At 42.8% G+C, this 288358-nt stretch overlaps 9 protein-coding genes across 15 annotated transcripts; 3 read left to right on the plus strand and 6 right to left on the minus strand.

The window, feature by feature from the left end:
• Nucleotides 1-11595: 11595 nt before the first annotated feature.
• si:dkey-56m19.5 (uncharacterized) lies at nt 11596-18194 on the minus strand. The gene is made up of 2 exons (XM_021585897.3): nt 17700-18194; nt 11596-13769 (listed from the first exon to the last, which is right to left on the minus strand). Exon 2 carries the CDS (start codon nt 13759-13761, stop codon nt 12169-12171), a length of 1593 nt encoding a protein of 530 aa, XP_021441572.3. The 5' UTR covers nt 13762-13769; nt 17700-18194; the 3' UTR covers nt 11596-12168.
• Nucleotides 18195-30063: 11869 nt separating this feature from the next.
• On the plus strand, nt 30064-50091 carry dync1li2 (dynein, cytoplasmic 1, light intermediate chain 2). 4 transcript variants are annotated; one of them, XM_021585898.3, is made up of 13 exons: nt 30064-30175; nt 30905-30978; nt 31154-31270; nt 31367-31597; nt 36823-36989; nt 41358-41451; nt 43193-43328; nt 44357-44468; nt 44572-44631; nt 45176-45220; nt 45374-45491; nt 46130-46258; nt 46905-50091. In XM_021585898.3, exons 1-13 carry the CDS (start codon nt 30081-30083, stop codon nt 47009-47011), a joined length of 1485 nt encoding a protein of 494 aa, XP_021441573.3. In that variant the 5' UTR covers nt 30064-30080; the 3' UTR covers nt 47012-50091. The 4 variants fall into 4 exon arrangements, with proteins under 4 accessions (XP_021441573.3, XP_021441576.3, XP_021441574.3 ...); XM_021585901.3 differs by having other exon boundaries at nt 46910-50091; XM_021585899.3 differs by having other exon boundaries at nt 46136-46258.
• A 382-nt stretch (nt 50092-50473) lies between these two features.
• On the plus strand, nt 50474-76836 carry LOC110506348 (CKLF-like MARVEL transmembrane domain-containing protein 4). The gene is made up of 4 exons (XM_021585905.3): nt 50474-51818; nt 67439-67615; nt 72313-72411; nt 74029-76836. Exons 1-4 carry the CDS (start codon nt 51633-51635, stop codon nt 74191-74193), a joined length of 627 nt encoding a protein of 208 aa, XP_021441580.2. The 5' UTR covers nt 50474-51632; the 3' UTR covers nt 74194-76836.
• LOC110506347 (CKLF-like MARVEL transmembrane domain-containing protein 3) lies at nt 76835-82933 on the minus strand. Of its 2 annotated transcripts, none has more exons than XM_021585904.3 (5): nt 82416-82933; nt 79988-80143; nt 79061-79156; nt 78470-78587; nt 76835-77730 (listed from the first exon to the last, which is right to left on the minus strand). In XM_021585904.3, the coding sequence occupies exons 1-5, from the start codon at nt 82533-82535 to the stop codon at nt 77699-77701; spliced, it is 522 nt and encodes a 173-aa protein (XP_021441579.1). In that variant the 5' UTR covers nt 82536-82933; the 3' UTR covers nt 76835-77698. The 2 variants fall into 2 exon arrangements, with proteins under 2 accessions (XP_021441579.1, XP_021441578.1); XM_021585903.3 differs by having other exon boundaries at nt 78470-78550; nt 82416-82856.
• An 18-nt stretch (nt 82934-82951) lies between these two features.
• On the minus strand, nt 82952-85847 carry LOC110506349 (chemokine-like factor). Its single transcript, XM_036963491.2, has 5 exons — nt 85714-85847; nt 85279-85424; nt 84651-84806; nt 84434-84529; nt 82952-84145 (listed from the first exon to the last, which is right to left on the minus strand). Exons 2-5 carry the CDS (start codon nt 85384-85386, stop codon nt 84038-84040), a joined length of 468 nt encoding a protein of 155 aa, XP_036819386.1. The 5' UTR covers nt 85387-85424; nt 85714-85847; the 3' UTR covers nt 82952-84037.
• Nucleotides 85820-93659, plus strand: tk2 (thymidine kinase 2). Of its 2 annotated transcripts, none has more exons than XM_021585902.3 (10): nt 85820-86088; nt 87214-87284; nt 87406-87480; nt 87620-87673; nt 87756-87845; nt 88013-88086; nt 88652-88740; nt 88834-88913; nt 89036-89116; nt 89909-93659. In XM_021585902.3, exons 2-10 carry the CDS (start codon nt 87225-87227, stop codon nt 89993-89995), a joined length of 690 nt encoding a protein of 229 aa, XP_021441577.2. In that variant the 5' UTR covers nt 85820-86088; nt 87214-87224; the 3' UTR covers nt 89996-93659. The 2 variants fall into 2 exon arrangements, with proteins under 2 accessions (XP_021441577.2, XP_090078102.1); XM_090221976.1 differs by having other exon boundaries at nt 85847-86088; nt 87756-87875.
• Nucleotides 93660-93749: 90 nt separating this feature from the next.
• On the minus strand, nt 93750-96750 carry LOC110506350 (uncharacterized). Its single transcript, XM_021585908.3, has 2 exons — nt 96145-96750; nt 93750-95727 (listed from the first exon to the last, which is right to left on the minus strand). The coding sequence occupies exons 1-2, from the start codon at nt 96481-96483 to the stop codon at nt 94375-94377; spliced, it is 1692 nt and encodes a 563-aa protein (XP_021441583.3). The 5' UTR covers nt 96484-96750; the 3' UTR covers nt 93750-94374.
• Nucleotides 96751-97881: 1131 nt separating this feature from the next.
• On the minus strand, nt 97882-153758 carry LOC110506088 (protein BEAN1). Of its 2 annotated transcripts, XM_036963787.2 has the most exons (6): nt 153209-153758; nt 151803-151877; nt 150533-150661; nt 117407-117604; nt 116389-116530; nt 97882-101209 (listed from the first exon to the last, which is right to left on the minus strand). In XM_036963787.2, exons 1-6 carry the CDS (start codon nt 153234-153236, stop codon nt 100810-100812), a joined length of 972 nt encoding a protein of 323 aa, XP_036819682.2. In that variant the 5' UTR covers nt 153237-153758; the 3' UTR covers nt 97882-100809. The 2 variants fall into 2 exon arrangements, with proteins under 2 accessions (XP_036819682.2, XP_036819683.2); XM_036963788.2 differs by lacking the exon at nt 151803-151877 and having other exon boundaries at nt 153209-153656.
• Nucleotides 153759-171620: 17862 nt separating this feature from the next.
• Nucleotides 171621-184567, minus strand: LOC110506352 (cadherin-5). Its single transcript, XM_021585909.3, has 12 exons — nt 183614-184567; nt 180611-180832; nt 180190-180469; nt 179978-180094; nt 179651-179818; nt 179287-179465; nt 178691-178941; nt 178452-178585; nt 178193-178302; nt 177995-178097; nt 176596-176838; nt 171621-174369 (listed from the first exon to the last, which is right to left on the minus strand). Exons 2-12 carry the CDS (start codon nt 180830-180832, stop codon nt 173879-173881), a joined length of 2298 nt encoding a protein of 765 aa, XP_021441584.3. The 5' UTR covers nt 183614-184567; the 3' UTR covers nt 171621-173878.
• Nucleotides 184568-288358: the final 103791 nt, after the last annotated feature.

The following is a 288358-nucleotide window of genomic DNA, read 5'->3' on the forward strand; positions in this document are numbered from 1 at the left end:
GTGCTTTCACTGTAAAGCATTTTTGAATTTGGACACGATGGATAGATTAACAAGAAGTTTATCTTTCATTTGCTGTATTGGACTTGTTAATGTGTGAAAGTTACTTATTTCTAAAAAATATTTTTGAATTTCGCGTGCTGCCTTTTCAACGGAATGTTGTCGAGGGATTCCGCTAGCGGAACGCCTGTGCTAGAAAGGTTGAAGAGGGATGTTTCTGAGTTCATCAAAACTTGTCACATCTGTCAATTAACTGGTAAACCTAATCAAGCTAATAAGCCGGTACCACTGTGTCCTATTCCAGTACTCAGTCAACCTTTTGAGTATCTGATTATTGACTGTGTTGGTCCTCTGCCTCGTTACCTGTTCACTGTGATGTGTCAGACCACGAGGTTTCCTGCTGCCTATCCACTCCGGTCTATCACAACTAAGTCTGTGCTAAAAGCTTTGACTCAGTTTCTCTCACTGTTTGGAATCCCTAAGGTCATTCAAGGTGATCTAGGATCTAATTTCACCTCTAATCTGTTTGGTAAGGTTCTTCAACAGCTCCATATAAAACACAATTTGTCTATCTCCCATCACGCGCAAAGTCAAGGAGCGCTGGAATGTTTCCATCAGACACTTAAGTCTTTGTTGAGAGCTTATTGTATTGAGATGGATAAGGATTGGGAGGACGGTTTGCCTTGGTTACTGTTAGCCGCTAGGGAGGTTTCACAGGAGAGCACGGGGTTCAGTCCAAATGACCTTGTGTTTGGTCATGGGGTGCTTGGACTTGCTTCTGTTCTCCAGGATGACTGGAAGTCTCCCGAGCCACCTCAGTCCCTGTTATCTTATGTGTGTGATTTCCGGCGTGTTTCCGGCGTACGCCACTGGTGAGATGGCTAAAGAGAAGCTATCATCTTCACAGGAGAGGATAAAAGGCATATTTGATCGGCGAGCTGAGCCTCGTCACCTTAGTCCAGATGACCAGGTTCTTGCTCTGCTGCCAATTGTTGGAGATCCTTTTCAAGCCAAGTTTTAAGGTCCATATACGGTTGTGCGCCAGTGCACTGAGCAAGCTATCTAGTTGCCACTCCAGAATGGAGAAAAGCAACCGTGCCATGTAAATTTGTTAAAACCCTATTATGCACATTCCTCTGAGGCTGAACAGTAGGAGTCTACAGAGAACAGTAAAACCTGTTCTTTAGGCTGATACCGTTATTTCGCTGGATTCTTGTCATGCTAGGTCCATGCATGAGGAAGATGTTCCTGGTTCCGACAATTGCATACTGCAGGGTAGATTGAAAAATATTTTAGATAGCCTTCTCGCTCATCTACCTGTTGATGGGCGGATGGATGGTCTGATTCTGAGATTTCCAGGTTTGTTTTCTGATACACCTACCGTACAAACTTAATAGAACACGATATTGATGTTGGGGATACTGACCCCATTCATCAGCGGTTTCTTAGAGTTTCTTCAGAGAAACTGCATTGTCTGGATGCTGACATCAGGTACATGCTGGAGAGTGAGATAGCAGAGCCTTCTTTCTCCAGTTGGGCTTCTCCCTGTATCTTGGTCAGTAAACCGGATGGGACAAACAGATTTTGTACGGACTACTGTAAGGTAAACAGTGTCACTAACCCAGATTAATTTCCGCTTTCTCGGATGGAGGACTGTATTGGTCAAGTTGGCGCAGCTAAGTTTGTGAGCAAATTTGACCTGTTAAAGGACTATTGGCAGGTGCCACTGACGACTAGGGCATGTGCAATCTCTGCCTTTATTACACCCTCTGGTCTGTACTCATATTCGGTTATGAGTTTTGGCCTGAGTAATGCACCTGCCACTTTTCAGCGACTTATGAACAGGGTTGTCTCCAGTCTGGCTGAGTGAGCTCTTTATCTGGACGATGTTGTGATATAAACAGATACTTGGGAGGAACATCTGTCCCATATTCAAGCCCTGTTCGACCGCCTAGCTGCGGGTCGCCTCACGATCAATCTGGCTAAATGTGAGTTTGCTCAGGCGACCGTTACAGGCCTTGAAAAGGTGGTTGGGCAGGGTGAAGTGCGTCCTGTTCGGGCTAAGGTGGTAGCTATTGATGCTTTTCCACCACCATCTACTAAAAAGGAACTGATGCGTTTCTTGGGAATGATTGGTTATTACCGTAGTTTTTGTAGGAACTTCTCTACTGTGATTGCTCCCTTGACAGATTTGCTGAAGGCTGAGGCTGTTTCCGTATGGTCTGGTCGTTGTCAACAGGCTTTTGAAGATGCAAAGAGGTTGCTAACCTCAACGCCGGTGCTGGCTGCTCCTTGTGTGGATTTGTCATTTACCTTGCAGGTGGATGCTAGTCATGTGGGGGCAGGTGCAGTTTTGCTGCAAGCAGATGTGTATGGTGTTGAGAGGCCTGTTAGTTTCTTTTCCAAATAGTTTAACCATTATCAGTTGAACTACTTGGTCATTGAAAAAGAAGCGCTAGCGCTCATATGGGCACTACAACACTTTGAGGTCTATGTTGGGTCGGGAGTAGTACCTATTGTGGTCTACACCGACCATAACCCTCTCACCTATTTGAGGTCCATGTTGTGTCCTTCTAATCAGAGGATAATGAGATGGTGTTTATTCTTTACAAGCATTCCATCTCGATGTGCGGCACATCCGAAGGACTTATAATGTCTTTGCTGACGCGCTCTCTCGTGCGCCATGTTCCTGAATGTCCACATGACTGACCACTGTTAGTTTATGTTTGGTATTGTCCTGTTCTGTCGCTCCTGTCGCTCCTGACGACCCTCGCACTCTGTCTGCCGAATTCTTTCTCCTCGCTCTTGTTTTCCTTAATAGGATGTCGTTGGGCGGAGCCGGGAGGGTCATCAGGGAAATGGAACACACCTGGGCTTGGGTGTGTCCCCGGATAAATGCACCTCTTCCTCATTCATTGAGGGGACTCTCTCCATGCAGACACACTTACAGATTTTGGGTGTTGGCATTTTATGTGGCTGTTTTGTTTGTTTGCGTTGTCACCTTTCAACACCCCTCATTATCACATGTATACACACAACCACTCATTTACACTACTGATTACACACACCATTGTTAATTGTATTAACTTTACCTCAGTTAATAAATATATTTTGTTATTCTTTATCTCCACGTTGTTTCCCGGTCCGAAGGGAACGAAGATGGCTGTAGCTCAAAAATAAGGGAGCATTGAGAAAGATCCCCGGCAGGTTCCAGGATCCCGAGAATATCACTCCGGAGGTGGTAAGCGGGGTTATCGGGGAGCAGGGGTTTGCTGTACAAATCCACCACTGATAGTAGACAGGTTACTGGGTGGTTGAGAGGTCTCAGACGTGGCAGGCTGCCTATGAGCTAACTCACTGATTCGCTCCATGATAGCCTTGAACCCTTGGTCGCGACGTTCCGTCAGAGAACGAAGCCCTTCCAAAAGGTCCAGCAGTAGCTCCTCATGCCTCCCAATGTTGGCTCCATGCAGGGAGACAGTGTGGGGGAGCTGGTTCAAGTCTGCTGCGTCTGTCATGGCCAGTTTGTACTATACAGGCACAAGGCAAGACCCAGATACAGACACGGGAAGCAGATGTTTGACTCTTTGATATTTATTAATAATCCAAAAAGGGTAGGCAAGAGAATGGTCGTGGACAGGAAAAAGGTCAAAACCAGTTCAGTCCAGAAAACAGGCAAGGGTCAAAACTGGGAGGACTAGCAAAAAGGGAATAGCAATGTCAGGAGCATGGGAAAACCATGCTGGTTGACTTGGAACATACAAGACAAACTGGTACAGACAGACAGAAGACAGAGGTTTAAATACCGAGTGGAAAATGGGGCGGCAGGTTGTTAGAGCGCTGGGCCAGTAACTGAAAAGTTACCCAAGTTACCCAATCCCCAAGCTGACAAGATAAAATGTATCTGTCGTTCTGCCCATTAACAAGGAAGTTAACCCACTGTTTCTAGGCCGTCATTGTAAATAAGAATTTGTTTTAAAAACCTCTTAGTGATCCCTTCGCTGCACCAATCCCGTTAACAGGATTGATTTGACAACACCCAGTGAAATAGCAGCGCACCAAATTCAAAAACAGAAATACTCATAATAATAATTCATGTTATACATGGGTTTAAAGATGAACTTCTTTTAAATCCTGCCACAGCGTCAGATTTAAAAAAATCTTTACGGTGAAAGCAAACCTTGCTATTATCTGAGGACAGCACCCCAGCAAACATACACATGAAAATCATAATTCAACCCACCAGGCACAACACAAAAGTCAGAAATAACATATAATGCATGCCTTACCTTTGAAGATCTTCTTCTGTTGGCACTCCAATATGTCCATTAAACATCACAAATGGTCCTTTTGTTCGATAAATTCTGTCGTTATATATCCAAAATGTAAATTTATTTGGCGCGTATGATTCAGAAAATACTTGTGCAACATGACTACACATTGTCTAATTAGTTACCTGTATACTTGATCCAAACATTTCAAATGACTTTCCTAATCCAACTTTAGGTATTTTTTTGTGTAAATAATCAATACAATTTAAGACGGGATAAACTGTGTTCAATACCGGAGGAAAACAAAGTGTAGCGAGCTTTCAGGTCACGCGCCTCAACCACAACAGTACACTTCACTCGACCCTCGTTCTGAACAGGGCTACTTCTTCATTTCTCAAAGGAAAAACATCAACCAATTTCTAAAGACTGTTGACATCCAGTGGAAGCGATAGGAACTGCAAGCAACTTAGAATTCTAGATTCCCATTTAAAACTAAAAAGAGAGTGACCTAAAAAAAAAATATTCCTGGATTTGTCCTCAGGGTTTCGCCTCCCAAATAAGTTCTGTTATACTCACAGACATCATTCAAACAGTTTTAGAAATGTCAGTGTTTCCTATCCAAATGTACTAATAACATACATATCCTGGCTTCTGGGCCTGAGTAGCAGGCAGTTTACTTTGGGCACGCTTTTCATCCGGACGTCAAAATACTGCCCCCTAGCTTTAAGATTTTTGAACTGACATGCCTAGTTAAAAAAAGGTAATAAAAAATGAGGAAGATGGGTGACACCTGGAGGGGGTGGAGACAAGGACAGGCGACACAGATCAGGGTTTGACCGTTACTATAGCAGTACACGTAACTCTAATACTATTGTTCTATATCAAAATCCTAAAAATAGACAGGTTTCTATGTTAAATGCACATTTTAATATTAGTGGGTGGAATACATCTCTTCTTTTCCTGAAGTGTTTCCATTCTCCTTTATGATATCTTTACCTTTACTCAAGTATTACTTTTTCAACCACTGGAGATATGATGATGAGCCTTTAGATGTTATTTAATTTGATTATTTGCTGTTGCTTAAACGGATTATTATTTGAGTAAACTGATTATTTGGTGTAAACACAAATCTGTTGAGTATCTAAATGAGGGAATCGAGTAGCTCATCTTGAAGACCTGAAAGGTTGTGCTGTGGGCACAGGTTCCCAGGTTCCCTTGACTCCATTTAATGGCCCAGAATAATTGTCGGAGTATACAATTCTGTTTTTTTCTGCCTGCTGATGGCTGAGGGAAGGGGGTTGGACAGTGTGACAAAGGCCTGATATCCCCCAACAGACCCCATGCTGGGGCTGTCATCAGCACTCTCTCTCAGAGGAAGAACGCTATGCTTCCCACACATGCATACACACACGTACGCCTACGAACAAACAAACACACACATTGTGTGCGCACACACACACTCCTACACCAAGAGACACATTGAGTATAGTCAGCTTTAAAGTGCTCGCTCACCCCCAGTAGTAGTTTGAAAGAGGAGGAAGTGATCTGCAGAGGAAGGGAATCACAGTCCTTTCAGTGGCCATTAGGGATAACACCATGGATCAATAAGGAGCCGTACTACCACTGAGGTCTGACTAATAGGTTTCTGCAGGCCCGCATATAATGACAGCATTAGCGCAGATTCCCAGATGGATAGCACGTTGGGAGAGAATGATGAACCAGAGACAGATGGAGATAGAGGGAGATACAGAGGGGAAATAGGTTACTCATATTAGTTGACATGATCGTTCAGAAAATAATGTTTTTACAGGAAAAATCCCCTTTAGTGTTGAATGATTTCTGTTGGTACAATCATTTACATCATGTTCCTTTAGCTGACATTTTTAGGGAACAGTTCTGGCTCAAGCTACAGAGGAAGTAAGTAGTCCCTTTAAATTAAATAAAAAGCAGACATCATGTGGTTATAAGAAAATCGCAAATCCACCACAGTGTGTTTTTGCATGAGGAGAAAAATCTGGACTCCCATTTGGATGTATCTATCCACCAGGCTGATCCTCCTGCTTGACTAATAAATCATGTTGAGTTTGCCTTGTGGTCACCTGAGACCCATTCGCTGTAAGCCCAGCTGAGGGGCTGGAGTTGGGGGAGCAGCAGCGTGTATCTTCTCTTTCTACACATGCACAGTTTTTAATATAGGCTCATGTTGTTGGGAATCTGCAGCCTCCATTTCCAGGATGTTGGCTTGGGTTTCATTTAATTACTTTCTCAATGTGTCTTCCTCAGTCTCTCCAAGTCAGTGCTCGCTTGTCTGACTGTGTCCAACAATGTGAATGTAAAAAAAAAAAGCTTTGTATTCTGTAGAGTAGTACATTGTGTGCTGTGAAATGTGGAGTGGATCTGGCAGTTTTACTTGCTACTCGTGATAACATGGCCTTTGAATTGAGTACACATTTTCCTTCCTGTTTTCTTTCAAAGGCACCACTGAGAAATGGCTAAATAAACGAGGGCCTTTCCACATATGAAAAAAAGGAACAGGAAAGCACTTTTAGCTCTGTGCCAAAGCCTTAGTATAGAGTGCATAGTGTTAGAGTAACCAAGCAATGCAGCTGGGGATGGACAACGATGCAACTTAAAGGCAATGTTTAAATCAAGATTCAAGCAGAGCCTCTACCCCAAACTACAGGTCACAGAGACCCTAGCGCAGAGAGCGAGAGAAAGAGAAAACGAGAAGAAGAGAGAGAGAGAATGAGAAGAAGAGAGGAAGAGAGAGAGAGAGAGAGAAAATGGGCTGTTTAAAGGAGAAAAACCTTACCCCCCAGTGTAATATCCTCAGTCTGGGGTGAGGTACTGCAATTGGATTCCTCATCTTCAAATATGATCCCATCCCCTCAGAACGGCCTGAACCAATGAAAACTTGGCAAACACATGCTGTTGCCGACAAGCATTTTTCTAATTTAAGTGAGAGAAAAATATGTTAATATTTGATGCTGTGGTTTTTTTCTCCAGTCCTTGGTTACATAACTGTTGGGTTTGGGTGAATTTTTTTTGTCCTCCTTTGAGCAAGTATTCAATACAGGTTAGCTAGGGAAGCAAGGGATGTTTTCAACCTCTTGCTCACAATGGAGTTTTTAGAGGTGATATTGATAGTAGAGCTGGTCTGTTTTTGTGGAGAAAAACGCAACCTTTGAATAATGCAAACACAACCAAACCCATGGGAGTAGCTATTGGATATTCATGATTTCCGTGTCTATAGACTGTAACAGATACTGTATATCGTAGAATTTGTTCTGACATATGAATAGCCCACCTATCCCTAAAAATCTATGCATTTTGTTATCTATTGACAAGTTAAATAGTCTGTGTACAGTCGTGGCCAAAAGTTTTGAGAATGACACAAATATACATTTTCACAAAGTCTGCTGCCTCAGTTTGTATGATGGCAATTTGCATATACTCCAGAATGTTATGAAGAGTCATCAGATGAATTGCAATTAATTGCAACGTTCCTCTTTGCCATGCAAATTAACTGAATCCCCAAAAAACATTTCCACTGCATTTCCGCCCTGCCACAAAAGGACCAGCTGACATCATGTCAGTGATTCTCTCGTGAACACAGGTGTGAGTGTTGACAAGGACAAGGCTGGAGATCACTCTGTCATGCTGATTGAGTTTGAATAACAGACTGGAAGCTTCAAAAGGAGGGTGGTGCTTGGAATCATTGCTCGTCTTCTGTCAACCATGGTTACCTGCAAGGAAACATGTGCTGTCACCATTGCTTTGCACAAAAAGGGCTTCACAGGCAAGGATATTGCTGCCAGTAAGATTGCACCTAAATCAACCATTTATCAGATCATCAAGAACTTCAAGGAGAGCGGTTCAATTGTTGTGAAGAAGGCTTCAGGGCGCCCAAGAAAGTCCAGCAAGCGCCAGGACCATCTCCTAAAGTTGATTCAGCTGCGAGATCGGGGCACCACCAGTACAGAGCTTGCTCAGGAATGTCAGCAGGCAGGTGTGAGTGCATCTGCATGCACAGTGAGGGGAAGACTTTTGGAGGATGGCCTGGTGTCAAGAAGTGCAGCAAAGAAGCCACTTCTCTCCAGGAAAAACATCAGGAACAGACTGATATTCTGTAAAAGGTACAGGGATTGGACTGCTGAGGACTGGGGTAAAGTCATTTTCTCTGATGAATCACCTTTCCAATTGTTTGGGGCATCCGGAAAAAAGCTTGTCCGGAGAAGACAAGGTGAAGCGCTACCATCAGTCCTGTGTCATGCCAACAGTAAAGCATCCCGAGACCAATCATGTGTGGGGTTGCTTCTCAGCCAAGGGATTGGGCTCACTCACAATTTTGCCTAAGAACACAGTCATGAATAAAGAATTGTACACATCCTCCGAGAGCAACTTCTCCCAACCATCCAGGAACAGTTTGGTGACGAGCAATGCCTTTTCCAACATGATGGAGCACCTTGCCATAAGGCAAAATTTATAACTAAGTGGCTCGGGGAACAAAACATCGATATTTTGGGTCCATGGCCAGGAAACTCCCCATGCCTTAATCCCATTGAGAACTTGTGGTCAATCCTAAAGAGGCGGGTGGACAAACAAAAACCCACAAATTCTGACAAACTCCAAGCATTGATTATGCAAGAATGGGCTGCCATCAGTCAGGATGTGGCCCAGAAGTTAATTGACAGCATGCCAGGGTGGATTGCAGACGTCTTGAAAAAGAAGAGTCAACACTGCAAATATTGACTCTTTGCATCAACTTCATGTAATTGTCAATAAAAGCCTTTGACACTTGTCAAATGCTTGTAATTTTTACTTCAGTATTCCATAGCAACATCTGACAAAAATATCTATAGACACTGAAGCAGCAAACTTTGTGGAAATTAATATTTGTGTAATTCTCAAAACTTTGGGCCAAGACTGTACTAATACCTGAACTTGTTTTGAAACAGACAGTATCATGGTGATGCTATGAAAATATCAGCTTGAATCAATGCCTGCACTGTGATCAGTCTACTGTAATTTGTCAAGCTTACTCTAATCGCACTGATGATCTCTTGATTGAAATTTAAGGGGGATTTAGATAATGATCATTTACAGACTGTTTTCCTGAAATAAATAGGGAAATCCATACAATTGTATCCTGTTTTCATATACACTGTAACCATTTGACACAGAACGCTTCAGATGGGAGAGAGAGAAAACAACCCAGCGTGTCCATCCACCCAACCCCCAGCTCTCAAGAACGTTCTTTTCATAAATCTGAGGGCCGGAGTATTTGTTGAAGAAACCGGAGCAAGAATTCAGGGTTGCTATGTGGAGGAGCTCGTTATGGTGCCGTTGGAAGACGCTTGGGAACCTTCGATATCTCCATCGAATCTTCTTTCAGATTTTGACCCACTCTCTATAAATTCTGTAGGAGATTCCATATACAGTACATATGCCTTGGACACTCATGAACACAAACACAGTCTCATGAACACACACACACACACATACGCGCATCCACAAACACATAACATTTATCTCCCTTGTGCTAATGCATGTGCTTTGGTATCTACATGACAGATACCCTCTAGCGTCTTTTAAGATGTAGGTGCAAGCACCATGCTCAGGAGCATTCCGCAAGGGCCGATGAAGTAGGTGTCAGAACCTTCTACGACCGTTTTATCCACCCTCGCCACCCCCGTACCCAATTTCAGCCCCTGAAACAGTATAAAAATGTCTCAAGGCAAAAGAGAGATTATCTCATTTGTCATGGTTGTGTTCTCCTCTGTGCTTCGTCAGAGCTCTTCCTTTCATCCAAGACCCTCATCCCCCCACTCACTCCCACCAACCCCATTGAAAGCCCCTTCCTACTCCAAGAATACATGCCCCTCCCCCAAACCCCCTTGCCATTTCAATCTCTGAAATGTGGGGAGTGTGTGCTGCCCACAGAAATAGAATGAATAGAACAGGCATCCCCATTCAAGTCAATGATGGTATAATGGGTGGACTGGCAGCCATTTTGAGTGTACCCATGCCAGGAAGTAAAAGCAGGACGTGTACCCTTGAATCTGCTGTGATTTGTCGTCAACTCAACTGACAAAAAACAAAAATACATTCTATTGTATGAGCCACATCAGTTAGCATCATTTGACTGAATATTCTACATCACCATGGCAATCTAGCATCAGTTGACAGAACATTCCAAATTACCATGGAAATGACTGCATCACAATACCAGGCAGCCATTGCGAGTGTACCCATGAGTTTACCAGTCAAATAGATGCGGTGAAGAGGTCAATGGAACGCAGACAGTGGGAGCTAGAAGAACGATGCCGGATTGGTGCAAATTCAACAAATTTGATTTAAAAAAGTGGATATTCGTCAAATCCATCATGATTGATGTATTGTAACAGGCCCACAATGTGGTTACTAAATAGCTACATGTAACAGAGAAATCAGTGGTGGTAGTCAAAGTCGTTTTTTAACTGCAGTACTGTTGATTGGTGACGATGACAATAATTTTTTGGGGAGTTGACATCTATACAAGCATTATATTCTGATTTTTACCTCAACATATTGTGAAATACACATACAAACATTAGCCTAAATCTATCCAAATTTTGCTGGGGGGCAATGAGGAGATTTGGGATCTTTCCCGCATATTTCCGCATGTGTTTCCATGGCATTTCCATTGTTTGGGTCGTGTTCCATTGACCTCTTTACCGCATCTTTTGCCAGGGTCAGAGCTTCCAAGCCCTCTCTATTCATTCTATTTCTATGGTGCTGCCTGCCTACCACAGCTTGGAGTTCCAGTGAGATGGGCTATTATGATGTAAGAGGTAGAGGAAGAGATGACCTATGAAATTATCTGTCTGCATGCATTAACATGGTCATATTTTTCAAACAAACACACAGGCAAGCCAAGATTCACCAAACTAAATATTTGCAAGGCCAATGACCTCGAGGACATTGGTCTACAGGTAATACAATCTGGCGACCCCTAACCCAAAAGAAACCTGGTCTGTACATAACTGTAGAAGTTTGAAATGAATGATGTTCTGTAGATAATGTCTCCGACTGCTGATATTGGTGCACTCAATCTATCAGCCAACAACAATAAAGCACTGTACGAATGTCAGTTTTCAAAGATCTCCATTGTTTGCACCTAGGTTTACTTATTATAATCAATCATAAAGGCATCTTAAAATACAGTTGAAATAATTGTAACATGCTAAAATTGACTAAAATGACCTGTCATTATACGATAAGGCCCTGTGTCAAATGGCTCTTGCCTAATTTATATAGAATACATAACAACAAAAGAACAATCAGGTATAACAGTCTTTTTTTATTCTCCATTCCAAGCCATCAATGAATATTCCTTACTGTTTGCACCATTATAAAAGGCCAAAACTTTTCATCCATTATTTTGTCATGTAGTTAAGGAAAGATATGTGAAAGTCTAAGTTAGATCACTATTGAATGCTATTCCGATAAAACATTTTTAATAATCATCAGGCTCACACACAAAGACAAGACTACTCATTCCATTCAACATTTCCAATGTCAATGTCACGTTTTTTTCTCTCTGTTGTACAGTTTTTTGTTGTTGTTGGTTTTTACTATACTACTCCCTCAAATGTTGCTGGCTTTCATCTCACCACAAAAGCTGCAAACACAGGCTGCCCCTCTGCAATGACGTGTGGGGCACAAAGACTCAACACTGCAACCATCTCTTCCTTCACATGTACCTCACTCCCCCTCTCTACACTTGAGTGGTTGTATTTCCTTTTAGTTAACTGGAAACTCCTTTGCCATTACAGACATTTTTATATTTATCTTCAGAAGCTTGTGTTGGAGGTTTTTTCGGATCATTAGGGACTTTAGGGACACATTTATATTAGCTTCAGACCAAGTCAACAGCCTGACTTATTGCCTCACCGATTGCCTCAGGAATCTGGATGTCGCCAGTCAGGTTCAAGTCCTTTTTTAATTCACAGTCAATTTGCACCTCAACGGCATCCTCTGGCTTGTCAATGCCATTGACACATTCCTTTTGTTGTGGCTCCGGGGCAGACACGGCAGCCGGCTCGGCTGCCTGCTCCTGACACTCCCCATTGACCTCAGGGGCAGAAGGCTCAGCAGTAGCCTCCTCTGCGGAAACAACTTCCCTGTTGTCCAGCACAGCCTCCTGTGGCCCAGCGCTGGTCTCCTCTGCAGCAGCAGGTGCAGCAGATTCTGAAATGATGATCTCCGGGATGAATTCTGCAATGTCGGCAGCCTCTGGCTCTGCTGCCTCTGTTACTGCATCAGCAGCTTCAGGTTCAAGCTCTGCTACGGATTCTTCTACAGGTAGGGGGAGCTCTTTAGCGGCTGGTTCTGGGACGGTTTCTGGTTCTGCGGCTGCCTCTGTGGCTGACTCTGACACAGCTTCTGCAACTGATGAAGGCTCCTCCTCCAGTGCGGGTGAAGCTGCTTCTGCCTCTACTGGTGCCTTGGGCACAGCCTCAGGTTCTGGGGCCTCCCCTGTAACAGTCTCTGTTTCAGGCTCTGGAGCTGCAGGCTCAGGTTCTGTAGTGTCTGCCACCTCTGTGGCTTGTTCTGTAGCCTCAGAATCCTTTTCTGGTGCTGCGGCTAGGCCCACAGAGGCTGCCGCAGGCTCTTCTGGTGCAGGCTCTTTTGGTGCTGCCTCGGGCTTTTCTGATGCTGGCTCTTTTGGTGCTGCCGCAGGCTCTCCTGGTGCATGCTCTTTTGGTGCTGCCGCAGGCTCTTCCACTGCAGGCTCTTTTGGTGCTGCCGCAGGCTCTTCTGGTGCAGGTTCTTTTGGTGCTGCCGCAGGCTCTTCTCGCACAGGCTCTTCCACTGTAGGCTCTTTTGGTGCAGCTGCTGTTTCGTCTAGTGCCGCTGGTTCTTCTGGTGCCTCTGTTTTATCTGGTGCTGTTACAGGTTCCTCTGGTGATGCTGCTGGATCCTCAGCTGCAGCAGGTTCTTCCAGTGCTGACACTGGCTCTTCTGGAGCTGCAGCTGGTTCCTCTGCTACTGCTGCAGGTTCTTCCGGTGTCGACACTGGCTCTTCTGGGGCTGCAGATTCTTCTGGTGCTGCAGCTGGTGCTGGCTCCTCTGGTGCTGCAGCTGGTTCTTCTGAAGCCACGGGCTCTTCTGCTGTTGGCGCTGGTTCTGCCGGTGCTGCCACAGGTTCATCTAGTACAGCCACTGGCTCTGCGGTGGCCCCCTTGGCCACAGCCTCAATAGCTGACAGGGCCTCTTCTGTCGCTTCTGTGATGGTTACCGCTGCCAACTCCACTGCTCCCTCTATCGCAGCAGACACCTTAGGAGCATCCTTCGCTACCAACTCAGCGACAGGAGCTGGTGCTTTGCTCTCCACGGCATGGGCCATGGCCTCAACGGCACTCACAGCAGCCACAGTAATCTCCTCTTTCTTGTCTTTTGGGTCGCTGACATCGTACCCCTTCTTTTTCTTGCTCAGCTTGCCTCCCATGGTGTCTCCTAAAAGTGAAAAATAAAATCAGAATGACTTAACAAGTGTGACAGGTTGTTGCGTTTGATAATCCATGCATAGCATATATCAATTTCCTTTAATTACCCACCACAAACCTCAATACCGAGTTAAAGCTGAATAAAATTCAAAGCATTGCAATCATGCCAACATAGTGCCGCCTGTCTCCGTTGTAAGAAAGCACTCAGTCGGGCTTTAAAGGGGGAAGGCATTTCAATCTGGAGACCACACTCTGCCAAATACTTTTGACAAAAAGACAAATGGGAACTGCATGGGAACTACTCCAGGTTCTCAACTATCCAGTGCTCTTGTATAAACCACAGGACAAGAGACCCTCTCTGGAGACTTAGGTAATGTTATTATGTGCCAAGTGAGCCTCCCATTCTACTGTTGCCCTTTAATGGTCTGTTTTAGTTGTACACTTATTCCCACTGGTATACTTTTAGAATAGCAGGTTAGAGGCACAGTTGGAGGAGGAAGGAGGACTTGAGTTCACAAAATGAAGTTAAAAAACACAATTGTTTTTAGCTATGGGTTTTGGGAACCTATTGAGCACTTGTTGTGCATGACTAGGACCTGTTCAACAAGCCTGGTGAAAATTATTGTATAATCTGCTAACCTTATATTGCTTTCTAGTGCACTGTATATAAATAAGTAAGGAAAAAATCAACGAGGGACTATGCGTTCTGTGGAAAATAATGAATGACGTGGAATGCCCTTTAACCACTCAGAAACGAGTATTGAAACAATGCCATGGTATTTTAAAAACGACAGGTTGGTGAGAATTTTGGGAGGGCTATGGTCTGGATTTTCTCTATACTTTAGTGCAAGGGTTAAATAAGATTCAGGCCAGGGTAAGCATGGATAAGATAACATGTTATTTTACAGACCACAAACTCCTGTTACTTTGCAACCACTAAAGCATGGGAATGAATTAAGGGATAATCAACAAGGGGCTATGCGTTCAGAGTGGAACTGACCTTCCACAGAGATGCATTATTTTCCAGAGAACGCATAGAGCCCAGAATTGATTATCCCTGTCATACCATCCATTTTATACTGTTTGCTTGTAGAAATGTGTTCAACATCCACTGAAGTAGCTAGCTAGCAAGTTTTCTTTTGATAGCTACAGTAGTTACCATGGTAACCAAACAAACAGACCGCTAATTTAGCTAACCAAGCCATCAGACTTTGCTGCTATTATGAAAATCGAATTCAACAATACCAATACTGTTTTCAATTTGACTTTTGCTTTCAAAAGCAGCTCAAACAAAACGTGTACAAATTAACTATATCCATTGATTTCTATCATGCAAAAAAAATACCCAAGGGGGTGTGGTATATATCCAATATAACATACTTAGGGCAGTTCTAACGCACGATGCAACTCGGAGTGCCTGGATACAGCCCTTAGCCATGGTATATTGGCCATATACCACAAACCCGAGGCGCCTTATTGCTATTATAAACTCGTTGCCAATGTAATTAGAGCAGTAAAAATACATGTTTTGTCATACCCGTGGTATACTTAAGCAATAAGGCATGAGGGGGTGTGGTATATGGCCAATATACCATAGCTAAGGGCTGTTCTTAGCAGGATGCATTACGGAGGGCCTGGACACAGCCCTTAGCCGTGGTATATTGGCCATATACTGCAAACCCCTGAGGTGCCTTATTGCTATTATAAACTGGTTATTAATGTAAGTAGAGCAGTAAAACTAAATGTTTTGTCATACCCGTGGTATACGGTTTGATATACCACTGCTGTTAGCCAATCAGCATTCAGGGCTGGAACCAAAAAGTTTATAATGTCTGATATTCCACAGCTGTCAGCCAGTCAGCATTCAGGGCTCCAGCCACCCAGTTTATAATGGGAAATAGTGCATGCTCTAGAATGCCCTTCAAGCCAATAGAAAGGACTATTCAACAATGCCATGGTATAATACTGAGTAGTAGTATTCCGAGTAGTAGTACTATACACCCTCCACCGATGACAACAAAAACATATAGCTAAACTATTTTAGCTATACATATAGCTTAACTAAGTATGTGTGTAGGGTTAACTTTATCACACGGCTCACACTCACAAAATTGTGTTTATTTTACTCCATTGCCATGCTTGTAAGAGGAAGAGCTAATTTCAACATACTTCAACTTCCCTTCCCCCTATCAGAAAACCGAGAACTGGAAGTTAAAATGTTATCTGATAGATTATGTTTGGTGATAATAGTACTCAATTATTCATTTATATAACAGTAGGCTGGCTGTCACAGAAAACAATATTTACCATGGGAATGGATATACTAAACAGGAATTACAGGTTACAGGTTTCTTCTGCCTGACATACAGTTTTAAGTGAAGCCAAAAGTTGGAAAATGATCAACATGCAGGCGGTTCTCAAAAAATGAAGCAAAACTAATCACGAACGGAACAATAGACTACGACATTTTCCCCAAGTACTTCGATTGACCATTATCCAAAATGTCCCAAACATAGTTGAATCTAATTTGTCTTTCTTGTTAGATAGGTGAGAGAGCGACTGCCATATTGCATATTTATTTGAACTGCAGAACACACGGGCGTGATCATAATAGGAGCTGTCCATAGTGCTGCATTAGGGCAATCAAGAAGGGATGGGGACAGAGGGAGCCATGCGGCAGGCTATGGGCTGTACAGCTAAATCCATGCTGATATCAGAGCAGCGATGGGTCCCCTCTACTAGGCTATCGGATAAACAGGCTTTCATATTCCTCCCAATTACTGTCCATATTTGAGGTTCGCTATAGCATGCGAATTAAGTTAATTGCACGAGTTATTTATATGTGTTTGACTCAATTAATTTCCTCGGTTTACATGACATTTGCCTATACACACACATTAAAAGAAAACAGTCAGACATTTCAAAAAGAGATTTCAAGATAGATCTGCCAAAAGCACATGACAATGCTCACAGATTGGGGAAGTACATGGAGCCTATAGGCAACGAGGTGATTAAATAGTACCGGTTTAGGGGTGTGAGGGATAAACCAATTACAGCAATATGATCACACACAGATTACTGTAAACACTACCGGGTAGCCATGTATTATTTTCTATTAAAACTCAAATAGGGCTGAAGACACGTTAAATTACGATGAAGGAAAATGTGCTGGTAAATTTACAACTCCTGTTGCACCAGCAAGGCTCTGAGAGACAGGCATCCTAGATGCCTGCTACAGAATGATGTTAACTGTGAAATCCACCTCATTATAAAAAATATAACTTTTATAGTTTGGATGGATGGCTGTCTTTGATGTTTGTCATTATAGAACAAATATAATTAATGATTAAAAACGACATATTATCGACAGGGAAGGCACACTGACTCCATCCCCCCAACCACATACCCCCGCTACTTCACTCTATCTTCACTGTTCGTTAATGTTGCCATGCCGTCTTGTGGGGCTCCACAGGCGTGTACACGAGTTACGATGGAAAATATGTTTGTCTTTTTTTCTATTAAGTTTGAATCTTGATTTGTCATCTTACTCTACACTTGATATTTTTTCAATGTATTACATAAATTGATTTGGGCACACACAGCCCTGTCACCTTGATGCTTCTGGATAAAAAAAAAGTCTACACCTCATAGCGCAGACAAATTGTTAAAATCCCAGGAAAGACTCTTTGGAACATCCACATAATAAAACGCAAATCGTGTCTCGAAGATGTTGAATGTGAAAATCCACGCACGCACCGGTAGGAATGCAAATACATGAACAAAAGAGAACAAAGGATAGCTTATCCAACTCTTTCTCCCTTCTCCATTCTTTATTCTCCAATTTACCACAACAGCAGGCTATATGTTATCTTATTTTCTCCAGAATAATAAAAAAAAAAACATACAAAAGCTGAAAAGTATAGATACAAAGTTCACTAACCTGGATTTCTGCCTTAAACCCAAACGGTAAGGAGAGTCGAGGAACTGATGTATTCCCTTGCAAGACTGAGCACGGACTGATAATAGAAATAATCTTGCGACTGAAAGCTGCACCAAAGTCCTCCTCGCTCCCTGAGGTGCAATCTAGGACTGTGCTTTTTTGAAGAGTGCCCCTATAGGTTTGCCAGACATCATTCGCTATCACAATCTATTCCACAATCTAGGAGAAAGTGGGGTAAATTTAGCATTTTTTTTACATTCAGCGCCACTCTGTCAAGGGAAATATAGTATTCTTTCTAACAAAGATATATAGGATACATATATTTCAGGATGTTGTGTATCCCTGGAAATATTCAGAATTCATCTAAACGTTACATTTTTGAAAACATACTGTAGCTTGTTTTCTCTTAGCATAATTTACCCCGATATTGGGTAAATTGAGTCGCAGGACAGGGTAAATTAAGCCACCTACACATTTCTGTACTGAATGAAATATGAGTATGACCTATCTCAGAGGAGGCTGGTGGGAGGGGCTATAGGAGGTCAGACTAATTGTAATGGCTGGAATGGAACCAATGGAACAGAGTCAAATGCGGATTCCATTTGTTTAATGTGTTTAATGTGTTTGATACCCTTCCATTTATACCATTCCAGCTTTCACAATGACCCTGTCCTCCTATAGCTCCCCCCACCAGCCTCCACTGGTCTATCTTTATTTCCCAAACACAATTCAACACAATCACAATCCCTTTTTTGGGTTTTAATACATTTTAGGCATCTTTTAACACAGGCTTAATACCTAACAAACAATGTGCTTAAAAAAACAAACACTTTTAACATAGGCCAGGCACGGTTGTTACCTCATATCCCAGCGACAATGAAACGATACTAGCGCACACCGCTAACTAGCTAGCCATTTCACACCGGTTACACTCACCCCCCTTTGACCTCTTCCTTCTCGGCAGCAATGATCCGGGTCAACAGCATCAATATAAAAGTGTTGCTTCCATCCCTCTCCTTGCACCAACCTGGGCTTGTTACCTTTCCCTCCATAAAAGCCTAGCATAGCAAGGGAATCATCTACTTCAAGGTCTCAGCGTGAGTGACTTCACCGATTGAAATGCTACTAGCGCACACTACTAACTAGCCTGCCATTACACACTAGTTACACAAGGATACACTTTCACAATAGGTTTAGGACCTCATACAGCAGCTTATAGAGACCCCCAACTGATGTATAGAACAATCTTAAAATTATCTACTGTGGTGTAGATACAAGCATCATGAAACCTCTGAAGGATTGTACGCTTTTTTAAAATTTTCGCCTAAAATGACATACCCAAATGTAACTGCCTGTAGCTCAGGACCTGAAGCAAGGATATGCATATTCTTGATACCATTTGAAGGGGAACACTTTGAAGTTTGTAGAAATGTGAAATTAATGTAGGAGAATATAACATATTAGATCTGGGAAAAGATAATACAACAAACACAAAAAAAACAGTAGGGGATTAAACTGTATAACCAATTCCTACATTTGAATATAAAAATGGATTTCATCATACAAAACTATGCCACATTTTATCTCTGGGACCCTCAGGATGACACATCAGAGTAAGATTACTGAATGTAAGTACATTATTTACCTTCAGAGGTGAATGTATCAAACCAGTTGCCATGATTAAAGTTGTTTGTTGTTGTGCATTCTCCTCAAACAATAGCATGGTATTTGTTCACTGTAATACCTACTGTAAATTGGACACTTCAGTTAGATGAACAAGAATTTAAGCATTCTGCCCATATAAGACATGTCTATGTCCTGGAACGTTGGCTGTTACTGTTACCTCAGGCGCTGGTTCTCTGCTAATTACCCTGCAGGTTTCTTTCTTGTTCGTTACCACTGCAGAGTGCAAGAGTATCGTGGTGGGCTTTCCACTACATTGAGACATTCAATTCAGTTCCTTAACGGAGTAATTCCATCATATGGTGCTGTTTTTACTGCTTTGATATTAAACCGGTAGGTTATATTGCAGTTGGCGTAAAACAAAAACAAAAAAACAAATAAATCAAACCCATTACCTGGTTGCAGTTTTTTTGTCTGTCTGCTTTTCCTACACAGTTTTTCACTATTTTTTTGTAGAGGTACTGGGTATCCCTCACCAGGTTTCTATTCCTCCAAGCGGGTCACAACATCAGCTCTCCCAGGGTGTCGGACCCCTGCTCCGTGGCCTTGTTGGCTTGGCTGAGCTTATGGCTTCCCTTTGTGACAGGTGTGAATGTGGCATCCCCCATGGGGATCCGCATACCTTGTGTATGCACTGCCTGTGTTTAAGCCACGTGGAAAGGGCAGTGGAGCGCCCTACTGGATGCCAATTTTGTGTGGTGTTCTCAGAGCACCTGCGCCTGGCGCGATTGGAGGCCATGCGCGAGTGGATTGGCCAGGCTCGGGTTCAGGCTGGGGACGAACTCCCTCCCTCAGGAGTGGTGCACCAGCGAGCTGTTAGTACCTCTACTGGGCCCAGTTCCCCTCCCAGGAAGCGTGACCGGAGCCACCGCAGGCAAAGCCCATCTGCTGCCAGTCCTGGATGGGGGCAGGAGTCGGACCGCTGGGACCACCTTAAACAGAGGCTGCATGCCCTGCGTCAGGAGGTTGATAACTTCGATGGCGACGACAGCTGTTCCCTGTTGGCCAGTGATAGGCTGTTCCTGGGGGACGATGCTGGCACTATTCACCACCGTGAGCGGGGCAACCAGGCTGACAGGCCATCAGAAGCAGGCAGCGGGGCTTAATCACCCCGCCCAGCGGCTCGAGGGGCTATGAGGAGCTTACTCACTCGGGTTGCCACTGCACTGGACATCAAACTGGTGGACAGTGATGACTCTCCATGTCATCTCTGCCAAGTTCCACGAGGCCTTGCAGGAGAGCTGGGCCTCGGCCAGGGGGTGCTTCCGACTCACAGCAGAGACTGGAACATGGAGTTATGTTGCAGGCGCAGAGTCACTCAGCCTCTGGGGAGTACGCGACCATGGACACCCTGATAGTTGCTATGGTCCTTATAGGGCACACGGGTCTTCCCTGTTTTTTGCAGAGGTACTGAGTAATTTATCCCTCACGAGGTTCCTATTTCTCCAAGCAGGTCCCGGCATAAGCTGCTCCATGGCCTTGTTGGCTTGGCTGAGCTTATGGCTTCCCTTTGTGACAGGTGTGATGGTGGCATCCCCCCTGGTGGAACCCATGACTGAAGCCAGGACCCCCCAGAGTCTTTGATCCCTGCCCCATCGCCTCATGCTGAGGGATGACAGCGGGGAGGGGCACAGCGTGCGGTGAAGCAACAACCTGTCAACCGTCACCGCCATAGGGACGTGCCTGGGGACCCAAGTGCTTGGGGCGCCAGAGGAGAGGCAGGACCCATGACACACCCTTCCCTAGCCTCGGCTGCTTCTCCCGGTCTCTAAGGGCAAAGTGGGAGGAGGGTGTGGAGTCCCACTGGGTGTTGTCCGCAATGATCAAGGGGTACCGACTCCAACTCCGGTGCCGGCTCCTGTTCTTCAGGGGCCTTTGTGTCTCCACGGTGGCCGACCCCCTGAAGAAAACCCTGTGGCTGGAGATCGCCTCACTCCTGTACAAGAGTGCCATCCGCAGGATCAAGACATCAGAACAGCTAGGTGGGCTCTACTCCACTTATTTTGTGGTCCCAAAAAGAGATGGATTCTGGACCTCCGCAACCTCAATGGGTACTTGAAGGTACTGAGGTTTTACATACTTGCCCAGCCCACGTGTTTCAGGCTGTGTCCAGGGACCAGTGGTTTGTGACGCTTCCATGTTCCTGTTCACCCAGGTCATTGGCAGTACCTCCGATTCATTTTCGAAGGGACGGCTTACAAATTCATGGTTCACAAAGTGCACGGAGGCTGTCCTGGCACCTCTCACGTCCCAAGTATTTTTGATTCTCAATTATCTGTGCCCCAACCAAGAGTCTGTCAGACAGAGACGTGCTCTGACCCACATCGGCAGGCTGGGCATTACTGTAAATGACAAGAGTCGTCTGACGCCAACCCAGAGGGTGGCCTTCATTGGCATGGAACTGGACTCAGTCCTCATAAGAGCATGCCTACCCACCAAAAGGGTACAGGCGATCTAATCTTGCCTCAACCATTTTCAGCAGGGGTGGGTGGTATCCTCCCTGACCTGCCAATGTCTGTTGGGCTTGCTGACGGCGGCCTTGTTGCTGATTCCCCTGGGCCTGCTCCATCTCCGGCCTCTGCAACGGTGGTTCAACTCCCAGCAGCTGCACCCGAAGTGCCACCGTCACCGACAATTGCGGGTGACCGCACAGTGCCTCAGGGCACTGGGGGGCATGACCAACGGCCAGTGGCAGGCACATCAATACACCAGAGCTCCGAGCTGTACTGCTGGCCCTGCGGTCTTTCCTTCCATATCTGAAGGGAAGACATGTCCTGGTGAGAGCGGACAACACCACAGTGGTGGCTTACATCAACCATCAGGGTGGACTGAGGTCTCACCGCCTTCATCTTATGGCACAGGAGCTCCTTCTCTGGGTTGAGGGACGTTTAGCGTCTCTACACGCAGCGTACGTACCTGGCATCCTGAATGTAGCAGCGGATATGCTCCCGAGGTAGGGCCCACCACCTTGGGACTGGAGCCTACATCCTCGGGTGCTGAAGCACCTGTGGGACAAGTTCGGAAGGGCGCAGGTGGACCTGTTTGCCTCCCTGGACAATGCACACCACCCCCTGTGGTACTCTATGTTGGAGCCACCAGGGCCTTTGGGCTTGGATGCTCTGGCTCCCGATTGGCCAGGGCTAGAGCTTTACGCATTCTCCCCTTTTCCACTGATTCAGGCTGTGCTGGACAGGACCAGGATGGCGGTGGTGGCCCCATACTGGCCCAGACAACCCTGGTTCAGCCTTCTCCTGTCCCTGTTGTCTGGGACACCTTGGCAACTGCCCCTGAGACCTGACTTGCTGTGTCAGGCCGGGGGAACTCTGTGGCATCCGAGACCGCACCGCCTCAGTCGGTGGGCTTGGCCGCTGAACGGCACCAATGGTCCATGTTAGGACTACAGGGGGACGTAATAAACACCATGCAGAGTGCAAGGGCACTGGATACAACTGTGGCATACCAGTTGCGCTGGCGGTTCTGCTTTTGGTGCACTGGTATTGAGGTTGTGCCCGAGTCATGCGGGGTGCAGTACGTCCTCCAATACCTGCAGTCTCGCTTGGATGAGCGCTTGGCAGCCTCTACACTGAGAGGGTATCTGCATGCCATGTGGGGTGGATGGACAGGCCAGTGGGGAGCCATTCGTTGGTCTCCAGGTTTATGAAGGGGGTTTGTCGCCTGCGTCCAGCTAGGACCCACTCAATGGCGAGCTGGGATCTGGATGTGGTCTTGGCAGCTTTGGAGAAGATGCCTTTCGAACCGTTAGAATCTGCCTCCCTGAAACACCTCTCTATGAAGGTAGCTTTCTTGGTAGCAATTACTTCCATGATCTTTCGGTAAGTTCTGAGTGCCGCCCCTAACCTTCATTCCGCCCAAAGGTTCTGTCAGACAGGCATGTGAACATCCCTTTTTACCCTACCAGCAAAAACATTGTAATCAGATTACAGATACTTTTGAAAAACAAGATGATTACTTCGAGGATTACTTTTAAATTTCGAAAGGATGTTTGCAGGGCTAAAAAATTGACACTTCTCTGTTTTCTCAATGACATTCAAATCAGCATTGAAAAAAGGCGCAAATTTAACGTGGTTCCACCTGAGCGAGTCTGACCACAAGTCAGAGACCAATATGATGACACACCAAATCTGTTTGATGGTTCACAGTAAAAGAGCAGGAATAGGCTTTTGTAGGCTACAGTCCAAGTTATGTCGTCCAATGATGCGACTGCTGTCGGCATCCAAAGATGATCTAATTTGAATAAACGCTTGGAGGTAAGGATGACAGCAGAGGTGTAGTCTACGGCAATCCTGATATCACGGATATCACATACGGATATCTACATAGCGCATTGATGTGAATCCCACTGCTGCTCTCTGATTTACCTATTTGCACTTTACGAATTGTGGTTGTTGTGGATGGCTGTTCACACATCAAAATATGTATGTGAACCCAATAATGGTTGAATTCAAGAAGTTTAATCTGCCTATCAATCATTGTTGCGCTCTTGCAACATCTGCAGAGTGCGGATCCCAGACTATGGAATAAAAGTGGGGCTTCTATTGCTCAATCTAATTAATGCTGATAAAAAAAACAAATCCATAGGCCTAATGGACACATGCTCAAATTTGCACACTTTTGATAGACTTGAAGGGGCAATCTGTAATTGCAATCTGTAATTGCATTTTTGGACTTATACATTAGATATATTAACGTAATAAACATTTATTTATCCTGCAATAGATGTCGTTCAATCGTCTCTCTTAAGTAATCTAAAAGTAACTGAATGTAATCATATTACGTTACTGAGTTTGGGTAATCCAAAAGTTACATTACTGATTACAATTTTGGACAGGTAAATGTAAAGGATTTACATTTAGAAAGTAACCAACCCTGCATGTGAGGACACCGAGGTCCGGACCTCAGTTATTTAAAAAAATTATATAATAATTGTCGGACTGAACTTACTGTTGAGAGTTAGAATAGAAGAATACACAAGGTTACATTTCTAGAATTGGTTGTAGAAGCTTTCTTCTTATTTTGTCACTCACTGACAGTCACTCAATTAGCCCATGTCAGTTAAAACATGTTAGATGATTATTTTTTTTATTTGTTTTTATTTAACCTTTATTTAACTAGGCAAGTCGGTTAAGAACAAATTCGTATTTACAATGACGGCCTACCCAGCCAAATAAAGAGAGACCTAAGAAAATGAGTCTAGTTCGCTATCAAAACTTGTAGTAATCATGACCGAATTACTGACCAGGCAGGCAGGGCACGTGCCCAGTGACCCTGACATCCAGGGGGCCCCGATTTGATTTTGTCAGTCACTCTCACTCAGATATCACATTAACCTGGCATAAATCATGGCAAAATATGTAGAATTGCAGGAAATTTGCTTTAAAACTGCACAAGAAATGGTTCTGTAAAGCAAACGTATTTACCTTTTGTTAATGAAATACTTTTTCTGCTAACAGATCCCTCAGTATGTATTAAATGATCGTTTTTAATCACAGTAAGAGTTTGGTACTGTACATCTAAAGTATTTAGAATGATCTGATTTTTAGTTCTGATATTTGCCATGCATGGTAAGGAGTACAGATGTAGCTCATCCTGGGGAAATGTGTCCAATTTGTCCTGATGGTGGTACGGTGCGCCCACACCCTGAATCCTGCCAATGCTGCTTGCAGCTTTAATTTTTTGTGTGTTTTTGTTATTGTTTTTGCTGTTCTCCAAATAGCATTTTCGAGTTTTGAATTGGTTTAGCAATGCAGTAAATGAGCTTAAACCTTTCTGGACCTCACTAAAACAGACCCTGCTCACTGGGCACAGACGTCAGTTCCACGTCTAGTTTTGATTTACATTTGTTTGAGTTGTCAAATAATGTGAATTCAACGTGAAATCAACAACAAATTTCACCATACCATTGAATTTAGGTTAAAAGTTGTGTGTGAAAAAAATACGAAATTCCATTTTACATTGATTACTTTTGCAAATCCAATCAGTTTTCCACTTAGGTAGCTACGACCCCGTGTGCCATAAACCCTCAGGAACATGGTGTCTGATTCCCGTAGGTTCAACATACTGTTTTTCATGTTAGTTATTGTTCGTAAAGGTGACAGAGGGCCCAAAGGTCACTCTCAATATTACTTTTCCATTTTAAGTTTCCTGACATATGGCATCTTTGTTCTATTTGCCGTCTATGTGTTAATGGGCCCAATATTATATGTGAGGTTTAATGAAATTCTACAACTTGATCCTTTTTGTGCGTACAGTTCACCCGAGAGATGATGCCGCTTTTCATGTACAGTAGGTCTTGTCTTGTTATCATCTGCATCGTTGAAAGACAGGGAACAGAAAAATATTAATAAGGACATTTTGAAACAGAAAAAGGCAGATTATTCCATTTTGTTCTCAAGACAGGAAACATGAAGAGTTTGTCTTATTGCCCAGGAGTGGATTTTGTTTTGATGGACTGAGGGGAATGGTCTTTGCAAGTGTAAATCAAAGAAAAAAGGAATAGGAAAGGAGGAATAGAATGTGTTTGTTCTTTCAGCTGCAATTTTATGTGGAAATTGTTTAGCAACCACAAGGGAAAGATTAACTTCAGGCACTTTAACTTCAGGCACTTGTAATAGCCTACTAGGCTAGACTACAGTCTTTGACCAACCACTACTGAACCAGATATTACAAGCCAGATCTTACATGTGTGGTTTAATAACACATTAAGGACTTTCTGGATCACACCTTACAAAACAAAAGAGTGAGACTTGTTTTTCTGTCTCACCTAAGAGTGGACTGAACCAGTCTTTAATTTGATCACTCTCATTGGACAGGAGCCATCAGCAATCAGAGATTAGATCACATTACATCAATGAGGAGGAGGATCTGTCCTCTCATCTCTATGGTGTGGAATGCAATCAAACAAGTATTAAAGAAGTGCAGTCACCAAATTAACATGCTAATGAATAGGGAGAGGTGTGGTAGCAGGGTTAAATATTTTATTACTGCATACAGATAGATGGAGGATCTAAATTTGAGTCAGTCTCCTACAGCAGAAAAAAAAATCCTGCAGCAACAGGAAATGTGAATTATTATGTGGACTATAATTAAAGGACATTTTTGTAGCGGTTGATATATTTTTCATAAGGGAAAATCAAGTCTGAAATTTGTAAGTGGAAATAACAAACTTTAGAAGCCTTTTAAAACCTCAAATACACTAGAAGTTTTAAATGTCCAAGGGTGAATTTACAGAGTGATCAAATTAAGATCTTACATCTGTATGATTGCCAAGCTTCTTGCCATCCAGGACCTATATACTAGGCGGTGTCAGAGGAAGGCCCAGCCACCCTAGTCATAAACTGTTCTCTCTGCCTACCGCGTGGCAAGCGGTATCGGGGCGCCAAGTCTAGGTCAAAAAGTATTCTTAACAGCTTCTACCCCCAAGCCATAAGAACAGCTAATCAAATCCAGACTATTTGCATTATCCCCACCCCACCCTCCATTTTTACGCTGCTGCTACTCTTTGTTTATTATCCATGCATAATCACTTTACCTCTACCTACATGTACATATTACCTCGACTAACCAGTGCCCCTGCACATGGACTCTGTACGGAACCCCATGTATATCGCCTCGCGATATATATATATATATTTTTTTTTTTAAGCTGCATTGTTGGTTAAGGGCTTGTAAGTAAGCATGTGCAAATAAAATTTGATTTGATTGGCACTTAATAGGGAATTAACTTTTCCAAGACATGAAAACAGGAATTTCCATTCAATTATGTGGTCAGTAAACTCAACTGTCACAAGCTCATCAGATTCTGTTAATGTGCCTTGGGGAATAAGCAACCTATTTGGCAACCTTACTATACCAAAGTTCTTTCCCATGCAGGCAGAGTGTTATGAGGCATGACTCATGAGGAAATGTTTCATTTATACCCGTCTATCACGTTTTCATTTCACCACTATCAGTCAGTCGACTGTTAATTTGTTAGATTGACTTTAGCTGAGGATAAGGTTATAGACTTCCCATACCCTTCAAGTAGAACATTGTGTGGTTTGTGTGCTGAGTTCCACTTACTCGGCTCTACAAACACATCATAAGCTATCAATCATAAGGGTTTTGCAGAACCAAGTTCTGGAAGGGAATTTTACTGGGACAACAGTGTCACCTTCTGTCTCTACTATGGAATTACATCAACTGTTTGATATGAGAGTGGCTTTTATGGACAATAAGCAATATGTACGTTAATGTGAACTCATAGCTTGCTGTTTCGTAGTAAGCATTTATTAGTTTAAAGGACACACTATCCAATCTGAGTTTTTTTGTTTGGAATGCTACGCCTTGTATCAGAGACTGATGCAGGATGTATGAGGGGTGCACACGCCCTCTCAGGAATTGCAGAGAAGGTAGCCTAATTGTGTGTGCTCGGGAAAAAAATATAAGCACACTTAGCTTGCTGGAATGACAAGTTCAATAAATTAAATATATTGTCTTGCAGTGTAGCAAAATCAGTGTCATTGAGCAGAAAAGCAGAAGGCTTGTTTCCCTCAAGCCTTTGACAAATACAAAACCTGTTTTATTGATGTTCCTGGCAGCAGGAGTAGGCCTCACCACACCAAGAATGGGAGTAAGAGAAGAAAGGCCAAGTATCACGACTCACAGTTCTGGCATGCACTTCAGCCAATATCCCTAATCTACCCTGGATCTATAGATGGGGAAACCCAAAGCCATATAGGCAGTCCTAAGGGAATTCCCTACAGCAAGATGCCTCAGTTCAACTGTCTGCCCTGCCTTCCTGTCTCAAAGGTCTATGGTGGAGCAGGTGGGACTCTGAGTCCCTCGGTAATCTCAAAATGAATTACCAGCACAGCTCTATTCAAGTCTGGGTGCCCTTTTTCACACAGTGATTGATTCAGGTTTACGGATTGCTCCTATTTCTTTTGGGGCCCAGATTTAATTATTGATTGGCGTCATTCTGGTTTGAACTAGTGTAAAGCAAGTTTCGGTCATTATGTTGTTTACATGGTTTGTCTTGTAAAGGCTGATTATTATCTAACGATTGTGTATGTTGGCGTTTACATTAACAATGTAATGTGCAACTGAGAGGCACTGACTAAGGACATTGAAACCTTTTACATTTTGTGGAAAATATGTTAAAAAATATATAGATTTTTTAAATGTGAGGAACCCATTAACAATGCAATTGTTAAAATCATATGATTTCCTCAATCGTTAACACTTTACAGCTTTTACTGTGAAAACAGTTAGCATACGTATGAACATGTATGCACTCACTACTGTAAATCGCTCTGCGTAAGAGCGTCTGCTTAAATGTAATCGTATCAATCCTCTTGCATCCGCCTCCTCTCTACGCACACACGGTCTCTGTTTATTAATTACATCTTGCGGAAGACCTAACTAAAATGATTCCAAGCAGTCGAAATGATTACACATCTTAGTTTAAATTCGGATATTGATTGAATGAACAGAACCGTACACGGATCGGATCGTCTAGACACACACCTGTTTGCTAACTTTAGCCTTTAGCTCGATGCTTGGTGGCTTTTAATATAAACTCCCTGTCTTGTCTGTCAATATATATATATATGTATATATATATATATATATATATATATATATATATATATATATATATATATATATATATATATATATATATATATATATATATATATATATAAAGTAGACCAGTGAATACTGTAATAGCGTGTCTTTTCTTATGACAGTTTACATTTTCCATGATGTTCCTATCCTTTCGTTAATAGACTGGCCAATAGCTTCTATCCCCAGACGGTTAGGCTGCTGAATAGCCACCCAATCAGCCACCTGCCAATCATCTACCCCTCCTGTCGGAGCTCGGAGTTGAAGATTTTCACTGGACACTGCATTTACATCTGCAACCATGTGCATGTGACTAATACACTCTAAATATAAATCTACATGTTGCCTTCTTATGATTCCACTAGGTGGCATCACTTTACTTGTCAGCTATACGGTCTACTCGTCTGCTCCAGTTAATTTTCTTTGGTCTTGCAAATGATGTGCAGTCACCTCTTTCCACCCCAAACGTACCCAACTTTATTATGGCCTAGCTGCACAACTGATCCTGGACCAGTTGTTAAGTGTACAATGCCCAATATTAAAAATAAGTCAGTCAGCCTTGCAGGATGACATCATGCAAGCCAACGCGTACTGAGCGCGCTGTTATTATGCCTGATCACAATTAGCGTACACAACACTTTCATGGTAACGTGTTGTTTTTCTTTGTCTTATTTTTCCCCCCTTTCATGATTACAGTAAATCATTGAGCAAATCATCATGATATAATCAGATGTAGTTTTTGGAAGGAGGCTACTGAGTTGTCGGTGTACTGGGTTTAGTATGCGCAAAATATTGTACACTAGCCCACTTCAGATATTTTGATTGGGTCACAGAAAATAGTGAGGCATTGAGTATCATAACCATAAGTTATCATCAGCATTGACCCTTTGTCTGTATCTGATAGCAAGATGTGGCAGGTATCATACGCCTCTGTGTTGTTTAGCTATAGATTTTGAACCATCAATGATGAGCCGTATTCCGGGATTTGTTGCGGTGTAAATCGGGTGCACACAGTTTTAACAAGGTCCTAGGGCGCCCAAGTCGCGCCTCTCTCTTTGTGGCTGTAGAAAGAAGATGGCTCCCGTTCTGGAGAAGAAGTTCCTGGGCGCAGCCGGGGCAGGCGACACTATGGAAAATAGCAACGAAGACGAGGAAGGACAAAACCTATGGCAAGTTCAAGTACTCGTGATTTACAATGTGCTATTTTCTGTAACGGAAAAGCTTTTTACTAACTTGTTTAATGTGCTTTGTCACTGCCGGGTGCTCTCATCAAAACGGTCCCGGATGCCTTCAAAACAGTTAACGTTATTGCTAACGCGTACTGTAGTTACGATAGCAAACATTCGTTCAGCTACAACATTTTGCTTTAGTTAGTGTGGCTACATAACTAACCAGTTTCAATAACAAACGAACCAACCAACCTTATAGCTAACTAGGCAAGCTAACCAATATCCACTCCAAATCAATACTAATAACAGGCGCGTTAACTAGCCAAGTTATTGTCGTCTGATTGTGCAGGACCAAATAATGTGACGTTAACTAGCTTGCTTTCCAGCTAGCCCCGTAGCCACAATAATTTGTGTTCCTTGATAGTTACAACTACATAACTAGCTATGCTATAATATTGCCAAGCCAGTCAAACTTATTTTATAAAATATTCCAAATTAAGAAACGATCTAGCTAGCAATGTATGATCAGTGACAGCTGACACTCAAAAGCTCATTCGACAAGATAGGCTAATTAGCGTAACAAGTGATAGCTAACTTAGGTAACGGTCTTGGTGGCAAGACAGACATGCAGACAGACACCTACCAGTAGGCTATGTGTTAAGCCTAGGCTACTTAATTGTATAATGTGATAGCAAGCAAGCAAACTAAATGCATTGTTATTCCCTTCAGGACTTCAATTCTCAGTGAGGTTTCAACACGTTCAAGTTCTAAGTTGCCATCCGGGAAGAACATATTGGTGTTTGGTAAGTGTAAATCCATAGCCTTCAGTAACTTGTAATCACATCAAAAGGGAGAAGTAGCTTATTTTCAGGAGAGGTTGCATTTAACATTATACAGATAATAAATGTTGTCTTCAGTCAAATAAACCAAATCATAACAATAACATGACAATAACCCGTTTGTGCGGAAATGTTTCAGGTGAGGATGGGTCAGGAAAGACAACGATTATGGCAAAACTCCAAGGAGCAGAGCACAATAAGAAAGGAAGAGGCCTGGAGTATCTGTATCTGAACGTCCACGATGAGGACATAGATGGTAAGTTCCCTGTTCCAGTGGCAAAAGAATACAACTGTACATGGGTTAGGCTACATGTTATTTTTTGCGTGACTGTAAATCTCTGAATATTGGCAGACCTTACACGCTGTAACGTGTGGATCCTGGATGGGGACTTGTATCACAAAGGCCTGCTAAAGTTTGCAGTGACAGCAGAGTCGCTGAACGACAGCTTGGCAGTGTTTGTGGCAGACATGTCAAGACCCTGGACCATCATGGAGTCGCTCCAGAAGTGGGCCAGCGTGCTGCGTGATCATGTGGACAAGCTCAAGATCCCGCCGGAGGAGATGAGAGAGATGGAGCAGAGGAGTAAGTAGTGCTGAATCATCTACTTCACCTTGGCTGCTGCGACTGTGTCTGTGAGGACGATTGTCCAAGCGAAGGCTAGTCCCAACATTTAGCTGTGTTTGTTTGGCAATCAGACAGTAGAGGTGGTGATAATTGCTTCCCTTTATGTTGCGAGATGCTTGTGGAGCTGATATGGGTTTTATTTGGCAAGTGTCTGCAGCATAGTGAACATCCCCAGGACAGAGCCAACGAGATTGTATGTATGCTGTGCTTACATAACACATTTAGGCTACAGTTTGGATGCTGGCTGGTTTTTCATTTAAACTAAAGGGAATGGCAGTAGAAAGCAGACACTGAATTATAAAATTACTCATGGTCATGGTAGTTTGTAGGTCATCAGAAAGGCCCATGATTATCAGCTGTGTTCAGTCATGATGACTAAAAGCCTAGTCTGTTGATCACTGTCTTATGTACTGAATGCTCCCTCCTGATAATTTTAGAAATTATCATGAAGTGCTCTTTTGTGCTCTGAAGTTGCATGCTCTTACAAGAGCCGGGGGTTATCTGAGGTTCTCTTGAGCAGGCTGTCTGAAGGTTACTCTACTTGGAGATGCTTTAGAGATTGGTTTGATTTTTGCAATCCAAAATTAAACCAATGCCATGTTTAATGTGCTCAAATAATCCCAGTGGATAGGTTCACTATTGTTTTTGTCATCATTCAACTGTAGGCCTATGACTACTCTGGGCTTAAGTGTCAGGTTTATGATTGGAGAACCACTAGGCCTAACTGTTTACAAACTAAAATGTGTGAAAGGGGAAGTGGCAGAAGGATGATGTTTCTGTAGGCAAAAAACCTTTGAGGTAACGTAGCACATTACTGCATTCTACACAAATATTGAATATTTTGCGTAATCTGAACGCTTCTACTGGACCAATAATCAGTGATTTACTGAATCTATACTGTAGGCTAAATTACATAATTTTGATAGATGAAGACATGGTTTGAATTTTCTTTCTCAATATTGGGAGGAAAGCCTTTGCATAGTTGTCAAGCCTTGTTTTTCATTGTGGATTGTGTTGTACTAGTAAATAAGTTTTACTTTGTTCAATAGTGGAGGCCTGATTTTGGCAAGTGGTGTTTGCTGATATCCAACACAGGTAGCCAGGCTGGCATATGCGCCCTGCTAAACTTTTTTGTTGAATACACTCCCACCCACAAACATTTACATCTTTCCAATCTAGCGGAGTAGCATATCATCCAGACAGTGTTCACCTTTCAGGATGTCGGTAATGATGTCATCACTGCACATGTCAGACTAGTGCGACATATCTAAAAGGGAGGAGGGGTGTCCAGGCGCCCTTACAGCAGTGTTGCGTCATGGTTTCTTCTGACACCAGATTGAGTCTAAGCATGGAAGGGATATCGAGTGTGCAGGACGTTCTGGCTCAGTTGAAACTGGAGCAGCTTGGTGGTGCTCTGTAGCAGAACCATTCCTTGCTGTATCATGCACTGAAATAACACAGATCAACAGTTTTTTTATTAACAACTGTCATTATCAGGATTCAGGAATATGTCTCTGCATTATAACGCCACAAAGCTGTAGGGTCCCGCAGGGAACAAAAATGGAAATTACGCTTCAAATGGATCATTATCATATCTAGGCTAATACCTATACTGTAAAGCTATTTGGCCCCACCCATGTTTGTACTGGAACGGTTAAGTGGGCAAAGTTGAACGATGGACGATGTGGTGTCTGAATGATGAGAAATCTGGATTCATAACTGTACAGATGAAGGCTAGAAGTGTGACCACTGCACCTTTCTGACAGGCACTTTGCTGTTATTACCTTACTAAAGATGTTTTGCTGCTCAGCCGGGTTATGTAAGAAATGTAGGCCTAAGCTATGTATGTCACTCCCACCAAGGCAGTCTACCAAAATATCCAAGGAGAAAAAAACAAAGCTCAATGGCTGAGAAGTGCTTGCCTAAGAATGTTTTCCTTGAAGAACACAATGTGAGCCAGGCATTTTTTTGTACACCCAGTTATTTGAGTTCTTTGGAGACAATTGTTTGTCCAAGAGAGTAAATGCCGTAGTGTTACACTAGGGCAATTGCACATTTGCATCTTTTGGTTTGTCTTTGTTAGTTGAGACTGTTGCGTCTAGGCTCTGCTGGCCCCCTGTAGCTTTAGCTGGCACAGATCAGAGCCTGAACAGGGAGTCTGATCCCATCCCTGTTCCCAATCAGCTGGAGTTTACATCACAGGGCCCAGGCCAGGCAGCCCAGCACCCTAAGGGTTGTTCTGTTCCTGGTGGGAGGGAAGTGCTATAGCAGCATTGGCTCTCTGGGTTAGCCGTAACCACATTCCTAAGGTTCCTGAGGAAGGGGAAGTGCCTTCCCAGACCACTGCTCACAGCTGCTGTTCTGGGATGCATACAGGGGACAGACTGCCAGCACAGATGCCTGCAGCAGTGCCCTATTGGGAGTTATGCTTCTCCTTTATACCGAAATAGACCTAGCCTTTGTTTTATTTTGCTGTAGCAATATATGGATCCATCATGTTAGTTAAGCTCTTTGGAGTGTAAATATATTAGCAAGTCGTACTAAAAGCTTAGCGAGTCATTCTGAAAGCTTTTGCGCTTGTTTACATATCTACCAACTACAGTCTCTAGGGTTGAGTCCTGTAGAAAGTCCAGGAGAAGCTAATTGTCATTGATATTCTGTTTAGTTGGAGTTAACAGCGCACAGTGGCATGAATAGCTAGATGACGGATGGGCTGTTGTCTGCTTGACTAAGGCAGACGGTTAGTTATGTGTGTAAAACACATTGGGAGTTATTCTCCAGTCTGGGTAGTGGAGCAGGCAGGAGAGGAGCGGCTGTCAGATCAGCTAATGTCTCTATAGACATGGTGCAGCGAGTTCTGGAGCTCAGAGAGAATGGCTGGGTCCGGGGGAACAGGGACTGCATTTACTCCATGTCAGGTCACTTGGTCTTTAAAAACTCAGGTCCCCTCCCGGGTGGCAAAGTGGTTAAGGGTGCTGTACTGCAGCGCCAGCTGAGCCACCAGAGACCCTGGGTTTGCGCCCAGGCTTTGTCGCAACTGGCTGCGACCGGGAGGTCCTTGGGGCGACGCACAATTGGCCTAGCGTCGTCCGGGTTAGGGAGGGCTTGGCCGGTAGGGATATCCTTGTCTCATTGCGCACCAGCGACTCCTGTGGCGGGTCGGGCGCAGTGTACGCTAACCAAGGTTGCCAGGTGCACAGTGTTTCCTCCGACACGTTGGTGTGGCTGGCTTCCCGGTTGGATGCGCACTGTGTTAAGAAGCAGTGCGGCTTGTTTATCGGAGGGCGCATGACTTTCAACCTTCGTCTCTCCCGAGCCTGTACGGGAGTTGTAGCGATGAGACAAGATAGTAGCTACTAAAACAATTGGATACCACGAAATTGGGGAGAAAAAGGGGTAAAATAAAAAATAAAAACTCAGGGCCCTAGTTATGGAGTACCCATTTGTGATGCTGTCCTGTATACTTTATTTCAATCAGAAGAAAATATATGCTCTCTATACTAGAGGTCGACCGATTATTATTTTTCAACGCCGATACTGATTTATTGGAGGACCAAAAAAAGCCGATACCGATTAATCGGACGATTTTTAAAAATATATTTATTTATTTGTAATAATGACAATTACAACAATACTGAACACTTATTTTAACTTAATATAATATAATAAAATCAAATTAGCCTCAAATAAATAATGAAACATGTTTAAATAATGCAAAAACAAAGTGTTGGAGAAGAAAGTAAAAGTGCAATATGTGCCATGTAAAAAAGCTAACGTTTAAGTTCCTTGCTCAGAACATGAGAACATATGAAAGCTGGTGGTTCCTTTTAACATGAGTCTTCAATACTCTCAGGTAAGAACTTTTAGGTTGTAGTTATTATAGGAATTGTAGGACTATTTCTCTCAATACCATTTGTATTTCATATACCTTTGACTATTGGATGTTCTTATAGGCACCTTACTATTGCCAGTGTAACAGTATAGCTTCCGTCCCTCTCCTCGCTCCTACCTGAGCTCGAACCAGGAACACATCGACAACAGCCACCCTCGAAGCAGCGTTACCCTTGCAGATCAAGGGGAACAACTACTCCAAGTCTCAGATCAAGTGACGTTTGAAACGCTATTAGCGCTCACCCTGCGAACTAGCGAGCCATTTCACATCGGTTACACCAGCCTAATCTCGGGAGTTGATAGGCTTGAAGCATTGCGAAGAGCTGCTGGCAAAACGCACGAAAATGCTGTTTGAATGAATGCTTACGAGCCTGCTGGTGCCAACCATCGCTCAGTCAGACTGCTCTATCAAATCATAGGCTTAATTGTAACATAATAACACACAGAAATACGAGCCTTAGGTCATTAATATGGTCAAATCCGGAAACTACCATCTCGAAAACAAGACGTTTATTCTTTCAGTGAAATACGGAAAACTGTTGCATATACCCTGACTCTGCGTGCAATGAAAGCAAGAGAAGTGACACAATTTCACCTGGTTAATATTACCTGCTAACCTGGATTTCTTTTAGCTAAATATGCAGGTTTAAAAATATATACTTCTGTGTATTGATTTTAAGAAAGGCATTGATGTTTATGGTTAGGTACACATTGGAGCAAGGACAGTCCTTTTTCACAAATACGCACCGCATCGATTATATGCAACGCAGGACACGCTAGATAAACTAGTAATATCAACTATGTGTAGTTATAACTAGTGATTATGATTGATTGTTTTTTACAAGTTAAGTTAATGCTAGCTAGCAACTTACCTTGGCTTACTGCATTCGCGTAACAGGCAGGCTCCTTGTGGAGTGCAATGAGGCAGGTGGTTAGAGCGTTGGACTAGTTAACTGTAAGGTTGCAAGATTGAATCCCCGAGCTGACAAGGTAAACATCTGTCGTTCTGCCCCTGATCAAGGCAGTTAACCCACTGTTCCTAGGCTGTCATTGAAAATAAGAATGTGTTCTTAACTGACTTGCCTAGTTAAATAAAGGTGTTAAAAAAAAGAGACCCAAATCGGTGTCCAAAAATACCGATTTCCGATTGTTGGCCATTCCAATTAATCGGTCGACCTCTACTCTATACAACCTGTGTTTAATAAATCTTGTAAAGATTATTGATCCTCCAAATGAAAAAGGTGCATTGCGACTGGCCTAACCAATGTGGCCATCCCCTGTTTGCCCCACAGTGGTGAAGGCTTTCCAGGAGTACACAGAGCCGGAGGGAGCCGATCCAGCCTCTCCCCAGAGACGGGCTCCCCCAGCAGGGGGGGATGACGAGGGCGTGGTGCTACCGCTCGGGGAAAACGTACTCACACACAACCTGGGCATTCCAGTGCTAATAGTTTGCACAAAGGTAAGTTGAGGCTGTCTGGTTGAAATATACAGTACCAGTTAAAAGTTTGGACACACCTACGCATTCAAGGGTTTTTCTTTATTTGGACTATTTGTTTTACATTGTAGAATAATAGTGAAGACATCAATAGTGGAATCCATGTAGTAACCAAAAAAGTGTTTAACAAATCTAATTATATTTGAGATTCTTCAAATAGCTACCATTTGCTTTGATGACAGCTTTGCACACTCTTGGCATTCTCTCAACCAGCTTCATGAGGTAGTCACCTGGAATGCATTTCAATTAACAGGTATGCCTTGTTATAATTTAATCTGTGAAATTTCTTCCCTTAATGCAGTTGAGCCAATCAGTTGTGTTGTGACAAGGTAGGGGTGGTATAGAGAAGATAGCCCTGTTTGGTAAAAGACCAAGTCTATATTATGGCAAGAACAGCTCAAATAATCAAAGAGAAATGACAGTCCATTACTTTAAACTTCTTGATACTACCCATCCAGGATCCGGGAGCATAATCATCGCCTCAAACTAATTAGCATAACGCAGCGGACATAAATATCCCTAGAAAATGTTCCTATTAATGAAAAACACAAGTGAAATATATTGAGACACAGCTTAGCCTTTTGTTAATCACACTGTCATCTCAGATTTTCAAAATATGTTTTACAGCCAACGCTAGACAAGCATTTGTGTAAGTTTATCATAGCCTAGCATAGCATTAAAAGCAATCAAATTAAATCATTACCTTTGAAGAACTTCGGATGTTTTCACTCACGAGACTCCCAGTTAGATAGCAAATGTTCCTTTTTTCCCCAAATATTATTTTTGTAGGCGAAATAGCTCCGTTTGTTCTTCTCGTTTGGCTGAGAAATCGACCGGAAAATGCGGTCACTACAACGGCAAACTTTTTTCCAAATTAGCTCCATAATATCGACAGAAACATGGCAAACGTTGTTTAGAATCAATCCTCAAGGTGTTTTTCACTTATCTATTCGATAAAATATCCACCGGGACAATTGGTTTCTCGTAAGAAGCGATTGGAAAAATGGCTACTTCTGTACTTTACGCAAGATTTTCTGCGGGAGCCATCATGTGACCACTTTCTCAATGTGGTCCCTTACGGCTATTCTTCAACATAAATGTGTAAAAAGACGTCACAATGCTGTAGACACCTTGGGGAATACGTAGAAAGCGTAAGCTCATTCGTAGCCCATTCACAGCCATATAAGGAGTCACTGGCATGCAGCGCTTTCAAAATATGGGGCACTTCCTGATTGGACTTTTATCTGGGTTTCGCCTGTAACATCAGTTCTGTTGCACTCACAGACAATATCTTTGCAGTTTTGGAAACGTCAGAGTGTTTTCTATCCAAAGCTGTCAATGTTATGCATAGTCGAGCATCTTGTCGTGACAAAATATCCCGTTTAAAACGGGAACGTTTTTCATCCAAAAATGAAAATACTGCCCCCTAGTTACAAAAGGTTAAGACATGTTCGGTCAGTTTGGAAAATTTTAAGAACATTGAAAGTTTCTTCCAAGTGCAGTTGCAAAAACCTCCATGAGGACCGCCACGGGAAAGGAAGACCCAGAGTTACCTCTGCTGCAGAGGTTCATTAGAGTTACTGTAACTGCACCTCAGATTGCAGCCTAAATAAATGCTTCGCAGAGTTCAAATAACTGACACATCTCAACATCAACTATTCAGAGGAGACTGCGTGAATCAGGCCTTCATGGTCAAATGTTTCTTTGCAGCAATCTTTTGGTCTGATAAATCCAAATTAGATTTGTCTTTGTGAGACGCAGAGTAGGTGAACGGATGATCTCCGCATGTGTCGTTCCCACCGTGAAGCTTCGATGACGAGTTCTGATGGTGTGGCGGTGTTTGCTGGTGATGCTGTCAGTGATTTATTTAGAATCAGGGCACACTTAACCAGCATGGCTGCAGGGATGCATCTGGTTTGGTTTGCCATCACATATGGTTTGCGCTTAGTGGGACTGTCATTTGTTTTTCAACAGGACAATAACCCAAAACGCATCTCCAGGCTGTGTAAGGGCTATTTGACCAAGGAGGAGAGTGATGGGGTGCTGCTTTAGATGACCTGGGATCCACAATCCACATGATCTCAACCCTATTGAGATGGTTTGGGATGAGTTGGATCACAGAGGTGAAGGAAAAGCAGCCAAGTGCTCAGCATATATGGGAACTCCTTCAACACTGTTGGAAAAGCATTCCAGGTGAAGCTGGTTGAGAGAATGCCTGCCAAGAGTGTGCAACGTTGTCAAGGCAAAGGGTGGCTACTTTGAACAATCTCAATTATATTTTGATTTAGCACTTTTTTTTGGTTACTACATGATTCCATATGTGTTATTTAATAGTTAATAATAGTAGATGTATTCACTATTATTTTACAATGTAGACAATAGTAAAAATAAAAACCCTTGTAAGTTTGTGCCCAAACTTTTGACTGGTACTGTAGGTACCTGAAAGAAGTAGCCTGCCATATTTAGGCACCAGTTTTCAAATTAATAGACAGGTTTTGTACTGAAAGATTTAAATAACACTGATCCTCAGATTCTTCATGGGCCCACAACTAACTAGTACACCATTGACGCTCCACTCTGGCAGTCCATTTCATGGTTGGTGCCTGATCATCTCCCGTCTCGAGTTGCTGGTTTTTAGTGTTGCCCGTGAGGCAGCATCTTCAGCCCTTGAAAGCACCACATTGTTCCATGTCCATGAGCTTCTGGCAAATGGCTGCTTTAAAAGAACACAATGTTGTCAGTCATCAGTACTTCACATGCTAGTCATGATGAGGACGAGTGAATGTATTCTTTTCACTGCTCACTGTTTTTCTATTTATTTTCTGCCTTTAGGGAGGAAAGGCTTATTTCACTCCCGGGGAATTCATATGGGTCTTTAGTGCAGTTTGTTGAATATACTCTCAGAGCATTAGTGAAGTGTCCTTTCTTCAGGCACGATACATATGGATTTAGTGGATTTGAAGTGTGGTATGTCTTAGTCTGCTGTCATTACGTGTTCCATATTTTCAGACTATTTGCTCTATTTTCTTTTTCTTTCATTTGTTTTGTTTTTGCAATTTTACCCCGTTTTCGCCCCAATTTCGTGATATTACTGTCTTGGCTCCGCTGCAACTCCCCAACAGGCTCGGGAGAGGTGAAGGTCGAGTCATGCGTCCTCCGAAACATGACCCGCAAAACCGCCCTTAACATCCGCTTGCTTAACCCAAAAGCCAGCCGCACCAATGTGTTGGAGGAAACACCGTTCAACTGTCGACCGAGGTCAGCCTGCAGTTGCCCGGCTCGCTACAAAGAGTCGCTAGAGCGTGGTGAGCCAAGTGAAGCCCTTCTGGCCAAACTCTCTCCTAACCCGGATGACACTGGGCCAATTGTGCGCCACCCTATGGGACTCCCGTTCACGGCAGGTTGTGACACAGCCGGTCGAACCCCAGGCTGTAGTGACACCACAACACTGCGATGCAGTGCCTTAGACCGCTGCGCCACTCGGGTGGCCATTTGCTGTATTTTCTAAATTAATTATGTCATTGTGCTAATGCTAGTTAGCATTGGCTCTCAAAACTACCTCTAACTTCCTTCATACTGGACACAGAGACATAGAAAAATGGTATCCACAAGTTCATCTGACTCTGGGGAAGTAGATGAAGAATCTCTGCTCAAATGGCAAAATATCCCTTTAAGTCCCACTGAGTGTGGCACTTGGGTATGTATATTTAATGAAGGGCTCCTGCATACTTAACCAGGCCTGCTGTCTTTGCTACTGCCATTTTTTTTATTTCAGGAAGTAGCTAGCCTGGCATTCCCTGAGTCATGCTCAGCCAGTCAGCCTTGTTGTTGTCAAGGTTACCATCTTGTGGTCACTGTGGGGAATTGTATATATGTGTGTGTGAGAGACTGGGTGGGGCCTGCCTGCAGGGTCTTACTGCTCCTTCCCGGAGGGAGTGAGGAGGGGAACTTGCAAGCGAGTGGAGCAGAGGGGAGGAGAGCGGAAGTGAGGGAGGGTCTGAGACTGAAAGGGAGGCATGGCGAAGTGAGCTAAGCTTGAGCTAAGGCGAGTCATTTTTATGTCCCTCGGGAAGGTATGGTTTACTTGCTCCAGTTGTAGCCTAATTGCCGTCTACTTTGCTCTCTTCCTCGCTCTTTCTCTGTCAGTTAAATTCAAAGGGCTTTATTGGCATGGGAAACATATGTTTACATTGCCAAAGCAAGAGAAATAGATAAAGTGAAATAAACAAAATCTAAACAGTAAAGGTTACACTCACAAGTTTAAAAGGAATAGAGACACTTCAAATGTCATTATGGCTATGTACAGTGTTACAATGATATCTCTCTCCACAGTGTGATGCAGTCAGTGTTTTAGAGAAAGAGCACGACTTCCGAGAGGAGCACTTCGACTTCATCCAGTCCCACATCCGACGATTCTGCTTACAGTGTATCCTTTCCACTCAAACACAACTCTCCCTTAGAATGACAGGCCCCACCATAGATGCAAAATTATACAGTTGAAGTCGGAAATGGACATACACCGTAGCGAAATACATTTAAACTCAGTTTTTTACCATTCCTGACATTTAATCCTAGTAAACATTCCCTGTCTAAGGTCAGTTAGGATCACCACTTTATTTTAAGAATGTGAAATGTCAGAATAATTGAGAGATTTTTATTTCCGCTTTTATTTCTTTCATCACATTCCCAGTGGGTCAGAAGTTTACATACACTCAATTTAGTATTTGATAGCATTGCCTTTAAATTGTTTAACTTGTGTCATGTTTCGGGTAGCCTTCTACAAGCTTCCCACAATAAGTTAGGTGAATTTTGGCCCATTCCTCCTGACAGATCTGGTGTAACTGAGTCAGGTTTGTAGGCCTCCTTTGCTCGCACACGCCTTTTCAAATGTTCTATAGGATTGAGGTCAGGGCTTTGTGACGGCCACTCCAATACCTTGACTTTGTTGTCCTTAAGCCATTTTGCCACAACTTGGAAGTATGCTTGGGGTCATTGTCCAATTGGAAGAACCATTTGCGACCAAGCTTTAACTTCCTGGCTGATGTCTTGAGGTGTTGCTTCAATATATCCACAATCTTCCTTCCTCGTAATGCCATCTATTTTGTGAAGTGCACCATTCCCTCCTGCAGCAAAGCACCCCCACAACATGATGCTGCCACCCCGTGCTTCACGGTTGGGATGGTGTTCTTCAGATTGCAAGCCTGCCCCGTTTTCCTCCAAACATAACGATGGTCATTATGGCCAAACAGTTCCTTTTTTTATTTCATCAGACCAGAGGACATTTCTCCAAAAAGTACGGTCTTTGTCCCCATGTGCAGTTGCAAACCGTAGTCTGGCTGTTTTATGGCGGTTTTGGAGCAGTGGCTCCTTCCTTGCTGAGCGGCCTTTCAGGATATGTCGATATAGGACTCGTTTTACTGTGGATATAGAGACTTTTGTACCTGTTTCCTCCAGCATCTTCACAAGGTCTTTTGCTGTTCTGGGATTGATTTGCACATTTCGCACTAAAGTACGTTCATCTCTAGGAGGCAGAACGCGCCTCCTTCCTGAGCGGTATGACGGCTGCGTGGTCCCATGGTGTTTATACTTGTGTACTATTGTTTGTACAGATTAACGTGGTATCTTCAGGCATTTGGAAATTGCTCCCTTGGATGAACCAGACTTGTTGAGGTCTGCATTTTTCTTTTCTGAGGTCTTGGCTGATTTCTTTAGATTTTCTCATGACGTCAAGCAAAGAGGCACTGAGTTTGAAGGTAGGCCTTGAAATACATCCACAGGTACACCTCCACGACTCAAATTATGTCAATTAGCCTATCAGAAGCTTTTAAAGCCATGACATCATTTTCTGGAATTTTCCAAGCTGTTTAAAGGCACAGTCAACTTAGTGTATGTAAACTTCTGACCCACTGGAATTGTGATACAGTGAATGATAAGTGACATAATCTGTCTAAACTTTTTTTGGAAAAATGACTTGTCATGCACAAAGTAGATGTCCTAACCGACTTGACAAAACTATAGTTTGTTAACAAGACATTTGTGGAGTGGTTGAAACACTTAGGTTGGAGTCATGAAAAACAAGTTTATGTAAACTTCTTACTTCAACTGTAAGTGTTTTATTTAATTTTGTGCCCTATCATGTCTGAATGTTCCTTAAACCCACCTGACAGATGGAGCTGCATTGATTTACACCTCTGTCAAAGAGGAGAAGAACATGGACCTCCTATATAAATACATAGTGCACAAAATATATGACTTCCAGTTCACCACGCCTGCCTTAGTGGTGGAGAAGGATGCTATTTTGATGTAAGTGAATGCTCAGTTATGCTCTGTTAGGTGCCCACGTATTGAGGTAATTATTTTTCATCTTGTGATTTGGCCTTTTGATGGCCTCAAACAAAAAAGACGGAACAGTTCAATGTACAAAGTGGCAACACAATGGCAGAAAATGCAAGAATCCATTCAAATGTAATGAACTAACACGCCCCCTTCCTGCATTGGGGAACATCCGATGCTCTCCCTGCACGCACCCCACGTCTATTTCTATGGGCACAATTACTGTTCATGACACAAACGTTTCAACAGTTCTGCACATTTTATGTGGTGCAAAGAACATTTTGCCGTTTTAAATTTAAAAAAAAATGCAATTCTATACGTTTTGCCATGTCTGTGTTTTTGTGGGTATTTGAGTGACAAAAAAAATGCAATATCTATGGGCTAAAAGAAACTAAATTTAAAGAATGTTAGCTGACATTGGCTAGTTGAACTGGACATTTCTGACAAGTTATAAATGGCTCTCTAAGGTATGCAATGACTAACATGACAAGAGGAACTGATGATGCACTACCCAATTGTGAAATTGCACCTTGTGCATTCTACTATTACAACTTTCAAAATTAAGCTTAGAGCTGGACTGGGTTTAATTTTTTTTGAACATTTATAAATGTTAACATTTTGGGGGGGAACCTGTGTGTGTGTGTGTGTGTGTGTGTGCCTATGCCCCCCCCCCCCGCCAACCCCTCGCACAACCCCACAGTTTCAGAACCACTAATTTAGCACACATGCTTAGCCAGAACGACTAACAGGAGCAATTGGGGTTAAGTGCCTTGCTCAAGGGCGCATCGATTTTTCACCTAGTTGGCTCTGGGATTAAAACCAGCTAACTTTTGGTTACTGGCCCAATGCTCTTAAACACTAGGATACCTGCCCCCCTGATATGACTGGTGGAGAGTTCTGAAGTTATATGAACGTGTACTGTATTGTCATTGATGGTTATTGTAACAAACTATTGGTCAGTGCTCGAGTACCAAACAAAACTGTTTTCCTTTTCCTAGTCCATCTGGATGGGACAATGAGAAGAAGATTGCAATTCTGCATGAAAATTTCACAACGGTGAGACCTGAAGACCCCTTTGAAGACTTCATCATGAAGCCTCCAGTACGAAAGGTAGGATCATGAGACTTCTACGGATAAGAGACATGACTAGGACATTTGACAAATGTCCCTTATGCATCTCCCTTGGTTGGACATTCATGCCTTCTCTCTCCAGCTGGTTCATGATAAGGAGGTCAACGCGGAGGACGAGCAGGTGTTCCTTATGAAGCAACAGGTATGTTTGTTTACATTCTAGATCGCACAGTTCTGGGTTGCCTTTCATGGTTGCAATTCCATGTTCTCTCCTCTTCTAAAGATGCACACTAGATGGTGGTGAGCTGAGAATAAAATGATTGGTTTTGTTCAAAGCTATGATTGTTGATAGTGGAGCCAGTTTAATTTTATTAGCATTTCCCAAGCTTCAAAACCTGAGGTTCCTATTCTGTACTTCCTCCCGGGCCAATCAGGAGTCTGAGAACATCAAAGGCTTTAGCCTAATTGGTTGAAAGGGTGTTGTTTCTGAGAGATCACGTGGTTGCCTTAGGGCGAAGAGCGCTTCCTTTTTGTACTGGGCTTCAGTCAGTCCCTGTTAGATCAAGCTACCAGTATCCATCCATGCAATGTTTTTCTACTATGCCCATAATCTGTGTTGGAAGAAAGTGTTTCTGGCAATGTTATGAGGGTTGTAAAATATAAGATAAAAATGCTGAATTTTATGGGGCCCAATTATTTCAGTGAAAATGGAATTCACATAATTTTTATTTTTGTCTGTTCTGAAGTCTTTGCTGGCCAAGCAGCCTGCCACACCAACAAGAGGTTCAACAGTAAGTGTGATAACATCAACCACACTTTCTTTTTCATGGCCACATTTTCTTGACAAATAAGTGTTGGATGACAATCATTTCATCAATAGGAGACATGATTAATTTGAATTGCCTCAACTGTACTCTGCTCTCTGTCTTCTGTCTGTGTTTCAGGAATCTCCTGGACGGACCGCTTCTGGCTCGCCTCGACCCACTGGCCGTACAGGCCCTACCAACGTGGCCAGCGTCTCGCCAATGACCGCGGTCAAGAAACCTGACCCCAACATGAAGGGTAAGTTGGAACACTGGAACTTACTGCCCACCCTTTCTTTTGTATTTTTACAGAGCATCATGGAAACTGTTGTATGAGAACTGGCAGTCATTTGGGCAACACTTCATTTGGGTATTGGAAGTGTGTGACTGCTGTGTAACCACTGCCCCCCTGAGGTAGCTATTGAAATAATTCCATAAACAATGGATTCCTGCAGTCCTCCCTCCGCTGGCCTTGCTTGGGGAGAAATATTGACATTTTCTCCATTAAGCTCAGTGGTGGAGCTGTGCATACCGGTGTGAATAGATCCGCTTAAATTAAGCCAAATTTAATTGAGACCTGTAACCCCTACCCTGTAGTTGGTTGGTGTTGGCAAGGACATGTGGGGAGGAAAGGAATTGGATACGCTATATGAAAACGGACAGTTAATCCTCTAGGAATGCATCTGCATCGAATTGAATTATGTAAATCGTGTTCCAGTTAAAGTATGATGCTGTGTGTGCTCATGTTTTTTTATTTTTATGATGAAATTATGAATACCGTGATCATACAGGAATAACTGTTGCGTGCCTGAATTGTATGGAAGAAATAGATCTCTCCTTTTTAAATCTCATGGTTGTGATCCTAAGGGATGCTCGTTTCATGTGTTTGTGTCTAAGGAGCAGCAGCAAACGAGGGAGTGCTGGCCAACTTCTTTAACAGCCTTTTGAGTAAAAAGACTGGGTCCCCTGGGAGTCCAGGCACTGGAGCTGCGGGAGCAGGATCTCCAGGATCAGTCAAGAAAACAGGTAAGGTCTCCTCTGGCCTGGCCCTCCAGGGTGTCACTGGCTTCTCTCTGGTTTAACTGCCTCATGTTGTTGCCTTTGGACCATGCTGTTGTCTGGAAGTTTACCCCTAGAACCTGAGAGAAAGAGAGGGTGAAAAGGGAGTTCTTGGCAGGTCCTAGAGGAGGGGAAGTGTTCCACTCGACTCCTCTGCCACTGGAGGAACTGGTGAAAGGCCTGTATGCATGGGACAACAGTTGTTAACAATGTATCATTGTCTGGCTGCAAAATGTCACAAAACCACCCTAAATGACACCAAACACATACCAACGCTCACTGCTCATCTCTCATTTTTGTTTGTCCATTCAGTATGAAGTTGTAATTAACCCATTGTCCCAGCATACTTGCGTGGCCTTTGTGTCCTACTGGCCTCGTTCGGTTAATGACATAAAACTGAAAGAATATGCATGGAATGTTTTTTTAGTGTCTTATGATTGGTTTTGCATGTGTGCACCTGTCATGTGATGCAACTGAAGTAATTTAGCATGGGGCCACATCTCATCAGTTTCCTTCCGCTTGCTGGCCTGGCCATAACAGTCAATGTCGTATTTCTAGTACAGGCACAGAAGCTACAGGATATTACTTTCTCTTCTCTCTTTTATTTTCCAAGGGCAGAAGCCGGTTTTGACTGACGTCCAGGCAGAGTTGGATAGAATGACTCGCAAACCGGACTCCATGGTTACAGCTAACAACACACCGACAGAGAACGAAGCGTGAACGCAACAACAGCATTGTCCACTGCAAATACTCTGGAAAACAAACACACACAAGCATAAAAAAACTAAATATGACCAAATTCCCAATGTTTATATCAGTCAGCAGACAGTAGTTTTGCCAAATGAATTTGAGATGCGATCAGATATTTTTGGTTATTTTGGTAAGATGGGGAAAGAACAAAAGGTGGAGGTTTGGAGGAGGAGGAAGTTGAGTACTTGGCTGTATCTATCCTTATTACTTCAATTGTAATTGTTTTTTTTGTTTTTTTTTGCAAGGGATGTCCGGTTCAGTAATGCGTGCACACTCCTTGGGGGGCAGCCAAATCCCCTGGTCAGCGAGCCCTCCGTTAGCTAGGGGATACACCCTCCCTCACAAGCTTAAAGAGTGGAAAAGTGCTGCGGCCTCTTGTTCAGCTAATCTTATGGAAGGAAAGCGGTTGTGATAAGAACAATTAAACCCTAAATATATTCATTTAAAAAAAATGAAATACTTGCAAGCGTATGTAGTATGTACAAAAAAAAAGAAAAGGTTAGAGATATGATACTGGTGTATTTATATATAAAAAAAATGTTATTTTCTATTTTTTTTCTGCACTGTTTGCGATTTAGTAAAGGGTTTAGATAGCTATATCTCATAACATGTTAAACTCCACTGATGTCATGACACTAATGTGACAAATACAGATAGCTGATAGCAAACAGTGGCCTGCCCACAAAATGGCAGGTCCAACTAGTCATCTAAGGATTCTGTAAATATCAACGAAATTGCAATTCAAGCTTTTGGTCTTATTTTGTACAAAAATGCAATTTTTTCACAAGATTGTGAAGAAATGTCTGGGATAAAATGAGCATTGTTGGGATTGGCAAGTGTAGAGTTAGCAAGGAACACTCTTTTGGCTAGAGGTGTTTTGGGGGCAGCATCTTTCCTACTATAACTCCCAAGTGCCTGGCACAGTAACTGTTTGTGTCATAGTGGAGCTGCTTGTCTACTTAAAGAGGAAATGCACTGTACCACCAACGGCAAAAAGTTGTCCATTTGGTCATTTCAAGTAATTTATTTTGTTAATTTTTTTTGTATAACAAGTCTGTGGTCTTTGCATAAGGTTTCAAAAGAAATGTAGCTGACATTGTTCACTTGAGCAATATTGAGAGATATCTAGATGCAGATTTTTAGAAGCAACCACAAGTTTAGAGTATTTGTGTCCCCCAGATGAACACTTGCATGGTTTAAACCACTCACTTGCATGGCCAAATCATATGGAAATCAAATACTACGGTTTTAATTAAATGGGTTATCCTTAAAAAGGAAATTTAGCTCTGTTCTTTTTCAGTTTCAAATGTTTTTATACAAGCTGTATGGCAGGTCAGGTTAAACATTCCCGATTTCTACATGATGTCGGTGTAAAAATCGTGGCCCAGTAGGAAATTGCAATGTCCACAGATCTTTTGTGTAATCTTCAGTGCCCATTTGCAATGTTGACTTTTTGCCTTCAGTGTACATACAGTTCACAATTTGTACATCTGTGCACCCTGCCTTCACTCAGGGTAGATCTTAGTCAATATTATCAGCCTTTACTTGTGTCCTTAGTAGTTTTTTTTTAATTGTCCTAGTTCTGCCAATGTTTTTGTTAGTTACATCCACTCTACTGTACCATATCAAATCATTTGTAAAAAATCGTAAGATTATTTGATTAATCACAAATAACTAGATGATCACCCTCAAATCTACCTACAGTCTTAGCTATGGTTAATTTGCAGATCAGCAATTGTAACATTGGTTTAATAAACTGTAAGAGCAGCTACTTGGCTTTTAAAACCACCTATAACAACAACGGAAACTACATAGAATTGGAACCTGGAACCAAAGATGCAGCAATCAGTGTGTTCTGTTTGTGTAGAATAGTCTGGTTTGATTCCCAGGTGACCATCTCCCCTGGCCCTGCGTGGAACACCTGTCATTCCAAAGTACATTCTAAGGTGGTCCATATACTTACTTGAGTTGCCAGGCTAACTTTTTTTTACTCTGCAAGGGAAAAAAAATACAAGACCTAGAGGTGTGCAGTCTACTTTATTTTGTGTTAACGAATCTGTTGTAAGAATAAGAACTGGCTGGATTTTGATTCCATTTTTCTTTTCTTTTTATATCTTCATTGGGCAGAAATTTGCATCTAAGATCTGTTGCTGAAATTCAAGCACAATATTGTGACAGCCAGGAAGGAGTATTAATCTTACGTTGAAATAATCACTTTCATTGGGAGAGTTGTAGTGAACCCCCAGATGTTATTGTTTAAACTAGAGAATGCATACTCTTCTACCTGCCTGCTTAGAGCGTGTATTGATGAATTACAAGTATGATGTACTTAATATTGCATTCATATTTTGGGGATTAGCAGTATAACGAACATGTCCCTGGCAGTCAAATCTGCTCCAGACTTTTAAAGCTAGACTTTTTTTTTGAGATTTTAAGAAAATATCCAAATAAACTAAAATGTCTGTCAAAGCTCCTTAGTTTTTCATGTGCATTTCTGGTACACCTGTCCATTGCAGTGCATCTCCTTGGTATTTTTCTGTTAGATTTTTCTGCACAACAATGGTTGCTGTTTGCAAGCATTACTATGCGTAAATGATATAGGACAGATATCTTTAGGGTGGTAACAGCCTAGAAATTCATGAACTAGTTCACTCCTCTGATGTTTGTCTCCACATAGTTACTATACATCTGCATTAGCCAAACAGGCATTTGTATGTTTGGCTAGTACATCACGCTGCTTGATTTCCAAATTGCAAGTTTTTGATGATTGGATATCATTTTTTTTTCTCTATACATCATCATAGTGCTATGCCTTCAGCCCTTGAAAATATACACATATAGGAGATTTAAAAGCTTTTGCTTCCAGTCCTTTTTATTCAGGATATAAAAATCTTTTAACCACATGGAGTACTGTGTTTGTGCCCTGGACATATTCCGTGTGATTGTATGGCTTTAACGTGATGCAGCCATGTGGTATCTCGCTTTTTGTGCCGACAAAGATAAGGAAAAGTGTCTGTCAACCCTGGCTTCAATAAAACAAAGAATCCAGACTTTTGTTACCTTTTTGTATCCCTTTGTCTCAAATCATGATAATGTGTGTCTAGAAGGCAAGTAAAATCCATGGTGAATATTGCTCTGTTTCACGGTTTTAATGTACTGGTATTCAGTGTGAATTCTAGAAGTGACACCAATGGGTACATATTGGTTAGTCATTTTATCAAACCCCTCAACCTACTGGTTGTGACTGAGTAGCAAGTGAATGGCAGTGCAATAAAAGTATCACCCTGCTAACTTGTCCCATGTTAACAAGTGATTTTCAGGGTCCGTACTCTGTAGTACTTAGGTTTTCAAATTGACCTTGACCATGAGATGGCAGTGCAGTGTTTTTTCAGACAGTAGGACACTTAAGTGCAATTCTTTTGTTCTTGCCCTACATCCAAACCCACCCAAAGTAGACGTTGGCGCTGAACAGATGATAGTGATCAGTCTTTAATTGTTTTATTTTTAAATGTCTGTCACTTTTAGTAGACATGACTTACTTTGATGGTCAGAGTAAGTAATGTAGCCAATGGTTATTTTATGACTACTGGTACTCCTTTTTAAAAAGTCGGAGCATATTTGTTTTGCCTGTTCTGAATCATGTATGTTGATTGGCCTGTTTTGGAGATTTGTAGCCTAGTGGTATCTATTGTCCACTCCAAACGACCACTGCATAGTGGATGAACAGAATACTGTAATATGTTACAGTAATCGGGCTACTATTGCAAACACTATACAGTAGGCCTAGCCATAGAGATGATGGGGCCTACCTGCCAAAGCGTCATCAGTGTACACCTGCACGTCACGATCATAGACCACCACTCCGCGCCCTGCATGGCATGGGCAAACCTACGCAGTATCTATCGACGAACGATGATACACACATCGGGAAAGCACTTCACTATTTACAATTAGATCCACGGGGATAGTAAAGACTGCCCCCGGGCCCTAAACTACCAGAAGTTACTATATCCGATGGGCGTTTTCAAGCATTTAAATACGTTTTAAAGCGTGTGCATACAGGAATGTGCCGTTTTTTTGGGCGAAGACTTTACATGTACAGCAACCGTAACATAATTTGTATTTCAGCTCAGAACTTTTGGCTACCAACGCCATGGTGTAAAAACGGCATGTCTCGTTTATTCTGGCCATGATGGATTTTTGTTATTTACATAAGTATCACAAAGGAGCGGAATGTAGCTCGCCTGTTTCTCCAACTCCATGAATAGGTGTTTTCGGTGCGTGCAGAACCAACCAGAATCGTCCCTTACACTAGTGCGCAACTGTAAGGCAATTTGTATCACATTCTTTATGGAAGCAGCATTTGATCATCGAGGAATATTCGCGGAATAAGCATTGTTACCCCTTTTAAAAAATGTTCGCCACAACAAAGTAGCTTGTGCGATCGTCGCATCAAAAGTGAGCTGTTTTTATTTTTTCCCTTTCGCGTATTGCATAAAGTGTTTTTTTGTTTTCAAAGCCAAACGGTGAGTAAATCCACTGGGCTACTCTACTAAAAGTTCCGGTGCGTGTAGGAGCGTACAGTGAAATCATGAGGAACAGTGAGGAGGCGGAGGGGTTTCATGGCGAGGCCTCCAACACTTCCATGATCTCGGGAGCAAGTAGCCCATACCAGCCCACCACCGAGCCCGTACACTCAAGGAATGTTTTGGGTGGCATTAGGTGTGACTTTGAGTACCTGAAGTCACACTTTGGCATATTAAAGGCCGTTGAAGTGGTAAGTTAAATAATTAAGTCAAATCATTCAACAGACTGCATGACTAGGCGACTGAAGTTTTAAATATGTGCATATAAAAACTTCATTGAACGATGTGCGTTGTAACCTACTGTGTTTGCATTTGTATGCGTGTAGCCTGTGCTTGTCTGTTTTTGAGAGATGGCCTGGTTCTATAAAGCACAGTGACATAATAGTAACCCAGTTTGCATGTGGCTCACCCACAGTCCACTATGCTACACTTTCAAATGTTTTCAAATCCAAATTTGTCTCACGTGCCGAATACAACTGGTTTAAGACTTTACCGTGAAATGCTTGCTGCCGAGCCCTTCCCAACAATGCAGAGTGTAAAAATAAAATACACATGAAAGGCGCAATATAGAGGGACTAACATTACCATATCAGTGTACGAGGTATTTGAGGTAGATATGTACATGAAGTCAGTACATAATATTGCAATGGAAGTAGCCCAAATAATGACAAATTCCTCTACTAGAAAGAATTCCATATCAACCACTTATAACAATTGTATGACTATTGTTTATTTTCATGAAATCAGCAACATTTCTCTAAGCAGTTTACAGGAAGGGGAAACAGAATAGTTCAATGTGGGGTTTGTGCCAGTACACCTAAAACCAGATGTCTAGGTGGGGAGAAGATGCTTCCCAAAGCTATGATAATTCAGCTGCAGAGGAAACGTCTGAGCCAGAGTTTTGTCCCATCTATTGGTGCCAAACTGCTCAGTCGGAGATGGTGCTCTCACATAGCCTACAGATGAAGCACTGGGGAAACCAGTGGAACCAAGGGAATAATTAAGTGCATAAGGGTAACAACCTAAGCCGCCTACTCAGAGGATGCCATGTTCGAATATTGCTTCATTAGCGGTTATAGAATATAATTTGGCTTCTATTGTGCTGTACAGTGGTCAACACACGCACACACAGACTCTTTAAGTGAACTCATTGTACGAAGAGTTTTGATGTTCAGAGGATTCACCAGATTCAACGCCAGAAAAGGCACAGTACCAGTCTGACAAGGAGAACAGTGGGAGAGGTGTAGCTGGAGAATCACACACACACACCGGAGATATGTCTTTGAGAAAGACATCTTTAGCCTACGTGTAACGTCTGTGCTGAGAGCAACTCTCTGTGCCCAGGTGGATGTCTTCTTCTCGGGTCAGATGATACTGACAAAAATAAGCATGTAATTACAATGTCGTAGTTGGAGAAAGCTGACCAACTAGAGGTTACATAAAAACAAACAAAACACAGAGGTCAAACAGGAAGTCATGTCTTTCACCAGACAGCACAACTCCCAGTGACATTACGGCAGGTAGCCTAGTGGTTAGAGTGTTGGGCCAGTAACTAAAAGGTTGCTAGATCGAATCCCCTAGCTGACAAGGTAAAAATCTGTCGTTATGCCCCTGAACAAGGCAGTTAGCCCACTATTCCTAGGCCGTCATTGTAAACAACAATTTGTTCTTAACTGACTTACCTTGTTAAATAAAGGTAAACACATTTTTTTTTTTTTTTTTTTTACATGTGTGAATGCAACAGGTCTTTCCTATTCATGCAAGTCTAATGTAATACCTGCACTGGGCAGGATGTCTGAATGTCATTATCTCACCTTATCTCACCTTCACCATGTCTGCCATCCAAGACCTGTTGGCTTCATGGACCTAGTCACTGTATTACCTTATTAGTCTAGCTTTCACAGCCGAGAGCTGCCTACCAGACGAGCTAAATAACTTCTATGCTTGTTTCGAAGCAAGTAATACTGAAACATGCGTGAGAGTACCAGCTTTTCTGGACGACTGCGTGATCACGCTTTTCGCTGCCGATGTTAGTAAGACCTTTAAACAGGTCAACATTCACAAGGCCGCTGGGCCAGATGGATTACCAGGACGTGTACAGCGTGCATGCGCTGACCAACTGGCAAGTGTCTTCACTGACATTTTCAACCTCTCCCTGTGTGATGCTGTAATAACATGTTTCAAGCAGAACACCATAGTCCCTGTGCCCAGGAACACTAGGGTAACCTGCCTAAATGGCTACCGACCCGTAGCACTCACATCTGTAGTAGAGGTTGACCGATTTATGATTTTACAACGGCGATACCGATTATTGGAGGACCAAAAAAAGCAGACACCGATTAATCAGCCAATTTTTAAAATGTATTTATTTATTTGTCATAATGACCATTACAACAATACTGAATGAACACTTTTATCTTAACCTAATATAATACATCAATAAAATAAATTTAGCCTCAAATAAATAATGAAACATGTTCAATTTGGTTTAAATAATGTGAAAACAAAGTGTTGGAAAAGAAAGTAAAAGTGCAGTATGTGCCATGTAAAAAAGCTAACCTCTGATATCCGAAAACTATCATTTAGAAAACACAACGTTTATTCTTTTAGTGAAATACGGAACCGTTCCGTATTTTATCTAACGGGTGGCATCCATATGTCTAAATATTCCTGTTACTTTGCACAGCCTTCAATGTTATGTCATAATTACGTAAAATTCTGGCAAATTAGTTCGCAACAAGCCAGGCGGCCCAAACTGTTGCATATACCCAAGAGAAGTGACACAATTTCCCTAGTTTAATATTGCCTGCTAACCTGGATTTCTTTTAATTAAATATGCAGGTTTAAAAAATATATACCTATGTGTATTGATTTTAAGAAAGGCATTGATGTTTATTGTTAGGTACAGTCGTGCAACGATTGTGCTTTTTTCGCAAATGCGCTTTTGTTAAGTCACCCCCCGTTTGGCGAAGTTGGTCTTCACACAGTTCGCAACTGCATATTTAATTAATATTGCCTGCTAACATGAATTTCTTTTAACTAGGGAAATTGTGTCACTTCTCTTGCGTTCTGTGCAACAGAGTCAGGCTATATGCAGCAGTTTGGGCCGCCTGGCTCTGTTGCACAGAACGCAAGAGAAGTGACACAATTTCCCTAGTTAAAAGAAATCCATGTTAGCAGGCAATATTAATTAAATATGCAGTTTTAAAAAATATATACTTGTGGATTGATTTTAAGAAAGGCGTCGATGTTTGTTTATGGTTAGGTACACATTGGTGCAACGAGAGTGCTTTTTTTCACGAATGATCTTGTTAAATAATCGTTTGGTAAAGTAGGCTATGATTCAATGATAAATTAACTGGCACCGCATCGATTATATGCAACGCAGGACAAGCTAGATTAACTAGTGATTTTGTTAAGATTGATTGTTTTTATAAGATACGTTTAATGCAACTAGCACCTTACCATGGCTCCTTGCTGCACTTGCATAATAAGTAGTCAGCCTGCCACGCAGTCTCCTCGTGGAGTGCAATGTAATCGGCCGTGATCGGTGTCCAGAAATGCAGAGTACCGATTGCCATTCCGATTAATCGGTCGACCTCTAGTCTGTGGACATGAAATGCTTTGAAAGGCTGGTCATGGCTCACATCAACACCATTATCCCAGAAACCCTAGACCCACTCCAATTTGCATACCGCACCAACAGATCCACAAATGATGCAATCTCTATTGCACTCCACACTGCCCTTTCCCACCTGGACAAAAGGAACACCTATGTGAGAATGCTATTCATTGACTACAACTCAGCATTCAACACCATAGTGCCCTCAAAGCTCATCACTAATCTAAGGACCCTGGGACTAAACACCTCCCTCTGCAACTGGATCCTGGACTTCATGACGGGCTGCCCCAGGTGGTATGGGTAGGTAACAACACAGCCCCGCTGGTCCTCAACATGGGGGCCCCTCAGGGGTGTGTGCTCAGTCCCTGTTCACTCATGACTGCACGGCCAGGCATGACTCCCAACACCATCATTAAGTTAGCTGATGACACAGCAGTGGTAGGCCTGACCACCGACAACGATGAGACAGCCTATAGGGAGGGGGTCAGAGACCTGACCGTGTGGTGCAAGGACAACAACCTCTCCCTCAACATGATCAAGACAAAAGAGATTATTGTGTACTACAGGAAAAGGAGGACTGAGCACGCCCCCATTCTTATCGACGGGGCTGTTGTGGAGCAGGTTGAGAGATTCAAGTAGGGCTGGGCGATATATCAAGTGTTTTTTTTATATATATTCGAGTTTATGTTTTAGCGCGATATGGAAAATGTCTATCGCAAAGAATCAAGGTTATCCACCAATCACAACCCTAGACAGCCTGTCACAAATTGTAACCACGCGGAGAAGTGTAGCGCCGGTAAGAGTTCCACCAAAATGGAAAGTGAGGAAGCCAGCTCAGGATCATGAGGATGAAATCATCCCCAAAAAGGGCAGCAATGTTTTTTCAGTAATATGGAAGTGGTTCGTTCGGGTTTAAGAGGTCTTATGTTAAGCAAACAAATGTCCTGTGCAAAAGGTGTCAAAAGACAATTGCAACGAAAAGCAGCAGCACAACCAACCTCTCCCATCACCTGCAGCTGAAACACACGGTGGAATGGGAGGAATGTGTGAGACTATGCAATGCCAATTCCAGTCGCTCGATTCCCAAAACATCTGCTAAAAGACAAACTACCATAGTCTCATCTTTTTCAAATGTAATCCCTTATGACAAGAACAGTTTGAGGTGGAAGGAGGTAACGGATGCAGTGACCTATTACATAGCCAGGCTTAAAAAAGCTGCTAGGTACAGTTGATCACAAATATCAGCTGCCAAGCTGCAAGTATTTCACGGAAGAAGCCCTGTCACGGTTATACACTTGCTACCCGCGAAAAAGTAGCAGAGAACCTTGCTAGTGTTTCATATTTTTCCACCACAGCCAATCTATGGTCAAGCAGAACGTCGGAGCCATACCTAAGTTTGACAGTCTACTACATAAATGAAGACTGGAAATTGCTAAATGTCTGCCTCCAGACGTCTTACTTCCCCGATGATCATATGGGTGAAGTAATAGCCCAGGGTCTCAAAGACTCTCTGGCATCGTGGAAGATGAGCGAAGATCGACAAGTGTGCATCACAGCTGACAACAGGAGTAACCTGATAAAAGCATTGCTCTTGAACAACTGGACCCGCCTGCAGTGCTTTGGGCACAGGCTTCACCGTGCCATCGGTAAGTGTGACATTGGATAATTCAAGTGCATTCAAGAAGTTATGTTCAGGCTAGCTGGAGGCTGTGTTAGTAGTTTGTGTTAGTAGTCATTCTGCCAATCCAATAGCAAACATCCACAGGCTGTTTTAATTATAACAAATGAACTAAAATAATACATTTTCAATCAAAATTATTATATCATTTACATGTTCAAACAGCTATTGGTCAAACATGCCTAAACAATAGAATATACTTCATTTGTTTTGCACAAATAGGCCTTGAGTCCTTGTATATTTTTTTATTTGAATAAAATGTCTTGGCCTTTTTAATTTGTTTAGAGAAAAACAAAAAAAAACGAGATATATATCATGAATTGTCCAATTCGCTGAAAAAAATTGAGATATTACTTTTAGGCCATATTACACAGCCCTAGCTTCAAGTTACTTGGCGTCAACATCACCAACAAACATGGTCCAAGCACACCAAGACAGTCGTGAAGAGGGCATGACATAACCTATTCCCCCTCAGGAGACTGAAAAGATTTGACATGGTTCCTCAGATTCGCAAAAGGTTTTACAGCTGCATCATCGAGAGCATCCTGACAGGTTGTATCACTGCCTGGTATGGCAACTGCTCGGCCTAAGACCGCAAGGCACTACAGAGGGTAGTGCGTACAGCCTAGTACATCACTGGGGCCAAGCTTCCTGCCATCCAGGACCTCTATACCAGGCAGTGTCAGAGGAAGACCCTAAAAATTGTCAAAGACTCCAGCCACCCTAGTCATAGACTGTTCTCTCTGCTTCCGCACGGCAAGCGGTACCGGAGGGCCAAGTCTAGGTCCAAGAGGCTTCTAAACAGCTTCTACCCCCAAGCCATAAGACTCCTAAACATCTAATCAAATGGCTACCCACAAATGGCTACCCTACGCTGCTGCTACCTACAGTGGGGAGAACAAGTATTTGATACACTGCCGATTTTGCAGGTTTTCCTACTTACAAAGCATGTAGAGGTCTGTCATTTTTATCATAGGTACACTTCAACTGTGAGAGACGGAATCTAAAACAAAAATCCCGAAAATCACATTGTATGATTTTTAAGTAATTAATTAGCATTTTATTGCATGACATAATTATTTGATACATCAGAAAAGCGGAACTTAATATTTGGTACAGAAATCGTTGTTTGCAATTACAGAGATCATACGTTTCCTGTAGTATTTGACCAGGTTTGCACACACTGCAGCAGGGATTTTGGCCCACTCCTCCATACAGACCTTCTCCAGATCCTTCAGGTTTCGGGGCTGTCGCTGGGCAATACGGACTTTCAGCTCCCTCCAAAGACGTTCTATTGGGTTCAGGTCTGGAGACTGGCTAGGCCACTCCAGGACCTTGAGATGCTTCTTACGGAGCCACTCCTTAGTTGCCCTGGCTGTGTGTTTCGGGTCGTTGTCATGCTGGAAGGCCCAGCCTCGACCCATCTCCAATACTCTTACTGAGGGAAGGAGGTTGTTGGCCAAGATCTTGCGATACATGGTCCCATCCATCCTCCCCTCAATACGGTGCAGTCGTCCTGTCCCCTTTGCAGAAAAGCATCCACCTCCATGCTTCACGGTTGGGATGGTGTTCTTGGGGTTGTACTCATCCTTCTTCTTCTTCCAAACAGGGTGAGTGGAGTTTAGACCAAAAAACTATATTTTGTCTCAGACCACATGACCTTCTCCCATTCTTCCTCTGGATCATCCAGATGGTCTTTGGCAAACTTCAGACGAGCCTGGACATGCGCCGGCTTGAGCAGGGGGACCCTGCGTGCGCTGCAGGATTTAAATCCATGACGGCGTAGTGTGTTACTAATGGTTTTCTTTGAGACTGTGGTCCCAGCTCTCTTCAGGTCATTGACCAGGTCCTGCCGTGTAGTTCTGGGCTGATCCCTCACCTTCCTCATGATCATTGATGCCCCACGAGGTGAGATCTTGCATGGAGCCCCAGACCGAGGGAGATTGACCGTCATCTTGAACTTCTTCCATTTTCTAATAATTGCGCCAACAGTTGTTGCCTTCTCACCAAGCTGCTTGCCTATTTTCCTGTAGCCCATCCCAGCCTTGTGCAGGTCTACAATTTTATCCCTGATGTCCTTACACAGCTCTCTGGTCTTGGCCATTGTGGAGAGGTTGGAGTCTGTTTGATTGAGTGTGTGGACAGGTGTCTTTTATACAGGTAACGAGTTCAAACAGGTGCAGTTAATACAGGTAATGAGTAGAGAACAGGAGGGCTTCTTAAAGAAAAACTAACAGGTCTGTGAGAGCCGGAATTCTTACTGGTTGGTAGGTGATCAAATACTTATATCATGCAATAAAATGCAAATTAATTACTTAAAAATCATACAATGTGATTTTCTGGATTTTTGTTTTAGATTCCGTCTCTCACAGTTGATGTGTACCTATGATAAAAATGACAGACCTTTGTAAGTAGGAAAACCTGCAAAATCGGCAGTGTATCAAATACTTGTTCTCCCCACTGTACATGTACATAATTACCTCAATTACCTCGACACCGGTGCCCCCCGCACATTGACACATTGACTCTGTACCAGTACCCCCTGTATATAGCCCCGCTATTGTTATTTACTGCTGCTCTTTAATTATTTGTTATTCTTATCTCTTACTTTTTTAGGGATTTTCTTGAAACTGCATTGTTGGTTACGGGCTTGTCAGTAAGCATTTCACTGTAAGGTTTACTACACCTGTTGTATTCAGCACATGTGACAAATACAATTTGATTTGATTTGCCCAGCCATGCTCTGCTTCCTATGTAAGGGGGTTTCATTTGAACGATAGTACAGAGGAGTTGATAACACATTCCTTACATTTACTCACGCTAGCTCAATGAGGAAATATGCTCAAGGTTGACCATAATAGTTTTACGATAGCAGAGCTCCCATGTTTCGGGCTCGGTTTGACTGTCAGTTGACCTTGGAGTGCATGTATGCCACTGCCTTTCCCCACTGCCACTGGACAATGATTGACTGGCTTGAAGGGCCTCACAAGGGAACTGCTGAGGCCTTGTGTTTTACTATTTAATCTCCCAGAATACCGCTCGTTGTAACTCACCTGCAAATGTGCCCAGTTTTTCCCTGAACAAGAGCTCTCTCAATGTTAATGGATCATCCCAGTTCAATCCGCGTTACCGCAGAGTTGATGATTTGATACAGTTGAACTGAATTCAACTAGTGATAATGGACTTGATGACGAAAAGTTATCCTTCCCTAATAGGCTATTCAGTTACGTAAAATCACGTACGATTTCAGCTATAAATCAAAAGGCATACTTTTATGGGCTAGTGAAGAGGAATGTTCGGTGCTAACCTTGCTGGTCCAATCAGGAGGGTTGTGTGTATAGTATATTTCACATTAGTTAAGTTGAGGTGAAACCCTCCTCCCGTCAGCATGTTTACCTCTCCTAAGGACTTTACTATGGGAACTGTTCCTATAGCCACACCATCTTGGTCTCTGGTCCCATAGAGGTTGTTGTAACATAAACACTCTGAAGGCCTGAGGTTGACTTGGTGTTACTGGGAGAAGCAGTAGTACCGGGATACTGGCGCTATGACTTTCAGAGAACCTTTCTTTGTGTCAGTCTATGAGGAAACTTTACACGGGTGTGAAAAGTCTCGTGACAACAGGCTTTTTATGGATCTCATCTCCTCTAAGCATTTCCACAGAGCTCAAGTCATGTTACCCAGTCAGCTCTTACCCAGTCAGCTCTTACCCAGTCAGCTCTTACCCAATCAGCTCTTACCCAGTTAGCTCTTACCCAATCAGCTCTTACCCAGTCAGCTCTTACCCAATCAGCTCTTACCCAATCAGCTCTTACCCAGTCAGCTCTTACCCAATCAGCTCTTACCCAGTCAGCTCTTACCCAGTCAGCTCTAACCCAATCAGCTCTTACCCAGTCAGCTCTAACCCAGTCAGCTCTTACCCAGTCAGCTCTTACCCAATCAGCTCTTACCCAGTCAGCTCTTATCCAGTCAGCTCTAACCCAGTCAGCTCTTACCCAATCAGCTCTTACCCAATCAGCTCTTACCCAGTCAGCTCTAACCCAGTCAGCTCTTACCCAGTCAGCTCTTACCCAGTCAGCTCTTACCCAGTTAGCTCTTACCCAGTTAGCTCTTACCCAATCAGCTCTTACCCAGTCAGCTCTTATCCAATCAGCTCTTACCCAATCAGCTCTTACCCAGTTAGCTCTTACCCAGTTAGCTCTTACCCAGTCAGCTCTAACCCAATCAGCTCTTACCCAGTCAGCTCTTACCCAATCAGCTCTTACCCAGTCAGCTCTTACCCAGTCAGCTCTAACCCAATCAGCTCTTACCCAATCAGCTCTAACCCAATCAGCTCTTACCCAGTCAGCTCTTACCCAATCAGCTCTTACCCAGTCAGCTCTTACCCAGTCAGCTCTTACCCAGTCAGCTCTTATCCAGTCAGCTCTAACCCAGTCAGCTCTTACCCAATCAGCTCTTACCCAATCAGCTCTTACCCAGTCAGCTCTAACCCAGTCAGCTCTTACCCAGTCAGCTCTAACCCAGTCAGCTCTTACCCAATCAGCTCTTACCCAGTCAGCTCTTACCCAGTCAGCTCTTACCCAGTCAGCTCTTACCCAGTCAGCTCTTACCCAGTTAGCTCTTACCCAGTTAGCTCTTACCCAATCAGCTCTTACCCAGTCAGCTCTTACCCAATCAGCTCTTACCCAATCAGCTCTTACCCAGTTAGCTCTTACCCAGTTAGCTCTTACCCAGTCAGCTCTAACCCAATCAGCTCTTACCCAGTCAGCTCTTACCCAATCAGCTCTTACCCAGTCAGCTCTTACCCAGTCAGCTCTAACCCAATCAGCTCTTACCCAGTCAGCTCTAACCCAGTCAGCTCTTACCCAGTCAGCTCTTACCCAATCAGCTCTTACCCAGTCAGCTCTTACCCAGTCAGCTCTTACCCAGTCAGCTCTTATCCAGTCAGCTCTAACCCAGTCAGCTCTTACCCAATCAGCTCTTACCCAATCAGCTCTTACCCAGTCAGCTCTAACCCAGTCAGCTCTTACCCAGTCAGCTCTAACCCAGTCAGCTCTTACCCAATCAGCTCTTACCCAGTCAGCTCTTACCCAGTCAGCTCTAACCCAATCAGCTCTTACCAATCAGATTTTGACAGTCCCTCCTTTTTGTACTGTTTCTAATGTAATTTACACTGTGGCCTTTATAATACCAAAATAAAACTCCCATTTCATCTCTTTTGTAGAGTGTTGCCGTTTGGATTAAGTTGTTACATAGCTATTCAATTGTGTCAATGGACCTTGTAATGTAGATATTTTATTGTGGTGATTTAACAAGGGAAAGTTAAATATTATTGAAGGCCCTTTTTGTAGCCTGTGTATGGCGCTAAATGAATTTACCAGATGCTGCTCCGTGTCCGCTAGCAATTCCCATTCTTGAGAGACTGTGTGTTCTGTTCTAGTGTTTCTCTCAGACTGGTCTGTAACAAACACGCATGATAGGCGGAGTTTCTGGCTCTACAGACATCTCTGGGTTCAAGAAACAGGAGAAAAACTGTTATTGTTGCACAGATTTCCATGAGCCATTTAGGCCAGGAACGAAATGCACAGGACTCCGCCGATCAAAGGTCGTTGGAGTGCAGTCTGTGTTGTGATGCCTACCTCCGTTCCTTTTCTGGCCACAACAGATGGTGAACAAGACTGGGATCTGACTCCCAAGTGGCCATTGCAAGCAACTCACAATGTAACTAATCCCAGAGATGAACAATGGGAGGTTTTGGAGAAGGTTGGGTGGGGTTGGCATATAATCATTAGTTACACACTTACCCAGCATGCATAGTAACCCCATCCCCTCCCCCCTCCCTGTCTGACACCTGCTCCACACTGGGCCAGGGAAGGGCTGCTTTTATCACGACTCGGCGATGACTTCATCCACTGCATCCCACCCTCCACCCCACAGTCTGGACACGTCCATGTTGTAAATGTCACACTGTGTGCACCCAGGCAAACACAGCTCTGATGCGGTTTCACTGCCACAGAGAAAGACATGGGCCCAAATGAATTCCTCGCAGAGGTACCTACTGCAAGTGTGGCCTTGACAAAGATTTGCCGCTCTGAAATAATATGTTTGTATGCACGTGACTGTGTGCATGCTTGTGTGTCTGCGTGAGATTGAGTGTTTGGCCCTTCGCAAGGCTGTAATTCCAGTACAAGGCTGTAATTGCAGCAGATGTGTAACGTGTGAAGGGTGGTTAGCCAGAGAACCTGTCAGGAGTGTAGCCTAAGCGCTCTCCTGCCTCAACAACTCTATGTGTCAGAAACAGAGGAGTGTTGTGATGAGGAGCCCTGTTGCAGTCCCCTGTTCTGTTCATTAACCGGGCTGACAGGTTTAAGAAACAGCCCGGGGCTTGGGAAAAGAGGTGTGGAAAAGTCAGAAGGAACACGACCAGCTGCCTCCCTGCTTGGGTTGCTGGTTGGTTTGCTCCCTGCACTTATCATGTCTCAGGCAACTAAGATGCCAGTTTTGCAGCAAATTCTGACGTTGACAATATTGCTCTGTTCAATAGAAAACTGTTGTTGTCAGATGGATGATTATCTCATCCTCACGATATCACAAACTTGTTCTTCAGGATAATATATGACTTGGATGGAGAGGAAAGAGTGGCTTCTGATCAGCAGTGTGTTTGACCCAGAAAAATACAGGATGGATTGGGCCTTGACACTGCGCCAACATATTTTATAGAAAATGTGTTTTGTTTTCATGAACATTTTTAATATTACAGATGGACTGGTCTTTTGTCCAACTTCATAATTATGGTAATTCTTTACACATAAATCATAGGATTCATATTGTCTCCAACGCCATTACAGATAATTGTACAGAGGTGAGATGTTTTTCTCTGTCTAAAGATAATATCACGGCTAAAAAGGGAGGTGAATCTACATATTCAAGTCCCACTGTTGCCATGGAAATCGTTGTCTGTCAATCACCCTTTCCATTTAACCAGTACAAAACAGGAGACGGCTCTTCACAGAGAGTTCTGGCTCAATCTGCATTTCAAAAGAGCATGGAAAACAGACAAGAAATCTGAGCAGGTCATACATTATAGAAACATCATGAAGTGTACGCGTGTGCAAATCTGGGTGTCTCATGGCTTCTTGATAAGGTTTGTTAGGCATGGATTCTTTAGGTTAAATCCCAGACTTGGTATTGGTACTTTTAGAGTTCTTGTCACGCCCTGACCTTAGAGATCCTTTTTATGTCTCTATTTGGTTTGGTCAGGGTGTGATTTGGGGTGGGTATTCTATGTTCTATTATTTGTATTTCTATGTTTTGGCCGGGTAGGGTTCTCAATCAGGGACAGCTGTCTATCGTTGTCTCTGATTGAGAACCATACTTAGGTAGCCCTTTTCCCACCTTTCTTTGTGGGAAGATGACTTTTGTTTATGGCTCATAGCATTTAGCTTCACGGTTTGTTTTTGTAGTGTTTATTGTTTTGTTCGGTGTCTTTTTTTCCAAATAAAAAGATAAATGTACGCTCACCACGCTGCGCCTTGGTCCTCTTCTTTTAACGGCCGTGACAGTTCTGGCCGTAAGCAGATCCTCAGACGCTTGGCTGTCCCAAGTCCATGTGGGGAGCCGTAGACTGTCATGAAGTCATGTGACTTCCTTGTCAAAGCTGTGAAACCAAGCATCTGCATAAGACACCTGAAGGCTCCCCTTAGGAACAGGCTTTTTGAAAAGTGGTGGGAGGAGAGAGAGATAGAAAGGAAAGAGATTCCATGTCAAATCACATTTTTATTTGTCACCTACACATGGTTAGCAGATGTTAATGCGAGTGTAGCGAAATGCTTCTATTGCTTCTTTTGAAATGCAGATTGTGTGTGTGTGTGTGTGCACGTGCGCATACATAAGAGTGTGATGTCACTTTTGATGATGATACCAAAATAGTTGTATCTCCCTCTCTTTCTCTCTTCCTCAGGCACTGAGTGATGTGACTAGGGAATGGTCCATTAGCCACCTTTTATCTTTCTCAAGGTGGTGTGAATGTATACATGGCAAGGGTGCTAAGTGTGTGCATTAGCATGCCTGTAATTCTCCGACTTCCTGTCACAGAGCTCATACATTTTTGATGATACAAGCTGGACTGGGCCCATTATTCCAGAAGGAACAGATTCTTTATTTAGATCTGTCAGGCAACTAGATCCGGTCTGAGCCCGGCCCAGATGGGACAAAGCCTGGAATATGTATGCGTGGTGATGGCGGTGGTTCCGTCTCCCTCAGGCTCACGCGGACCAACCTGTAATCTGCTGGTCTGAGGTTTGTGGAGAGCCGGGCTGATTGCAACGGAAATCCTTAAATAACACATGAACCTCCGAGTTCTCCCCCATCACTGTGGTGGAGGAGGGAAAATGTATCAGTTAACTGTTCACAATGAGGTTGTGGGCTCCTCTCACTCACTTCCCAAGGCAATGCCACTCCATCAGCACCAGTCACCCCAGTCTCATCAAAGTTATTGAAACGTTGGTGTACGGTGAAAGAAACGTGGTTAGTGTCACTAGTTGATATATACACTGCTCAAAAAAATGAAGGGAACACTTAAACAACACAATGTAACTCCAAGTCAATCACACTTCTGTGAAATCAGACTGTCCACTTAGGAAGCAACACTGATTGACAATACATTTCACATGCTGTTGTGCAAATGGAATAGACAACAGGCAGAAATTATAGGCAATTAGCAAGACACCCCCAATAAAGGAGTGGTTCTGCAGGTGGTGACCACAGACCACTTCTCAGTTCCTATGCTTCCTGGCTAATGTTTTGGTCACTTTTGAATGCTGGCGGTGCTTTCACCCTAGTGGTAGCATGAGACGGAGTCTACAACCCACACAAGTGGCTCAGGTAGTGCAGCTCATCCAGGATGGCACATCAATGCGAGCTGTGGCAAGAAGGTTTGCTGTGGTGACCACAGACCACTTCTCAGTTCCTATGCTTCCTGGCTGATCTTTTGGTCACTTTTGAATGCTGGCGGTGCTTTCACTCTAGTGGTAGCATGAGACGGAGTCTACAACCCACACAAGTGGCTCAGGTAGTGCAGCTCATCCAGGATGTCACATCAATGCGAGCTGTGGCAAGAAGATTTGCTGTGTCTGTCAGCGTAGTGTCCAGAGCATGGAGGTGCTACCAGGAGACAGGCCAGTACATCAGGAGATGTGGAGGAGGCCGTAGGAGGGCAACAACCCAGCAGCAGGACCGCTACCTTCGCCTTTGTGCAAGGAGGAGCAGGAGGAGCACTGCCAGAGCCCTGCAAAATGACCTCCAGCAGGCCACAAATGTGCATGTGTCTGCTCAAACGGTCAGAAACAGACTCCATGAGGGTGGTATGAGGGCCCGACATCCACAGGTGGAGGACGTTTGGCATTTGCCAGAGAACACCAAGATTGGCAAATTCGCCACTGGCGCCCTGTGCTCTTCACAGATGAAAGCAGGTTCACACTGAGCACATGTGACAGACGTGACAGAGTCTGGAGACGCCGTGGAGAACGTTCTGCTGCCTGCAACATCCTCCAGCATGACCGGTTTGGCGTTGGGTCAGTCATGGTGTGGTGTGTCATTTCTTTGGGGGGCCGCACAGCCCTCCATGTGCTCGCCAGTGGTAGCCTGACTGTCATTAGGTACCGAGATGAGATCCTCAGACCCCTTGTGAGACCATATGCTGGTACGGTTGGCCCTGGGTTCCTCCTAATGCAAGACAATGCTAGATCTCATGTGGCTGGAGTGTGTCAGCAGTTCCTGCAAGAGGAAGGCATTGATGCTATGGACTGGCCCGCCCGTTCCCCAGACCTGAATCCAATTGAGCACATCTGGGACATCATGTCTCGCTCCACCAACACCACGTTGCACCACAGACTGTCCAGGAGTTGGCGGATGCTTTTGTCCAGGTCTGGGAGGAGAACCCTCAGGAGACCATCCGCCACCTCATCAGGAGCATGCCCAGGCGTTGTAGGGAGGTCATACAGGCACGTGGAGGCCACACACACTACTGAGCCTCATTTTGACTTGTTTTAAGGACATTACATCAACGTTGGATCAGCCTGTAGTGTGGTTTTCACTTTAATTTTGAGTGTGACTCCAAATCCAGACCTCCATGGGTTAATACATTTGATTTCCATTGATATTTTTTGTGTGATTTTGTTGTCAGCACATTCAACTATGTAAAGAAAAAAAGTATTTAATAAGAATATTTCATTCATTCAGATCTAGGATGTGTTATTTTAGTGTTCCCTTTATTTTTTTGAGCAGTGTAGTTATCATGACTAAATGGCATGCCTCAAATGATGAATTAACAATATAAAAACAGAAAGCTGTCCTGAACGTTGGCTCTCCTTCTGATTGAATGGATTTGTATGGGTTGATGTGGGTAGTATCATAACGACACACTCTCTACCCACTCTACTGTAGGACTGTATGTTTATAGTTTATTTTAAGGCTGTCCTTGACCTGTCCCTCTTCCTCCTCCCTCTCCGCAGGCCTTGGCCCTCATAGCCTTCATCTGCATAGAGACCATCATGCTGTGCCTACCCTGCGGAGGGGTCTACTTCTTTGAGTTTGTCAGCTGCAGTGCCTTTGTAGTCACCGGCGTCCTCCTCCTCATCTTCAGCCTGAGTCTGCACACCAAAGTGCCCCACGTCAACTGGAGCCTGACGGTGTGTATCCCACCAACACACACTGACCAATCACATCCTCTTACTGGTTTAGATGTCAATCATTTCTTATTTTACCTTTATTTAACTAGGCAAGTCAGTTAAGAACAAATTCTTATTTTCAATGACGGCCTAGGAACAGTGGGTTAACTGCCTGTTCAGGGGCAGAACGACAGGTTTAAATACTGACTAGTTTAAATACAGTGTTATTATATAGGTATGAGAGCAACTTGACATGAAGGTTGATCAAGTAAAAGTTGATCAGTTGAACCGAGGGTAAACTGAATTTGCTGAAAGTGCACTTGCCTATAAAATGTGGGCGACAAATGAGTTTAAAAAAAAATAATGCAGTCATAGCAAATGTCAGTGGTGGGTATGCTGGACCCTTCGAAAAAGTATGGCAACACTGCACCGTGTCAACACAGCATCTTTGTCTCTCCATAATTCAATATGTCCATATCTCATTCTAATGATGTGCTATTTGATCCTGTCATCTCAAACCTGTGTTCGGTGGTATGTTTGGTAATGCTCTATTGCTGTCTTGGGAGTATAGGGGAGCTGTTCCCTCACCTAAGAAAATGAGCACAGCCTTGGGCTTCATCATAAATCTCCCCGGGGTAACCTTTTTATGAAGAGTTGGTGAGTGTAGGCTCCTGGAAACGTCACATTTGGTTAGAGGTCATTTGATTATTCAGATACATTGTTGGCTGTTTTTTTTTCTCTCCCTCTGCCCTCCTGGTGATCTGTGTGACGCCGTGTCTCTGGATGGGGTGGCGTTGGTCTGTCTTGTGCTAGGCAGAGACTGGACCTCTTTTTGTGGCACTGCCCACAACGGCCATGCATTGTCTCAGCTGGCTTGCTCTGTTGTCTCTCCACACAAAGACTTTCAAATGACCAACTGCCATGCCAGGGAGAGACAGCACAGAGAAGGGTGACCACACACACTTCCCGTTTTCAATGTGGGCGAGTGCTGGCCTAATGAAGGAAGGGAAAGTTTTTGCTCAGAAATGAGGAGGCTGGGAACAGAAATCTCAGTACACGCACGAGTGAAATAACAGCCTGTGGGAGAACCTGAAGTGGCCTCTTGACTGGATCTTTGACAATGTGCCAAGTAGAGTCTCCCTTCTGAGTGTGAGAGCATGCTGTATGCTGATCTGGTTTGCAGGTTCTCCCTTTCTCACTTTACTACAGATCCTTCCTTCTGTGCCAGCTCCTTATGGAAATCAGGCAGTGCATTGGCTTGAGTGGAGCGACGGTTTCTGTTTAGATGGATGAACCTGTGGCAAATCACAAACAACATATTACTGATTTACTTTGCTTGACTACTGATGAAACTTGAGACACAGTGCATTCCTCTTGAAAATGTAGCCGTATGGTTTATTTTCCTTGATTCTTGGCATCTGTTGAAATAGTGTGCAATGCCATCCTGTTTGTGTGTGTGTTAGTAGTCTCTGCTGTTTGTTGAATGTATTCTGCAATGTGTTTTTGGGGACTTTTCTTCCATGAAGTCTACTCCCACTTCAGAGAGTTTGTCTAGATATGCGTGCTTCCTGTTGCCTTAATCCTTGTCTAAATCAGCATAAACACGCAGCTGAAAACATTTGGTAGAGCCATTTGAAGGGGATGTAGCTACTAGAGCCTCGACAGCCCTCCTCATCGAAAGACCACTCCTAACACACTCACACTTTCTGGCTTCCAGAGAGTCCCTGACTGCTCTGCCAAATGCTGAGCTTGCTGACATCTCCCCGTCTCCCAAAGAAGCCAGTAAGTCTAAGCGGCCTTCCTGCCTCTCTGCCTCGAGGCTGAGGTTGAAGGAGGGGTTGGAGAAGTGTGTCACTCTGCAGAGAGAGAGAAAGCGAGAGGCAGTGGTTTGACTGGGGTATTTAAAGGCAGGCGCTCCATCTTTTGCTACTGCTTTACAAACCGCCGCTGTGCATGTGGAATGTGGGAATGGTTTCTCCCAGAGAGTATTGTGCTGGGGTGAGCTGGACCTGAAGTGAGCTGGATCTAGGGTGAGCTGGATCTGAAGTGAGCTGGATCTAGGGTGAGCTGGACCTGAAGTGAGCTGGATCTAGGGTGAGCTGGATCTGAAGTGAGCTGGATCTAGGGTGAGCAGGATCTGGGCTGAGTAGGATCTGGGGTGAGCTGGACCTGAAGTGAGCTGGATCTAGGGTGAGATGGATCTGCGGTGAGCTGGATCTGGGGTGAGCTGGATCTAGGGTGAGCTGGACCTGAAGTGAGCTGGATCTAGGGTGAGCTGGATCTAGGGTGAGCTGGATCTGGGGTGAGCTGGATCTGGGGTGAGCTGGATCTGGGGTGAGCTGGATCTGGGGTGAGCTGGACCTGAAGTGAGCTGGACCTGAAGTGAGCTGGATCTAGGGTGAGCTGAATCTAGGGTGAGCTAGATCTAGTGTGAGCTGGATCTAGGGTGAGCTGGATCTGGGGTGAGTGGGATCTGGGGTAAGCTGGATCTGGTGTGAGCTGGATCTGGGGTGAGATGGATCTGGGGTGAGCTGGATCTAGGGTGAGCTGGATCTGGGGTGAGCTGGATCTAGGGTGAGCTGAATCTAGGGTGAGCTGGATCTGGGGTGAGCTGGATCTGGGGTGAGCTGGATCTGGGGTGAGCTGGATCTAGGGAGAGATGGATCTGGGGTGAGCTGGATCTGGGGTGAGCTGAATCTAGGGTGAGCTGGATCTGGGGGGAGATGGATCTAGGGTGAGCTGGATCTAAGGTGAGCTGGATTTGGTGTGTGTAGTAGAGGGAGCATGGCAGTATTGACGCTGATAAATCAGTCCAGTAACTCCAGTTGAACCAGTGTATGTTGTGCTGTTACTATTGTGTTGGTGATGGTGGTGTGTCCAGTGGGAGATCCAGCTCTACAAGATAGCCTAGCGCCGCTGTAGAAACACATCAGACAGATTAAACCCCAGGAAAAACAGCACTTTTCACAGTTTTACATCCCACTGAGCACCGTTTGCTTTCTCTTCACACATTTTGCCGAACAGATCACACACAGACACACTCTCTATACCTGACACACACACCGACTGCATATACAGGGAGTGAGGCATTAGAGAGGATTTGCCCTACATCTGAAGCCAAGTGTGAGACCCAGGCTTGATTTGTCTCTGATTGATTCCAGTGTATGTGTGGTTTGGTGGTCTGAGCTGTACATGTGTGTTGGTGCAAAAAGGGGAGACTTGAGTCTGGTCTGGCCAGTATTCTGGTTTTGAGGTTCTCACTTGGCTAGTGTTCAGTCTTGAGTCTGGTTTGGCCAGTGAGTCTGTGGGAGAGAGTTGGTGTCATGTGAGACGATGTGGGTTATGACTCCCATCACAACAATTCACATGGGGGGCCTTGCCCCAGTCATGCTGGGACATTTATTAAGCATACACTGAAGGACTGGTCAGCCAGCCAGAACAACACATCCTGAAAGCTCACGGAGACACAGTGTCCTATGTTCATGTGAATAATCAGGTCCTTGTACAAGGACCTTCGGTGATTGGCTTCAGCGCCAGTTACTATCAACAGAGAACAAGAAAACAGCACAAACAATTCCAAACATTTAGATAGCTGATGGATTGACAAGTATGACAAAGATGTGGGTTACAGAGACTCTAAATATGCAGCTTTGATATGACAGAAACGGATATCTTAATATGTTACTTAAATATTACAATTCTGAAATACAGCATGAGCATACCGTACCAGTCAAAAGTGTGAACACACCTACTCATTCCAGGGTTTTTCTTTATTTTTACTATTTTCTACATTGTAGAATAATAGTGAAGACATCAAAACTATGAAATAACACATATGGAAACATGTAGTAACCAAAAAAGTGTTCAACAAATCAAAATATATTTTATATTTGAGATTCTTCAAAATAGCCACCCTTTGCCTTGATGAGAGCTTTGCACACTATTGGTATTCGCTCAACCAGCTTCATTAGGTAGTTACCTGGAATGCATTCAAATTAATGTGTGCCTTGTTAAAAGTTAATTTGGGGAATTTCTTTCCTTCTTAATGCATTTGAGCCAATCAGTTGTGTTGTGACAAGGCAGGGGTGGTATACAGAAGCCATTTTACACCCCCTGTCCCCTGTTCATAAGAACTGCATCCTGCCCAATAAAAGACCCACGCTCCACCAAGCCTCAGGCCACCCTTCTCATCTCCATCCATCCATCCATCCATCCATCCATCCGTCCGTCTGTCACTCTCTCCCATTAGAGCTGGACACCACAGAGTTACCACTTTCTATCACATCAAAAACATGGCGGGAAAAAATGTGTGTGTCGTTTTAACCGCTAGATGGGTAGCTTTTATTATTGCTTTTATTTGAGTCTACTTGGTAAATATTTTCTTCTTCTTCAACTGCCCTGTTGGTTAAGGGCTTGTAAGTCAGCATTTCACGGTAAAGTCTACACTTGTTGTATTCGGCGCATGCAACCAACAGAGTTTTTGTTTATTCTTGTTATCTGAGGTTCCTTTGAGAAACACTGCTGTTTTTTGTCTTCTTTATGGGTAAAGTTGTTATATCACATGACCCTAAAACATTACTCAACATAGTCTCTGCTCGACATAGCGAGAGAAGCTAATACTAACCCCTGGTATGTATGTACAGTAACTATCCGTCTAAACGTGACCTGTTAATTAATATGCGTGGTCTGTCTGTCTGTCTGTCTGTCTGTCGCCACAGGACCTGGTCAACACTGCAGCCAGCACCGTCTTCTTCTTCCTGGCTTCTGTGGTCCTGGCTGCTCTCAACCACAAGTCCGGTGCCGAGATCGCAGCAGTGGTGGGTTCCCCCTGTCCCGCCCCACTGCATCCTCATCCTGGCCACTCCCCTCGTGACCCCCTGCCTTCTCGGGAGTGACCACCCTGTTTATCAGTCTGTCTCAGGTGTACACCACTGAAACATGGGCTGAGGTCTTTCTCCTTTCACCCCCTCGTCCTCTCTTCCCTTACTCCCCGCTCTCTGTGAAAGAGTTCTTTGATCCGTGATTGTGCCACGCAAAGAACAGTGGCTGGTGTTACATGGCCCACTGGATTTCTGTTGTTTGAAGAGTTGCCTACATGTATCTAAAATATACATCAGGGAGCTTTACTACAAAATGTGATGTTCAGAGGTATGTTCAATAATCAAATCGAACGCAAGACATTTAGCGATTAGCTACAAGCCTCCCTGAAGTTTTTCTGTTGATTTTCTTTTCTTTGTCTGTCCATGTTATACTGCATTTCCTGTTAACTGCTGCCCCCCTGTGGAAGGTAGCCTGAACTGCATTTCACCAAGTCAATATGGCATTTCCTCCCCACCTACGGTATAATAAATCCAAAATAGAATTGCTGCTACATCAAGTTGCTTGACAGTGTGAGAGGTTTGACGATCAGTTGGCCAGGCAGTTATTGGCCAGCCCAGGTGCAAAGTGTTCATGTTCGGGGAAGTGCTGGGAGCTTGATGATGTGTGAGCAGAGCCACAGTGAATGTTCATGGCTCCATTGGCCACCCAGCTGCTGCCACATCCACACTATTTTCTGACTCAGTCCCTCCCTGGAGGTTATGAGCTGATTTCTGATTCCTGTCCTGTCAGCTCTGAGCTGTGACATGGATGTTTACTCTGGAGTTCAGCCCCAATCCCCTGGTTGGAGAGAGAGAGAGAGGTCACTCCTCATTGGTTTCTCTCTCGTTTTGCTCTCTTGTTTCATTCCCTTTTTCGCTCTACCTTTTCTCTTTCTCTTTTGACTATTAACCCTCTTTGTAACCCTCAGCCTAATTTTGATGTCTCTCCCTTTCGTTCCTTGCACCGCTCGCTCCATGATCTCTTGCAGATGATGTGAATTGTCTGGCAAGGCTGACTTGTTTCCTTACACATAAGAAAGCATGCACGCCCTCGCACACACGGCTGGTCCCTTGATTCCTGTGGTTGTGCATGAGGCTGGATCAGCAGAACTGTGTACTACGGGCGCTCGGCCGGTGGCCTGGGGATTTGTGCTGAGTCGTTTATGGTACAGATGTTCTCAGCAGGAAGTTTCTATTAAACATCCTGGGCTTTTTTCAGGCCTGGGAGGGGCCAGTGAAAAGCCCTGGGCTCTCCTGCTGGGGAGGGATGGAGGGAGCCGTGGGAGGTGTGTATTTGTTGAATTCCACTCTTGTCTATTTCTTTAGGGGCGTAGACTGTATAAAGGGCTGCGATTTGGAGAGGGATTAGCACGTTGTGTGTGACTGTTTAATCAGCCAAATGTCTTGCTGTAATTATACAGTAGTCCCTATTTGAGATGTATTTACTACTGGGACTATTAGGAAGGACTGGAGGGAGGTGTCATTTCCTCCTACTTGGAAACCCACATTTATTTTAAGATCATAGTAACAGAAATTCTGTTGTGTTGAATCATGTTTCTGTAACTTCCTGTGCAGGTCTTTGGCTTCCTGGTGACGTGTGTGTACGCTGTGAACACCTTCCTGGCGGTGAAGAGATGGCGTATGGGTGATGGGCGCTCAGTGGCGGTCCAGACCAGTGAGTACATGCGAGCCCGCACTGCCTCCCGGGGAGAGATGGAGTCACGGCCTGACCTGGCCTGATGGAGTTGACATTCTGAGACCAAGACTGACATTTAGGGCTTCTATCTTACCATACCCTCTCTCCGACTACCCCCTAGTGACATAACCAATCACCGTACCCACTCCATGGATGAGCACTGCAGCCTCTTTACTTGTGGGTCTCGCTTGGCGAGAGTCCCCCAAGGCCTGGACCCAGAGCCCTATCCCCCTGAGTGTACCAATACACAGACTGGCTTAGAGATCTACCTCTGTCGACGGTCATCAAGAGCATTGATTTGATATGAATTAAGTGTTTTTCTGGTTTTGAATTCAGCGTGGTTTGACATCTTGCACCAGTGTTTGGTAAATGCTCTTGACTGTGTGACTTGGTATCTATGGCCACCAGCACGTACTGTACAGGGTTTGGTGGTTGTTTTATTTGCAACACTTACAGGTAGCACTGTGTTTAGATATGATTTTTTTTTTTTTTAACACTACAGATCTGACACACAAAGAGAACAACAATTTAATAAATTCAATTGATTAATATTTTTTTTTAACGTGAACTTGAAAAAAAAGGACCAAAAGCTTAGGCCTGTTCGTTACGGCGGATCAACCGGTTATTACGTTTTTATGAACTCCGATACTCCTGAAACACATTCCCAACACAGTTCAGTTCCACAATGCCATTACAGTTCAGTTGTCTCTCTCTCTGTAGAATATGTAAAGTAACCATCCTCAGTGTATCTCACTAATACACAACAACCGAACCACATGGACGTTTGAAGGAAGATTAAAGGTATTTGTTTTTTACTATTTTGTTTTATTGAAGGACTTTTGATTTACAGTTTCTTCAGAGAATATTCACACCCCTTGACTTATTCCACATTTTGTTGTGTTACAGCCTGAATTCAAAATGGATGAAAATAGATTTTGCCTCACCCATCTACACACAATAACCCGTAATGACAAAGCGAAAACACGTTTTGACATTTTTTTTTGTGCTAATTTATTGAAATCCAGGCTGTAACACAACTAAATGTGGAAAAGGTCAAGAGGTGTGACTACTTTTTGAAGGCAATGTAGTTGGTGTGGGTGCTATTTGTAAACGGTTAAAGAGTATGAATGTGACGTGTATAGGCGTTGTACCTATAGTATATCTGGCCTAGTGAGTGACAGACAAATTGCACAGTGGTACGTTACTAACATGCTGGTACGTTTGATAATTGAGCGAAATACTGATAAACGGGTGCTGGTCGAGGTCAGCGTCCATAGCACATCTCAGGTATTGGCTGACTCATCATTTATGTTCTATTGTCTGTTTGAAACTTAAATGTGGCAACATTTGTCAGATGTTGCCGCCTTAATAATTGGGTCCACTGCATACTCATTCACAGAATGGCGCACCAATGTATCTCAGTTGAATGTGTGATCTTATTCATCTTATATAGCATACAGAACCACATATCTTATTTCATAAAACACCCTCGCAGTCAATTTAACTTCCTGGATTTGTTTGTTTTGGTACAGACAAACAGAGCAAGGAACATTGAATTCACATTTATGGAGATGTAGCCTGTTCATATGTGCAAGTTTGTACTGAATGTGTCTCGGATGAAGGAATTTTAGAAATGTTGACATGTGTTCCGGTCTTTGTATTTTTTGTTCTAAATAGTATAGTGTGTTTACATCTACACAACATTGTGATTCCGGGTGTTCTGTATACCACTGACCCCGCTGATGATACTGTATGTATATGTGGATTATGGTAAAGATACCCTCAGAGGAACTGCTCATGGTGGATGCTTTATATGTACTGAAGTGCACCCACTCCTAGTTGTGGGACATCTTACAAATGTTTTAAAAGATGCCATCTTTGTCAAAGTGATCCTATTTTGTGTTCAGAGTTGATGAACCAATATTCTTTGTGAGGACAGTGGGAACAATCTTAAGGCCTAACTACATGAATGACTTTTGTAGGTGAGGGCAGGGACATTGCACATCTCAAATTGCAGATTTAATTTGAATGAATTGACCGTAATCACTGTTGATTATGATTGAAACTGTGTGAAGAATAGACAATCAAATGTGTGTATTTATGTCTCTCTATTCAGGACTCGGTTGATTGTTTTAAGTCGTATATTATGCCTTGACTTCACAGTAGTGGATCCATCTCCTTTATCTAGCAATACATTATGCTCTAACATACAGTAATAGGCCATGTGAGTGCATATGTAATCCTTGCTTTAACTAGTAGTGAAATGACGTGACTATAGTGGAACAATACAAGTTAATGCTTCGTGATGTCCTTAACAATCCAGAGCACTCTGTAAATATAACCTAATATTTTGAGATGGGTGTATTTATCGTACAGTAACGTAACGTCCTTAAAACAACTTTACCGACAGTGCTTCGTGCTGAGGTTATTGCTTGTGTCAAGGTTTTGAACCACTCAACATCTGAAATGGCTTATCATAAAGTGAAGACTTAACTGCTCTTATCTTTTTTAAGGTTTGACCTTGATTTTCTTAAATGCTCTGTCACTGATACAAGTATTTATTGTACTCTAGGAAGCAGTATTAAAATCTGTGTTGTTGTATGGAAAGAACTTTCTGTAGATTTAACAAAACTATAGTTTGTGGTGACAAACTTGTCTCAAAATAAAATGGGTTTGGAAATACTGTTGAACATGTCTTCATTTTTTATTAAACAAATTGAAGCTTACAAATAGCTGAAAATCAACTGATTTCTTTCTTATTTTCTTTACATGACCTGCAAATTGACAAATGTTTGATGTACAAACCTGGTAAGAAAACCCTTCTGAATAGGAAAACATTTTGGTGTACCATTTTCAATAATTGCATGCAGTCCTACCCCATTTGCAGTTTACATTTCAAACACAATCACAAAAGTCTCCCAGTGCTTCTCCGTGATTAAAAGCTTTCGGAATTGGAAGAAAAGAGAAATTCTGCTGACAAATCAAATTCAAACAGGAAGTGGCCATTTAGGAAGTAGCTAAGTGCCATGCACAGTCTTCTCAGCTCAGTGAACATGGATCTATCACAAAAATGATTTTAACGCTAGGATATCACATCAGATACAGCAACATTTTCAATAAAGGACACCAGAAAATGAAAAAGTCAAGCAAAGCAAGTATGATGATCGGACAGACGGTGTAACCAGCCAACCAGCTGCCAATCTTTTCAATTGTGTAAAAATGTAGTGTCATCTGCCTTTGTTCCCCATGCTCCTCTTGGTATTATGGAGGCTGAGCAACTGCAAACCAATAGCCATCACTAAAAATACCACAGTTCATTCACAGCTTCAGAAATGTATTTCAGGGTTTGGGCAATTTTAGAGCATTTGGAAAAGAATCATGTAACTGTAATTGATCATTTTGTATGTGCCAACATTCCAAAGCGCTAAAGACCTGTTTTCACGTCGGTTTAAAATGAAATGTGAATCCTTCGGGATGCCGTTGACGTCTGCAGAATGGATGTCTTCCTGCCAGGCATGGTGGACACATGGTCCCTGGGCTAGAACCTCTTCAGTCCGAGTCAGAGTCTGAGTCATTGTACTCTATAACACAGAAGAAAAAAAAAACTTTTACACTGAGGGTATAAGCAATGCATGTCTTTGTCTGTCTGTGCCTATTCCTTTCAAAGAGGGAAGTGAAGGCCTGTGGTCTCTGCCCTCCTTATGCAATGATCAGGAATTAAAGTTTGAGATGAATATAAAGTCTATATAATCGTGGAAGCCAATCGTGATAGGTAAAAACACATACAACATAGATGATTAAAGAGTTAATATAAATGTTATTAACATAGTAACAACTAGGTTGTGATCAGATACAGTTTCATGGCAAATGAGAAATCATAATTCAGATGTTACCATGTTTTGTTTATTGAATAGATTAGCTACTCGGCATGGTCAGAACGAAGCACAATCTGCAAAGATTATCACAGACGATGTGCTGACTCCCCAAACACACTCCATGAGTATTCACTCCCACTGACCTATGGGACCCTTGGCTGAGTGAACTTGAGCCATGTCGTCCACAATGTGGCTTATGATTTCTATCAGCAAACTGCAAGTTTATTTGTTTTCCTAAACTACCCAAACAAATTTTATTAGAACTGACAGAAACAAAAACCCTGAATGGAGGCACTAAGTTCTCATTTCTATATTTCCTGTAGCCATTTTGTGGGAAGAACAGGGAAGGACTGAATGTTTCTGAGGAGTATACAGTATGCAGCATTGGAGACATGTAGATTTACATCAGACTATATACTAGACGTTATTTGAAAGAACGCTTTACCTGAGGTTCTTGGTGGCTCGTCACCTGAGTCCCCTCCTTGTTTGAGGAAATTAGCCAGGTCATTAAAGATGAAGTAAAAATCTAGAGCAAAAACAATGGTGGCAATGAACCCAAACACCTGGAGGGAGTGGAAAGAAAAGAAAACCTTTGATATCAACATGAAACAGCTATTAAATCCAGAAGGGGGTGAATTGTCTGACAGAAGCTAGCTGTAACATGATATCCAGACACAATGAAGTAATGCAGCGGAGTAACCAGACACGACTTCTGAGTTCAACCTTAACTTCAGAGTTCAATGTGTATGCTGTACATCAGGGGTGTCAAAGTCATTCCATGGGAAGCCTAGTGTTTACAGGTTTTTGTTTTTTTGCCTTTCAATTAAGACCTCGACAACCAGGTGTGGGGAGTTCCTTACTAATTAGTGACCTAAATTCAACAATCAAGGACAAGGGAGGAGCGAAAACCCACAAACACTCAGCCCTCGGTGGAATGAGTTTGACGCCTGTGCTGTAAATGCTGAGGAGATACAACTCCGATCGTGGCATAGGCTTGATGAGAGATGTGTGGATAGTGTCAAAGAGCTTTTCTTACCCCTGCTGCTTTAGAGGCCCCGTCTGTGAACTTGGAAACTGATATTATGGAGATGATAAAAAAGATAATGGACGCACTGACACAGCGCAGAAAATCCTAAAAGAGAGATAATACAAATGAAAATGTAGTTTTCACATTTGTTTTAAAATTGGCTATCATCCCTACTGTACCCAAGTGGACCATACATATACTGAGTGTACAAAACATTATGAACACCTGCTCTTTCCATGACAGACTGACCAGGTGAAAGCTATGAGCCCTTATTGATGTCACTCATTAAATCCACTTCAATCCCTTCAATCAGTCCACTCTGGCTCCCGAGTGGCGCAGCGGTCTAAGGCACTGCATCCCAGTGTAAGAGGGGTCACTACAGTCCCTGGTTTGAATCCAGGCTGTATCACATCCAGCCGTGATTGGGAGTCCCATAAGGCGGCACACAATTCGTCCAGGTTTGGTCGGGGTAGATGTCATTGTAAATAAGAATTTGTTCTTAACTGACTTGCTAGTTAGTTAAATTAAGGTTAAAAAAATGTAAATGAAGGGGAGGAGACAGGTATATAAAAATAAAAAAAATAAGCCTTGAAACAATTGAGACATGGATTGCGTATCTGTGTCATTCAGAGGGTGAATGGGTAAGACAAGATGTAAGTGCCTTTGAATTGTGGTAGGTGGTAGAAATGTTTTTTTCACGCTCAACAGTTTCCTGCTTGTGTCAAGAATGGTCCACCACCCAAAGGACATCCAGCCAACATGGTCACAACTGTGGGAAGCGTCGGAGTCAACATGGGCCAGCAACCCCTGTGGAATGGTTTCGACACCTTGTAGAGTCCACGCCCCAACGATTTGAGGCTGTTCTGAGGGAAAAGTGGGTGCAAATCAATATTAGTAAGGTGTTCTTAATGTCTCGTACACTCAGTGTATACTCACCATGAGGGGGAAGTGGAATCCCTTAAATCGCTCATTGAATTTGGTGGAATAGGCAAAAAGGAGGAAGAGGGCAGCCAGGAACTCAATGAGGGGTGCTGTGACAAAGGCTGCTGCCGTGGATGCCACAAAACAGATGAACGCGATGAGGGACAGAGCCTGACAGAGAAGACAGAGGGAGGGAGAGATAGAGACAGTGACTAATAGAGTACTAAAGTTACTTTGGTCCAAAATCTCCCTTTCAAGAAATGTTGCAGTGACCCGAAGCATTTACATTTCCTGTCTCAAGCTGTAAGGAGATGCAGCTGTTGAATGACAAATAACACACACAGGCCTACACAGACACTCACAGACACACTATAAGCCTATACTGTACGTGAGTTCAAACGTTTTTTGCTTGTTTATACACAAATGTATTAACGCGACTGTTCACTTAAGCTAATCATGAAACATGTTTGTCTGGTTGATCACAAATCCTGAAAGATGCAACTGTCTTTGTGATTTCAAAGACGCCCGTAAGTCTTTAATATCAGCATCCAGTCTCTCCACGAATCACAAGTTTATGTTTTCTTTGTAAACGCATTTCTGGTGATAGTGCTTGTGATTTCCTACATCCCCTTGTCCTGAGTTTCCTCCGGGCCAACATCATTGGACGAGACAAGCCCAGGCACTGTTATCTCCACAGAGCCATCTTGTATTTGTTACACTGGGCCATCAAAACCATAGACAAGGCTCACCTTGGGGTGGGAACTCCCCGAAATGCAACACAGACTGCTACTGCTGCTTTCATAATAGATACAACCCTGAGCACACTGTTCATCTATCTTACACTTAGAATGGGTTTCATCGTTGAATAACGTTGAATATCTTCGTAACGCACAGCAGAACTGCTTATCAGACATTTTGTCTGACCTCGACATGGCTAACGTTTCTCATCTCAGACACCCACTGCTATGTTTCTGCATGGTAAAGCAACAAGGTAAATTCTCTAGGAATCTTGGTATCTAAAACTGGCTTCTGAGAATTCTGGCACAACACATTTCTTGTCAATTGGATGCTACGAGCGACCAACTAAACGACTTAAGCAGCATTATTGTCATTCCAGCTATTAACGATCATGAAAAACTCTATGCATATATGTTTTCCAGCTGTCTTGAGCCACTACTAAAAACCAGGATATTTCATTGTGAGTTTTTTAAAGTCATAGTAGCACCCTTGTGGCTTCTAGCAATAACAAGGGAGAGGATCATATTCTAAGTGTGTGTAAAGAGGCTGCATTGTTCTTGGAGACTGATTCCGTTACCTTATAGGGCCAGTCAGCCAGAGCCCTCTAATAAAGCCCTCTATCCTATACAGTATATATTTTGGGCTACATGCCCTCCAGCAGAGTCAGTTAATTAGAGACTGAGAGGGTTGAACATTGTTTCATGCAGCACATCCAGGAACTGAATCTCACATGACATACATGGGAGAGTCCATGATAATAACATATGTGTTCAATCGGTTCAAATCCTTGGTGATGACCCCTTTCACAGTGAAGATGTCTAAGCAGAAACACTCTCGTTTCACTTCCTGATATCTGCGGTTTGAAATAATCAATACTCATTGAAGAATTAATGGAGTTCATTTGTTTGCAACGATTTGTAATTTTTTAGCAAACTATCTCTTTTAAAATGTATTTTTTACCATTTTGGTTTAATTGCATGTGCAAACGTGTCCCCACAACAGGCTACTTTGCTACAGGCACATCATGTCAAAACCTATTAGTAGTTATCCAGTAATACAAAGCAGAACCCCCGACAGTAGACTGACCACATGAAGTATAGAACACATTACAGCTGTATGTAAGGTCTATTGCTTACTTGTGTAAACATGAATAGGCCTACACTAGGCTACATGAATATGAATGATAGTTTACAGGCTACATGCCTCCAAAATGATCCATATGCATTATGTCTTTCGTTTAACTGGTATAAATCAAAATTCTCACCTGAATGAAAATGTAGTCAGTCGTAAACTTAAAACCTTCTTCCAAAGTAAAAAAAATATTTGGCGAACTAATTCATAAATACTTTTTTTTAGCGCCTTTGACGAAAACAAAACGCTCCCTTGCCTAAATGAGAACCGTGTGATGGACACATTGACCTCAATAGAAATGGGCAGAATTCAATGGATGTGCTTTCCATATAGTTTAACTTAAACAGCTGTTTGAAGAATTGGTTAGGATCGGATAAATTAATCCCAACAAAAAACTACTTTTGAGCGTTCAAAAGCGTTACACTGAATAGCACAAACCCGTTAAATCGAGTGCACCCCGCCCCCGCCAACTAAACTTCTACGCATCTGTTTGTCTTGGCAGCGTTGAAGAAAAGTATTCGGAAGAAACAATGGAAATAAAGACACTAATATATTATTTGAAATGCTACGTTACCACTTCTGCAATAAGAAGTTGTCCTTTCCGTGAAGATGCGAATTCTTTTGCGATTGGGAGAATCGTTTGAAGGACACTTTGGCGCGGTCCAGTCGTACCGGGAGCTTCGATGTCCCCCATTTCAAAGATAACGTTTGACTTGAGTAATGGTTACAGATCCAGCGGGCTGGAAGAGTTGAGAGTGGAAAATGCAAAGCCCCGAAAAAAGAGTGTTGCTTGTTGAAGTGGAAACGGAAATAATGACAGTGCGAAAACGTAGTTCACAAAGGCGCAACATCTGCATTCCAGAAGAGATGTTAGTTGACTGGGCTAAGTGCATGCGTCAAAACTAAAATACTGTAATGTATTTGTTAAAATTGTTGTGATGTATCCCTCGAGTTTTATAAATAATCTGTTTTAACTTTATAGGGCTATGGTCCAACTTTATGGGAACGTCATAAACAACTCAAAATGCAATAGAAACATTACTTAAGAATAAAGTAGAAATAGACTCGGCCTACATGTAATCTGACATTGTTTAAAAAATGATACAGGCCTAGGTTTAAAAGGCGTATTTATTTTTTATACATGATAATTGTGTTATTGCATTGATTAGGCTATACACACAAATGGGCAATCTACAGTTGATACATCAATTTTTGGATTTAGAAATTAATGATATATGTACTCATATAAATGCCTCATGAGCTTAGTTCTACTGCCATACCCCATCAGAACACAAAATATAAGCTTGTTTTACTCCAATAATTGTAAACAAATTAAGTGTAAACAAACACTATATAGCCTCGAAACATGGTTAAAACTACAATGTTGATATCATTGATGGTCAGTCCCTAACTCTATCTATGAATTTGAGAGTGGTTACATTTATCCAGCCCCATATCCTTCAGGTTTTTACCAAAATGGGCCAGGGCCAAGCTTTGTTATTGTTTCAACTGCTGATTGCCCCTTTAAACCTACACATACACTACCTTTCAGAAGTTTGGGGTCACATAGAAATGTCCTTGTTTTTGAAAGAAAAGCACATGTTTTGTTTATTAAAATAACAAAATTGATCAGAAATACAGTGTAGACATTGTTAATGTTGTAAATGACTATTGTAGCTGGAAACGGCTGATTTTTAATGGAATATCTACATAGACGTACAGGGGCCCATTATCAGCAACCATCACTCCTGTGTTCCAATGGCATGTTGTGTTAGTTTATAATTTTAAAAGGCTAATTGATCATTAGAAAACACTTTTGCAATTATGCTAGTAGCTGAAAACTGTTGTTTGATTAAAGAAGCAATAAAACTGGCCTTCTTTAGACTAGTTGAGTATCTGGAGCATCAGCATTTGTGGGTTCGATTACAGGCTCAAAATGGCCAGAAACAAATAACTTTCTTCTGAAACTCGTCAGTCTATTCTTGTTCTGAGAAATGAAGCCTATTCCATGCGAGAAATTGCCAAGAAACTGAAGATGCGTACTACTCCCTTCACAGAACAGTGCAAACTGGCTCTAACCAAAGTAGAAAGAGGAGTGGGAGGCCCCGGTGCACAAAATTAAGATGGGCGAAAGAACACAGACACTGGACAGAGGAACTCTGAGAGTGAGCATCTGAAGAGACAATTGTGGTGTCTTCACTTCACAGTGCCAGTTGCTGCTGTTCTTGGTTGATTGAATGTGACCCTCTTGAAAAGCATGCAACCATCCACACACCACAGGCCTGTTGCTATGAAACCCACTATCTGGATAGGGAAAGTATACAAGACTCAGTGTTAATATCAGATATAGGCTACAAGATAGAATTATAGCTGACATTTCTTTGTAATAGTTCATTCATTAGTTGTACTGGGTGCCAAATGTGGGATTACAGTATATATTCACATTAGTGGAAATGTTCATAAGGATTGTATTTCCTCCGGGCAGTTCATTATTGACAGGATGGTGTGTAAGATGAGGCTTCACCCAGAAACCCAGTTCTACAAGGTCCCCAAATAGAAGGTCAACAAGGAATACATTTGTTTTTATCTCACCCCTCCACCCAGGGTCCCTGTAACTGTGTAAGTGGACACTGCTATCAGACTCAGGATAAGAATGAAGACTGCTGCAAACAGTGAGTTGAACAAATCCTGAAGAAGAAAAGACAATGGAAGTTACTCAGAAAGCTTGACTGCCTGACATTTTCACAGCAGTTAATCAATGTGAAAGACCTACAGTAAACACTGTACTGCAATTGAATAGGTTCCTTACAACGAGAGGCCAGAAGAACAGAGTCAGCTTCTTGTTCAACTTCAGTGTGTACAGCAGAAGCAGGGAGAATGTGATCACAAACTCCATGCATGTAGCTGCAATGTATTTGGGCCTGGATGCTACAGCAAAACACACAAATGCTACAAACATAGTCCCCTGAAACAGAGAGCATTGGCAAATAGGAAATTATAGGAAATGCTAATTGATTGTTTCCATTCAAAGATATTTAAGGATAGTCTAATCCTACAAATTGAAATGGTTGTTTCACACCAAAAGCTGTGAAAATTAGGGTCGTTTTTATTGATTAAAATGTAATGTCCACTAGAGGGCATGCAGTATCTTGTTTACCGTCATCATCAACTGCAGGGTTTAACGTTTGTACAGTTCACAGGAACTACAACTCTGACATTCACTTCTAGTTCTGCTTTGTCATAGACAACATATTTAGGAAATAATGTAAATCAACATAATCTCTCTGTAAGAGTAAGCTATTGTAATATCCTGTAACAATACTGTGTAATATATTCTTGCTGTTTTTATCAAATGTACACCAGATATATGGCTTTATCTGTGGTGATAAGTCTTTCCAAAACCCAATGGTTTAACAAAGTATGAAAAAATGTCTCACCATCTCTGCTAATTTAAGGACACCCCTCAAGGATCTGAGAAAAGCAGTATCAACCTCCATGGGTAATGAAGGGATGTTACTGGTTGTTTTGGAACAGTCGCCTGTCATGTTACGTTTCAAAAGAACCAGCTCAGAGTCTGTGTTTCCTGAAGAAGCAATTTCCTTTCAGTTGCAGGAAATTACAGTCCGTTGCAGTCACTTCTAAACATACTAAGCCGTATCATACTGCTTGCATGCCACTAAACAAACTAATCATGATCTGAAAATGTCAATCAATCTGTATAGAATATTACAATCAGAAAATATTTGATTGACTTTCTCATGTAGGCCTACAGACATAGAGGCGTAAAAACATTATGAGCAGCCCTATATATGTTAATGATCCTCATCATTGCTGTACTGATAGTCTGGCATAAATCACGGTAGCAGTGTTACCTATACACGAGTCCCTTTGCCCTCAATGGTGATGGCAGTTGGTGGAGGGAATGCAGGTCTCAGAACAAATAAAGCGCTCCAACCAATAGAAAAAAACTACATATCCATATCATGAACCAGGAAGAGGTTATTTGACACACGGAACTGGAGTGCCAGTTCACGGTCGAGCGCTGTGTGTGTGATTCAGATAATTATGCGAGATTTCCTTTACATCTATTTGTATTAACAATTTGTGGAGATCTGCTACACGACTATATTCCCACACTGCTGTGAGGTCAGCGCGATTAGTGGCTATTCCCTGCAAAATATTTGGTGATGCGCGCGGCGAGCTCTGCCAGACGAGAGGCCATAGTAACAACACACAGCTCGTCTCAAGTAAGTGCCCTTGCGCAAGGTTTATTTATTCGCTGGTCTGAAACATTGTTTCGGTACAGAGTGATACAATGAAACACCCTGTAGACTAATGTTACAATGTCATGTTACAAATGATGTAAGTTACAATGTTGCGTCAGAACAACAGAACATATTAACAACATAGGCCGGCTCATACTGTTACATTTTGAATTGCCAAGTTTACAATACAATGTGACAGAAAATGTTTAGAAACAATACACTTGTACATTGAGCTCACTTTAGCTACCACCAATACATTCTGTAAAGAATTTAAATTTGATGCAAATGTAGTAGTAGTACTAGTACTTCCGGCGCCGACAGAGATGGCCGCCTCGCTTCGCGTTCCTAGGATCAGACTGTTAAACAGCCACCACTAACATTGAGTGGCTGCTGCCAACACACTGACTCAACTCCAGCCACTTTAATAATGGGAATTGATGGGAAATGATGTAAAATATATCACTAGCCACTTTAAACAATGCTACCTAATATAATGTTTACATACCCTACATTATTCATCTCATATGTATATGTATATACTGTGCTCTATATCATCTACTGCATCTTTATGTAATACATGTATCACTAGCCACTTTAACTATGCCACTTTGTTTACATACTCATCTCATATGTATATACTGCACACAATACCATCTACTGTATCTTGCCTATGCCGCTCTGTACCATCACTCATTCATATATCTTCATGTACATATTCTTTATCCCCTTACACTTGTGTCTATAAGGTAGTAGTTTTGGAATTGTTAGCTAGATTACTTGTTGATTATTACTGCATTGTCGGAACTAGAAGCACAAGCATTTCGCTACACTCGCATTAACACCTGCTAACCATGTGTATGTGACAAATAAAATTTGATTTGATTTGAAATGTAAAATGAATGCTAACTAGACATGGCCATTCCTGTCAGACTCATCCATGAGCACTGCTATTATCTACCACTACTCTCAGTGAGGCTACTTGCTCATCAATTTGCTCTATCCAAACCAGGGCAGAAAGCTATCGCCCTGCATACATCACCCATATTAACACCCTTCTCTGTTTGGCTTGACCATAGGTACTGACTTAACCTGGCTTCTTGGTTTCAGCTTATCTCACAATGCAGTCTTACTCCTCCCAAGGAAAGCTGGTGCGGAATGGGGAGAAGAATAAGTTAGTGGTATGTACTGGTACACTGTAATTTTAAATCCTTCAAAATCTTTTGAATTGATACTAAGACATTTGAAGCCTATATACCTGAGGGAGAAGTCAACACAATGTATCTTGTTATTTTTCTTTAGATCTGTATAGAGGGGAATATTGCTAGTGGGAAGACAACATGCCTGGAGTATTTCAGCAAAACCAGTAACATTGAGGTAAAAAAAAACACACAAAAAACATGCAACACGCTTGTTCAACATTTTGCATTCCTTCATTTTCCTTTTGTCCCTTGTGCTGCACTGTGTGTAAAACAAAAGGTCAAATGAAATCACAATTTTAGTTTTGAATTCTCAGGTGCTGACTGAGCCAGTTTCCAAATGGAGGAATGTTCGAGGACACAACCCCCTGGTACGTGACCATTCTATAGAAGATGGTTCATTTTGATAATGACATATTGTATGCTGATGTTAGATCTACTCCCATCCTGCAGGGGTTAATGTACCAGGACCCTACTCGATGGGGCATCACTCTACAGACCTATATCCAGCTAACCATGCTGGACCAACACCTCTCAACAATAGTAGGCACTCTAAAACATTGCACAGAACAGGTTGCACTGATCTCCTACTGTTTCACTACTGTTGCATGTTTTTTATCAATAGTACAGATTTCTCTTTCGCCAAGTACGACGACTTTGATTTTACATTGCATAATTAACATGGTCTGTTTTGTGTTTGTTGATTCTAGTCCGCCCCAATGAGAATGATGGAAAGGTCCATCTACAGTGCCAAGTACATCTTTGTGGAAAATCTTTACAGAAGGTAATGCACATGGTATATTTCACACCAGCTTATAGCTGGTTTTCATTTGTGCCCAATCTAGTTCATTCATGCCAGTAGCATACCACCCTGCATACCACTGCTGGCTTGCTTCTGAAGCTAAGCAAGGTTAGTCCTGGATGGGAGACCAGATGCTGCTGGAAGTGGTGTTGGAGGGCCAGTAGGAGGCACTCTTTCCTCTGGTCTAAAAAAATATCCCAATGCCCCAGGGCAGTGATTGCCCTGTGTAGGGTGCCGTCTTTCGGATGGGACGTTAAACGGGTGTCCTGACTCTCTGAGGTCATTAAAGATCCCATGGTACTTATCGTAAGAGTAGGGGTGTTAACCCCGGTGTCCTGGCTAAATTCCCATCTGGCCCTCAAACCATCACAGTCACCTAATAATCCCCAGTTTACAATTGGCTCATTCATCCCCCTCCTCTCCCCTGTAACTATTCCCCAGGTCGTTGCTGCAAATGAATGTGTTCTCAGTCAACTTACCTGGTAAAATAATGGATAAATAAAATAAAATACATTTGATGTACTTCACAATATTTTGCTCTCTGCAGTGGGAAGATGCCCGAGGTGGACTTTGCTGTTCTTAGTGAGTGGTTTGAGTGGATCACTCAGAACATTGCCATTCCGGTGGATCTTATCGGTAAGCTGTGCAGAAACACAAGCTTTCTACTTTATTCTGATGATGTTGGGTCCTTGGTAGAATCTTGTTCATTTAGTTCCTCCTCTGTTTCAGTTTATCTCCAGTCGTCTCCACAGACCTGCCATGAGAGGCTAAAAGAGAGATGCAGGGAGGAGGAGAAGATCATTCCTTTGGTGAGGGTAGAAGAATGACAAACTCTCAGTGCTGTTCTTGGTCTAAATTCAGAGGAGTTTTAAGACTCGTCTCTTGCCCTACTCTCTCATCCTACTATCTTTCTTGCTTTTTCTTTTAAAAGGAATATTTAGAGTCAATCCATCAGCTGTATGAAGACTGGCTGATAAAGAAAACATCCTTCAATGTTCCTGCTCCAGTCCTTGTGAGTGATCAATCTATTTCAGGCGTGCGTTTTGGAGGACAATGGTCAATTAATGAGGAACATTGTTTATACGTTCTAGTGTCTCCTGTGATAAGCGCCAGAGTATTGGTCATCTATGTCAAGGAGTCCTTGTTTTTCCATTGTTGGGAAATAGTCCATTGTTCAATAGAAAGGCAGGCATGCAGGTAAGTGATTGTTAAACACAGCTCTGTTTTTGTATCAAGTTACTATAATCTGTAAAGGCAGTTTCACAGTATTTAATGATATATATACACTGAGGATACAAAACCGGATGAAAGTTATGATCTCTTATTGATATCACTTGGTAAATCCACTTCAATCAGTGTATATGAAGGGGAGGAGATACGTTAACGAATGAGTTTTAAGCCTTGAGAATTGTGAGATCGATTGTGTATGTGTGCCATTTAGAGGGTGAATGGGCAGGACAACACATTGAAGTGCCTTTGAACGGGGTATGGGAGTAGGTGCAAGGTGCACCGGTTTGTGTCAAGAACTGCAATGATGCCGTTTTTTTCACGCTCAACAGTTTCCCGTGTGTATCAAGAATGGTCCACCACCCAAAGGACATCCAGCCAACTTGACACTATTGTGGGAGGCATTGGAGTCAACATGGGCAAGCATCCATGTGGAATGCCTTCAACACTTTGAAGACTCCATGCTCTGACGAATTGAGTCGGTTCTGAGAGCAATGGGGGAGGGGTGCAACTCAATTTTAGGAAAGTGTTCATAATGTTTGGTATACTCAGTGTATTTGTATTTCTATATTTTCAGGTAATTTCGGCAGACGATGACCTGCAGAAGATGATCCTCCAGTATGAGGAGAACAGAGAGAAGATTTTATCAGGGAGCAATGTGTGACTGAAGTACAGTGCCTTCGAAAATGATTCAGACCCCTAGACTTTTTCAATATTTTGTTAGGTTACAGCCTTATTCTAAAATTGATTAAATTGTTTTTTCCCCCTCATCAATCGACTCACAATACCCCATAATGACAAAGCAAAAACAGGTTTTTAGTAATGTTTGCTAATTCAACTTTGTTGAAGCACCGTTGGCAGCGATTACAGCCTTGAGTCTTCTTGGGTATGACGCTACAAGCTTGCCACACCTGTATTTGGGGAGTTCCTCCCATTCTTCTCTGCAGATCCTCTCAAGCTCTGTCATGTTGGATGGGGAGTGTTGCTGCACAGCTGTTGTCAGGTCTTCAGATATGTTTGATCGGGTTCTAATCTGGGCTCTGGCTGGGCCACTAAAGGACATTCAGAGACTTGTCCCCGAAGCCACTCCTGCGCTGTCTTGGCTGTGTGCTTAGGGCCGTTGTCCTGTTGGAAGGTGAACCTTCACTCCGGTCTGAGTTCCTGAGCGCTCTGAAGCAGGTTTTCATCAAGGATCTCTCTGTACTTTGCTCCATTCATCTTTCCCTCGATCCTGACTAGTCTCCCAATCCCTGATGCTAAAGAAATATCCCCACAGCATAATACTGCCAACACCATGCTTCACCGTAGGGATGGTGCCAGGTTTCCTCCAGACGTGACGCTTGGCATTCAGGCCAAAGAGTTCAATATTGGTTTCATCAGACCAGAGAATCTTGTTTATCATGGTCTGAGAGTCTTTAGGTGCTTTTTGGCAAACTCCAAGTGGGGTGTCATGTGCTTTTTACTGAGGAGTGGGTTCTGTCTTTTCACTCTACCATAAAGGCCTGATTGGTGGAGCGCTGCAGAGATGGCAGAACCTTCCAGAAGGACAACCATCTCCACAGAAGGACTCTAGAGCTCTGTCAGAGCAACGATCGGGTTCTTGGTCACCACCCAGACCAAGACCCTTCTCCCCCGATTGCTCAGTTTGGTCGGGCGGCCAGCTCTAGGAAGAGTCTTTGTGGTTCCAAACTTCTTCCAATTAAGAATGATGTAGGCCACTGTGTTCTTGGGGACCTTCAATGCTGCAGAAATGTTTTGGTACCCTTCCCCAGTTCTGTGCCTCGACACAATCCTGTCTCGGAGCTCTACGGACAATTCCAACTGTCAACCGTGGGACCTTACAGTGCCTTGCAAAAGTATTCAACCCCCCCTGGCGTTTTTACAATTTTGTTGCATTACAACATGTAATTTAAATTCATTTTTATTTGGATTTCATGTAAAATAGTCCAAATTGGTGAAGTGAAATGAAAAAAATAACATAAAAAAAAAATAAAAAAAAAAAAAAAAAAATTTTTTGCTATGAAGCCCCTAAATAAGATCTGATGCAATCAATTACCTTCAGAAGTCACATAATTAGTTAGATTGCACACAGGTGGACTGTATTTAAGTGTCACATGGTCTATATATATATATATATATATATATCTGTTCTGAAAGGGTCCCAGAGTCTGTAACACCACTCAGCAAGGGGCACCACCAAGCATGTGGCACAATGAGAATAAGAGCACCTCTTCCCAGCTGCCCACTGTACTGAGGATAGGAAGCACTGTCACCACCCATAAATCTACAATAATCGATAATTTCAATAAGCATTTTTCCATGGCTGGCCTTGCTTTCCACCTACCCCGGCCAACACCTCAGCACCCCATGCAGCAACTGGTTCACCAACTACTTCTCAGACAGAGCTCAGTGTGTCAAATCGGAGGGCCTCTTTTCCGGACCTCTGGCAGCTCTATCGGGGTGCCACAGGGCTCAGTTCTCTGGATGACTCTTTCCTCTGTGTATATATATCAATGATGTCGCTCTTGCTGCTGGTGATTCTCTGATCCACCTCTACGCAGACGACACCATTCTGTATACATCTGGACCTTTGGACACTGTGCTAACAAACCTCCAAACGAGCTTCAACGCCATACAACACTCCTTCCGTGGCCTCCAACTGCTTTTAAATGCTAGTAAAATGAAGTGCATGCTCTTCAACCGATTGCTGCCCGCACCCTCCCACCTGACTAGCATCACTACTCTGAACGGTTCTGACCTAGAATATGTGGACAATTACAAAATTTCGCAACAAAACCTCTTTCACTCATGCCGCCAAACATACCCTCGTAAAACTGACTATCCTGCCGATCCTTGACAACGGCGATGTCATTTACAAGATAGCCTCCAACACTCTACTCAGCAAACTGGATGTAGTCTATCGCAGTGCCATCCGTTTTGTCACCAAAGGCCCATATACTACCCACCACTGCCGACCTCTATGCTCTCGTTGGCTGGCCCTCACTATATATCCGTCGCCAAACTCAATGGCTCCAGGTCATCTATAAGTCTTTGCTAGGTAAAGGGGGCCTTATCTCAGCTCACTGGTCACCATAGCAACACCCACCCATAGCACACGCTCCAGCAGATTTATTGCACTGGTCATATTGAATAGTTATGCACGCTCAAGTTTTCAGTTTTTTTTGTGTTATTTGTTTGTTTCACAATAAAAAATATTTTGCATCTTCAAAGTGGTAGGCATGTTGTGTAAATCAAATGATACAAACCCCCTAAAAATATATTTTAATTCCAGGTTGTAAGGCAACAAAATAGGAAAAATGCCAAGGGGGGTGAATACTTTCGCAAGCCACTATATATAGACAGGTGTGGGCCTTTCCAAATCATGTCCAATCAATTGAAATTACCACTGTTGGACTCCAATCTAGTTATAGAAACATTGTAAGTATGATCAATGGAAACGGATGCACTTGAGCTCAATTTCGAGTCTCATAGCAAAGTGTCTGAATACTTATGTAAATAAGGTATTTCTGTCTTTTATTTTTTATAAATTTGCAAACATTTCTTAACCAGTTTTTTCGCTTTGTTATTCTGGGGTATTGTGTGTGGAATTCCTGAGGATTGTAATTTATTTAATACATTTTAGAAAAAGGCTGTAACGTAACAAAATGTGGAAAAAGTCCAAGGGGTCTGAATACTTTCCGAAGGCACTGTATATATGCTGCACCAACAATGGCAGTAAATATGTTTGTTGTCTGTAAGCAGGTAATTATAATCCAAGAGAGAACACCAGAATGAGTTTGTGGAGTTTCTGTTATCTTACACACTGTCTTAGAACAACTCTCTGACCGGTACATTTTCAGACCGCAAGTATTCCATACTGTATATTTACTGCTACAAGTCGCATTCCAACATATGTTACATAAGCACTTGCTCGTTTTTGTTTGTTTCACTGACCATGATGGATTATCTCTATACGGGAACATGGTACACTGTTGGTTTCTTAACGTTGGTCACGTGGTGTCAGCCCTAAAATAATACCTCCATTTTACAACTGCTGGGACATAGCAGTATCACCTCTGTAATACAAAGCATATATTTTAGGGGGCTGCTGACTAACATACTGTATATTTACTGCTACAAGTCGCTTTCCAACATGTGCTGAGATGTGTTTTGCTCTTATTTTATTTACTGCTAATATATAGAGGAACATGTTGTCAGGCTGGAATTGTACTTAGTTGTGAACAGGACCAGCAGTTATTGTGCTAAAGATTGTACTCTTTTGCTGAGATCGTTTTAATAAATACCTAAAAAGGGATTTTGTATAATAACATATGTTAATGTATGCTCTATTGCCGATTTGAAAGTTAGTGTAACTGTCTATTTTGTATGATCCATTTGAACTTCTGAAGAACACGAAAGTTTTCCAAATTTTTATTTTAGTTAAAAAAAACACTGAATGGAATTGGACTTACATTTCCATAAACATTACAAAGCATTCAGTAGTCCCAATGACAATGAGCAAGGAAAGTAAGTGCAGGATTGGCATAGAATTCATTTCACTAAGGCACTGTCACTGTAAGAGGACACAGTGGAAACATTACCTCCACCTCGTAAATTAGGTCAAGCATAATTGACATTGTATTAAAAGTCTCCTAAGAAAGAGTACAAAGCAAAGACCAGAAAATACTGAAGAGGAAATAAATTAAATTAAGTAATTATTTCCGTCACCTCCGTACATTGAATCCACAGGAGGTTGGTTGCAACTTAATTGGGAAGGACCTGCTCGTGGTAATGGCTGAGGCAGAAAGGGGTGGAATGGCATCAAATCCATCAAACATGGTTTTGATGCTATTTCATTTGCTCCGTTCCAGCCATTATTATGAGCCGTTCTCCCATCAGCAGCCTCCACTGATTGAATCGCCCCAGACCAAAACAACTTAGAGGCAAGTGATGTTATAGACCTGAACAGGCATGTCAATCAATTTATCTCTGTGTGTTCTGACGGTTCAGGAGCACCAGCATTCAATCATAACCTTACTTCCTCTAAGGCTCGTCCACCATGACATATGTCTGAAGCAGCTCGTCCTCTGAGGGCTGAAGGATGGGGCCCTCCATGTCCTGGTGCTGAGGGCCTGCGGAGGGCTGGTGGTCAGCAGCAGTAGGGTCTAGCACTGGGGGGTCCAGGTGGCTGGTTGGGACATAGATGGTGTGAGGTGGCTCTTTGATGGTGTCCCTACCAGGAACGTGTTTGTGGGGACTGTCTGCTACTTCACAGCTGCTACAGCCTGGGATGTTACAGACCGGCACCAGAGAGGAATGGCACATTAGAGGCTGGCTCTGGTACCCTGCAGAATCCTGGTGAGGGGACCCATCATGGCAACTGGCATGCGGCAGTGCTGTCTCTTCTACAGGGTATTTCAGGTTCTCCACCTTGTGCTCCTCCACCTTATGCTCATGGACATGCAATTGGCCAATCCTCTCAGCCAGCTTGCTCAGCTCGTCTGCATCATCTGCCTCCTGACCCTCTCTGGTCACTTCTACCTGTGGAGGAGTTGGTACATGGATCGTGGCAGTAGTCTCGCAGGCCTTATCTTCTGGAGGCTGGAGTTTTGGGACTGCTTCTGTGAGATGGGGTTTTGGTGCTGCTGTGGTGTGAAATGAGATGAACTGGAGACCACTTACATCACTGCCAACTAAATTTGCTGGACTGCTACCTTCCTCGGGTGTGTTCTCTTTGATAAGTCGCCTCCGCACTACAGGAGGTCCACCCAGTGGCTTACTGAATATTGGCTTCTGCCTTATGGCAAGGTCTGGGTAATTCTGCTGCATCTCCAGGATAGACCGGTCATCGTTCAAGAATGCCCTGGGTGGTCTGATTCCTGGAGAGTGTGTCGTCTGAATGGGCTGGACCTCCAAGTTGAGGGTTATCTGTCCATCATCCTGTTGCCTGCCTGGTGTGCTAGCAGTGACACGGTTCTCATCGGTTAAGTCTCCCTCATCTGTCTCCACCGGTCCTGGGTCTACCAGGGAACAACCATTAGATAGACCCTTATCTTCATTCTCCTCTTGTTTTTGCATTTGTGAGGGCTCCGTTTCAGAGTCCTTTGCTGTCTCCTCGGCAGCCTGGGTGTTATGTAGTGGTGCAGCTCTCCTCTGTAGAATCTCCAGACACTCAGGCTGTGACCGCTGACCCATGAGCTCCAACAGGTACTCACACTCTGTTCGGGCCAGGAAAAGCTCAAAACCCATTTTCATGGCTGTTTCAGGGTCTGCATTGTCTGTGAGTCGGTACTCTGTGTCAGTCTCCAGATGATACCCTATTGTTTCAAGGATACTTTTCGTGGCACTCTTTGTCAGGACCGGCTGGATGCAGTAGACAAAAGGGCCAGTGAAAGTCTGAGTGGGAGATAAGAGTCTTAATTATCACAACAACAACTCAATGAAACGTAAGAAAATGATCACTACAGTATAGAGATCTGTGCTTTAATCCTCTCCAGTTTCAAATCATGCTTCACTTTTTGACATTTCACAAGCCCGGCAAATAATTTAGCCTGTACAGTTTACTTTCACTTCCTGATATGTGACAGCTGAACCTTTGAATATGTGGCTTGTGATTAGAGATGGCGTTTCAATGTGAAACCATAGTCATATATTATCCCTCTATTTCTTACTATGATGATAATAATTTGTACATCTGCATTAGGCTAGCCTAAATCTAAACCCATTTGCTTGGGTGCATTGCGCAAGATAAAAGCAGGCTAGGCCTAATTGTCGAAATCGAACTATGAATACCATGCCAATTATATTTTTTACCTTGAGCATCTTGATCTCCTTCTTCCATGGGTAAAGAAACAGATTTACACAGAACATCTCCAACACCTCTGTGGCTTTGATGAGCGCACTGAAGAATGCCCGACAATCTTTAAAGCCGGATTTTACGCATTCGAATGCAGTAAGGTAAAAGTCCAAATTAGAAAATCTTTCTCCGGGGTCTGTCTCTAACAGCAACAATCGTCTAGCTCCCACGGTATCCTGTTTCTCTTGGCATAGTTTCAGGTTACCTTTACTCCATATCTGATCATAGTAATTTAGGTAATTGTCGAAAGCCTCTTTACGCGCTACAGGCGTTTGGTCACCGACACCATCCTTCATGTTTTTTTTGGTTGAAAAATACTATTCAGTTAGGCTACACCCTTCTTATCGGATTTAGAAATAACATAGGAACAAGGAAGTATGACGAGTGGAAGTGAAAGACGGTACACCATTGATATTGTTCTGACAGGTTTGTCAAGTAGGTAAAACATTTACAAAATGCGGAAGCATGGCTGTTTCGCTAGTTAGGCTACGGTGACATTAGATTTGCCCATGTATCAATGAAGTTTCTCCTTCAGTATCGGCTTTGTGTTGCACAGCACGACTGACATCTAGAGGACAAAATATAACATATCCTTTCTAGACTGAAGACATGCATCTTCCAACAGATGGCGCTACAGGAAAGAAAAATACATCATTCTAATCATGCCACAAACCTGAGATGATGATGAAACGGCTGGACCAGCTCTTCTCTGTAATGTTAATTAATCAACTTCCAGTGTATCTCTCTCCGTCAGGTTGTTTTTCTGTGCTGCTACAGGTGATATATGTTACAGTACATGTTCCACCAAAAACAATGAGATAGAGAATGATGATAAACCCTTGAATTATGAATGCATAGCTGCAGCAGCCTGATTTAGAGCATGTTTCAGTTTAATAGTGATCATGTTAAAACTGTTTTTCAATGGCATGGTGATTTTTCAGACATTTAGGTAGGTGATTGGATACCTTCCAAACATCACTGTAAGACACATCTATGAGGTTCTATCACAGATGATGTCCACCTGACCTATGGTCACCTCTAACTCGCCACAGAGACCAGAGCAGCTCCAGAGAGCTCTCTTCTGCTTTGTCTGTCACATCAGGAAGGAAAACACAGTTTGAAATGATTCCCCTCCTAAGTCAATAAGATCTGGGTGAGTGCAGTATCCACAAAGCCTCATAATGGACGCTGTGGACTTATTATCTAGAGTGCAGTGGCACTAGATGAAATTAGCTTTCTGCTGGCACACCCTAATAGGAGCCTTGCACTGGGCAACGAGGGTAATTAGGAGCAGAGCAACGGCACAGGCCATCTGCTCAGTCGGATTTACATTAGCTAGCTAGCCCACCACCCGAACACAACATTCAGAGCAGATCAGAGGGGAATGAATGGCTGTCAACGGACAGGATGTCACAACATATTCCCATGCGTTATACATGGCAGGATTCGATTGGTTGGAAACACTTAGCCAATGTAGATAATTGCGCTACACTGTTTCTGCACTTTTGGATGCCATACAAACACTCCTCATTCCCAGCTCCCTCCTCTACTATCCCTATGTGTATCAATAGTAATGGTCCTCCTCCTATATTACAACCACTACTCCTCGGTGTGGCCTACACGTAAAACAGGAAGGCGATTCCAATGCCCAGAGTCGCAAAACCAGGACGAACAGTCACACCCGACTCGAATCATAGAGGTCAAATGTATTTAATTTCCCCAATATAAGAAATGAATAAAAGCTCTAATACAAAACATGGATATACGTCGATGACTGTGATTATAGGAAACAATAATATTTTGTCACACAGGACAGTTGTGTACAACAGTGGGATTTATAGGGGAAACTATACATTGGAAGTGTACGTGTACAGCGTTACACATTATTTCACATTTATGTTGAACATGGACTTATTGTGCTACCAAAAGGAAGTCAACAACAAAGACAAAACAGCATGTAAGACCAGAGTGAACCGCATTGCAGTTTTACCTCAACAGGTGTTGGACTAGGCCCTTCCAACACAGTTACAGTGCATTTCGAACTGACTTGTAAAGGCAGGTAAAGTTGCATTTCTGGATGACTCTGAGTGTGTCACGATGCACACAATCTAATATGTTGTACTATATTCACTGCATTGCACTTTTAAGATTTCAGTTTATGAAACACAAGAACATCATTATTATTGTATAGCATCGCTAGATTTGCCGCAGCTACGAAACAATAAGCAATAATGCTCATTGTCAAGTTATTAACACATCATTTTCAGCCCAAACGTGGCTTTGTTTATAGGGCTTGACATGACAATTCTGACCACAAATAGAATATGTATTAACAAGTGATGAGAACGGCATTTGGTTTTTAAAAGCCATTTAACAGACTCTCTTCAAAGTCAAATCCATTCGATGATGATGATTGGGCACAAGAATGTAACGCAAGAAAAATAACCTGTTGATCTTTAATCTTTAGACGTTTCTGTCTAGTGCGAAGCATCTGTGCTGTCGTACATCTACATTCTGGTGAATCTCACAACAACTATTTAATAGTAGTCCTTCCACAGTTATACACATTATTGATAAAGCTATTCTAAATAAATACTCATCTCTTTCTAACTTTTATCCACAATGCCAGCAATGCAATCATGCGACTAATTCATTTATAAAATATTCTTTAAGGGTTCATCAGTGAGGATTTCACTTCACAACAAGGGATTTGGTAAGATAAATGAGGGAGACAATGAGAAAGAGAGGGGTGGCTGGAACAGAGATAACAAGTTCTGGGCCAAACGCAAAGGTGACAGGGGGTCATTGACTCCACAAATACGGTTTTATACACAAAATATGGACATTTTCTGCTGAGAGTACTTTTTTTCTGGGGTTTCAATGATGAACATAGCCTTATCTGAATAACTTAACAAAGTAACACAAGCCTTGGAAAACAACAAGCCATTTGGAAAAGGAAAGCTCTTGATTTGTTAATCAGTGTTTCAAGTTACTATGGCTACAATGTTAAGCAGTCTAACAGTCTTAGACTTAGTGCTTGGCAGGCACAGTCATTTTTATACCATTTATACATAGATGACAGACATGTAAAGAACAGCTCAACTGGAGACAGTTTATCTGTACAATGAATACTCACAACCAAAAACAAAACACTGAATAATAATTTGGAACCATTAAAAAGATTCCAGCATATCGAAAAATACAATGTGTCTAGACTGAATAATAACTTGTAAAAATGAATGGTTTATTTTATCATAATATCAAAGATGACAGTACTAAAGTATAGTAAACCCCTAATCACAGTCAACTGTGTGCTCATATTATTTGTCCTTCCCACCAATTGTCAAATACCATTGTATCTCTGCTACAAGGTATATTGTACTTTGATGTTAGCTGGCGAATGGGTCAAGCGCATAGTAATTTCGCTCGTGAACACCTAAAAAAGCTCTCCACAAAAAGAGGAGTAGCGAGAGAAAGAGAAGAGGAATGTGTGGCGGTACACGTTTAGAGACTGAAACAGAACAGTTTGGATCTAAATAGGCCTCAGCCCCCAGAGGGGAAACCTAATCATAGAGAATAGACAGTATTTCCAGCTCATATGAACGTGTTAATATCCAGAAACCATATAAAACCATATACCACAAAAATAATTTATTTTCAAATAATAGTGCAAAAAAAATTACCTACTCTTAGAAAAAAATTGTTCTAAAAGGATTCATCGGCTGTACCCATAGGAGAACCCTATTTGGTTCTAGGTAGAACACTTTCAGGTTCCATGTAGAACCTTCTGTGGAAAAGGTTCTATGTGGAACCAAACGTGTTCAAAAGGGTCCTTCAAAGGGTTTTCTTACGGGGACAGCCGATGAACCCTTTTAGGTTCTAGATAGAACCTTTTTTAATAAGAGTGTATAACACTGGGGTATATTTATCAGTTGAAATTACTGGACATTTTACAGACTGTCGGAGTCCTAAAGTCAACTAAATATAAATCAAATATTATTTGCAGGTAGAACATATGAATAAAACCATATGGATATGTGATGGAATGTGAAATTAGCATTCTTTCTAGAGTGTTTTTTATCAAGAGCGATTCCATTTCAACACAACAAGAACCAACAGTACATACAGAATATCTATGTGAAACCACTTCAGGTTACCTCTAGTGTTTTTTTGTGTGCTAAAAACAGACTTTGATAATGCTTCCTAAATGCGTGAATGCCTCCTAAACTGAGACCATTGTACAGTATGAAGTGAATTCCCTCTGGACAGAAAGACCACACTCCCAGCCCCAGGTAACCAGTAGGAGCCCTGTGATTTCATGGCAGTGCCCCAGTAGTAAAGGGAGAGAGAGTGAGGAGTGGTGCGGGTAACATCGTGGGAGTCGGGGGGGGCGCAGCTTGTCCAAGAGGTAGGGGGAAGGAAAGGAAGGTGCAGACTGAGTTCAGGTTCAACCCAAAGTTTCCGCTTCGGTCCAGAAAGTCCATCTCTTTTGATACTGCCTGTCATGCACAAAGGGACACTGGAAGAAGCAGAAGAGAGATTTCAGGCTGTCCTACTTAGACTGGGGTGGGGGGTGTGGCTGTCCACACGAAGAGCATTGGAGTGGACTAGCCCAGTCAGCTCTACAGGATTCTGTGTGCGACAGCCCGGGCTCTCTGGGGACTATGGCTGTCCTCCGAGGGGTGTTTGAGCAGGTCCATGGGCATCAGAGGGATGGGCTGGTTCTGCCTGCTCACCACCACCTCGTATGGGGGCGCCTCCTCCAGGGGGAACGCTGACTGGGAGATGGAGGATATTGGCTGCTGCCGGAGCTCGTGCAGTCCGATTGGGTAGTGGGAGGCGGCGGCGCTGCTGGCGGACACCCAAGAGGCCCCGGCTCCAGCGGACGGCTCCTCCATCTCCAGGCTGGTGTAGGTAGCCTGCTGGTGGCCCCGCTGACAGGGGTCAATGAGGGAGTACGGAGGGGGGTCATCTGTGGGGACGTATATCTGTGTCGCACCTGGTCCCACACATTCATCATAGCTGAAATAAAGACGAGTATATCAGGTAAATAAATACGTGTAACATTTTAAAAGAGGTTTCAAAAGGCCTAAGGATATCTCCAACCTTCAAACAGTGGTAGGTCAAACAATTTAGCCTATGCCGATGGACCGGGATTCTATGTTTGTAGTTAGCAACATCAACACAAATTAAATGTTTAGCATAAGAAGAGACAATGAATATGACATGACTGCTGTCCTGGCTGTCTGGTGACTAAACATAATATAAATCTGAACGGTGAAACAGGCCTGTTAGAGGAGACTCTTGTTATCTACTGTGAGCTCTGTTCCTGTGTGGCGGCTGCTAGTCTTGGTCTGGTGCTTTCCATGGGAGAGCCTGCCAACGGACAGTTATTTCAGCTCTCACATAACCCACAATCCCACAGTGCACTGGAAGTCTGTCTAGCACATACAACCACGCTACTAGAGCTGCCGGGCTCCATAGAGGCCCTGTAACACAAAGGGAATACGCGGAGAGAGAAAGAGAGGGCCGAAAACAGTGTCAGTCAGGCCGACTGGCTTGAGATACATTTGCCACGGACCATCGTCATATGTGTGAACCACCCGCTAAATCGCTCTCTACCACCCCGACCGCAGGGGATATCTGGGAATAGAGGCAAATACAGCGGGATAATTGAATCTGTGGAATTGTAAACAGCATCACTCTTTCAGAGAGCGGGTGTGAGGAAGCAAGGCAAATGCTTTGTGGCTGTGGATTACTTAAGCCTGTCACCTCCGGGCTGGGCCGGGCGATACACTGAGAGATTTAATGAGGAGAGAAGGCATTGCGAGCCGGAGTAAATGAGATCTTTATTAATGATAGACTGGACGAGAGTTCCACGTCCTCTGCACAGGGCTGGGAAAACAACATTTTCAGTAGCAGGTTTAGCTAAGCGGAACAGTAGGAACATTCACAATGGCTCTCATATATCAGATGAGGCCTGGTATAAAGTGTATTAGGTATACACTGAGTGTACAAAACATTAAGGACACCTGCTCCTTCCACAACATAGACTGACCGGGTGAATCCAGGTGAAAACTATGATTCCTTATTGATGTCACCTGTTAAATCTACTTCAATCAGTGTAGATGAAGGGGAGGAGACGGGTTAAAGAAGGATTTTTTTAAGCTGTGAGACAATTGAGACATGGATTGTGTGTGTGTGCCATTCAGAGAGTGAATGGGCAAGACAAAAGATTTAAGTGCCTTTGAACAGGCTATGATAGTAGGTGCCAGGTGCACCGGTTTGAGTGTGTCAAGAACTGCAATGCTGCTGGGTTCTTAATGCTCAACAGTTTCCCGTGTGTATCAAGAATGGTCCACCACCCAAAGGGCATACAGCCAACTTGACACAACTGTCAGAAGCATTGGACTCAACATGGCCCAGCATCCCTGTGGAACACTTTCGACACCTTATAGAGTCCATGCCCAGACGAATTGAGGCTGTTCTGAGGGCAAAAGGGGGTACAACTCAATATTAGGGAGCTATTCCTAATGTTTTGTACACTCAGTGTATATTTTCTGCCATCACATTACCCCATTCTGTTCTAAACATTATTCTGGAGGGTTTCAAATGGGTTTGAGGTAAATGAAAGTATGTGAGCTACTCTCATAGTCAGGTATCTTCTCCTCATAGAGACTCATACAGTCAGGTATCTGCTCCTCATAGAGACTCATACAGTCAGGTATCTGCTCCTCATAGAGACTCATAGTCAGGTATCTGCTCCTCATAGAGACTCATACAGTCAGGTATCTGCTCCTCATAGAGGCTCATACAGTCAGGTATCTGCTCCTCATAGAGACTCATACAGTCAGGTATCTGCTCCTCATATAGACTCATACAGTCAGGTATTTGCTCTTCATAGAGGCTCATACAGAGTCAGGTAGCGGGTCCTCTCCTCGGGTGGTGCTCTGTGCTCAGTGGGACAGTAAAAGATGCTGTTCAGGAGTCTCAGTAATGACTGCTTGATTTCAAATGAGCCGTGCAGCTGACTAACTCCCTGGCCTCTGCCCCCTCACCCTCCATCACTGTGCTGCAGAGGGCTGCCTGTATGCCTGCGTGCAGAGCAATTTTAGACTCCAGCCGCGCTCTGGCTCATTCAGACAGACTTAATGTCCCCAGAACACAGCAGGACAGAGACATTTCACATGATCCGGGGTTACAGACAAAAACAGGACTTGCCATTAGCCGGTGCTATAGTGCAAAAATGGTTCATAAGGGCATTTCCTATGCAAGACTACAGTGGGCCATTCATTTGCCATATAGCAGTACAAATCCAGAGTGAAACCTGACGGACCACATTGACTGTATTCTAAAACTTTTCCCCCTTTCCCCCCTTATTCTACTTGGATCGACGATTTTTGATTAAAAAGGTGAGCGCGATCTGAGATACTTTGTAAAAAAGGTGAGCGATACTTTGTAACTTTGTAACCAAAGAAACAAAAGAAAACATGCACTCCTTTCCGCCCTCTGGCTCTGTGCGTGCAACGCTCAATGCTGTAGCATTGCTCGGTTATGTAATGACTGCACAACACAGCAAAGTCAAAGCAGTGGGCACAGAAACGCCAACTTACTATTGAGAGGTGATGACACGACTGGCAGTCAGTGGTGATGCATACAGCATCTCTCAATTACTTTATTTTCTTACCTCAGATACTTTCTTATAAGAGTTGAAGAGGAGGATGATGCCCCACTTCTTATTGGTAAACATTGCATTATCTTATTTGTTCAAATTCCCTCTGGTTACGTGCTGTTATTGAGTAGATTGTATTCCACACTCTTATGCATCATTGGCTATAGCTGTGCAGACAGCTGGGCAGTATCAGAACTCACCAGGGGTCACCTGACTACTTGAATTATCCGGATGTTGTGGGTAGAGAAGGATTTGTTTAGCTAGTAATCACTGTCGGGCACTGGGGCCCTTCAAAAGCACGGAATCAGGAGTTCCCAAACATTTTGGGGTCTTTGACCCTATTTTGACATAAACAATGTTTTGCGACCCCATCATGTTAAAAAAAAAGTGATGGAATCAACGGCAAATGTTAACTTTTATAATTAGACAGTCTATTACAAATCAGTCCGACAGTATTGATGACAGTATTTCAATCTGAAGAAAGTATAGTTTGAAGTGACTTAAATGCGTCAAAAAATGTATTGAGAAGTTCAGAAGATCATCAGGCAATCATTTTGTATAAACTTCTGTGTAGAAAAGAACATAACCATTAATGATGTTTTTTTTCCACCCTTGTCTGATTTAGTGCCTGGTCTTGTCCACTCTGTTCTAATGAGTCCTGCGTAGCCTGTGGGCATCGTAGAGGGAAACAGAAGGCCTGTATGTGTTCCTGATAATCTTATCGTTCAGTGACGGGGTCATAATATTTTTGTTGTTTAAACCGTTCAAAAGATAGGGCGACATTTGTAGGAAGAAAACAGAAACCGCTCCGTTTATTTCAACCGCATATAATGGCTACCAGATGTTCAAATCAGGCAACCCCACATGAGTTCGCGACCCCTACTTTGGCAAACGCTGCACTAAATACTGTACATAACACCCACATATCTCTCAACCTTTCTAACCCATACTGTTAGTCAGCTCCAGTCAGAAGGAATATCAAGTTATCAGCTGTTGCCCCGGTTACTTTCAGCAGTTTTTTTCCCCCTACTCGTTTTCATGAATAAATTATGACCATGCTGATCCAGGAAAGAGGGTGAGAGTCTCAGCTTACAGAAGTGTCTGTGTGTGTGTGTGTGTGTGTGTGTCTGTGTGTGTGTGTGTGTGCGTGTGTCTGTGTGTGTGTGTCTGTGTCTGTGTGTGTGTTTGTGTACGTGTGTCTGATATTCATCACACAGCTCAGCAATGTTATTAATCCCTTCAAGGGTGCAACAAACTACCAGCTCCACATAAACACTGAAAATAGGACTTTTCTCTCTAAATAAACACGCTGATACAGACATTTGTTGAGAGTTTGCCAGGTATGGCAGCGCTGTGGACACCTGCGGGCTTAGCTGTTTTCATGCCAGGGTTTCATGAGCGTTTCACCAAGCTGAGAATCCCCCCTCTGATTCCGGTGAGAATATTTTTCACGTTGCAGTCCCCCCCCCCCCTTTTATGGGAACTATAAGTCCCCTAGGATGCTAACACAAGGTGTTGCATCCTAAAAAGGATGAATTATTAGCTAGCAAAGGCTGATATAACACCGCTACAGCCTAGCCCTGTTTAGATTGTCTAATCAATCCTGCCTGCAGTCTACTGCTGTTTTTATCAACATGCTTTATGGGGTGGTAGGTAGCCTAGCGGTGGAGAGCATTGGCCCAGTAATCGAAAGGACACTGGTTTGAATCCCTGAGCTGACTAAGTGAAAATCTGCCGATGTGCCCTTGAGCCAGGCATTTAACCCTAATTGCTCCTGTAAGTTTCTCTGCTAAATGAGGTAAATGTATGTTTGCATACACATTCATTTCCCTGAGCACAGTTGTATAATTTGTCATCTTGGCTTAATTAGTCATAGGATGAAACTACAGTATGGAGAACCATGGGACTTCTTCCAGAAACATCTGTGGTGCATATGACACAGAATGTGTTACTTTCCAACGCCTAGAGAGGCATTCACAACTATGATACATGAATTCAGGCGCATTAGGCGGTCCAAAAGTTGGAAGTAAAGCGCAATACTATATACTGTAAATCTTTAAAGGTATACAAGGTACTCCAAAGCCCAAGGAGAGGTGTGGGTCACTCGAGGGAGGACCTCTGGCTTCTGGCCTGTAGCTCTGGAGAGATGACAGCACTGACTGGAGCATATGGCCCGGTCTGTCCACTGCACTGCGGGGCTGGCACAGGGAGCTCATTTTTTCATCTCCCTGGCACTGTCAGACGCCCATTGCCTGTAGAGCTACGTACAAGAGCAACAGTGTGTGGTTATGAATGTGCTGTGCATACATTATTGTGCATATACCTGCAGATGTTGGTGTGAGTGCGTGTGAGTGAATGCATGTGTGTGTGTTTAGATTAGTGTACACTCAGTTTACAAAACATTAAGAACACCTGCTCTTTCCACAACCAGGTGAATCCAGGTGAAAGCTATGATCCCTTATTGAAGCCACTTGTTAAATACACTTCAATTAGTATAGATGAAGGGGAGGAGACAGGTTAAGAAGGAATTTTAAGCCTTGAGACAATTGAGACATAGATAGTGTATGTGTGCCACTCAGAGGGTGAATGGGCCAGACAAAAGATTTAAGTACCTTTCACCCGGGTATGGTAGTATGTGCCAGGCATACTGGTTTGTGTCGAGAACTGCAATGCTGCTGGGTTTTTCACACAAAACAGTTTCCCGTGTGTATCAAGAATGGTCCACCATCCAAAGGACATCCAGCCAACTTGACACAACTTTGGGAAGTGTTAGAGTCAACATGCACCAGCAACCCTGTGGAACGCTTTCGACACCTTGTAGAGTCCATGCTCTGACGAATTGAGGCTGTTCTGAGGGCAAAAGGGGGTGTGAGGTGCAACTCAATATTAGGAAGGTGTTCTTAATGTGTTGTATACTCAGTGTATACAGTACCAGTCAAAAGTTTGGACACACCTACTCATTCAAGGGCCTTTCTTTATTTTTTACTATTTTCTACATTGTATAATAATGGTGAAGACATCAAAACTATGAAATAACACATGGAATCATGTAGTAATCAAAAAAATGTTAAACAAATATTTTTGATTCTTTAAAGTAGCCACCCTTGGGCTTGATGACAGCTTTGCACACTCTTGGCATTCTCTCAACCAGCTTCATGACGTAGTCACCAGGAATGCTTTTCTAACAGTCTTGAAGGAGCTCCCACATATGCTGAACACTTGTTGGCTGCTTTTCCTTCACTCTGCGGTCCAACGCATCCCAAACCATCATAATTGGGTGATTGTGGAGGCCAGGTCATCTGATGCAGCACTCCATCACTCTCCCTTTTGGTCCAATAGACCTTACACAGCCCAGAGGTTTGTTTTGGGTCATTGTCCTGTTGAAAAACAAATGATAAAGGCAAACCAGATGGGATGGGTTATCGCTGCAGAATGCTGTGGAAGCCAATGCTGGTTAAGTGTACCTTTCATTCTAAATAAATCACTGACAGTGTCACCAGCAAAGCACCCCTGCACCATCACACCTCCTCCTCCATGCTTCACGGTGGGAACCACACATGCGGAGATCATCTGTTCACCAACTCACAAAGACACTGGTTGGAACCAAAAATCTCACATTTGGACTCATCAGACCAAAGGACAGTTTTCCTCCGGTCTAATGTCCATTGCTCGTGTTTCTTGGCCTAAGCAAGTCTCTTCTTCTTATTGGTGTCCTTTAGTAGTGGTTTCTTTACAGCAATTCGACCATGAAGGCCTGATTCACGCAGTCTCCTCTGAACAGTTGATGTTGAGATGTGTCTGTTACTTGAACTCTGTGAATTATTTATTTGGGCTGCAATCTGAGGTGCAGTTAATTGACGATTTCTGAAGCTGGTAACTCTAATGCACTTATCCTATGCAGCAGAGGTAACCCTTGGTCTTCCTTTCCTGTGGTGGTCCAAATGAGAGCCAGTTTCATCATAGCGCTTGATGGTTTTTGCGACTGCACTTGAAGAAATTTTCAAAGTTCTTGAAATGTTCCTCATTGACTGACCTTCATGTCTTAAAGTAATGATAGGCTGTCTTTTCTCTTTGCTTATTTGAGCTGTTCTTCCCTTAGTATGGACTATTTGGTCTTTTACCAAATAGGGCTATCTTCTGTATACCACCCCTACCTTGTCATAATACAACTGATTGTCTTAAACGGATTAAGAAGGAATGAAATTCCACAAATGAACTTTGAACAAGGCACACCTGTTCATTGAAATGCATTCCAGGTGACTACCTCATGAAGGTGGTTGAGAGAATGCCAAGTGTGCAAAGCTGTCATCAAGGCAAGGGGTGGCTACTAAATATTTGTTTAACATTGTTTTGGTTACTACATGATTCCATATGTGTTATTTCCTAGTTTTGATGTCTTCACGATTATTCTACAATGTAGAAAATAGGAAAAATAAGGAAAATGCCTGGAATGAGTAGGTGTGTCCAAACTTTTGACTGGTACTCTATGTAAATAACATAACAGTGTGGTGTGTGTGTGTGTATGTGTGTGTGCGTGTGTGTTTGTGTTGGGATGTGCCCAGTTCTCCCTCTGCGGAAGCAAGTCCCTTCACAGGCTCCACAGGTGAGCTGCTGATCTAGGTGGTGTAAGCTCTGTAGTTTCCCTGAGCCATCTGTGGCAATGGCAGCACTGCCCAGCATCACATGCCTTTCCCTCCATCCATCCACTCCACCCTGCTGCCTCCTATCCCTGACTATGCACACAATGTACACTACAAAACACACTCTCTCTTTTATCCTCTCCAATGCACTGGTCCTCGGCCAACAGATTTAGATATTTCTATTTTGCACGGGATATTCTTCCTGATCTAAATCTACCTCAATCTATGACACATCTTAGCCTAAATTCAGGCATAAGAAAACATCCCTGTGGTGTGGTTGATGTTTCCTACATGAATTGGAACAGCAGCGAAGAAGACCTAGCTTGAGAAGACGTAGTTTGGGAGTGATAAAAGTACATTAGGTCTCAGACACGAATCGTGCCTCTGTTATTATGAGGAGTGATTTCCCTCCCTCCACAGCGTAGCAGAGATTGATGGAGGCTATGAGAGGCTGAGGCATTGACAGAGTGGCTTGTTCAGCACCAACAACCAAGCCCACCACCAGCACCACCACTAACCCCATCTAACAGTGGAGCCTAACATCCAAACCGATAATAACACCAGCTCTCTAAAGGCTTGAAAACACAAGCACTACTTGCCAATTAGAAGCTAGTTATCCAGTCCGGTCTTAACATCAAATACGTTGTGTTAGCATAGGACTTTCTTAGCTGTAGCTGTGACATTGCAAAGATCAACACCGTTTTTGACAATCTGTTGATCATTAGCATGTCTGTCTCATTAAAGGACAAGCTCTGACTATCAACAATCAGGTGTTGGTATTTAGAGCAGAACAAAGACTGTTAAGAAACACGACTGGACATGTTAAGAGACACGATTGGCTAAACCTCCTCTTTCTCTCACTCGTGCCCACTCTCTTGTAAGCCTTGTTTATACTTGGCGCTAACATGCATCCTGCGTCCTGATCTTGTCCACATTCTGATTGTGCCCACATCTTCAGATATACATTTACACGTGGTGTTTAAATGTCTCTTATCCATCCACTGTGTCCACATTCTGACCAGATTTCTTGGTCTCTCCCTGTATGCAAATTATACATAGATATATATATTGATTTACTTATTGATTTTAAGACACATACTGATGTCAGAAGTCAATGTTGAAGTCAATGTTGATGATTTCAGAAACAGGATAGTGATGATTTAAATGGTTTCACTGTCCGGATCTGTCTACACTAAGATATCCAGACACAACGCGTGCCTGACTACCTCCGGAGTAGGTAATCGTCTACACCTGTCAAAACAATGTGGGCACAATAAGAATGTGGACAAGATCAGGACAAAAGGCGCATGTTAGAACCAGTTATAAATGGGGCTTTAGCCTACGTTAGCATACTGTATGTAACCTACAGGTTTATCTGATGGAAAAGGCCAGTGAATAAATGAGGTAGGACATAACTATCTATACAGAAATTGAGCAGATTGATATATCGCCAAACTGAATTACACACTATTCAGTGACATTAATAGCCCTGTCTGTGGCAGTAATATTCCATATTTTTCATAATTTGTTGTTGAACAGAAATGGGCCCGATGTTTCAGATGGCTCCTCTGGAGGGAGAGGTAATTTCACCCTCTTTAGAGGCCCCTCACAGGGCCTTACACAGGGCCCGCCGCACTAATGGAAGTGTCATATAAATGTAAATAACATTGTGACTCTGTGAAACAAACCTTGAAGGGCAAGCAGGCAGAATTGAGCCGGATAAACAAACAAGCACGCTCGAGCACACATTCACGCAGGCGTGTGCGCACGCACGCACGCACGCGCGCGCGCACACACACACACACACACACACACACACACACACACACACACACACACACACACACACACACACACACACACACACACACACACACACACACACACACACACACACACACACACACACACACACACACACACACACACACACACAACCCTGGAATCCTGGGCGGCAGGTAGTCTAGCAGTTAAGAGCATTGGGCCAGTAACCGAAAGGTCGCTGGGTCAAATCCCTGAGCCGACTAGGTGAAAAATCTGTCGACGTGTCCTTGAGCAAGGCACTTGCCATCAATAATGACTAGCCTGTGCTCTGACCCCACTCTCTGAGGGTGTCTCAGTGTAATTTGCAAGGATTTTTGTTTTTTTTTGTTAGTCCATCTAGTCACAAAAAGGTTGCATTTCCTCTCAGGTTAGTTTTCTAGCTTCATTCTGAAATATATGGGGTAGTGAAATAGATAGTGAAATCATCAGGAGCTGTCTAGGATGTAATCACAGACTAGTAGTCAGTAAGCAGGTGTAGTGTCAGCCAGGGATCAGAGTGGAGATGATGTGGTGGAGGCTGGCAGGATGTCTAGACCTGCAGATTGAGCCAGTGGAGGTTTAGAAGACTGTCAGGATTAAGCCTCCTCCTCCTCCTATGTAATCCAATCACAGTGAGGAAAGAGTGCATTAACTAGACTCTAGCACACTGAACCTAAACAGGGAATAAAGAACTGCTTCGTAGCCTACCCTCTCTGTGAGGAAACAACTTTTTATTTCTTTGATTTTTATTTGATCCTTATTTTATCAGGGAGACCAAGGTCTCTTTTACAGATGGGCCCTGAATTACAGAAATTACAGAAAATACACACATCAAAACATAAATACAAAATGCAAGCAGAAAGAAATAAAGAAAAGTCATCAGTAATAAGGCCCTCAATCAGCTTTCTGAATTGCCCCAGAGGCACCAAAACATCCCATTTAAAGAACATTTTGAAGATTGTTCAACAAATAAGGTGCAAGAAAACTAAAAGCTGACATATCTAACTCAGTAGAGTCCGAAGGAATTTCCAGAGTTAACCATCCCGGAGACCGGGTGTCTAAAGTTTAGTAATCATGTTAGGTACAGTGGGAGTTTTTGTAAAAGGGCTTTATACATGAAAACATAGCAATGCATCAACCTACGTGACATCAAGAGCCAACCAACTTTCTGGGAGCGAATGCAGTGATGAGCACTAAAACTGTCGCCCGTATTAAAGTGCATCTAATGGCTTTAATGAAGTGGCAGCTGCGTTCATGTACAGTTGGAGTCGGAAGTTTACATACACCTTAGCCAAATGCATTTAAACTCAGTTTTTCACAATTCCTGACATTTAATCCTAGTAAAAAATCTCTGTTTTAGGTCAGTTAGGATCACCACTTTATTTTAAGAATGTGAAATGTCAAAATAATAGTAGAGAGAATGATTTATTTCAGCTTTTATTTATTTCATCACACTCTCAGTGGGTCAGACGTTTACATACACTCAATTGGTAGCATTGCCTTAAAATAGTTTCACTTGGGGCAAAAGTTTCAGGTAACCTTCCACAAGCTTCCCACAATAAGTTGGGTGAATTTTAGCCTATTACTCCTGACAGAGCTGGTGTAACTGAGTCAGGTTTGTAGGACTCCTTGCTCACACACATATTTTCAGTTCTGCCCACAAATTTTCTATAGGATTGAGGTCAGGGCTTTGTGGTGGCCACTCCAATACCTTGACTTTGTTGTCCTTAAACCATTTTGCCATAACTTTGGAAGTATGCTTGGGGTCATTGTCCATTTGGAAGACCCATTTGCGACCAAGCTTCAACTTCCTGGCTGATGTCTTGAGATGTTGCTTCAATATATCCACATCATGTTCCTTCTTCGTTATGCCATCTACTTTGTGAAGTGCACCAGTCCCTCCTGCAGCAAAGCACCCCCACAACTGCCACCTCCGTGCTTCACGGTTGGGATGGTGTTCTTCGGCTTGCATGCCTCCCCCTTTTTCCTCCAAACATAACGATGGTCATTATGACCAAACAGTTCCTTTTTTGTTCCATCAGACCCGAGGACATTTCTCCAAAAAGACAATCTCTGTCCCCATGTGCAGCTGCAAACCGTAGTCTGGCTTTTTCATGGCAGTTTTGGAGCAGTGGCTTCTTCCTTGCTGAGTGTCCTTTCAGGTTATGATGATATAGGACTCGTTTTACTGTGGATATAGATACTTTTGTAACTGTTTCCTCCAGCATCTTCACACGGTTCTTAACTATTGTTCTGGGATTGATTTGCACTTTTCAAACCAAAGTACGTTCATCTCTAGGAGACAGAATGCGTCTCCTTCCTGAGCGGTATGATGGCTGCGTGGTCCCATGGTGTTTATACATGCGTACTATTGTTTGTACCGATGAATGTGGTACCTTCAGGCGTTTGGAAAATGTTCCCAAGGATGAACCAGACTTGTGGAGGGCTACAATTTTTTTCTGAGGTCTTGGCTGATTTCTTTTGATTTTCCCATGATGCCAAGCAAAGAAGCACTGAGTTTGAAGGTAGGCTTTGAAATACATCCACAGGTACACCTCCAATTGATTCAAATGATGTCAATTAGCCAATCAGAGGCTTCTACAGCCATGACATCATTTTCTGGCATTTTCCAAGCTGTTTAAAGGCACAGTCAACTTAGTGAAAGGAAGCTTCTGACCAACTGGAATTGTGATACAGTGAATTATAAGTGAAATAATCTGTCTGTAAACAATTGTTGGAAAAATTACTTGTGTCGTGCACAAAGCTATAGTTGCCAAAACTATAGTTGTTAACAAGACATTTGTGGAGTTTTTATCAGCTTATCAACTTTCTTTTGTCAGCTTATCAACTTTCTTTTGTCAGCTTATCAACTTTCTTTTGTCAGCTTATCAACTTTCTTTTGTCAGCTTATCAACTTTCTTTTGTCAGCTGGCATCATCACTTCATAAGTGTCTTTAGAAAGGATTGCAGACCAAACTGCAAGAGAGAGGAATACGGCTGAATTATTAAAGACGCCAATTAGCTGGGCTGCCATTTAGATCAAACACACCAGGCTGTCTTTCACTGCAAAGCAGTGGCATTTACCAGCAGCACCAGAGGCTTGTTCAGGGAGCGAAGCAGGCTGGGCGCCGGGCGGAGAGTTTAGAGTGTGAGGCGGAGCACCCAGCCATGAAAGAGTTGAGCTGTGCAACAGTGCTCTAATGAACGACTTGACACAACGGCATGGTTCAACTCAACCTCAGAGAGGTTGCCGAGGCCTGACCTAACTCAGCAAGCGTGCAGGAGAACTGAATTGTAAGGCTGGTGTGTAAAATGGAGTCTTCTTATCCCTCTCTTTCTCTTCCTCTCTTTCTCTGAGCGCTCCTACTCTTTCTGTCTCCTTACTGTATGTCCTCAAAGACTACACCAGCAGGGTAGAGGACAGCCATCTTGGCAATTTGAAACTAAAAAGACTTTCAAAGGAATCTTCCATCACAATCCCCAGTCCCCACAACTGTTTGCTGCTATTAAGGTGAGCATGGCTTACAGCAAAGTTATAATATATACAGTATCATTTAGCACAGTGGGTCTCGACTGGTTTTGACCGGGGACCCAAATTTGACAATGACAATTGAGTCGCGACCCAATATGATGGACTGCTGATGATTACATTTTGTAATGTTGTGTTGCAGCTGCCTTCTTGGGCAGGCTTCACTTGCAAAATAGACTCTGTCTCACGGGTCTACTATTATGGTATTAAAGAAAGCCATTACACAGCCATATTAACTGAGGAAACATGTAAATTCAAGAGAATTTAATTAGGAGACCAGTTCAGGAGTGGGGTGCACTACATTGTCGGGCACCATGTCCTTCGCTGAAAATGCCTCCCTGTGTAGGAAGCAGTGGTTCCACGCCGCAGCGGGTGCTCTCTCCAGGATCCGCTTCACTACCCCGAAGTGCTTTCCCGTCATGGCAGCTGCCCCATCAGTTGTCACACTGACGCACCCGTCCCAGGCCAGTCCCACGGAGCCCAGGTGCATATCCATTGTGTTAAAGACAGCCTCTGCAGTGGTGGAGGTGGGCAAATCAGCACTAAAAAGGAACAGCTCCTCGAAGTTACTATCCCAGACGTGTCTGACATAGACCATTAGAATTGTATGGTGAGCCACACCTGTTGATTCATCAAGCTGCGTGTCCTCATGTCCTGGATTCTCCTCCTCATGGTGTCATTGGATAGGGGTATAGTTTTAAGTTTGTTGGCGGGTTGACTCTCCCGATATTTCAGTGCACATATCAATCGCAGCAGGGAGCACGAGATCCTCTGCGCTGGTGTGGGCTTTTTTTTTGCACTTAGCAATGCGCTGGGCCACAAGGCATGATGCGCGAAGTGTCTTTTCTTGAATGGTGAATATGTTCTTCAATGAATCTTGTGAGGACACCAGATATTGACATTTTCTTAAAAAAAAAAAAAAGTCAGCTTGTCTTATCTTTGTGACTTGGATGCTTGGTGTCCAGATGCCTTTTCAGTTTGGAGGGTTTCATGCTCTCATTAGCTAAGAGCTCGTTGCATAGGACGTCTCCACTCACCCTGCCTGTCTTCAATTATATGTAAAACCATAATTGATGAAGTCGGGGTGGTATTTTCTTTTCTTGACAGGGACAGGGTTGTCTGCCTTGCTGTTGACATTGGAAGCAGCAGTAGATGAAGAGGGAGCTGCACGTTTTAAAAACGTGTCCATGATTTTACTCTGACAGCTAGCCTACATGAGTTAAATGACAGTTAACTATCCACATGTATAATGCCTGCAGAACACATCTGCATTACTTAGCTGTCATAAGAAGATCTGTATTATCTGATTGCTCGTGTCACATTTAAAACAAAACAATGTTGCAGAGTGACATTTTCATTGGATCAGTGTGTGTGTGTGTGTGTGTGTGTGTGTGTGTGTGTGTGTGTGTGTGTGTGTGTGTGTGTGTGTGTGTGGAAGGGGGGGGTCAGTGAGTGTGTGCAGCGCGAAAACCCTCCAAGTTCGAACGTAGCTAGCTTTTTCAACACTGCTGACGCGCTGCACGTTTAAAGTCAGCAACAATAAGCGGTGAGGCCGTATCCTTTCAAAATAAAAGTTTCAGTGTGGCGGTTACCTTTCAAAATAATTTTGTATAAAAAAATGTATATTCTTGCAAAAGTCCCACCCCCCCCAGTTGAGAATCCCTGATTTAGCAGACGCTTTTATCCAAAGTCACAGAGTCATGCATTAGACCGCTGTGCCACTTGGAAGCCCAAAGGCACTGCATCTCAGCGCAAGAGGGGACACTAAAGTCCCTGGTTCGAATCCAGGCTGAATCCCATCCAGCTGTAGGGTGGTGCACAATTGGCCCAGCGTCGTCCGGGGTAGGCCGTCATTGTAAATAAGAATTTGTTCTTAAACTGACTTGCCTAGTTAAATAAAAAAATGCATGCATACATTTGATCCCGGGAATTGAACACACTATCCTGGCGTTGTAAGTGCTGTGCTCTACTAACTGAGCTAGAGAACTACAGTTTTTGCATGGAAACTTGAATGCACATGAAATACATATTTCATATATTCCAAAACCCTTTACATTTCAATCATATAACCGTAAGCGTGCACTAAGTACAGAAAGCCTATGGCTCTCCACTATGGTGGTTGATAATGTGATATTCAGATTGATCAGAGAGCTCTTAACCACTTCTCACATCTACTCATTACTACAGCTCTCCATTCCCCTGCACATCCCTCCATTCCATTACCTTGACCCTTCACAATGGTCCTGCTTCATTATCATAGCCAGATCCTATCTCTCACACACACACACACACACACACACACACACACACACACACACACACACACACACACACACGCACACACACACACACAACCTGGGGATCACCCAGAGGTAACCAACCAGAAGAATAGTGGTGCTCATGATCATTACTCATCCATCATTTATCATAATGCATGAAGATAACAGCAAATGGACCATCAGAGACCTCCCTTTATCTAGCCATAATGGTGACCAAAGGAATGAAGATGATCGTAATGCCATTTTGGGTGGAAATACAGTCGAGTTAAATGACTTACTGAGGCGGGGAGTCTGGATACATCACATTGACTTGTGATAGAGTCTCCACGTAGGAGTCAAAGTCAAACGCTGGAGGGAACTCCTCGACACACGTCGACCTCAGCTCCCCGATGGAGCCGCCGTACGAAAAGCCATCCGGAGCTGTGGAGAGGCAGGGCAGTCTAATACAACACTAACGAACACAATAGCTTTTTTTTTTCCTCAGTGAACTACAGCACACAGTCAGGATTGTAAACATGCTCTGTGTTCAGTTCAACTGAATTTTATATCTCATGGTTTAGGGATCCTACTTTGAACTGAGTAAGCAGTAAATACAGTAAATACAGTAAATATTTCTTTTTGCAGTCCATCTCTCTCATCTGCACTGTTTTTACACCGGAGCAGTCAGAATCTTTTATGAAACATAAAGCTAAGGGCATGTGGCTACTTGAAGATAGAGGGGCTGTGATTGAAGCCAGTGCGATACAATCTGGGTATATCAGTCTTTGGCCAGGCAGAGGGAGAATGGGGCCGCGTCCTCACACAAAGGATGCTCTTTGAGCTTTTTGTGCTGTCTCTGTGTGAACTGACAATGGGACCCGGTCCATGGGGCCAAGTGGCCTTCCACAGACATGGCTTTGGCTGTGTGTGTGTGTGTGTGATTCAGTTTGGCGCAATATTTTGTTATTTTCCCATTCCGTTATCAAACCCACAGGCAGAGTGTGGTCCCTTTACATGAGGTTTCAGGAGAAGAGCACTGGTTGGTTTAAATGCCAGCTCTGGAGAATGCCAAATGTGGCATATTAATGCCATGTGGGTGAAATGTGTTCATTGGAAGACTAAACTGAATATCTTCTATCGGTTCAGCTCTGGGAAAAGGAGCATAGACAATTCATGGCCATACATTTTGTCCCAGGGATTTGTAAATAAGACCTATGAAACAGCTTGTAACTGAAAACCGATAAACTAAAGCTTATGAATGAACGGGCCACTAACACACCTACTGGCCTCATCAATGGACAACTCTCTGTAACTCACCATAGCTGGCCCGCAGGTGGGGGTTGCGCAGACGGCTGTCTTTGCGCAGGCTGCCCACGATGATGGTAACGCAGGACAGGAAGAGCACCAGGCCGATGACGATGCCAGCCACCACCAGCGGAGACACCAGCAGGCTGGCCTCGCTGCCCCCATCACGGCAGTCTGGGTACTCATGGACACTGCTCTGATTCGAGCTCACTGCACAGTTCACAGACCACAAGGTGGGGCACAGCCACAGAAAAGAGAAGGCAGGGAAGAATGGAATTACAAGAGGGACAGTGTGGAGAGAAGGAAGAGGGGGGGAGGGAGAGAGGCAGGTGATAGAGAGGGAAGAGTGGTGAGAGGATTAGAGAAAGTGGAGCGAGAAAAAAACACAGGTTAATTATTTTTGTTGGTTGTAAAGCAGAAATTCAAATCCTTTGTGGCAATGCCAATGTTACAGACGTTGCCACCATGACCCTATGGAAAGAAACATGTAAGCTGACATTCCTCATCTTACACATACCTCTCTGTGGACCGCAGGTCAGGAACACTCCCAAGATTTTCATTCCTCAGCGGAGGAATAAATTCTCAAGTCTGCCGTGTTTAATATTTAATCCTCAACCCGTTAGAATTTTTAAATACACGGGGTGGAACTCTTTCATGTCAGCTCAGGGGGCAGAAACCACACTTCAGCCATTAGTGGCTCTTCTCAAATCCCCTTCACCCTTTTCATCAGAACGAGAGAGAAACCAAAATAAGCGCACACAACATAAATCAAATGTACTCAAATAACACCACACAGATAGTGACACAGACAGATTCAATATGGGCAGGCCGGGATAATAAGAGGTGCCGTGTTAACTTTGCCACATTTGGCCTCTGAAAATCTTTTTTGGGGGCATCAACAGGAGACACGAAATCAAATCAATTTATTTATGAGGAGGCCGTTGTCTAAATGCTAATCGTATTAGTCTCTATTCATTTCTTCCCTGCTGAGGAATTCCCGCCATAATTGAGGTTATAAAATATTTGTGTAGATCATAATCAATGTTAATATTTGAATCCACATTGTGTGTTGATTTGAAGATCTAGCACAGTAGTCTACATATTCATGCTGTTTATGAAATGATTCAGATCCCTTGACTTTTTCAACATTTTGTTAGGTTCCAGCTTTATTCTAAAATTGATTAAATCGTTTTTTCCCCCCTCATCAATCTATACACAATGCCCCATAATGACAGAGAATAATGACAGAGACAGGTTTTTAGAAATGTTTGCTATTTATTAAAAATAAAAAACTGAAATATCACATTTACATAAATATTCAAACCCTTTACTCAGTACTTTGTTGAAGCGCCTTTGGTAGCGATTACAGCCTCGAGTCTTCTTGGGTATAATGCTACAAGTTTCTCCCATTCTTCTCTGCAGATCCTCTCAAGCTCTGTCAGGTTGGATGGGGAAAGTTGCTCCACAGCTATTTTCAGGTCTCTTCAGAGTTGTTCAATCTGGTTCAAGTCTGAGCTCTGGCTGGGCCACTCAAGGACATTTAGACACTTGTCCCGAAGCCACTCCTGCGCTGTCTTGACTGTGTGCTTAGTGTTGTTGTCCTATTGGAAGGTGAACCTTCACCCCCAGTCTGAGGTCCAGAGCTCTCTGGAGCAGGTTTTAGTCAAGGATCTCTGTACTTTACTTTGTTCATCTTTCCCTCGATCCTGACTAGTCTCCCTGTCCCTGCCACTGAAAAATATCCCCACAGGATGATGCTGCCACCACCATGCTTCACTCTAAGAATGGTGCCAGGTTTCCTCCAGATGTGATGCTTGGCGTTCAGGCCCGAAGAAATCTTGTTTCTCATGTTCTGAGAGTCTTTAGGTGCCTTTTGGTAAACTCCAAGCAGGCTTTCATGTGCCTTTTACTGAGGAGTGGCTTCCGTCTGGCCACTCTACCATAAAGACCTGATTGGTGGAGTGCTGCAAGTTGTCCTTCTGGATGGTTCTCCCTTCTCCACAGAGGAACTCTGGAGTTCTGTCAGAGTGACCATCTGGTTCTTGGTCACCTCCCTGACCAAGGCCCTTCTCCCCACGACTGCACAGTTTGGCGGCAAGCTCTAGAAAGAGTCTTGGTGTTTCCAACTGTTGGGTTCTGAAAGTATGAAATATACTTATTCATGTCACTGAGGGAGAGAGGGGAATGTATAACGTTTACATTCTGTCCGGATAAGCTATTGTTAGCCATCGGGGATCCAACGGGAGGAAAAAAGACACTGTCTGGTGGGAGGAAAAAAGACACTGTCTGGTACGAGTCAACATGACAGCCGTGAGTTGGGGAGGAGTGAGTACTTTGAGGCAGAGGTCAGATGAAGTGATGGAGGAACAGATATCACCAAGGTTCTGTCTTGCCACAAAGATGCATTGGCTGTTCAGATATGTAGGAGAATCAGCAAAGGAGAAAGGGTTAAATATCAGTGCTTGTGTGAATATGTATTTTATCTTATGCAGATGTATGACCCAATGGAGAAATAAACTTGGTTTGAGCGTTATTAAGCGGCCGATACATTTTATAAGGTTAATTTAGAACCTAACAGTTGGCGCTGTGAGCAGGGTTCACCACGATTTACAGCTGAACTAGAGATTCCGAATCAGTGAACAGGAGCCGGCACCGGGAAACAAGGTATGCACAGTTCCTACACCTGTTATCACTCATTCTGAAATCTTGGGGAGATGAGAGTCGTAGGTTGAACCAATTATAGGATATGGATCTAGAAAGCCTGAGCTTATTCAGTTGTCCCATTGTATTACGACCGGTCATAGCTTTGTGGTATATGGTAAGTCCCGGGAGGTAAGCCCAAACACGTGTAGAGGGTAAGTCCTAGGGGATAAATCCTGAGTGGGTTGATTCCTGCTAGTACCATAAAGTATAGGATTAGTCCCGGAAGGTATGCCCGAACAGGTACCTGTAGAGGGTAAGTCCTAGGGGGTAAATCCCGAGTGGGAAGGTACTATAAGAATAGGGTGAGTCCCGGAAGTTAAGCCCGAGCAGGTTAGTACCTGCAGAGGGTAAGTCCTAGGGGGTAAGACCCGGGTGGGGTTGGTTCCCTGCTAAGCCTGTAATGAGAGGGTGAAGGTCTCAGCCACAGTGGCTGTGAGGCAGTATAGTGCCAGGGGATGGATAAAGTGTCTGGAGGAGAGCCTCATCCATGGTTCGAAAAGGAAAAAGACATTCAAACGTTGTTTGAACATGATTTGAGTATATTAGCAGTAGCATTAAGGAGAGAGGTTGGTTTATGCCCTATTTGGGCGGGGAACCGTGACAGATTATGTGGAAATAGGAAGACAATTTTGGTAATGTGTGTTATCAACAACAGTGATATTTGAGGCGTAACACTGAAATAAGACATTAGGTCATCCGTATTCTCCAGTAATAAATTTGCAGGCGCTATAGTATTGGTTCTGATACAAGGTATTAAGTGCAGTGACAAATTAATAAGCACACATACCCGAACTATTCTCCTGGGGATGTGGGTAGCTCTACCTTGGAAAATAGTTAATAGAAGGTGTGTATTAAAGACAGGAGTGAAGAAATCGAAACACCTTGGACACTGAAAAAAGTGCATGAGCATTCTAACAATTCGGCTCGATTATGGGAAAAATTGAGCAAACTGGATACAATTGGTCAGCATTTCCCAGCTAACGGAAAATTCAAATCTAGTAGAGAATTCAGGGAGGCAATTGTGACTTGGCACATTGACATAAAACCAGAATCAAAAGTTCAATATACCAGCATTTGATATCAGCATTCTATCAACAAAAAATACAAACCGATTAACCCGGAATTAGTAGATGTACTCAGCTGCAGAAAGACTGAGTACATTGATAGAAGTTGTACGTCGGCTTTGATGGCAGGTTTGAAACCTGTCATCAAAACGGCAATTGCGGGGGGTGGTGGACCAGCATTCTCACTGGGATGAAATAGTACAAGCGGCGTGGAGAGAGGAAGCTAATTCCGTTTACTCCGCAGATGTACGAGTGGTTAATGCTGCCCCAGTGGAAGTCGTTAACTGCGGTCTCATTGGCCAAGGTAGGACAAAGAAACATTGAGGAAAGGGTAGCGAGCCTGCGCTAAGGCACAGGGGGCTAGCTCCCTGTTTTAGATGTGGGGCTATTGGTCATTGGAAGAATTAGTATAGAGTGGTATGGAGACTACTGCACCCGCTGCATTAGGGGGGGATGCTGCAATTCAAGCATTTGCATCTTTGTCAAAACAACAGCAGCAAACACTCCTGAAAGTAGTGGGGTTAGATCAATAATGGTTCAAGGAAATGACGTTTTCTATGTGAAGGAAGGACTGATAAGATCACGTCTTACACAACTTTTTAATAGATGCCAGGGATCAAATATTGCGAATTCCTTATGATGAAAAATTGGCTAAATTGCCGCAGGAAAAAAACATTTCGGGTTGAAGAATCTATGCGAAATGGGAATGGATTCTGAAGAGGTAACAAATCAAATGATCTGGATGATAAACACTCCTTGCAAACTTAGAAAACCTTGGGGGGTTTTAGTCTCGTGTGAGACATTTTATGTTGCTTTATTTATGAAACAGATTTACATTTTATGTCGCCTTATTCTGAAATAGATTTATAGAATGGACGAAAAGGGAGGAGGGGTCACGAGAAATTAGCATTGGGGTTACCAAACCTAAAATGAACTTTTTTAGTTCATGCCATGTGGGTTCATGAACACGAAGAGCGTTGTGGTGCGGTGGTTATGGAGAATCATGGGGAAAAGAGACAAGGGAATCGCTAGACTCGGTGGCGAGATAATGTCGTGGTGTCTAAGGGTAGTACATGCCAAGTAAGGGATACATAAACAATGGGGGTGGATTAAAACAAACGGTTAATGGTTGGAGTGAGGACAGTGGATTTACCATTATCATGTTTCGCTTGTAATTAATACTTTTGGATTGCTGATTAAGATGTAGCATAGTGAATGCTAAACAAAAATGTACACTGTCTTTTCCAGGAGAGGAGGGGGTTTCATTATCTCTCTTTGGTATGTTTCCAGAGACTGTGGTCTTGGGGAGAGCAGTTAGTGAAATTCGGCATTTTTATTAGTATAAAAGTATCCAAAGGGGCCCCCTCTGGTGAGGCCTGATCAATCTCAGTAGAGATGATCGAGACGGGTGGGATTTTAATTATAATATGAATGAGGGACATTACTCTCTAGTCTATTTTACCGTTACCTTATATCTTATGGGATACCATTATTTCCTTATGGAGTTATCAAGAATTGTAATTATAAGTTGATTGGTTATTCTAATTTGTTTATTATTGAGTTAACATGCAGTGTTTTTGAATCACAATGTGAATCATGTGTTCAACGGGTAAATTACCAGTTCCCTGGGGCCCTGGTTCTTTGGTTAAATACACTAAAGAATTTTGTTCCGTCTTCACATAGAAGGGAAAATATATGTTAATGAGGGTTGACGGTTTCTCCAAAAGGATTTCATTTTGGTCTTTGTTTCGATACAAATTTCACCAGATTGGGTCTGCCGGATTGTTGGTATTTCCCCCATGGGTTAGAGTTCTAACTCCCTGATCTGGTAACTCTTCGGAGAGGTCGCCAGTAAAATAAGGGAGTATGAACCAAGTTTGAAAATGGTTTCAACAGTAACAGTATGTTGTTTAGCTCTTTGACATTTGTCTTAGAGATAATGGTATTAAGAAAACTGAGAATGTAATAATTAATCAAACGGTGAACGGATGGTCTGGATATCCGGATTCAGAAGTGTCTTAAACTGTTGTTTTGCTCCGTCTTCTCTCAAGTAATGGCAAGGGTGACGTCAGATGGTGTCTTAATGCATGGATCATTTGACCACGAACAGTGTGTGAACCTCAAAAACCTCCCTAGCCAGCTGAACAATAAGTTCAATATCAATCAATACGACCGTGACTTTTAACACTCATATCTGTGACCTGAGTCCGAGCCATCAACCTGGGTACAGGAGGAGTGCATCATGAGTCCTGAGACCGCGCATGTGGCGTGAGCATGGAGAGAAATCACGTTCAAACGTCTCTCATGCTCGTGGAGTACTGGTGGGAAAAATGGACCAGACCGAACGGTGGTGTCGGCACAGGTGAGAGACTTGTGTATTTGAATTTTTTTTAACTTTATGTGGATATTGATATAGGGACATTATCAAGGGCCATCAAGTTGAGTTACATACGTGCCGTTGGGAAGATGAACTTTAACACTACCTGAAGAGGAACCCATAAAGACACGCTAGAAAGGTGGTCAACCGTGCCCGTAATTGTTTAGTTGGGGTGTCAGGTTAATTGAGGAGGAATTCACTGCGACATTCCTGGTAATTTGGACTAAGAATGCATTGAGATACAGTACTATCATCACCATGCCCTCGTAACAGGTAGACAGGGACAAATGGGGGTTGTAATGAGAAGAGTTATTACCGGCAATCAATGGTCCCGTTTGAAAATGTGCATTCTAACCGTGATGATGTGTGCTAGGTTGAGAAGCTTGAATTAGAGTGATAGACTCTAAGTAAAGCACTAAGGACTGTCATTCTAAATTTGGCTTGGATAATTTATAAAATGTTTTAATTATGATTCGGATAAAGCGAGAGAGAGCGCTACTCTCAAACTGTGAGGGGTGGGTGCACGGCTCTAACTTATTGGGTCTAGGGAGGGTTTTTCTCTCTAGAAATTTTAACTTTCTTTAAGTGTCCTCCGAGAGGGAGGTTATTAGAGAACTCACTGGATTGTCACGCCCTGATCTGTTTCACCTGTCCCTGTAATTGTCTCCACCCCCTCCAGGTGTCGCTTATTTTCCCCAGTGTGTTTATCCCTGTGTTTCCTGTCTCTCTGTGCCAGTTTGTCTTGTATGTTTCCAAGTCAACCAGTGGTTGTCCCGTTCTCCTGCTTTTTGCATTTCTCCTTTTTCTAGTCCTCCCGGTTTTGACCCTTGCCTTTTTTCTGGACATTGTACCCGCCTGCCTGATCATTCTGCCTGCCTTGACCACGAGCCTGTCTGCCACTCTGTACCTCCTGGACTCTGATCTGGTTTTGACCTTTTTGCCTGTCCACAACCATTCTCTAGCCTACCCCTTTGGATTATCAAACATTGTAAGACTCCAACCATCTGCCTCCATTGTCTGCATCTGGGTCTTGCCTTGTGTCTTGATAGGATAACTTGAGTCAACCATGAAGGGGATTTTGTTTTACAATGTCTTTTATAATCCTAATGTTAAAGCACATCAATACATGTGGATTGCTGGATGATACGGTACAATAAATTGCATCCAAGGCTCATAGTCTGTCTTGCGTTTGACACCCAAGGATGAAAATGAAGGAGACGGGCATGGAGACTAGCATCCCATGGGCATAGAATAGAACGGATGGATGTTTCTTTCCACCGTCTTAGTCGCATCAAGAGTGGTGAGAAATTATTAATCATGCATTTCCTCTCTTCCTTGTTCAAGTCAATCTGTTTTTAGGTGTTGTGGAACACAAGAATGATCATTGTTCCAGATGAGGGATTGGTGGAAATTGACTAATTGATTTGAGAATGTACAGTCGGAAGTTTACATACACCTTAGCCATATACATTTAAACTCAGTTGTTCACAATTCCTGACATTTAATCCAAGACCTAATCCTGTTTTATGTCAGTTAGGATCACCACTTTATTTTAAGAATGTGAAATGTCAGAATAAGAGTAGAGAATTATTTATTTCAGCTTTCATTTCTTTCATCACCTTCCCAGTGTGTCAGAAGTTACACTCAATTACTATTCGGGTAGCATTGCCTTTAAATGGTTTAACTTGGGTCAAACATTTTGGGTAGCCTTCCACAAGCTTCCCACAATAAGTTGGGTGAATTTTGGCCCATTCCTCCTGACAGAGCAGGTGTAACTGAGTCAGGTTTGTAGGTCTCCTTGCTCGCACACACTTTTTCAGTTCTGCCCACACAGTTTCTATAGGATTGAGGTCAGGGCTTTGTGATGGCCACTGCAATACTTTGGCTTTGTTGTCCTTGAGTAATTTTGCCACAACTTTGGAAGTATGCTTGGGGTCATTGTCCATTTGGAAGACCCATTTGCAACAAGCTTTAACTTCCTGACTGATGTCTTGAGATGCTGCTTCAATATCCACATTATTTTCCTGCCTCATGATGCCATCTATTTTGTGAAGTGCACCAGTCCCTCCTGCAGCAAAGCACCCCCACAACATGATGCTGCCACCCCCGTGCTTCACAGTTGGGATGGTGATCTTTGGCTTGCAAGCCTCCCCCTTTTTCCTCCAAACATAACGATGGTCATTATGGCCGAACAGTTCCATTTTTGTTTCATCAGACCAGAGGACATTTCTCCAAAAAGTACGATCTTTATCCCCATGTGTAGTTGCAAACCGTAGTCTGGCTGTTTTTTTATGGCGGTTTTAGAGCAGTGGCTTCTTCCTTGCTGAGGGAACTTTCAGGTTATGTCGATATAGGACTCGTTTTACTGTGGATATAGATACTTTTGTACCTGTTTCCTCCAGCATCTTCAAAAGATCCTTTGCTGTTCTGGGATTGATTTGCACTTTACGCACCAAAGTACGTTCATCTCTAGGAGACCGAACGCGTCTTCTTCCTGAGCGGTGTGACGGCTGCGTGGTCCCATGGTGTTTATACTTGCGTACTATTGTTTGTACAGATGAACGTGGTACCTTCAGGTGTTTGGAAATTGCTCCCAAGGATGAACCAGACTTGTAGAGGTCTACAATTTTTTTTTTCTGGGGTCTTTATTTTCCCATGTCAAGCAAAGAGGCACTGAGTTTGAAGGTAGGCCTTGAAATAGGTCCACAGGTACACCTCCAATTGACTCAAATGATGTCATGGCTTTAGAAGCATCTGATGGGGTCAATTTTCTGGAATTTTCCAAGCTGTTTAAGGGCACAGTCAGCTTAGTGTATGTAAACTTCTCACCCACTGGAATTGTTTTTTAGTGCATTATAAGTCAAATAATCTTACTGTAAATAATTGTTGGAAAAAATACTTGTCATGCACAAGGTAGATCTCCTAACTGACTTGTCAAAACTATAGTTTGTTAACAAGAAATTTGTGGAGTGGTTGAAAAATGAGTTTTAATGACTTCAACCTAAGTGTATGTAAACTTCCGACTTCAACTGTATGTTTTATAACTGTAGAAGTGAATTAGGAGTAGTGACTATTGTGTTATGGGTTAGATGGAATGATATTTGGGCAAATGCATTTGTAGCGGAGGTAAGGGTCATACGAGGCCTGTGTTTGAGACTGAATGTTTACATCAGGCTGTTAAGTGGGATGGAATGTGACTGGGGTGGAGATCTGTGGGGGCTCATAAATTAAGGTTGGGGGGATAGTCTCTGGGGATGATAGCTCGTAGGAGAGGGAGACAGTTAACTGTGCACAATATAGACTATTATGACGTTACATTGAACGTTAAACATACCCAGATCATGGTGAGAGTAGCAGAGATAAGTGTCGGCACATCAGACATTACTGTCAACCTTCAAGAAACCTGTGACTCAAAGTTTTGTTAGGTTGCGTACCATTCCAACGTCATATCTTCCCCATTTCTAACAGCCAGCAAACACTTGACATATCTCTTGTTAGACTTGTTAGACTTGTTTATACTGTATTATTGACTGTATGTTTGTTTTACTCCATGTGTAACTCTGTGTCGTTGTATGTGTCGAACTGCTTTGCTTTATCTTGGCCAGGTCACAATTGTAAATGAGAACTTGTTCTCAACTTGCCTACCTGGTTAAATAAAGGTGAAATAAAATAAATAAATAAAAATCTCCCAGAAGACTGGGACCGATCTAACCTGAGCACAAGGGAGTATTATCCACAGTTCTAGACTGTAGCAGAACACAGAAGGTCATTGGAGATGGGTGGCAAGGGGCCCGGGTATGAGTATATGAAAGTGGTCAGTACCTAGATCTATCTGTGTACCACACACGGTAGAAGAGCAGGAGACAGATTCCCGTAGCTATTCTCACAGCAGTTGGTGAAGGGACAGTGCCTGAAGGATCAATAATAGTAGCGAAGGAGGCTATAGTAACAGCATGGAACTGGACTACGGTGCAAACGAGGGGTATTGTGAAGTATGCGTCATGGGCAGTGTTGGCAGTAGCAGGGGTTACTTTATTAGCATTGTTGGGATATCATCTTCTGAGGGCCTTGATGTTGAAATGTATTCACAGTGCTGAGTGACCTCAAGATGAGGTAAAGGTTAAGGCCACTGCATGTGTATATCGGGTGGCTATAGAGGAAGAAGGAGATGGGGAGCAAAGTGAGAATGACATGGCTTGGGAACACCTCTCGGAGCCTGTGGTCTGACGGCGAAGACTGGGTGAAAGCACAAGTTTTTTTTGTAGTTTTTTTTTTAGGGTCTTCATTTTTGCCAAATCCAGTAGAAGAGAACCCTGAAGGCATAGGCAGGTGAAGCGAGAGTAGGACTTGTCATGCTATCAAACGTTGTTTTTTTCTTTGCATATAATATTGTGCATAGTTTAACACATTTATTAATACTGTTATGTATTGTGTTTCTTTTTGCTTTTCAAGTCTTGCGCTATCACTCTCTTAGGAACCAGAAGGAGAACGTTTGAATGGAAGAAGTCAACAGCTCGAGTGGACATGTTGTTATCAGTGTTCTATGAGAGATGGAAATAAGGGTGTGTATGGTGTGATTTATAGAACAGAGGCCATAAGTCTCTGTGAATGTTAATCATGTTTCATTTTTTTTTGTTCGTGCTTTATTATCATTGTTCATTTTTAAGTCATTTCCAAGTTTATGTAATTTGAACAGTAGGAAGCGAATGTTTCAAGAGGAGGGATTGTTGGGTTCTAAAAAAACGCTGAAATATGCTTATTCATGTCACTGAGGGAGAGAGGGGAATATGTAATGTTTACATCCGGTCCAGATATGCTATTGTTAGCCATCAGGGAGGAAAAAAGACAGTCTGGTACGAGTCAACATGACAGCCATGAGTTGGGGAGGAGCGAGCACTTTGGGGCAGAGGTCAGGTCAGATGAAGTGAGGAAGAACTGATATCGCTAAGGTTCTGTCTAGTAACAGAGATGCATTGGCTGTTCAGATGTGTATGAGGAGACTCAGCATAGGAGAAAGGGTTAAATATCAGTGCTTGTGTGAATATGTATTTTATCTTATGCAACTGTATGACCCAATGGGGAAATAAACTTGGTTTGAGCGTTATTAAGCGTCTGTGATATTTTATATGGCTCATTTTAAAACCTAACACAATCTTCAGTTTAAGAATGATGGAGGCCACCGTTCTTGGGGTCCTTCAATGCTGCATACATGTTTTTTTTTTTTGGTACCCTTCTCCAGATCTGTGCCTCGACACAATCCTGTTTCGGAGCTCTACGGACAATTCCTTCGTCCTCATGGCCTGGTTTTTGCTCTGACATGCACTGTCAACTGTGTGTGGTGTGTGTGCCTTTACAAATCATGTCCAATCAATGTAATTTACCACAGGTAAATCAAGTTGGAGAAACATCTCAGGGATGATCAATGGAAACAGGATTCACCTGAGCTCAATTTCAACTCTGATAGCAAATGGTCTGAATACTCCTATAGATAAGGTATTTCTGTTATATTTTAATACATTTTCAAAAATGTCTAAACCTCTTTTTCCGTTGTCATTATGGGGTATTATGTGTAGATTGAGTGTTATTTAATCCGTTTTAAAATAAGGCTGTGACGTAACAAAATGTGGAAAACGTCAAGGGGTCTGAATACTTTCCGAAGGCACTGTACTGTAGCTGCCTGCATCCCTGCAGTGCCCAACCAGCAAATACAGAACATTCCCACAACATATTCCCAATACCTTCTAGTTTGGGTTTTTATCTAACATTAGGATAACATCCCAAAAACATTCAAATAATGTTTATCAATGTTTTTATATTTGAAATGAAATATCCTTGGAATGTTCTAACACCTGTAACAGCCACCAAAGAACATTACCGTAAGGTTCTTATTAGGTTTCCAGGTAATGTAATAACATTTGTTCTGGGAATGTTCTACCAACATCGGGTGAATGTTTTATACAGACATTGTATAATCATCAACACATCTGCACAGTTTTTGTGTTCTAACTTTTGGGGAAACCTATTGAATGTTCTGGGAACGCTCACAGAACCAATTATTTTTGGTTTGCTGGGCATCCTGATTGGCTAGCGGGCACGTTGACATCCCGGCCACGATGGCGTCAAAACAAGGGACTACTTGCTGCACCTCTCCTGTTACTTTGGGAGTGAACGAGCTATGCTTACTGGTAATACATATACAATGTATGTGGTGTGTATGTGGCGTGTGTAAACAAAGTCCAGTCTTCCATTAATACTGATCTGGAACAAGTCAGAGGTCGGTGTTAATGCAGAGAGAGGTCTGAAGGCAATAAAGGGCCATATATCACAGTGTAGGTTAATGGGATTATTCTGCAGGGCAACTCATTATGGTTGTATATGATTCACTGGACTGCTTACACAATGCTTTTGCGGGACTCTGTCCCCCGAGCTGGTGCTTTATAAAGATTGATTTCATCTAAAAGAAGGCAGCGGGGGGAAATAAATGAGCAGAGAGAAGAGACATCAAAATCAATCACTGGATCTAGTGATGAATTGAAACAGCACACCCTTGAATAATAACTGTATCATTTGATATGATATCTGATTGAGAGAGAGAGGGTGCGAGAGAGATACAGTTGAAGTTGGAAGTTTACATACCTTAGCCAAATACATTTAAACTCAGTTGTTCACAATTCCTGACATTTAATCCCAGTAAAAATTCCCTGTCTTACTTAGGTCAGTTAGGATCACCACTTCATTTTAAGAATGTGAAATGTCAGAATAATAGTAGGATGAATGACTTATTTCAGCTTTTATCTCTTTCATCACATTCCCAGTGGGTCAGAAGTTTACATACACTCAATTAGTATTTGATAGCATTGCCTTTAAATTGTTTAACTTTGGTCAAACGTTTCGGGTAGCCTTCCACAAGCTTTCCACAATAAGTTGGGTGAATTTCGGCCCATTCCTCCTGACAGAGCTGGTGTAACTGAGTCAGGTGTGTAGGCCTCCTTGCTCGCACACGCTTTTTCAGTTCTGCCCACAAATTTTCTATAGGATTGAGGTCAGGGCTTTGTGATGGCCAATCCAATACCTTGACCTTGTTGTCCTTAAGCCATTTTGCCAGAACTTTGGAAGTATGCTTGGGGTCATTGTCCATATGGAAGACCCATTTGCAACAAGCTTTAACTTCCTGACTGATGTCTTGATGTGTTGCTTCAATATCCACATAATTTTCCTCCCTCATGATGCCATCTATTTTGTGAAGTACACCAGTCCCTCCTGTAGCAAAGCACCCCCACAACATGATGCTGCCACCCCCTTGCTTCACGGTTGGGATGGTGTTCTTCGGCTTGCAAGCCTCCCCCTTTTTCCTACAAACATAACGATGGTCATTATGGCCAAACAGTTATTTTTTTGTTTCATCAGACCAGAGGACATTTCTCAAAAAAGTACGATCTTTGTCCCCATGTGCAGTTGCAAATCGTCTGGCTGTTTTATGGCAGTTTTGGAGCAGTGGCTTCTTCCTTGCTAAGCGGGCTTTCAGATTATGTCGATATAGGACTCGTTTTACTGTGGATATAGATATGTTTGTACCTGTTTCCTCCAGCATCTTCACAAGGAACTTTGCTGTTCTGGGATTGATTTGCACTTTTCGCACCAAAGTACGTTCATCTCTAGGCGACAGAACGTGTCGCACACCTGAACGGTGTGACGGCTGTATGATCTCATGGTGTTTATACTTGCGTACTATTGTTTGTACAGATGAATGTGGTACCTTCAGGCATTTGGAAATTGCTCCAAAGGATGAACCAGACTTGTGGAGGTCTACAATTTTTTTTCTGGGGTCCTGGCTGATTTCTTTTGATTTTCCCATGATGCCAAGCAAAGAGGCACTGAGTGAAGGTAAGCCTTGAAATAGGTCCACAGGTACACCTCCAATTGACTCAAATGATGTCAATTAGCCCATTAGATGCTTTTAAAGCCATTACATAATTTTTGGGAATTTTCCAAGCTGTTTAAGGGCACAGTCAACTTAGTGTATGTAAACTTCTGACCCACTGGAATTGTGATACAGTGAATTATAAGTGAAATAATCTGTCTGTAAATAATTGTTGGAAAAAATACTTGTGTCATGCACAAGGTAGATCTCCTAACTGACTTGCCAAAACTATACAGTTGAAGATGGAAGTTTACATACAGTACACTTAGGTTGGAGTCATTAAAACTCGTTTTTCAACCACTCCACAAATATCTTGTTAACAAACTATTGTTTTGGCAAGTCGGTTAGGACATCTACTTTGTTCATGACACAAGCAATTTTTACAACAATTGTTTACAAACAGATTATTTAACTTATAATTTCACAATGATTATGTCACAATGTTGTTGATCTCCCTACCACAGCCACTAGCCTCTAACGGTTTTAAAGACACCATTAGCCTCATGGTGAAATCCCTGAGCGGTTTCCTTCCTCTCTGGCAACTGAGTTAGGAAGTATCTTTGAAGTGACAGGATGTATCGATATACTATCCAAAGTGGAATGAATAAAAACTTCAACATCCTCAAAGGGATATTCAATGTCTGCTTTTGACATTTTTACCCATCTACCAATAGGTGCCCTTCTTTGCGAGGAGTTAGAAAACCTCTGTTTTTTGTGGTTGAATCTGTTTTAAATCCACTGCTCGACTGAGGGACCTTACAGATAGTTGTATGTGTGTGGGGTACAGAGACGAGGTAGTCATTAAAGAATCATGTTAAACACCATGCAACATATTATGTGACTTGTTAAGCAATTTTTTTTACTCCTGAACTTCTTTTGGCTTGCCATAACAAACGGGTTGAATACTTATTGGCAAGACATTTCAGCATTACATTTTCAATTAATCTTTAAGAATTTTGAAAAACATTCCACTAGGACATTATGGGGTATTGTGTGTAGTGACACAAGATCTAAATTAAATCCGTTTTAAATTCCGGCTGTAACACAATAAACTGTGGAAAAAGTCAAAGGGTATGAATACCTCATGCACAAAGTAGATGTCCTAAACGACTTGCCAAAACAATAGTTTGTTAACAAGAAATTTGTGGAGTGGTTGAAAAACGAGTTTTAATGACTCCAACCTAACTGTAGGTAAACTTCCAACTTCAACTGTATATACAGCCGCCTGATATTTCTGAAAGCATCAAGTCAAAGCCTCACTCTGAAAAGAAGACAACTCTTGTTGTGTATCAAGCATCTGGGCATGGTTAGCATCATTCTTAATTTAGCGTGATTCTTCACTGCCCAAAACAGAGATGCTAATTAGCCTTTGCTCTGTCATTAAGAGGCCTTTTAGAAACATCATTAGAGCAGATTTCCGCTGTTGCACTCACAATCTCACATACTGGAGAGGGCCATGACTGTGCCAAATAGTTAAGTGTCGGATTATATTTTGTTGTTTAATTAATACACCTGCTAAACTCCTAGTCGACACTATGCACCTACCAATTGGTACTAGTGATTAGTAGTCCTGATACAGTATGTGCTGAATTCAGCAGTATGGGCTCAGTCCTACTATCCAGGAAGTGATGCATTGTGTAGTGCTGTGCCTGTAAAGACATCACTGAGAGCACCAGCAGCAGCAGAGCGCCACATTGCCAGGTCTCCAGGGCCCAGTGCTGTAGCCAATGCACCATGGATGCCTTGGGTCATCCAGCTGGCTGTGCTTCACATTGGGAGACACGTGTCTGGGACGTCATATTGCCCATGTGCATGATACAGGATGTGCTGTGGAGGCTTCTCCAGAGAATGCCTTAGGTGAAGCTGGGTTTGTGTGTATGTGTGTGTGAGCGAGAGTGAGCGAGAGCAAGAAAGGAAGCAAGAAAGTGAGCAAGTGTGTACGTGTACGTCTGCTGTTTAGCTGAGTGAATGGCATATCGTCAGGGCCTGGGTCTATGGAGCACTTTGATTGTGTTTGATTGCTGCTCCTCCATGCCGCAGTAAATCGTGCTGACCTTCTCCAAACCTGCCCTTGGGCCCGTGACACAGGACCTCACAGAGAGCGCACAGTCTGCCCGCTCGATGCAGAGGGTCACACCAGTCCAGAACACCAGGACTGCGTGCTGTATATAATCAATGTACCCTCGCTCCCTCACTCTCTTAAACTCAATTTGGCATATCTAGGTCAAATTGAGACACAGATAACACATTTTTAGGACTTTCTCGATCACTACCGTTTCATCTTCATTTCTTTGACTTTGCATTGGTGTTGAACACGCCATTCCCTCTCCATTCTCGTTCTCATCCACCCTCCCTTTCTCACACAGGACTCATCCCAGTTTTGCACCACGGATTACAATAATTATAGCCCACGTTTAGTCCAAATGTTCTCTCCTCGTGCTCAGATAATACTGCTAACGGTGGTAGTCTGTTCCCTTGGTGCCCCTTTTGTGTTTATATGACAGTTGTGTACTCCCTGGTCAAGATTCATAAGATTAGATAAGCATTTCTCACTGTCTTTATGTTCGCTCCCGTAAGACTTCTATCCTTCCACCCCCTGGCCTGTCTTTCCCGTTGAACATTAAACAGAACCATCGATAAAGCTCCCTGTGATTTAAATTCACAATATCATTCCGTTCCTCCTCGAGTGCTTTACAATCCAGACGAAGCCAAGTGGTACGCCCACACACTATATATTTCTCAGAGGACTTTGGTGTTCTCAAACAGTGGAACTGTCCACTAACGTGGTATCAACCTCAATATGATATAACTCCGGAAATATGAACGGTGGTGCGTGAGTGTGATTGTGTGTGAGAGAGAGAGAGAGAGAGGAACAGACAGAGAGAAAAAGAGAGTGAAACAGAGAGAGAGAGAGAGTGTGTGTGAGGAGAGGGGGGGCACAGGGAGCGAGAGAGAGCGGGAGGGGTGATTGTTATAAATTGTGTATGTGTGATGTTTGTGCGCCCTATGGGGTTAGCAGGCCCCAGCTGGAGAGAGAGTGGGAGAAGAAAACCGAGCGAGGGCATCTTTCCTGGCATATTATTCTGGTTAGACAGAGGAACTCAAGAGGCTTTACTCTCAGGAGATGCTAGAAAAAAGAGGAGTTGAACAGCATCGCTGCTAGGAGCGTAATATAAAACAGTGGGATACGAACCGAACAATATTAAATGACACACAACCAGCATCTCTATCTCTCTCAGAGGAAAAAACACAAAAACACAAACAAACAAGTCTCTGAAAATCTTATGAAGTTCATTTTTTTCTCAAATGACAGATTTAAGATATAATAACCTCAGCGTCCGTGTAAATTCAGTGGGATTTTTTTAAATGTCTTAACACAGAAGACGAACCATAGCTAATTAACACATCTTCAGCACCAACCCAAGCAGGTGCTGATAATGTTCAACACATGGCACGTCGCTGTGAGGAAGTGTTTTGCCAATTTTTTGTTGTAAATTCTTCACAAGCCAATTCACCCTTTTAAACATATTTATCACATATCACATTGGAATGTACAACCTTGTGAGGAGAAGTCCACTGCAGTTCCTCATGTTCAATACGCCGACACTGAGCTGATTGAGTGGGACATGACAAACATACAGTACTGTAACAACAGCGGAAGTTATTCAGTACACACAGCTCCCGTATGACCTCAATACAAGATAGTCACTCTTATGCCCATGTTGTCCTGACATGTACGGTACATACCAAGGCCCCATCCAGTGCGTCAAGTGGCCGCACGCTTGTGAAACCTTGCTGGATCTAAGGTGACTATTATGATATTGATAGATGATGACAGGGCCTGCTTTAAATAGTCTATGGGACTCTATATAAGCTAGAGGGAGCACAACATTGAGACATCAGCCTGATGCAAAGAGAATGTCTGGATGTGTTATGGTTAACTGTACTGAGGATGACTGCGCTATGAATATGTATAAGGGACATCCATTACTGAGTACATTGTGCAGGTGAGGAGAAGATGAAGGCTGTTGCGTTTACATTGTGTATTACCCAGTATGAGAGGTACACGGTTATGTGGATAGCCCTATAAGGACTCCTCTCCCTGCATCCAATGATAACAGGCCTCCCTGACATCGAGGGCATTCTCTCAAGGTGACAAGGAAAACAAATGTCACCTTGCATGCCTCTAGAAGATTCACCTGTTGTATGCCAGAGAAGAGCAGAGATATTTTGCAGATGGATGATTTCTGCTCTGACCTCAAGGATATCGATATTCATTTATTTCAATTCTGAAATATTACAATATTAAAAAGAAGAAAAGATCTAGCTCTACATCCATCCTCTAACAATATGTATTGGTTTTACGAATGAAAAGGACTATGAGTGTTCTTGATTTACTTGGATTACATATTAGATGTCCTTATTATAAGTCATCAATCCATAGACTTCAATAACAACAACATCCCAACTTCATCTCCAAAGATGAAGGTATCCCCTGAGCAGGACATAAACAACTCTGGGACTGGAAGACAGGCTGATATCCCAGGCCAGAACACTGACTACCACTAGATGGCAGTTCCATGTCTTACGTCATGCAAGCCTTCACACCTCCTACAAGCAACACAGAATCCACCATGGGACTCCCATTCCCACAGATTTGTCACTTGCATTAATAGGTGACACAACTCTTTGCTTATTTCCCCGAGTGTGCCCCGTGTGGCACGGGTAGGTTTGCAAAGATTGTGGTAGTTTACCAAAGCTACCTGGACCGTCAATCATTTCGGTAATTAACAGAAAATCTATCGTGGCTTTTGTTGATTTATACTTTAACTTTTTCAAATGTATTCATATATAGTAAAAAAAAAATATCCGTCTCGTCCATGAGTTTCTAGTAGATAGACCGTATGGTTCAAGAGAAAATAGCTTAACCAATGAAAAAAGAATCTGATCAACAATGGCGTTATTTCAATGAACTCTGAAACTCTTTCAACTATTGACACTACTGCCACCAGTTTGAAGGCAAAATAGTGACAACAAACTGACATAGTAAAGTAAAAAAAAGTGTGTGAAAAAAATATAAAAGGATATTTCATGCTGAAAACCTTGACGGTTTATATTTAGGATGATGTTTTACAGCTCTGTCAGTCAATAAAAAAAAATCAACTTAATTATTTCATACATTCGATATGTGATAAGGCCACACAGACGGCCAGAGATCATTACAGACACCTGTACAAATCGGAAGTCCCCAAAAGAGTCACTGAAGTCGTGCGATAGATTACACAAAATCCTTGAAAGACACCACAATTATGGAAGTTTACTGGTAAAATTTGCAGTAATATACCTTCCCTTTGCAACCCTCAGTAAGGGGATAACAGAAGCGACGGGCAGGGACACATCCACAATTTCCCTCTTCTGTTAACAAGAAAACATGTCAGATGTCCACAGCGCTTACCAAAAGACTGCAACATATGAGAAGAAGCTTTTCTCCTCTCAGCACAAATGTGTTCCTTCAATGCCATGAGGGGTGTGAGGGGAAGTCTTACGAAGACAGACACTGGGAAGGAAATGGCCCTGTACGACGAGTCTGGGGGATGGACAGCACTGTGTGGAAAAGCACCGTGGACTTTTAGAAATGCTTTTGCCCCGCAATCCATTCTTCTAACGTAAGGTAGAGCCTGCTCCGTTGAGCAGAACCCGATCATAGCCACACTACAAAGCACACACGTTGCAGTGAGTAGCTCGCCCTTCAACAAGCCACCATGTAGTCTACTTGCAAAAACGAACAATAGTAAAGGGAGTGCCACTGGTACACCTTGGAAGTGTTGCTAAGTGGCACCAGGGATAACTGGAATCACAATACAGGTGTACTGGTAACATTCCATGCCCTTTTTTGAAAAGTACAAACTAGACCAAAGACATAGCAGTTCACTCATGGTGTATTTCCATTAAGGATTTTACCCAAAAGACTCAGACTTTTCTGTTTCCATCTATGTGGGCCGGCAGCCGTGTCTCACTGGGCCATGGCTCCGGCGGACCTGCTCTCACTTGGGGCCAAAGCCAGGCCCCTGGTACTTTCCCGCTGGCATTTACTTAACAATGGAGGAACTGTGAACTTTAACATCTTCTCACAAAGCAACTGTTTTTATGATGCAGAGGTTGTTCATTCTGCTCTTCGCAACTCCTACCGTCAGCTCTAGCTATGGAAACACATTATCCCTAGTATAACATAATAGGGCTGGTATTGCCAGGGACCTCGACAATACGATATTATCACGATACTTAAGTGACGATACGATATATATTGCGATTTGACACTATGATTCGACTGGGATTCGATGTTCCAAACATATTCCTCACCATAGGTCTGCTGCAGATGGATGAGGGAGAGACTTGGGAAAACAAGTTTTGGTGCAGACATGGAGTGTCGACAACAAATTGGCTCCCTATTTAAAAAGAAGATGAAGAACGCGCTGTGAAAGACAAATACTAGAGTTTTGGTGCAGACAACTAGCACAAAAATAACATTGCAATATTGTCAAAACGACACGATAAGACCATCTCCAAACATGTAACTGTACCAATTCAATTCCCCCCCATCGCCACAACATCAGGGTGTATGACCAGTGTAACTCTGGTGTTACAGTCGAAAGCAGCATCATGGATGCTTCTCCCCACAAAAGTGTTTTGTCTTCAGGATGTGGGTTGTTTTGTCTTCAGGATGTGGTTCTGTTGGTGACAAAGGAAGGGCTGTACGTGTGGTACTGCCTCTGTCTCTCTGGTCTGTTGGCGCGTTATCTGCAGCAGATCAGTTCAGTCGGCAGGCGCTAAGCAGAGCGGCTTCCGGTTGTATTGAGCAAACGTCAGGTCTGATTCCGGGCCCTTGGCTGAGGTAGTCATTAAGCAGTCATGTCAAATCACCAGTGGAGTGAGGGAGGATGTCCGGATCCCAGGCCTGACACGAAGCCTCTCGTTCCTCTACCACTCACCTACTGCCAGACCAGGCAGCCAGGAGGTGGGTATGATACTCACACAGGGGCTCATGGGTAATTTATGAGCAAGGCACTGCAGGCTTTGACACATGAAAGCAGGAATTCAGGAGCCTGTAAGAGGTTGAGGCTCACACTGGAGATGTTTGTTGATACCTGAGCTGACACAGCAGTTTGGGGTGTGTCTGATAGGATCACTCTTTCTACTAGGTGGAATCGCACACATCTTCCCAAACTCCTGGACATATAACACCCTCCACACTGTGCTCTTCTCAATTTGCATCAACAACATAGCTCCGGCAGTAGGAAACTCTCTCATCCATTTATATGCAGATGATACAGTCTTATACTCAGCTGGCCCCTCCCTGGATTTTGTGTTAAATGCTCTACAAAAAAGCTTTCTTAGTGTCCAACAAATTTTCTCTACCCTTAACCTTGTTCTGGACACCTCCAAAACAAAGGTCATGTGGTTTGGGAAGAAGAATGCCCCTCTCACCACCGGTGTGATTACTACCTCTGAGGGTTTAGAGCTTGAGGTAGTCACCTCATACAAGTACTTGGGAGTATGGCTAGACGGTACACTGTCCTTCTCTCAGCAAATATCAAAGCTGCAGGCTAAAGTTAAATCTAGACTTGGTTTCCTCTATTGTAATCGCCCCTCCTTCACCCCAGCTGCCAAACTAACCCTGATTCAGATGACCATCCTACCCATGCTAGATTACGGAGACATCATTTATAGATCAGCAGGTAAGGGTGCTCCCGAGCGGCTAGATGTTCTTTACCATTTGGCCAACAGATTTGCCACCAATGCTCCTTATAGGACACATCACTGCACTCTATACTCCGCTGTAAACTGGTCATCTCTGTATACCAGTCGCAAGACCCACTGGTTGATGCTTATCTATAAAACCCTCTTAGGCCTCACTCCCCCCTATGTGAGATTCCTAATACAGCCCTCATCCTCCACATACAACACCCGTTCTGCCAGTCACATTCTGTTAAAGGTCCCCAAAGCACACACATCCCTGCGTCGCTACTCTTTTCAGTTTGCTGCAGCTGGCGACTGGAACGAGCTGCAAAAACACTCAAACTGGACAGTTTATCTCTTATCTCTTCATTCAAAGGCTCAATCATGAACACTCTTACTGACAGTTGTGGCTGCTTTGCGTGATGTATTGTCTCTACCTTCTTGCCCTTTGTGCTGTTGTCTGTGTCCAATAATGTTTGCACCTTGTTTTGTGCTGCTACCAAGTTGTCCTGCTGCCATGTTGTGTTGCTGCCATGCTGTGTTGTCATGTTGTGGTATTCGGTCTCTCTTTATGTAGTGTTGTGGTGTCTCTCTTGTTGTGATGTGTGTTTTGTCCTAAATCTTTATTTTGTCCCCGCAGGAGGCCTTTTGCCTTTTGGTAGGCCATCATTGTAAATAAGAATTTGTTCTTAACTGACTTGCCTAGTTAAATAGAGGTTCAATTTTTATTACCAGATAATGTATCTACAGCAGAAAGCACACTCACAGTTCAGTTCACAAAAGCACACACTAACTCTCATATTCACATACAGATGTTGGATCTTAATTTGACCAGTTTCGTCACAGGAGTAAAATAATCCTGCAGGAGGATTTGATTATTCTCAAAAAAGTAAAAACATTCTAACCTTCTATTTTCATAGGCTACAATAGGCTACAGTTTAGGTGCAGCCTACACCTGCATTACAGGTACACTTCTATGTCGTAGACCAATATCTACCGTGTGTTATTATTAAGCCACACTGAACAAAAATATAAACGCAACATGTAAAGTGTTGGTCGCATGTTTCATGAGCTGAAATAAAAGACACCAGAAATGTTCCATATGCACAAAAAGCTTATTTCTCTCAAATTCTGTGCACATATTTGTTTACGTCCCTGTTAGTGAGCATTTACCTTTTGTCAAGATAATCCATCCATCTGACAGGTGTAGCATATCAAGAACCTGATTAAACAGCATTATCAATACACAGGTGTACCTTGTGCTGGGTCAATAAAAGGCCACTCTAAAATGTGCAGTTTTGTCACACAACATAATGCCACAGATGTCTGAAGTTTTGAGGGAGCATACATTTGGCATGCTAACTGCAGGAATGTCCACCAGAGATGTTGTCAGAGAATATAATGTTCATTTCTCTACAATTAGCCGCCTCCGACGTCATTTTAGAGAATTTGACAGTACGTCCAACCGGCCTCGCAACCGCAGACCACGTGTACGGTGTAATTTGGGTGAGCAGTTTGCTGATGTCAACGTTGTGAACAGAGTGCCCTATGGTGGCGATGGGGTTATGGTATGGGAAGGCGTAAGTTATGGACAGCGAATACAATTACATTTTATCGATGGCAATTTTAATGCACAGAGACACCTTGACGAGATCCTGAGGCCCATTGTCGTGCCATTCATCCGCCGCCATCACCTCATTTTTCAGCATGATAATGCACGGCCTCATGTCACAAGGATCTGTACACAATTCCTGGAAGCTGAAAATGTCCCAGTTCTTCCATGGCCTGCATACTCACCAGACATGTCACCCATTGAGCATGTTTGGGATGCTCTGGATCAACATGTACGAGAGCATGTTCCAGATCCCTCCAATATCCAGCAACTTCACAGAGCTATTGAAGAGGAATGGGACAAGATTCTGGTTACACCAGATACTGACTGGTTTTCTGATCCACGACCCTAACTTATTTTTAAGGCATCTGTGACCAACAGATGAATATCTGTATTCCCAGCCATGTGAAATCCATAGATTAGGTCCTAATGAATATATTTCAGTTGACTGATTTCCATATATGAGCAGTAACTCAGTAAAATCTTTGAAATTGTTGCGTTTATACTTTTGTTCAGAATATATAAAACTACGGTTGTTGATGCATACGGTTGAATTTCAGATACATTTTAGTACATTTGAATGTCGCAGTAGTAGGACCTACAGCAGTAGGGCATTTATTCTGTCTGGTGCGTTTGAGTGAGTGAGAAAGAAAGAGAACTGCTGGTTTTCTGTGAATATATTTATCACGAGGCTCATTTTAATTTGAAGGAAAACACTCAGCCACAACAGAGTGATCAAATGAAGATACTATATCTGTACTACACCTGTTTATACGTACTATAGTAAGAACATACCACACATACTAGCCAAGCCATGCCAGGCCCATATAACAGCTTCTGTGTGTGATAATATCTTATAATTTCACCCGTTGCCTGCATGTTACTAGTGGGTGGTAAGAAGTCATTCTCACACCCTGTGGTAGACAGACTCTGTTGGCTGGCTGGCTGATGGATGGGTTATAATGGATCTGATCGTCGCAGTCATGTTCCCTCCTTTCACATTCAGTGTTGAAAGGAGCCTACAGGGCTGAGATGCCACTGTTGCTCCCTGACTGTGACTTGGGATGGGACTGCTGTTTTCTGGGCAGTCTGTCAGCCATGCAGCCATCTCCACAGCAACCCTCCCAAATCAATTTCGCATGAGACTGATTCAGCGGCTCAAGGTCATCCTGCAGCACAGCCATCAGAATCAGGCTGGAGTCTGGATGACACGACAGCTGCTGACCAGGCCAGGGCACACTGTGACTGCACAGAGCAACAGCTCCACAGGGACCAATACTAAGAACACACACTCTCCCACTCTCTCTCTTTCTCCCTCTCCCTATCCCCCTCCTTCACACTATCTTCCTCATCTCTCTCCCTACCCATCTCTCTCTCTCTCTTTCTCCCCCATATTCTCTCTCTCTCTCTCTCTCTCTCTCTCTCTCTCTCTCTCTATTTCTAATATTTATCTTGCTCACACACAAATTCAACCAAATAGGACCCACAGACAAACAGTACACAAAAACAGAGCTATGAAGAAAGAGGAACAAACCCACGTGTACCCAGCTCTCTTATCGTCAGCTCCTTGATTCAATGTGACAAAGACAGCCAACCACAGTGTGCTTTATGTTTTACACAATACATGGTGTGACCCATTTCCTGCCTACTGTATGGTCTTGGCTGTTTATCTGGCTGTAAGACAAATCATCAGAGATCTGATTCTAAAACCCAGAGGCTGGTGTAAAAAGAGGGCAAGCAGTCCACAGAACAGCAAAAAAAACAGTAGACATCAGTCTCTTCCACAACGGCACTGTCACACCTTCAATCACTACGATATCCCAACCACAGGAGCCCGGTGGCACCTTAATTGAGTAGGATGGGTAGAAAGGAATGGCTGGAAGGGATGGCTGGAAAGGAATCAATGGAATGGTATTGAACACATTAAACACATGGTTTCCATGTGTTTGATAACATTACATTCACTTCATTCCAGCCATTATTATGAACCGTCCTCCCCTCAGCAGCCTCCTGTGATCCCAACTGATATGCATGAATGAGATAGATAGCAGTGGCCCCTATTTTGCAAAGACACACAAACTATTCAGCTTATTCTATTGAGACAGTTCATTGAGATTTCAAGTGATACAAAACAGTAACATCTGCATGTTGCAATAAATGAACTGTACAGTTCATTGAGATTACAAGTGATACAAAACAGTAACATCTGTATGTTGCAATAAATGACCTGTATCTGTCTCAGAGATGCAACCTAATACTGTATCTGGGCACAATGCCTTTTAGCAGACAGTGTTACTATCACAGCCTTCTTCACAGCATAACACCGCCACAATATTATACATGAAGGGAAGTTGGATATGATTGGATGTGGGTCACAGAGCCGTAGAGGGGGAATGAATATCTGGGTCAAACTGGATCACAGAGGCTTAAGTCTCTGTGCATTCTGGCTCACCTATTAATACACCACAGAAGGGATGGCACAGATAATCATTATTATACCAGTGTTCTTCCACATCCAATCGTACTCATTTACCAGGAGGTTTGTTGTTGCTGTTGTTGTGTATTTTGTGCGTGCATGCGTGCGTATGTGTGTGATGTCGCGGCATCACCATAGACTCACTATTCTAGATCCATTAACCCAATCCCATCATTCATCATCACTGCAACAGAATTAGAGTCAGAGGAATTAGGTTTAGCATATTTCACATTAAATACACGATGAATCCTAAAATATATATTTTTTGCTCATCTGCCTGGCAGCAGTTTGAAATGACTCAAAATCCCTACCCCATTTCTGCTGGACTGGACACTTTCCAGAAGAGTGGTGTTTGAAAAGGGGAAAATCCCCCTTTACAGACAATACTTTTTTTTGAGCACCGAGCAAAGGAAACAGTAGAGGCCTGTAGATCTGCCAATGATTCACCAATCTAGATTCTAACGGTGTGGAAAATAAAGTGTCTGACCATTCCCTTGAGGCTGCCATGGTGAAAACAAGAAATGTGATTTGTTTATCTCCCGTTGAGGTGGAAGTGTGACAGTGCTCCTATCCCAGAAGTCCAGACACCATCAGTCTAAAGAGGATTAATGGGGTTAGGTATGAATGAGTCATTTCCTGTACTAATCTAGGACCAAACCTGACTGGGACTGTCTGTCCCTCTTGCCACAGTAACAGCACAGGACAGGCAGCATGAAACAACAGCTACAGGAAATGATTCTAACTCAAAGTAGCGGAAGAGCCAGGTCATATCATAAAATGGAAGACTTCAATTCAGAACAAATTGTTATCATTATAAGTGGGTTATCTAACAGTGGGTAGGTACTGGCTCACCAAAACCCGTCAACCAGGGAAGAACTTGCAGAATGAAAGTTGATACCTTTTGATTCTATTAATTCAATAGAAGATTACGAGATCAAATCATTGACTGGCTGTGCCTCCCTACAGCGTGGCCTGGCTTTACAAGAACAAGGAGATATTGAAGAAGAAGAAGAAGAAGAAGAAGAAGAAGAAGAAGAAGAAGAAGAAGAAAATGCACTGTGCTCTTGAGTTTGGTTAGCCTCTGACTTTATTTCCATTCATATTGTGGATCATTCAGCCTCTGTGGATTCAGGCAAAGGAAGCTGCTTCACTCCAAGCTGTTGTGGAAACTGTCAGGGAAGATATGAAATGGTGAAAAGTGCATAAGTCTGTCAAAAGTGATGTCCGCTTCGCCATAATTGGCCTAGACTTTGAGGTGTCTGAGAGCACAGGCATCCTGTCCTTATCCAGGCTCTGCCAGAGGCTCCAGCCGGTGGGGAAACTTCATACGGAGATCCTTCTGAGGGGGATCCGTGGAAAGACAAATTAAGACAACCGAACCCCGAAAGGGAGTGAGTGAATAATTGAGCTACACTTATTCTGGATCAAACCAGTTTGGATCGCCCGTGGCGGCCAGCCAGCTACACTTCTACAGAGTTCCTCAGGGGACCAGGTTTACTGTGATGCCATGCTAGAGACAGAGCGGGCGGGGCGGGGAACAGGTTTTTGCTTATCATGATTATCCATGTGATTCAAGTGAGCTCTGAAGAACAGTTGATTACTCAAGGTACACAAAGCCCCATTGAAAGGCTTTCACAGAGTGATATGCCAGTGCTCAAGGTCATACGACACTCAACATTGCATCAGTCCATTAGATAGAGCATGGCTTCTTGATTAGGACTACAGCATAATTTAAATGCACTGTTATTGAAGTCTGTGTGTAGAGTCAGCTTTTACCCACCGTCCTAAAACACCGTCAAGGACAGCAAGCAGCCCATGACTTCACTGCACTTTTACCCTCTAAGATAATTAGACACTTTGGGAGGAGGGGCTGCCATTTAAAGGAGAGCTCTCCCCATGTCATATGACCCAGATTAGAGGAGTACCGGGGATAAACCTGCATGTGCGGGCCATGGCTGCTGCACCTCCCAAACAAACAGACAGCCAGGTGACGAGGCCCGGCCCGGCATTATCCTAGACCTCTGAGGTTTAGTGGGTGAGGAGGGTCAATAGCAGGGCCCATTTCAGCGGGATTTGGCTGCTTTTGATCCCACTCTCACCGTCACGGCTGGCACACTGAGACCACGGGATGAGGCCACAGTGCTGCCTCTTAATCTGGTTAAGGCGTCTCCAATAACCCCTGCTTCTAGTTGATGTAATAACCCCTGCTCCCTCCGACTGTATCTGTCCTGACTTCTCAACTGGGGGGAGACGGATGTCCATACCTAACATACTGTACACTACAGGCCTTCATCTGAGACCCTGGGGAACTGAAATCATACAGGGTGACACAATACAAAGGGTAACTTATAAGCTGGGCCCTAGGGTACAGCTGGGTATAGGGAGAAGCATGCTTGCCACAGGGCACCACTGACCTTTGCGTATTTTATCCACAGCTGTGAACTGGGTATGGCATGTGTAAGCACATTTCCCGCTTTGAGAAATCCCATTGCTTTTGCAACGTGTGGAGGAACGGATGCTTGGGGTGTTAACCAGAACACAATAACCCTTCCTGATGGTTCCTTCTGCCGACAGTGTTCTGGAGCCATTTTCCAGGCATCGTGTTCACAGACACATTCATCCTCATCATGTCTCATCATGCTTCGACCGAAACGTCTTACATATTGGATTGGAGTTGTAAAGCTAAGTTAATGGATCCATTTGCTGTAAATGGCGAACAGAGGGATCAATAGACTAAGGCATAGACAAAGTGATAGACTAAAGGAATATGTCTAAAGCAATTCATGTGAATGGAGGCACTCGCGAAGGACCAATTGTCTCCATCCTCCTCTTGTCTCACTCACTCCACCCCGTAGCAGTTTGCCATTGCAATTATTAGACGCTATTAAGAAAGCTTGGCCGCTAATTGCAAAGCTTTCCTTCCAAAAGGCACAGGGAGAATTCACCTGACATCTGCCACCACTATCTGGCCACCTGCAACGCTTTTAATAATATTTTTTTTTCTACTGTGACAAGGGAACTGAAGCGGAACCATCTTGGCATTTTATCCCCAGCCTCCATATTCTAAAATCTCACATATCCTAATATGCATTTAGATGGTCATACTTGGACCAAGTGAAAATGCAACAAAAATGTGCAAATGCGCCAATTTCTGATGGATAAGCAAAGGATCATGGGCACCATTGTACTCGTAGATCATGTGCGCTGAACTGGAACAGACCGTTTACATTCCGGTCCCATTTTTTACTGACAGGTGCTTTTTTCTGATGACATGATTTGCTGGGAGTAAACAATCATACTCATTAAGATGCAAACGTGTGCAATAGGATTGGCTCATTGATGAAAAGACAAAAAGGAAATACACTGAGTATACCAAATATTAGGAACCCCTCATTCTTGATACACATGTGAAACTGTTGAGCATGAAAAACCCAGCAGCATTGCAGTTCTTGACACAAACCGGTGCACCTGGCTCCTACTACCATAACCCGTTCAAGGTCACTTTCATTTTTTTGTTTTTTCAATTCACCCTCTGAATGGCACACCACAATCCATGTCTCAACTGTGTTAATACTTAAAAATCCTTCTTTAACCCGTCTCCTCCCCTTCATCTACACTGATTGAAGTGGATTTAACAAGTGACATCAATAAGGGATCATAGCTTCCACTTGGATTCACCTGGTCAGTCTATGTCATGGAAAGAACAGGTGTTCTTAATATTTTGTATACTCAGAGTACTGTACATCATTGAATACATTCTGACGTTCAGATGTTTAAGTGATTAAGGAGAGAACAACTGAAGTGGCCATAGATCTCCCTATAAAATATTAAGTCACAGAAATAGGTTTTGGAAAGACGACATGCCTCAACTTTTGTCTGTGAAAAGGCTTCATAATAGGTGTTGCTAAAATTTATATTTACACAGCGTTACATACTGTGGGCAAACCCATTGTAATTACAGTGTAGGGATGATATGATTGGTGTGATTGCACATTGACGTTTGGGTGTTGTACGTTGACATTTACGTGCATTGAATTTCCAAACAAACTCAAACTGATTGTGTTAAAACCTTCCCTCGCCCGTAGAATCATCATCCCAGTTCGCACATCTCCAAAATTGTACAAGTTGCAAACAGGTATTCACACACAAACAAATGACAGCACACACAGACCGGATAACACAGATGACAAGATCTGGTGTTTTCCTGGTGTAGAGGAGCGCCGGTTGTTGTGGATGTTGAGGAACGGTACATTACACAGTGGTGATGGATGTGGTCTGGGGAGTGCATCCTGTCTAGGGAGTACAGCCTGTCTGTTCCTGTATGCCCCTACTCTGACAGACAGCCAACAGGGCGTAAGTAGGGCCACAGCAGGACCACTCCAGGGGATCCAGAGCCACCGTCACAGTCCCTAGGTCTGCGTTGGCAGCGGTGAGGAGAAGGTCAAATCAGGAGAGGGGCATGATGACAAAGTGGCAGCATTAGTCAGCCACTTGTTGCTCTTTACATTATTTATTTACCCACTCAGCAGATGCCCTGATCCACCGGGAGGTGGATAGATTTACATATCATCCACGTCTACAGCTGGATATTTAGACAAACAATTTGGGCTAAGTGTCCTTCTCAAGGATAGAGCCCCGATGTCCCATCTGTAGCCTTTATCCTTCAGCAAGCTGTCCTTCACTGAAGCCCCTTTTCTCAATCAGAACGATGAAACCAAACACCAACGTAATACAGTGTCGCTGCCACACTAGTATGGGGTGACGATATTTCTTGGAAGTGAATTACTATGACAAAGAATAAACAAGACCAAAGTGAAGAGGATAGTGCTGCATCCATGAAAACCACTCTACTATTTGATTTGACATGGGAGCACAGAGCCAGTGCCTCCATTTGAGAGCTGAAGCAAATATCTGCACTGTGACTAATGGAAGGTTAACAGGAGATTCAGAACGCTGGCGGTTATCTATTCACTGCAAACAGTGCAAATAGTACACTTGGGCATACAGTATGAAGCAGGTAATATCTGAACGAATACATTATTACATTAATGCACATATATTTTATCAAGATGAGAGGATTCATCCATTGAATGTATTTAGATGTAAAAGTATATCAAATTGTAATATTAACATCTGTATTATATTACAGGTCCTCAAAAGGAAAGGCATTAAGAGATAAAGATCGCTTAGATAATATCTGCTATCATGGCATTCGGATTACAAAGACATTTTTAACATGGCAAATTCATTTCTCCAAGACATTCTCAGTGATCTGTTTGTGGAAAGTGAGGTTCTACGCCTAACACTGAGGTACTGAAATAGTAGCAACACACTTGGCCAGCCACATGTTGAGGGGTGATCCCCCCCCCTCCAACAAAACATAAAAGAAAGTCTTCAGCTACAGTGTCAACATAAAGGACTGTGCTGGGCATAGTGGCATGTCCATAGAGGCACCTAAAAAGATCCTACCTTTCCATTCTCTTGATCTATTTGTTTGACTCTTATTCATTTTTTTTTTACAGCTTGGCCGAGAGCGGGGAGTCCATCCACCGAAAGTCATTCCACAGCCTAGGGGGCTGGTGACATTTCAGGTGAGAGAGGGATGAGCTGCGAATTATAGATTAGAGGGAGAGCTGGTATTGGTGAGTTTTACTTTGAGAGGAGGTATGATTGGCAGATCAGCCAGCAAGAGTATATAGGTTTAGCCACCCTTCATCACTGGGAAAACTCCCATTACAGCTCAGTTTATTGATACCAACACAACAGTCTGTGTGCGGTCTAAACATGCTAAATACTTTGAAAAGAGTTTAAACATTTCCTCTCATCTTGACATTACTTTATTCAGATTTCAATGGTTATGTATGTAGAATACGGATGCCATAAAATCCCACAAGAGCCAGCTTTAACGGGTACAAATGTCCTCCCTGATCCCAGCCCTCCCCAACAGTCAGTCAGGAGATAGATATTGTGGCTGGTAGAGGAGCCCTCTGTGGCTCGTTACGAGCTCTTCTAAAGAGTGCCAGGGACCACATGACGAAACCGAGGTTCCACTGACTGACTGCAGACGTTTGTGGGCACAATTTTCTCTCTCTGCAAACAGTTTAGTGAAAGGTCAGGCTGCATTAGTGGCCGAGGGGACAAGCTGTTCACTGGAAAGGTATTTATAAAGGACCGAGGCTACCTAGCAGCCAATAGATCATATATCAGAGATGGAGGTGTTATATAAAAGGCAAAATGGCACAGTCTTTCCCCGAGGCACATTTTTAACACAATAAGGCAACACGTGGTCACTACTGACGTACAAACCATGTTTGTGTCAATGAAGAAAAAAAGACCCTGATTAAAAATCAACCAGGCAGGGAGGTAACTGTTTTTTTTCCACCGACAGTTTGTGCCTCCAAGCCATGTATTTGGACTGGAACATCACATTTTGAGGATGGATGACAACCCGCGTTTGCAATATCAATTTATTTACCCGTTTATTTTTAAGCAGGAGCATTTTTTTGGTGTCATTTTGACAGCCTGGCATGTCTATTCCCATAACGCTGTACGTACAGTGATATAATGAAGTTATGTCAATCAACACTACTAGCACTAACGGCTACCACTTTAGAAAGTCACCATAGATTTAAGACACCTTAGGTCGTTATTTAAGTGGTTCAGTTCTCTGCGGATTGGCTCTGGGGTCTGCATTCCTGTCAGGTAAATTGATGATCTGAAGAGTGCCAGAGGAAGCTTACAACTACACTATTTAATCAACTAAAGACAGAAAGAGATGTTCTCAATCACATCCCAGACATATGTTTCCATGGTTATTATTGTTTCTCTAAAAAGAAAGGTTACATGTTCTTAGTCATTATACATATATTACAAACTGGGTGGTTCGAGCCCTGAATGCTGATTGGCTGAAAGCTGTGGTATACCAGACTGTATACCACAGGTACGACAAAACATTTATTTTTACTGTTCTAATTATGTTGGTAACCAGTTTATAATAGCAATAAGGCGCCTCAGGGGTTTGTGGTACATGGCCAATATACAACGGCTAGGGCTGTTCAACAGGCATGACGCGATGCGGAGTGCCTGGATCCAGCCCTTAGCCGTGGTATACTGGCCATATACCACACCCCCTCAGGCCGTATTGCTTAAATATTGTGTGGATAATCAGTCTAGTATACACCATGACAAGAACAATTAAGACAATTCACATAAAAATGTGCAGTAAACATGCAAGGATGTGTCCCTTACCTGAGCAGATTAATTTCATCAACATGTACTCCCTTCCACAGTCCTTCTTATAGTAACATTTCAGCCGGTTAATGAGGCAGGTGCCGAACTTGAGCTTCTCTCTTCTGCACAGAAGGGCGATGTCCTCATCTGCAAGGGCAGGCAAAAGGGAGGGAGATTGAGAGGGGGGAGAAGGAGACAGAGAGAGAGAGAGAGAGAGAGAGAGAGAGAGAGAGAGAGAGAGAGAGGGAGGAGAGTGATGTGAGTGACAGGCTCCCTGTTGTTTATAAAGCCTGAGGCACATGCATGTGTGTACTTGTGAAGATTTGTGTGTGGTGTGCAGCCAAGGGGCCACCCACGCTGCCCTGTGTTCATTAGTCTTTCCGGTACATGACCACAGGGTCTGAGTGTTCCGATCAATCCCAGGACCCCTCTACATACAATATTAAAGGGATACTTTGGGATTTTGGTAATGAATCTATCTACTTCCCCAGAGTCAGATGAACTCGTGGATACAATTTCTATTGCTCTGCGTGCAGTTAGCGCAATTGCTAACCAGAATTAGTGCAATGACTGGAGGTCTATGGGCATCTAGCAGATACCCATAGACTTCCAGTCATTGCGCTAATGCCAGTTAGCACAGCCTTACGAAACAACCTCTAACCTTCTTCATTCATGAGACAGAGGCATAATAAATGGTCTCCACAAGTTAATCTGACTCTGGGGAAGTAGATAAATTGCCTCATTGCCAAAATCCCGAAGTATCCCGTTGAGGCGTCCGGAGACTGGATTTGTAACTAGGTGGAAATGATTTCATTTTCTAGTTTCGGAAAAAAATCCATATGTAAATGAATCGAGCAGTGTATTATACGCGTGTCACTACTTTGTGCGCTGTGTGCACGTGTGTTTTCATATTCAAATGAGGTGAGTCACATACGAAGACGTTTACTCGGTGCACACGGCATGAGGGATGACTGCACTGCCTGCCATCACAAAGCCCCTGTCATTGTGAATTAGGTTTCAAGTCCTGTTTTAAAGCAGAGTATCTAATGTCATGCTAACCAAAGGTGCATAGTGCTCTTACATAACGTTGCGTCTTCCAGGCAGCTGCTAAAATCTCTTAGGTTCGAGTTCACGGACCACGAGTCCTGTATTATACATTAGACACACCATACATTCATATACCCACATCCATGTATGATATAACCCGTGCATTCCCTTGTATAAGAAGCCAGGGTTAAGTACAGTACTGAGCATTGGAACATCGTGTAAAAACACAGAGAAAACTCACAGGCTTTGGAGTAGTTCCTGGCAACTTCAATTGCGTTTGAGGTGCCACAGACAAGGGGAACGTGCAGTGCTAGAGCTGAGGGCAGGAGTGAAACAGAGAGAGAGAGAGAGAGAGTCGTGTCGTGTCAACTTTGTTTTACGGTGACTGAGGTGTTATTCTCTCTTGGCTGACTCTGACATCACATCATGCCTCTTTGGCATTTCTGCCCAGGCCCAACGAGGCTAATGCAGAGATTGGACCTGGCCCGGCTTGGTATTTCAGGTCCAAGGCAGACTGTGGGACTGAGCCAGACAGTAATAACATCTGCATATTGGCTTTGGTCAACAGGCTGCCATGACCATTACCGTCTGAGGCAAAACTACAGCAGAGCTGACTACAGATCAGATATTCAGACAGTCACGCCAGTTGTCTCACAACATCAAAGCACAAGTTGCATGGTGATGTGACCGTATTATTGACAAGCTAAAATGTGAAGATCAAGATAAGACTTTATACCCCCCCCCCCCCCCCCCCCCCCCCACCCCCCCCCCCGCAGAAAAATCGCTAGTTCTTAATTCATTCATTTTGCTCTGTGAGCTCCGTCTTTTTTTTTTATTTATCAAAAGGCAGAAATTGAGTTGATTAGTTGGTGTTACCAACCCGGGATCGGACAGTTTCTGGATACCCAGATCAATATGTAGAAAAAGAGCCCAAACAGGAGGATGGGAATGAGGACAATCAATGAAATTGTAATAACTTATCATGAACATTATGTAACATAGTCAGTGGGTTGGCATCATCCTCTACAGCTACTAATAGAGCACTAGGATAGATACTTGGATTTTATATGAAACCAGATGGGCCTCTAAACTGGCTGTCTTGCTGTACAGTAACATGGACATTTCAAATGCATCTAGTCCCTTTAAATGGGACAAGTATAGTTCCACACAGAGCTCTGTCTCTATGTACTATGCCATTTAGATTCTGGGGATGTTTGGAAGATAAATGCAATGCTTTCTAGCTACATTCTACATACTCCTCAGGGGTAGGTGCATAGCACTAGGTGCCTGTATACACTATACTCATCAATCTTGGGCTAGCCCTATGTGACAGCCCAATTTGGCCTATTTTGGGTCAGTCATCAATTCATGGCCTTCCTTGGACAAAAACTAAACTCATAACGTAATAATGAGAAAATATTAATGACTTAAATTATTTTTTGGGAAACATTCTATGAAAGCCCAAGCATGGTGCATGGATGCCATGATCTCAATGGTGAACACATCTTTAAAGGTGTACCCACAACACAACATAACTAAAAAAAAAAGCTAGACTGCTCAACCTGGAATAGTCTACGCAGATCACAGGTCTATAACCCAAAATTCAACAGTTTATCGGACAAGAGGAAAGAGTGATACAGTACGTACCCACCAACCGGTATAAAAATATCCCCATGTGATGCAGGTGTTTTCTTGTCCTTCGATTTCGGATAGCCTACCTACCCAATGCCAGCAGAAATATTACTCGTTTAATTCGAAGAAAACATCGTGGTTAAAAGGGGTTACGATATGCCACGTTGCCACGTTATATCTAGTGCGAAAACCACCAGAACACCTTCCCTGGTCCAAATTCCAACTCAAACACGCGCGCTGTCGACCCGAGACATGGACCACCTGGCCAAAATAGCAAGTATATCACTCATTAAACTTCCGTTAGCACTAGTAGATACTAGATAATACTAGAGTTTTTCTAATATCCCTGGTGTAACCATCGAGCATGTAAACCAAACGCCTTCAAAAGCCGTCAAAATCAAACACTGCAGCAAGAAGCATCTTCTATGTCCCACCATGGCTGCGAACGTGGTAGGTCGTTTGCAACGCTCAGTTATCCAACACACAGTATTATAATGCCATATTTAATTTAGATGACAAGCGGCCAGCGGCAGTCATGTGCCAACACTGTAGTTTGTTTACAAATGACATAAGGGCAGATGGATGGTTACCATATCGCAGACAAACGGGGAAATACAATATGAACGTCCCAGGATGTAAGAGCACCAAAATGGTCTGTTTTAATGTTAAGTTTACAGTATTTGTAAAAAATTAAATAAAATCTACCCGTTTTCGCAAGCAGACGAAGGCTATTATGAGGTAAACTGTCTTCTGACATCCACACATTTCGACTGTTATCCACTTTATTCACTGTTTATTCATCTATTACTACATAGGAGGATACTGAATAAGAGGAGATTGGAGTCAAACACCATTTCAGTTTAATCAAATTGGGAAATTCCAATTCAAGATTTTTAATTGACTATAATGGACATTTTTCATTTTTTACGTTAAGTAATAACTTGCAAAAAGACACTAGGCATACACTGAGTATACAAAACATCAAGAGCACCTGCTCTTTCCATGACATAGACTGACAAAGTGAATCCAAGTGAATGCTATGATCCCTTATTGATGTCACTTATTAAATCCACTTCAATCAGTGTAGATGAAAGGGAGGAGACAGATTAAAGAAGGATTTTTGAGACAACTGACAAAAGACAAAAGACAAAGACAAAAAAATATTAGGAATGTGTTCCATTTTTTGAATGAATTACAATTCATAAAGTTGATGTGGGGTATTACAAATATTCCATGCTAAGTGTGTTGGCCACCCCTACTGGTGATATAATGCATTGCCCAAAAGGCTTGCTGGTGGCGTATATGATGATACATTCTTCCCATTATGTCTGTTTGCTGAAGGAAATTGTAATTCTGTGTACATCATAAGGACAATGTATCCATAACCATAAACTTGATAGCATTTGGATTTGTAAACGAATGTACTGTAAATCCAAAGGCATTTTTAACCAAATATTTATGGTAAGCAGAACTCGGTCAATGAAAATGTGGTATTGACTCAAAAGTAAATGAGAAGTGACTTGTATAAATATATATATTTTAGATATGATAACAAATTATGTTTTTTTCCCCAGCATGCTCTACTGCAGGTAGATTCTTTAGAATTGTTTTGAATATCTGTTTTGAATATCTGTGTACATTGATTAATCCAATCATTTAATTACATTTTTTTTGCAAACGTTACTGAAATGGTTTTTCCAGATTAAATGGCTTTGGTAGTCTCCGCACAATGTTTCTGATCCTGGTAGTCATTATGAATGCAGGTTGCGGGTGAATACAAATGTCAACTGTTGAATATACAGTAGCTTGCGAAAGTATTCACCCCCCGTGGCATTTTTCCTATTTTGTTGCCTTACAACCTGGAATTAAAATAGATTTTTTTGGGGGGGGGGGGTTGTATCATTTGATTTACATAACATGCCTACCACTTTGAAGATGCAAAATATTTTTTTTTGTGAAATAAACAAGAAGACAAAAAAAATGGAAAACTTGAGCGTGTATAACTATTCACCCCCCCCAAAGTCAATACTTTGTAGAGCCACCTTTTGCAGCAATTACAGCTGCAAGTCTCTTAGAGTATGTCTCTATAAGTTTGGCACATCTAGCCATGGGAATTTCTGCCCATTCTTCAAGGCAAAACTACTGTAGCTCCTTCAAGTTGAATAGGTTTTGCTGGTGTACAGCATTCTTTAAGTCATACCACAGATTTTCAATTGGTTTGAGGTCTGGGCTTTGACTAGGCCATTCCAAGACATTTAAATCTTTCCCCTTAAACCACTCTTGTGTTTGGGGAGTCTCCCACATGCCTGTTGGTGAACACCAAACGTGTTTACTTATTTTTTTCTTTAAGCAATGGCTTTTTTTCTGGCCACTCTTCCATAAAGCCCAGCTCTGTGGAGTGTATGGCTTAAAGTGGTGCTACGGACAGATACTCCAATCTCCGCTGTGGAGCTTTGCAGCTCATTCAGGGTTGTCTTTGGTGTCTTTGTTGCCTCTCTGATTAATGCCCTCCTTGCCTGGTCTGTGAGTTTTGGTGGGCGGCCCTCTCTTGGCAGGTTTGTTGTGGTGCCATATTCTTAAAACATTTTGATAATGGTGCTATGTGGGATGTTCAAAGTTTCTGATATTTTTTTATTATCCAACCCTGATCTGTACTTCTCCGCAACTTTGTCCCTGACCCTGTTTGGGAGAGCTCCTTGGTCTTCATGGTGCCACTTGCTTGGTGGTGCCCCTTGCTTACTGGTGTTGCAGACTTTGGGGCCTTTCAGGTGTATATATACTGAGATAATGTGACAGATCATGTGATACTTAGATTGCACACAGGTGGACTTTATTTAACGAATTATGTGACTTCTGAAGGTAATTGGTTGCACCAGATCTTATTTAGGGGCTTCATAGCAAAGGGGGTGAATACATATGCACGCACCACTTTTCAGTTTTCTGTATTTTTCTGTATTTTTTGAAGCAAGTAATTTTTTTCATTTCACTTTACCAATTTGGACTATTTTGTGTATGTCCGTTACATGACATCCAAATAAAAATCTACTTGAGTAATACTCAAGTATTACAATTGGGTACTTTTCCCACCACTGGACAGAGTTAGTCTGATAGAGGAGAACATATCCGTTGTGTTACCATATTACTGGATCTGCCAGTCCAGTTAGGAGGGTTCGAGAACACAGGGAAGCCAGAGAACACAAATATGGTGCAAATACAGGCGGTTTCATTTAGAGTGCAGCCCGGTGATGATAGGCCTAGTGCAAAAAGGGATTGTCCAAAATGTTCAATGATATTTACAAGAGGCTAAATACAATACATACCAATCAACTGAACACAAAAAGGCAATGAGTATAACACCTGAGCAATGAGTATAACAAGCGCTATAGTAGTTAAGAGTGTTGGACCAGTAACCAAAAGGTCGCTGGTTCGAATCCCCAAGCCAACTAGGGTGAACAATCTGTTGATGTGCCCTTAAGCAAGGCACTTAACCCTGTTTGCTCCTTTAAGTCACTCTGGATAAGAGCGTCTGCTAAATGACTAACATGTAAATAATGACGAGAGGATGGTATATAGCCTGAACAGACATTCCCAACACGGGCTGAACAGTAAACACAGAAACAGTTAGGTTTTTCAAAGACTGGTCAAAATGGGCACAATAAAGAAGCTTAAATAAACCATGCTTCCATCCAACTTTTTTATGCAAGTAAAGTACATGCCAAATGAAAAATGTCATGACAGGATGGTAAACTTTCCAAATGTCGACAAAACAAAATATATTTTTGTGTCTGTAAAATTAATTATGCGAGAAATGATGGTGGATACGTCTTTATCCGCAAATATTGATATAATAACTATATCAAAGTAAACTTGGAGTTGTGTGGTCCTTCCACTATGACTCAGGAAAGCATACAGTTTATCAGAGATGGGTGCAACTGCAGCCCGTTCCCGTTCCTGCGTGTGGGCATTCCTGCATCTGCAGGAACCCTCTTTATACTTTTTTTTTTTGGTGCATTTTGAAGCTATGACCCTGGTACATAGGCTGGGGGCAGGGGGCGCTTCAGTACAGTAGATGGTGGCAATGGACCATAACGTTGGATGCCAACCGCCGAAAAACCCCACAGAAGAAGAGGCGAGGCGAAAAACGGTGGCTAGCTATAGCTAGTACACACATACAGATTTGAGATATTTGCATGCAAATCTGTCACCAATTGGATAGAAACCTAGCTACTGACAAACAAGCTTTTACAAATCAGACATGAATAATCATTGCTGCAGTCACCGACTTATGCAGAAAGGAATTCATTGCAATGGAAGAACATTTAACCATAATGGAATAATTACCGCCATCACTGACGTGATAGCCGATAGGCCTAATGATGAAGTAGTAAGTAATGATGCGCACACCCCCTAAAAAACGTGCCAATACAGGAGATGGCAAACATCAAACACAGGTTGGCAATGAAATGTAACTTTTATATTATACAATAAATGGTTTCAATCTTTCAGTAAGTTGTTTTTTTGTGTAGATGTTGTGATGTCACTAGTAGCATAAACAATAATATGCGTGCACTCTGTGAGCTTTACAAATTTGTTGAGGAGTGTCATGTTCGGGTGGTGGAGTCTAGGACTAGGCCAGTGGCTCCAAACTTTTTTTTGGTTACTGTCGCCTACCACCAACTGAATTTTGCTCTACCCAGAGTGTTCCTGAAGTACCCCCTCATGTACATTTTACTTGTAGGCCTAAGCCTATGGTATCATGAGTCTCCTCAAGTAACCCCTGTGGAGAGGCCAAGTACCCCCAGGGGCCCTAGTACCCCAGGTTGGGAATCACTGGTCAATTCTAGGACTTCGACGTGGCAATAGGCTACTACAGCGGAACATTGTCAAGCATCGCCGTTTTAGGAACATATAATATTGTTTCTACTGCTGATTGCCACCTTAAAGGAAAATTCCACCCATAACATCATGTGATGCAAAATGTATTTCTGTATTTTGAAAGTTATATATCTTGAAAACCTGATTGCTGACATGCAAAATATTTTAGGACTACATCAACAATGGATGAATGAAACAAATACGAAAATATAGTTTTTGGGTGGAGTTTTCCTTTAAAGCGATAGATATCCTATGCCTCTTTCCATCTCCTCCTGAGATGTGTTCAGCAGTGGAGGCTGGTGGGGGGAGGACAGCGCATAGTAATGTCTGGAACAGAGTTAATGGAATGGCATCAAACAAATAGAAACCATGTGTTTAATGTATTTGATACCATTCCACTGATTCCGGTCCAGCCATTGCCACGAGCCTGTCCTCCCCAATTCAGGTGCCACCAACCTCCTGTGGTGTTCAGGTAACGGTCCGGCGTCTTTGTGTTGGATGTCACAGTTGTCACAGCCTGCACTAGCTTTAATTAACGCTGACACATTCTGAGCAGGGAGATAGGATCAATGGCGGAGGTCAAGGTAATGATCTGGCATTTAGCTGGGGACTACTGTCACCTTGTTCAATGTTTTGGCTGCGCCAGACAGGCACTAGCCTAAACAGCGGGCTGTGATAAGGGAATTGTAAGGTGGTGACTGGGGGCTTGATGGCCATGCCAGTCAGTCATTGCCAGTCCTTTTTCATCTGCACTGCAGCATCAGCAAGCAGACACAGCTATAAATATTTCAGCCTGTAAAACTACTGCTGGCGGTCGGCAAAGTCTCCCTACTTAGCACTGAAAGGATACTTTCACCAAAGCATGCCATTGTAAAGGCAAAAAAGGTGCTCTATGTGCACTTGGCATTGAAAATGTCATCATAGATTTGAAAAGTAAGGAGAACGGATGTTTACTGAAGTGGAAGGAGTGAGGGTACTTTAAGAAAGGAATGGGAACTATTATATTGACATAGAAATGTGCTACTGTGTAGTTAGTTGTTGATGTCAACTGGTCATAGTCAGTTATGAACCCGTCTGTGTTTTTAAAGTATATTTGCTGCCCTTTGTTCTTTGTCAGCAGGAAAAGATGAGTGTATGAATCTTTGCTTCACGTCAACAATGAACGCTCACACCGATGAGGATATAGAACAAAACAGATACCCAGATGGGGTGTTGCTGTACACTGCAGATGTATGCAGGCAGACTTTATTCACTGAAGTGTCAAGCAGGGATTTATACGTAAACAAAAGCTATTGCTTTAACAAGAATTCACCAGGTCCCTTTAAATCAGACAACGTGGAGGATTAGTCAGATTTCAGCGCAATAAACTCAGATGCCTGTGCACTGACAGAGTCATATCAGGACATTGTTATTCCCTAAACCAGGACAACGGAATAACCTGTAGCATACAGTCTTCATATTTATTAATCCCACTATGAAGGCTATGTTCTGCAGGGGTCCGTACCATGGGACCTTTCCACAACTACAGTTGACATAAAACAGAAAGATTAGGATTTAGCTTTTGGACTCAGACACACTCTCTCTTTCCTCCCCAGAGACTCAGAGCTGAGGCCATATATTTGGAGGAGTACGGCCAGCGTTGCCCTGCCCTCCCTGGAGCTGGACTGCTGCTGCTGCTGTGGACAGATGCTTTGTGGAGTGACACGTGAGAGAGACAGGTAGGTCACAGACCGCTCAGGGCACACACAGGCCATCTGATCTGTAATCTCTGTTCAGTCACAACATCACATTGTTGACTTTGTATGGATTAAGTATGTTTGGAAAATGATACAAAGTACAGGAGGGATTTTACTGTGTGTGAGAGAGAGAAAAAAATATGTTTTTTGAGGCAAAGGATTTATTTCTTAGTAGTAATATAGGAGATTTGGTACATTTGGATGAGTTAGTGACTGAGTGTGTGTGTCTTAGCACTGTACGTGTACACTATATGAGAGTCTGGGTGAGTAAGGAGGAGGTGAAAGACTAGAAAACAGGATCTGATTGCACTCTGGGAAGGCATTGAGGTGGAAGACACATTCCGGTTGGCGAGAGGGGGAAAAGTTTACGTTTACAGTCCTTCCCATGTAGGACTGCCATCCACTATGGAAAAGCTCTATCATCATTTGAAAGATGAATAGCATCTTCTAAGTAATATTGTTGTGTTGTAGATGAAAGGTGAGCATGTGTCAGCGATTGGGTGCAGAGATGTAGCGGAGTCAGGCGCAGGACACAGGTATTGAGCAACACAACGGAGTTTACTCAAAAAGTCAAGCAAAAATTCCAAATAGGAATATACATATACACTAGCACATACTACAACCACTTAAGACACCAACAATCACAGACAGAACAGAAATGTATGCCAGAGGGTTAAATAAGGAACATGATATGGGAATTGAAACCAGGTGTGTGTGTAATACAGACAAAACAAAACGAAACTGAAACATGGATCGGTGGTGACTAGAAAGCCGGTGACGTCGACCGCCGAACACCACCCGAACAAGGAGAAGGGCCCACTTCGGCGGAAGTCGTGACAGCATGTCATGTTTCGGGTGAGAGGATGTGCGATAAGGAGGGAGATGTACTGAGGAGATCAAATCTGAAACAAAGAGAGGATGTAACAGGGGAACAAAATTCCTTGGCTTGCATGACCTTCACTTTTCGTTTTGCTTCAGTCCACCTCCTCCTCCTTGGAGAGATGAAATCAAATCAATTCTCATCAGGAGCCATTTGCAAGCATGTCATATTCTGTAAGGAAGCGCTAGCCCTTAAATAAATCGAGACAGATGACACATGCATGGGATGGCTTCAGCATGTAGAGTGCATTCGGAAAGTATTCAGACGCCTTGATTTTTTCCACATTTTGTTGCGTTTACAACCTTATTCTAAAATTGATTAAATAGTTTTTTCCTCATCAGTCTACACACAATACCCCATAATGACAAAGCGAAAACATTTTTTTTTTTTTTTTTTTACTTTTTGCAAAAATCTGAAATAGCTTATTTACACAAGTATTCAGACCCTTTGCTGTGTGACTAGAAATTGAGCTCAGGTGCATCCTGTTTACATTGATCACCCTTGAGATGTTTCTACAACTTGATTGGAGTCCACCTGTGGTAAATTCAATTGATTGGACATGATTTAGAAAGGCGTACATCTGTCTATTTAAAGTCCCACTGTTGACAGTGCATGTCAGAGAAGAAACCAAGCCATGAGGTCGAAGGAATTGTCCTTAGAGCTCTGAGATAGGATTGTGTAGAAACATAGATCTGGTTAGGGTACCAAAATAATTCTGCAGCATTGAAGGTCCACAAGAACACAGTGGCCTCCATCATTCTTAAATGGGAGAAGTTTGGCACCGCCAAGACTCTTCCTAGAGCTGGCCGCCCGGCCAAACTGAAAAATTGGGGGAGTGGGGCCTTGGTCAGGGATGGTCGCTCCAGAGTTCCTCTGTGGATACGGGAGAACCTTCCAGAAGGACAACCATCTCTGCAGCACTCCACCAATCAGGCCTTTATGATAGAGTGACCAGACGGAAGCCACTCCTCAGTAAAAGCCACATGACAGTCTGCTTGGAGTTTGCCAAAAGTCACCTAAAGGACTCTCACACCATGAGAAACAAGATTCTCTGGTTTGATGAAACCAAGATTGAACTCTGAACCAAGATTGGCCTGAATCCCAAGCTTCACGTCTCGAATAATCCTGACACCATCCCTACGGTGAAGCATGGTGGTGGCAGCATCATGCTGTGGGGATATTTTTCAGAAGCAGGGACTGGAAGACTAGTCAGGATTGAGGGTAAGAGGAACAGAGCAAAGTACAGAGGTATCCTTGATGAAAAGCTGCTCCATAGTGCTCAGGACCTCAGACTGGGGCAAAGGTTCATCTTCCAACAGGACAACGACCCTAAGCACACAGCCAAGACAACGCAGGAGTGGCTTCAGGACAAGTCTCTGAATGTTCTTGAGTGGCCCAGCTAGAGTCCAAACTTGAACACAATAAAACATCTATGGAGAGACCTGAAAATAGTTGTGCAGTGACTCTCCCCATCCAACCTGGCAGAGCTTGAGAGGATCTGCAGAGAAGAATAGAAGAAACTCCCCAAATACAGGCGTGCCAAGCTTGTAGCGTCATACCCAAGAAGACTCGAGGCAGTAATTGCTGCCAAAGGTGCTTCAACAAAGTACTGAGTAAAGTAAATGTGAATGTGATATTTTTATAAATTTGCAAAAATGTTGCTTTGTCATTATGGGGCATTGTACATAGATTGATGAGGGGAAAAAGTATTTAATACATTTTAGTATAAGGCTGTAACGTAACAAAATGTGGAAAAAGTCAAGAGAACGCTTAATACTTTCCAAATGCACTGTGTGTATGCACAGTCATTTCAGATACAATTCAATCCCGCTTCATTATGTTACACCCAGCTTGAAATGTAACATGCTGCACATGGGCTGGAGATCTGCATTGATTATCTATATTATTGAGCTAATTTGTTCAGCAAGCATGGTGCATGGTATTAATATTTGATCTCATGACATGTATATGTTAATGATGCATTTATGCTCACATTTGAATGAACCCACAGATTCCACTTCAAATCAAATCAAATGTATTTACAGTGCCTTGCGAAAGTATTCGGCCCCCTTGAACTTTGCGACCTTTTGCCACATTTCAGGCTTCAAACATAAAGATATAAAACTGTATTTTTTTGTGAAGAATCAACAACAAGTGGGACACAATCATGAAGTGGAACGACATTTATTGGATATTTCAAACTTTTTTAACAAATCAAAAACTGAAAAATTGGGCGTGCAAAATTATTCAGCCCCCTTAAGTTAATACTTTGTAGCGACACCTTTTGCTGCGATCACAGCTGTAAGTCGCTTGGGGTATGTCTCTATCAGTTTTGCACATCGAGAGACTGAAATTTTTTCCCATTCCTCCTTGCAAAACAGCTCGAGCTCAGTGAGGTTGGATGGAGAGCATTTGTGAACAGCAGTTTTCAGTTCTTTCCACAGATTCTCGATTGGATTCAGGTCTGGACTTTGACTTGGCCATTCTAACACCTGGATATGTTTATTTTTGAACCATTCCATTGTAGATTTTGCTTTATGTTTTGGATCATTGTCTTGTTGGAAGACAAATCTCCATCCCAGTCTCAGGTCTTTTGCAGACTCCATCAGGTTTTCTTCCAGAATGGTCCTGTATTTGGCTCCATCCATCTTCCCATCAATTTTAACCATCTTCCCTGTCCCTGCTGAAGAAAAGCAGGCCCAAACCATAATGCTGCCACCACCATGTTTGACAGTGGGGATGGTGTGTTCAGCTGTGTTGCTTTTACGCCAAACATAACGTCTTGCATTGTTGCCAAAAAGTTCAATTTTGGTTTCATCTGACCAGAGCACCTTCTTCCACATGTTTGGTGTGTCTCCCAGGTGGCTTGTGGCAAACTTTAAACAACACTTTTTATGGATATCTTTAAGAAATGTCTTTCTTCTTGCCACTCTTCCATAAAGGCCAGATTTGTGCAATATACAACTGATTGTTGTCCTATGGACAGAGTCTCCCACCTCAGCTGTAGATCTCTGCAGTTCATCCAGAGTGATCATGGGCCTCTTGGCTGCATCTCTGATCAGTCTTCTCCTTGTATGAGCTGAAAGTTTAGAGGGACGGCCAGGTCTTGGTAGATTTACAGTGGTCTGATACTCCTTCCATTTCAATATTATCGCTTGCACAGTGCTCCTTGGGATGTTTAAAGCTTAGGAAATATTTTTGTATCCAAATCCGGCTTTAAACTTCTTCACAACAGTATCTCGGACCTGCCTGGTGTGTTCCTTGTTCTTCATGATGCTCTCTGCGCTTTTAACGGACCTCTGAGACTATCACAGTGCAGGTGCATTTATACAGAGACTTGATTACACACAGGTGGATTGTATTTATCATCATTAGTCATTTAGGTCAACATTGGATCATTCAGAGATCCTCACTGAACTTCTGGAGAGAGTTTGCTGCACTGAAAGTAAAGGGGCTGAATAATTTTGCACGCCCAATTTTTCAGTTTTTGATTTGTTAAAAAAGCTTGAAATATGCAATAAATGTCGTTCCACTTCATGATTGTGTCCCACTTGTTGTTGATTCTTCACAAAAAAAATACAGTTTTATATCTTTATGTTTGAAGCCTGAAATGTGGCAAAAGGTCGCAAAGTTCAAGGGGGCCGAATACTTTCGCAAGGCACTGTATATAGCCCTTCGTACATCAGCTGATATCTCAAAGTGCTGTACAGAAACCCAGCCCAAAACCCCAAACAGCAAGCAATGCAGGTGTTGAAACACGTTGGCTAGGAAAAACTCCCTAGAAAGGCCAAAACCTAGGAAGAAACCTAGAGAGGAACCAGGCTATGAGGGGTGGCCAGTCCTCTTCTGGCTGTGCCGGGTGGAGATTATAACAGAACATGGCCAAGATGTAGGTCAAATAATAGGTCTGGGACAGGTAGCACATCTGGTGAACAGGTCAGGATTCCATAGCCGCAGGCAGAACAGTTGAAACTAGAGCAGCAGCACGGCCAGGTGGACTGGGGACAGCAAGGAGTCATCATGCCAGGTCATCAGGTCTCAGGTCCTCCGAGAGAGAGAAAGAAAGAGAGAAAGAGAGAATTAGAGAGAGCATACTTAAATTCACACAGGACACCAGATAAGACAGGATAAGTACTCCAGATATAACAAACTGACCCAAGCCCCCCGACACATAAACTACTGCAGCATAAATACTGGAGGCTGAGACAGGAGGGGTCAGGAGACACTGTGGCCCCATCCGATGATACCCCTGGAAAGGGCCAAACAGGAAGGATATAACCCCACCCACTTTGCCAAAGCACAGCACCCACACCACTAGAGGGATATCTTCAACCACCAACTTACCATCCTGAGACAAGGCCGATAGCTCACAAAGATCTCCGCCACGGCACAACCCAAGAGGGGGCGCCAACCCAGACAGGAAGATCACATCAGTGACTCAACCCACTCAAGTGATGCACCCCTCCTAGGGACGGCATGAAAGAGCACCAGTAAGCCAGTGACTCCGCCCCTATAATTGGGTTAGAGGCAGAGAATCCCAGTGGAAAGAGGGGAACCGGCCAGGCATAGACAGCAAGGGCGGTTCGTTGCTCCAGAGCCTTTCCGTTCACCTTCACACTCCTGGGCCAGACTACACTCAATCATATGACCCACTGAAGAGATGAGTCTTCAGTAAAGACTTAAAGGTTGAGACAGAGTTTGCGTCTCTCACATGGCTAGGCAGACCATTCCATAAAAATTGAGTTCTATAGGAGAAAGCCCTGCCTCCAGCTGTTTGCTTACAAATTCTAGGGACAATTAGGAGGCCTGCGTCTTGTGACCATAGCGTACGTGTAGGTATGTATGGCAGGACCAAATCAGAGAGATAGGTAGGAGCAAGCCCATGTAATGCTTTGTAGGTTAGCAGTAAAACCTTGAAATCAGCCCTTGCCTTAACAGGAAGCCAGTGTAGGGAGGCTAGCACTGGAGTAATATGATCACATTTTTTGGTTCTAGTCAGGATTCTAGCAGCCGTATTTAGCACTAACTGAAGTTTATTTAGTGCTTTATCCGGGTAGCTGGAAAGTAGAGCATTGCAGTAGTCTAACCTAGAAGTAACAAAAGCATGGATACATTTTTCTGCATAATTTTTGGGCAGAAAGTGTCTGATTTTTGCAATGTTACGTAGATGGAAAAAAAGCTGTCCTTGAAACAGTCTTGATATGTTCGTCAAAAGAGAGATCAGGGTCCAGAGTAACGCCGAGGTCCTTCACAGTTTTATTTGAGACGACTGTACAACCATTAAGATTAATTGTCAGATTCAACAGAAAATCTCTTTGTTTCTTGGGACCTAGAACAAGCATCTCTGTTTTGTCCGAGTGTAAGAGTAGAACGTTTGCAGCCATCCACTTCCTTATGTCTGAAACACAGGCTTCAAGCGAGGGCAATTTTGGGGCTACACCATGTTTCATTGAAATGTACAGCTGTGTGTCATCCGCATAGCAGTGAAAGTTAACATTAAAGTTTTCAAATGACATCCCCAAGAGGTAAAATATATAGTGAAAACAATTGTGGTCCTAAAACGGAACCTTGAGGAACACCAAAATTTACAGTTGATTTGTCTGAGGATAAGCCATTCACAGAGACAAACTGATATCTTTCCAAAAGATAAGATCTAAACCAGGCCAGAACTTGTCCGTGTAGACCAATTTGGGTTTCCAATCTCTCCAAAATAATGTGGTGATCGATGGTATCAAAAGCAGCACTAAGGTTTAGGAGCATGAGGACAGATGCAGAGCCTCGGTCTGATGCCATTAAAAGGTCATTTATCACCTTCACAAGTGCAGTCTCAGTGCTATGATGGGGTCTAAAACCAAACTGAAGCATTTCGTATACATTGTTTGTCTTCAGGAAGGCAGTGAGTTGCTGCCTTCTTTTATATTTTCTGGGTCAAGGTTTGGCTTTTTCAAGAGAGGTTTTATTACTGTTACTTTTAGTGAGTTTGGTACACATCCGGTGGATAGAGAGCCATTTATTATGTTCAACATAGGAGGGCCAAGCACAGGAAGCAGCTCTTTCAGTAGTTTCATTGGAATAGGGTCCAGTATGCAGCTTGAAGGTTTAGAGGCCATGATTATTTTCATTATTGTGTCAAGAGATATAGTACTAAAACACTTGAGTGTCTCTCTTGATCCTAGGTCCTGGCAGAGTTGTGCAGACTCAGGACAACTGAGCTTTGAAGGAATACGCAGATTTAAAAAGGAGTCCGTAATTTGCTTTCTAATAATCATGATCTTTTCCTCAAAGAATTTCATGAATTTATTTCTGCTGAAGTGAAAGCCATCCTCACTTGGGGAATGTTGCTTTTTAGTTAGCTTTGCGACAGTATCAAAAATAAATTGTTCTTATTTTCCTCAATTAAGTTGGAAAAATAGGATGATCGAGCAGCAGTAAGGGCTCTTCGATACTGCACGGTACTGTCTTTTACTTGCCTAAAAACAGAGGTAGAACAATTGTATCTTTGTCAAGGTATCTCCACCAACCTCAATCCCAATAGGTGATGAAATTTGGACATTGACCGTGGGTCAATGCACTCTACAAATGTATTGCTATTATTACATTGGGGCACCATTGGAGCACATTAGTATTGTGCAACTAGCTAGATAAATAAAGGACAAGTTTACTGATGCATAGTGATATATGCTGTGATGCGCAAACTGTGGTCTAGACCGGCTATTCCCAAACTGGGGTATGCGTAATGCCATCGGGGGTACGCCAAATAAAAATGTGATTCTCATTTTCTAACAGTCCGTTTAGATTTTCCAACGGGGCTATACATTTTGGTGTTTTTTTTTCTCTCCTGAGTAGCCTCGTTTCACTGCCAAAAATAAAATTAAACCATCTAGTGTTCAGCGAAATAACGACACCATGTCAAATACAGGTAGCCTAGTCAAATAATTAACATCCAATCACATTAACCGTTAATCTCTCGCGGGAAACCATCACTCTTGCGCAGACATTTAGAAACTAAACATGCCAATTTGAAAAATAAGCCAGGAGTTTATTGAGCAAGAATTAAGATGACTTTCGAGCAGTACCACATGTATAAAAGCAACATTAATAAGAAGGGGCTAGAAGCGTCTTATATGGTGTGCTACCGAGTGTCTAGGACTTAATTCTTCCTGCTGCTGCGGATATGGCTGGGACAATGCTGGGGGAAAGGCCCAAAAAACTATACAGACAATGCCTTCATCAAACAACACTGTTTCACAACGCATCAGTGACATGGAAGGAGATGTTATGAAACAATTACTGCTTCGCATACAAGCCAGGGAATTCTATGCGTTACAGCTGGATGAGTCAACAGATGTGGCAGGCCTGGCACAGCTCCTGGTATATGTCCATTACATTTATGGGGGGTCAATTAAGGAAGACATCCTCTTCTGCAAACCACTGGAAACCAGGACAACAGGAGAGGATATTTGTGACATCAAATGGACTTTGGTGGTCAAGATGTGTTGATACCTGTCCTGATTGCACAAAAGCCATGACAGGGAAGTAGTGGACTGGTAACACGCATGAAAGCAGTTGCTCCCGACGCCACTTGGGTACACCGCAGCATCCATCAAGACGCTCTTGCTGCCAAGGGAATGCCTGACAGCTTGAAAGATGTTTTGGACACTATAGTGAAAATGGTTAACTTTGCTAAATCAAGGCCCCTGAACTCATGTGTATTTTCTGCATTATACAATGATATGGGCAGCGACCATGTAACGCTTTTACAACATACAGAAGTGCGCTGGTTATCAAGGGGCAAAGTATTGACACGTTTTTTTTTTAATTGAGAGACGAGCTTAAAGTTTTCTTTACTGACCATACTTTTCACTTGTCTGACTGCTTGCGTTTCTCACAAGACTGGCCTTTCTGGGTGATGTTTTTTTCCGCCTGAATGATCTGAATCTCGGATTACGGGAACTCTCCGCAACTATATTCAATGTGTGGGACAAAATTGAGGCTATGATTAAGACGTTGGAGCTCTTCTCTGCATGCATTAACAAGGACAACACACAGGTCTTTCCATCATTATAGTTTTTTTTGTGTGCAAATGAACTCAAGCTTACGTACAATGTCAAATGTGATATAGCGAAGCACCTGAGTGAGTTGGGTGCGCAATTACGCAGGTACTTTCCTGAAATGGACGACACAAACAACTGGATTTGTTATCCATTTCATGCCATGCCTCTATTCCACTTACCAATATCTGAACAAGAGAGCCTCATCAAAATTGCAACAAGCGGTTCTGGGAAAATGGAATTTAATCAGAAGCCACTTCCAGATTTCTGGATAGGGCTACGCTCAGAGTATCCTGCCTTGGCAAATTGCGCTGTTAAGACAACCGATGCCCTTTGCGACCATGTACCTATGTAAGAGTGGATTCTCGGCCCTCACTAGCATGAAAACTAAATACAGGCACAGGCTGTGTGTGGAAAGTGATTTAAGACTGAGACTCTCCAATACAACCTAACATTGCAGAGTTATATGCATCCTTTCAAGCACACCCTTCTCATTAACCTGTGGTGAGTTATTCACAATTTTTGATGAATAAATAAGGTTTTATATGTAAGATGGCTAAATAAAGAGCAAAATTATTTATTATTATTATGTTATTATTTGTGCCCTGGTCCTATAAGAGCTCTTTGTCACTTCCCACGATCCCGGTTGTGACAAAAACTCACACTCATTCTTATGTTTAATAAATGTATTGTATAGTGTGTGTGGATGGCTTACAATGATGGCAAAAAAACAAACATTTGAGAGTGCGCTGACCCTGGTGCTAGAGGGGGTACGCAGCTGGAGGTTGAATGTCTTAAGGGGTACGAGACTATAAAAAGTTTGGGAACCACTGGGCTTGACAGTACAGTATGAGGGAATGGGTTATGGTCGCGAGGTCTAGCTAGTATATTGCCCCCTACTGGTGTTTAATGGGTAATGGGACTTCTCCAATACTCCTAGTTCCTCATCTCAGACATTAGAACTCCTTTAGTCCACTGAGGCTGAAACAACCAAGTATGGCAGCACTAGGGCTTCTTCCCTCAGGTATTTGTCTCCACATCTTCAGATCAGATGCTGGTGTCATCTCAGTTCACACTGAATCTGTTTGATCTGTCAATCCAAAGGGCTGGGGCGCAGGTCGGGCGTATGGGCGTTGCCCACGGGGTGTTGCTGAAGTGACAACAAATTCAGAGATACTCTGATGTTGTTAGGGCCTGATATTTAATAATTGATACCCCTGTCTCTTTAATCCGACGGGAACCACAGCAGTGTCACTGTGTTTATGTTGCATGCGCTTCTAAGTGAGGAATTTGTCCTGCAGGGGTAATTAGAAGAGCGATAATTTAAGCAATCCAGCTGTCTCTTTAAAACAGTGCAGACATGTACAAATGGGACTGCCATATTGGATATTTTCCTCAGCCATGTTTATCTATGTAGTTGTGGTGACAACGAGAGGAGGACCTGGGTCCCTTTATCCTCATTCCTCCGTAGCACAAAAATAAATAAACACATTATAACTATTAAAACCATGAATATAGGGATAGACAATGTTTTTATCTCAGTGTCACTGTGTGTGTGTGTGTGTGTGTGTGTGTGTGCGCGCTTGCGTGTGTGTGTGTGTATATATCGGTGCCCTGGCTGCTTCCCCCAGTAACAGGCTATTTCTTCCCAGCTGTTGTGTTTATCTTTGTGTCTGCCAGGCAGCGACCACAGAAAGGTTGTCTGAGGTGGTGGAGCGACAGGTGGAGTGGTCAGATACTCTGTGGGTAGGAATGGGCAGGGTGACCCGGAATAGGAATAGGAGACGTACTCTAACTAACTCTATTGTTGCATTCCGTAGCAGTATGGACTGGACAGGGAAAAAGGGATATCCCCTGAGATTGTTTATCACATTCTCCTAGATTTTGTTGTTATTGACTGTTTGAAGGCGGCTGGCTCATCATTGTTCTATGATTTAGCCATGACGCCGTCGCAGTATGTCTCGGGAATTAGTTTGTTTTGAATTTGAGTTGTGTATGTTTTGATGCTGGATGACAAACACTGACATGATGGCAAACCAACAAGTGGTTAGGCTAAAAAAAAGCCACATTGTTTCTCCACTGACAATAGAGAGAGTGAATCTATTCTCGGCGAAAGCGTTGGCGTTGATCTAAAATGTTACCTCTTGCATTCGTAACATTTTACTGTCTCCCAGTGTTCACTTGAGCAAACTACACCTGTCTGACAGTTATGAGATCAGCACTCTGTTGAAATATATCAGAGTGTAACTGACCCATAGCTGAGTTACAACTGAATTGTAATAGTTTTTTTTTGTTCCAAATTGTGGCCACTTAAAACATTCAAAATGACACACTTTCCCTCTAATTTGCCCCTTGCACTTCCTGTGCTGTGATGAAGAGATTTTTGGTCAAGGTTCACAGTCCTCAGGCCTCAGTTCACAGTGCAAATGAAGATGGTGAAAGGGGACACTTGGCTGCTGAACGTTGGGAAATGTGATGCAATATTTCTCCCTGTCCCAACTGTTCTTCTATACTCTAACGAATCAAAGTCTTTTCAGCACATGACTCATAAGGCCCAAATTCACAGCGGCACTCACCATATATCAGAGGTCCTGAGAGGCCCAACAATTTCCTGGTCATTTCAAACAAAAATGTGAGGACATATGAAGCCTCAGGAAGTTCCCTACTGGCTGTTTTCTTTCAGTCCCGGGAGTTTGAGGGCGTGACATCACTGAGGCATTTCCCCTCATCTCTCTGTTATCTTTGCAATCTCACACACACACACCCAGTCCTCCCGTGTACTTTCTAGACCTCAGGGACTGTAGCTGCTGTTGGACCTGAAGACTGAGCCTCGCATGAAGATGACACTCTCATACAATAATGACTTTACAATTACAAGAGGCCAATTTAGATGGCTAAAAAGGCATTACGATCTTTATTTTACAGCAAAACACATAAACCAAAACTTAGAACGGACCATGGCTTAAAGCAAGCATCAAAGCTATATTATCCTAACATAGTCTGTTCAATTCAATTTAGTATAATATTACTCTGTTCCTTCTTGCATTTCTTTGAAACAATAGAGCTCACTTTTTGTACTTCTCATTTGAGTGCCACGTTTATTTTACACATACAAAATTGGTACTTAACAAAAAGTTGTTGTTTTACACGATACAAACCATAGAAAAGATTGTGTTCACCGTCAAGAGAATGATCCTAAACCAAGGCACACAGTGCTCCCCTACAGAATGATCTAGCTGCATACGAAAGGAATGCCTTTGAATGTTTTCTCTTCTCATTTCGGTGCCCAATACTGACAACCAATGGAGTCAATTTACACAGGTGGACTCACACATACATACGGTATCAATCAATACACAATGACACATCAATTACACTGCAAGTGTAAAAAAAAGAAAACTACATATTTTACACTTTCAGCAGACAAAGACCAGTGTCAAGTAAAATCATTTTGAAATAACGCAAAAAGAAGTGAGGCCAATATCAATATTGAGGCACATTTTCTATATACAGTTTAGACAACTACATTTTTTCCAGTACTCACAATCTCAATAACATGAATACCGTATTGCCAAGTTACTTATTGCCATTGAAAAATAGTCCATAAGGTTTACAGATAATTATACAGAGCACCACTAAAAGTAAGAGCTCGTGAAATAGAATAGATCATTAATAGCATGGAACGAAGTAGATCAGGTATGTTATACAGAAAGACCTTGAGACATAACATTACAGCACAGTTTACCAGTGGCTACTATTGTAAACCGAGGTTTCACCATACTGATCTTTGGTAGATGGCCGACACAGAAATGAAATGTTGCCTGTTTTTAAAGTCATCATAGCTCTTACATTGTTCTCCATCTATTTGTCCCTCTCCAAAGGTTTTTCCCAGGCAGGAAAACAGGAAGCGAGCCACAATGTGTTGCTTTACTTTAAAAGATAACAGGGCAGGAAGAGGGCTTCCTCACACACATATGTGCAGGAAGCTGATTCCAGTGTTTTGTTTGGGTAATGTGTATGGGGTGGACTATGGTGTTTGAAAAAGGATGGGGGTCCTGCTCCCCATGTATATGATCCAGACAGGGAAGTGGTAAGATAGCTTCCACACATTGTATCCATGGTTTATGAGAAGTGGTCCCAAGTAGGCAAAGCTTCAGTATACAACAAACAGTCCACATTCTAAATGTAATTAAAACAGAAGAAAACCTTTGCTCTCTTTTTGCTATGTCTTCAGTCAAGAAGGACAATAGCGATAATGATAAACCTGAACGTGTGTAGATTGCCCTCATTACATTAAGCTGTTTCAGCAAATGGAGCAGAAGCACATGCTGTATGCTGAAGCAGTATGTTGAAGCAGTGTGTTGAAGAAGAATATTGAAGCAGTATGTTGAAGCAGTGTGTTGATGGAGTATGTTGAAGCAGTAGCTCTAGGACGAAAGGTTAAAGTAATTCAGATGACTTTGTTGTCATCCAAAGGACTATTGAGCTACTTCACATTTCCTGAGTTGGTTGTAGTACTTTTGTTACAGAGGACCTCGGAGACTTGGGCTTTATCCACAACAATTGATGTGTTGATGAGTCCTGTCAAATAAACTGGGAGTAGACTTTAATTCTTTCAGAGCTTCTGTTATCATTGTTTCCTGCCGGGCTCCCTGCCGGGCTCCCATCAGTAGCTGCTGATGAGAAGGGTCATTCTGTCTGAAAGACAACTCAGTACGCCACTGTGACTCACTGAAGGACCAACCTCTCGCTACATAGCTACAGTTGGTTTAGTCAACCATAAAAAAAACCCACAATCGATCAAAATGAAGGCATACAGATTTCTGTGTGTGTAATCTGATAAAAAACGAATAACTAATCAAATGAAAAAAGAGGAAATAAAAACACAATTTCTTTAAAAAAAAATATATAATAATAATAATAACAAAAGAAAAGAGAGGAAAAAGGATAAGTAAGAGGAGGAGGAACAGGGGGTAGAAGAAGAGAGAATTACTGAGGGTCCACACGCTTGAGTGGACCCTATCATAGTGTGCTATGATTGGACAGATTAGTGGAAGAAGTTAATCCTGATGTGCTTTTAGTCAAAGGAAGAGTTGAGAGAGCTGAGAGACGTCCTGCCTGCTGGTCTTTAGGCTCAGTGTGCTCAATACAGGGAGTCACTTCCCTCAGACCCATCTACCCCGTAGAGCTCAGCCAGGGTTCTGAAGCGAGGGCCCCAGTCATTTAAGAAGTCATAGTCAAGGCTAGAGCCAGTGGATGAACTATCCAGCGAACTGAGGCTACCAGCCAGGGACTCTGGCCCCTCGTAGCCGTAGATGTGCAGGGTATCGTAGGGGATCCCATCCCTGTCATGGTCAGCTTCGTCTTTCTTCACCTCGATCATCACGGCCATGTCTCCCTTGCACGCGGTTGGCGGTTTCTTCACCATGGCGTAAAGGCTGGGGCCCTGCCTCATGCTCATGCTGCCGTCATTCCGAGCTGAGGTCAGGATGGACACGTCGTAGCCGTTGGTGTCCATCTCCCCACCACCCTCCTCGTCGTATGTCACTAGCTGCTCGTGGATCTCACTCTTACCCAGAGTGACCAGGGCGTCCTTTTGGTGACGCTTTCTCATAGCGATCAGGATCACTATGACTGGAACGAGGAAGAAAACATGTTTAATATCTATGTCACACAGAAGAAAATAGAAGCGGGAAAATATATATACAGTTTTATATATATATATATATATATATATATATATATATATATATATATATATATATATATATATATATATATATATTTCATGAGGCAAATGAAATCGGGTGTGAGAAAATACTTTGTCGAATGAGTCCCCAGTATATTTCTTTGGGATTCATACGATAATGACTTCAATGTTTAATAGTTAATCACCACTTCATTCTGTGTCTTAACAAGACAGCTGAATAACTGATCATCTTCTCATTATCTTCTCATTAGCCTTCCCATTCTTCTCATGTTTTTCCCACATTATCTGCTTTTGTAGAAGCCTACTGCAGCAGTGCAATTGCTCTCTGCTTCAGATATGAGCTTTTGACAAAACATCTCTGGCACATGGCTCATCTAATATGACAAATGGTTTTCTCCCAAGACAGCAGAGCAGAGAAAGTATCAAAGAGAACATTCAGCTCAATGCTTCACGTTCCTTCCACTATTTACTTTGCTTGTCCTGCAATCTTGAGTGTTATTTATCCAATCAGTTACTGAGGTAAAACTCTTCAACTAGGTCCCAAAAAATAAACAAACAAAATATTGAAATTATTTGCCCATCCCCCATCATCGGAATTATTCACATTTATCGTTAATAAAAACCTATCCTTCTACTTGTGTCGTAAATACTTCATGATCTTACCCAAGAACACCTTGAGCTGAAGTACCTTGTTTAATGATCTCTGTTGTTTATTTCTTAGACGATTGCTCTATTTTATAATATGTCTTAATAAGGGACAGTGTTGTGATATAATGCCAGTTAAGATAGGCACCCCGTTAACAGGACAGTTGTAAATCGTGCAGCGCCTTGTGTCACTATCGCAGATTTGAGAAAATCAACAAATGTCGGTACATATAAGTGTCTTATATTGGCTGAAAGCTTAAATTCTTGTTAATATAACTGCACTGTCCAATTCACAGTAGCTATTACTGCTATTACTTACTTTTTTTCACAGCGATAGGTTTGATAAATTCCTCTCTGAAGGTGAAATATGTACTTACATTCTGAAATCCTGCTCTGATTTATCATCCAAAGGGTCCCAGAGATAGCATGAAATGTTGTTTTGTTAGATAAAATCCTTTTTCATATCCTAAAAAGGTCCATATAGCATGCACGATCGATTTTGTATTACCACCCGTTCAATTTGCAAAGATAGGAATCTGTAAAAATCGAACCCTAAACATTGATTCAACTACTCAAATCGCATTTGTATTTATTCCTCAGAGATCCTAGAACGTAACCGGACTCCATTATATCATTAGGGGTGTGGTATATCCTATAGGACACCATATTTGGTCAGAGAGCGACGCCTTCATGGCACGCCGATGACGCAGGCAGGTTTTCACTTAATCAACTAACTTTGTTAACTACGCACCAATCGGGGTCAAACAAAGCTAGCTAGATAGCCAATAAGCTGGGCTTTACGGCAGTGTCGGGAAACCCCGTATCTGTCGCAAAATGTAGCTGCTAACCTTGTGCGACAGCAAGCCTTTTCCTTTTGGACAAAAATGATAAGAATATGGAGAGAGTTATGAAGTTATAAAAACTCTGTGTTTTGCTAATGTTGAACTTCTAATATGGCTACGAATACTGGAAAAGCTAAATCAAAGTCCAAGTATACAGATTTGACAATATTCTTGCAGAAAAATGTCATGTGAATGTGAATGTCTCCTTCACGATTTGCCCAATGTACCTGGGTGACTTCAAACTAAATGTCATGTTGTGTGCTCATACTTCAAGTTATCCATCTGAAACTTTGCACATATACTGTTGCCATCTTGTGGACACCATCGGAATTACAACCATCGGGATGGCTAGATGTGGGCCCTTTCTGTTGCATTTCAAAGATGGTGGAAGAAAAAGAAAACGGTTGTTTTTTTTTCTTTGTATTTTCTTCTACCAGATCTATTGTGTTCTATTCTCCTACATTCAATTCACATTTCCACAAACTTCAAAGTGGTTCCTTTCAAATTGTACCAACAATATGCGTATCCTTGCTCCAGGGCCTGAGTTACAGGCAATTAGATTAGGGTATGTCATTAACGGTGGAAATTGAAAAAAAAGGGGGCAATCCCTAAGAAGTTCTCAAATGGAGAGGACTGGATATAGTAGAGGAGAGATTGACTCACTCAGAATAGTCAGGATGCACAGTATAGGAATCAGGGTGTAGACACCCACACCCATTTTTTGTTGGGCTGCTTTGCACTGGGTGTGAATCCTCTTGTTGTCACACCTGCACACTTTGATAGGCAGAGTGGTGATGCTGCTCATGGGAGGCCTGCCTCCATCGCTGATCCCAATCTCTATTACATAATCCCTGGAGTCCTCCAGGCTGAAGCCTCCATGTTTCAGGACTATGTTAGATGTGTTGTCTAGGAGAGGGGGACAAGAAACAATGTTAGTTATCAGAGGTTTGCCATGGTTAGATTTGGAGGACATTTTTATACATTAAATGGGTCTTCATAGATAGTGCATTGGTTCCAATGGTGGAATGCTCTTAGCTACAATATACTTATGTGTAGACTTTTGCATCTACATAATAAGCAGACTGTTGAATCTGAGAGTTTATGTGTAAGGGAAACTTTTCCGCACTAACAAAATCCCTAAAATCGCAGTAGGTACGAATCCTCATAGCAGGATAATTGAATGTGCGCCGAAACTAGATCTAGGAATTAAGCTTTTCCACATGGTTAGTCCCATGTGGATTGGATATGATTATCTCCATGAGCTTTAGGTGCCAGTACATGTGGCTAGAAACGTGGCATACTCATTTTATATGTTCAATTTGGTTGGCCTAATAAGTAGAAATACAGTATACAACCATTCAGAAATAGAAGCTATGAAGGTACATAGGTACGTACGGTACATCAAAGCTAGAGATATGGCCTTAACATGCACATCATCACTAAAGTAAGAACAACTTCTCACTATTCTTCTGGTCTTCCGGCGCTATGACCTTCTCTCTAGTTGCACTGGGCTAATGTGCAGCCTACTCCCAGTGTTCCGTGTTCCTGGCTGATCATTACATGGTGAAATGTCACATCAGTTCATTATGCAGTGCAGCCAACGAGGCAGCACAGACTGGACCAGGCCACCCCAGTGCTACGCTGAAAATGTTCCCCAGCCAGAGTGCCTCTGAGGTCGTCACTGTTGCTCTCCAAATATGTAATGAAGGGCTGCTGGTTTTAAAGAGCTTGTACGTCATGAATATTTCAGGGGCTCTCGGCAGGTTTGTTGCTGTTTTTGTTTCCGCCCGACTAGATGGAGAACGTTCAGACGTCAGATTGCTTTAGAACGGAGCGCTGCCCTGGCTGATTCCTCTGCCACTGGGGAGCACGGTGCTATCCTGAGCACATATCTGAACCAGCCATTCACCCCCACATTGTCCCTGTTATACCCACCTCACCGCCCCTCACACCAACCAACAGCTTAGCATTAGTAGAATGTGTCTGCCTGCACAGCTCAAGCTGACATAATAAAGGTGGCACTTGTCCCATGTTCATGCATTGAAATGATCAGCTCGCTCACCGTTGTTATCGACGACCGAAAAGTTGCCGTTCGGCTTCACCAATGTGAAGCTGAATGCGGGCAAATTATAATCTTTGTCTGTCGCACTTATGGTCCCAATCACCTGTGTGAGGGGAAAACATTTTAAGAAAGACTTCATGCAAGTTTCAGAAAAGTTTGATGGCTTAGATGACATCGAACTCTGGAAAAAAATCCTACCGTGCCAGCCATATCATTTTCACAAACAAATATCTCTTCAATGGACAGCTCTGGTTTGTTGTCATTGATATCAATGACCAGTATGTTGACGTTCACAAAAGATTCCAGTCCTGAAGAGGAGATGGGAAACATCATTTTATTATTGGGAAACACCTAAACCCTACTAGTTATTAAGATAAAAAAAATGTTTTGGACATGAATTACATTTCACGCAATAAACGGGTATGAATAAGATTAAAGATGATGGCTAATGCCATACCATTGGGTTCCTCCTTAGCTTTAACCTGGAACATGTGATTCGCTACAAGCTCCCGATCCAGCTTCCTCACTGTGAAAAGTTGTCCAGTTATGGGGTTGATACCAATGGGACTGTCCTTGTCCTCGATGGAATACCTGTAGAGGGGGCATTGAAACATTGTCGAAATCGCCTCTCAGAAAAGAGTTCTATGTTAATTCTAGCTTCAGCAGCATGTGTCAATTAGTGAAGGTGTTGAATACCTTATGGCCTTGTTGGCTTTATCAGGGTCTCTGGCTGAAACGACTCCAATATTATTGACCATAATTTCCTCTATCACATTAAAGTTGTAGATGTTCTTGCTGAATTCTGGCTGCTCATCAACGTCTAGCACCTGGATGGTCACCTGGGCCTTGATCACTGGATTGTCCTTATTATCCACAGGGGACTGCAAGTGGTTCTCCCTCACGTGCACAAAGAACGTGTAGCTGCTCTTGGTTTCATAATCCAGTCCCTGAAAAGAAGTTAAGGAATGTTCAGGAAAAAACTCAGTACATGGACTACATGTATAATCTTCAGCAAATGTGTCCCACTCATATATGTTCCCTACATCGTTACCTATAATGTACAGACTGTACTGATCTTTTTTTTTCTCTCCCCAGAATACTTTAAGCAGTTTAATTTTCTCTGCTACTGTATAGTTTAGTGTTTTGCATCCCTCTGTGATGCTCATATCTACTGTAGAGTTTAGGACACATTGGGAAAGCGTTCAACCTGGTTGCACGATAGAGACAAATGTGGATTTTTTTTTTTTTTTTGGTGATAAAAATAAAGTAACAGTTCAGGATGAGTGAAATACCTGTTTCAGCATGAGGTTGCCGTCTTTGATCTGACTGCGCTCCATTTCAAAGGTGTCAGATGGAGGTTCTATGGAGAAGATTGGGTCTTTATTCTGGATCTCATCTCTGTCCTCCAGGACTATGGTATCTATTCTCTGTCCCCGCTTCATGTCCTCTTTCACACTAAATACATAGGAACCTAGGGAAAAAGACACTCTGCATGTTAGTAAGAGAAACGTCTGAGGGACGGCATTATGGGAAAAATCCCTCATTTGCTGCTAGGAATTCAATAACAACCATTCATATTTAGGTTTAGCTCCTATAAGACCAATCATTGTCAATGTGCTCTATATAGCAGTCAGCGATGTTCTATTTTGCCCTTACTTTTGGTAAATGTGGCTATGTTATCATTGATGTCGCTGACTGCGATTGTGACAGAGGTGGTGGCGGTGCCTCCTTGTTTAAGTCCTCTCAGATCCTGGGCTTGAACCACAACCACATAGCTACTCTGGGTCTCACGGTCCAGGTTCTCATACTTGGTGGTGATAATCCCTGAAATGAAGCACGTTCATTTAGTCTTTGATTCATGACTTTGATTCAGCACAACAATAAATTCATATTGGGTTATTAGGAAAGATTATTGAGAAGAGATGTAGATACTGTACAATGGACTTTATGCGGTATGAGTTCAAATGAATGAGCATCTCCTACCCATTGTGTTGTCTATATTGAAGAAATCTCCCCCCTCTAATAATGTGTAAGCAAGTTCTCCATTTGCAGTCGTTGGATCATCTGCATCAGTGGCAGTGACTTCTATCACTTTAGTTCCTACACAGGGAAGAAATAAAGGGAAGTGATTTAGCAAAAGCACTTTTTAATATCCAGCACAATCACCCTTGTGTTTATTATTTGACCTCCTGTACCGCTTTTGGATCTCTCTTTGATAGAAGCGTTGAACGATTTGGTAAACACTGGATCGTTGTCATTGATGTCAGTAACCAGGATCACAAACTCCTCCACTTTCTCCACCAATATGTTGCTCGTATCAAACAGCTTGGCACTTAGAAGGTATTTGCTTTTCTCCTCTCGATCCAATCGTTCAGTGACATAGATGTGTCCTTTTTCATCCACTTTGAAGATAGTGTTGGCACCTTCTCCTTTAATGACATAGTGTGTCCTGTCACCAGATTTAGTTGACTTTAACTACAAATAGAAAAACAGAAGACAATTTTAAGATAAGACATCCTATCTATCAGATATATTGTTGCTGTATATTCTCATTCAACTCTCTGGCATTCTACCAGAGCCTCCAAGGTACACCTACATGGTAAAACAACGACATACCTTTCCGATATAGTATTGTTTGTTGGTTGGCCTTTCCTCCTCTACGTAAAGGTTGTTCCACAACCACTCTCTCTTGTGCCTGTGGAGAACTGGGCTGGTTTGGAGTGCTGGCCTCTGGACCACATGTTCAGCCATGGTTAGACTGAGGGTCACGGCCAAGGCAAAGAGACCCATCCACATCTCTGGCCCAGTCATCTGCCTCCATGCAGACTGTCTCATCATCTGAAGGAAGCAAGGGAGAAGCAGAGGAGTAGCAGAGAATTAAATTTGGGCCATTGAGACCACTCACGTCTCAGGCAACACACCTGGCTCAAAAGTGATTTGCCTTCTTTCAATTGCTTAGCTATTACTTTAGGTACGTTTAATTAAGCTTGGCTGTAGGTCTGGCACTTTTGGGAGTTTTCCACTAGAAAAGTTGAATGGACACCTTCTTTAAATGGACGCTTTCTTTGTGGTCAAGAGGATAGCTAAGCATTAAAGAAGTCCATCCCAGATAATGTACTTTGTCTGGATTATTCCACTCTTATTGTTGCCAGCCCGTAGCATTGGATATTAAGATGAAGTGGATTATGGTTCGTAAATGTTCCCAAATAGCTTAATATCACATTCTTAAGTCCAAAAAATGACTATAATCGAATGTATTTCGTTAGAACCCCATACAGCACAGATAAGAAAGTCTCTTATCTTCTCCACACTGACAATGGGCTTATCTGGGCCTTTGAGGTAATGCACTTGGCACCAGGTAAATATCTCATCACGTTTTGTTGTTCCATATCTTATTGAATCTTGTGTTCAGCTATTTATCGGAACAGCTAAATATTGTTTGTTGGAAAACATTTACTCTGTGCTATAACGTAAAGAGTCAAACAAACTTTCCAATGTATGGTTGTCTTGTTACTCCTAATCGTATGTGTTAACTATGCGTCATTTGATGTCCTTCCTGCCACGCCCTGAAGTTTGTCCCATAAAGGAGAGAGACCTTTTTAAAACTCCAGGTACTTTAGAGATAGACATCCTCAATTGTCACTGTTTGTAGCTGTCTTCATAATCATGGATGTCCCACTCTGTCAAAAATATATATTTTTAAATGTCTCCTTGTTCTGATACATGAGGTCATGATGTGAAGTCTGGCCTTTTATCAAGGAGAGGAAGTGTAAACACAATGCCCTTGGGAAAATAACATTCCAATTTCTAATGAAGGGTCATCATTACGCTAATGCTACTGTGGCCTCACACCCTTCCTGCAATTCAATTTCTGCCCCCTCCGTCTTCTCCCCCCTCTCTCTTTCTCTCCCTCTCTCTCAGTCTCTCTGGCTCTCTCTTTCTCTGACAATTTTCTTGAGCAGTAGCGAGAGTTAAGGAGAAAACAATGGGATTTTTAAACAATGTGTTAAATGAGTTGGTGTAGGAAGGATGCTATCGGAACAATGGTAAAGTATTTCATTCAGAGCCTCAGCTATACCTAGTTCAAATGGATCAAACCCATTTAAAGTTCCAAATGATGGGCCAACTTATATCCAGAATGTCAGCTTCGTGTTCTCCTCAAAGCGAGTCCATTGACCTTTCATTTGAATGCCATTCAATGATAACTGAAAGTCCATTTCTCGGTCTGTGTCATTATAAATGCTGTCTATGCAAATGTCAGATTTGATGACCATATAGACATTTTTCAGAAGTTCTCAATAAGGCAGCTTATCGTATTGGAAGAAAAAAAGAGGAATTACGGTCCTGTATTTTGAAATATGCTGTACGTTATTCCTGCTTGAATTCATCTTAGTAGGCTATGACTCACACAGTTCACAGGCTGATTGGTATGCCTGAGACAATTGGTCATGTGTTCCAATCCCAAGTAGCACACAAAGTTATATGGAATATCCAAATCAATTCATCAGTTTATGGATATACAACCTGACCTGATGCACCTGCAATCTCTAATCATATACTGGGGTGTAACATTAGTCGAAAAATAAGCAATATTTGGTACTATCAAGGCAAGCACTCAGCATTCACAATATGTTGAATTCTGACTATCCAAGATCAACGAACACGCCAGCCTCAATACTGTGATGATACTGTAGAATTAAGCGACGTACAATATGTGCGTGTGGGTGTGTGTGTTTGCCCACTGTAGATTAAAACAGCTTTAATCACAGAGCAGCTTTCAACAATCTGTCTGCCTACTCACTCCTCTAGGAAACTGTCACGGATGAGCCGTCTCCTCAGCCCTGGTTCACCCACACAACATCACACTGGACTCACTGGCTCTCTCTCTCTCTGGCAGCACTTGTTCTCGGAGTCTGACAGACAGTGTCTATCTATCCCACCTCTTCCCTGAGCTCTTCTACCACCGTTCTTTTACATGAGATTCTCTAAAAAGGATTTGTTCGGTGTCATTAGATGTTATTTGACGAGTTTAACTGCTATCCTAGTGTTTGGCTGTATGTTCGGCTTCATTGTCATCATTTCAAGCGTCAACAATTCGTTTTAGAGTCTCTATCTGTGTACAGTATCTGAAACAATTCAACGTTATTAACACTGTCACAAATCTGGTATAGGTAAACAAATACAATGCTATTTTTTTTGTCTACTTTTGAAAGGAAAATGATATCTGAGGATGAGTTTCCTTAAACTTACATCATAGAGTACAAGCCTCAATATGTTGCACAGATGGTTTCAGGATTTCTTCAGATGCATTTCTCCCTTGTGGCTACAGAGTATTAGCGTAGCACACATCAACATAGTCAATCTGGTATCAAATTGTCTCGAGGGTTCAGCCTTACACTCAGGGCTAATGTTATCAAATCAGTTGCTGTTGTCCAGTGTGGTAATAGATTAAATCAGTTTGAGACGCAATGAGATACACCATACTGTATCGATGTGGTATTTAAATCATACATTTTGTACGGAGCCACACAAATGATAAAATATTATGAGTTATTCGTAACCAAACTTTACAATAGAAACAAACCTATTCATACGGTAGAAATTACTGGAATGACTTACCAGAGATGAATTATTTTCAGATCTCTTCCTTTTTAGCTCGTCCAATGCGTATAAGTCACAGGTAGATCCTAAGTGTAAGAGCAGTAGTATTGTTAGCTGTTGGCTGTGGACCTGTCTGATTCTCTTCTCAGAGGGTAGCACTCAGGACTTCCAGGCCAGCCCAGTGGCCACAGAGATCAGCCCAGTTCCCCTGGTCACGTTTCCTGTTATAGTCCCTCTCCTCTCCTCTTGTTGGAGTCTGCTCTGTGGCCCCTGATGTGGAGAGTGACACAGAGAATCAGATAGAACAAACAGCAGCTCCTAATTGCAGCCTGAACAGCAGAGCCTGGGCTGAGGGGGGAGAGGGAGGCATGCGATGCGCGTATCACAGAGCCTCACGTCGCTGCTGAAGTGACTGGAGGAGGCGGTGAGAGCACCAGCCACATGTTAAGAGGCAGGCAGACTGTGGCGCGTGGAGGGGCAGAGCGACGTGAGAAGCATTACATGTCTGCTCTCGCCTCCATGATAAAAACACAAAAAGAAGGAGAGAAAGCAACGAGATTCATTATTCGTACCTATGGGGACAAAGATGATGATAAACGCGTTATAGACGTTAATCCCATGAGATTTCCCACACGGTGGTATTACATTTTTGCAGGGCTACGGCGGCGTATCTGCCTCTGAGATCTTGTCTAAGCTGGTAAGTGAGATGAGTGGGCTTTCTCCAGTACTCTCTCGCTTGTCCCTCGAGCATCATCAGTAATTTGGGGAATTGGACTGGGGCTGTATGGCAGTTTTTTTTTATCAAAGCCCCTCAGCAACAGACCCTGTAGATCTGAAGGGAGGCAGTCAGTTTAGTGAGATTAGTCTTAAAGAGAGGGCAAGCCTATTTGACAGAAGAACTAAGATAATACCGTAGGGCAGAGAGAGAGAGAGATTTGTCACCATCCTCTGTCACAGCAGGGGTCGTGGTTCTAGCTGTAATTGGTAGGGAGGGAGGGGATCTGCTTCTTCTGTAGATATGTGCTGTATAGAGCTGTGCACTTAAAGAGAGAGATATGATATTGTGCACATAGCTATTTAGCTGTTTAGATATTAGCTGTAGTCATGGGAGTCTACAGGGTTCCCTTGAGAGGAACTGTGCTTAAGGCACAGCCTCAAGAATGAAAAATTCAAAATGAATAAATGAAATCCCCCTAAATGCCATGCAGACCATAGGCATAATTACAGATATTCATACTTCTCGGAGCAGTATATATTTAATCATGCATATATTATAACTATGTTCCAGTATGTGTTACTTTACATCGATCTGAACTGGTCCTTGCATGTGACAGAGTGAGAGGTGTGCTGTGTGACTGAGATGCTTAATTTTGCAGACCAGGGTTGATTCTTGAAAAGGAAGCTTGATTTTCCTATGCAGAGACTCACATACTCTTCATAACTGTCCTTAAAAGTGGTGTCTGGGAAATGTACTAAAAGTAACTCTGTAGGACTCAGAGGACACTCAATGGAATGTGGCAGTGCCTTGACCTAATGATATTGCTGGAAGCTCTTCTCATTTTCCATTTTGGCAGTTATTTTTGTTTCAAGTGGTCAGCTATTGGTTGTGTCGCACTGACTGTCTTGACCATTGAGACAGTTGTTTAACCCAGTCCAGTACTTTGTGTGTGATCCTTGATGTTCATCACAGCTAGTGAAGGAGAGTCGATGCCTTGTGAAGTGTGCTCTTTAAAAATAGCAGGGTTCTTGTCATGGTTCATTTGCTATGGGCCAGCAGTACGCTGCATAGCCCCTTAGAGAGTGAAGATGTCGAGTTTACAAGAACTCGTCTGACTGATCTCAATGTGAATGTGCCTGGGGGCGAGGATTGGGAGGGAACCGACTTTATAATCCCCTCCCATCCCAAATCAAAACATCTCCCCCTCCCATCTCTAACACTGTACATACTTCAACGTTTTAATGGTGAATACGTGGTCGTTTTAATCAATTCAGCCAGCAAGAGGTTACTTAAATGACACCAACCTGATGCAGAGGGTTGTGCCCTTCTCACTTTCCAGTGCTTACAGATGGCGTCTACAATGCACTCTAGATCTGGTGTTTGGAAGGGGGTAAATTATGCAACATGGTGGAAGCATTCCACTTCACAATCGGTGTTAATTCAGCTCAGCTAGACTGTGGCGGCTGGATGCTCACTCTAAATAAAGTGAAGTACAAGACACAGTTAAGTGGAAATAGGGAATTGGATACATTCAGTAAGGAATACAATGTACACTGCCATGTTTTTAAACACCGAAAGTGATTACATCAAATGTCTAATTCGGTAAAATAGAAAGGGCATCTAGGTCATGTTACCTTGACAGTTCAACTTGAACGATCTAGTACTGTAATAAAACATTTTAGCTCAGTGTTTTGACCAGGACATAAATTCACAAATTTACTATATTTTGGAACAGTTTCTCTGAAACGAAAAACAAGCTGGTACAGCACTGTTAACACCAACAACAATCCAAACGAATAAGACACTGGCTTGTTTTTTTATGATAGCGAGATGTGTGGAGTTGAAGAAACCTGAAGCGATGCTCGGGAAAAATGAAAGAGAAAGCCACTTAGTTGTTTGAGAAAATAGACTTAGGCAACGCTTTCATGTTGCTTTCCTTAGACTCACATGTTGAAACCATTAATTCCCAGAATATATTCCCTTCAGGTTTTTAGACTTGAGTTAAAATTGCCATAGGATTTCATCATGGTGTTGCACTTTGCCCTTCATACCTTCTCTCAAAAACAAACTGCACAGGCACTGCTTTATGGGTAACTACAAAAGAAAGCTCTTCATTTGTAAAAAAAAAAAAAATGCTGTAATTTTTCATTTACAGGACCAATAAAACCAACAGATATTATAATTGTCATATTTCAATTAATATGTTACTCCCAACATAGCTCATTTAAAACAGAAATCAGATTCAGAAATCATACAATATACGGAGTGCGCCTTTAGGACTTTGTATCTACCGTTGATGAAGACTTTGTAAAGAAGGGAATTGTCAGTATAGAGTAGTTAGTCACACATCTGCCTTTAAATCATGACGTCCAAACTTCCATGATGCAAAGGGCCGTACTGTTAAAATATATGCCCTGACTCACTTCCTGTCCTCACATCAGAGGTTATAGCTAGCTTCACTATAAAGGCCTCTCGTTGACTTATTACACATTTTGAAAATCAGTAGTTCTTGTAATCTCATCTGCTCAGTCCTAATCAAGGAGCTCCAGCCCTCACAGTCATTTCCGTAGTGTCAAGCCTCGGCTTCCTCCCAAACCCAAACTAATCGGGAGCTCATGTCCTGTGTTTCAACCTTCTGGAAGCGGCCACAACGGGGAACGGTTTATCTGCTCTCTATGTTTAATCATGGAGCAGATTTGCGCTCTAGCAGTTGATTACTACAACATAACCTCTATGGCCAATGGCTGGGAAGCCCACAAAGCCGGCCTTTTCTTTCTGATTGGGGGAAGAAACAAAGATGCAACTCTTTGTTTATCAGCGTAGGCTATGTTTGTCTGTTGTGGGAAGTGGTTTGCTTTAAAGTATATGCATTTAGCTCGTTTGCCGTCTAATTGCACACTGATGCGTACCCTCAAGCACGCACACGCATGCACCCTCACACAGAGTCAGTCACAGACAAATGCAGACAAGAACACGTAAGCCGAAATGTATCCATCATAGACAAACACAGACTGACACATACTGTGTCACAATCTCTCTGTCACTGGCATTAATCGCCTCTGTATCTGAGGGAACAAAAGTTCTCAGCTGGCCAGCTGTGCGCCATCCAAGGGATTTCCATTTTCTCAACAGGAAGATCAAGGTTAAAGGTTTTAAGGAGGGGATGTAGCTACTGTTTCAATAGGAGGAAGCGGGATTGACCTAGCACAGCAACAAAATTCCTCTACTGCTGGTCAAAAGTTACCTCTACATTACAATCTGTTTGAATCCAAATGCCCGATGCCAAAGTCTCCCACAAGTACGTGTCTTATTATTACCTGGCAAAATGAAGTGGCCTGGCAGTTAATCAAATTCAATGTAAATGTTCAATAGTGCAAATTATTTCCATAGAGTTCCTTAACAATTTATCGACAAAGTTATTTTTGTTTGATTCCATCTGCTTTGAAATGGCTTGTAAAAATTGAAATGATGGCCACTCATGCAAGGATGATATAACAAGCAATGGGATTACCAGACTATTAAAGACGAGTGAATCAATATTGAAAGGGTCGCTACAGTTTGTTTTCTTCAGCTTTAAAACCCAATTTAGTGGCCTAGTCGTCCAAAACACAGAGTAAAGAGGACTCCATCTAGAAGGGAAGAGTGAGAGGGGGGTTACCCTCAATGTCCCTCCTCTCTCCCCCTCTCACATACTGACACACAAATCCCTGGCCCCCCGCTCACAGCAGTGATACACATTCTTTTACGTCACCTCATCTCAATATCGACAAGCTTCATAGCTCCTCGACCTCTACATATTACTATCCTGTACACTACTGTACTAGCCTCTGAACCTCAACAAGATATAGGCTAAACTGAGGCTGAAAATGGCAGTATTTGAAAGTACAACGTATTTTCTTTGATTTCAAATGAAGCTCTTCAGTCAAGTCCCGATTCACTTTTCCATAAGCTTTTTTATAAATTAGATGGAAAAGTTAGGTTTGGAGAGCTCTTTGATCCTATAGTGACACAACAGCAGCTGGCATATCTGGCGTGTTCGGGGGAGTAATTTGACCAGGATGGGTTCCCTTGTTGTTTCTAGAAGGTTGGGATCATCCACGGTGTCCGTAGAAAATACTTTTAAGCCTGTTATTAGAGGGGACATCCAAAGACTGATAACGGGGAAATGATTTGCGTCGGATTTTAGCATTTTAGATCCAATTTAGCATTGTAGCCTACATTGTCTAAACGATATTTCCAGGAAAATTTTACTTTTTTGGACCCTGGCAATTGAAGAGGAAATGTGTGCCTCTTAATTAAGCGGATTTTTGGATGTATGGATTTAGAAGCTGTAATGCTTTGCCTAGACCCAAGGCAAAGACACACTTTAACCCTTTCTACATTTGACTCAAGGCAAAGGGCTAATGTTTTTGTTCATTATATGCCACATGAGATGCCACAATAGAGAGAAAACGCAAACAGAAACGTCATGAGAGCTGATATTTCTGTGAATGTCCCCAAAAGCGTTGGGGAAAAAAAGGTTGAGCTGGCTGTTAGTGACTTATCAGACACAGTCATGCACAGAGGCAGGATACTCAAGCCCTTTGTCAGTAGCCGCAGGCCGCAGTCTTAATTGAACCGTGATTAATAAATAAACCAAACTCCTACTGATTGTGGATTATCTCTATAAATATAGCTAATTAATCCTGCATATAAATGTCATTATTTTCCTGTTTCTAGACATGGAAAGCTCTTGCCTCCTATTGGTTTCTGCCTGAGAGAGGGAGTTGTTTTAACTGAAGTGATTGCTTTCGAACACAGTGGATTTTTAAATGGCACAATAAGACTTCTTTTGCATCCACAAAGATGCCGTGCCGATAGCAAAGCTCATTGACAGAAAACAATCAAATGGTTCTGTCTAGGAGATAAAAGCGATTTGAGAGGATAATGAATCATTTTTGTTTGTCTCTCTCAGGTTTGCTAACAGATTACCCTCCGAGAGAGAGAGAGAGTGGGGGGAGAGGGGGAGGGGAGTGAGATAAATACAGAGCGATAGAAAGAAAGAAAGAGCGAGTGGCACTCCATTCCAATTTACCCACTCACCATGAAGTTACAGCCATGAAAAACACAAACTCATGCATAATGAATGCCATACATGAGAATAAAATTAAACCCTGCTCGCTCTCCCTCATCGTGTCCCTGATTTCAGGCATAAAATTGTGTCTGAGAAACTGAGCTCGAGGAAGAGCGTCGGAAGCACATCAATAACTTAACACACTTGTCAATTAAAATATGGAACAAAAACACCATGGAAGCCAGTAAAATATTATTAGGAATTACCTGGTATAAATCGATGTGACTGGGGTAGAAATTACCTCCTTCGCCTCCTGTGGAGTGGAGTTGTGTGGCTTGGTTAAAGAAAGTGCTGTTATTTTTAGGCTAGAATTAATAGTCTTATTAATGACCACTAATCAGTAAAAATAGCAATGGGGGAACTGTTTAGTCTGCCACACATAGTACATGTACATATGCTCCACATATTCATCAAGCGTGAAGGGCCCCTGGCTCCCTGGTGAATACGTGGTCGGACTTCGGAGGCCACAGCAGACCTGAGGTCACATCTTCTAGCCTTCCCAATGCGCTGAGGTCATTAGGAGTGAAACAAAAACAGGAAATGAAAGTAGCCTCGTTGCACACCTCGAAGTATGATGCTAGTTCATTGACCCATTGCTCGTTTATGAAAGGGAACCTTTGTTATGTGAATAGGTGTACAGTGCAGTACCCCAAGACTAAATGGGAGTCAGTAAAGGCTTTGAGGAATAGCGTGATATACAGTGCCTTCAGGAAGTATTCATGACCATTAACTTATTCCACATTTTGCTGTGTTACAGCCTGAATTCAAAATGGATTAAATAAAAAATAAATGCTCACTCATCTACACACAATACCCCATAATGAAAACCATAGTGAAAACATGTTTTTAGACATTTTTGCAAATGTATTGAAAATTAAATACAGAAATATCACATTTACAGAAGTATTCACACCCAGAGTCAATACTTTGTAGAAGCACCTTTGGCAGTGATTACAGCTGTAAGTCTTTCTGGGTAAATCTCTAAGAATTTTCCAACATTTGCCTATTATTATTCTTCATGCTCTGTGAAAGTGATTGTTGTTCATTGCTAGACAAGCATTTTCAGGTATTGCCATAGATTTTAAAGTAGATTTAAGTCAAAACTGTAACCACACAGGAACATTCACTATCTTCTTGGTAAGCAACTCCAGTGTAGATTTGGCCTTGTGTTTTAGGTTATTTTCCTGCTGAAAGGTGAATTCATCTACCAGTGTCTGGTGGAAAGCAGACTGAACCAGGTTTTCCTCTATGATTTTGCCTGTGCTTGCCTCCATTCTGTTTATTTATCCTGAAATACTCCCCAGTCCTTAACTGAAATACTCCCCAGTCCTTAACGTTTACAAGCATACCCATAATATGATGCAGCCACCACTATGCTTGAAAATATGGAGAGGTACTAAGTAATGTGTTTTATTGGATTTGCCCTAAACATGACACTTTGTATTTAGGAAAAAAAGTTAATTGCTTTGCCACATTTTTTTGCAGTATTACTTTAGTGCCTTGTTGCAAACAGGATACATGTTTTGGAATATTTTTTTATTCTGTACAGGCTTCCTTCTTTTCACTCTGTCAGTTAGGTTTAGTATTGTTGGAATAACTACAATGTTGTTGATCCATCCTCAGTTTTCTCCTATCACAGCCATTAAACTCGGTAACTGTTTTAAAGTCAACATTGGCCTCGTGAAATCCCTGAGCGGTTTCCTTCCTCTCCGGCAACTTAGTTAGGAAGGATGCCTGCATCTTTGTAGTGACTGGGTGTATTGATACCCCATCCAAAGTGTAATTAATAACTTCACCATGCTCAAAGGGATATTCAGTGTCTGCTTCTTTTTTTGTTTTTTACCCATTTACCAATGAAAACCTCCCTGGTCTTTGTGGTTGAATCTGTGTTTGAAATTCACTGACTGAGGGAACTTACATATGTGTGGGGTACAGAGTCATTCAAAATAACTACTGCACATAGAGTGAGTCCATGCAACTTATTATGTGACTTGTTAAGCACATTCCTAGTCCTGAACTTATTTAGGCTTGCCATAACAAAGGGGTTGAATACTTATTGACTCAATACTTTTAATTCATTTGTACAAATTTCAAAAAACAAAATTCCACTTTGACATTATGGGGTATTGTGGCATACAAATCTCAATTGAATCCATTTTAAATTCAGGCTGAAACACAACCAAATGTGAAAAAAGTGTGTGAATACTTTCTGAAGGCACTGTAGATATTATGATGTTATGGCGTGATGTTTTCCTCTAATCAGATGGCATCTTGCGTTAGCACTACCTCTTTCATTCCTTCCCTCATATCAACAACAGTATCGACATAAGAAATGAAAAAACACAAACGATTACAAACCCACGCAGGCCATGCAAAGTGGAAGATTATCGTGAGAATATTTAATCCCTTTATCTTTTCTCATCTCTTGATTGCTTGGCTTAAGCCACTTCTCCCCACACTTTCCAGTCTCCACACCTTCCGACCTGTTTATCGCTTTTATTCTGGATTAAATTGGGCCCTAATCCCATTGAGGGGATCTGATTTAAACCGCTGCACAGTGTCTGTCTCGTCTAAGTGATTTTCTTTGTTCCATCATCCCACCCTTCGGACATTACAAGAAGGAAACTATGTCCTTTGTTCTTGCACTCATGAAAAGAAGTTCAATAGCATGCTGGAAAAAGGAGAAAAAAGACATGGGAGGGAGTGGGGAAGTTAGTTACTCCCTTTCAAAATAACCAAGGGTTACTTTGCGAGCTGTCCATCATGTATTTGTGCAATAGGCCTCTTTTAAGTGTGTGGACATATCTAAAGAAGTCTAATTGTTGGACCCCTCTGTGGTTGTTACTCTGTGGTTGTTGTCTCTGCTTGGCATGATTCTCAACATGAATCAATACAGTTTACAGTCCCACACCATTAGCTGTGTTTTTTTTTTTACAAGATGCAGAAATACCAGAGCCCAAGTCTCAGTTTTTAGTACTGTAGAGAGGGTGATAAACAAATGAATACTTCAGGCATGCAGTATTATTATGAGATACTGCACTGGAATTTCTACAAAGCCCATAGTCGCCATCTTGTGGATTTATTTACCATTACAGCATATTTTATGCATTGCAGTTTTCTAAAACAATCTATGGCAGTCTTGCTGACAGCAGGGACAGTGTTGAGACTTTTAACCATTGTGGTTTTCCCTGTAAATAATCAGAGGATCCTTGGATGAAGACATTGATTACCATTTAAGTGTCTGATACACCTTCATCTGCAGTTTTCTTCTGGCTATAGGTCCCTGTCTGCCCATTCCCAGCCCCTGTTGGAGCATCTCCAAAATGGCCCTGGCTGTTTTATTTGAAGAGGCTGAGTGCCGGGTTGTATAATTATCACGGATGTGTTTGCTTGTCGTGGAGTGGCACGCTGGAAAATTGGATGGATTTCAGGGACAGTTAGCCAGACTGTTCCCGAGATAGACAATATGGCTGAGTCCAGGATGGGTTTAGCCGGTTGTTGCACCAGAAATGAACGTGTGATCTGCAATGGTTAGGAGTTACGACTGCACTACACATAAATGAGAATGAATGGTTATGAATGGTCTGCATGAAATGCTCTCCCTGTGCTGCTCTCGTTGTTCAAGAAGATATAGTGTATTCAGAAACAGAACATTCCACCTGGCCCTTTCTGATGAATGAATGAAATTCAGAGTGTTTATTGTTATATATTTAAGCGATAATGCCCGAGAAGCCGGTGTTTGGAGGACATATTGCATCGGTGTTGTTAGGCCCGAGACAAAGTCGATGCCAATATTTTCTCCAAACACTGGCTTCGAGAGAATTATCACTTTTATACAACAGGTTACCAAATATTCAAATAATGATTGACAAATGTTCATACATTTTTTTATTATGAATGTATTCATACTATTTCATCCTTCCACAAGATATAGTGCCGACACAAATCTAAGGTTGCTATCCAAGCCTGCTGGTCGTTCGCTCTATCGGATCGGTTGCCAGACATGTGACCCAGTCGTTCAGTCTTTTTGTTCTGTAACTATGGATGCGACCCAGTAGTGTGTTCTAAAATGTTCCATTGTCAAACTGGCTGGCAGCGTTCTTATCCCTTGCTTGCTGCTAGCCATCTATGGCTAACTTACAGTCACGTCAAACAGTGCAACCAGAAAAACAGCAAAGTAGCTGCATTTCTGTTTGTTTAAGCTGTTTTCTATTGACATTACTTTGTATATATCCTGGAATAGAAGATGTGCTCTTTCGTCAGGACACTGTTGTTCAGAAGAGGTAGCCAACATCAAACCTAACACAATCACTTCAAGGTGAAGCTGGAAACACTGCAAACAAGCTGCATTTCATTTAGTTCTACCTGTTTTCTATTGACATTACTTTGTATATATCCTGGAATAGAAGATGTGCTCTTTCGTCAGGACACTGTTGTTCAGAAGAGGTAGCCAACATCAAACCTAACACAATCACTTCAAGGTGAAGCTGGAAACACTGCAAACAAGCTGCATTTCATTTAGTTCTACCTGTTTTCTATTGACATTACTTTGTATATATCCATAAAAATGATGCCAGCTAACTCATGATTTCAACTGGCTGAGAAAAGCTCCCTGCCTGTTTGTCTCATCCCGACACGTTCATTACTATGGGACAGGTGGAGATCGGATTTCAATATTGAAACAATGTTGCAAATGTCGGAGAGACAGACAGCAAGGTTTATACAAATCTCCACTGTTGAAAATCAAATCCTAGTCTAAAAGACATGGGAGATAGTGTCCAGATGGATTTTATAGTGGAGATCTAGTTTATAAATTGCCTGGCTGGGCTGATGAGACAGTAGATTGCAGTGAGATGGAACAGAGTAAATAGGCAACTCCTGAAAATCAACCAATCAGCATCCAGGATCCAAACGACCCGTTTTATAAAACAGCATAGTCCTCAACTCCCAACTATTGTATGTGAGGTTTTATTCACAAATAACTTTCAAATGAGCACAAAGCAGCTCATGCTCCCTCTCCTGGAAACTGCTGGCAAAGGCATCATTCCATGGTCTGCTGGTGTCGTGGGCTAATGTTGGCTCATACAGCTGGGTGCTCCACCATAATCCTTTTTAACTTCACACAGCTTCCAGAGAGAGAGAGGAGGACTTCTGATCCAGTCAGGAGGGAGAAGGCCGACTAAAACACAAACTCACTTACCAACATGAGCTGGGCTTACCACTACAGATGGCAGCAGGGAAGAGGGGAGATAAAGTGGACGGTCTTCAAGCAGGATCTACTGTTCCCAGTCAAAGAATACAACCTGTTTGAACATGGCAGAGTGAAATAGAGGGCCAAGACCGGCTCGTTAGGAAGAGATATGGGTCGGCATTTGCTTGAGATAAAAAGACACGTGCTGGCAAACCATTCCAATGAAACGAAGGCAGCGTTTGATGACATATCAAAACAGAAGGCCCAGTCGGAGCTTAATGCACAGCTTGTGAATAATTTGTTGTGAACATGCACCATATTAATTCTCCAGGACATAAATAGTCAGTATAAAAGGGGTTCCCTCAGATGCTAAATCCAGGCATTTCGCATAACATCCCTTTTTATTTATTTTTTATTGTTGGTCAAGAGAAAAATATTTACCCAGATGCTATTCAGGCGAATTGCATTTTATGAAGGCAACTGATCCCACCACTCTAATGCAGTAAAATGTATATTTTAATCCATATAAATCCAGGTCATTGGATTTGATGACATGTCAGTCATCAGGCCGTCATTGTAAATAAGAATTTGTTCTGAACTGACTTGCCTAGTTAAATAAAGGTTACTTTTTTTAAAGTCATAACTACAGGATTGACTGATCTAAGTCATTTTGATCTTGCAGCAGGGTTTTTGCTCATCTTTCAAACTACAGGGATATAAATCTGCACACAGGCCTAGAAACAAGTTGACCAACACTGACAGTAGCTATGTTACTACAATCATCTAATAGCTGGCAAAACAAAGCCTATCATGCGGCCTATTTAAAAGTGATTGACTATTTCATTCAGCACTAAAAAATAACTCCTAGGCAACGTGGCAGCAATTTCCCATCATATTTCCTGTTTGTTAGACAAGTTCAGGGCTCTCATAGGTAGTGCTGTATTTATCAAGGCTCAGGAGAAGACCCAGATGCAGACAGTTTTGAATAAACAAAAACAGGGGGGCAGGCAAACGACAGGTCAAGGACAGGCAGAGGTCAGTAATCCAGAGTACAGTCTGAAAGGTACAGAACAGCAGGTTGTGTCAAGGCAGGCAGAGATCAGTAATCCAGGGTGGTGTGACAAGGTACAGAATGGCAGGCAGGCAGAATGGTCAAAACCAGGAAAACGGGAAATAGAGCAAGACATGCACACGGGACAAACACTTGCAGGCTTTACAAGACAAAATAAACTGGCAACAGACAAACAGAGAACACAGGTATAAATACACTGGGGATGATGGGCGACACCTGGGGGGGGGGGGGGGGGGGGGAGACGAGCACAAAGACAGGTGAAACAGATCAGGGTGTGACAGTATTATTTGTCCATCAACAACCACAAGGATTTTGGACTAGCCTATTGCTCAGAACAGTTGGAGTCCTGCCTGAAAAGCTTGTCATTTGGACAGAGAGAAATAGATAAACAACAACCCGAAGAGGTGTAGTTATACACAGCTTCGAAACGTCAGCTGAGTTTCTGTCAAGCAATGCCCAGAATTTATCAGGTCTATTTTGGCAACTGTAAAACAAATTAACTCTATTCTTGGAGACAATACGACATGATTTCAGTTCAATTGTATGTGTAGTAAAACACATTCATACAAAGGCATCTAACAGCAGTCGGTTCTGCAGTATGGAGAGCACAACCCATCTGGACAAGAGGAATACCTATGTGAGAATGCTGTTCATCGACTACAGCTTGGCATTCAACACCATAGTACCCTCCAAGCTCGTCATCAAGCTCGAGACCCTGGGTCTCAACCCCGCCCTGTGCAACTGGGTACTGGACTTCCTGACGGGCCGCCCCCAGGTGGTGAGGGTAGGCAACAACATCTCCACCCCACTGATCCTCAACACTGGGGCCCCACAAGGGTGCGTTCTGAGCCCTCTCCTGTACTCCCTGTTCACCCACGACTGCGTGGCCACGCACGCCTCCAACTCAATCATCAAGTTTGCGGACGACACAACAGTGGTAGGCTTGATTACCAACAACGACGAGACGGCCTACAGGGAGGAGGTGAGGGCCCTCGGAGTGTGGTGTCAGGAAAATAACCTCACACTCAATGTCAACAAAACTAAGGAGATGATTGTGGACTTCAGGAAACAGCAGAGGGAACACCCCCCTATCCACATCGATGGAACAGTAGTGGAGAGGGTAGCAAGTTTTAAGTTCCTCGGCATACACATCACAGACAAACTGAATTGGTCCACTCACACAGACAGCATCGTGAAGAAGGCGCAGCAGCGCCTCTTCAACCTCAGGAGGCTGAAGAAATTCGGTTTGTCACCAAAAGCACTCACAAACTTCTACAGATGCACAATCGAGAGCATCCTGGCGGGCTGTATCACCGCCTGGTACGGCAACTGCTCCGCCCACAACCGTAAGGCTCTCCAGAGGGTAGTGAGGTCTGCACAACGCATCACCGGGGGCAAACTACCTGCCCTCCAGGACACCTACACCACCCGATGTTACAGGAAGGCCATAAAGATCATCAAGGACATCAACCACCCGAGCCACTGCCTGTTCACCCCGCTATCATCCAGAAGGCGAGGTCAGTACAGGTGCATCAAAGCTGGGACCGAGAGACTGAAAAACAGCTTCTATCTCAAGGCCATCAGACTGTTAAACAGCCACCACTAACATTGAGCGGCTGCTGCCAACACACTGACACTGACACTGACTCAACTCCAGCCACTTTAATAATGGGAATTGATGGGAAATGATGTAAATATATCACTAGCCACTTTAAACAATGCTACCTTATATAATGTTACTTACCCTACATTATTCATCTCATATGCATACGTATATACTGTACTCTTTATCATCGACTGCATCCTTATGTAATACATGTATCACTAGCCACTTTAACTATGCCACTTTGTTTACATACTCACCTCATGTATATACTGTACTCGATACCATCTACTGTATCCTGCCTATGCTGCTCTGTACCATCACTCATTCATATATCCTTATGTACATATTCTTTATCCCCTTACACTGTGTATAAGACAGTAGTTTTGGTATTGTTAGTTAGATTACTTGTTGGTTATTACTGCATTGTCGGAACTAGAAGCACAAGCATTTCACTACACTCGCATTAACATCTGCTAACCATGTGTATGTGACAAATACAATTTGATTTGATTTGACAATGGCAAACAATTGCAGTTGGCAGAACAAAACACAACCGACGTATTTTAATTGTGTTAATTGCGTAATCAAATCAGAAGTGGAATACAACATCCACGTCGAAGTGGATTCAAGGTTTCCTAAATGATCCCCGTTGAAATGTTGAAGGTGATTAGAAAGACACGTTGTCACTTTCAGATATCTTCTTCGGTAGCTACGTGTAGATTATGAGTAGCCACAGTATGCATAGGGTTTGGCTACAGATTATGTCAAATCAACATATATTACAACTGCTAACTTATTTAACACCCACTTTTTTTGAATACTGTATATTGCATTAACAGTGTCTAGAGAGAATGGGGTACAGTATATAATTTGTGTATTGGTATGAGAGCTATGGGATGTACGGTACTGCTGCTGGGTACTTTGAGTGAGAACTCAGTTCCATTGCAGGAGGGAGAGAGCTCTCACTGCTCTGTAGTGTAGTTGTTGTTTGGCACGGAAGCAAACTGTTCTCGATTAACAGGCGGAACATTTAATCCAGTCGGCCTTAACAGAGAGGCTGCCTCCCCCCACCTCCCTTCACACACACTGCACACCCCGGCTGTGTGGCGCAGAGCTGCTGGGAGGGCCCCCGGCTCCGGCCCCCCAATTCCTTGGTTCACACCTTCAGATATGCTGTGAAGGAGATGCAAAGCTGGCTAATATAATTGCATATTAGCAAGCTTAGGCTTCCACCTCCCAGAGGGTTTGTTAATTCATCGCTACTAATTTACATTTCTGCCACTTTCTAATAACACTAATGAAAGAACTTTCCTCAGCAACAAGAACGCCCCCAGTGCCTTTGGTAAGGGCTCAAGGTGCATTAAACACACAAGAAATGCACAGAAAAAATCTCCCGACAGTTTGCCATATGTCACCAAGGTCCTAATTAGTGAGAGTTTTGTATTTTCAGAGGAGGAAAACGCAACTGTGTCTGAGTTTAGAGAACAGCAATGTTTCTCAGTGGGATACATTTCAAGCGAATAATAAGCAGAATGAAGCATCTTATGTTTCAAAGCACTTGAAGAGACTATTAATGAAGCAGCCATTGTGTGTGTGATTTTACTGCTGGCTTATTAGATGTGCAAATGATGTGCTGATGGCTCTTTAATCTGGGGAACTAGACAATGCAGTGTTCTCAGTGGGAGCTGGTGTACTGGGTTTAACTCTTCACCTACTGTCACTGATTCCCTGCAAAACTATTCAGAAGCCAGGAAGATCACTTTGACTTGTCCATGTTTTAAGTTCTGTAAATACATTTGGTGATAAAGCTACTGCTCCGCCCACAACCATAAGGCTCTCCAGAGGGTAGTGAGGTCTGTACAATGCATCACCGGGGGCAAACTACCTGCCCTCCAGGACAGCTACACCACCCGATGTCACAGGAAGGCCAAAAAGGTCATCACGGACAACAACCACCCGAGCCACTGGCCTGTTCAACCCGCTATCATCCAGAAGGCGAGGTCAGTACAGGTGCATCAAAGCTGGGACCGAGAGACTGAAACCAGCTTCTATCTAAAGGCTATCGGACTGTTATACAGCCATCACTAACATTGAGGGGCTGCTGCCAACATACTGCCAACATACCCAAATCTCTAGCCACTTTGATAATTAAAGATAATGTATGCATGTAATACGTGTATCACTAGCCACTTTAAACAATGCCACTGTATATAATGTTTACATACCCTACATTACTCATCTCATATGTATATACTCTATACCATCTACTGCATCTAGCCTATGCCGCACGGCCATCACTCATCCATATATTTATATGTACACATTTTCATTCATTCCTTTACACTTGTGTGTATAAGGTAGCTGTTGTGAAATTGTTAGATTACTTGTTAGATATTACTGCACGGTCGGAACTAGAAGCACAAACATTTCGATTCACTACACATTAACATCTGCTAACCATGTGTATGTGACCAATAGAATTTGATTTGATTTGATACATCGAGCATCTGTTTGTTAACAGATATCAGTAGATTTAAACGATTATAAGACAGGCTCCTGTCATACTGCCTTCTTTGCACAACTGTTTCATCTGTGCAGTGAGGGGTTTAGAGTGGCATTGGTGCAGTTTAGGAGCACTTCTCGCCCTCTCCATTCTATATGCAAGAACTGTGTGACCTTCTGCTCTCCCGTCTCTGAAGGCTGAATTGTACTTTGCTTGCTTGGCTGGTCTTTGCCACCAGCCTTTAATTTCATTCAAAAGTATAAGACAATATGAGTGTGGCAGAAGGCAAGAGGTGACAAGTCCACTGCAGAGCCCAGAGAGTCATTTTGGATCGAGTGGCACTCGGCACCTCAAGACAGTCCTCGGCTTAAAGAAAAAATATGAAAAAATCATTAGCTCCAGTCCAAAAAAAACTGTGTAGACTTGCTCCTAGCGGTTGTCTCATTGGAGGGAAAAGCAGGCTCAGTCCCACTGAGGGTAAACTATTTGTCCCTCGAGTTCCCTCCCACCATCATAGAGAAAAATGGAATCCAGAAACTGTCCAGTCCACAAGCGATTTAGACACTTGGGCCATTGATTTGATCCTTTAATAATAATTGGAATTTGTGAAGCACAGCAGGAAAGGCCAGATGGGAGAAACAAAAAGATCAAAACAAACCTGAAGCTCTGTGGTTTAGACGCCATAAGTGGTCCCAAACAAACTGCCCTCCATCACTACAAACAGAAAGAGTGGTTGGCCACTATCTGTCCGTTCTGTTGCTTTTTGTGCTCAGCAGGATATCAGAAAGGAGGCTGCCTCGACAGGTTTATGAATGTAGCCTGTCATCTGTGCATGACTGAAACACAACATTTGCACAGTGTTGCAGAAAATAAGTGGGCTCTCAAACATAATTTGTTGCACTCTTTCCATGGCCGCGGGAGGATATTTTGGGGGTAGAGAGAGGTGCGGAATGTTTTTGTCACCAATTTGGTGAAATGTTTTATTTCACTTTAAAAAATATTGAATTTATTTGTTGCACTCTTTCCATGGCTGCGGGAAGATGTTTTGGGGGTGGTGAATGTTTTTGTCACTAATTTGGTGAAATAATGTATTTTTCTTTAAATATATTTGTTTTGTTGTGATTTATCAGAGATTGCTGTAACACCTTTAGCACCCCTACTTCCCAAGGCTATGACTCTACTCTTTGTCTCTGACAGACAAAATGCCATAAACTAGTGTTTAAATATAGGTAAATGACAGTTATCCTCTAGATATACAATGCTCTCTCACTTGAAAGCTATCAATTCGGTGAAAGGGTTAACTTGTTTTCTAACCCTGCTGTGAGCACTTATGTGTTTGTGTATGCTCAATATTCTCTGCTTGTTATTGGCCTTAGTTGAGGCTTCTGGGAAAGGGGCATTTAAAGTGCTTAGTTTTCATTCCTGTTATCAGGGAGGCAATGGAGATGATATATCATTGCACTTATCCAGTGTATCTGACAAATGAAATGGCATTGGGCTGTGGACAATGGCTTCTTAATGGAGCTGGCCTTCCTCTAACACCAAGTCCAGGCAGACACTATGCCACAAGACGAAATATTTAGCGACCCTTTCATGCACACGCTGGCGTCTTTGATAACTCAGCAACTCTTTAGAGAGAAGGGAAGCCGGGGGAGGTGGAGATGAAATTCAACTTAACCTATTCAGAAGTCACCGCCTGAGTCAATGAAGTGGTATTTTATGGCCTGGTGTCACATCCTTCACTTTAGATTCACTCACCTGTAGCAGAGTATATCACTTCTCTGCCTGAGTGTGAGTGCTCTGGTGCCAGGCAGGTTCACCAGACTGACAGTCACTGAGACAGCAGCCATTTCAATTGGGGCCAGATTGATTGGCCTAGCTAGATTGCACTGTGATGGTGGTTTGTGGGAAGGGGGGGGCTTTAAGGGGGGTGGCTTTCGTTCATCACGGACTGTGTGCCGAGCATATTGCTCTGATTGACTAGTTCAACATGATTGCAGGAGTGATTCTTCCCCACTGTGTCTCTCAAAAGATCCCAAGGCAGTTTTTTAAGAGGCTAAAGCAGAGCACTTAGCTGCCTTCCTGCCTGAGCAGTATCCATTGATCTTAATGAGGGTTAATGGTTTAACTATGCTGGATGAGATGAAATGAGGGAGACTTTGACCTGTTGTAGGGAACCCACATTAAAATACAATTAAGCCCCGTGTTCCTGCAAATGGGCCCTCAACTTGCTGTGTGTGGCATGATGCATTTAGAGACGAGGAACAAGCCTTGGAAAACAACGGCACACATTGCTCTTGGACACCCTTGCGTTTGTTCAAGTGGTGCTGTTCTTTTATTCTAATCTATCATTGAGAATGTTTCAGTCACCAAATTAAAAAGACACACAAAAACAGTTTGCCTTGAATCTAGTCTTTATAGGAACAAAATCAGGTTATTTTTTAGATTACACAGGAGTTCCATTCCAAAGATGGTCACCAGTACCTTGGTGACAGTGACAGAGATGACATCTACTACTCTGAGTGATGCGAAGAGCAGCAAACTGTTCGTTTCTTCTTTCCCCTCCAAAGCGTTTTTTTTGAGTCATGGAGGTAATTTGTTTTAAAATGCCCAATCATCAATAATACATTATGTACAATGCTCAAAAAGGTCTATGTGGTTTTTAATTGCTACTTGCTCTCAGATTAATTTCAATTCAACGTGGGAATAATTTAAATGACCTACCAAACAGGAACAAATGTGAGCTACTATTAGATGATGCAAAGGGCTGAAATGCATTATCTTGTCTGTGTGCGAGAGATCAATGAGAATATATATATTTTTAAATCTGCCATGGTTTGCTTTCAACTCTCTCATCAACTACAAGCATACTTACACTAGGGATCATAAATCTATTTTTGATCTTGGTGATAATCAGACGTGTTCTATTTCCCAAATGGATTTGAACACCTGACTCCTGTGCTAAGAGAGCCTGTTCTATGTCAGTAAATGTGTCATGTCTTTTTATTCACTTGAGTGTGTTTTTTTCTATCTTCCTTCGCAAACATTGTTTGTGATTTTCCTTCAAAGAAAAGGTCAGTCTTAAGTGCCAACACTTGAGCCGCCTGGCTGAGATCAAGTTGAGCACTCACCCCAAAAGTAGGCAACTACTGCGCTGTCATTAGCACTTTAAAGTGTGTTGTTGTTGTGAGTTCCAGAATCTGACATGTAGTCTCTGTGATGCAAGTAGACCTTGCAGCTTTACACTGGACTAGCGTGTCCACTGAAGACAGGGCTGTTCATACAGACAGGAGAGCAGAGGAACTAAGAAGTATCCCCACCGGCCCTCTCAGTACAGAAACAGTGGGTGTGTTGACATCGGACCGCAAATGAGAGGCAGCAGCTCTCCTCTTGAGGGGGTTGGGAGAGAGCGGAGGGAGGGGATCCAGGGGGTTTCTCAGTGGTGCGGCTCCTTGCTGGGGAACACCTAATCAGCTGTCATCCAGTAGGGCCTGCTTAGAGAGCGCCGCCTGCTGGGCCTCAGTGGTAGCCACCACAGGAGAGTGTCCAAACCGTGCCTGATCCACACCATCGCCTGTCAGCGGCACAGAGAGAAAACAAACAACAACAACTTCTCTTGTTGCATCCCTGCCCTTCTACAAAATCAAAGGAACAAGCATCAACAATGAGATACAGGTATAGGTGATGCTGGACAGTGAATAAATGAATAGCCAGATAAATAATAATGACAGACAATTCAAACACGACCATTGTGGCTTCCTGCTCGGAATTCTCGTATCCGCCAACGCCTCATCAGCTCCTCAGGTGTGGAGAGAGGCAGACGAGGGCTGTAATTGGCTGCCCAGACACAAATTGGGAAGATGAAGCCTGTCATTGGCTGGCTTAGACACAAATTATACTGACTCTGTGATTAAGGGCCTCCTCCCTTGGGGGCCTCCTCTCCATTCATCAACCATCCAGACAGCCAGCAGATCCTCCTTATCACAACTCTCTGACTAAGAACCAGCCTAGGCAGACACACACTGACTAATTTATAGAGCCATTGCCAAGCAACACTTTTAGTTATTTATTTATTTGAATATCTATTCGGGATCACAGTGGATGGATGGCCCCCTGATGCTGTTTCAGAAAGAAAAATAAAACTTGGCTCTGATGGAGACAGACTGAAGTCCAGAACCAGAAACAAGATTCAGAAAACTCTGTCAAAAGCCAGACGGGAATATCCTGATGTGCTCCTTTCAGAAATTCTGTGAATGACGGTATCTTAAGAGAGAGTTCACAATATTGATATGCCTCAATTACCTCTTCATGAGAAGTATAATAGAAAACACAATGCTTAGAGGCTCAGCAGTGCTTAAATAATGTACAGCCAACTAATGGGGCACAGTGATTCAACATTTCCTGTGACCTTTACTAGGGACTAATGGAAATGGGAAAACTAACTAATCTGTGGGGTGTAAAAAAATAAATATATATAATTTACGTAGTTAAATGGCATCATGTCAATGTAATGTAAAAGAGGTATAACAGAGAGTGCCTGACTGTGGCAGTAAATGGTTTGGGGGATAATAAATGGTATGTTGTCATGACGTGCCCTGGGGGATCATAGCCCCCCCCCTCAGCCGTTTGTCTACACGGCTGGAAATGGTTCAACTCTGAGACTATCGATCACTACAGAATAAGAACAAATTTTAGGCATATAATTACTAGTCTGCAGCTAGAAATTACGTAAATCTAGAACGAGAATACTGACCACCGCCGAAGCATCTATCTATGAGAACATTTCTGAATGGTACTCTGAAGGATGCATTCTAACCATCTACAACCATGAAAGACATTAAGACTTCTGGGAAAGTTAACCAGAGACTCTGATGAACTCCACAGGACGATCAAGTGTTTTCAACGGAGAGACAACAACGACATCCAAGCGTAAATATGTACATTGCAATTTCTATCAGAATGAGAGGCCGTTCATGTGCAAGGTATTAGCATGTCCATGAGTACAATTATCCACTGTGTGTAGTGAAATCCATTTGGTCTTTCCCGCTCTTTCTAGGTCCCCACCCCTTTCCTTTGTCTACCAAGCCGTCATATTGGCTTCGTCCGCTATGGACTTTTTCTTTGTATCATGTTAATAACCAATATCTATTGTTAGTTTGTTTATGTAATTCTGTGTGATTATTTAGTGTGAGGAATCTAAAATAGAATGAGGTCTTCATGTTTGAATTAAGTATATATATTAGTTGTGCAAACAGATTACTGTACGAACATATGAATAGACAGGAATAGACAGGAATTTATTGGTTGTGTGTGTGGTTGCTCATAGAAGTTGTCCTGGTGTCGCATATCTGACGACGTCAGAGTGTCTTATGAGTTGGTGAAGTTAGTGATTACATCGTGCTAGAACACGATCCAGCTACTTATAGAAATTTGACAAATAAATGCGTTGGGCCAAATGTGCTATTTCTGTCTCTCGTGTTTCAGAAGCAGGTTAATTAATTAATTAATTGAATTTCTTGATCGAGGACATAGGGCCAGCCCATTGAAATTTGAGGATATATTAGCTTGGCCAAGCGATAAATCTCAGTCCCCCGTATTTTCAGTAGCGTTGGTAGGAGAGAGGCGTAACTTTTTCCAAAAATTACAGCGAGTTCCTGGCTAGCAAAGAAGATCGCCGATAAGGGTTTGAACGTAAAACGTTACTAGTAAAACCGCTCCCTTATCTATGTTATGCTTGAAAGTGTACAAAGTAGGGTTAGCTTGCACGAGATGCTAGAGCTAACAAGTTGAGCAGCCATTTGGGTTTTCCTGTGTCACGTTGAAATTCCTCCGTCTTGGGCGACGGAAGTCCCGCCTTTTGTACTTCCATTTGATTTCAGCTTTCTGCGATAAGTGATCCCTGGGGGTGAAGAATCGCTAGTACATTTAAACACTATTAATTTTATTTAGCTGACACCCAAACATGTATCACGTTTAACAAGTGGTTACTTATGATATCCAGCCAATCTCAACTGATTGGATATTGATGTCTCATTCAATTTAACTAAGAAGTTAAAATTGCTTAACAAATCTTTTCAGGTGGATCTCTGAGATAATATCCAAAGTGATTGGTTTCTACAAATGAGACAATTTAAACATTTCCACATTAACCTAGATCAACAATGTTGTCAGGTTAATTCAAGTTTAATTCCCAAATAGCCTATACAGGTTTGATTTATCATTAAGGCTTCGGCCTTAGGGATAAATGAACCTTGTGGTGAATGTACCATGACATTTGCTCTACTGGTTACACTTATGATAATCCAGACAATTTCAATTCATTGGATATCATTGTCTCATTCAATTTAATAAGTTAAATTGTCGAACATACCTTTTCAGGTTCTTCCAATTAAATGATACATTTTAAACTTTTCTATATTAACCTAGATGAACCAACTTCTCAGGTGAATTAAAGTTTAATTCCCAGTTGCCTATACAGGTATGATTAATAATTAGCATTGATTAATCAAGTCAATTTCCTCTTGCAAATTCATTCACGTCCAATTCCCACGTTACTGATACAGTACTGATGGTTCATTAACGTCTATAAATAGATTCAAATCATCTTTGCAGCATACAATGTATTCCAAAACCAAACTTAGGAAGGTTTTATTTTATTTTCACTTCTCAAATGTTCTAATAATGTGCAAGCTATCAGAGGGAGTGGTCCCCAATCCCCACTAATTAGTGAACCCCTCACACATAAAATGATTGATCTCTGACCTAAGCAGCGATACCAACCCTAACTATGCCATTTGCGGAAAAACAGATGTCTTGCTATCCAAGATTGGAATTGGTCCAATAACGCAATGCACAGCTGAAGCACTAGCAGGAAATGGTAGACATAAAGGGACAGGTGGAGAGAACCGGGAAACTAATGACAAAAGCAGAAAAGGAAAAAATTATGCTAGCTATGGAACTGCATTTGAAAAACTGAATAATTAAATGTACAGTGGGGCAAAAAAGTATTTAGTCAGCCACCAATTGTGCAAGTTCTCCCACTTAAAAAGATGAGAGAGGCCTGTAATTTTCATCATAGGTACACTTCAACTATGACAGACAAATCACCTTGTAGGATTTTTAATGAATTTATTTGCAAATTATGGTGGAAAATAAGTATTTGGTCAATAACAAAAGTTTATCTCAATACTTTGTTATATACCCTTTGTTGGCAATGACAGAGGTCAAACGTTTTCTGTAAGTCTTCACAAGGTTTTCACACACTGTTGCTGGTATTTTGGCCCATTCCTCCATGCAGATCTCCTCTAGAGCAGTGATGTTTTGGGGCTGTTGCTGGGAAACACAGACTTTCAACTCCCTCCAAAGATTTTCTATGGGGTTGAGATCTGGAGACTGGCTAGGCCACTCCAGGACCTTGAAATGCTTCTTACGAAGCCACTCCTTCGTTTCCCGGGCGGTGTGTTTGGGATCATTGTCATGCTGAAAGACCCAGCCACGTTTCATCTTCAATGCCCTTGCTGATGGAAGGAGGTTTTCACTCAAAATCTCACGATACATGGCCCCATTCATGCTTTCCTTTACACGGATCAGTCGTCCTGGTCCCTTTGCAGAAAAACAGCCCCAAAGCATGATGTTTCCACCCCCATGCTTCACAGTAGGTATGGTGTTCTTTGGATGCAACTCAGCATTCTTTGTCCTCCAAACACGACGAGTTGAGTTTTTACCAAAAAGTTATATTTTGGTTTCATCTGACCATATGACATTCTCCCAATCTTCTTCTGGATCATCCAAATGCTCTCTAGCAAACTTCAGACTGGCCTGGACATGTACTGGCTTAAGCAGGGGGACACGTCTGGCACTGCAGGATTTGAGTCCCTGGCAGCGTAGTGTGTTACTGATGGTAGGCTTTGTTACTTTGGTCCCAGCTCTCTGCAGGTCATTCACTAGGTCCCCCCATGTGGTTCTGGGATTTTTAATCACCGTTCTTGTGGTCATTTTGACCCCACGGGGTGAGAACTTGCGTGGAGCCCCAGAACCAGGGAGATTATCAGTGGTCTTGTATGTCTTCCATTTCCTAATAATTGCTCCCACAGTTGATTTCTTCAAACCAAGCTGCTTACCTATTGCAGATTCAGTCTTCCCAGCCTGTTGCAGGTCTACAATTTTGTTTCTGGTGTCCTTTGACAGCTCTTTGGTCTTGGCCATAGTGGAGTTTGGAGTGTGACTGTTTGAGGTTGTGGACATGTGTCTTTTATACTGATAACAAGTTCAAACAGGTGCCATTAATACAGGTAATGAGTGGAGGACAGAGGAGCCTCTTAAAGAAGAAGTTACAGGTCTGTGAGAGCCAGAAATCTTGCTTGTTTGTAGGTGACCAAATACTTATTTTCCACCATAATTTGCAAATAAATTCATAAAAAATCCTACAATGTGATTTTCTGTATTTTTTTCCCTCATTTTGTCTGTCATAGTTGAAGTGTACCTATGATGAAAATTACAGGCCTCTCTCATCTTTTTAAGTGGGAGAACTTGCACAATTGGTGGCTGACTAAATACTTTTTTGCCCCACTGTAATTGCAAAAATGTATGACGACGAACGAGCACAAACTCTTCAACAAAATCATCTTCTACAGGCACATTCTACAGGAACAACACGATTCAAAACTAAATACAACGATGTCCACACCAAACTAGATAAATATGACGAATTACCTACAAACAGGAGCGTGCAATTTGATAACATGCATGCAGTTTTGTTGAATGTTACTCAAAGTAACAATGTTCTACTCCAAATGTTGCAGACCAAAGACGATCAGTTAATGAACACAATGACTAAGTTGGATGACAGGTCAGCAGAACTCATTGAAGTCGCTGACCTAATGAATGATGAGAGAACTCATGTGATGAAGATGAAAATATTGATTTCTAAGCAAGCGGAGGAAATCTCATCACTGAATCTCTCACTCCGTACTCAAGACCTCTATCTGCAAACCATGACAGATAAGTTTGAGACAGAAAGGAGCAAGTGCGACACTCACTTGTCCAAAATCAGTACTCTAAGCACTCAAGTGGACTCTGCAATGCAGCAGAATACCACCCTCAGGTACAATCTGGTGGAATTCCAGAATGATCACGCACTACAGCGTGACTACCCAGCAAAGCAACCGGAGTCCAGTACTCAAAGGAGTGAAGATGATAGAAGGTTTCAGACTTTGCCTCCCTCATGTGTCCCTCAGTCTTCTCCTCTTGGACTTTTGGCTCCAATTTCCCCACAGGATGAATCCAACCCTCTCCGCTTGGCATGGAACTCCTTGATTAACTCGTCCAGAATTTCCCTACCTTTGACCCCATTCCAGGTCAGCCAAATGATACTGAGATGTTCTTAGCTGACATAGAGGACGCATTGGATGGCTACCTGAACGCTACGGGCTCTAACAGGGTTTACCTTTGAAGCGAATGTCGAATAGACACGTGACGAGGTTCATTCGTCTACAACAGCAGACTTGCTTAACGACTACGCTAAACTTGCCACAGCTTTGAAATTAGAATTCAGTGTTTCTGCGACTTGCAAACACGATAGCTTACTGGCTAACACTGTCAAACAAGCTCGGAATGAACACCTACAAGGTTACTATCATAGGCTTTGTTCAGCTTACTTTGGCCTACTCACTGAAACAGGAATGGAAGAGCTGTTACCATTCAAACAAATGTTTCTGTCAAACATGTATACCACCTTCATTACCTACTTGGGCCATACAGCCCACATTGGCTTGCCTTCTTACATCTCAGAGAGCTTGCAAACACAGTTTTGAGGCATTGAAAGCTCACAATGCTAAGAGCCCTGACCTCTCGGTTTTGAAGTTTGCAAAGATAAAGGTCAAAAGCTTCACCAAAGCCAAGCTCACTCAAAATCCGAAAAGTCGATCTGGTTTACTTTGAACAGAAATGGCACATCACGTCATTGCGAACGACCACTCCACTTTGTGGGGAATATGTCCACTAAATCAAATCAAATTAAATGTATTTGTCACATACACATAGTTAGCAGATGTTAATGCGAGTGTAGCGAAATGCTTGTGCTTCTAGTTCCGACAATGCAGTAATAACCAACGAGTAATCTAACCTAAGAATTCCAAAACTACTACCTTATACACACAAGTATAAAGGGATAAAGAATATGTACATAGAGATATATGAATGAGTGATGGTACAGAACGGCATAGGCAAGATGAAGTAGATGGTATAGAGTACAGTATATACATATGAGATGAGTAATGTAGGGTATGTAAACAAAGTGGCATAGTTTAAAGTGGCTAGTGATACATGTATTACATAAAGATGCAGTAGATGATATAGAGTACAGTATATACATATACATATGAGTTGAGTAATGTAGGGTATGTAACATTATATTAAGTAGCATTGTTTAAAGTGGCTAGTGATATATTTTTACATCAATTTCCATCAATTTCCATTATTAAAGTGGCTGTAGTTGAGTCAGTGTGTTGGCAGCAACCACTCAATGTTAGTGGTGGCTGTTTACCAGTCTGATGGCCTTGAGATAGAAGCTGTTTTTCAGTCTCTCGGTCCCTGCTTTGATGCCCCTGTACTGAAGTCGCCTTCTGGATGATAGCGGAGTGAGCAGGCAGTGGCTCGGGTGGTTGTTGTCCTTGATGATCTTTATGGCCTTCCTGTGACATCGAGTGGTGTAGGTGTCCTGGAGGGCAGGTAGTTTGCACCCGGTGATGCGTTGTGCAGACCTCACTACCCTCTGGAGAGCCTTACGGTTGTGGGCGGAGCAGTTGCCGTACCAGGCGGTGATACAGCCCAACAGGATGCTCTCGATTGTGCATCTGTAGAAGTTTGTGAGTGCTTTTGGTGACAAGCTGAATGTCTTCAGCCTCCTGAGGTTGAAGAGGTGCTGCTGCGCCTTCTTCACGACGCTGTCTGTGTGGGTGGACCAATTCAGTTTGTCCGTGATGTGTACGCAGAGGAACTTAAAACTTACTACCTTCTCCACTACTGTCCCGTCGATGTGGATAGGGGGGTGCTCCCTCTGCTGTTTCCTGAAGTCCACAATCATCTCCTTTGTTTTGTTGACGTTGAGTGTGAGGTTATTTTCCTGACACCACACTCCGAGGGCCCTCACCTCCTCCCTGTAGGCCGTCTCGTCGTTGTTGGTAATCAAGCCTACCACTGTAGTGTCGTCAGCAAACCTGATGATTGAGTTGGAGGCGTGCATGGCCACGCAGTCGTGGGTGAACAGGGAATACAGGAGAGGGCTCAGAACGCACCCCTGTGGGGCCCCAGTGTTGAGGATCAGCAGGGTGGAGATGTTGTTTACCTTCCCTCACCACCTGGGGGCAGCCTGTCAGGAAGTCCAGTACCCAGTTGCACAGGGAGGGGTCGAGACCCAGGGTCTCGAGCTTGGTGACGAGTTTGGAGGGTACTATGGTGTTAAATGCTGCGCTGTAGTCGATGAACAGCATGCTCACATAGGTATTCCTCTTGTCCAGATGGGTTAGGGCAGTGTGCAGTGTGGTTGAGATTGCGTCGTCTGTGGACCTATTTGGGCGGTAAGCAAATTGGAGTGGGTCTAGGGCAGGGGTGTCAAAGTCAAATGGACGGAGGGCCAAATAAAAAAATCAGCTACAAGACGAGGGCCGGACTGTTCGAATGTTCATTGAAAAATTTTTAAATGACGCATATAGTCTAGTGAACCTAATTGAACCTACTGAAAACCTAACAAATATATTACAATATGATCAGATAAATAAAGCAATATTTTCTTATGGCTCTGTCAGTAATCTTTAATTTTCAACAGACACAAAAGACAAATTTCCTTTATATAAATATCCCCATAACATGAACATTAAATGAAAGAAACCGGTATTCAAGGCACCATCAGTAGACTATATTTTCTATTTTAGCAAAAGTGGGCTAAATTTACTTCAAAGAAAAAACAATAATAGCAATTTTCTATCATCCACTCAACTGAAATATTTTTAAAATATAATTGGATTGAAATACAAAAAAATAAAGTGCAAAAATCTATTAATCAAAAACAACACTTTGTTTAAGGAGAAGTAACATGCAGTGAAAACAAATATTAAATTTTAACTTTTAAACTTGAACTGAGTAAAAACTCTAAATATGTGATTGCACAGTAATGTTCACTTGTTTGAGGTTGAGGGTGATACTTGGTGGTGTCCCATCTTTTCCACAAGTTCATCAATGTTCGGGGTAAGGCTCTGAGCTGAAGAAATCCTCAGAATTGAGTGGAGGTGTTCAGCAGTAAGTCGACTTCTGTGTGATGTTTTGTTCAGGTTCATCAAAGAAAACAGTTGTTCACACAGGTATGTGCTGCCAAACATAGACAACGTTTGAGCAGCCTGGATGCGCAGCTGGGGCATTGTGCCGGGGAGGAAACGGGCGAACTCCGCAGCACCCACTGCCGCATATTTTGCCCTCAGTGCATCATTGCATTGGAGGTCAATCAACTCCATTTGGAGGTTTGGTGGTGAGCTTTCCACGTCAACAGCAAATGGGTTACCGAGCAGTTCCAACCTGCTTTTTTGTGCTTCAAAGTCAGCAAATCGGCGTCGAAAGTCAGCGGCAAGCATACCTATTTTATCAGCCAACTGTGTGCTCGGGAACGCACTGGTAGAGAGCTTCTCTTTCATGGTCTGGCAGCTGGGAAAGTGGCTCAAATTTTCTTTCCGCATCTGCGTCTCCCACAGAGTCAGTTTGGTTTTAAATGCCTTCACTGTACTGTACATATCAGAGATGACACGATCCCGACCCTGCAGCTGCAAGTTTATTGCATTCAGATGACTCGTAATGTCACACAGAAAAGCCATTTCACACAGAAACATTTCGTCTCGGAGTTGTGTTGTGTCTTTCCCTTTGCTGTCCAAGAACAGACAAATCTCCTCACGAAGCTCAAAACATCTTTGAAGCACCTTTCCCTGGCTTAGCCATCGCACCTCTGTGTGATAAGGCAAATCACCATGCTCCGTTTCTAACTCCGTCAGAAATGCCTTGAACTGGCGGTGATTCAAACCTTTGGCTCTGATAAAGTTAACTGTGCGCGTGATGATGCTCATTACATGCTCCATTTTCAAGGCTTTACCGCACAACGCTTCCTGGTGTATGATACAATGATAAGCTGTCAGCTCACCTGTCGCGTTTTCCTCTTGCATCTTTTCCCGTATCTTCGCCACCAGTCCGCTCCTGTGTCCACACATCGCAGGTGCTCCGTCGGTTGTCAAACCCACGAGTTTTTCCCAAGGCAGCTCCATCTCATTTACACATCTTGACACCTCTTCATACAAATCATGCCCCGTAGTTGTGCCATGCATAGGACGTAAAGCCAAAAACTCCTCTGTCACGCTTAGGTTGGAGTCCACTCCGCGGATGAAAATTGACAACTGGGCAATGTCAGAAATGTCGGTGCTCTCATCCACAGCCAAGGAATATGCAATAAAATCTTTTCCCTTTTTCACAAGCTGCTCTTTTAGATTGATGGACAACTGGTCTACTCTCTCGGCAATGGTGTTTCTGCTCAGACTCACATTTAAAAAGAGTTGCCTTTTTTCTGGGCAAACTTCGTCACAAACTTTAATCATGCAGTTTTTGATGAAATCCCCCTCCGTAAATGGCCGGGCTGATTTAGCGATCTCTTCTGCCAAAATAAAACTGGCCTTGACAGTTGCGTCCGCGTGTGTGTCCGCGTGTTTCGTTTCATAATGTCGTCTCAGATTATACTCTTTCAGTACCGCCACACTTTCTCCACACAGAAGACACACAGGTTTTCCAGCTACCTTCGTGAACATATACTCCGACTCCCACCTTGTTTGAAACCCCCGGTTCTCAGTATCCACCTTCCGTTTTGCCATTTTTGATGGGTATCTGAAAGTTAATTTTACTGTGATGCTGACGACTGCTGTGCCAATAAATATTGAAATGAAGCAGCCTACTGCTCGGTGCGTCACCTTTGCATTGTGGGAAATGTAGTATTGGTGCGTGTAAAAGATCTGCGGGCTGCCGGCTTGCTGCGGGCCGGTTCTAATAATAAATCAAGATCATCCCAGGGGCCGTAAAAAACCTTCTTGCGGGCCGGATGTGGCCCGCGGGACTTGACTCTGACATATGTGGTCTAGGGTGTCAGGTAGGGTGGAGGTGATATGGTCCTTGACTAGTCTCTCAAAGCACTTCATGACGACGGAAGTGAGTGCTACAGGGGCGGTAGTCGTTTAGCTCAGTTACCTTAGCTTTTTTGGGAACAGGGACAATGGTGGCCTTCTTGAAGTATGTGGGAACAGCAGACTGGGATAAGGATTGATTGAATATGTCCGTACACACCCCAGCCAGCTGGTCTGCGCATGCTCTGAGGACTCAGCTGGGGATGCCGTCTGGGCCTGCAGCCTTGCGAGGGTTAACACGTTTAAACGTTTTACTCACGTCGGCTGCAGTGAAGGAGAATCCGCAGGTTTTGGTAGGGGGCCGTGTCAGTGGCACTGTAATGTCCTCAAAGCTGGCAAAAAAGTTATTTAGTCTGTCTGGGAGCAAGACATCCTGGTCCACGACGGGGCTGGTTTTCTTTTTGTAATCCGTGATTGCCTGTAGGACCTGCCACATACCTCTTGTGTCTGAGCCGTTGAATTGCGATTCTACTTTGTCTCTGTACTGACACTTAGCTTGTTTGATTTCTTTGCGGAGGGAATAGCTACACTGTTTGTATTCGGTCATGTTTCCGGTCACCTTGCCCTGGTTAAAAGCAGTGGTTCGCGCTTTCAGTTTCACGCGAATGCTGCCATCAATCCACGGTTTCTGGTTTGGGAATGTTTTAATCGTTGCTATGGGTACGACATCGTCAATGCACTTTCTAATGAACTCGCTCATCGAATCAGCGTATTTGTCAATACTGTTGTTGGACACAATGCGGAACATATCCCAATCCACGTGATCGAAGCAGTCTTAAAGCGTGGAATGAGATTGGTCGGACCAGCGTTGAACAGACCTGAGCGCGGGAGCTTCTTGTTTTAGTTTCTGTCTGTAGGCTGGGAGCAACAAAATGGAGTCGTGGTCAGCTTTTCTGAAAGGAGGGCGGGGGAGGGCCTTATATGCATCGCGGAAGTTAGAATAACAATGATCTAGGGTTTTACCAGCCCTGGTTGTGCAATCGATATGCTGATACAATTTAGGGAGTCTTGTTTACAAATTAGCCTTGTTAAAATCCCCAGCTACAATGAATGCAGCCTCAGGATATGTGGTTTCCAGTTTGCATAGAGTCAAATAAAGTTCGTTCAGGGCCATCGATGTGTCTGCTTGGGGGGGGAATATATACGGCTGTGATTATAATCGAAGAGAATTCCCTTGGTAGATAATGCGGTTGACATTTGATTGTGAGGAATTCTAAGTCAGGTGAACAGAAGGACTTCAGAAGGAGTTCCTGTATGTTGTTATGATCACACCACGTCTCGTTAATCATAAGGCATACCCCCCCCCCCCCCGCCCCTCTTCTTACCAGAAAGATGGTTGTTTCTGTCGGCGTGATGCGTGAAGAAACCAGCTGGCTGCACCGACTCCGGCTGCACCGACTCCACTAAGCGCATACCTAAACGTCCCTACCTGGAAACAGTCCTGGAGGACTGCTTAACTTTTCATGCACTAATTGATTCAGGCTCGACATTATCGCTCATCTCTCAAACATTGTTTGATGATCTCAAAAGGGCCTTGAAGCCAACTAAACCTTGGTTAAAAGTGGAGCGATACGACACTAAACTTCGAGGTTTCACTCAGACCACCTTGCCTCTCACATTGAGAGTCATGCTGAAACTACACTTCCAGGATGTATCGCTCGTTCACCCTGTGTCCCGAGCCACAAAGGGGGGGAATAGTAGCCCAGACCCATGATGTGCCTCATCAAGGCTGGTGGGGGGGGGGACGAGACTACGTGCAACACCATATGAGGCCACCAGAGCAGAAAACAAATCTAGTTGTAAACTCCCCTATGAGAACCTGTGAGGAGCAGACAGGCTCCTAGATATGGATAATCTTAGAACACATCTAATATATTACTTGGGTGTACAACACTGGTCGTAAAATAAGTCCCGTAGACTTCCCCCTCCAAAACAAATGGCAAAAATAGTCTTGCCATGTGTAGGTTCAACTACAATACAACTAGTAAAATGCTCTAATCATGTGTTCTAGTAGGATAATATTTCAGAATAAATCAGTAGGATAACTGGTCCCCTTGAGTACCAGTACCAATGCTACCACAGTCAGTCCAGCAACAATCAGTAAGAGGATGAGAGACCTCACAAGTCAAATTGCTATTGATAATAGCGACAGAGGAGTTAGTAGTCACTCAGATTGCAAAACGTGTAATGGAATCTCCAGAACACTTTTCTGATGGTCAACACACATGCCAATAATAAATATAACCCTCCATTCAGGAGAAAAGTTATTAGAAGTCATGAACCATGATCACACCGCGTACGACTGGTTCAGTGCTTAGAGAGTACTTCCGTCGTGGGGTTAGCTCCTCCGTGGATAACATAGCTATGAGATAGACCCCTTCATACCTATCACCGCTACAATGGTGTAAGACACATTGCCATGCAGTAAAACTACTACAGGTCCCCTTAACATATGTCTTGAGGTCAACATAAATTCTTACTCCAGGCATCGACCTGGTAATGATCTGATGACGTCAGACTCATTCCGAACAGGTTGCAACCTACCAGGATACTTGGTTCTTTCCCTTGGCATGTGCACTTATGTAAGCATAAATGCACTGGTACAACGGAACATTAATGAAGATTTATGTTCGGATCACATAAGGGTTCAAACAAAATACCAGCCTTAGTAAAGTTGAACATTTACTCTGAAGCCTTTGACTCTACAGCTACAGTACGCACCAGTTCTCCACAGAGGTCCATAGGTCATCCCTGTAGACTACCCGAAGCTGGTGCCTTACAGCTGTAGACTTATCATGTAGTTATCAACTTAGGATAGTGCCCTCAGCAACACATCACATTAGACAATGCCATGATAGGGTCATTTTGCCAAGACCTTGGACGTATACAGAATACAGTCCAATTAGATTAAGGTGTGATAACTATATTTTGTATATCTTTTGTTTAAGCTTTCATTCCTTTTCGTTTCATTTCCTTTGACACTTAGGAAGTGATAGAGCCATAAACAAAGTCCCCATACAACCATCAGTTAGTGCCACAACGCCGCTCATTTGGGAAGAAATGTAATTATGTATTTAGTGAGTGTGTGTGTGCGTTGTTAACATCTGCCTAAGTTACTGCCCAGATCTTGCAGTCTGGACGACCAGATGACGGGTCCGGAACGGCGATCACCAACCGGACATCCATAAAAAACATCACGTGGTCATTATTTTTATGTTTGCTTGCAACTTGCAGGATAATCACAAGATTCAACCCACCAGAGGGGGACTGTCAAGACGTGCCCTGGGGAGAGGATCATAGCCCCCCCCTCTCTCTCCACAGATTTATGACTTTATGACAGGTCATAAATACCTGGTAGAAACTGCCATGCAGTATTGAGGGAAAGAGTCTACCAGAACGAAACGCTTTTCTTAGTTCAAAACTCCTAGTCCCCTAAAATGGGAAAACTAAACAATATTTCTACTTTTCAGAATGTGGGAATGGTCTGTGGACACTTAAGGGGAAGTCATGACATGTGTGTTTCATTTGGTGATCTCATGAAGTACTGTACAGGAAACACACATAATTGCATCTCTTCAAGTGTACATTTCCCAGCTGTCAGGTTTACATCTAAATATTGTGAAATGTTTTTGATTAAACATTCAACTATTTGTGAAAAGATGTAATGTGATGTTAACCTTCTAAATGACAAAATATGGGTTTTCATATAAAGTTAACCAAGTCAGTAACCACGCCCACGTGAGCATAGACATTACGTTGGTGTCATGGACCGCCCTTTTCTCTGAAGTGTATAAAACCCACTCCTGACGAAATTCACATTAGACTACAAAGCATGCAGCTGACGCTTCATGGGAATTGGTATAAACTACAACTCTACCAAAGGACAAGTCAGAGAACGCCGGGACGGAGTTCCCACGTTGGAATGACTACAATTCTATAGGCCATCGGAGACCATACAGCTGTAGTTTGGCTACACGGCTGGAAATGGTTCAACTCTGAGACTATCGATCACTACAGAATGAGAACAAATCTTAGGCGTATAATTACTAGTCTGCAGCTAGAAATTAAGTAAGTCTAGAACGAGAATACCGACAACCACCGAAGAATCTATTCTATTTCCGAATGGTACTCTGAAGTACCCATTCTAACCGCCTGTAACCATTGTGACTTCTGACATTGTGACTTCTGGGAAAGTTAACCAGAGACTCTGATGAACTCCACAGTACGAGCGAGTGTTTTCAATGGAGAGACAACAACGGCATCCAAGCGTAAATATGTATTGCAATTTCTTTCAGAATGAGAGGCCGTTCATGTGCAAGGTATTAGCATGTCCATGAGTACAATTATCCACTGTGTGTAGTGAATCCATTTGGTCTTTCCCGCTCTTTCTCAGTCCCCACCCCTTTCCTTTGTCTACCAAGCCATCATATTGGCTTCGTCCGCTAGGGAGTTTTTCTTTGTATCATGTTAGTAACCAATATCTAGTGCTTGTTTTTGTAATTCTGTGTGATTATTTAGTTAGTTAGTAAATAAATAATTAAGCCAATTTGTATAGCTCTGATTCATGATCTTGGCTAGGGTTCATGTAGATAACCAAGAATTTGACGACGTTTGGAATGAGACTAACGAAGGTAACAATTAATAATCATTAATGGAAGATTAATTGATAAGATATTAAAATATCTGAAGAGTTATATTTGGTCAATTATAACTCTGTAACTCTAAACATTTTCCCGTTGTGCCCCGACTTCCTAGTTAATTAATGTTTACATGATTAGTTTAATCATGTAATAATTAAACCTAGAGAATTGATTTGATAATATACAGTCTTCACACTTAATGATAGTTCAGACACGACAATGGTGAAGGTGTTTCTTTCTCCTAGCCAATCAGTGTAACGGCTGTCATCGAGAGAAAGAGAGGACCAAGGTGCAGCGTGGTAAGTATTCATTGTAATTTAATAAAGAATGAATACTTAAACAAAAACAATACATGACAAATGAACAGTCCTGAACGATGCAACAAAACACAGAACATAAAATAACTACCCACAACCCATAGTGGGAAAACAGGCTGCCCAAGTATGATTCTCAATCAGGGACAACAATTGACACCTGCCTCTGATTGAGAACCATACTAGGCCGAACTCAAAAAAGAAACATAGAAAAACAAACATAGACTGCCCACCCAACTCACGCCCTGACCATACTAAAACAAAGATATAATAACAGAACTAAGGTCAGAACGTGACAATCAGGATTTTAATATAACCCCAGTGGGTGTGCCTTTAATGTTGCATGTGGCAACACACGTGTTGCACAGAGGAGCAGTAATAAACTCAATTCCTCACACAGGAGGAAGTAGATATTTTCGTAAGTGAATTCTAAGCGTGTTATCTGTAAATCTATGGTGAAGACACCAATCCCCTAGGTAAGAACACTGTTAAACTGAGTTAGAAAGAAATGGAGTCTCATTTATTCATCCATGAATGAATATTTCCATGTACAACATGCATTTAAACCAACACATACAGCAGCTCTTACAGATGTGTTATCTGCTGGCAAGGCTTTGGAATTGGGCTACTTTCCCCACTTACTCTCATATGCTTTTGTGTAAACTGAAATTTGGCTCCAAGGTTTCTTTCGTTTAATGTATTACTCGAGTCAGGAGAAAGGCGTCTAGACAACCAATGACCAATGGATTGCCTGCCACAATAAAAGAGTGGAGGGAACAACATTCTGAAATGGCCATAATAATAATGCCTCTGCAAATGCTTGAGAAACTGTATGAATATAGCAACGCCAGACATTTTGTCCTGCATGTACAGTAGCCTGGTTTTGAGATGTGGATTTTAGTCATCGTCCATGTTGATTATTGTTCATATTTTAGATCTGGTCGTCTCTGCCGTCTTTATTGTGCCACTATGTTAATGAAAATGAGTTATGGAGTGTTCATCACAGTGTTTATCACAACCCAAAGAAAAAAACTCCACCAGGTATATTCCCTATACACCACAATACTCTTTGGTCGTATCTGTGCAATGCAGGTAATCAGCCCTAATCTGGGATTAGGCATTTCTAAGGCTGTTTTGTGGACAGAATATGGAGCCCCAAAAGGCAACGGAATCTTACAAATTGCAATGGCACAGCACACACCGCAAGCTTTGTTTACCACAAGGCAAGCGTTTGATTCGAGACTGTTTGAGATCCAAAAACAGACTCACTTCAGAAAGGAATTTGATATTGGCCTTGCTTTTCAAAATCTATTTTGGTCTTTGAAATACTTCAGAGAACCCAACAGTGCAGTCCTTCAGACACACAACAAATATTTAAGCTTTTCCTTAGTACTTCAAAGCAAATACAGCAGCTGAAATATTAGAGGTATTTTACAGCTCCAAGTGAAACCACAGTGTATTTTGCTTCACCTTGTGAAACACCATGGACAAGCGAGTTTGAATGTTCAGCCTTGATCCTGTATCAACGATATGAAATGTGGCTCAGAATGATGATGTCATTGTGCCTTGAAAGCTGTCATTGTCTGTTAAACCTTCCCTATTAGCAAGCTCAGATCCACAGGTCTATCACCATGCCTATATGACTGCAATACATAGTCAGACTATCTGTAACTCTCATGTGAAACCCCTTGGCTCAATCAGAGTGAACTAAGGGGCCCAGATGAGGCAGAGATACAGTATGATGCCATTGTATAGCCATGGCACATCCCCAACACTGTCTCTGTGGGCTGTGGGACTCAAAGAACTGAATTAACCTAATCTACTCACACAGTTTCTCTCTTAGTGGCCAGACATACTGTCACACTCTAGCCAGCCTTGCCCTTTCTCTTTAACAGAGGTCAAATAGCCAGCCGCCTTTGCTATGCTAATCCTAAGAAGGATTTTTTTTGTTTGTAAATACAAATCATAGTGGGTCACATAGCCCATGTGAAGTGTGACATTTAAGAGAGGGGAGAGTTGTCAGAGCCATTCCAGGAATTTTGGCAGGGAGACAGCTGAATAACGTTCTCTTAGTAACATGTTAAATACTCTGTTCCTCATCACTCCTCATGGGGGCAGCATATCTCCATAATTTACTGTCACCTCACCCATTTCTAAATCCTTTTGTTTTCCCAGCCCTTTTTCTTTCCTTTCACTCATTTCTATCAGTTTAAAAAATATATATTTGGTGAGATACAGTGAGACAGGTTCCAGTGATTTATCAATTCGATCAAAAAGCTATTTAACAATCAGAGTGCTAGAGCAGCCTGCAGTGCAGCCCCTCTCCCTCTCCCCACACCCACCTACAGTGTGCAGCACCCAAACCAGGCAGTCCCAATGGTAATAGACCTTGAATTACAATTAATCCTGCCTCGCTCGATTTACCAATAGTGATTCCAGCACAGAGTAGGGAACTGAGAGTGAGCTGGAGAAGTGAGCAGGGACTTCAGGTGGGTGTATTTCAGCATGTTAGAGAGAGGCTGCATCTGAATTATTTAAGGCCACGCTACCTGTCATTCATGCAAACATATACAGCCCCTTTATGCCTTTGGTACAAGACCAGGCTGTTAGACTTGACATACTTATTTCATCTCTTTCTCCATTAGTAACAAAGCAAGCTCTCGAAGCTAGCCATAAAATTGTTTTATCGCCACAGTGTTCCCTATAGGTTTATGGGAGACTTCCTTATTCTATCAATGGTACTTGGTCAGCCTTGTTATTGTGGCTCAGGGTAAAGGCTGAGATGACTGTTGTTTTGTTAGTTATTTTACATGCCTATCTTCTGTGTGGAGTGCTGGGCTGTGCTGAGCAGAGCCGTGCTGAGAGAGGTAATAGCAGGGCTCCTAGTAGCAGGTTAGGCTCCTGCCAGGAGTCTGCTCCAGAGCCCAAGGTGCACGCTGGTATTTAGATTAAGAGGCAAAGAGCGATTTCATTAGTTGTTTATCAGAGGGCTGTGAAGCGTTGGTCCGCTTATTAAAACACACACACAAGCCTGTGGGGTAGACTGGTGGGGGTTGAGAGATCACTGGGTGTGGAAACACAGCTGCAGAACAGCCTCTCTTCCCGCGGCCTCCCTCCTCTCCCCTCCTCACCCCCTAGATCCCCTCCACCCAACCCCTTCCCCATCAGCACTCTGTTAGTAGTGACAGCCAGTGTCAGCCGGCAGGCAGATGTCATCTATCCCAAGGACAAAATGAGCAGTGGATCTCTCGGAAGGCACCGCCACCCTGGCTGGCTGTGGAATCTGCCTGCCTCTGTCATTCAAGCTCCATCTGACTCCCTGTTGTCCTTGTCCATGTCCCTGTTGGTCTCTTGAATAAGAGGTAAACTGAATAGAGCCACCTAGCATTAGGTGTTGTACAATACGTGATGCCAAAATAATAAAGCCAGTGTCATCAGGAAGGCTCCTATCTGTCTGTCTAGTGGAACTCATTGTGATGTGTGCTGGTTTGAAGAGCCTTCCTGATTCTTTCTTTGTATGCTTCCTTAGTGGCCTTTATTGAGAGAGAGAGCGAGAGAGAGCGAGAGAGAGAGAGAGAAGTAAGAATGACAGAGTTCAGGCAGGTGAATAGCACCAGAGAGGGCTTTTAATTGCTCCCTTTCATATTGTGGCGAGAGTGTGGAGTTTTTCATTTTTGTTCCTGTCTTTATACAGACAAACAAGGAAAAGAAAAGAGAATGGAGACTCATAATCACCCAGTATGACTCATTGCCCCTTGGTGGTTCACATACTGTGTTGGTACGAGGTTGATGGCACAGGTCAGACAGTCAGACCGACTAGTGAAACATGTACTGAGCCCCAGAGCAAAGCAGTGTCTCCCACACAGACGAATGTGTGTCACATCTGTGCCAGATGGACCTCCCACCTCCGGAATGGATGCAGGGGACGATCCGGTGCCCCATATTTCAACTATTCCATTCTCCTTATTTGGCTGCAAGTATAAACATTTTGATGGGGTAGAAATGGAGAAGTGGAGTGGGGACAATATGGCTGTCAGCTACATTTACTACCCAGACATGAGAATTGTCCCCCCCCCCCCCAACAACATAACACAATGCTGTTCACTAGACCCATGTCTCTATTGGTTCAACATATAGTATATGATGTGAACTGCCAGTCAGCCTAATGTCTGTGGCTAGGGAAGCAGGGGGTCCACAGTTCTGCTGCCGCGGAAACAGAGTTTATGATAATGGCTGTCATACCCTGAAGATGGGCTGAGACAATGTGACAGGAGTCGGTTCTGGTGTGGTGCTTTATCGATTGCTCCCCAACCTGGGCTCTGTTTATTGGAAGTCATGAACAGCCTGTAAAGTCCATGTATATGCAGCAGTCCGGTGTCCCTCCCTCCCTCCCTCCCTCCCTCCCTCCCTCCCTCCCTCCCTCCCTCCCTCCCTCCCTCCCTCCTGTCTCAGGTGTGTGTTATTTATGAGGCCCGCTCTGCTGTGAATCTTGCTCCGTGTGGTATTCTCCCAATTTATAACAAGTTCTTTCATAACTCATCAAACTGTGAAGGACAATCTACCCGCTGAAAGCGAGCAAATGCAGCCATTTTTTCTCACTTTTCCCACTGCTTTTCTTCTATTTTATTCATCACATGATAGGTGCTCCTTTGACCATGTTTCAGATGATGTAGAGTCTCACATTTATCACTCACACTTGGTTACCGTTGAGCTAACATAAAAACTTGATTTACCTATACTGTAGAAAGTGAATGATGCATTTCATAGATAACATCATTGACAGATTGCATGTAATTTCATCTGTTACATTTCAAGTGTACATATACACTTGAGCTAACATAAAAGAAACGTTATTTACGTACATATACTGTAGGAAGTGAATGAAGCATACCATAGACAGCATAATTGACAGATGGAATGTAATTTCATGTACTGTATACTGCATAGTGAAATATTGAGTGTACATATACTTTAAAACCAATAAGTATTTCAAAGTCTTATTTATAGCTGAAGGAATTAGGATGTGCAAGTGTGTGCCAATGTCTGAGGTCAGTCATTTGATAGTGCCCTCCCTCCTGAATGTGTATGGGCAGAGTTTCTGTGCACCTGCACCCACAGCTGTGCGGAGCTCAAGGTTAGACATAATGCATCCTGTGGTCATCCACACAGAGAAAGGATGTGAAAGTCAGATTTTAACTCAGGTGAACCTGGGATCCGGTTTCCTGTCTCTGTCTTTGGATTGACATCGTTGTCAGTTGCGACGCACCTGACTGACTGCCACTCGGAAGGTCGCGTTGCTCTGGAGCATGCAAGGCAGCAGTCGCCTACCCTTCTCCCCTCCTCCCTTTCCTTCCTCTCCCTTCCCCTCCCACAGAGCCACTGTCCCCTGGGTGACTTTTAGCCACGTCCGAGAGAGAGAAAGGGAAAGAGAGCTCTGAGTCAAGGCAGCTGTGTGCTCTGTGTTCCACTAATCAGAAGGTATAGCAATTGCTGCACGTTTCACTCCACACAGCACAGTACCTTTGAGCAGCTTGACAATAGCCCTAACATATTCACCTTAATGGATGGAGCTACACAAATGGAGGAGAAAATCCATGCTCAACCTCCACAACCCCAATAACTAGTGGCAACAGACGTCATGGCACACCAGAAGAGAGCCGGACGAGAATTGAAAACCTTTTTTTCTAAAGATCATGGTATATGGGATTGATTTGAAATGTTGATTAATTAATTTGATTAATATTAAGATGTTTCTATTCCAAGAAAAACAAAAAAACAAAACCCTCAGGGTTTCCGTGAGAAAAATTTGGCGCTGTACAACAAGACTGTTTCCACACCCTAATTATAGGCTAACCAATACCCAAACAGAGATTCAGTGAAAATAAACATCTCATTGATTAATCAAGACAAGTCTCCATGCCAGTCTGAGAGCAGTGCGAAGCGGTGCTGAAATAGTTGACCATACCATACCATTTTGTAGGCTATTGCTTCAAATCCAATTATAGCAATTGGATGATGGCGGGCCAGAACATAATAAGTATATAATATTAGCACAATTATTTGGCCTACACTACACATTTTACATGTTTAACACATATGATTAGTACATAATACATTCAGTGACAATAAGATAATAATTTTGATCTGATTACGCTCATAAAAGCACTATGTCTCTATTCAATTATTATTTTTGTCTATTTCTCTGTGCATTGATTGGTGGGGAAAAACAAGTATACGTAGCCTACTGTAGAACTCCACTACTTTTTTTAACGTCAAAATTTTGTTCAGAACAATTTGCTTCATAGCAAGATATAATGTCACTCTCAAAAAGTACCAAGAAGAAAGGTGGATAATGAAAATTGAAGTTTCAGAGAAAAATGTACAGAGAGATATGCGTTAATCTCTATATCTTTCCCCAATGCCAAGCCAGTGTGTCTTATTTGCAATGAAAATATCGCTGTTTGAATTATTTGCAATCTCAGACTTATTATGAATCTAAGCATAGAACTTTCAGTGGCCTTCCCGCCTCATATAGAGGCCCGACGCAGAAACATTGAATCGTTAATTGCAAGCTGCACATATTCTGTAACTTAAACTGATTAAATCTGAAGTTACAAGGAAGAGAGAAAAAGTTGTGAATAAGCTGGAGAAATATGAGGCCTGTACTATGAAGCTTGAGTTGTTCGATATGGACATGTCATCTGGAAGGCTACTACACTTCAGCACACTGAAGAAACAACAGGCAGAGGCACCAGGCCGCAGCATTGTCACAGAGGTGATGGAAGATTTCATCAAGCAGCCGAGGGACAAATTATCCACCAGATTTGAAGACTACAGCATGCCCAAGGATATCGTTGCAGTTGTATGTGATCCTCTCACAGTCCGCCCGGGTGGAGAATTCTCCTCCCTTGCTAAGAAAACAATACCCTCGCTGGATGAAGCTGCAATTCAAACTGAACTGATTGAATTCCAGACATCAAGCCTAATCAGGGATGCTCTCAGGAGTGCCGAGTTCCTGTGTGCGTTGTGGGTGGAATGCTCAGAGGAATCCAGCACAATAAAGAAACTTGCATTTTATGTGCTAGCAATGTTTTGGATCGACTTAATGAGAGTCCTCATTTTCCTCTATGAATGCAATATAGACTCACGACAGGAACCGGCTTTCACATAAGTCAATAAAGGACTGCCTGCACATCAAAAACACATTAATTTGATCAAACCCGACATCCACAAGATTGTGTCCCAGGGGAAATGCAACTTTTCTCATTGAATAAGTAACTTAGTGGCCTATATGAATGTATTTAGTAAATACTAATATTATTGTGAGAGCATATCCAGGGATATTTACGTCTCAAGCTGACAGTATGTTCTGTTTGTTATGTCGTTAGAAGAGAAGGCTATCCCGACAGACTTTGTTTCTTTAAATTGTTTTATGTAGGATGCTACATTTTTGATCAGTTGCAATTGTAAGTAGGCCTAATAAAAAAAATCCTACTTCTGTTAGGGTGTTAAGGCTGTTAGGCGTCATAGCCTACCTTAGCCAGTTAAGTAATTTTATATACAGTTGAAGTCGGAAGTTTACATACACTTAGGTTGGAGTCATTAAAACTCGTTTTTCAACCACTCCACAAATTTCTTGTTAACAAACTATAGTTTTGGCAAGTCGGTTAGGACATCTACTTCGTGCATGACACAAGTAATTTTTCCAACAATTGTTTACAGAATTCCAGTGGGTGAGAAGTTTACATACGCTGTGCCTTTAAACAGCTTGGAAAATTCCAGAAAATTATGTCATGGCTTTAGAAGCTTCTGATAGGCTAATTGATATAATTTGAGTCAATTGGAGGTGTACCTGTGGATGTATTTCAAGGCCTACCTTCAAACTCAGTGCCTCTTTGCTTGACATCATGGGAAAATCAAACGAAATCAGCCAAGACCTCCGAAAAAAATTTGTAGACGTCCAAAAGTCTGGTTCATCCTTGGGAGCAATTTCCAAACGCTTGAAGGTACCACGTTCATCTGTACAAACAATAGTAAGCAAGTATAAACACCATGGGACCACGCAGCCATCATAGCGCTCAGGAAGGAGACGCGCTCTGTCTCCTAGAGATGAACGTACTTTGGTTTTGAAAAGGGCAAATCAATCCCAGAACAACAGCAAAGGACCTTGTGAAGATTCTGGAGGAAACAGGCACAAAGGTATCTATATCCACAGTAAAAACGAGCCCTATATCGACATAACCTGAAAGGTCGCTCAGCAAGGAAGAGGCCACTGCTCCAAAACCGCCATAAAAAAGCCAGACTACGGTTTGCAACTGCACATGGGGACAAATATCATACTTTTTTGGAGAAATGTCCTCTGGTCTAATTAAACAAAAATATAACTGTTTGGCCATAATGACCATTGTTATGTTTGGAGGAAAAAAGGGGAGGCTTGCAAGCCAAAGAACACCATCCCAACCGTGAAGCACGGGTGTGGTAGCAACATGTTGTGGGGGTGCTTTGCTGCAGGAGGGACTGATGCACTTCACAAAATAGATGGCATCATGAGGCAGGAAAATTATGTGGATATCTTGAAGAAACATCTCAAGACATCAGTTAAAGTTTTGTCGCAAATGAGTTTTCCAAATTGACAATAACTCCAAGCATACTTCCAAAGTTGTGGCAAAATGGCTTAAGAACAACAAAGTTAAGATATTGAAGTGGCCATCACAAAGCCCTGACCTCAATCCTATAGAAAACTTGTGGGCAGAACTGAAAAAGCGTCTGCGAGCAAGGAGGCCTGTAAACCTGTTACACCAGCTCTGTCAGGAGGAATTGGCAAAAATTCACCCAATTTATTGTGGGAAGCTTGTGGAAGGTTACCTGAAACGTTTGACCCAAGTTAAACAATTTAAAGGCAGCTCTACCAAATACTAGTTGCATGTCTGTAGACTTCTGACCCACTGGGAATGTGATAAAAGACAGAAAAGCTGAAATAAATCATTCTCTCTACTATTATTCTGACATTTCACATTCTTATAATAAAGTGGTGATCCTAACTGACCTAAGACATGGAATATTTACTAGGAATTTTGATAAACTGAGTTTAAATGTATTTGGCGAAGGTAAACTTCCGACTTCAACTGTAGGTCTCCGAAGAAATAGACTCAAATTAAGCCCTCTTGTTTGTAGTCAAATTAAAATTAAGGTTATTGTTTAAATGAATTGCTCGACTGATGTAGGTTTTCTCCATCTGTTGGTGTGCAAGACTTGCATAACAAGTTAGCTATATTTTTTATTTAGGTACGGTGACTTCCTTCTTCTTTCTTGACCTTGCATTTGGGAGTATTTAAAAAAAAAGATTATGATAACAATTTTCCTTATTAATTTAGGGGGACAAATAACATTGCCGCCAGTTGTTTTTAAATTTAAATTTAACCTTTATTGAACTAGGCAAGTCAATTAAGAACAATTTCTTATTTACAATGTCTGCCTACACTCTAAAAAGACAGATTCCTGGAGTATCCATTTGGAGTTCTTCAAATTGAACTGTTGGGGAACCCCTATAAGTTCTTCAAAGAACCATTTAGAAGGGTTTTAATCCTCAAAGAAGTTTTTAATCCTCAAAGAAGTTTTCGAATAAACATTGAACTACCCCCCTCCCCTATTATTATTATTATTCATCATTATTATTAATAATAATACGCATAACAATAACAGCCATATTTTAGTTGTCAGTTTTTATAATGATTTTTGTGGAAAAGCAGAATAAAAAATATCCAAATATGAGGTTAACTCCCAGCAGTCCAATGGGTATATCCTCTGACGTAATGTGTTGATGTTCTCTGAATCCATAGCCAGGATGGTTTGGCAGTGCGTGGTGATCGAACAGGTTCCCCGTTATATTCATCAGAAGTGTAGGGAGGGTGAAGTCTATGAATACAAAAATAGTAATTATACAGATGATTAACAAAACATGCACACAACAGTATTCATACCTTGGTTTTTGTGGTGAATGTGAATGGAAAAAAAATGGTTTTGAATATGGTTTTCATACACATGCCTTGTCCATAATGTAGAGGCCTATGGGATATTCATTGAAGAGGTCAAGGAGGAGGATAGTAAACCACGTGAGCTGTATAACATACCAATACCAACTGACATACCTTTGTATGCCTCCTTGACTGTATACCTGCAGACACAGGCACAACAGTGAGCAGTTCAGTCATCTGCACCCAAAACAGCTAGCCTTCAACATATTCTGATAGCCTACATATTATTACCTCTGTGTTGATTGATATCCATTGAATTCTGTCCATTTTCTGTTTTAGAAAGATTTGCACAAATATGAAACGATAAATAGTATCATGATCATACAATGAACAAACCTTACCTTATTAATCTTCACATTTTTCAGTCTAGTGTCTGCACCTGCTGTCCTTTCAAATCCAAATGTTTCAGTTGGGCAGTTTTTGTGACCACATCGTGTCTATTGTCTATTGCTTATATTCAGTCAACACATGTATCTTAATAAGAATATCATGGAATATAATTGAACATTTTCGTTTCTCTTAGAATTAAAATAAAACGTTTTAGTAAGTAATACTGACAAGTAGAAACAAAAAAATAAGTGTATTTTTCCAGGTGTGTGTGCAGGACAGAGGAAGAGCAATTCTTACACTATTGTTCTAAATTCAATCACTTTATTCATCCTCACCATTCAATTTTGAAGTCGTGCACAATTATCAGTGTCCATGTGGCTTATGTCGCCCATTCATTGTCAGTTAGGGACACATTATCGCTTTGGGACCCAAAAGCATAATCAGTGCTCTAACTCCCCCTTGCTCTGGTTTGGCGCAATGAAGCAGTGACGCAGGGTACCGTACTGAAGCACAAATTACTTCTATGTCCCGCAGCATAATCTAAAAATTGAGTAAACACTGTATGAGACTTCACAGATGTGCCATCTATCTGGAATATGCTTCCTCAGAACAGCATTAGAATTGGTATCTAACCACACAGTGGGTTGAGTTTGCAAGAAAGGCATTTCACTGTACCTGTGCATGTGACATTACCACTTGAGTTCAATACAAGCTAATAGTTAGCTCGTGGCTGGTGGAGCTGCAACCGCGATAGCCTACATGCACAGATGATCTTATACTCAGCTCTGCAGCTCTCCGGCTGAGCAGGGACAGCCTTTAGAGACACAGAGCTTCAGTGGTTTGGCCCATCACCGTGCTGCAAGCATTGGGCAGGGACATCTGCTCTGACAGTGGGAGTCAGAGGGGAAAGGTCACACAGTCCCTGGGCTTCCAGGGCTGCTGGGTAATCCTTTGTGACACAGTCGGAACGCAGGCCCGTGGGGGAGACAGACGTCAATGGCCTTCCTGCTCACCTTGCTCACAATCCCCGATCATGAGTTTGAGGCAGAGCGGGTGAGACAGAACCGGACAGTGCACAAACATTGTGCTGAGTGGAAACAAAAACAGAGGAACGATGTGGGGCGGCAGGGAAGGAGGGCTCAAGAGGAGTACAGGTATTTCTCAGATAGAAAGGGGCAGGGAGGCTGAGTGAATGCTCTTTACGGAGGTGGAGAGCTGAGCTCCTCTCATCTCACAGTGAGAGGGAAGGGGCAGGCGGTGGTCCATTCCCTCCCACACTGCCCCTGAGAGATGGCCCATAGTAAACGTGTGGAAATGACCTGAGGTAGAGAAGAGTCCCCCTGGATCGGTGTGTTGACAGACTAAATGTATCTGTGTGTGAGAGAGAGTACTTACACCTTTGTACTGTATACTGTAGGTGAGGTTCTTTATTTCTGTTCTGTGTGGACCAACTCTCCATACGGGCGTACAGCCATAGATGAGATCGTCTTCTTTGTTTTTGATGTGGCTTTTCCTGTCTGCGATTTCAAATATGTGTCAACCTTCACTATCAGGTGTTGTTTCTATTCTGTACCTGTCATTTGTTCATCTTGACTGCACATGCTCTTGGTAAATGATCCCCCATCGTTCCTCCTGCTGTGTGGGATGTCATTAGATGCGTACTGAGTGTTCTAACACCACGTCTCTCCTTCGCACGTCACTCTATTTTTCTTGTTCTGTCATGTGGGAATTCCACCACCATTTTCTGTAAATGCATTGGTCACACACAATCTCACCTTATCATCCCTTCACCCATCTATCTATCCGTCTGCTGTGAGTGGAAATGGATGGGAAAGACCACTCCGGTATAGCAGTCACATTTAAGATTAATTAATTTGCCTAGTAGACACGGTTACCAAGATGACTTCTGATGCCTCTTTTGGTTATGGCGCTTCATGCTCGGTACCTAATTTCACAAATGTATGTATGTTGGTGTTTTCTGACAACCAGGTAAAAGACAGAGTGTTTGAACCAACCAACTCGACAATTTCCTGTGCTTCGCACCTCTAAGTCAGTATAAGCCGAAATACACACTTCACTACTCTCCTCTGCAGTAGGAGTGTAGCTTGCACTTCCTCCATTTTTACAGAAATCAGAATTTAGATTTCAAAAGGATGACAACTCTGCAATTTTCCTTTCACCTTTCTGTTGTTTGTTAAAGCAGATGTCATGCGGGGACTGAGCGGTGACCAGAGAAGAATCCCAGAGTACAGTGTTTAAAATTCAAGGCGTCACCATGACTTGATTGCTTTGCATAAGATCTGCCAGGATGCCTCTAATGATGAGAGGAATCAGAGGACACAGTTTATATTGATGCCAACAGGCGGACTGGTCTTTAACTTTTCACCCCCAGCACCTGACAGACATCTTGAGAATGCCAACTGTTAGCTTTCACTGGATGGAAGTGAGGGATTATGGATCCGGAATAAGGAAGAAGTTTGATTTAAAAGAAGTCTGACTGACTGATTTTGATGTTACTGCTTACATTATGCATCCGAATTAGTAGGGTTACTAGGGTGAAAATGAGACATTGTGAAGAACGTCTGGCACCTTTTCATTAATTGATAGCACACGTTTAGTCCTAATTGTATCTCACTGTTGTAACGGCTGTTGGGAGGAGAGGACCAAGATGCAGCGTGGTAAGTGTCCATGTTAGATTTATTCGACAAGGGGAACACTGAAACACAAAGTAAACAAAATAACAACCGAAACAGTCCTGTCTGGTGGAGCCACAGAGACAGAAAACAATCACCCACGAAACACAAGTGGGAAAAGGCTACCTAAGTATGATTCTCAATCAGAGACAACTAACGACACCTGCCTCTGATTGAGAACCATACCAGGCCAAACGCAAAACACAACATAGAAAAAGGAACATAGACAACCCACCCAACTCACGCCCTGACCATACTAAAACAAAGACATAACAAAAGAACTAAGGTCAGAACGTGACAGTACCCCCCCCCCCCCCCCAAAGGTGCGGACTCCGGCCGCAAAACTTGAACCGATAGGGGAGGGTCTGGGTGGGTGTCTGTCCGCGGTGGCGGCTCTGGCGCGGCTCTCTGCCCGCCTCTTTACCTGCCTCCGTGGCCTCTTTAGAGTGGCGACCCTCGCCGCCGACCTCGGACTGGGGACCCTAGCAACGGGTCCCGAATGGACGGGAGATTCCGGCAGCACCGGACAGGCGGGAGACTCCAGCAGCTCCGGAGTGAAAGGCGATTCCGGCAGCGCCGGAGTGAAAGGCGATTCCGGCAGCGCCGGAGTGACAGACGGCTCCGGCATTTCCTGACTGACCGGTGGCTATGGCAGCTCAGGACAGACGGGAGACTCTGGCAGCTCAGGACAGACGGGAGACTCTGGCAGCTCAGGACAGACGGGAGACTCTGGCAGCTCAGGACAGACGGGAGACTCTGGCAGCTCAGGACAGACTGGAGACTCTGGCAGCTCAGGACAGACTGGAGACTCTGGCAGCTCAGGACAGACGGGAGACTCTGGCAGCTCAGGACAGACGGGAGACTCTGGCAGCTCAGGACAGACGGGAGCACCTTTAGGGAGGAGACGGAGAGACTGCCTGATGCGGGGGGCTGCCACCGGAGGCCTGGTGTGTGGAGGAGGCACCGGATAGACCAGCCCGTGGAGGCGCACTGGAGGTCTCGAGCACCGAGCCTGCCCAACCCTACCTGGCTGGATGCTCCCCATTGCCAGGCCAGTGCGGCAAGGTGGAATCGACTGCACTGGGCTGTGCTGGCGAACCAGAGACACCATGCGCAGGGCTGGTGCCATGTACCCCAGCCCGAGGAGATGCACTGGAGACCAGATGCGCTGAGCCGGCTTCATGGCACCTGGCTCGATGCCCACTCTAGCCTGGGCCAATACGAGGAGCTGCTATGTAACGCACCAGGCTATGCCTGCGCACCGGGGACACCGCGCCCCTCACTGCATAACATGGTGCCTTCCCGGTCCACCTCTCTCCACGGTAAGCACGGGGAGTTGGCGCAGGTCTCCTACCTGACTTAGCCAAACTCCCCGTGTGCCTCCTCCCAATAAATGTTTGGGGCTGCCTCTCGTCCCAGCCGCGCTGCCGTGCTGCCTCCTAATACCACCGCCTCTCGGCTTTCGCTGCTTCCAGCTCTGCCTTGGGGCGGCTATATTCTCCCGGCTGTACCCAGGGTCCCTTGCCATCCAAGATCTCCTCCCATGTCCAGGAGTCTGGAGATTGCTGCTGCTGCCCGTTACCACGCTGCTTGGTCCTTTGGTGGTGGGTGATTCTGTAACAGTTGTCTTCCTCCTCTGATAGGAAGGATCGGAGGACCAATGCGCAGCATGGGAAGTGTTCATGATATTTATTATAACTCAGAACACTAAAGAATAAAACAACAAAGAGAACGAAATGAAAGTGGAACAGTTCTGTCTGGTGCAGATACAAAACAGACAATGATCACCCACGATACACAAGTGGGAAAAGGCTACCTAAGTATGATACTTAATCAGAGACAACTAACGACACCTGCCTCTGATTGAGAACCATACCAGGCCAAACGCAAAACACTACATAGAAAAGGGAACATAGACAACCCACCCAAATCACGCCCTGACCATACTAAAACAAAGACATAACAAAAGAACTAAGGTCAGAACGTGACAAATGTGAAATGAAAGATTTGCATACCAAAAAAAGATGCCATGTTTTTTATAGCCTATTTTCTCTACTGCACCTCTTTCCAAATGCATTTAGACATCAGAGCTGAGGTAAATTCGCATTGAAGGCAGTCAATTCAGGAAGTAAACTGAAATTATAATTAAATGATTGAAAACATTTTCAAATACTTCTCAATAAAAGCTATTTATTTCAAATCACTTCTTCAACTGGCGGCCTTTAATTTAAATTGACCCCAGCCTTGTTATTCATACTAAATGTTTATTTACGGGCCTCCAGTGTCGTTTCCATGGAAGTCATAGTTAAGCCCATTTGTCCAAAGCATGCTGCTCACTACAGAACAATATTAATATTTTATCATGAGAGAAATGACCTGCCGACAAAGACACTGCAGGTCTTTCAGAGGAGAGAGGAAGGGTGCAGTAAAACGTCTGGAAAACCCAACCTCGGAAATGAAAGGAGAGGGAAGAAACAGTGGGGGAAGGCATTTTCTCTGTGAAAACAGTGGGAAATGGAATGGTGGTCTTCATCTTACCACAGATTCCTGTTGGAAATAGAAACAGCTTTTTTTCTCATTAGCTCAGGTGGCATTGCAGCAGGGATGACGAGTCACCTTTGTTTAAATCAAAATGCGCGCGCGCGTGTGTGTGTGTGTGTCTGTGTGTGCGCGTGCGTGCATGTGTGTGTGTGAGAGAGAGAGAGAGAGAGAGAGAGAGCGAGATAGGCAGGTATGGCGGGCGGTCCCGTACAGTAAGTGCTCAATTAGGGACAGACAGCATAGACGGCACAGTCAGAGGACAGAGGACGGGAAACGGGGGGGCGGGTGTATGGGGTGGTATATACTGAGAACATTTTGAAACCATGTAGGATATTTATATCATTGCATCAATATTGGGTGAGAGAGGCAGAGTGCTGTCCCTGTGCTCAACGCACCCATCAGTTATGTCAGATCTTTTCATTTCAGCTTTAATACAGGTAGGTACACCTATACATCCTTAGGTCAAACAATGTATCCAACTCAAATTCTCCAGGACAATTCTCAAGCCTCGATATAAAGTAAATCATACTGAAGCCCACAGGTTTCCATGGTAAGATACAGTAATATCTTACCATGGATATGTGGTATCCAGTTGTATATGATGTGTGCATGATTACGACGTGCTGCGATAAGCAATGTCTGTCTTCCGTCTGTTAGCTCTGGGTGGGGTAACTATAGGTTTTCATCCATACCTCTTGCTCTTACTCATCAAGGTAATTGAAAAAGCTTAGTCTCTCCACACCATGACTCATAGAGGGTATTGGGCTTAAAGAGTAGCCAATCAGAATTCCGGACAGTTTTGGCTTCCATTCTTCTAACAGTAAAATCATGTATGAAGAAAATGTCTAACACTGCTTAACGTTAAATGAAAATGACGTTTTTTTTCCTTGGCATATTGACCCCATCACATGTCACTGGTCTACCGCACTACAGCACCATTAACAATTAACAAACAGGGTGACACATGGCAACATCTTGCAATGAATACCGAATATAATGCCTTATTTCTGGAATTGATTCCCATTTGTTACCCAGGTAGTTACAGTACAGTACAACACATATGCATTTTATCTTCACAGATGTACAAGTTTGTGTCAATTGGCTTTTATCTGCTGTTTAGTATTCTTTAGACCAAATGTCTGGGTCATAGTGAAGAGTAGTGATCTGGTGTTGGGTGAAATGTAATACCCAAAACACAAGGCACGTACCAGGGATCTGTGGGCTTTACTCATTTCACCCTGTCAAACAGATATATTTTGTCTAGGAGAACTGTCAGACAGGACCCCAGAAGCATCATGCTCAAGTGGTCATGGGCATCCTGCGCCTGCTTCGATGGTCTCTAATATATAGCCTTCACTTCCAGAAAAGCCTAATCTGTTAACATGATGACATCTTGGTGCATTATCGTTGGCACAGAGCTGAATTGGGTGCCAGTGGAGCTGACAATGGAGCGAGAGGGTGAAAATTGAGCCCAAGCGTCAAGTCAACCCAGTCTTCAATAACCAACCCGATACATCAAACCATATTTCAGATGGAACCTGTCAAACTCAGCCTCTCCTGTAACTGACACAACAATAAGAGTAACACATTCAATCTCAGAGCACCAGTTTGAACTGGCTCTGCAGGCATGGGGCTCCCGAATGGCACAGTGGTCTAAAGCACTGTATCTCAGTGCTAGAGGTGTCACTACAGACCCTGGTTTGATTCCAGGCTGAATCACAACCGGCTGTGATTGGGCGGTGCACAATTGGCCCAGCATCGTCCGGGTTTGGCTGGGGTAGGCCATCATTGTAAATAAGAATTTGTTCTTAACTGACTTGCCTGTTTAAATAAAATAACACTGTTTCGATGGGTGAGTCACTCAACAATGCTTAAAACAGTGAGCCTTGTGAGATGCTTTTTGTATTAATCCTTTACCCTTGTACCCGTATACGATTTGAAAATGGGAGACTTTGGCACTGATAAGAATCTAAATTGGAATGCAGTGACTGTACAGTAACATGCTATAAATTACATCAGAGTTCCAGATCTGCGCTTCATAGAGCTGAATGGGTTTTGACTGACAGACGTTCTGAACTTGAGGACTGCATGGGTCAAGAAGTTGCCCCTATCCCTCCACTAATGGGGAAATTTTAGCAAGTTTTTTGTTATTATTGTCATTTTTTAAAGTGTTTTGTTATGTGAGTGAGGGAAATGCTGTAAATTAAGAGGACTGAATGTATTTTCAAATATGAGACGTTGGGGATTATATTAAATAATGCATTGATGACATACAAACACCCGTGAGTCCAACTGTGCACTTCACATTTCCATATCATAAAACCCATGTCACAGACAGTGTCAACATGTATCATCACTATGTATGACAGTTTTATCTTCAAAGGACTGCAAAATATTTATCGTAGACATGAACAATTCTGGTAAATAATGAGTGAGGGAAGGACATTTTGTATCTGAATTTCAATTGCTTCTCTCTCTGGGGCTTCACAATTACCTGTTGCAGCTTGGTAACCTTTTGGGGGTCCCTTATAAAGCAATGAGAGCATAAAACACATTGTGGAAGCTGAATTACTGTGGGGCCTTGAGAGGCAGAACAGTAAGAGTGAGGGAAAAAGTTAACATTTAAGGACAATTTGAATGAACCTCTGTTGAGCCAAGTTCATTATATCGGATTCATTAGCGTGCAAATTAACCCTGGCTAAGCTCAAAATGGAGCGGAGCAGTGGACAGGGTTGTTAAGTATGCAATCTAATTTTGTCAGCCAAAGGTTATGGATGAATAATTCATGCAGTACTTTATTTCCGGGTTGTCAGTCATCCGTCCCCTGTATGGCACGGGTCACATGGTCATGATGAGATAGCGGGGTGAGTGGTTGGTTTATTTGGGGTTTAGGAAACACAGCTGTACGGGTATACTGGTTCCTTCCCCTCCTCTCCCTCTCTGCTGCAGCATCAAGAGCAGATGGGACTCATTTAATTGAATAATTTATTAACCAAATCTCTGAGCATATGCTGGACATCGAGCATTCTGTCTCTGTGGCCAAACAGTCGTCAAATTTGAATTTCCGGCTGACTCTATTGCTTAGCCCATCCATCCTCTAGTGGGAGAAAGAGGGGCGGGAGGTGCGGAGGGAGGGAGATGAGGGACAGGAGAGGAGGGAGAGCGTGGCACCCCTGAGGGCAAGGTGACATTCCACATTCACCTGCCTGCCTCTGGCAACATTCTCTGGAGACGTTCCTCTTCTCTTCCTCTGTTCTCAGCAGCCCTGTAGATTTGCTGCCCATCAGCACTTCTGGGAGAAAGTGCAGAAGATAAACCATGTTTTTGGGGACTTGTGGCCCATAGACTGAGGAGAGACACAGACACAAAACAGGGGGGGGGGGCAGATGAATTGAAGTCCCTTACATGACCATCATGACAAATGGCTGAGTAATGACCTAAGATTAACTTGAAGAAAGGTCAGGATACAGGAAGTGGGAGCACTGAGCAGCCGGCTGCTGCAGTCTAGTAATGTGAGGAGAAAAAAGGTTAGAGAAAATACCTGTAGCCTACAGAGCAGATGGATGTCAATTGTGTTCTCAAGGTTTTTTATTTACATTTGATCTCATAACCCACCAGGGAATTAAGTTCTATATTTTCTACATGAGAAACGATAAACACAAACTTTTCCAAGTATTTTTTTTTACGAATGACTGAATGTAATTTCTACCGGCATCCATTGATTGGAGTTTTAATGATAAATGTCCCTACTAAATGTCAAGCTATGGAATGTGCAGTTTGGTAAGAATAATTTCCTGAAATCCTCTCTCTCATCTCAACTCAAATAAAGACGAGATGTCTTTGATCTCTGCAAATCAAAGAGCCCTGTTTAATTTCATTGGCTGCTGAGGAACTCACTCTTTACCTGAGTGTGTTTGTCAGCGCCAAGCAATTTGCATTTGGAAGGGTTGCGCGGCGTGATTGCTTTATGGAGTCACGGCTAGAGCTCACAGCTCTGCCTGTGAACAAAACATCCCTCAGCAGGGAAGGACGGAAAGGAAGGAAAGAATGAGAAAGATGGAAAGCATGAGGAGTCAGTCGGAGATAGGAAAAAAACGCATGACTTCATTTATAGTTCTCCTCTCTAAGGACCCTTTCTTGACGCATCGGAAGACAGATCAATAAACGAGGAGATAAATAACGACAAAATAAAAACTGGGCTGTGTACAGACAATGACAGCCCGGGCTGTGATGTCACATGACACCGAGCGTGGATGTAAAATGAAGAAAAAAATGAAAAGATAGAATAGATGGAAATGGATGTGTGAAAGACATCTGAGAACTTTTCTTCACTGTTTTGGTGGGGAGGAAGGAGAGACCGTGTATCTGTAGCAAGTGCTGCAGATGTTTGTGTGAGCCTTAGAAGCAGGCAGAGTGCCAGCAGTGAGCAGCAGACAAGTAACTGTATGAGCAGCTTGCTGTACTACCTGCATTCCAGCACAGGCCGTTAATTGCTTTGTGCCTTCATCTCCGCAGTGAGCAGAGAAGACCCAATTAAAAACCAAATATGGCCTGGGAGGTGTCTGACTATATTTAGATTCATGAACAGGGTCTGTTGTGTATAGTAACAAAAGAATAAACGGAAGGAAGTAGGGAATGATGTCCTACAGTAATAAACAAGTGATGTCATACTGCTCTCAAGGTAGGGGATGAAATGTGGTGAGCAGTGATTGCAAGAAACACACGCGTACTGTATGCTAGGCCATCGCCTCAAAGGGGACGTCGTCTGCACATACATCTTGGTCTGCTGGCATCTGCTTGAAAGCGCAGTCTCTTGCTAATGATGCGTCACATGGGCTGTGAGGAAAGAAACATTTGGCATAACTAGGGACACTTTTACCCTTTCCTTTCAAATCAATTAACAATTCACCTGAAAAACAGCTGCTGATTTCTTTTCCCGGTGTTTTGTATCAACCATAATTTAAATGTAACAAAAGGAAACACCAGGACTGCGTTTCACTGACACAAAATCACTGAAAAATTCTAAGTTCAACTTCATAGATCAATTCATGAATTGTTATATGCTCATGCCAGAGCTTCCACTTCCCTTCTCTCCAACCCTGTCTCCTTCCTCCCTCTTCTGCTTGTTCCTCTAATGAGGGAGCAATCAGAAGACAGACGAGATCAACTAGTGCTTTGTTTAGGTCAGAGTGTATTTCACTCTGCGTTAGAAGAGGTTAAACACAGCCCAAAGCCTATTTCAACGGGTCTAGGGTCAAATTGGAATATGATTCCAAAACTTCAGGGGGTTAGGCTCTTTGCTTATCTAGTCATCCATGTGGCTGGCGGCTCAAACGTATTCCTCTAGGAGTGGGGCAATGGAAAGAAAACAACCTTAATCTCACTTAAATTTCCTCTGAGGCGCTTGAAACCAGAGCTAGCATATTAGCCACAACAGTAACAACGCCAGACTATCACTTACCATAACAGGCTGGGAATAAACTCCTTCTGAGGTAAGAAGTTGTTGTCATGATCAACCTCGTTAAGAGGGCTAAAAGAATGAATCCCTCATTACTACTGTACCATCTCCCTACTACTATCCCGACACCCAGGCAGACCAGCAGCCTCTTGTTATAAAAAAGCTATTACAATGTTATACTTATGCAACATTATATGTATTTGTATTTGTGTACTGGTCTTTGAACGCACCGTTCTGTTGCTCATTAGGAAAAACGAGATTTCAGTCTTAGGGCTGTGGTTCAATGTGGGAGTTACTGATGTTTGTCCCCCATGAGACAGCATAGGAACCAAGCCAGTATCACGTCCACAAAATAGTTGTTATTTTATTTCATTTAACCGTTATATTGAAAGGGAGTCAATGTTGAGAACAAGGACTCTGTTCCAGATGAGCCCTGTTTAGCACAACAATACACATCAAAATACAACATGCACATTAAACTACACATCCATATATACATTAAAATACATGCTATTATACACAACAATACACAAAAAGCAAAACACAGTCATAAAAAAACAGACATATTCTTCAGTGAAAAGGTCCCCTAACAGCCATCTGAAATGCCACAGAGGCACCAATTCCTCCGATGTTAAAGTACATTGGAGGTCATTCTACACCTAAGGTACACTAAAAACTAAAAGCAGATCCTCCTAACTCAGTGGAAATCAAAGAGATCTCCAGAGTTAGTCCTCCCCGATACCGGGTCTGGTATCTCGTACGTCTATAAGTTAACAATGAAAGAAGGTTTATGAAGGAGGGCTTTATGAACAAAAAGAGTGCAATGCATCGATCTACAAGACTTCATAGAGGGCGAGCCCTACTTTCTGATACAGAAGGCAGTGATGTGTACTGAACATTTCAGCCATAGTGTGCTATGATAAACTGCGTCCAATGCCTTTAATACAATTATATACTATTGATGGTTAAAGTACATACTCTGGCCTCCCGTGGTGTAGCAGTCTAAGGCACTGCATCGCTACAGCCCCAGGTTCGATCCCAGGCTGTGTCACAGCCGGCCGTGACCGGGAGACCCATGAGGCGGCGCGCAATTGGCCCAGCGTCGTTCGGGTTAGGGGAGGGTTTGGCCGGGCGGGATGTCGTTGGCCCATTGCGCTCTAGCGACTCCTTGTGGTGGGCTGACTTCGGTCGCCAGTTGTATGGTGTCACGAATTTGGAGTACAAATCATACTCCGAGCATGCACATTTACATATTTCATCTATGGCCACCAACTACGCAAATATCATTTTTTAAATCAATTATCCAACCAGAGTCTGTTTAAGCAGAAACTTTTGTTTTGTTGTGAGCTTGTGTGAATCTGAACGAACGTAATGAAGATTTAGTAATTCTGACAATTCTGTCAGTGGGAGTCAAAGCAGTGCTCTCCTGATTCCACCACTGCAGCAGAGCAGAAACCCACAGTATTTGGCAGCAGTCCACACAGATTCAGTCTTTTACGGTTCCTTGATGCTTTCATTTGTCATTTCTAGTGCTAACTCAAAAGATAGCATCCTTGCACCCATAGTTGAGGCTCAAAGTTTAGAGACGGATTAGGAATCATTTTCACAGGGCCTACATCCCCCGATATGCAACTCAAAGCCTATCTAAATGTATCACCCCTTTCATTGGATATGGAAAAAAATGTTGCATCCTGTCTCAGTCCTGTCATTATTGTATCATAACATAGAGTAAGACAGCGTTAGTGGGCATACTGTACCAGAGCATATCTACCGGTATCCTAAATCTTCAGAGTAGATAGTTTTTTGGGGATGGCAGTCACAGCCAATTTTTTTTTAGGTCTTCATATAGCTATCCTTGGAGGGTTGACATGACAGAAATATTGTGCAGGAACTTTGACAGACCTCTCAAAGGCGTTGCTCTGCTCTGAAAGAGTAAAGACATACAACGAGCGCTACAGTCTTCTCAACAGGACCAATCTTTCAAGAGCTAAGGTACTTGGGCTTGTTTCACTTGATGTCGTCATGCGCCACAAACACCCTCTAGGTTGTGTATAGTAAAGCAGGTGCGCAGTAGAGCTGGGATGGGACTAACAAGTACCCTATGTGCTGACACATAAAGAGAAGCCAGTTCAGAAGGGAACCTTGGGTGTTGGCATCAGATGATTCCATTAGCTGTTATAGCACCATATTGGATTCACACTCTTTACTTTACATTGCGGCCTATTTAAGTTGACCAGTTCTGTAAACGCTCGCCGATGTCGCGCGAGCGCATGTGCTGGTGTCTCTTGCTGGCATGGCCGCCGCTGCTGTAACTAGCGGTTACTCGGTACGCTTGCTGTTTTCTGGGTTCTGTGTTTCTTCCTGCAGGGGATTGGTAGAGCATACCGTGCTCACTGCCTGTAGCTCTTTGATCATCTTTGTATGACACTTCGTATCTGGCGGTGAGCTACCCTGAAGGAGCAGAGCCTAACGAAAATACTTTACATGAATCTCTTCTAATAAATGGTTAAACATACACATTGTGTTTTCTTTTCTTTTCTGATTTGATATTATGCTTTGTTCATAATGTGTTCGTTTTAAGCTCTGTCGTCGTTATAGTACACTGTCTCCTTAAATCTAGAGACTGTCATGGTATTCCCAGAGGGTGAAAGAATTGAATCAGAATTCAATTCTGTCAACACTAATCCATGTACAATGAGGCAATTTTAATGCAGATGTTTACACACAGCCTTAGAAGGCTGTTGGTGGTAAACAGAAGCCATTTCCTCCTGTAGACGTCCACACACCCGCTGTCATCCAGTAGGAACTATTTGATTACCAGCAGAGGAAGCAGTCCTCTGCCATTCCTGCACAACAAAGAGGACATGCAGGCCTTTTGTTAATACTAAGCCCTCATCGTGATGCACAGAGGAACACACTATAAAACCACATTTTCTTGATTTGTGGAACTGCATCGGCACAGACAGTTGCTATAACCTGTGGCTGGCTCAGGGTGATGGAAATGAAATCAGTAAACAAAGTACTTTAGTGTCACCTACCTCTACTTTTTTTTGGTGTTACATTGTATCATGGACATTTTAATTGGATATTGAATAGCCTAATGTATATGTTGCCATACGCACAGAATGATCAGTCCAGGCATAATAGGATTACTGCAATTACACAAAACTACAGTGGTACCCATGCTAAGATCTCATCAGCCTCTGGAGTTTGCACTGCTCTGTTCTCCCCTCCAGTGCTACCTGTACATCCCCATGAACAATTAACAACCTGCCTGGTGTTCTGAGTGTGTGAGAGGCTACTTTGTTTGGGCTGTTGTTTTGTCTCTTTGCTGGTGACCCCCGCTGTGACGCTGAGCTAGGACTTTCACCGTACCCCCGCCTTACACCCAGCTGCTGTATTTTTAGCCAGGGATGTGAGTGGTCAGAGAGGGTCTGTGAGGGGTCGGAGAGGGTCTGTAACGGGGCAGAGAGGGACTGCGAGAGGGCAGAGATACTCAGGGGCTCCAGTGGAGGGGTATTGATTTGATGTGTGTCCCCGTGTGTTGGCGGCTAATGAGGGAGAGAGAGAGGGGAATGCGGGGCTGGAGCACACAGCCCCATTAACGCTGGGTCTGCCTGCAGCCTGATCCCTGCCGTCCCCTTTCATCAGTACTAACCAGTAACCAGCAGTAGCACAGTGTCCTCTAACACATCCCATAATACACACTGACATCACACACACCCCTCTAAAACAGAAGACACTGCAAACGATAACCTTGACAAACATCGCACAATGTACATTCCACAGGATATAGCAGCACATTAGAGTACATCAGTAGGTGTACAGTTGTCATGACTATACAGAATAAGATCTGATATGACACTACATTCAAATGAGGATGGCTAAATATAAAAACAAACAAAACAAACAGCAAAACAAAACAGTTGGTTGAGCTTTGAAAGGGGGGATAGGGCGTGAGAGAGAGAGACAGAGACAGATGGTATGCAGTCGAAGGGAGATTTCGGGTCGTGCCACTGCACTTACCTTTATGTTTCCATATTTCACTTGTTCATGTTTGGGCAAGTAACAGCCTCTACACAATGCAGTATCGTGGCTAAAATGACCCCACACACCTAGCACGGGCATACATTACCATCACAATCCAGACCCAGGCGAGGTCATTAAGCTATTCTGGCTAGCATAGTCCTGTATTTCACTGTGTGGGGAGATATACCTGGAGGCTACCTCTCTATGAACAAACTCCTGCCCTTTTCAATGTGGTTTAGAGATTTTTATCAGCTCACACCACAGTACATCATTGGCACTGGGTTAATTGTCAGTGTAATAAAAGTTACACTAATGATGATTGAATTATGTCTTGTAGCATGAGTCATTACTCCCCATACAACAAGCGTTGTTCTTAATGTGGGAGTATAGCCCCCTTTATGAATCACCCTATAGACTGAGGAAGAAGAATGATTCTGGAGACTGATACAGATAACTGTGTAGTGCAATAGGAGTTTACCATCATTAGAGATCAGTGGGAATGATGTTGGTATGCCAAGGGGTCAGGGTTCAACCTGGCTATGGGAAGAAAAAAAAACAACATCCAAACTTAATGAGGCTTTTCCTGTACTTTTGTTGGTACAACTTGTTGGTATTTGGCACTGGTTTTGCTAAAGATGATTGAATTTATTAGCTGACGGGAAATACGGAATGACTTCCCCTCTCTAAAAATGTCTGGGAGTGGTATAGCCAAGATCAACAAAACCCACAACCTCATTTCAACATATAACCTCAATGTTGGGTTTTGGTGGGAAAAAACAATGTTGTCCTTTGCCTTCCAAATATATATTTCCCAGGACAATGAATCAATGGAAGGTCACTCTCCAATCAAGATTCCCACAGCATCCCCTTCCCTGGAAAATTGAGAAATCTCTCAGGCTGAGCGAATAGCAGACTCATTGATATAGATGAGCTACCATTAGGATCGGGGATGGATGGGAATTTACATTGAAATACTCACACAGTACCCTCCTCCTGTGCCTCTGGCTTGGCCCCTCAATAGATTGGAAACTCACATTTTGATAAAAAGGCACTGCCCTTGTCCTCTGTGCCTTTCATGTAAAATAAGTGGCAGATACTGAGACGTTTCTTTCTTGCTTTAAAAAGAAATATTGCTTCTCCTGCTATACTGAGAAATATGATGCTCTCTTATTTCCATTCAGTTCATTGTCTATAAATATTCAGCGTTACAGATATATTTGGCGAAATGTGGTCCATGGCGACATGTGCTCCTAGGAACATTCCTAATGAGAGACAACCCCTGCCTAGTTGTGAGGGGATTTTTCAAGTGACAGTCTTATCCATGTCCATATATAGCAGTGTGTGATTTCAGGGAGGAATCTTGGAATGTGAGGGTTACTCGCTTTAGAGGTTATGGGGAGGACTGCTCTACTGCAAGGGGAGAAGGGGGAGAATGGGAGGAGGGGAAGGGAGGAGGAGGGGTTGGACACATCTGCTTCCACTGCTTGGGCAGTAAGTCTGGGGCCTCTCCTTGGACTAAGCCTCACTTCCCGTGGGGGCTACAGTGCTGATCAGACAGTGGAGGAGTCACCAGGTTACAGCTGGAGCGTGCAATTACATACCCTGATTATTTAGTTCAGAGGCACTGATAAGGCCCCTGTAGGCTGCCCAGAAACACTGCGCCTCTTGTCTTTTTTAAATTCAGAGATGTGGTCTTTGGTTCCTGCACAGCAGAGGACTGTGCGTGCCTGGACTCAATTCCTGTGCGTCCTCTATTCGTTTTGTGTGTGTGTTTTTTAAGTTCCAAATGAACTTGCCCTTGTTTTTCTTTGGCTGTGTTCATATGGACAAGAGGGACCTCTTTCGTAAGTAGACCTGTTTAAAAACATGTATACGCTGACTAAGAAAAATGATTCATAGACATTCATGTCATCGATTCCCTTTTTAGAAGTTGCAGCACCCCACAGAGAAAGAGAGAGAGAGGGAGAGGAAGACAACCGCAGTCAGTCTGCATGCGGCATGTCCATTTGACTCCTAGAGCTCATCTTTCACCCACAGAGTCTTTAGAGAAAGATCATGTCCGGAGTCACTTTGTCACTGATCCGATGAGACCTGTCTGGCAGAGGGAGGCAGGGGAGAAAAAACCCAGGTAATGCAGTATTGAGCAGTACCCGTGTTCAGCCCCCAATCTATCTCAGAAACACTAACTGAATGAGGGGTCCTCAGTCTCTATCTTCAAGGGGAAGGCAGGAAATATGTTACGAACTTGAAGCAGAAAGATACTGAATTGTTGGATTACATTGTAGAGGGTCTTATCTGTTTATCTGAGAATCAGGTGGGCTGTATCTGTAGTGACTCACATTTAGTATTGAGTCTGTTTTGCTTTGCTACTTGCTGCGGATGACAGTATAAGGGGAGGTGTGTGTGTCTGTCTCTTTGTGCATGAGTGAGTGCAATAAAGCACTACTTTTTAGCTACCCACGTCTTTCAAAACATCTCTCATGGTTGGCCCGTGATAGCGTACTGGTCTTGAAGATTCCGTCCAAAAATTGCCAGCGACAACATTTAAAAGAGTGTCTGACCCTTTCGTGACACAGGATATATAATTTTTAAAGGCGATGGGGGATTGTGGGTAATTACGTATGGCAGGGATGATAGTATTCGTTTTAGTCGACTGGGAACAATAGCACGACATGGCAATATGCTGTAGGTGTTCAGTGACAAGTTCCAGTCGTCTCAGATTTGATATTGTGCCATGTGGCATATCGCATTAGATTCGACAGACTTTATTGTGGTCTGGAAGGGAAGCACAGAGAACCTGCTGCGTTGTTAGGGAGCATGTTACAGAGAGGAGGTGGGGGAGATGGAGCAGCAACGGCTGTCAGTTTGTGTTCAGAGGAAGACTCTAAATGTTAACGCGCTCCCCCTGACACATTTATAAAACAACCATCTCTATTACCCACAAGCCAGCTGGGCTATCACTCCCTGCTTCCAACTGCAGCATCAAAGGCAGAGGACTGGGAACAGCACAGTGTGAAAGCTGGGGATTAGATGATTCAAAGTTACTGTGTTGCTTTATGTCTCGATATATCACGTCAGTCATGTTGTATTGTCAGTAGATGAGATACCGACTCACATCGAGACGATGAAGAGTAAACTGTTCCACAAAGACCAAATCCCCCAAAGCCGTTTTCTGAAATTCAAACTAACCAGGCACAAAATGTAAAAGCTGGACGAGGCACAAAGGTTATGGTCAGAAGCAAGATTAAAAAGCAGCCTTTTTCCTGGAAGAGCACAGTGCCCGCAAGCCACAATGCAGACTAATATGAAACAAACGCATTGGGGCCCGTCCTGCCAGACTCTGTGAAAACCAAATCTTCAGAGTCAAGCAGTCCCCTGCCTGCCCAATGCAAGGCCCCTGGCTTATTTGTTACTTTTGGAAGCAGCCCTGGGAGGAAACTTGTGCTTTCTTTATTTTTGTTGTAGCAGTTGAGCAATTCAAGCAGGCTTGGGAGGCATAATTTGTCCCTGGAGTCCCCCCCCCCCCCCCCCACCACCACCAAAAAAAAAGAAAGCCTGGCTGCAGATGTACAGTGTACGTGGAGCCTACGTGGGGTTTTCTGCTCTCCTATTCAACCTCTTTCACAGTTTGAAAAAAAACGACTGTTTGAAAATCAAATCCTCTGTGTGAAATTCTAATCCTCATAGCATTTCTGTGGACTAATTATATTCAGAGCCACGTTTTTATGATGTGGTAGGCTACCAGTAAACAAAAAAGCACAGCATCGTAACTAGAGATTGCTACTCATCAAAAACGCTTCCACGGGCTAGTAGAATCCCACACACGACAGAGGTAGTTTTATTTGTTTATTTACATTTTTAAGTAGTGGGAATGAAATGGGTGATAGAAAGCGTTTGATTAGTGAGATGACGATGGAGCCACAGGTACTGTATAAAGTATCTGTTCTATTGTGTTTAGTACTTACGGGAACACTGAATTGAGACACTTTGCAGATGCTACACTCCCCCCACCAAGATGTTCTCAGCTAAATTTCCATAATGCATATATTCTGAAGACAAAGATTATAAAGATGAGAACTTAGTGGTAGACATGCATAATTTAAACCCATTATGTAACCGGGAGCACGTCTCCACACAGTTGAGTTAAAATGATACTGAACAAAAACATAAAATGTAACAATTTCATTTATTTGACTGAGTTACAGTTCCTTTAAGGAAATCAGTCAATTGAAATTGTCACATCCTGATCTGTTTCACCTGTCTTTGTGCTTGTCTCCAACCCCCTCCAAGTGTCGCCCATCTTCTCCATTATCCCCAGTGTATTTATACCGGTGTTCTCTGTTAGTCTGTTGCCAGATTGTTTTGTTCGATCGAGCCCACCAGCGTTTTTCCACTTGCTCCTGGCTGTTTCTAGTTCCTGTTTTTCCGGTTTTGACCATTCTGCCTGCCCTGCCCCTTAGACTGCCTGCCGTACTGTACCTTTTGGACTGTACCCCTTGAGCTGTCGTTTTGTCTGCCCCCTGTTCTAGTAATAAACTTGTGTTACTTTGACACTGTCTGCATATGGGTCTTAGCTGAAATGTGATAGAAATAAATAAATTATGCCCTACATCTATGGATTTCAGATGACTGGGCAGGTGTGCAGCCATGATGAGTGGGCCTGGGAGGGCATAGGCCCACCCACACAAAAGGGCTTTATTACAGACAGAAATACTCCTCAGCAGGTGAAGAAGCCGGATGTGGAGGTCCCTGGCTGCCGTGGTTACACGTGGTCTGTGGTTGTGAGGCCGGTACTGCCTAATTCTCAAAAATGACGTTACAGGCAGCTTATGGTAAAGAAATTAACATAAAATTATCTGGCAACAGCTCTGGTGGACATTCCTGCAGCCAGCATGCCAATCTGTGGAATTGTTTCATTGACAAAACTGCACATTTTAAAGTGCCCTTTTATTGTCCCCAGCACAAGGTGCACCTGTGTAATGGTCATGCTGTTTAATCAGCTTCTTGATATGCCACAACTTTTAGGTGGATGGATTATCTTAGCAAAGGAGAAATTCTCACTAACAAGGATGTTAAACCAATTTTCAGCTCTTGAAACATGGGACCAACACTTTACATGTTGTGTATATATTTTTTTCCTCAGTGTATACTGTATATATTGTACTGTAACAATAACCTTGCATTTTTTCAGAATCTTTCCAAAACCGAGTAAGAATCGGTATTGTTCGTATATTGTTTAGCTTCAGGTCAATTCTTATATTATGGCAATAATGGTTAGTCTCCATCCTAGTGGATTACTGTATTTTACCATTCTGATGACCGCCAGTTACAAGGCATTCGATCTCTGATGGCTTTTCCCACAGTGAAGAAGTGTAAAGAGCCTTCCTCTGACCCCTGAATTCCATGTTGGTTTATGCATGTTTTTCATTTTCTTGTAGGTCAACTGATGCACTAAAGTTGTTTGTTGTGGATGTTAGCCCCCTAGAGCCTTGTAGTGCTGTAGAGATGTCCACACTCTGACTCTGGCCCTTGCCTTGGGGTTCTGAACTCTCCTGTCTTCCATCATGTCTCTTGTCTGCACTGGTCCATGTAGGTCAAACAAACGCCTGATTTAATCCCGATGGAATAGACAGAACATGATGGGTTTCAGTGTTGAAGGTGATTCACGTACTGTGTATTGGAACTTGAGACAGAATGTTTTGACGTGTGTCTGTCTCAGATTATTTATACCCATTACAGATTCATGGAGCGAGTGTGTCACAGTTTATAACATGATTCTGATCTTATTACAGGCAGTAAACATATTAACAAACAAAAAGGAAGGATTTTCTATGACCCATCATGGTGCTCTCTTTGGTTGACAGGCAAACACTGCAGTTGTCTTTTCAGCCTTTTTTTCCATTTGTCTCGCTTTTCTTAACCTCTTGAAGCTAGGGAGCACTTTTTTTATGTTTGGAAAAATAACGTTCCCAAAGTAAATGGCCTATTTCTCAGGACCAGATGCTATAATATGCATATAATTGACAGATTAGGATAGAAAACATTCTAAAGTTTCCAAAACTGTCAAATTATTGTCTGTGAGTATAACAGAACTGATATTGCAGGCGAAACCCTGAAGAAAATCCAATCAGGAAGTGCATTTAAAGGGATATCAACCAGATTCCTATTTCTATGGCTTCCCTAAGGTGTCAACAGTCTTTAGACATAGTTTCAGGCTTGTATTTTGAAAAATTAGCGTGAAAGATCACATTGCGTAAGTGGATAGGTGGGGGCTCCAAGAGTGAGTTTTTGCGCAACTGCGTAAAGACGCCATTGTTCCTCCCACTGTTATTGAAAAACCTACACACTCGGTTGATATATTATCGAATATATATTTTAAAACCTACCTGAGGAATGATTATACAAAAACATTTTACATATTTCTGTGGATATTATGGAGACTATTTGGAATTTCCGTCTGCGTTGTCGTGACAGCTCTTTCCTGTGGATTTCTGAACATAACGCGACAAACAAACGGAGGTATTTTGGGTATAAAAATAATCTTTATGGAACAAAAGGAGCATTTGTTGTGTAACTGGGAGTCTCGTGAGTGAATCTTCGTGACCAAGATTCCTGATGCTAAGTGTACATAATGCTATGCTAGACTATCGATAAACTTACACAAATGCTTGGATTGCTTTCGCTGTAAAGCATAATTTCAAAATCTGAGATGACAGGTGGATTAACAAAAGGCTAAGCTGTGTTTTGCAATATTGCACTTGTGATTTCATGAATATTAATATTTTTTAGTAATATTATTTGACTGTTGCGCCCAACATCAAAATATTTTTACACCGGCACAGGTTTCATAAATTCACAAATAGTGATTAAATATTCACTTTTTGAAAATCTTCCTCTGATTTGTCATCCGAAGGGTCCCGGCTATAACATGTAGTGTTGTTTTGTTAGATAAAGAACGATTTTATATCCCAAAAAAGTCTGTTTAGTTGACGCCATTGATTTGGGTAATCCACTCGTTCAACATGCCAAGAAAGGAATCCCAAAATCTTCCACTAAACTTTGGTTCAACAAGTCAAAATACGTTTCTATTTAATCCTCAGATACCCTAAAATGTCATTAAACTATAACATTTCATACAGAAAGGAGTACAATATTAGCAGGTGGGTGTCCACTTATTCACAAATTTCCAAGTCTGTGTGCCTGTAGTAAAACTCATTATTCTTACTCGTTTTGGAAGAAACAAGACTGAAACATTGAACAAAGACTACTGACACCCAGTGGAAGCCATAGGAATTGCATACTGGGAGCTAGATTGAATTATTTCCCTATACATTCCATTATAAGAGCAGTGGCTCACAAAAAACTAAAAAAATCTGGTTGGTTTTTCTTTGGATTTTCTCCTACCATATCTATTGTGTTATAGGCTCCTACATTATTTTAACATTTCCAAACGCCAAAGTGTCTTCTTTCCAATGGTACCAACTATATGCATATCCTGGCTTCAGGGCCTGAGGAACAGGCAGTTTACTTTGGGCACATCAGTCAGGCGGAAATTGAGATAAAAGGACCCTAGCCTGAATTAACAAATCACAATGTTGTAAGCCTCGGGGCAGAATCTCCAGAATAAAACGTCACAATTAATGACCACTGTTTATACAGTTGAATATTGATGTAGTTATACTCAAGTGATATATAAAATGAACAACAAACATTTAAGTTAGAAGACAATTATGGGTCATCTTTTTAAAACGTTCCTGTGATGAGGACCTACAGTACACTCACGTTCGTGTTTTCTCCTGTCTGTCATTTAAAAAAAACATATTAAATTATTATTTTTTTTTCACTTGTACCCTTTTTTCTACCCAATTTCATGGTTTCCAATTGGTAGTTACAGTCTTGTCTCATCGCTGCAACTCCCGTACGGACTCTTGAGGCGAAGGTCGAGACCCGTGTGTCCTCAGAAACACAACCCAGCCAAGCCGCACTGCTTCTTGGCACAATGCCCACTTAACCCGGAAGCCAGCCCCACCAATGTGTCAGAGGAAACACAGTGCCAGCGTGCATTGTGTTTTCACAATTACCATTTTAAAAGAACACATCTTTTTAGCTTAAAGGGTAATTTTCTCTGTATCCATAATCAGGTTTATTCCCTAAGCACCCGAGGGGAACATTGGTTTATAATTAGATGCACAACAATAATCTGCTTCGTTGATTAAACGGTATCTAGTCTCCGCCCTGTATGATAATTTGATTGGTGCTATCTTGACATCCGGTAAAATGCTGGCCTTTTCTGGTTCGCTCCTTAAGAGACTCCAGTGTTGGGAACTCACGTGGAGACACTGATGGCTTTCCCAGACATTCTGCAGTGGGGCCAGGGATAGGGAGAGCCTTGTCTGTCTTTCCTGCATTCCGTCATCGTAACTGTATTTGTGAGCTCCAGTGATCAGACCCAGGAGTCTAGGGGTTTATTGGGAGAACAAGCTATGCTCTCACAGCCTGCCTAGCTCAGGCAAACAAAGGTGATTTTCCCACACCACTTCCAAGCTCTCCACACCCAGTGCCTACAATCATGTTTGACTCTCCCAACCTGTTTAACTATATTAAACCACATATTTAAGTTTATTCTCAGAAAGGGCATAGATAGCAAATGGATTCCAAAAAAGGAAAAGTACATTTATCATGAGTAATGCATTTTAAAATGTTGTGGATGGGTTACTTTGTCATAAAGTATTCTATGATAGAATAGCATGGAGAGGCAGTCTAGTCATTAACAATCCTCTGCAGAGAACCGCATGGGTCTAGCAAATATACACTTTGCACTGATATACATGTACAGAATATATTTCAATGATTAATATTTGTCTCCAGTAATTTACATGAAATCCATTGCGTTAATTTGATTATTATGCAAATGAAGGAAAATAGATTTTTTTTTTTCAACAAAATGCTCAGTAACATCGTTTTCCCTTTCGATGAGCTTGCCGTTCACATTTTTTCCGGCTAACTCATTTTGACAGACAGAGCAACACAAAAACTGCACTAATGTCACTTTGTGCTGGGAAAATGTTTCAAATCATGTTAGGAAGGAAACACGACCCCAGAAATACAAAGTTCCTAAAGGGCAGATGCAGGGGCTTTGTTGCATCCTCTGGAGTCCGTGGAGAATACCCACTGGACACAGACCTCAGTTCCACGTCTAGTTTTGATTTACATTTGGTTGAGTTGCCAGCTAACATGGATTCATCATGAAATAAAAAATAAAAAAAAGTCACGGTGTTGTTGGATTTAGGTTAAAAGTTGGTTGGAAAAAAATTCCCTTATGTAGATGACTTTTTTGCAAATCCAATCAGTTTTCCATGTTGATTCAACGTCATCACATTACATGTTTTGTTTGAAGTCATGTAGAAACAACATTGATGCAACCAGTTTTTGCCCAGTGTGTAGACAATCACATCCACTTGGGAAACAAAGATGGCATTTTGGAATTTTAAATTAAGGTTAAATAAGATGATTGGAGCGATATGCATTCTGATGAGAGCTCCCATGGTGCACACTGGCATGACCTTAGTCTCCAAAGGACCGGCGCCACACTGGCATTCTAATTGGGTGCTCAATGACATCAAGGTGTTTTTCAAAAAGTGGAAGTGACCTACAGTATATATATCATGCTTAACTGGACAGAAAGCTGTGTGATCAATGATGGGCAAAAATGAGTGACAATTAGTCAAATATTGGACAATTTTTTAATAAACACAAATGAGAACTGTCAAAAGTCTTGAGTAGAGAGATTAAACTGAATAGACAAATGAGAGAAGCTATATGCAGTAGCTCATATTTTAATGCATTCTGATGGAGGTTTCTTCCCAGTCTGAGCTCTTGTAAAGGTTGGGATGGAAAGTAGGCCAATGGGCCACTCTAACAAGTGCGCTGAGAGTCGGGAAGCAAGTACAGGGAGTGAGTGTAAATAAAACAAACATGAAACACAGACAAGGCACCGACATGGAACAGAGTCAATAACACCTGAGGAAAGAACCAAGGGGAGTGACAGATATAGGGAAGATAATCAAGGAGGTGATGGAGTCCAGGTGAGTGTCAAGAGGTCGCTGGTGCGCTTGCCGATGGTGACAGGTGTGAGGGATAATCAGCAGCCTGATGACCTAGAGGCCGGAGTGGGAGTATATGTGACAGCCACGGTGTGGCAGGTAAACACATTGAGTAAGAGCCACATGGGGATGGTGAAGGCACACTCAAGGGGCTATATAGCTTAGCCTGTGCACTTTTAGCCTTTGCTGTGAACGCTCTCCCTCACCCAAACCTCCCTCACAGAAGGGGTCGCTCTGGTCATCTTCCAATCAGGAAGTGGATGATGTATGAGTGGGAATTCCTGTGGAAAAAAATATCTAACCAAAGTCACATACAAAATGGTTTCTTTCCCTCTTAGGCAGAGTGCAAATTATATCATGCCATTAAACCCCATGCACTGAAGGGCTTGTGCCCTGCTCAAGACTGAGAATCAACAGTAATGACTTAGAAATACCACATACTTTCCCTGATTTAAGAATACATTCAGTGAATCCATTGTAATGTCTTAGCACAGTGTTGCTTATAAAAAAGTACATACAATTCAAGGCAATACTTTGACTCGTTAAACGATAAGTTATGAAGTTGTTATTGATGACTTATAAATACCAACTCTGATCAACTACCAGTAAGCAAATTATTAACCCCATATTTTTCTGGCAATTGCCACAATGTTTTGACTTTTACAAAATGCAGACAACGGAGGAAGTAAACCAACGTTAACTGAGCACAGTCACGAGACTCAGATAAGGAAATAAAGTTATTGGGAAGAAAGTTTCCCCCCCAAAATTGGCCTACTAAAGACATTTTAAAGTGGAACTGACAGCGTTTTAATTGACTTGCAGATATAAAACAGACAATCATAATATCAGTCAAAAATATCAAATTCCTCGTTTATACTACAAAACCAACTTTAAGAGGTTTAAAACGTGTTTTATTCGATTTGACTCAAACTTCCATGACGTACAGTAAGGCATCGTTGGCAGAATAAATGGATGTATTTCAATGCATTAGTACAATTCACTAATACTTTTCTTGGTAGTCCCCAAAAAATGTCCTCTCAGGTCGTAAATCACAGCTGGCCTGGTACATTGTTTGCTGCCTCCACCCATTCAGGATGCACCGTTTCAGTGACGCAATATTTTGGATAAAAACGGACGAATGTAACTAAGGCTGGGTATGTCAAGACGATCAAACATAGCGAGGGAAATTATCACAAGTCAGTCATAACGTGGCTAATAGGGTAGCAAATCTATTTATGTAGCAAGGTAAAAAAATATATTAAAAAAATGAAAAAACACTGAGCCTAAAGTTAGCTAGCTGCTGGGAGGATGTCATGTCCTTGGAGGACTGGGTGAGTGACCAACTTTTTCCCCTCATTGTTTTTCGGTGGCAACAGCTAGATATGCAGGTGTCATTTGGTTAGCTAGCAAGAAATGTGAATCGCTTTGCTGGCTAGCTATGCTGAACTTGAATGACTTATCCAGTTAGCATATCTCTTGCGTTTGTAAATTCACTCTGGCTATCTACTCTGATTTCAGAGAACTCTTGTCTGAGTGTGCCAGTGCACAGAATAACTGATGAATTTACAAAAGGCGCAACACCCGCTGAATATGACCAGTGTCATGAAAAGTTTGAGGAGAAAAGTAATTAAATTGTTGTCTACAGCACAGTTAGTCACTAACGCTCCAGATAACATGTAAACGGCTCTGCTAGGGCGAGTAAAATGGTCAGAGTGAGGTGTTCTCTCATTTGTGTCTGGAAGTAGCTAGCAAGTTAGCCAACTTTAGCCAGTTAGCTTGGGTGCCATTGTGAGGAACGCTCGGATCAACCCTACTCCTCGGCCATAGCATACAGTGTCAATAGTGCAGCGTGCGTTCTAAAACGCTAGGAGAGTGAAACACTCTGAATTTACAAACAGACAATGCTCTGTATTGACGAACGCAGAGTGCAAGCATGCATTGGCAGGCAAGCAGCAGGAGGACGAGCAGGCTACTATTCCCCATCGTTTATAAGTGCATTTTTCAACTACCAACTAGCTGAATAAGTTTGAGAGGGTTTATCTAATGTTCCTTTGTTAGATTTTAGCTCATCTAGCTCCAGTTAGCATTAGTTGTTGATCTTGTTGTTGTTGGTGTGCATAACCGAGGGAGTGCGTACCTTTTAACGGTTGTTTGATCAATAGGACTGCAAAGTTCCCAAATGTAAGAGGACTCCCATTGTATTTACGTATTTGCAGAAATCAATTCGGGTCTATTTTGTTGCTTTTGGCAAATGCGTTCGAATGATCCAAAGTCACGCTGTTGCTACTGGCTGTGAACAGTCCAGTTCAAATTGAATGATGGCAGGCCCGTGTGACAAATGGCATATTTGTGTAACGACCTACTGTTGCTCTGATTGGCTATGGAGAACTGGTCTATGTAGACTCTGGTCGTGGATGAGACAGGTTTTATTTACTGCAGTGTCTATTAATTGTCCAAACGCACGGGCACTTTCCCACTCTATGTTGCTTTAGAACTTTCACAAATGCCTTGCTCTACATAATTCCCAAACATTCTATGAATTTAATGACCATGTCTAAGTGCTAGCTTGTCTGACAATGAAAGTTAAGGTGTCATATTCTTCCTGGGGGGTGTATATGCTTTTAAAAAAATAAAAAATAAGACTTCATGTTGCTAAAACGCTGTCAGTAAAATGCAAACTTTACATTGATAAACCCATCAGAGACACAGGCCATTTTATGGCTCAGTTTGTCTTCCTGTAAATAAGACTTAAACTGTTAATCCTCCCTACCCTTTTCCTTTTTTAGTCATCATGAGAATGGGATACAATTCAATGATGGCAGTTTATAATATTTAATTTCATGCTCCAAGACATCCCAATGTCTCTCCAACTGGATAGGGAAAAGGGACAAGGAAGGGAACTGTCAGCCTTGCCTTGTTTAAGCCAATCCATTTGAATTCATTTGGAACTTTCTTCCCAATACGTCTCATGACTTTGCTCAGTTAACATTGGCTTATTACCTCCATTGTTGGCTGCATTTTTGTAAAAGTTTAAACATTGTGACAATTGCCAGAAAACAACTGTGTTTATAGTTTGCTTACTGGTGGCTGATCAATGAGAGTTGGTATTTATTAAAAGTCATCAATAATAACTTGATATGTTATCATTTAATTTGTGCCTTGAATTGCATGTACTTTTTACAAGCACAGTGTTGCTAAGACATTACTTTAGATTGAAGGAATGTATTCATGTATGCTGTATTTCTAAGTCCTTCTTAAGTCATTACTGTTGATGCACAATACATCCAGTGCATGGGGTTTTTAGGTCCTATTACATTTCATTTCCAGAACTCATTTAAGCAGATTTCAGCCTGGCTTGGGCATGGCTTCAGCAGCCATCTGTCTCCTCGCTGTAGCCCTCAGGATGCCTCTCTATATAATGACTCAGAGAGCTGTGCCACCTTCACTGCAGCGATCTGGCAGCCCAGACCCCTGTCCCTCTCCTTACTGAGGCCTAGATCGGCTGGGATTGATGTGGGGAATGGAAATGACAAACAGCTCAATCGTGTTTCTGCTTTTTCCCTAGAGAGAGCGGCAAGGTTTGTTGCGACCAAGTAAACAGGGAAATGTGCAAATCCTTGGACCCCTCCTCAGCCGGAGCTGTGTGAAAGGGCATATTTCAAGATTCAAGGCTCCACTGTCAACTTGTGTTGATGGAGGACGGGCTAAGTACATCAGAGTGATGGCCCCGTTTAGCGCCTTTAAGAGGGCCGCTGGACTGGCTCTGGAAATCACAATTTTTCACATTGTTATGGAATCTCAAAATACTCCTTCCTGGGGGGAAGATTCAACAGCCATGGGTGTCATGGAACATGAACCCGGGCAACGGAAATAATGGCTTTTTCAAAGTCCTTCCTGCGATGTAAGAATCGGCCAGGTTTACACCTGCCACTAGTCGATGTTGACCAGGTCAAAACAAGATAGAATCAGTTTGGAAACCAGTTCTGATTGTATTTTTTCTATTTATTGTTGTCATAGAAATCGTGTAAAGGATGTATCATTGAGTGCTATTCATTATAGTAATAAATATTTAGCAGACACTTTTATTCAAAGCTACTTACAGTAATGCATGCATACATTCTACACGCAGTTGGTTCCAGGAATTTAACCCACTATCCTGACATTGCAAGTGCCATGCACTGCCAACTGAGCTACAGAGGATCAATCACAATTCAAGTCTGGTTTAAATTTAAAAAGGGTTCACACAGCAGCACAGTTGACTGTAAAAATATCACACTGGACTTTTTCACCTTTTACTGACGTAAATAAAAAATAACCCTGTCTACGTTGCTGTTCTGTGTACAGGTGATACATTCACCCTGGAGAAAAACATTGCATATAGCCTAGCCAATATTTCTCCCACCTCACCTCTAGTGCAGCTTTTTTTTAAACTCTCAGTCCAGGTCATTCCCTTTCAATTCCCAGACAGCATTCATATGTTTCACCTAGTCATGGCAAGAGGGCCAGTCTCCTGTCAGCTGACCTCACACCCCGCTTACATAAAAACACAGAGATCATCACTGTTTGTCTTTTGCTCTGCTGGGTTCCCATCAGACATCAGGTGCCGTTTAAAAGTTCCCGCTCAACACAGACTGGTGGCCAGTCCCTGAGCTGGACACTCCCAGAACACTGCCAAACGGAAACATAGGTACATGTACATACACAAACACACCACATCAGAGATGCTGCACGCATAAACTACCTCTGCCCAACAAGATGCCAGAGTTTAAAAAATAATAGCTGCTTTGAAATGTGAAATTAACAAAAATTAAAGGCCATAACAATGTGAATATAACACGCTGTATTCAGCAGTACAGCATAGAAGAGCTAGAAGTCTTTGTCCTTGAGAAAATCTCCATATTCACTGCTGCTCTTGCCTACATAATTCCCTTCCCCAATCCCCACTATCCCACATGTTCCTAAGTCATCCTTCTCCTCCTCCCAACCACATCAATGTGGGGAGAATTAACACAGTTTCTCTGGAGCTGTTAGCTTTTACAGTGATCCATTGGACCGTGGGGGTCTCCAGCTCAATCTGACACACACTCACAGGACAGATGTTTCCTCTGAGGTCTGGCTGGTTTTGCCACCTTCTGCCAATGAGCCTGTCCTGCTTCACTCCAAGGTTCTGCAGAGCATGCAGCCCTCTCTCCTCTGTAGCTTGCTTAATGGGTGTGAAGGTCCCACACATGCTCAATAATAAGAACATAGAAGGAAAGCATGTACACCCTCCAGCGACAGTTACGTATAGATGACCTTGTGCAAACACATCTAACATTCCCTTTTTTGAAAGGCCTTTGCCTATTTCACACTTAAACAAAACATCCGGCTTCAGTTACAAATGCAATCAGCACACATTGTCATGTACTGTCATGTTGTGTCTTGTCTCTGTCCTTTCCCTTCACCCTGTCTCCCTCTGCTGGTCGTTGTTAGGTTACCTTTTCTCCCCCTCTTTCCCCCAGCTGTGCCTTGTCTCCTCCTAACCACCTCGTCACCCCTTTTCCCACCTGTTCCCTTTTTCCCTCTGATTAGGTCCCTATATCTCTCTCTGTTTCTGCTCCTGTCCTTGTCGGATTCTTGTTTGTTGTGTTTCATGCCTGAACCAGACTGTCGTCATGTTTGCTGTAACCTTGTCTTGTCCTGTCGGAAGCTGCCGGTCCGTCTGAGCCTACCTATGTTTGGTAATTAAAGAAGCTCTGTTTAAGTTAATTCGCTTTTGGGTCCTCATTCACGCACCGTAACAGAAGAATCCGACCAAGAATGGACCCAGCGACTTCGGATCCTCTCCACTCAGCCGTCGGGATCCAGGGAGCGATGCTAGGCAGACACGAGCAGGAATTGTCTGCTGCTCGACATGCCGTTGAGACCCTGGCCACCCAAGTCTCCAACCTCACAGAACAGGTTCACCATCTCCGCCTCGATCCACCGGCCACTTCCAGGGCTTTCGAATCTCCGGAGCCCAGAATCAATAACCCGCCGTGTTACTCTGGGGAGCCCACTGAATGCCGCTCGTTCCTCACCCAGTGTGATATTGTGTTTTCTCTCCAGCCCTACACTTTCTCCAGGAGCACTGCTCGTGTCGCCTACGTCATATCTCTCCTTATTGGACGGGCTCGTGAGTGGGGCACGGCAATCTGGGAGGCAAGGGCTGAGTGTACTAACCAGTATCAGGACTTTAAGGAGGAGATGATACGGGTTTTTGATCGATCTGTTTTTGGGGAGGAGGCTTCCAGGGCCCTGTCTTCCCTATGTCAAGGTAATCGATCCATAACAGACTACTCTATTGAGTTTCGCACTCTTGCTGCCTCCAGTGGCTGGAACGAGCCGGCTTTGCTCGCTCGTTTTCTGGAGGGTCTCCGCGCAGAGGTAAAGGATGAGATTCTCTCCCGGGAGGTTCCTTCCAGCGTGGATTCCTTGATTGAACTCGCTATTCGCATTGAGCGACGGGTTGATCTTCGTCACCGAGCTCGTGGAAAGGAGCTCACGTTCTCCGTTGCCCCCCTCTCCGCATCACTACCATCTTCCTCTGCCGGCTCGGGTGCTGAGCCCATGCAGCTGGGAGGTATCCGCATCTCGACTAAGGAGAGGGAACGGAGAATCACCAACCGCCTCTGTCTCTATTGCGGTTCCGCTGGTCATTTTGTCACTTCATGTCCAGTAAAAGGCCAGAGCTCATCAGTAAGCGGAGGGCTACTGGTGAGCGCTACTACTCCTGTCTCTCCTTCAAGATCCTGCACTACCTTGTCGGTCCATCTACGCTGGACCGGTTCGTCAGCTTCCTGCAGTGCCTTAATAGACTCTGGGGCGGAGGGCTGTTTTATGGACGAGACCTGGGCTCGGGAACATGACATTCCTCTCAGACAGTTAAAGGAGCCCACGGCCTTGTTCGCCCTGGATGGTAGTCCTCTCCCCAGGATTCAGCGTGAGACGCTACCTTTAACCCTCACTGTTTCTGGTAATCATAGTGAAACCATTTCTTTTTTAATTTTTCGTTCACCTTTTACACCTGTTGTTTTGGGCCATCCCTGGCTAGTTTGTCATAATCCTTCCATTAATTGATCTAGTAATTCTATCCTCTCCTGGAACGTCTCTTGTCATGTGAAATGTTTAATGTCTGCTATCCCTCCTGTTTCCTCTGTCTCTTCTTCACAGGAGGAGCCTGGTGATTTGACAGGGGTGCCGGAGGAATATCACGATCTGCGCACGGTGTTCAGTCGGTCCAGGGCCACCTCTCTTCCTCCACACCGGTCGTATGATTGTAGTATTGATCTCCTTCCGGGAACCACCCCCCCCCCCCCGGGGTAGACTATACTCTCTGTCGGCTCCCGAACGTAAGGCTCTCGAAGATTATTTGTCTGTAGCTCTTGACGCCGGTACCATAGTCCCCTCCTCCTCTCCCGCCGGAGCGGGGTTTTTTTTTTTGTCAAGAAGAAGGACGGGTCTCTGCGCCCCTGCATAGATTATCGAGGGCTGAATGACATAACAGTGAAGAATCGTTATCCGCTTCCTCTTATGGCTTCAGCCTTCGAGATCCTGCAGGGAGCCAGGTTTTTCACTAAGTTGGACCTTCGTAACGCTTACCATCTCGTGCGCATCAGGGAGGGGGACGAGTGGAAGACGGCGTTTAACACTCCGTTAGGGCACTTTGAATACCGGGTTCTTCCTTTCGGCCTCGCTAACGCTCCAGCTGTCTTTCAGGCATTAGTCAATGATGTCCTGAGAGACATGCTGAACATCTTTGTTTTCGTTTACCTTGACGATATCCTGATTTTTTCACCGTCACTCCAGATTCATGTTCAGCACGTTCGACGTGTCCTCCAGCGCCTTTTAGAGAATTGTCTTTTTGTGAAGGCTGAGAAGTGCACTTTTCATGCCCCCTCCGTCACATTTCTCGGTTCTGTTATTTCCGCTGAAGGCATTAAGATGGATCCCGCTAAGGTCCAAGCTGTCATTGATTGGCCCGTCCCTAAGTCACGCGTCGAGCTGCAGCGCTTTCTCGGCTTCGCGAACTTCTATCGTCGTTTCATCCGTAATTTCGGTCAGGTGGCAGCTCCTCTCACAGCCCTTACTTCTGTCAAGACGTGCTTTAAGTGGTCCGTTTCCGCCCAGGGAGCTTTTGATCTCCTCAAGAATCGTTTTACATCCGCTCCTATCCTTGTTACACCTGACGTCTCTAGACAGTTCGTTGTCGAGGTTGACGCGTCAGAGGTGGGCGTGGGAGCCATTCTTTCTCAGCGCTCCCTCTCTGACGACAAGATCCACCCATGCGCGTATTTTTCTCATCGCCTGTCGCCGTCGGAACGTAACTATGATGTGGGTAACCGCGAACTGCTCGCCATCCGGTTAGCCCTAGGCGAATGGCGACAGTGGTTGGAGGGGGCGACCGTTCCTTTTGTCGTTTGGACTGACCATAGGAACCTTGAGTACATCCGTTCTGCCAAACGACTTAATGCGCGTCAGGCGCGTTGGGCGCTGTTTTTCGCTCGTTTCGAGTTCGTGATTTCTTATCGTCCGGGCTCTAAGAACACCAAGCCTGATGCCTTGTCTCGTCTCTTCAGTTCTTCAGTAGCCTCCACTGACCCCGAGGGGATTCTCCCTGAGGGGCGTGTTGTCGGGTTGACTGTCTGGGGAATTGAGAGGCAGGTAAAGCAAGCGCTCACTCACACTCCGTCGCCGCGCGCTTGTCCTAGGAACCTTCTTTTCGTTCCCGTTCCTACTCGTCTGGCCGTTCTTCAGTGGGCTCACTCTGCCAAGTTAGCCGGCCACCCTGGCGTTCGGGGTACGCTTGCTTCCATTCGCCAGCGTTTTTGGTGGCCCACCCGGGAGCATGACACGCGTCGTTTCGTGGCTGCTTGTTCGGTCTGCGCGCAGACTAAGTCCGGTAACTCTCCTCCTGCCGGCCGTCTCAGGCCGCTTCCTATTCCCTCTCGACCGTGGTCTCACATCGCCTTAGATTTTGTCACCGGACTGCCTTCGTCAGCGGGGAAGACTGTTATTCTTACGGTTGTCGATAGGTTCTCTAAGGCGGCTCATTTCATTCCCCTTGCTAAGCTTCCTTCTGCTAAAGAGACGGCACAAATCATCATCGAGAATGTTTTCAGAATTCATGGCCTTCCGTCAGACGTCGTTTCGGACAGAGGTCCGCAATTCACGTCTCAATTTTGGAGGGAGTTTTGCCGTTTGATTGGGGCTTCCGTCAGTCTCTCTTCCGGCTTTCACCCCCAGTCTAACGGTCAAGCAGAACGGGCCAATCAGACTATTGGTCGCATCTTACGCAGTCTTTCTTTTCGCAACCCTGCGTCTTGGTCAGAACAGCTCCCCTGGGCAGAATACGCCCACAACTCGCTTCCTTCGTCTGCGACCGGGCTATCTCCTTTTCAGAGTAGCCTCGGGTACCAGCCTCCGCTGTTCTCATCTCAGTTCGCCGAGTCCAGCGTCCCCTCCGCTCAGGCTTTTGTCCAACGTTGCGAGCGCACCTGGAAGAGGGTCAGGTCTGCACTTTGCCGTTATAGGACGCAGACTGTGAGGGCTGCTAATAAGCGGAGAACTAAGAGTCCTAGATATTGTCGCGGTCAGAGAGTTTGGCTCTCCACTCAGAACATTCCCCTTAAGACGGCTTCTCGCAAGTTGACCCCGCGGTTCATTGGTCCGTTCCGTATTTCTCGGGTCATTAATCCTGTCGCAGTTCGACTTCTTCTTCCGCGATACCTTCGTCGCGTCCACCCGGTCTTCCATGTCTCCTGCATCAAGCCCGTCCTTCGCGCCCCCGCTCGTCTTCCCCCCCCCCCCCCCCCCCATCCTTGTCGAGGGCGCACCCATCTACAGGGTCCGTAGAATTTTGGAAATGCGTCCTCGGGGCCGTGGTCACCAGTACCTCGTAGATTGGGAGGGGTACGGTCCTGAGGAGAGGAGTTGGGTTCCCTCTCGGGACGTGCTGGACCGTGCGCTGATCGAGGATTTCCTCCGTTGCCGCCAGGTTTCCTCCTCGAGTGCGCCAGGAGGCGCTCGGTGAGTGGGGGGGTACTGTCATGTACTGTCATGTTGTGTCTTGTCTCTGTCCTTTCCCTTCACCCTGTCTCCCTCTGCTGGTCGTTGTTAGGTTACCTTTTCTCCCCCTCTTTCCCCCAGCTGTGCCTTGTCTCCTCCTAACCACCTCGTCACCCCTTTTCCCACCTGTTCCCTTTTTCCCTCTGATTAGGTCCCTATATCTCTCTCTGTTTCTGCTCCTGTCCTTGTCGGATTCTTGTTTGTTGTGTTTCATGCCTGAACCAGACTGTCGTCATGTTTGCTGTAACCTTGTCTTGTCCTGTCGGAAGCTGCCGGTCCGTCTGAGCCTACCTATGTTTGGTAATTAAAGAAGCTCTGTTTAAGTTAATTCGCTTTTGGGTCCTCATTCACGCACCGTAACACACATTGAACAAAGACATTTCCTGTAGATGTTTTGCATTTCAGTTAAAATTAACACATTGTTCTTCAATTAGATTGTTGGATTTGAAATTGATTTATGTTATTTTGAATATGTAGCTTCATTGCTCGTTGCACTTTCTATGATATTCTTTGCATTGGCACAACATGAAAGTGAGGGCAAAGCAATGACATGAATTGCTTTTGTAAACAGAATAACTTTTCTGAAACCGAGAGGCGACATGCAATGATTGAAAGGAATTTGTGTAATGTGTTATGGGTTTAGTGGTTGGAGGCCAGACTGAGAGCCTTGTCATTTCCAGAGCTTCGTCACTTTTGAATTTAGACTACTAGACAACAACACCCTTGATGCCTGTTTGCCGTTTACAGTGGCTTGCGAAAGTATTCACCCCCTTGGCATTTTCCCTATTTTGTTGCCTTACAACCTGGACTTAAAATTGCTTTTTGGGCGGTTTGTATCATTTGATTTACACAACATGCCTACCACTTTGAAGATGCAAAATATTTTGTTGGGGTGTGAAACAAACAGGAAATAGAACAAAAAACAGAACTTGAGCGTGCATAACTATTCATCCCCCCCCCAAAGTCAATACTTTGTAGAGCCACCTTTTGCAGCAATTACAGCTAAAAGTATCTTGGGGTATGTCTCTATAAGCTTGGCACATCTAGCCACTGGGATTTTTGCCCATTCTTCAAGGCAAAACAGCTAAAGCTCCTTCAAGTTGGATGGGTTCCGCTGGTGTACAGCAATCTTTAAGTCATAGCACAGATTCTCAATTAGATTTAGGTCTGACTAGGCCATTTGACTAGGCCATTCCAAGATATTTAAATGTTTCCCCTTAAACCACTCAAGTGTGCTTTAGCCGCATAATTAATGTCATTGTCCTGCTGGAAGGTGAACTTCCGACCCAGTCTCAAATTTCTTTGAAGACTGAAACAGGTTTCCCTCAAGAATTTCCCTGTATTTAGCGCCATCCATCACTCCTTAAGTTCTGACCAGTTTCCCAGTCCCTACCGATGAAAAACATCCCCACAGCATGATGCTGCCACCACCATGCTTCTCTGTGGGGATGGTGTTCTCGGGGTGATGGTGTTGTGTTTGCGCCAGACATAGCATTTTCCTTGATGGCCAAAAAGCAACATTTTAGTCTCATCTGACCAGAGTACCTTCCTCCATATGTTTGGGGAGTCTCCCACATGCCTTTTGGCATACACCAAATGTGTTTGTTTATTTTTTTCTTTAATCAATGGCTTTTTTTCTGGCCACTCTTCCATAAAGCCCAGCTCTGTGGAGTGTATGGCTTAAAGTGGTGCTATGGACAGATTCCTCAATCTCCGCTGTGGAGCTTTGCAGCTCCTTCAGGGTTATCTTTGGTCTCTTTGTTGCCTCTAATTAATGCCCTCCTTGTCTGGTCTGTGAGTTTTAGCGGGCGGCCCTCTATTGGCAGGTTTGTTGTGATGCCATATTCTTTCAATTTTTTGATAATGGATTTAATGGTGCTCTGTGGGATGTTCAAAGTTTCTGATATTTTTTTATAACCCAACCTCTGTACGATCTGTACTTCTCTTAAACTTGGTCTCTGACCTGTTTGGAGAGCTGCTTGGTCTTCATGGTGCCACTTGCTTGGTGGTGCCCCTTGCTTAGTGGTGTTGCAGACTCTGGGGTCTTTTAGAAGAGGTGTATATATACTGAGATAATGTGACAGATCATGTGACACTTAGATTGCACTCAGGTGGACTTTATTTAACTAATTATGTGACTTCTGAAGGTAATTGGTTGCACCAGATCTTATTTAGGGGCTTCATAGCAAAGGGGGTGAATACATATGCACGCACCACTTTTCCATTTCTTATTTTTTGGAATTTTTTCACTTCACCAATTTGGACTGTTTTGTGTACGTCCATTACATGAAATCAAAATAAAAATCCATATAAATTACAGGTTGTAATGCAACAAAATAGGAAAAACACCAAGGGGGTGGATACTTTTGCAAGGCCCTGTATGTCGGTTTGTTGTTGTATATTGTTGTTGTACGTTGGTGACATAATGCAGCGCTGCAAAATGTTACTCAATGTTTGAATCTAAAAGACAGCATCGACCGAGGTATTTTAATGACAAGCTCTGACCTCTTCCACAGTTCCCGACAGAGGACGGGGATGACCTTGTTAACATTTCCGGAGTAATTAATTAATCCACACGAGTGCTGAATCTCTGCCGATTCCTGCCAGCACACAGCCTATTGCCTCAAAGTGAGTGATATATAGAGTGTCTGAGTAAAGCGGACTGCTGTCAAACTCCTAGGTCACCAGCATGGGTCCAGTCTGACTCTGACAGCAGTTGGCTAAAAGGCTTAATGAGGGACATTTTTCAATTCAAGTTTCCATATGTTTCTTTAGAAGACCACCACTTTATCTTTGCTAACAGCTGCAGAGAGAAGAAAGCGATTCAGAGCAAAGTTTGACAGTTATTTGTCATTTAACAATGATCCGCTTTATTATTCTACAAATACATTGTTTAGACTTTTCACATGGCACTCAACTTTATGTTAAAATAAGAAAAAGCAGACGAAGGGGAATAAAGGTAAAAAACTACAGATTTTGATTAATTGCCACCTTTTCTGCGGGGCACAATGGTCAAGCTGTTCATTCAGCGCTTTTGCCTGTGATATTTTTGGCCTTGGATCCCCAGAACATGAATAACAAGTACTGAAACAACTGCTGTAAAATACGAGACACTAGCAAGGCTGCTTGTCGTTCTGCACCCCTCCTTCCCTCTCTCCCACAGTCTCTCTCTCAGAATGCAACTTGAGTTGGGTGATCGTGAGATGTCTTGTGGGATTGTGCTTCTGATCTCCCTGGCGACAGCCTGAACCCGCAAACCCTGATTGGGCCCAGATGGACTTTGGAACCTTCACTGTGGTTCTCACTTCAAAAAGCCCCTGGTGCCCTCAGAAGTCTCACCCAACATCATCATTTTCTGTCTGTGTCATTTCTCTCAGCCCATATGTGAATGTGTAATCTTTGACTGTTGGACTGCTTGAATGCGTGCGTGCGTGAGTACAATGGTATAGTGTCATTTATATGTGTATCACTGTTGAAAGACGCTTTTTTTGACACCGTTGAGAAGAATGTTGAACGCAGAATATCTACATCTTGCATTGTACATTTTGGCAACATGCTAGACTCTTTAAAATGTGTTTTAAAGAATACCAATGAAAAGCCCTCTCTCATATGGTAATATTAGCTTTTTTATAGGAACACCACACGGCTCGATTGCTTTTCATCGTATGTTATTAAAAATGCATATTGTGGCCGGAATAATTGCACGGCACAGGGAACTCTGACGTTTGGATTCTGTAAAGTGTGTCACGATAAACCAGACAGTTTTATTGCAGTAGCAGTAAGACACGGAGTAAACAACTTGTCTTTGGGTCCCTAGATGCCACTAGATTCCCCGGGAAACCAGTGTGTCAGAAATGTTTAATCTTCTACAAATGAGACGTCACGTACCTTTTCTCCAATTGGCTCACAGGAGAAAGTGAGAGTGGAGAAAGCCCTTGAACTGGAACTTCACATCTGACCTCTGTCCTTCTGTGGTATTTTTCAGTTTTCTTTATTGCTCATGTATCTCCATTTGACAAAACGGGTGCAAGTTGCATCCCCCAGTAAACAGCACTGATAAAATTGACAATATTGTATAAACAGCTGCAGCCGTAATGTGAGTTGTTGCACCCATACAGAGCCTCGCATAGTGATGGATTTAGACACGGACAATTCAATATACATCAAAACACTGGGTGAGGTGCTGTAATTTATGCTTATGACATTTTATGACAAGAATCTTACTGATTGCTGTCGGTCTAGGAGAGACATAAGTGTACAGGCAATTTGGAATGGAACAGAATAACAGAACTAAATTGATATCTTTGATGTGATACATTTATACTTCTACTATTCTGATGGATCCTGGTTTGAATAGCCAGGCTTGAACATGATTTTTGGGATTGAGTCCTTTTCCTGTGGACCTAATTATTTTGTAACTAATTTTGTAACTTCTACACCTGTAGAATTGAAGTTTGGACATTTTAACCCCTTTTAATATGAACTATTATAGAAAATAATTCACCCTGAAAACATGTATGTTGTTGGTAGCAGGGAGTTGTCCTTTGAGAGGTGCCCTCTGGTCTCCTAGTGGCTGACTGCCTGGGGTAGTGTATGTCAGCAGAACTGTTGATGATTTGAGTGCAAAATGTGAAATGTCAGAAGGACAGGACAGGCTGCCTTTCATATGAGCTCTGAGAGCCAGTCCTATCCATCCTACTGGCCCTGCTGAACTTGCAAGAACTCCAGCTGCGGACCAATGCTTCATCCCTGCCCAGCCTGCCCACGGAGAAAGATAGAACTAAAACATCACAGATACACTAGCACTGCTGTCTTGATAGGTGAACATGTGCAAAGGGATTGTAACACACCTACTGTTAAATAACAGAGAAAATCTGCTCAGGACATTATTTATACAGCTAACGTAGAGACTTTAAAAATCTTTAACAACAGGTGAAGGTTTAGCAGTTCAGGAAATCTGCCTTACCTCCAGGGGAGAAGGACTGCCCCCTCTCATTGAAAACACTGAAGTTCAAGGCCGACTGCAGTACTGCAGGCATTGCTAAGAGAAAACAGGATCCCCCATTATAGTGAATGGAAAAATGGCAATCTTCATGTAAGTAAATAAAACATTCTAAGACAATCATTGTGCCAATAATTGCTTATAATACACCAGATGTATGTCCTTGAATTTATTCTTTAAAAATTGCACACAGAAGATGTTATAAGGATAATTGTGTTGCTAATGGCAGTCTGCAGTACCCCGGTCAGCCTTTAATTTGAGGGGGCAGCAAGTTTCAAGTTTCATGTATTAATGTCACGTGCATATGTACAATGGAATACCTTCATTGAACACTCTAAACCCAACAATGCAGTAATAAATAACAATGTAATGCTAAAATTAAGGTAGAACAACAACACATGTGATATAAAAATAAGAAGTAAGAAGAACACGAGAAAGTAAGTAAGTAAGTATACCATATAGAGGGTCAGTCAGGGTCAACTCAGTCTGTGTAGCCAATTTATTAGCTATTTAGTTAGCTATTTAGCAGTCTTATGGCTTGGCGATAGAAGCTGTTCAGGAGCCTGTTGGTGTCAGACTTGAAGCACAGGCACCGCTTGCCGTGCGGAAGCAGAGAGAACAGTCTATGGCTTGGGTGGCTGGAGTCTTTAACAATTTTCCGTTACTTCCTTTCACACCACCTGATATAGAGGTCCTGGATGGAAGGGAGCTCAGCCCCAGTGATGTACTGGGCTGTCCACACCATCCTCTGTAGCGCCATGCAATTGCGGGTGGTGCTATTGCCATACCAAGCAGTGATGCAACCAGTCAAGATGCTCTCAATGGTACATCTGTAGAACATTTTCAGGATTTGAGGGCCCATGCCAAACCTTTTCAACCTCCTGAGGGGTTATTCACGACTGTGCGGGTGTGTGCGGACCATTTTAAGTCCTTAGTGATTTGGACACAGAGGAACTTTTAGCTCTCAACCCGCTCCCCTGCAGCCCCGTCGATGTGGGCGTGCTCACCGTCTCATTGTGTCATCATCAAAGCACTTCATGATCATAGATGTGAGTGCTACAGGGCAGTAGTCATTGTGGCATGAAGCCTTAGAGATCTTGGGAACAGGAATGATGGTGGGCATCTTAAAACGTGGGGATTACAGACTGAGACAAGGAGAGGTTGAAAAATACTGTAAATATTCCTGTCAGCTGTTCTGCGCATGCGCTGAGAACGCGCACTGGAGTACCGTTGGGCCTTGATTAAAGACTCACCTTGGCCTTAGAGAGCGAGATCACCCTGTCCTCTGGGTCGGAGGACCCAGTACAATGTTGTTATTGTCAAAGCGTGGACAAAATGCATTGAGTTCGTCTGGTGGAGAGGCATCGTTGGGCAGATCACGGCTGGGTCTTCCTTTGTAATTAGTAATGGACTGTAGCCCCTGCCATATGCTGCGGGCGTTGGAGCCGGTGTAATACGATCCTCCTTATTCCTATATTGCCCTTTTGCCCGTTTGATGGCTCTGCAGAGGTCATAACGGGACTTCTTGTATTTCTTCCTGTCCTCAGCTGTAGCCTCAGAATTGTCTGCGATAGCCCTGTCCTTCAGTTTAACCGGTGACGGAGGTGGTTAGCTCGTCGATGTTATCGGCGGAGCCTCAAAACATATTCCCAATCAGTGCTAGCAAAGCAGTTCTGTAACATTACCTCTGATTCTGGTGACCATTTCTCAACAGCGCGAGTCACAGGTACCTCCTATTTGAGCTTCTGCATGCAAACAGGAGTACAGGGTCATGATCTGATTTGCCGAATGGCGGACAAAGGAGGGCCTTGTATGCTTGCCTGTGGGTAGAATAACAGTGTTCTAGGACTTTACCTAGTGGCAAGGAGACTTGCTGATTGAAGTTGGGCCTCACGTGTCTTAATGACGTTGAATTAAAATTGACAGCAACTAGAAAAGCAGCCTCCAGATGTAAGTGTTCTTGCTTGTTTATAGCCTCATACAGTTCGTTAAATGCCAGCTTGTTATTTTTCTTGTCCTGAAGTGGAATGTATACAACAGTCACGATAACAGCTGAAAACTCACTGAGCCAGCCTGCAATGTCACTTCCTGGAGTAGCTCAAACTGCGCACGTGGTGTCTCGATGAAACGCCCTCTTAACCGAATTCAATGTGCCATTGAGTCTTCAAATAGGAATGAATGGTGTCACGTGATCAAAGGCTTTGTCCGTTCATATATACAGCCATTGCTTACCTCACATCTAGCTGGCAGTAATGACTAAAGGAGATAGACAGTACGATACCGCCAAGTCAAAAAGAGCACTCAGGACAGATTTACAACAACACTCATCATCATACTTAATTGTCATGCACTTTCCTATACAGTATGTTCTGAACTGATATGAATACATGTAATGGGTAGCATGCTCACATGCAACATCGTGTGTAAGGGGTGAGGCCTGTAAAAAGACTGTATAGTAGAGGTCAATGCGGTGTATGTACAGCCTCTTCATTAGCTGTGTTTAGTGCTGGACCCGATTGATTTTGTGCTTCTGTTGGGTGTAGCATGACAAATGGTACCTGTCCAGTCTAACACGGGCCATGCCAATTTCACAGTTATTCTGCTTGTTAGACAGCACAACTTGCAAACAAAAGACAAACGGCAAACATTTAGTTTAAGAGGGCTCGCGTTGCTGATCATGCACAAAACTTTTGCTTCTCAGCTGAGTAAACCAAACCATTGATTTAGTGTAAAACTCTTCCCTGCAATCTGTAATGCAACTTCAGTGTTTACACTGCCCACTTCGCAGGTATGGATACTTACTGTATTGTACAACAAGAACAGCATTAACGATGCAGGCTTCTGAGTACAATACAATAGACATGGCTTTGTATACTTTTGAAAGAAAGTGTTTAGTGAAAGGGAAGAGGAAAAAAGTTGTCTTACAAAAGAAGAAAGACAAATATCCTTCGATTAATGTGAGGCCTGTGGATGAAAGCTGCGGGAAAAATGTGTTGATTGATTGGAACATAGTGGGAAAATGTCCATGATATTAATGATCCCCCACTGGCATAAGAATCACAACCCCTCAAACCTACAATAATGTTAGCACTCACCTTTCTATTGCATGGCCCCAGTATTGCATTCTAAGCCATTATTGCAGTAAACATTAGTACAATTCCATTTTGACCCCCTTTACAAACTAACAAACACATAAAAGCAATGCCCAGTGCTTGAAGGAGACCTTCAATTGCTTTCCCCCTTTCCTCGGCCATGTGTTGAGGAGGATGTCAAAATACTGGCATGCTTTTCTGACAGAAATAGAAAAACTCAATAGCACACATCGATCTTTCACTTCCCCTACTGCTTTTTCTCTTTGCACTTACAGGCAGTTTATGATAACCTTTTCCTTGTTACCTGCTGGGAGAACACATAGTTTTATCAAAACCAACAATGCTAACTAAACAGGCGAGTGTATGCATTTAGCCTTTTCATTCGACAAGTTAACTAAAGGAGAGTTGACTAGCTCTACTTCTGAATGATCATCCTAGCTATGATTCTGACTGATTGAAAACAAATGATACATTTCTGACCATATGCATGGATAGTCATTATCATCCAATTATTAGTTGACTTACTAAACCACTTACTCAATTGGGGGAATTAGATCATCTCATTATGGTTGTTATTTGCATGCAACATTTCATACAGAGCTGTAACAACAAATTCAAAAGTGAACTTCTTTTCACTTTAACCTTGTGAGGACCTGAGTGGTGTGGGCGGATGCAGTTTTCTTCAGCCTGTGCCTGATTCTATTAACGTTCTGGCCTCAAACTGTGCTGCCCTCCTGTTTGGAGGCAGCGTTGAGAGGAAAGGTGTGGGGGAAAGGTCACATTGAGGTGCAGATAATGTCTCTCCACATGGAGGCCAAAAGTTTGCCTTTCAGACACGGAAACCATCAACCTGATTGGAGGGAAGCTGGCGAACCAGATGAGAGGTTCAATGACCTGAGCATGTACAAAGCAATTATAACATACATTCAAATAATATTTTATTTTTCTCTATGGCTTTTGCCCTCTGTCTGGCTCTTTTCCCATTCTGATAAATGCAACTGACAATAACACACACAAAGAGCAGCACCAAAATAAAAATAAAGCATTCAGTATGGGTAACACGTGTATTGTGAGTAATATGGCTTGTCATTTTCAGTGCAAAACACTGCTGCCTGATTTTAGAACATCAAACAACAGCGTGCAGTCTACATTTGAATGAGAAAAAAAATGCCATGTGAGGTACCAAATACATGAGGACATTATCCTAACTGATTCCTCAATAATTCTGTTCTCAAAATGACATTGACCTCTTGTTTATGGTATGAATTGGGCCACAACAGACAGAGTATCTGCAACCCAATTGTCTAACATGTTTGATCATAGACTCCGGCCTCTCTTTTAATTCTGAACTTTTTTGCATGACCCTAAGTCAAGATTTGCTGTAACTAACAGTATGATTAAATCTGTTGATCTCCCCAATATGCTGCTGTATTAGGGTTTGTGGCAATTCATTTTTCCATGAAGGATTTAAGTCATTACTTTGCAAATGCTTCATTCTGTCAAATGCTTTTTTGTTGTTGTCACACCTAGTGAAATGCATGGGCACGTCATTGATATATTGTTCGACAGGCACAGTGCAGATACACTTAAGGACACCAGTTCAAATGCTAATCATTAGGTCAGTCTCTGGTTGGGAAAATGCGAATGGATTAAGGTCAAATTAAATGCATTTGATTAATTTTTATCTTAAGGCTTTTCACAAGCGGCCGATTAGAGGACGATCTGCCTCTTGAAATCAGGCCAACTCATAATCGCTCTGATCTGTGACCCTGTGAGTCACCACAAGACAACAGCCAACCAGAATGCAGCATGACTCATATCTGACTAAGACAGGACACAAAGACCCAGGACCTCTGAACAGTGTTGGGCTATATGATGAGAGATAATGAAACGCCTTATTACCTTCCTGCAGGATTAAAGATGACTGATGAGATAATGAACAGGTTCATTATGAGAGTTTAAAGTAGAAGCGTGGTTAGGAGTCAAAGTGTTTAGATTTTCTTTCCAAGCACGGACAATGTTATCAACTCCACACAAAAAAACTGTAAAGAAAACAATGCAGACCTTCAGAATATTTCGTTTCAGGGTTGGGGTAACGCATTTTCACCGTGAATTCATGCATTGGACATTGAATTCATGGGATTACAAAAAATCCACACGGAAAGTAATGGGCATTAGGCACTGACAGGTGGTGATACAATTCTATGCTACAGTTGTGATGGAATTGTCTCGAAATGATGTAGTTTATAACAGTGAATGATTATTGAGTTGGCCGTGTATGGATTTAGATTTCTGTGGTACAGAGTGGGAAAAGCAAAGCAAATAGCGTAGCTGCACCCCTCTTGTCCCCCGGTGCGATCAAATCAGTGAAGACTCTTTCAGGGATGTCAGCTGAGGCTTCTGACCTGCCCATTGTGAGCATTCTCCGCCATGTGGACATGTAGGCATGGAGAAACACTCAAAATGCATTAAGCGACCCAGTTCACAAGAGGGCAGCTGGGATTTGGCTTTTACAGCTTCAGTGGAGAGGCCCTCTCCTCCTCCTTTCACTCCGTCTCTGTGTCCTCAACGCTAGTCAAGGTTACAGTGGCATTGGAGCACTGCTACAGTACACTGGTGCATGATTGCTGGGCGCTGTTTGAGGGATATAAATAATGCAGAATGGATAATGTATGAAAAGTTAAACAGTCACAGTGGGGGCAGAGGTGGTGTTGGGGGAGGTGTTGTCATTACAAGTGACCTTAATCACACATGTGCCTGTCTGTAGAGAACAACACACAAACAATAGCAGAAGCACCGCTCGTTTCATACAAGTCTCTTTCAATGCTTTCATTCGTGATGTTTATGTTGTGTAATGCGATTGTCAAGGCCGTTTGTGCCAAAGCATGTGGAGAAATACGCAGAGGGACAGGTAGATGATGAAAATTCAAGATGTAAACCATTGACGGTTGATTAGCTTGTTCCCCAGCCTATGGCATATACTGTATGTATAGGTAGTAAATGTTATGTTTAGGTTTTCAATATATCACAAACTGTCACCATTTTGTATTCTTTTTTCAGCTTATCTCTAGCTCTGCATTGTTGGAAATGGACCTGTAAATTAGCGTTTCACCGTTAGTCTACTCCTATTGTCTACAAAGCATGTGACAAATACAATTTGATTTGATAACATTTTCGGCATATTGATTATTGATTTGGACACTTCAAAACGGTGTTTTGACATTGAGCTATTTATTAAAAGTTATTGTCAACAGGAAGCAGCGACATCATCATTTTCAACTTATGTTTTGGGAGTAACATTGAACTTTCAACATTAATTTCCAATACTATTCTAATTAATCAGGTAAAAACTGCTGAATGAGTCCAAAAACGTGCTGTGATTTATTTATTTGGATGATATATCAGAAATTGTGAAAACCGGTTTGTCCTGTCTAATCAAAGGCTAATTAATTTGGAGTTCAAGACCTGAGGAAATGGAAAATGAAAACACATTAAATACATGGTTAACTCGAAATATCATTCCCACTGCTGGTAGCCATGTACTCATCCAACAGTACATTTAATGTCCTAAAAAACTGTAGTTGTACTACCCCTGAGACCCATAGGCATATGCCCTCAAAATTACCACTTTCCATATCTCAAAGCCATATCAACTATCTTGGTTGTAAAAAAAGTTTCTATTGAGCTGAATATTGAGAGTTGAGAAATACAAATGCTGAAACCATCCTCTCTTTGACAGGGATAACGGAATGAGGCATCCAAAGCTGTGTTTTTCCCAGGTGCATTTTTAAATGTTATACGATCAGAACACATTTTTCTCAAGTGCATTGGGGGAGAGGTGAGTAGCTCCCTCATCACAGGCCCCAGCAAAACAGGCACAGGGGCAGGGCAGACACTTTCATTACAGGAATCATGAGAATAATGCAATTTACTGTTTGACCAAATCAGGGTTTTAGCCTCCCCAAAAATAGGACATTTTGAGTGAGGTGAATATGCTATTTCTACATTTATAGGCACCCTTTCCGTTTTTACGATCCATGATCTTGGCTGTCTGAAAGAGTCAGAACTGGTCTCTTTGCCCAGGCCGTGTTTGACTTTGAATGTGAGTTTGTAGGAACTCAGCTCAGGCTATCAGAAAAACTGGCCTGCCCATCTTGTTCGGGGGGGGGGGGGGGGCAAAAGCTCAATACAGATTAGTATAAAAGTGAAATTGCACAATTAAAAAAAATAATAATAATCTTAACAGGCCTTTTAAAAAAAACACTTTTTATTTTTGTGTTCTCAATTTTGAACAGCCCACCCAACAAAAAAATTGTTCTGCCAGAATTGCCAAATGGCCAATACATCCCGGAAAGCCAAGTACATGCTGATTTGTTGATGGATTGACTTGTTCTGAATGTATGTTATTTGTGTGGAGAAAGGAGCAAATTGTTTGCTGTCAGTGTAGAGAGGCTGTCCCTGGTCAACAAGCCTTACTGTGAATGACGCTCCATCTGAAGAGACTGCTGCAGGAGATGTTTTGTTACTATTGTGAGCGGCTCCTCCCAACCTATCACTACCAGCCATCAGGGTGACACCGTATCACTTGGAACACGGAGATTCTCATTTGAACAGAGCAGCAAGGAGCTCCTCCCCCTGTTGCCTGTTTCCTTGGTGGGATGCCACTAACACAATCTGACACAGGGAATCTAATTGCTGCCTCCCTCCAGCTGTGAGCGGAGAATGCCTAGAAGACTTTCCTCTCTTAAAACAGATGATCTCCCTTACAATACGTTAAACCCAATCAGTAGAACATTCGAGTTAGGACAGATAATGAGATAGGTGCCAAAGATCTAATGATCGATGCTGCTCATTATTAACATGGTGTAACGGTTTTCGTCGTCTGAAGAAGAGGAATCGGACCAAAGAGCAGCGTTGTAAGGTTCATGCTTCTTATTGAAACTGAACACTATGACAAAATAACAACGAAAATAAGCGAAACCGAAACAGTCCTATCAGGTGCAGAAAACACTAAACAGAAAATAACTACCCACAAAACAGTGGCGGGAAAAAGCTACCTAAGTATGGTTCCCAATCAGAGACAACGTTAGTCAGCTGTCCCTGATTGAGAACCATACCCGGCCAAAACAAAGAAATACAAAACATAGAAAAAGGAACATAGAATGCCCACCCAAATCACACCCTGACCAAACCAAAATAGAGACATAAAACGCTCTAAGGTCAGGGCGTGACACATGTGTAAAGGTAGATATTTCAAATAAATCAGATTAATTGAATGAAAAAGCTGTCAATAATGTAAACCTGATCACCGTTGACTAATCCCAAAAGCTCATCTTGAATTAACCTTTTAGTGATGCACAGCGTTAACCGACATGGTATTTATTAGATTTGTATGTCTCGGTCTTATCCAAATATGTCTATCTTATTTATCACACAGCGACAATCTGTTTTAGGGGTCAGTGTTTAAGTGCACTTAAAATGTGTAAAAAAATCGACAGATATGTGTAAAACCAAACAAAAAAAAGACACAGAGAGAGTGGAGCAAGGCCCTCACCTCGTAGGCCGACCATCACTAAAGTGCACTTAAGTGTGACTGACAAAATTGTGTTTCCCTCATTGGGATGTGTATCTTTGTGTGGCAGGGGCATGGGAGGTGACCCATATTCTATTGGGTTAGTCAGACCTCAGTGAACCTATCCTCTTGCCATGGCCCCGCAGTAATGCAACATTTGCCTTTATTTTCCAATAGATAGAGGGAGAGGTAAACTACAGTACAATGGGAGTTGGGAGAGGCTCCTGAGGGACCCGTCCTCTGCTTGGCACCTCCTCCATACAACGTATTTATGGTTGTTATTGCTATGCCAGATCACCCTCTGGGAGATGTAGATACCAAGAGCCAGAGACCTGTCAGTCATCTTTCATGCTTCAACTCTCTGAGAGAGATAACATCCCCTGTCTGCTTAGCCCTTCACTGTCTGCTCACAGACAGTTATTATTGACAGGCTTCAAGAGGAGACTACACCATTTCCTGCCGTTTGATACTTAGAGCAGTTGAAACCCACAGCCAATTAGATGATTCACTACACCAAGACCCTGCTTTTCCTTCACTTGCTCTTTTTTTTAATACACCGACAAGGCCTTCAGTAAAATATCTATTGACTTTATGAGACAGGGCCCTTTGCTTAGAAAGTCCCAATAGTTGGATGTGCTGGTGGAATCCCGGGCGGTGCTCTCTCTCTCTCTCTCTCTACATAGCGGTGCTGTGATGTTTAATGGATAGTAAATGGAATTCCACACGGGGAAGGTGATACAGAATGGGACGACGTCAGCGAGGGGATTGGGCCGGTGTTGAAATAACAACCCCCAGGGCAGGCCTCTGAACTCACACACTTTCTTATTTCCTGTTCTGAGGGAAATTAATGAAAGAGCAAATTGATGTTGGACCTGGGTGGGGTAAGACTGCAGTGGGAGCTCGATTCAAATGTAAACTAGCACAAGTAAGCCTCCTCGATGCACAGGTGGAGACTTGGAGAATGCCCTATGTGGGGGACTTCTTCTTCGTCTTCTTTTTTGTTGCACATGTAGTGTGAGTCTTCATTTGCATTTTATAACATGAATGCCTGTGGCGTGTTCTCATGTTTGTTCCCTTATCTGTTTCTATGTCTGTGTGTTTCATGTGTGTGCATGTGTGCTTATTAATCCAAGCAGTGTGTGCTTTGTGTCTGACCAGAGTCACAGAGAGCAGATGGATTTGTCTGAATTGCCACCTCATTTATTTGTGTCGGTAGCGAGAAGTGAGAGAAGCTGCAGGAACAAAGCAGCTCTCTCACGTTCTGATCTCATGACTCACAATCCCTCAGATGTAATGCAAAACAGTCCTTTAGCCCCCTACCCACCCACCTACAGGATTCAAAAATCATGGGTCCTGTGTGGCTCGGTTGGTAGATAAGGTGCAGCCAGAATAATCCTGAAGCATGTATTTAGTTGGGGCAATTCTTCTTCATTTTCCTCCTTAGGTGATGACATGTTGGCGAATGAAGCCAAGAGCTCAATGTGTCTGACTTATTTTTCCCACTGTCCTTTTTATGGCATTTCATCATGTGCCTGCGCAATCCGCACAACTGAAATAGGATGACAGGTATTTTTCAGCCCTTGGGTCTCACTCTCTCTCCCTCTCTCACTTACAGTCACTTACTTAATTAAGTGATAATGTCGGAGAAGCGGGTGTTTGGAGGATATATTGGCACGGACGTTGTTAGGCTCGAGATGAAGTCGAGGGCCGGCAAACTGTGCCAATATATCCCCCCAAACATCAGTTTCCGAGGGGATTATCACTTTCATACAACGGGTTACCAACATATTCAAATAATGAGTGACATATTATCATTAAAAATGTTGTTTTGACGAATGTATTCATACTATTTCATCCTTCCACGAGTCCCAACAAAAATCTAAGTTTGCTGCCCAAGCCGACTGGTCATTTGTTCTATCGATTTGGTTGCCAGAGATGCGACCCTGTCGTTCGGTCTTTTTGTTCTGTATTTATGGACAGTTGTTTGTTCCAAATGTTCCATTGCCATACTGGGTAACATTATTATCCATTTGCTTGCTAGCCAGCCAACTACGGCTAACTTACAGTCATATCAAACAGTGCAGCCAGAATGACAGCTGCATTTGCATTTGTTTATTAAGTTGTTTTCTAGTAACAATTTATTTGGATACATCCAAAACAATGAGCTAATGATGCATGATTTTGCCTGTCACAGAAAATGTGCTCCCTCATCAAGACCCTGTTGTTCAGAGGAGCTAGCCAACAACACAGCTAACACAATTACTTCAATCTGAAGCTGGAAAGACTGCAAACTAGCAACATTTCCTTACATTTGACCTGTTTTCTATTTACATTTTTTGTATATATACATAAAAATGATACCAGCTGTTTTATGATTTCTACTGGCTGAGAAAATCTGTCTGCCAGTCTGTCTCGACACGGCTCCCGACACGTTCATTACTATGGGACAGCTGGAGATTAAATTTCAATATTGAAACAGTGTTGCAAATGTCGGAGAGACAGACAGCAAGGTTTATACAAATCTCCGCTGTTGAAAACCAAATGCTAGTCTGAAAGAAATGGACGATAATGTCTAGATGCTTTTCATAGTGAATATCTAGTTTATAAATGATCTGGCTGGGCTGGTGAGACAGTGGATTGCACAGTAAGATGGACCAGAGTAAATAGGAATTTCAATATCATTTTCACCAATCAGCATCCAGGATCAGTCCCACCTGTTGTATCCACAAGCCCCATCTCCTGGTTATTATCATTTACATTTGTATTCCTTAAAACCTTTAACCTAGTGCCTTGGTTCTCCTGATGGCTCTCTTGATATACAGTTGAAGTCGGAAGTTTACATACACCTTAGCCAAATACATTTCAACTCAGTTTTTCACAATTCCTGACATTTAATTCTAGTAAAAATGATCTTTCTTAGGTCAGCGTAGGGTCACCACTTCATTTTAAGAATGTGAAATGTCAGAATAATAGTAGAGAGAATTATTTATTTCAGCTTTTATTTCTTTCATCACATTCCCAGTGGGTCAGAAGTTTACATACACTCAATTAGAATTTGGTAGCATTGCCTTTAAATTGTTTAACTTGGGTCAAACGTTTCAGGCAGCCTTCCACAAGCTTCCCACAATAAGTTGGGTGAATTTTGGCCCATTCCTCCTGACAGAGCTGCTGTAACTGAGTCAGGATTGTAGGCCTCCTTGCTCGCACATGCTTTTTCAGTTCTGCCCACACATTTTCTATAGGATAGAGGTCAGGGCTTTGTGATGGCCACTCCAATACCTTAACTTTGTTGTCCTTAATCCATTTTGCCACAACTTTGGAAGTATGCTTGGGGTCATTGTCCATTTGAAAGACCCATTTGAGATCAAGCTTCAACTTCCTGACTGATGTCTTGAGATGTTGCTTCAACATATCCACATCATTTTCCTGCCTCATGTTGACATTATTCTGTTCCTCCTGCAGTGAAGCACCCCACAACATGATGCTGCCACACCCGTGCTTCACGGTTGGGATGGTGTTCTTCGGCTTGCAAGACTCCCCCTTTTTCCTTCAAACATACTTGCGTACTATTGTTTGTACAGATGAACGTGGTACCTTCAGGCATTTGGAAATTGCTCCCAAGGATGAACCAGACTTGTGGAGGTCTATAATTTTTTGTGGAGGTCTTGGCTGATTTCTTTTGATTTTCCTATGATGTCAATAAAGAGGCACTGAGTTTGAAGGTAGGCCTTGAAATACATCCACAGGTACACCTCCAATTGACTCAAATGATGTCAATTAGCCTACCAGAAGCTTCTAAAGCCATGACGTAATTTTCTGGAATTTTCCAAGCTGTTTGAAGGCACAGTCAACTTAGTGTATGTAAACTTCTGACCCACTGGAATTGTGGTGAAATAATCTGTCTGTAAACAATTGTTGGAAGAATTACGTGTGTCATGCACAAAGTAGATGTCCTAAATGACAAAATTATAGTTTGTTAACAAGACATTTGTGTAGTGGTTGAAAAAACGAGTTTTAATGACTCCAACCTAAGTGTATGTAAACTTCCGACTTCAACTGTACATGGCTTGGTGGACTTCATCACTGTCACCTGCTGGTGTCTGACTGAGAGAGATGATTGATCATGTGTTGTATACTTCTGTTGTAACTGCTTCAGTCACCTACGTAAACACACACTTCTGTGAAGTGTATCAAAATATGACTACATACCTGTCATATTTCCAGGGAAGTGGTGTCTGTAAATGATTGTGACACAAATACAGGAGGTAAATCTATCATTTCATCCATGTTTTCCTTTTCCTAAGGTAAGTGAAAAAGCTGAAGTCAGTTGATTACATAACTCCCATTGCTACCTACTCAATAATATAATTTCCTTGGCTGATAGCCTTTTGAATTACAATTATGCACATCACTATGGGCTCAGCATTATTTGATACTCTTGGCCTCCACATAAAATAGAAAAACAATTACACTCTCCACAACGTGCAGAGGATCAGACAACTCAATTGCTTACTATCATTCTCTTTAATAGCCACGTGTCCCATAGGAAGACAATTTCATGTATTATTTCACTCATTATGTTCCTCTCTCTTTTCAATACATAAAGTGTTTAATTTAGTAAACAAAAACCTCTATTCCAAAAGATAATTATTTGTGGGTGGAAGGAACCTGCAATGCCCAGCGGAAATTGTAAGTAGATTTTCAGATGAGCTGTAAGCGAGAGCTTGGAAGAAATGTGTCCAGACAAGAATGAATCAGCCAGTTTTTCTGTATACCAAATCAACATGTTGTAAGCTGTAATTGAGTTTTTCTCCCTGGCTGTTACTTGAGTATACAACAGGACATTCGCTAAACAGGTTGGGTAATTGAAATTAAAACTTAGAAACATAAATCATTTTGGCCCGGGTGTAATTGGAAGGTAACTTCATTTTTTAATGAAGCTAGCAGGCTAGGCTGAGTATCTGAATGTGGCAGAGTGATCTATAGCCTGCTAGTCACTCACCATAGTCACCCCCTCCCTTTCTGTAGCCTCTGAAAGGATATTGAAACACAACCTTGCAGCTGCTCTGAGCCTTTTCTTCATAATGGTTGGACAGCACACTTCAAGGACAAGGTTTTTGTTGGGTAAAGGAATAGCACAATGAATGAAGACGTTACACATCTTCAGTACAGTACTGAGTACTAACACAGTTGTAAAAAATAACACTTCCGTCTTATTGGACAAGTGAAGAATGTTGTATTTCTGAGAACTAGAGATAATACGGATCTCAGGTAACCGTTGTGACAGTTTTCTTTTGTCAAGCCTCTTTCTAAGAAAACACTGAGCCATAACTGTAGTGTTGAATAAAATCAGAGAACATACTGTGTGCATCCCACAGACGGAGAACCATATGTGAGTTTAGATTTTTTTTATTTTTATACAGACTTCATGAATGTTTATAAAACAGTATGGAAAATAAGTAGGAAATCAAAAACTAGCAAGTATAATTGTGAAGTGTGAAGGCATGATCTTTTAAAAAGGACACTATTGATGTGATAAACACATTCCAAAAGTAATATATATAAAATATATATTTCAGAATATAGTAATTTTTCAAAACGCTCACACGTATGTGGTTCTTCGTTGCAAGGGTTCATATGTGGGAAGGTATTACCTGGACTAAACTAATTCTCTTTCATTTATCAATAAGGAGGCAATTACCAAAAAGTAACACACATTTTTTGTCCTGTCAGAGGGGGTATTTTCAATAGATTTCCTCCTGGTCATAGAGCAGCACAGATCGCCTGAGTTACAAATCAACGTAATAAATGAAGGCAGTTTAAGCCTGATCAATATCCCACTATACTGTTTACCAATTAGAATGTGACACAAAATGAAGTGTACCTTGTGGTGGCTAAGTCGCACATAGGTCCTGCATCTAATACTACATTTCTCTCAAACCTCCACCAAGGCTAGGGGGAGGTTAAGCAAAAATACCTTCAACACACACAGGCACGCGCGCGCACACACACACACACACACACACACACATACACACACACACACACACACTTATCAATACTGAATGACACACAGATACACATTAATTTCTCATGTTGTGCTTCTGTTTAATACACAGGGACGTGTGTGAACCACTAAACATGCGCCACTATATACTCAAACTGTAACCTGCCTATATGTCACTCGGGGACATTACATTGCCCTATTTCTCCACAGCAAAATAACTGTGCAGTGAGCATATTTTCCATGTCATTCAATCAACACAAGCAGAGGGGAATTCACTATATAGAAAGTTGGAATCAAATTGTCAGAAAAGTGAGTAGTGATGCGAATCCCTCCACCTGTTAATACCAGGCTAATAAAGGAGTCCAAATATGACAATGACAGCCAAGCTAGAGAAATAAAGTGATAACTGGAATGAGCCATAGCGCCCCGAATCACTAAAGGAACTTAATTTCTGATCTCCTCTGATAAGAAGGGTGTGAAGGGTGCTCTGTGCTCGAGGTGATTAGACCCGTACAGCTGGGGGGGGGGGGAAGAGGGAGGCCACAGGGCCTATGGAACATTATCTGTCTCCATGCATACTCTGGTTTCTTGCCCTCTCTATTTCTTGTGTGTGTGTGTGTGTGTGTGTGTGTGTGTGTGTGTGTGCGTTATTTAAATACAGGATTTGTATTGGATTTCAGTTTCCTTGTCAAGTTCACTCCAAAGTGTTTGTTTAACCAATATATAATTTTGGATTGTGTGTGTGTGTGTGTGTGTGTGTGTGTGCGTTATTTAAATACAGGATTTGTATTGGATTTCAGTTTCCTTGTCAAGTTCACTCCAAAGTGTTTGTTTAACCAATATATAATTTTGGATTCATCCACAGACCACAGAGTTGGTCAAAATCAATCAAGTTCAAATAATAATAATAATAACGGTGTGCCCATAAAAACTGTATTGTCAATTGTCAATTTGCATACTTATCTAGGATATCATTATCATTGGTGTCCCACTGGGAGGATAATAGTAGAAATTAAACTATTTGGTAAGAAGGGCAGGAAATGAGTAAACCAAATATTTCAACATTTTTATGAAAAATAAATAATATGAATTTCAATTCATGTCTTTGATGAAGACATGTCTCTAGAATTGAGTAAAGTACACACATCTTGTCCTTCATGCCATGTAACATATTACTGTAATGTATGAATGATGAAGACTGCATAAAAGGTATTCATATGCATTTAGGGGCATTATGGGTGATAATAGGATATTAAGATCCCAGAACCATACTAATAAAGAACACATCTCACACAAACTGTCACGCCTGCTCCCGCTCCCCCCCCTCTGGTGCTCGAGGGCGCCAGGCGGCCCATCATTACGCACACCTGCCACCATCATTACGCGCATCAGCGCTTCATTGGACTCACCTGGACACCATCACTTATTGATTCCCTCCCCTATATCTGTCAATTCCTCAGTTTCATCCCAATGTCAGCACTATTGTCGTTGTGTTTTCCCCTGTCTAGATGCTGTCCTTGTTTGTTTCTTGTCCGTTGTTTATTAAATGTTCACTCCCTTTACTTGCTTCTCGTCTCCCAGCGTCTGTCCTTAACCAAGGTTTTCTATCTGTAAAGTCCTTCAGCCTTGGTGACACAAACACACACTGAATGAAGCCATAATAGTCACACAATATTTAGCTCAGTGGGAATCTAGCTTATTATCACACACACATGCAATATTAACCTAACAAAACAAACCTGTCAACCTGTTCAATAGCAAAGGGAATAATAGAAATTAAACAAATCCCCTGAAGTATCATCTAGTATACTGTACAATTCAACACAATTAGCGTCTTACATAATGAGGTGAGGCTTTTAGTTGATACAGGATCTCACCTGTGGTGGTTAGATTCTGTAACAGGCATTGAATTAGATTACAGCATAGACACAGCATCAGAAATGCTGAGCATAGAGAACAGTGCTTTCCTCCTTATAAAACACATTATCCAACTGTATTGTACAAAGTCAGTCTTAAAGTAGTAGATTCATTCAGAATTTCGATGTCCAAGGGATGATACTATCTTTTCAGTGGATAATATATATATATATATATATATATATATATATATATATATATATATATATATATATTTAAATATTTAAATATAATCCATTGACTGAACCCATGGCCCCATTAGTGATGGAGATAAAGCACAACATTGGGTTCCATCAGCAAAAGTTCATATCTTTACCTTTCAGAGGCAACTCTAATGGACTTTGGAATGTGCTGATTCTGGCAGAACGGGGGAGATGTGTAGCTGACAATCTTTGGAACCTCACTTTTGTGAATGTCACACTTGTTGGAGTCCCTGTGACTGCATCATATGGTCCGCTTTGACATGGAGGTAAAGAAGGGAATAAGAAGACACTCACTTTGTTCCATTAAACTAAGTACATATGGCTGAATAATGTATATCATTTTATGTCACCTTGTTAGTTCTCCAGAGAAGGAAAACAACAAAACAACCTTAAAAGCTGGCTTAATGGCGACTTTGCCCTCGCCTAGACTGCTGATGTGACATGTCTTTGGATGAGCAAAGGGGCTTGTTGTACGTTGTGCAATGATTTAGAAGTGGCACTTTATCCTTTTTTTTTAGATATATAATGAAATAGCGACAATCCCCTATGGACCAAGGGAAGAATGTTATAGGCCATTTTGTATTTAATATTTAATCTGTTTTCAGTGTTGTCACAGAGAGTGACAATTCACATGCAGTAGACTCTACTTGACTATCTTCAAAGATGCTTTAGTGGAGAGGAGCGATGCCTATCTTAGCCTCAAGGCACTTGCTGCACTTCAATCACAACAGGCTAAAGGCAAGGGTCCAGTACAGTAAAAGGACATGCACAAGTAGACGTTTTCCTTTAATGGCCCTATAGGAACACACATCCATATTTCATCAGGCATTGAAAACTGCTGTAAACTTTGTACAACATATTAAAAAGATATGGAGGTATATGATTTAGAAGGCCTTAAAGGTATTACGCAATTTTAAAGAGACACACGGTAGCAGCTGTTTATTCATCATACTGAAGCCGCGTACATGTCAAAGGATGAAGAGGAAGATTTCCCTTGATGTTTTAGGCACAAGGTGGCCTTTATTTTTAGGATGGTAGAGCCAACTGATGCTTCACAAGAGCCTTCTATCTGACATCACTCTCATAAGAGAACATAAACGCTTGGATCTGGGCCAACAAAGGCTCAAAGTAGTTATTCACCACATTTGTTTGTTGGTACAAATTCACACTCTCATACTAACAATAAATATAGTAGGACGCAATGTGTTTCCCCATGAAAATATTGCAATTGTGTAGTTGATGCTTTATTTATGTCAGTTGCTTAAAGAGATACTGTGAGATACTGTCAATTAAGCGGTTTTTCTACACACTGTACCCAGAGTCAGATGAACTTGTGGATGGCTCACGAACAACATACGCTGGGGTTCCTTTAGACTTCCAGTCATTGCACTAGTGCTACTCAACATTGGGTTGCGAAACTACCTCTGACTTCTGTCATACTGCACGCAGATACATACAAATGGTATCCATAATTGCCAGAAATCTCGTAGTATCACTGTAGGCATTTTTTACCTGTAACAATAAAGATTCACAGAACAGTATCGAGGGCATCTCACAATGAACTATGCTTTTTAAGAACTCTGCCCGTTAAAAAGAACGAAAATAAAACGTGTTCTATTGTGTGAGGATGTAGTGAGGATCCTAACAAATGTTTCAGCACACAGCCACATGCTCTGGTCTCATGCGGCATAACCTCGGTACACTACGATAAGAGGTTGCTGTAGAATGTAGGAGTGGACTAATGGGGGCCTGTTGCTGAAGATTTATAGGTTGTTTAGCTAAACGGAACATGATTCCACATTTTATAGACTGTCGGACAAAGAATGGAGAGGGATTTTGTCCCGGGATAGTAATGTCTTACCATAAAACGTCTAAAATATTAAAATGCAGGGCCAATGCCCTTTGTTTGGGATTGCCTTTTTATACATACAGTAGAGAGGATGTGTTGTAAGTCTGAGGCTAACTAATTGCTTTGCCATACATCTTCCCGGCAGCCCCCTCCCTGCTCCGGTATTAGTTTATCATTGAGGGGAAATGAGAGCTCCTTATTTGGGATGACAGGGTAATGAGCTGAAGAAAGTGATGAGTTTTATTTATGGGTCTCTACGCTGATCCTCAGTGGCCTCCTCGATCTTAGAAGGAAGGGCCTCTCAGACTGCTAGCACAATAACCATTCATCGGCTTCTGGAGAGTCAACCGTTACTCGCCCAATTTTTGAGATGTCTCGTGACAAAATAATTGGATACCATGGCATTTCAATTCACTCTTGGTAAATTGCCCTCAGCGAAAGCATTATTTACTCTGTATCATAGGACAGGAAATAAATGTAAAGGAC

Source organism: Oncorhynchus mykiss, chromosome 26, assembly GCF_057628025.1.
Source record: "Oncorhynchus mykiss isolate SJ-2025 chromosome 26, ASM5762802v1, whole genome shotgun sequence".
Classification (NCBI taxonomy): domain Eukaryota; kingdom Metazoa; phylum Chordata; class Actinopteri; order Salmoniformes; family Salmonidae; genus Oncorhynchus; species Oncorhynchus mykiss.

Coding starts and splice junctions, on each gene's coding strand:
- si:dkey-56m19.5 (XM_021585897.3), bottom strand. CDS start 13,761: ATGGGAGGCAAGCTGAGCAAGAAAAAGAAGGGGTACGATGTCAGCGAC.
- dync1li2 (XM_021585898.3), top strand. CDS start 30,081: ATGGCTCCCGTTCTGGAGAAGAAGTTCCTGGGCGCAGCCGGGGCAGGC. Junction 36,990..41,357: donor TGCTAATAGTTTGCACAAAG/GTAAGTTGAGGC, acceptor CTCTCTCCACAG/TGTGATGCAGTCAGTGTTTT. Junction 44,632..45,175: donor TGTTCCTTATGAAGCAACAG/GTATGTTTGTTT, acceptor TCTGTTCTGAAG/TCTTTGCTGGCCAAGCAGCC.
- LOC110506348 (XM_021585905.3), top strand. CDS start 51,633: ATGAGGAACAGTGAGGAGGCGGAGGGGTTTCATGGCGAGGCCTCCAAC. Junction 51,819..67,438: donor TATTAAAGGCCGTTGAAGTG/GTAAGTTAAATA, acceptor CCCTCTCCGCAG/GCCTTGGCCCTCATAGCCTT. Junction 72,412..74,028: donor GTGCCGAGATCGCAGCAGTG/GTGGGTTCCCCC, acceptor CTTCCTGTGCAG/GTCTTTGGCTTCCTGGTGAC.
- LOC110506347 (XM_021585903.3), bottom strand. CDS start 82,535: ATGGGGGACATCGAAGCTCCCGGTACGACTGGACCGCGCCAAAGTGTC. Junction 78,551..79,060: donor GGGCCTCTAAAGCAGCAGGG/GTAAGAAAAGCT, acceptor TTTTTGCTCTAG/ATTTTTACTTCATCTTTAAT. Junction 77,731..78,469: donor CGAGCCACCAAGAACCTCAG/GTAAAGCGTTCT, acceptor TCTGTGTTATAG/AGTACAATGACTCAGACTCT.
- LOC110506349 (XM_036963491.2), bottom strand. CDS start 85,386: ATGACAGGCGACTGTTCCAAAACAACCAGTAACATCCCTTCATTACCC. Junction 84,807..85,278: donor TCCTTAAATTAGCAGAGATG/GTGAGACATTTT, acceptor TCTCTGTTTCAG/GGGACTATGTTTGTAGCATT. Junction 84,146..84,433: donor CAGGGACCCTGGGTGGAGGG/GTGAGATAAAAA, acceptor TTCCCTATCCAG/ATAGTGGGTTTCATAGCAAC.
- tk2 (XM_090221976.1), top strand. CDS start 87,225: ATGCAGTCTTACTCCTCCCAAGGAAAGCTGGTGCGGAATGGGGAGAAG. Junction 87,674..87,755: donor TTCGAGGACACAACCCCCTG/GTACGTGACCAT, acceptor CCCATCCTGCAG/GGGTTAATGTACCAGGACCC. Junction 88,914..89,035: donor AGGAGAAGATCATTCCTTTG/GTGAGGGTAGAA, acceptor TTCTTTTAAAAG/GAATATTTAGAGTCAATCCA.
- LOC110506350 (XM_021585908.3), bottom strand. CDS start 96,483: ATGAAGGATGGTGTCGGTGACCAAACGCCTGTAGCGCGTAAAGAGGCT. Junction 95,728..96,144: donor AGGAGATCAAGATGCTCAAG/GTAAAAAATATA, acceptor TCTCCCACTCAG/ACTTTCACTGGCCCTTTTGT.
- LOC110506088 (XM_036963787.2), bottom strand. CDS start 153,236: ATGGGGATATTTTTATACCGGTTGGTGG. Junction 151,878..153,208: donor ATTTTTATACCGGTTGGTGG/GTACGTACTGTA, acceptor TCCTGCCCTCAG/CTCTAGCACTGCACGTTCCC. Junction 116,531..117,406: donor CCACCTGCGGGCCAGCTATG/GTGAGTTACAGA, acceptor GCCTCTCCACAG/CTCCGGATGGCTTTTCGTAC.
- LOC110506352 (XM_021585909.3), bottom strand. CDS start 180,832: ATGATGAGACAGTCTGCATGGAGGCAGATGACTGGGCCAGAGATGTGG. Junction 178,303..178,451: donor AGCTAAGGAGGAACCCAATG/GTATGGCATTAG, acceptor TCTCCTCTTCAG/GACTGGAATCTTTTGTGAAC. Junction 178,098..178,192: donor AAAATGATATGGCTGGCACG/GTAGGATTTTTT, acceptor CCCCTCACACAG/GTGATTGGGACCATAAGTGC.